The sequence below is a fragment of the Sorex fumeus genome, unplaced genomic scaffold (assembly GCF_029834395.1).
Source record: "Sorex fumeus unplaced genomic scaffold, SorFum_2.1 ptg000007l, whole genome shotgun sequence".
Taxonomy (NCBI): domain Eukaryota; kingdom Metazoa; phylum Chordata; class Mammalia; order Eulipotyphla; family Soricidae; genus Sorex; species Sorex fumeus.
The window spans coordinates 57,943,106-58,208,466 of NW_026606064.1; the positions used below are offsets into that span (position 1 = coordinate 57,943,106).

General features: G+C 40.3%; 1 protein-coding gene across 2 annotated transcripts; it reads left to right on the top strand.

Moving 5' to 3' along the window:
• The first annotated feature begins 63,300 nt into the window (after window positions 1–63,300).
• On the top strand, window positions 63,301–241,753 carry ZNF438 (zinc finger protein 438). Of its 2 annotated transcripts, XM_056133061.1 has the most exons (7): window positions 63,301–63,389; window positions 149,179–149,256; window positions 198,332–198,409; window positions 202,694–202,761; window positions 223,482–223,565; window positions 236,457–238,245; window positions 240,377–241,753. In XM_056133061.1, exons 4-7 carry the CDS (start codon window positions 202,725–202,727, stop codon window positions 240,987–240,989), a joined length of 2,523 nt encoding a protein of 840 aa, XP_055989036.1. In that variant the 5' UTR covers window positions 63,301–63,389; window positions 149,179–149,256; window positions 198,332–198,409; window positions 202,694–202,724; the 3' UTR covers window positions 240,990–241,753. The 2 variants fall into 2 exon arrangements, with proteins under 2 accessions (XP_055989036.1, XP_055989043.1); XM_056133068.1 differs by lacking the exon at window positions 223,482–223,565.
• Window positions 241,754–265,361: the final 23,608 nt, after the last annotated feature.

The following is a 265,361-nucleotide window of genomic DNA, read 5'->3' on the forward strand; positions in this document are numbered from 1 at the left end:
AACAAAAAATAAAGATTTGTTAATGTCTTCTCTTTTCCTTTTTGGGGAGGATGGAGATGGGCACACGCCAAAGTGCTTAGGGTTTACCCTGGTTTTGTGCTCAAGGATCACTTTTGGTGGGTTCAAAGAGACTATGCAGGGTGCCAAGGGTCAAAACTGCGTGGGCTGATGCAAGCATCCTGCCTCTTGTACTATCACTAAAGCCCCGAAGTGTGTTAATTTCCATATCTGAATTAATTTCCTAAGTTTTTGTCTTTCCTTATAGCAATAATTATAATAAAACTTTAGAATATTGACTAAATATATGGAGCACAGACCACTGAAAGAATAATTGGGAATTTATTTTATCTGCGAATAAAAAATAATACTATGGACAAAATATCCCTTAACTGTCATGTCCTCTATATTCTTCATCAATAACAGCAACCAAATAAGAATTAATGCAAAAATAAAAAGCAGAAGTGTCCAGATTAAAAGTGGGCGTGAATGCAGACCACTACAACTTTAAAATAGAATTCAGAGCCTCTGATATGTGTGGACCATTCAATACTCGTGTGAAATCAAGAGAATGAGCAGACATCTTATTTAGAATGATTGATGGCCCCTTCTGTGATGAGCAAGTGTGAAAAACATATGTTGCCTGGTTTGATGCGTTTTGGCTGCCAGATGGTGCCTAACCCTAACCCCAAACCCTCTCTTATTCCCACCCATGCCAGTTCCTGCCTTCACCCAAATCCTTTCTTCACTGTACTCCCTCCTCCTGGAATCAATCCACCACCAGAAGCTTGAGTGAGGCTCAGGTATGAGGTACAGATGTCTGTTTTGATATATTGAGTAAAATAAAAACGGTAAGATGGAATGGTTTATTTTCTAGGACATATGTCGACAACATCTAAATGTCATGTACCCGTTTCTCCTCCTTGGAGCTTGTCTTTCTATCTACCAAGCCAGTTCCTAGAACATAGGGATCATGGAATAAATGTTTGTTGTGTAAATGAGTGAATAAGTGAAATGCATGATCAACTCATAAAATAACCTCAGGGGGGAAAGGAAACAAAGTGACTTAGGCCTAATGTTTTCTGTAGACCCAGGTTTGCCCCATATTCTAAAATCATCCATAATCTAAGTTGTTGTAGAAATTGTTGGAAAATAACATCAACTTTCCCATTTTATTTATGAAGGGTGTGTTTTCTGAATTTTCTCATCCTGGGGAGCCATGCCATCTCTTACTTTTTACTCTAGCCTTCCTGTACTCTTCCTCCTTTACTCTTTGTGGGCTTGTGATCTTTTGTGCAATCCCTTTTTACTGGCCTGCTTATAATTTATCTGCTTTTACAGGTCAAACTGTCTTCACATTACCTACTCATTTACTGGGAATCAAATCCTCTCTATTGAAATATAAATGTATATTTTCACAATGAAAAATAATGTCACCACTCTATAAAATTCTGGTGTGAAAGAATAGAAAAGTCATTCATAGAACTAACTCTGTCTAATACAACCACTATTAGGATCTTGGTAAATTTACCTCCACTATTTTTCCTTATACATGTTTAACCTAGTTTCATATACACAACTGTATTTCCCAATTTTACCAGTCAGGTAAGTAGAAACAACAGTAAGAGGGAACTGAATGCAAGAAATTTGTTAAATGTGTGTTGGAGAAGCAAGAAGGCATAAAGGAGACTCTGAAAGAAAATAGGTTGAAGAAGTGCAGGAAACAACTGTGCTTCTGGCGTTAGAGGAATATGGGACAGAAGTTGGGGTAATCACAACCCAGTAGATTGGGAGTAGGGGTCCAGGAGGCACAACCAGGACACGACCAGGCCAAATGCTGATGCTCTGAGGGGAAAAATACTCTTGGGTAAGAGCCGGAGCTAGAACCAACTGCGGTGACCAGAGTAATGGCCTTGGTGACAAGATAGTGCCCAGGAAGTGATATCCCCCTTTTTGCCAACTCCTGCCTTACATCTCCCTCTAATGCCCCCTATTGGCAAGATGTAATAAGGAACCAAAGGAGTAAAAGAAAGTGTGCAAAATTCGATCTCTAGCATCTAAGTGTAATGGTGTAGTCCAAAACTTAGTAGCTAGCATATGTCTTGAGTATTTCTTGGAGAGTGAGTGCACAGCCTGCCTTTTGTTTTGTTTTGTTTTGTTTTGGGACCACATCTGAGTGCTCAGGGCTGATTTCCGCCTCTGTGCTCAGGGATTACTTTTAGTGGTGTTCAGAGTGCCAGGGATAGAACTGGAGTCAGTTGCATGCAAGGCCTTTCTCCTTGTGCTTTCTGACTCACAGTCTGTATTTTGAATAGAGGTAACATATTTCAGACAGTCATTGGCCTCAGTTGCTGAATCATTTCCAACTGTTCTAGTTTATAGTTAAGAGTTGATTTTGAAACTAAAGATTCCAACTATTAAGGGGTAGAGCTAAGTTTCAGAAGCAAGAATGAGAGGACTTTCTGAACAAAATCCTTAAGTTGCTCTCTGCAATAAAAATCGGGAAATGTAATTGGATGGGTGACAATCTGAAAACATGGTTTGGGACTAGGGAGGCAATTCAGTGGCTCTGTGCATGCTTCACATGTATGAGGCACTGAATTCACTCTCTCACACATAAAATATTGCGAAATAAAATCAAAATACGGAGGAATTGAAAACTGCATATTTGTTTTTCCATTCCTTTAGGGTAAGTTCTCAGAAAACTAGTCTGGATGTCAAGGACATGTGAAAAAATGGGATGATTTTTACTGCATATTGCAACATTGTTTCTGCTCGGGCTACCATCGGAAAACTCAGCTGGAACATAAGTAGATAGAATCTCCCACATCCATTTATAATGCTGCACCCTTGGACAAGTTAAGAAGTTGCTCTCATTCCCTAAAACTTTATGCCATATTATTTTTTTTTAAATTGTAGATGACAGACAATAGGCAGATCAGGCGATAGTTGCCAATGTCATGGATGTCTTCCTTCTTGTACAGTAGTACAGTCCTGCTGGTTTTCTATTGGGACGGAACCTTGCATTCAGACAGGTAGCTTGTGAAGAGCCGAGCCAGCGTATTGATGAGTACTGATGGCAGGTTCTTCAGGTGTTCAGGTCTGACCTTGTCTGGGCCGGGTGCTCTTTGTTTCTTTACAGACAAAATGGCGTGTCAGATTTCGGAAGGGAGAACATTGGGAACGATATATCCATCCTGTGGAATTTGGTATGTCGGCAAGTGGACATGGCTATCGAAGAAATTTGAGTAGAAGTCATGGATAATCTTCTCCATTGCCGTTCTGGAGGATGTGATAGATCCATCAGGACATCGGAGGGCAGTCATCTTGGTCTTGTAGTTGGCGAAGGACAGGCGGGGGTTACGAATACTTTTCTTGGCTTCTGCCACATCTACCAGCACTTCTGCTCTTCTCTCTTTGAGGTCTTCCTTGATCGCATCTCTGCACTGCTTTGAGAGCTCAGACATTCGCTTGTGGTTGTCTGAGGCATGTGCCAAACCACATTGGCAAATAAGCTCAAGAGTTTTCGAAGACAGGCTTTTTTTGTGGCTATCTCTCTCTTGGCGTTTCTCGCACAATCATGGAGGTGCTGAACCAGTTGATCCTATTCCTCATCAATGGTGTTGACAATGGTATCTTCCCATGTTGCTGCAATAGTGTCAAAGAGCTCCTAGTTGTTGGTTGTTCTGGGAGTTCTCTTCTTAAACTTTGTAGCCCTTTCTCCCCGCTCTGTGAAGTAGAATTTTGCACAAAGGAGATGGTGGTTTGATCCCATTTGGAATTTTGGGACAACAGAGACATCATTCAGGCAAAACCATCAATTGAATATGATGTGGTCTATTTCATTGTGGAACCATCCACTGGGAGACTCCCATGTCCAACGTTTAGATTTGGCCTTCTGGAACTGTGAGTTACCATGATGAATGATCTTGGTCAACATGATGAACTCAGTCTCTCACCCTGTTCGTTCCATTCTAGGCCATGGGTCCCAATGTGGAGTTCTTCGGCTGATCTTCTCAGTCCTATTTTGGCATTAAAATCACCCACAATGATCTTGTAGAAGGTGTGGTCTTCTTTATAGAACTTCTCCAGCTCCATGTAGAACTTCTCAATTTCTCCTTCATCATAATTAGATGTTGGTGTGCAGACAACAAAGATAGAAACTGCCGGCAGTGAGCCACATCTATTCAAATGTAAACATCCGATTCGGGTTGTTAGGCATTGGAATGAATCAATGTTCATGGCCAAGTTCGTGTTGACAAGGACACTGACGCCTCCGACACCTCTTTTATCACATGTTCCGAGGAAAAATTCTTCTCCAGCATTGAAAACGGCGTGATAAGATTAGTGCCTTCTTGTCTTGGTCAGACCAATGATGTTGTACTTGATCTTTCGTGCTTGTATCATCAGGTCCTCTATGGATGCATCTGATGCTAGCGTATGTGCATTGAAAGTACAGATGATCATTTTTGTCTTCCTTCGTTTTGGCAGCCTAGTTCGGCCTTGAGATTTTATTGGCCTCTCCTTCCTCATCCTTCTCAATACTGCCATATTGGTGACACCTTCAGGGTCAGGGAAATGAGACCCATTGTAATTACTGGTTTTGGCATATCAAATACACAACGGATAGCTTGCGAGGCTCTGCCATGAGGGCGGAATACTCTCTGGTAGCCTTCCCAGGCTCTCCGAGAGGGATAGAGGCTTTTGGGGCAGCCTCTAATCACCCTTGTAGGTGTTTCCATGGTTCAAACCATATTTGATAGGGTTCAAATCAAATATGGTATGGCAATTCTGGAAGATAGGTATTATGTGTCTTATAATGTGTCGTGCAGCCGCTTCGCAGCCCTGCGGTCTGGAAAGCATCCTGGAGCATGGTGGCGGCTGGGTAGTGGAGGTAGTGGAGGTAGTAGAGGTCTGCTGGTTAGGTATTTATCTGTTACTGTAGGGGTAGTGTGGGTCTTCTGTGCGCAATCCAATCCCTGGGTCTCTGGTGGTTGGTGGAAACAGACAGGGCAGGGTAGAATGGGGCTCTCATCTACAAGCTGTTCACTCAAGTCATCCTGAATAGGATTGGCAGAACACTAGATCAAAGACAACCATGCAAGCAAGCCGGGTTCTGCAAAGGATTCAGCACCATCGATCATATCCACACGATAACCAAGCTCATTGAGGTTTGTCAGGAGTTCAAGATGCCGCTCTGTCTAACGTTCATTGATTTAAAGAAGGCTTTAATTCTGTTGAGATGGAAGCGGTCATTGAACCCCTAGACAATCAGGTCATTCAAACTCAATACATCAGGATCCTCCATGAGCTGTATTATGGATTCACTACCAGGATCTCACCATTCTACAAAGAAGTCATCATTGATGTCAAGAGAGGGGTTCGGCAGGGTGATACCATTTCACGGAAACTCTTCAGTGCCACCCTCGAAAACATCATGCGACGACTGGAATGGGAAGGAATGAAAGTGAAGATAGGTGGTCGGCAACTACACCACCTCCACCTTGCTGATGACATTGTTCTAATAACACCAAACATTAGCCAAGCAGCACAAATGCTGGCCGACTTCGACCGTGAGTGTGGAAAGGTCAGACTACAGCGGAATTTCACGAAGACAATGTTTATAAGAAACAGACTCGTTCCTGACGCTCCATTCACTCTCAACGGAAGGACCATCTTCGAATGCAACAGTTATGTGTACCTAGGTCGAGAAGTCAACATGACAAATGACCTGGCACCTGAGTTGCACAGGAGGAAGAGAGCGACTTGGAATGCTTTCAAGAGCATCAAAGAAATAGTTCGAGGACAAAGAAACTTCAGCTCCAGGCACATCTCTTTGATTCCACTGTTCTTCCTGCATTAACATACACCTCAGAGACCTGGGCCCTTTGAAAACAGGATGAGAACGCTATTTGGGTCTCCCAAAGAGGAATTGAAAGAGCTATGCTTGGAGTATCACGTTTCACTCAAATGAGAGAAAGAATTCGGAGTTCGACCTCCATCAACGATCAAGAATCAGGGACGCTGTCTTGTTTGCCAAGGCGTCAAAAATCAGATGGGCTGGTCACGTAATGAGATTTAGAGACGACCACTGGACTAGAGCCATTACTGACTGGATTCCACAGGACGTCAAAAGACTGCGTGGCCGCCCACCTACCAGATGGTCAGACTTCTTCATCAAGATCATGAACAATCAGTTTGAGGTTCTTCGTGTTACTAGAGCAAACAGATGCCATTGGGCTACACTAGCATGCGACAGGGACAAATGGAGACGTTACTGGTGCCTGCTCAAGCAAATCGACGATTAATGGGAAGTCAAGTGATCAAGTGATCAAAAAAAATTGTGTGGCATACAGCAATTATCATTTGTTTTTATAGACCTGCTAGCATTTTGAACTAGAGTTCAGTGATTTGCAAAATGTTTTGGTCTGGTTCAAAATTCATATTTTTGGCTTAGACGTTTCAGTTGAAGAAGCTTCTTTTTCTCTTCCATCTTGCCCTTTCACTGCTCTTTGTGCTTCATTACCCCCAAAGACTTGGCTTAATATATGAGCAGAAACCATTCGGAGAGATTCCATAGAATTATTGAACCAACTGCACAACTCTCTGAAAGTCATAGGAGTAAGGAGTGTCCTTAAGATTCAGTCTGTTGGTGAGCTTGAAGACAAAAATTAAAGAGCTGAAAGTAAATGCAAATCTCACGAAAGAATATTTAAATGCAGGCTTACTTTTTCCAAAACATTTAAGGACACCATGAGGAATTTGGCCTTTGAGTTTATATTGCTATCTCTTTATTTTTATATTTAAAATGCAACCGTTGGGGTCCAGATAGAGTACAGTGGGTATGATGCTTGCCTTGTACACAGCAGACCCAAGTTTGAGCCCAGGTATCCCATATAATCTGCTGAGTTCAAAAAGAGTGACCCCTGAACACAAAACTAAGAGTAAGTCATGTGGACCCCTGCATGAGCCCCTCAAAAATACAATTGTGGAGGGTCATAGGGATACTATAGATACTATACTACTATAGTACTTCTTTCCGAAATTTGAAACGCCATTTCGTCTGTAAAGAAGCAAACAGCACCCAGCCCAGACAAGGTCAGACCCGAACTCCTGAAGAACCTGCCGTCAGTACTCATCAATACACTGGCTCAGCTCTTCACACACTACCTGTCTGAATGCAAGGTTCCATCCCAGTGGAAAACCAGCAGGACTGTACAACTGTACAAGAAGGGAGAAATCCATGACATTGGCAACTATCACCTGATCTGCCTGTTGTCTGTCATCTACAAGCTGTTCACTCGAGTCATCCTGAATAGGATTGGATGAAGGATACTAGATGAAAGACAACCATGCAAGCAAGCTGGGTTCCAAAAAGGATTCAGCACGATCGATCATATCCACACAATAACCAAGCTCACTGAGGTTTTTCAGGAGTTGAAAATGCCACTCTGTCAAATGTTCACTGATCTAAAGAAGGCCTTTGATTCTGTTGAGATATCAAAGCCCTAGTCAAAGAGGGTGTTCAAACTCAATACATGAGGATCCTCTGTGAGCTGTATTATGGATTCACTACCAGGATCTCACCATTCTACAAGGAAGTGATCATCCATGTCAAGAGAGGGGCAGGGTGATACCATTTCACTGAAACTCTTTAGTGCCACCCTCGAGAACGTCATGTGACGACTGGGATGGGAAGGAATGGAAGTGAAGATAGACAGTCGGCAACTACATCACCTCTGCTTTTCTGATGACTTCGTTCTAATAACACCAAAGATTAGCCAAGCGGCACAAATGCTGGCAACTTCGGCCATGAGTGTGGAAAAGTCAGGCTACAGCTGAATTTCATGAAGACAATGTTTATGAGAAATAGACTTGTTCCTGACGTTCCATTCTCTCTCAATGGAACAAACATCTTCGAATGCAACAGTTATGTGTACCTAGGTCGAGAAGTCAACATGATAAATGACCTGGCACCTGAGTTGTGCAGGAGGAAGAGAGCGGCTTGGAACGCTTTCAAGAGTATCAAAGAAATAGCTAAGAGGACGAAGAACCTCCAGCTCTGGGCACATCTCTTCGATTCCACTGTTCTTTCTGTATTAACATATGTCTCAGAGACCTGGGCCCCTACAAAAACAGGATGAGAATGCTATTCGGGTCTCCCAAAGAGGAATCAAAAGAGCTATGCTTGCAATATCATCCTTTACTCAAGTGAGAGAAAGAATCTGGAGTTCTGACCTCTGTCAACAATGGAGAATCAAGGACGCTGTCTCGTTTGTTAGATGGGCTGGACACGTAATGCGATTTGGAGGTGACTGTTGGACTAGAGCCGTTACCAGCTGGATTATACAGGATCTCAAAAGATGACATGGCTGCCCACCTACAAGATGGTCAGACTTCTTTGTCAAGACCCGGAATGATCTGTTTGATGCTCTTTATGTTCCTGGAGCGAGCAGATGCCATTGGGCTACACTAGCACATACCAGGGACGATTGGGGGCATTACTGGTGCCCGCTCAAGCAAATCGATGAGTAACAGGATGTCAAGTGATCAAGTGATCAAGTACTTGCCTTACATCTAAATGACCCAGATTTGATCCTAGCATTGCATATGGTCTTCTGATCACTGCCACGATCGATATCTGAGCATAGAATCAGAAATAAGCCATGAGCACTACTGAGTAGGACACCATAATAAAAAAAATAAAACAACAACAATAAAAATATAACATACAACCTTATAGTGCAGGTTGGACAGAGAAAGGACCACTATGACAAAGATACTTGGAAATAATCACTCTGAACAAAAACTGAGTGATGAAAGGAAGTAAAGTGATATGCATAATGCCCTTTCAGTAACACTATTATAAAGTGCAGTGCCTAAAGAAGAGAGAGAGAGAGAGAGAGAGAGAGAGAGAACAAAAGTGTTATACATGGAGGCAGGCTGTGGGGGCGGGATGAAGGGATGGCAGGAGGGAAACTGGGAGCATTGGTCATTGTTGGTGAGAAATGTGCACTGGTGAAGGGATAAGTGTTGGAACACAGTACGACTGAAACTCAATCATGAACAGTTTTGTAACTATATCTCACAGTGATTCGGTTAAAAAATAATTAAAAAATACAACCTTGGGTTCTGAGAGAGATAGGAGTTAAGACACCTACCTTGTATGAAAACGACCATTTCTAGTACTGCATGTGATACCCTGAGTACTGTCAGAAGTGATCCTTGAGCACAGAGTCAGGAATAAGTCTTGAACATCACTGGATGTGGCCCTCCAACAAACAAAAGGTACAACCTTGCTATATGTTACTTTTTAAGATGTCAGTGATCAGTAAAACCAGTCTATAAGGAACTTCTTAATATTTCTAGATAGTAAAATTTTAAGATAATGTCCCACACTGATGACCTTAAAGAAATGAAATATATAATTTGGAAAAATAAGCAAACCTCTTGTGCATGTATGTATATAGTGTGGGAAAGTTATATTGACAGAAGAAATGTATTATATTTTTGGTGAAAATTTATAAAATTATTTACAGTACTAATATACATTAACTGATACTAAAAAATGTTTTTTGATACTTTGTTTTTATAATTATCTTTGTATAAAAATCACAAATAGGAAAAATATCTCTTTAGACCTCATTTGAATCAGAAGATGAGGTATATAACCATAGACACGCTATGTAGCTACACACACAATACCCACATGTACGTGCAAATCAGTATATACATCTGCACATTTGTATTCATAAACCATTCCTTAGAGGTCTAGATTCTGTTAATAGATGACCATCTCCACTTCCTTTAATTAACTTTAATAAGACACATTTCATGTAGCAGTTTGTTCTATTAAATCCAAGTCATCTCTTCCTGGCTTTCTAATTTATGATCTCTAATTTCAGCACACCTCATATTTATCAAACCCATGATAGCATACATTTCATGGTGACTTATGATGCATTGTAAAGATATTTTCTTTGTTTTGTCCTTTGGCCCTGAGAGGTCTATGGAAATCTGTTAATTGTTTTCTTTTTAGATGCAGGGAATAGAAAGGAACACCCCCCCCCCCAAGGCTCTGAGCAGCTTGGATGAGAACCACTTCTCTCTCTCCGTGTGAGGGGAGGGTCACAGGAGGCAGAGTACAACTGTCACCATTTTATGTTTTAATGCTGGAACCCAATTTACAAGCTAGCCCACAGCAAAGCAAGAGATGGGGGTGGCGAGTGTTCGTGTTGAGCATCCGGTTTCAGAGCATGCTCCTTAAAGATAAATAAACAGAAGAAACATTTGGAGCTAATTTTGAGGGACAGTCACAACCCTGCAAATCTGTGGTTTAGAGGAAAGAGGGCGGTACAAAAGAAACCAAATTAAATTTACAGCAAGCACCTGGAAAGGACTGGTAAGTGCACACTTGCCACCAAGCAGGGAGGGCTTGGGAAAGCAGTGGGGGCAGAGGGATTAGCAGGGGGCATGGAAGAGTCTAGAAGGGTGCTCACAACTGTATCTCGTCATGGACAAAGAGTTTCCTTCTAGTGACATGCTTTGTGCAAAAAACATTGGTATCAGAAGTAAGAAACATTGTATAAGAAACTGAGAGTGCACCTTGGAATGAGAAGGAGAGGATTATTTAGGAATGAAATACTAAAATGCTCAAGAAAATAGAATCAAATAAACTGAGGTCTCTAGAGTGTCTGGGTAGTAAATATAACATCAGTATTGTGGCAGAATCTCCTGTCCCTGCTCCAGGCTGTTTTAATGGGGTCCCTCATAGGGGGGCAGGTTGATTGTCCCTCCCCACCCCAGGCAGAAACCCAGCAGCCAAAAACCTCCAGAACCCAGCCACAGCCATGCTCAAGGCCACTCTCCACACACTCGGATGAGCCACAAGCATGAAGGAACCGGCAGAAGAACCCAGGTAAGAGATCTCCAAGCCTGCTTGGATCAGGGCTGGGCCTCCTTCACCCAGACCCCCAGTTTTCTAGTAGCTTGGCAGTCACACCCACAAACTCCTCCCCACCCCCAGCACCATGTAATCTCATCAATGGCCAAGATCCAGAGACTATAAAACAAAGCTCCTGTACAACAAGCCAGTCGACCCAAAACTTACATTTGGTAGACTGGGAACACTTGTAAAATTCCATCCCTCTCTGAGAAATGGGTAAGCTACCGAGAGTATCCTGCCTACTAGGCAGAGTCTGGCAAGCTACCTGTGGCATATTCGATATACCAAAATCAGTAACAATAATAGATCTCATTCCCCTGACACTCAAAGAGCCTCCAATATGGCAGAGTTGGGAAGGATGAGAGGAGAGGCTATTAAAATCTCAGAGATGGGATGAATGGAGACATTACTGTTGCCTGCTCAAGCAAATTGATGAACAATGGGATGACAGTGCTACAGTATTGTGTATTATTATTGCCAGAATGGGTCAGAAGTGGGGTAAGGAGAGGATGGGGGAAAGTGCAAGGAGAACAGAGCCCAGGCAGCAGGGAGAGTAGCCATCAAGCATGTGTTAGTCTTCGACCTCAAGGAATGGGTAGTATCCAGACATGGGACAAGTTGATAGAAAACTTGGCCAAATACATGCAGGTCCTGAAAATAATTTTGGCAGGGGCCCAGGCAGCCCTGAGCTGGTCCTCCCGGATGTCTGCAAGACGTGGGACAGGGCCTGCAGACCATTCCGGATCACCCACTCAGATCAGACCACAAGAATCATCAGTCCCTGTGAAACAGCCTGGCCCTTGTATGCTCTGCCCTCTCTGTCACTCAGCCTTTTCTCTCCTGCTGTCTTCACTCCTGCTAATTTTAGGGCTCCAACTTTTACTCCATAACTGAAGGTGGAAACTTCGTTTTTTTTAATATTTTATTTTTTCACTACGGAACAACAAAGTCTCCAATGGAGACGTTACTGGGCCCGCTCGAGCAAATCGACGATCAACGGGAGGGCCTTTACCTTTTATTTTTTAATGAATCACCATGAGGTACAGTTACAGACTTACAAAGTTTTGTGCTTACATTTCAGTCATACAATGATCGAGTATCCATCCCTCCACCAGTGCCCATTCTCCACCACCAATGTTCCCAGTATCCCTCCCAGCACCCTCCGCATCCCCCCTTCCCACCTCTGTGGCAGGTGCATTGGAAACATCTTAAAACATGAATCCGAACTGCGATAACACGTTGCCTACAACTTTTCCCTCATCAGGTTTCATTCATTCATCAGTAACTTAATTCATTCTTATTCTAATATGAGTAGAAATAAGAAATGGGTCAAACTCTGGGCTTTTGTGTCATGTCGGAAAGAGTCATGTCGGCAATCATCCTAAAGGAATCCCCCATCTGCCTTCATGATCGAAGAAATCATGGATAAATAAGCCTCAAACTGCTGTTGAAGGGACACTGAGACACACAATCATGGAAATGCTTCACCTGGATGAGCAGAAGCAACTCAAAATTTCCTCAGGAGGTAGATAGAGGAGATGTGGAGGGTATGAAACCATCCTGAGTCTTCTAGGTAGAGGTGGATAAGTGAGCCTCAGGAAAGCCCAGGTCTACATGTTTCTGTCTTTAATCTTTATGAGTCTGAGTCTTTATAATCCATAAAATGGGGATAATAATGATACGGCCCTTAGGACTTCAGCAAAGATTAAATCATCTATGACAGGAAAAGGGATTAGCTCATACTGCAATGCAATACAAGGACATAGCTCCCGTTTCTACTCAAAAAGTGACTTCCTTTCCAACGAAAGGTAGCAGTGACCACAAAGAGGGGGGAGCGATACACGCAGGAATAAGTCATAAGTAAAGAGGCAAGGACAGCAACTGACTTGAGGTCACCTGAGTAACTTCAGTTTTGGATGACAGAGCCCTTGAGATATGCAACAAACTTGGGTCACTCGCCTCTAGGATGCCCATGAATATTGCTCATGCAGCTTAGGCTATTTGTTTTATTTAAAGGGTATTTGTTAATCCATTTATGAGTGAATTTCATGGGGACCACTGTGACAATGATAGTTGGAAATGATCACTCTAGATAAGAACTGAGTGCTGAAAGTAGGGAAAGGAATAAACATGATAACCTCTCAGCACCTGTATTGCAAATGATAATGCCCAAAAGGAAAGTTAGAGAGAAATAAAGAAAAAAATGCCTGCCATAGAAGCAGACTTGTGGGATTGGGGGCTGGCAAGAAAGAAACTGGGAACATTGGTGGTGGAGAGATGGGTGTTGAAACATTGTATGACTGAAACCCAACCATGAACAGCTTTGTAACTATGTATTAATTACTGTTTTGAAAAAATAAAGTCAATTTGTCCCCCAGAAGTATCCTCAGTAGAGAAGAAAGGTGTTGGTATATTGGTATTTGAGTCCCAGGCTGGCTAACTTCAAGCTTCAGAAGATCTGTGTAAAGTTAAAAAAAAAAAACAGGCATGTACTAACAGATTATTGAATCATATAAATACTGAACCACAGATGGCCTCAGGAAAGTAATTTGCAATTTTTGGACTAAAAGACCCTTCCTTCCCTGCAACATAGTGTCAGTGCTATGCAAAGGCACTCTGCTCCCAGGCTACATTGTGAAATATTGTCTCCATCCATCTTGCTGGCCCCATCCCCTCCCCACCTGTTCTTGATTGTCCCAGGTCAGGGCTCTAGACCTGTTTCCTGCCCCACTGACCTGTGGTCCGATATTGTTTCCATCAGGCTGACCTCTAGCTTCCTTCTTTCTTTGCTCCTCATATTGCTCTGAGCCTTTTGCTGGGACCAGAGCACGAGCTGACCACCAGCTTCATTCAGCATGAAGGAATGGATCCCAGTGACCTCTCATCCTGTAAGAAATGAATTAAGATTCACTTTAAAGAAGTAGATGAGATTCAGACTTTAGAATGCAGGCATCAAAGAGAATATAAGTAAAAGTCACAGCACCAGAAAGGTCATGTGCTTAAGAACTGACTTTCTCTAAGTATACCTATGGGGTGCACACCTTACCTTACGTCATTAAAAAGTAGGCCACAAAATAGAACTTGGCATGTATATTCAGAGAGAAAACCAAATATTCAGAGAGAAAACCATGGCCATTGATTTGTTAGAAAGTGCAACATAAAGATTATTTTAATGATTTTATAGCAAATGACCTAGTGTTCCAGCCATGCTGAAAATTGTAATGATTTCCCATATACTCTGTCCACATGCCCAAATATGCAGTATTTTCTGAACATTGTCTGACAGCTAAGGAGCATGAATTACTGAGTTTAATTCATAATTCTTAAATGTAGGTCTGAAACTTAAACCTAGGTAATTGAGTGTCAAATTTCTTACTTTCAACCTCTATATTCTGCCACCCCTCAAAAGAAAAGTTTTATCTGAACATCTTGAAATTCTAACATTTTTATTTTATTGTTGTATAGGATTCTTCAAGTTAGGGGTAAACTTGTTGGCCTGTTAGAGCTACCTTATTAAAGATGGTTCTTGACTGTTCTAAAGTGCGAAAAGATGAAATATTAAGGAAGCAGAACACAGAGCTGAGAAGTAACTTGAACACTTAGAGGTTTCAGTGTGTCCCCACCACCACACCCACACCCACCCCCGTTGTCAGTGTACCTCTCTCACTCACAAGTAAAGGAAACAGAATATAAAAATTCTGCTCTTCAAACCAATGAACTCAGTCTTAGTACCTGAAAGCCAAGAATCTATGTTATTCTCATAACTTACACTGTGCAATTGTCAAACATTTAATGTTACAAAGCTCTAAACTTACTTAGGTTTGAGCAGGTAGAGGTGGAAAAACCTTGAATTACATATGTCTGTCTTACTAGAACTTTAATTATTGAATTTTTCCCCCTTTGTTTTATTTTTACACAAAGAGACCACTTGAGAGAGTGAGTTATATTTTTGTATTTATTTGTTTTAAAGCAGCTTTTAGTGACTCTCTTTAATTTATGTAGTTTTGATTAGTCTTCCCCAAACAAAAGGTTTTAGAGTAAGGACAGTGAGATTCTCCCACATATTTGCTCCATTGAGCTGTGTGTATCAAGATGGGAAGTGAGCCACATATGCTTCATGGCTCCCAACTGCCCTCAGTCTGAAAAACAAAAACAAAACCATGAACCCAAGAGCATTGCAAACTGAGATTATGGTTTCTGGAACGTCTTATTGCTTACAGTTTTACTAGTGATCAAATTATATTTTATTAACACTATTAGTGCTATCGATAGCACAGCGGGTAGGGCATCTGCCTTGCACGCAGCCAACATGGCCGACCCAAGTTCGATTCCTCCTCCCCTCTCGGAGAGCCCGGCAAGCTACCGAGAGTATTCGATATGCCAGACACAGTAACAACAAAGTCTCCAATGGAGACGTTACTGGGCCCGCTCGAACAAATCGATGATCAACGGGAGGGTCTTTACTTACTTTACTTTTAACACTATTAGTGAGACAAAATATGTACATTCTATTAAGTATTATAGAGATACCGGTTGTTCTCAACATCACCTTGTGAAACTAATCAATAATTAACAAGAGAGACCATAGATAGAAACACTCAGCTAGATTATATGAGAAATAAGTTGGATTCTAACAGCATCTATAGAATATGTTGGGCACAAAACCTGGCTGGGGTAGGTGATATGACTGACTGGATCAAAACTATATAAGAAACAACTTTAAAATTATTTTTTCTTTCTATTTTATTGAATCACCATGAAATAGAGCATGACAAAGCTGTTCATGACTGGGATTCAGTCATACAATGTTCCAACACCCATCCATCCACCAGTGTAATTTCCCAGCACCAGTATCCCCAGTTTCCCCTTTTTCCCTCCCACCTCCCCAAATCACCCCCAACTCCCCCCAACCCCCCGCCCGACCTGCCTTTGTGGCAGTCACCTCTCTTATAAGAAACAACTTTACAGATAAGTACAATAATTATGGTTGTAGCATAACACAAACTTAACTATTATTAACTATTGCACTATCAAATAGTTCATAGAAATATTCTGATTCAGACCTGGCAATGCAGAGCCACACCCCTTCCCGTGACTGTGAAAGACACTATCAATCAATCACAGTACTCTGTATTCACTTTGAGTTCAGAACCAGCCTTGAGGAATAAGGGTGGCTACACTAAAATCTCTCTTACTCATTTTTATGTCCTTCTCAATGGGACAAAAGACGTGGAATTACAGCAGTTAGGCTGGAGCCACTAAGATTCATACACATAAGTGCTGAAAGTAGATAAAGGACCAAACGTGATAGCCTCTCAGTTATCTGTATTGCAAACCATAATGCCCAAAGGTAGAAAGAGAGTATGGGAGAAATTGTCTGCCATAGAGGCGTGGGGTGGGGGTGGGGGCGGTGTGGGTTGAGATGGTGGAGGAGAATTCTGGGGACATTGTTGGTGGAAAATGTGCACTGGTGGAGCGGTGGGTATTCAATCATTGTATGGCTGAAACTCAAAAATGAAAGCTTTGTAACTGCATCTCATGGGGATTCATAAAAAATAAAAAGAAAACCATTATCAAGAATATGAAAAAAAAGATTCATACTTATAAACTACTCTATGTGTCATCACAATATCACTTACTGAGAAGTTTTTAAAATTTTATTAGAGTAGACACACCCAACAGTGCAGTGTTTGGGGGCAAAGCTACTTCTGGTGATTTTGGGTCCAGTGTTGGAGGCTGAGTGTGTTGCTCTCAAACCCAAGGTGCTCAGAGACCACCAAGACTACATTCAGCAGTACTGGGGTCAGTGTGGATGCCTGTGGTCCCAGAATTCAAACCCAGAGTCTTTCTTACGTTAGTCGTGTGCTCCTTCTGCCTCTTGAGATATGTTCCTGGCCCTTACTGAGATTTTATTTTTATGTGAGGAAAAGGATCTATTTTTACATAGCCATGTTTTCACAATATTCATTTTTTAAAAGGCAGTTCATTTGTACACATTGGAAACTTAATTATTAGTAAGAAATTATTATGCCCCTCACAGCTCATCCCAACTACATCTGTTTGTTGCTTGAGAACAGCTGTTCTTAGGACTTAAACTTTAAAGGCTTTTCCAGGCTCTTACAAGCTTATTTAGTAAGCTTTTGAAAGAACAAGCTTACTAAATAAAATCTCCTTAACCCATTGAAAAGTGACTAACCCAATCCAAATCAAACTATTTCCTTCCCTCCACATTCCTGAGCAGTTGTGCGTATTCTTCCGACACTGAGATGCTTATAATTCTTGGTCACCAACTCAGTTATAAGTAAGAGCCAGTACTTGGGGTTTTTTCCTTTATGGACGCTCCCCTCTGAAATGTGAGTAAGGTAGGTGTGGCCCTGGCCGTCTCCTGTGTTCTCACGCTGTGCCAGCCCTGGCAGAGTCTCTGAGACCTCCTCTTTTTCTCCATACCAAGAGAAAATTTGCTTCATGGGGCCTAAGTGAAAAAAGAGCAACACTTCACTGAAGTCTCCTCAGGGCCTGTGTCTGCCTCTATTCCAGTAAGGAGCACAGAGTTCAGAGCCCAGACATAGCACACTACAGGATCTTAGATATTCGAAGAACTGAATCAGTTATTGAAAGAAAGCTCAAGGAAAGTTCCCATGACTCGTCAATTCTTCTTTCAGCGTTTCTCCTCAGGTGCAGGCCTCCTGGCTTGACTTTTTCTTTCCCTTTCACAATCCTCTGTCAGCTTTTCTGCCTGCAGGCTCCCTCCCAACCTCCCAACTCTGCTGTAGCCTTATCCTCCCCAGACCAGGCTGTCTCCTGGCCTCTCCCCAGGGCTCCCAGTTGGCTCTCCTCACACCTGTCACTTCACTCTGAAGGAACCTCCTTTGGATCACCCTACCGCCCAGCCAGCCAGGAAATTGTAAATAATAAGGAAATTTCCCTTCTCATAAATATGGTTTTTTTTTCTTGCTCCTGTATTTGTCATTTTCTTGCTCCTCAACGGGAATAATCTCCTTAAAAGCAAAGGATTTGCCTTTTACCTATAATTCACTGTGGTCCGTGAGAGTTTGTGTGTGTTGAGGGAGCAAGGATGATTAACGGAATAGTCAGCACAGAGAGCTCTCTTTAGATATTTTGCCACTCTCACAACAACAGCAACACTTAGAAATAATGCTATTGTGTAGAAGTATGAATATATGGACAATTAGAGGGAATTGACTTCTAATTTTATAGAAATAAGCATTAGACATTAGGCCTCTTAAAAGAAGTGGAATTTCATGGAATAAGAGTAAAGAAAACATGAGTTTTCTTAAGACTATAAGCTAATGAGTATAAGGACATTAATTTAGGCAGACTTTGTGAAAGCTCCCTAATTCTTTCCAGTAACACAGAAAAAAAAAAGAAAAGAAATGTCTATTGTGTTAGTTCTTTTCTCTTTCTCTCCTTCCTCTTCCAGACATTCCTCATTTCTGCTTCTACCTCCACACCACCCCCCACATATATGCACACACATGCACACAAGGAAAGAGCATTCAAGTGGTCAGAGAATTTAACTAAGTCAAAATTATATGATTTATGACTATAAAACTTATTTCTAGGTAACACTTGTTACATAAGAACATTTTAAAAGTTGGTTCCAAAAGCTCAGCTTAGTTCCCTTTCAAATGCACTTTGGTCAGTAATATTGTACATATCCATTTTGTTTCTTGGAACTTAATTTTTCTTTGATTTTATTGAGGCTCCTCAATCGGAATGTATATCACTTGAGCCCCCATGGAGATCCAAGCAGGTGTGAGTAAAGCAAAACATCTTTTGTTAATAGAAGTATACCCTGGGATTTCAAGGAGATGCTGTCATTTCAATTGCTTTTATGAAAATTCTGCAAATTCCCATGTTGTGAATTTCAAACAGAGCTTGGGAGACAAGTGGTCTTTAATACAATCCAAAGATATGGTTATTTCTCTGACTCAAATGAATGCTCTGCTTTCTTTCTTCCAGATATTTAATCGGAGTGTTTAACAGTAGAAAATCATGTGAACTTTGAATCTGACTACAAAAAAATGTTTCACCAGGCTTCAGAGAGACAACTTTGGGTTTCTTGAGTAACTTCTGAACCTCTTAGAGAGCTCATTTTACCTTCTGCACGGGGTACAGGATGACTTCACCTCAGCATCACTCATTGCTATCCCAAATCTTTGCACATATTTATATTTAGAAACCAAGGGAACAAGAACAAGTTCCACAAACCTCTCAGCTTAAGTGGGTGATTATTAACTCTCTGTCTGTGTCTAGGTCTCATGGATCTGGATCACCTGCCACAGTGAATCTAGAGGAGAGGCCAAACCCAACTTTTAGCCTGGTTTAGGGCCAGATGCACGCGGAGTTACACACTCCTCAATTGGAAGGAAAGACGTCAGCTTGGTATATTACAAAATTGCATGTGTCATTAGAAAAAGATGTCAGAAAGCTTTATTTAAAACTTTGTTTTCTCAGGTTGTGTTGCCCAAGTGTATCTTGGCATTCACAACTTGAGCTTCAAAAATTCCAAGATATACGAAGAGTTTTGCATAGCTAAAGCTATTATATTTGGTTATTTGCCACTGGCACCTTGCCCCTCCCAGCCTTCATTCTTGCAGAGGAGTAAAGGGATGGCTGACTTTCTACTAGAATCTATATTATCTTCTCTTTGTGACCATGGGGTCTGTTCTTGACAGGATCATTTATCTGCTCCAAAATGAAAAATGTAGGGTTCGTGGTGTGGAACCTTAGGGAATTTCTTGGATAAGGTCTTTCGAGTCAAAGCTTTCACCATTCCAGGACAACTTTCAGGAGAATTATCTAGCAGTCTGCCCTGGTAAACTTGCCAAATTGCTCATACTTGGCTAGAAACACGGGTGCTTGACAGTCTCTCGTTCCCCTGTAGAGCAGTAGAGTATCACTTGACAGGACCTAAGCACACTCAAGTGATGTCTCCGGGAGTTTTTCAGGCTCAGAATAAACCTTTGTAGAGAACCTGCTTCAACTGACAGCAAGGCATCTTCACCTCCACTTAGGCCTGTGAAACAAAGGTCATCCAGAAAAGGACAGATGTGCCTTTTTGCAACACATGCCTTCCTGAGCACATACTTCTCCAGGCTCCTTGGCAGTGAGGTGCAGAAATAACAAGGGCACTAATGGTTGCTTCCCCCCCCCCCCCAAACTTTTCCCTCAGACCTTTCTGAGACATGGCTGTTTTTAAATGTAAAGCTTCCACCAGACTTGAGAACACATTTGTACTATCCGTGAACTTTTCTGGAAACACAGTCCTCATGGGCAGGGACTGAGTCTAGTCTCCCAGGAAGTTGCCGGCCCTTGCCTTATTACCTCAGCACATAGAAATTAAATGGAGCTGGACCAAGTGCAGTCACGTCTGCCCCAAGAACCTCACTGTATGTCCAAATTGCATGACCTCAGCCTTTCGAAGTTACCAAAAGCAACATTGGGATTTAGTTTGATCCCCTCAGCCACAGTGGGTAAGGATATTGTATAGAAGATTTAAAACAAACATTTAAAAAAGAATTAACAAAATGATGCTCAGTGCCAGGCTACAAAGAGTAAGAGATAATGCCGTGTTACTGTTATCAGAGCTTAAAGCTTGGTCATCACACTGATTTCAAATGAACTGTGAGTTAACTATGTCAATAAAATGGTGTGAGCCCTAGGAAGAGTCAATTGGTGATTGAGGGGGAGTGGTAGAGAAATGGAAGTTACTCACAGGTCAAGGAATACATGGCCTATAATTCCTCATCTTCTCACCTTCTGTGTAAGTAGAATGAAACCAACCCAGGTATGAATGGAAAAGAAATAGAAGTGTATTAGGAGTTAGGAAGGCCAACTTCAAGACATGAGGCTTCTCTGAATGAGTTCTGTGTTCTGAGCTAAAGCACCCCTCCATCCCCAATAAGTACGTTTTCATTAGCCAAGTGCAAGGTCCAGATTGGTCAACACTTGGCTCCTCTGGACGAGATCGTGAAACTCCCAGCAACTCAGAACTACTGATCTGCTAAGGATACCTGACCCAGCTCCCTGCCCTACCCAGAGCAGGCTTCAAGGGAGGACCAGGAGTTCAGTGATGAGTGTGCTGGGCTGCAAGCAAGGGACCAAGGACCCAGGGCTTGCAGAAACCATCCACAGGAAAGCCAAGTGTTGGCTCCATCTTCTTCCTATGAAAGGAAGCGATTCATTCAGATATTTCATTTCTCTGATTTCTTAGCTGCAGAAAGCAGTGCACCTAAGCACCCAGATAGTGATCTAGTATGAGTTGGTACTCTCTTGACTCAGCTACCCAGCTCCTTTCTTTCTCCCTTTCTCTCTCTCTCTTTCTTTCTTTCTTTCTTTCTTTCTTTCTTTCTTTCTTTCTTTCTTTCTTTCTCTGTCTCTCTGTCTCTGTCTCTCTGTCTCTGTCTCTGTCTCTCTGTCTCTCTGTCTGTCTCTCTCTCTCCTTCATGCTAATGAGAGAAAGACTGGGTAAATGTTTGAGTACTACGTGGGTTGCAACAATTTAGGTAAACAAGATTCATTTTTATGCCTAATTACCAGGCAGCAAAACAGCGATTATATGTGTTGGGGACATTGTTATTGTAATGAGGTTTATTCAGTTATAACACAAGGCCTCTTCTTGAGGCTTGGGCTTCACAGTACTGGAAAATAATTGGATTCTTCTTCTCATTTATCATCCAGGCATCCAACTCTCTAGAGTTGAAAATCTAAACTCGGGGTTCTCAATATTAGTATGGAGGAGATTGCAAAGTTCTGAAATGTTTGTTAAAATGAACAGAACTCCAGAAGCTCTAGGTAATCAGATCTTACATCAGATAAGTCTAATGTTTGTGGTTGGATGGCTTCAAGGAGAACTAACCTAACTAACCCAGGGCTCTGTGTGTCCCATGATCTAAATGCATCTCCAGTTCTGGACACCTCGCATCCCCAAACTTAAAACACCAAGCATGAAATCACTAAAAACAGCATAACTGGTGGCTCAAGAATCAATGTCCCCAGTGGCTGGAGTGATAGCACAGCCGGTAGGGCGTTTGCCTTGCACGCAGATGACCTGGGTTCAATTCCCAGCATCCAATATGGTACCCTGAGCACCACCAGGAGTAATTCCTGAGTTCAGAGCCAGGAATAATCCCTGTATGTTGCCAGGTGTGACCCAAAAAGCAAAAAAAAAAAAATCAATGCCCTGGGCTGGAGCGATAGCACAGCAGGTAGGGCATTTGCCTTGCATGTGGTCTACCTGAGTTCGATTCCCAGCATCCCATATGATCCCCTGAGCACTACCAGTAGTAATTCCAGAGTGCATGAGACAGGAGTAACCCCTGTGCATCACCAGGTGTGACCATAAAGCATAAAAAAAGAAGAACCAATACCCTCTAAAAAGAAAGGGAGAGAGAAAGAGAGACAAAGAGAGAGAGAGAGAGAGAGAGAAAGAGAGAGAGATGGTGATTGGGGGTGAGCTGAGGACATGTTTAATATGTGGGACAAACTGGGCTTGGTGTCCTGAGTACCGGGCAACTTTCAAGCTGGGCATAGTCCCCAAGCACTTCTGGCTGCGGCTTTAAAACAAAACAAAAAGAATCACTAACCCGTAAACTTGAATTACGTTCTTTTCCTATTATAGCCTTTATCTTTCCCATTTGCCTCCTCATTTAATTATTTGGAGTTAAAACAGGTACCCCACATGTTTCTACCGTTCCATTCCTTGTGTTTCTATGTCCCGCTATTTCCTTTGGAAGATGCCTTCAAGTTCTAATGTGGGATTCCAGAGTCTCTTTTCCCTGAAGAGTCTTGGCATCCAGATGGCTGTTCTCTGAGTTGCTTCTTTGCCTTGGGCCAATTAGATCCTTTTGTTCTGAGAATTCTTGGGTTTGTCCCATAGCTTTGATTTCTATTGTATGCACCTGTTTCTTGAGGCTTTCCTCCCTTCTCTGACTCCCAAGCCCCAGGAACAGCCATTGGTGCCCTACTTTCTGACTCCACAAGCCTAGAATCCTTTTGAAGCTGGAAATAGCTGGTAATGGATTCACGGTAAACACTAAACTTACCACGAGAGGGGAAGTCTGAAGCCTCCAGGCCACTTTGGGCATCTGGGGGCGTGTGTGGAGCCAGGCCTGAATGCTAACCTGCACTCCTGGCGACCTTCCCAAACTCTGTCCCTGTCCCAGGCCTCTGTATCCAGGCTGTTACTGATGTCTCTCTTTGACCTTCTTTACTCCTCTTTAGGCTGCCCACACCTTGCCCCCACCCTCTCAAGAGAGAGAGAAATTTGAATAATGGATTTGGGGTGTTCCAACAATCCCTACAAAGATCCCTTTATACTTCAGAGACCCAGATTGTACTTGCAGTATCTACTTTTATTTTTTATTTTTGGAGACCACCCATGCATTACTCAGGGAACCCAGCAATACTCAGTCAACTGGCCAGGCCAGATGGGTCAGTGAGTGTTCAGTCTTGATGTTTCTGTTTCCAGGGGCCCTGAGGACCACCCAGGCAGAGCTGGGTGACACCTAGAGATGCTCAGGGACTATAGGTGCCAGGGATTGAATTTGGGTCCTTGTGCATATGAGACATGTTCCCCTGACCCCTGATCTAATCCCGAGGTGTCTCTAACTACTAAGCCGAAGTAAGGCTACACCCACTTCCTTTGGGAGCCAGGGCTGGAATGAAAGCATGCAAAAGCAAAATATTTAAAGCCAGAGAGTGTGGTTTCCTGAGCACCACCCAGAGAGATCCCTGAGCACGGAGCCAGGAGTAATCCCTGAGCATAGCTGAGTATGACCCCCAAACCAAAACATACCACCTCAAAAAAGCATAAAACTTCCCAGAGCAACAGATTTGAGAGTTGAGAGGTGGCAGGCAGATGGCATGTAGAATGCTAGATCAGGAAAGCAAAGGAACTGACCATGGCCCGTCTTCTTCCTGGCTCCAGCCTCTTCACTCGGTCCCTGCTGTTGCCTGGAGGGAATCTCTTTTGCCTGTTCAGGGTTCACTGCAAGCCAGCAGGAGTAAGCCGCGGCAAATGTAGTCATTGCAGCAAGAAAAGCAACCTTTGGAGAGGAAGTTCCATCCTGCAAACATCTGTGCAGCCTCTGGAACAGAAAGCCTGGGGTCAAACTTTCACATGGCCCTGTTGTACTGATTCAATCTTTCTGTGACTCAGTTTCTTCTCCTGTATAAAGTAAAGTCGTAAAAGTCGTAAGGAGGGCTCTAAAGAGTAAATGGGTTTATGCATGAAAAAACAGTTTGCTTAGTAAGTTGCTTCATAATCTTTATAAAATGTATAATGCCACTTCAATCACATTAAATAAATTACATTGCAAATGAACTCGGAGATCAAATGAGGATAGTAGGACCTGATGTTTGTTCCTGATTTTCTCCTAGGGACGCTATGGCAGCAACAATAAAATTATCAAAAGTTGAAAAAGGGAAAGAAAAACTCAAGCTGGATAACCTCGGAGAACAAACTGTGCTTTTAAGGAACTAGATATCACAGGGCTGTAGGGAGTGATGCCCAGAGAAGTGACACAGCACATGCGTGCATGCATGCGTGCGTGTGCACATGGGCTCATGGCCCAGCTCTCACACCTCTAGTAGGAAGCAGTACCTCATATGCTCACCTGCTCACCCAGCTCTGGCTTTCTTGTTTGCTGCATGTTTTTATGTGGGCTCAGAACTGGCTAATGGGAGTTCTGAGGTTACACTTCCAGGAACCAGGAACTGCTTTTTATTTTTATACTGCTCTGGTTATAGATTTACATAGTTTTCATGTCAGGCTCCAGTTCCTCTCAAACTCCATCACTTGAGTACCTGGATTTGCAGAGCAGCCAGCTTTATAAAGAAACCTGTCAAAGAAGAGCAGAAATACCTACATAATTGTCATCATACTGAAGATACATGTTAACACTTGATTTCAATGTGTATCCATTATCTTGATAAAATCATTTCAGGACCTGACTTAGCCTTGAAATGACTTGAAAGAAGACTGAGATGGTCATCTGTCTGGAAATGAGACCATGTTCTAATATCCTTTCATGATCAAGAACATAGATTCAGGTTGACTTATTTCAAAAATTAGCTGGTGATACTATCTAGACTTCAGTGTCTGAATTACATATTGATTTCTATTGAGCCACATATTACATTTCCTAATATTTTCATGAAGCCATTTTATATTATATGACATACTTTTCATATTAACACTTTCTCTTTTTCCTCGCCTTCCCCCCACACACACTTCTTCTCCCTCCTTCCCTTCTTTCCTTCCTGTTTTGCCATTCTTGGAGAGGAGGGATAATTTTATTAAAGTCTGTTTTGTAGTGACACTTCTGTTTACAGTGTTGTCAGTATGAATCAGCATGCTAAGGGAATATTTTATTTATTTTGGTTTTGTGGCTACCCCCAGCAGTATTCAGGGATTACTCGTGGCTTTGTGCTCAGAGATCACCCATGGCAGGGATCAGGCCTATATGGAGTGTCAGAGATCAAACTCAAAGTATGCAAGGCAAATGCCTACATACTGTACTATTTCTCTGGCCTCAGAATGAAATTTTTTATACTCCTTGAAAAATTAAGAAAGGAGGAACCATATTAATAATATGAATTCGCAGAAATCGATCAGTGCTTTATGTATAAGAATTGCTTTCTCATAAAGGTAAAAAAGGTAAAGGCCCTCCCGTTGATCGTCGATTTGCTCGAGCGGGCCCAGTAACGTCTCCATTGGAGACTTTGTTGTTACTGTGTCTGGCATATCGAATACTCTCGGTAGCTTGCCGGGCTCTCCGAGAGGGGCGGAGGAATCGAACTCGGGTCGGCCATGTTGGCCGCGTGTAAGGCGAACGCCCTACCCGCTGTGCTATCGCTCCAGCCCTTTTTTATGAGAAAGCAGTGTGCTCCTGGCTGGCTCGGCAAGCACACTGCTTTCTCATAAAAAGAAAAATAAAAAATAAAATAAAAAAAGAGTTTCCTTCTTGTGTGATGGCTGATTTATTTGCCCCTACATAATCCAAATGGAAATTTAGCTGCTAATTGTATAAAATATTCAGAAAGCCCTACTCAGAAATACATATAGATTAAATCCTTGTAATAGCATTTACTGAATACATACCATTTTCTATATATTTCTCTGTCATTGCTGGCTCTATTAAAACTCCTGTCTCTTGGAATTTCTAGTCTTTAGGTAAAAAACCCTTGGCACTTTCCATGTACTGCTTATGAATTCACAGTCATCATTTATTTCTAAAGTATATGTAGAAATAAGAACATCTGCTTTTAACAGGAAGTCTTTAGTAAAACGACATCAACTTAACACAGTTCTCCAAAAATAAGTCCTCAAATGTGCAACTACTTTTTTTTTTCCATTTAAAAACTCTTCTGAATTAACTTGGCAGCAGACTGGCTATTCCTGATAGCTTCAAGATTCCCCTTGATTTCTCTTCAAAATTCCCTGGAAGATCATCAAAGAGATAAGAGGTGGGAGCTAACTCTGAGAAGACCATATGCAGGAGAGCACCGGCTTCTGCTCTCACTGTGCGCTTCAGAATTGTGTAGAGGACATTTTCTGGGTTGGGCACTGGCTAAACCAGAACAAGAAAGGGCTCTTATTGAAGACCGGACAAGCTTCTGACTTACCCTGTTACTGTGATTTGACACTCAAAAGCAAAACACACATAGTCAGTGTGTAAAAGCCACACTTGGGTCTTCAAGCTACTGGTGTCTTTTTTGTGTTAGTCTCATCAGAAATACCATTATGGACCGAGAATGGCCATAATCCCTGCTTGAACGTCCACTGCCAGGTGGGATGGAGGGAAGGGGGGGTAGGGGACTGAAGAGGCGGCCCTTTCCTTGCTTTTCAACTAAAGGGGTCATTTTACATACAGAGGTGCACATTCCCAGAAGGAAAAGGAATAGAGTTTGACTGATAACAGAATCTTCCGAGGAAAACTTAAAAGCTGAGTTGGCTTCTACAGTCAGTCCTCTTCTGCAGCCTGAGTGGAATTGTGCAGAACCCCATCACTAGTCAGGGTGCCATCCCCAAGTGCCAGGAGCAGAACCATTGTCCAGGGACCATTGGGACTTCCTCTCAGAAAGCACAAGTAGGACAAGGCCCTCCTCCAGGCCCAGCTGGGCCAGATGCTCAGCAGAGGGCTCCATCCTTGTTAGGTGAGCTCAGGGTAAGCCTTCACTTCAGCTAAACTCATGAATTCATCTAGATTCTTCCTCAGCCCCCTCTCAGACTCCTCAATCCCTGACAGATGTTAGCTGCAAGCACACTTACTAAATCACTGCTTAACACACCACTCAGCCCATCTCTAGCTCTGTTACAATGGAAACCACCTCAGATAAAGTGCTGGCTTTAAGTACCTGGCCAAAGAACACTGAATATTTTACAAATAAGGTGATGCAAAAAGTCTTATAGATGTGTTTTTTTCCTTATTTATTTCAAATTCAATTTCCCAAAATACACAGCCAGAATATTTTGTGGTTCTTGAAATATATACCAGTGTGTGTGTGTGTGTGTGTGTGTGTCTGTGTGTGTGTGTGTGTAATGTCAGACTCATCCTTTATTATCATGGGGCTTGGTTTTTCTTCGCAAATAGATTGTTAACCCATAAAACTCTGAGACTTAGTTGAAATTATTTTTTAATATATGTTTCTATTATATCATTTCTTCTTTTTTTTTATCAAGACATGTAGATTTACAAAGCTTTTCATAATAAAGTTGTTTCAGGCATAAAATGCTCCAAAACCAATCCCACAACTGCATTGCTATTAAAAAAAAAATTAGGGTTTGTGGCAATTGTACCTCCAGCCATGTTTCAAAGTAACAACAACAAAGCAGCCAGCAGTAGAAACCAACATTATCCTAAACTCTTAAGGTTATCTTGTTGGTACATTTATTTGTATATCTTGGATTACCAATGAGGTTGTACGTTTCTCCCACATTTGTTTATTAATTGTAGCTCTTTCTTAGGTGCACTTCAAATCTTAGAAGTAAATTCCATACCAGATTTCCAAAAGTTTCGACACCAGTAGATTAATCTCATTGTATTTGAGGGCTTTTCAGTTCATGTAAGACAATTCCAAGTTTAAAAACTGGGCTAAGTCATCAGAACTGTTTTTCCTGTGTAGAAAGGTTAAAGTAAAGCAGATGTGAAACTAGCCTCGAATCTCTTTTCTCATTACTGTATTATTTGTCAGGGAATGTTAACTCTTGAACCTACATGCATAAGATACTGAAGAAACCATTTACTAGTCATTAAAATGACTTTTCATGTCATTTTATGAATAAAAACAAATGTACTAAATAAACCATGCAAAATTGCAATCACTGACCTCATTGACCTCATTCCCCATTCATCCTCACTCCCCACCCCGACTTCCATTGCAAACTCTCCTTGTTTTTCCTGAGTTGAACTTCAAGATCTTCTACACTTTCTCCTCTGAAAGTGACCTCAAGGTAACTATTTCCATCGTTGAGCCTTTATTAGTCTCCTTTTACCTACCCCCTTGGTAAATCATGTAGTGCGAACTAAACTATCAGAAATATTTTTTCCAGATCATTTTAATTTCACCCCCGAGGATGAAATTCTTCAGGATTTCTACCAGTTCATCAGTACTCTCACTGATCAAGGACCTCAGCAAAGAAGACACAGTTTGAAAGTTCTGATGACCAGGAAATGTCCTAGGACGAAAATGGATGTTTCTATGTAAACCCTTAACTACCACCTGGCACTGAGTTCTTGGCACCACCAAGAACAACTCAATACAAATTGTTCTTGGGGCTGGAGTGATAGCACAGCAGGTAGGGCATTTGCCTTGTATGAGGCCAGCCTGGGTTCAATTCCCAGCATCCAATATGGTCCCCTGAGCACTGCCAGGAGTGATTCCTGAGTAAAGAGCCAGGAGTAACCCCTGTGCATCGCCAGGTGTGACCCAAAAAGAAAAAAAAAGACAAGTTTTTCTATGTAGTATATATGTTTCTGGTTTAGGGGCATTAGACAAATTTAGTCTACAGAATCGATGGTAGGCTGTCTGCCATACGTGTGTGAGACCATGGGTTCAATACTCAATGTTGCCAAAAAAAAAAAATTCTTTACTTCCAGCCAAGAACATATGTCTCTAGTCCTTGCTAAGACTTTAAACTAATCCAGTAGCTAAAAACTGGATTTATATCCTAGCTATTCATTCTAGCTTCTCTTGCATAGGGTTGGTTGATCTGGGTTTGATCCCCATCACCCCATAAAGTCCCTTGAGTCTCACCAGTAGAGATCCCTGAGCACAGAGTAAACTCTGAGCACTGCTGGATATAGCCAAAAAAAAAAAAAAGAAGTAAAAATAAAAGTTAAAAGAAGCAAAAAGGAACCAGAGAAATAATTGAGGGGGTTAAGGTGCTAATCTTGCATGTAGCCTACTCAGATTCCATCCTTGGCTTGCATGATTTTCTGAGCACTGTCAGGAGTGTACCTGAGAGAGAAGTCAATAGTAGGTACCAGCACCACAGGTTATGACCTAATCTCCTGCACCCAGCATCCCTCCCTCCAGAAAAAGATATGATCAGGCCAAGGAGATCACTCAAAGGACTGGTGTGCGTGCTTTGAATGTCGGAGGTCTAATTCAATCCCCAGCACCATATGGTCGCTGAAAACCAAAATAAATAAAATTAAAAGCTATATTAAGTTCCAAATTCATGCAGGAGAAGAATCTGTATTTAAAGCCTAGTAATGGTTCCCACGGTTTATGATGGCCCTCACCTTCCCAAGTGCTTAAACTTCCTCACATGTCTTCACCTCTTGGTACTCTGCCTTCTTTTCCTTTCTCCGTTCCTTGTTTTAGTCTTATAGACTTTTCTCTCTCTGAGATTCGCCCCCACCCCCACCTAATGCTTCCTTAAATTCCCCCTTCCAAGTGGCATAGGCTGTTTAGGTGTAGAATCCTGTTTGGTGTCACTTCTGGATCGTTTTTTCTGGTATAACTCTTACTGACAGCTTGCTATCACCATATCTCCTTAATCACTCGCTCAGTTTTCTTTATTCTCTCTGACATGTATACTTGCAGATGTTTATCCATAAATACAGGGCAACTGATGCAGGTTTAAAGGGTAGCACTCGACATATATTTGGCATGGAGCATACATACCAAATCAAATATGACCCCATGCATATGAAGTACCCAATTTGTGAAAATGCTCAAATGAAAGATCAACAGAGTTATATGGAGAAGAGAGACCAATCCATCTGAACCCAAACAAGTGACTAAGTTGCTCTAATATCTGAAGACCGAGTGCAAATAGCTTAGCTACTACTGAAGAAAAGTATATTTGAGGGAGAAATGTGTAATTAGGGAAGGTATGGTAATATAAAAATATACGGTATCTACAGGGAATTACAATCAGATCTGTACTACTATATTACTAAAGCAATAAAAAATCAGGTAGAATCATTTTAAACAAGTTCCCTTTTCACAACTATGGTTTCCCTTGATTAAATGAGAGTTAATTACATATCACAACAAAAATAAATTGACACGATTATGTTTTAAAGGATTTGCTCTTGGGGCTGGAGTGATAGCACAGCGAGTAGGGCATTTGCCTTGCATGTGGCCAACCCGGATTTAATTCTCAGCATCCCATATGGTCCCCCGAGCACTGCCAGGAGTAATTCCTGAGTGCATGAACCAGGAGTGACCCCTGTGCATTACTGGGTGTGACACAAAAACCAAAAAAGAAAATTGCTCTTAATTCAAGAGTTATATTTTAACCTCTATTTGAGAATTTGTAAATATATTGAACCTGCTATTATACTTTCCTTGGAAACAAGAGTCAAACAAGACATTTTAATCAAGTCACCATGAATTACATAGTCATTCATAATTAGTTTTCAGGCATACAGTGTTCCAACACCAGTCCCTTCACCACTACCCACGTCCCTCCAACATTAGTATCAAGTCTACCATGCTACTTGGTTTGAATAGCCAAAAATAAAAATGAAATGAAAATGTCACAAAAATATAATTAACAAAAATTAACAAAGGGCATGTAATGCCTGATCACTTCTTTTGGACAAAATAAGAACAAATTTCATACAAAATTTTCCAAATTGCTAAATTGCAACTAAATGAAACCTGATTCTCCAAATCTTCTCTTGTTAATTGTTTGGCAAATACAAAATGTTATTGAATAAAATATTCTGACCAAATTTCCAAATGGAATTATCTGTCATGCCATTGAGAAATTATTACCTTAATGTCTCTTATAAGTAGAATTTCATATTTTATACCTTTCTCTGATATTGTATATATAATTTTATGATACGTTTTTCTCTGAAATCACTCGCAAGAATTCAGTCAGAAAGAGAAGAAATCAAATTTTTTAATAAAAATTTGTCCCCCCCACTCCATTCCTGGGTAGCTATAGTTTAGTTACCACTGTTTAAAGAATATTTAATGCACATTAATTTGGTTTCCATGTCTTAAAATTTTAGTCTCTTTATATACAAAGTTCCAAACATATCTGCTCAATATGCCAAGCTCCAATGAAAGTTATTAGTTTTGAAAGGTTAAAGTAATTGGTAGTTTCCTTGATGTTCTAAAAACAAGGATTCTTGCATTCTTCAGCCAAAGACTTTTCCTTTTAATAAAATTCAGAAGAAGATTTAATAACTTTGTCAAGCACATTTGATATTCACAAAATTAAGCATATAGTCTAGTGCTTTTCATAAGGTTTACTACTTGGTAAAGCTATGGCTAATTCTCATAAACTGCTGTGCAGAGTTCTAGGTGCAATGAATAATTCTGATTTTTCCATAGCACCATCCCTCTGTCTCCCTACCATTCCTCTCTATGAATCCCATGTTGGTATTCCAGTGTTGGAGTGCCACCAATGCAACATTCCTATCAATTTTATTTTTTAACTCCTTTAGTCAGAAGAATTTTGACAGGGCTTCAAAGATAATATTCAATTTAGTTATTTTCCCAAAGGCTTGAGAAACCACTTCCTGTCTTCCACTCATCTTTAACCACAAGTCGTGTATAAACATTTGATGTAGCACAAAGTTCTTGGAAGCCATCATAAAAGGTATGAACTAACACTAAGGAAAAGCAATGATTTAATCTTAATGAAAAGCTAAAAGGGCAGTTGCAGAATTCAAGAAAGAAAAATTCTGCAGGGGGTTGCAGTGATAGTTCAGTGAGTAGGCACTTGCCTTGCATGCTGCCAATATGAATTTGATCTCCTGTACCACCTATGGAGTAAGCCCTGAGCACAGTCGGGTGTGACCCAAAAAACCAAAACAATACAAAACAAAAATTTCTGTAATAGTTTCAAAACACCCTCTCAGATGAATGTTGGCAGTCTTCAGAATGCGTATAATCCCTGAGAATTTTGCCAGTGTTGCGAAGTTTAATACATCAGTGACTAAAGAGACTAAATAATACAAAATCTCCATGGCCATTGCAGTTTCCTTTTAAGATGACCCAAAAATATATGCTGCACACAAATGCAATCTAATAATTAAGTCCACTCACATAAAAATATGGTTTGTATGAGTAGGATTTAAATTTCATTAAAACTGAGATGGAGTTCTATGGTTTCTTGCATCTGTGTTTTTATGCATAAAATACAGTAGATTGAAATATTGTTGTAATAAACATGGGTTAATCTTAATAAAGAAGTCAGCACTATCCGATTTTTGTACTTTGACTGTAATCTTTAGTGACTGTACAGGGTGGGGGAAGCATGTAAGAGAAGTATTTTCAAGAGTACTCAACTAGTTGTGGAAAGTAAAGTGATAATGAGGACAATGTTCCCTCTATGGTAATAAGCGACAGCTGTTCATTCTACGTCTTTGTCAGTAGCCTAAAATACACCACCATTTAATAAATGCTTAAACAAAATTTTAATATTTTGGTGATACTATGACTTCTAATTAGTTGTTGAACTAAATCTGATTTTTTTTTAGTTTTAAAATTTTATTTACAGAAAGTTGTTCCCAATAATTGATTACATTCACTCACTTGTATCACTTGTCATCCCGTTGCTCATCTATTTGCTCAAGCAGGTGCCAGTAACATCTCCATTCATCCCTGTCGTGTGCTAGTGTAGCCCAATGGCATCTGCTCACTCCAGGAACACGAAGAGCCTCAAACTGTTTGTTCAGGGTCTTGAAAAAGAAATCTGACCATCTCCTAGGTGGGCAGCCACGCGCCCTTTTGATGTCCCGTGGAATTCAGTTGGTAATAGCTCTAGTCCAGAAGTCATCTCCAAATCACATTATGTGTCCGGACCATCTGATTTTCGACACCTTGGCAAATGAGACAGTGTCACTGATTCTCGATCATCGAAGGAGGTTGGAACTTCAGATTCCTTCTCTCACTTGGGTGAAACATGATATTCCAAGCATAGCTCTTTTGATTCCTCTTTGGAAGACCCAAATAGCGTTCTTATCCTGTTTTTGTAGGGCCCATGTCTCTGATGTGCATGATTGAAAAGGATTACATTCAATATATAAGTAAATATATAAATATTTATAAATTCAATATATATAAGTAAACCTGATTCTTAATACATAATATAAAGAATATTACCCTAGTCTTCTATAACTTCATCCAGCCAATTAAATCAAGGAATCTATTTACCCAATCCATTATGTTGCTACGAGCACATTTTCATATTTATATCAACATATAAACACATTAGTGTTTTTATTTTATAAGATAGTATTATTTTCAACAATTTCCTACAAATTACTTTATCACTTAGAGTTTCTTGCTGTTGATATGTCTGGTTCATATGCAAAGACACAGTTCACTAAAAACTAAGATTCTGATTCAATTTGCATTAAAATGGAAAAGGAATTTTTACATTTATCTAGTACCTGTAAATTTTCATTAAGATAGCTAATTTTATATCTCTGAAGGAAGAAATTTTCATATAGATATTGTAATTTATAGTCAAGTTTTTTTCTGTTTCAGTTGTTGGGGGTAGATTGCTTGTTTTTTGCTACTGTGGAAAAGAGAGTCTTATTGTCCATCATATTTAAATGGTTATAACTAGTATGATGGAAAGCATTATCTAGTTCCTCTATTGTAAGAGAATAATATGTTTACGCTTTTGTATATTTCACAGCAATTTCTTAGAGAGGAAACATCTCTGAATTTGGGCTGGCCATGTTATTTGCACTAGTCAATGAGTATGAGTGGACGTGACATAAATAGAAGTTTTCATTTCAATTGTGTGATTTCCCTTGGCCTATTGTGCTTCTGCTTTGTGGCCTGGAAATGCCCAAGTGGAGGATGCTCCTGCAGCCTAGATTGTGGAATAATAATGCTGTGAAATAGCAAACCCATAGATTGAAGCAGAACAGCTTTCTTTTAAGGTCAGATGTTAACTTGCCAGTTGTATAAATATTGACAGATGGCACTTAAATCCCAAACTGGAAACAAAAGGACAGCAGCCAGAATATAAGATATTTGTATTGATCCCCGAATCTCCATTTACATATTAGTGATGTGAAAGGGTTCTAAAAAAGAGAAAACTCTGGGCTTAAAAATCCTACCCCTTCTGACACTCCTTCACTGTTGGTGGGAATGCCGACTGGTTCAGCCCTTTTGGAAAACAGTATGGACGTTCCTCAAAAAATTAGAAATTGAGCTCCCATTTGACCCAGCAATACCACTCCTGGGAATATATCCCAGAGAGGCAAAAATGTGTAGTCGAAGTGACATCTGCACTTGTTTGTTCATTGCAGCACTCTTTACAGTAGCCAGAAACTGGAAGAAACCTGAGTGCCCAAGAACAGATGACTGGTTAAAGAAACTTTGGTACATCTACACAATGGAGTACTATGTAGCTCTTAGAAAAGATGAAGTCATGAAATTTACATACACGTGGTACAATAGTGGTACAAGTGGTACAAAAGTATCATGCTAAGCGAAATGAGTCAGAAAGAGAGGGATAGACATAGAAAGATTGCATTCATCTGGGGGATATAAAATAACAAAATATGAGATTAATACCCAAGAATAGCTGAGATCAACACCAGGAGGGTTACTCCATAGCTTAGAGGCCAGCCGGGTATTCTAGGGGAAAGGACAGTTCAGATAGAGAAGGGAGCACCAAATGGAGGGTGTTTGGAGGATCCTCCCAGGAGGGGAGATGCAGGTTGAAAGTAGACTGGACTGAACATGTTTGCCACTCAATGCCTCTTTTGCTGATCATGACACCCCAAAGGAGAGAGAGAACAAAAGGGAATGCCCTGCCACAGTGGCAGGGGGGGATGGGGGGGATGGGGGGGAAGGATATTATCCATGGTGGTGGAAAATGGGCACTGGTGGAGGGATGGGTATTTGATCATGGTATGTCCGAAATCCAAGCACAAAAATTTGTAAATCTACAACTGTACCTCATGGTGTTTCACTAATAAAAAATAAATTTAGAAAAATTTTTAAAATGTGCTTAAGTATAAAAAAAATCCTACCCCTTCTTTATAAACAGTGAATAAACCTGCATTTTGCCACCACAGGGGAAGATTTCCTCTTTTGTCAATGTTCTTTCCACTGCAGCAGAACCCTAAGAAATGACTGAGTTAAAAATGATCAAAGTCATAAAGGTTTAGTATTTTTATTTCTTTAAAATATATATGAACAGGGGCTGGAGAGACAGCACAACAGGTAGGGTGTTTGCCTTGCACGTGGCCAACCCGAGTTTGATACCCAGAATCCCATATGGTCCCCTGAGCACCACCAGGAGTGACTCCTGAGTGCAGAGCCAGGAGTAACCACTGTGCATCGCCAGGTGTGACCCAAAAAGCAAAAAAAAATAAAATAAAATAAAATAAAATGAAATATATATGAACAAAAGAAATTCTTCAAGAACTGGCTCTCCACAACAAACCTCAACTGTTACGTAGTGGCAGTGAAAAATAAATGTCTGCTATTATATGCTACTGCAATATTTGAGTTGTCTTGGTAGTTGTCAGTTAACTGATACCTAAGTTAGAAAAGCCATTGATAGAGCATTCAGTCGAAGAGAAGGACAACATGGAGGGCGGGATCCACAGATCCCGAAGGAAAAAAAAAAACAGGTTCCAAAAAGAGCCGAGATCATCGGGAAGTCCCAGATGGGGTAGGTACCGCATCCCGCCTCCCCCAGATGGAACCCCGGTGACCAGAAGCCTCTACAAGCACAGCTCGAGTATGCGGGAACTAGGACTTTTCCTCAAAACCGCGCGGCCTCTTACACGGCCGCGCGACGTCTCTCTATATACAAAGTGATCCATGGGAAGTAAACCACCCAACGTTTCTCTCTGAAAATCATAGTTAAGTTTGGAGCACGGCCACAGCCACACAAGGACTTAATGCATAACCCAGCAGCTTGGAGCAGAAAAGTGAACGGACTATGCGTTAATCCAGGCCATCATGTCTGCCCGGAGGGGAAAGGGTGTGGCCCCATTTGCCCTCTCCCCTCTGTAAAGAAAGATGGCGGCCGCATGGGAGCCTTGTGGACAGCAGGTATGAGCTGGGGGTGTGGGGGCGACTAAAACCTCATGGGAAGGGGGGCATTCCGGTCCGTCCTTCACGCCCTACCGAGGCCACCAGTTGCCCCCCAGGAGCGGCTCTCCAGCACGGCCACAGCCCCAGAAACACAAGGATTTAATGAAGAACCCAGCAGCTTGGAGCAGAAAAGTGAACGGACTATGCGTTAATCCAGGCCATCAAGTCTGCTGGAGGGGAAAGGGTGTTGCCCCATTCGCCCTCTCCTCTCTGAAAAGAAAGATGGCGGCCACATGGGAGCCTTGTGGACAGCAGGCATGAGCCGGGGGAGTGGGGGTGACTAAAACCTCATGGGAAGGGGGGTGTTCCGGTCTGTCCTTCACACCCTACTGAGGTCACCAGTTGCCCCCCACGAGCGGCTCTCCAGCACGGCCACAGCCCCAGAAGCAAAAGGACTTAATGCAGAACCCAGCAGCTTGGAGCAGAAAAGTGACAGGACTATACGTTAATCCAGGCCATCATGTCTGCCCGGAGGGGAAAGGGTGTTGGTCCCTTCCGCCCTCTCTTCTCTGGAAAGAAAGATGGCGGCCGCATGGGAGCCTTGTGGACAGCAGGTATGAGCTGGGGGTGTGGGGGCGACTAAAACCTCATGGGAAGGGGGGCGTTCCAGTCTGTCCTTCACGCCCTACCGAGGTCACCAGTTGTCCCCCGCGAGCAGCTCTCCAGCACGGCCACGGCCCCAGAAGTACAAGGACTTAATGCGAACCCGGCAGCTTGGAGCAGAAAAGTGAACGGACTATGCGTTAATCCAGGCCATCAGGTCTGTCCTGAGGGGAAAGGGTGTTGCCCCAGTCGCCTTCTCCTCTCTGGAAAGAAAGATGGCGGCCGCATGGGAGCCTTGTGGACAGCAGTATGAGCCGGGGGAGTGGGGGCAACTAAAACCTCATGGGAAGGGGGGCGTTTCGGTCCGCCCTTCACGCCCTACCGAGGCCACCAGTTGCCCCCCACTAGCGGCTCTCCAGCACGGCCACGACTCCAGAACACAGAAACCAATTTCTTAACTATCTGACTTTCAGTAGAAATACTTCCAGTGTCAATAAGTAAAATAGCAGAAATCCAAAACCAACATTTAATTCTTGAACCCAGCTGTAGAAAGCAAATCACTTCACACTGCTTTTTCAGCATGTCTGATTTGGGGGGGGGGGTAAACTCTAAATAATAGTGGTGAATCTTTTATTGAAACAATGAATCTAATCAAAGCAGATAGAGTGTTAACTAGAATTCATCTGCCCCACAGGGACTAGGAGGGGTGGGGGTGGGGTTTTATTGGGGTTCTTCATGGTAAAAAATAAGTATTGGTAAAGGGAAATGTGTTTGATATTTGCATGACTGAGACCTAAACCTGAAAGCTTTGTAACCTTTCCCACGGTGATTCAATAAATAAATAAATAAATAAAAATTTTTTAAAAAAAAGAAGAAAAAAGAAAAGCCATTGATAACTTACACTTACCTTCGATTTTTATTTTTGTTTTTGAGCCACACCTGGCAGTGGTCAGGACTTATTCTTGGCTCTGCACTTAGGAATCACTCTTGGAGGGCTCAGGGGACCATTTGGGGTGCTGGGGATTAAACCTGGGTGGCCACAAGCAATGCAAGCTCCCTATCCGCTGGACTCCAGCTCCTTATCTTTGGTTTTGTTGTTGTTGGGCCACAGTCAAAAAAGCTCAGAGTTTACTCATGGCTTTGCTTTACTCAGGAATCACTCCTGACAGTGTTTGGAGACCATATGTGATGCTGAGAATTGATCTGGATCAGCCACATGCAAAGCAAGCACTTTAACCCTTGTGCAGTCTCTCCAGCTCTGTATATTTATCTTATATCCTGCTACTTTACCCAAAGATCACTCTTTAAAAAATAATTCTATATACTTTCTTGGTTTTTCTACATGTAATACTCTCTGAATTTTCCTTTGGCTTCCAGTATTAATATTGATCTTATTGATTGTTTTAGACATTAATCTAAATCTCTACAACAAAATTTAAATACTGATGATAGTAAATATGCAATTATGAAGCTATTCTCTCTTAGTTCCAAACATGACCTTTAATGCTTTATTTGTGATATACATATTTATCATTATATATGTACACACATGCAAACACACATATATATACACACACACCACATTTCCTTTTTATTAACACTAGTTAATAACATGTATAGATTATTTCACGTACACAGTTCTCACCTAAGCATATATGTACATACACACATTGTATACATACATACATACATACATACATACACACACACATATCCTAATACACACATCACCAAATGTTCCCATTACCACCAACTAATGAATCTGTTTTCAATCCCAACTTCTCCTGTGGTAACTTCATTCAGTTGTTAGATTCCAAGGGTTTGTTTCTTTGCTTGCTTTGTTTCTTTGTATTTTATAAATGATGAAATTATTTGGCATTTGTCCCCCTCCTTTAACTTATTTTACTCAGCATGATTCCCTCATGGTCTACCTACATTATAACAAATGGCAAAAATCTCATATTTCTATGATAAAGTAGTTTCCATCATGCCTATGTACCTCATCTTTATCCAGTTTTCTACAATCTTATTGTTTAATTTTGTTGTTTCCATCATGCTACAGCGAACATAGGGCTATGTGTATCTTTTCAAATTGGTGTTTTTATATTATTTATATAAAGCAAGTTAATGAGACTTAATATATTTGCTTGGTTTAGGTATTAGTTTGCTTAATGTCCTTTTGGTCATGGCTTAAATTATTTTGTGAAATTTGAACTGCCAAATGTTTATTTAAATTTATGTTCATAACTGAAATTGAATAATACATAGAGTTTTATGTATTATATTACTTCTACTTATTCTTAATCACCTTACCATTTATATGAACTATTCTGTTAGGAACTTTAACGAAACCTTCCTGGAAAATTAATATTATTAAATATATAGTCAATACTATAGTAACTTACAAGAGCATATAATTTATAAATGCATTGAATGAATGCATTTAATACACCTTATAGTAAGTCTAAGTTTGGGAAGATCAGCATTTATTCTGTAATGCAAATTCTAATCTCATATATTTAAAATATTTGTAAGAATTCAAATGATAACAATTGATATACTTAGTATTAATTCTACTAGGATTTTTTAAGGCATATGTGGTCATTTTAGAATGTTGCCGATTTCTAAATTGTTGCTGATTCTATCTCCTTAAACAGAGTTTTAAATATTTAAATATTTAAATATCTCCAATATTTAGTTAATAGAAATAATTACTTTCATATACTTTTGAGTTATCCTGCTATGTTTTATGATATAGATTATATCAAATTATTTCCCTTTCCAGAAGATTAAAGACAAATTAGGAGAAGATATGCATTGAGGATTCTTAATATCTGAACCATTTTCAACTAAATGCTTTTCATTGATGTCAGAATTGGATTTCCATGGTTTGGGGCTTTAGGGCTTATAAGGTTTTGCTTCTGCAAATTCAAAACTTAAACTAGACATCAAAGGTTATCATATTGCCCCTTCAAGGCATTTGATAAAGTATTTGACAGCTATTTTCTATGATTTTGCCTTACTTAAACTCTTTTCTTAAAAGCAATTACTATGTCTTTGTAATTCATTTTAAGGACAAATTTTATTATTTGTGGTGTTGTAAACTAGAACCCTTGGCAAAGCAAAATACTGGCAGGCAAGTGAAATCATATTCTTTAACACCAAGTAACATGTAATGTAAGGAACGGCACATACGGAAGCCCAAATTTTATAAAGAATAATTTTATTTTATTTTATTTTATATTTTGCTGTTTTGGGTCACACCCAGCGATGCTCAGGGGTTACTCCTGGCTCTGTGCTCAGGAATTACTCCTGGCCGTGCTTGGGGAACCAGATGGGAGGCCAGGGATTGAATCCAGGTTGGCTGCCTGCAAGGCAAATGCCCTACCTGCTGTACTATCGCTCCAGCCCCCTAAAGAATAACTATTGACGACAGCATCTTTTAAAATTTTCAATAGCAAAAAGTGAAAAACCAAAATGATAGGAGCACAAAAACTATAGGAAAATAAAAAACGTTTTGTTTGTTTAGTTTTGGGAAGTGTGCCCTGTGGAGTTCAGGACGTACTCCTGGTTCAGCAGTCAAGAAATCACGCCGGTCATGCTTTGGGAACCAGTGTGATGCTGGGGATTGAACCTGGGTCAGCTATGTGCAAGTCAAATGCCCTACACACTCTGCTATCGCCCTGGCTTCTATTTGTTTGTATTTGTTGTAGGCCACACCTGGTAGTACTCTTAACTTACTCTAGCGTCCTGGCGGTACTCCGGGCACCAGATGAGGTTTTGGAAGCCAACCACCGCTGGCCATGTGTGGCTGGCCATGTGTGGTACAATTGCCTTTCTCCTTGTACTTCTCTCAGCTCCTTTCTGAAGGTGTGTACTTTATTTGTTTTCTTTGTTGTTGCTTTAATTCTAGGTTACATGTGATTTGGAAGGTAATGATTGGGCATTTATGATCATAAATGATCTTTTGGCTCACATTTTTTACATCAAATCTGGATACAGTAACGTAAATCACGATAAAAGGAATTATGACTGCCATGTCTTAAATCTTCTCTCTGCACTAAAGTTTACAACTTCAATTTCCATTATAAGGAATGTTGTTATATTTACTTATATAAATACATTATTCACAATTATTTATATTATTATATGAATGCAAGATATTTATTATATAGTCTGAAAGTTTTCATCAGTCGAACTTGGTTTACTCACCTCCTCCAGTGTGGTTTCTATGTTATGTGTGTCAGCAATACAAGCATACATCTTGATCATAGTAATCTAATTTTAGAATTAAATTATGAAGCAATTCCTTTGAGTTTGACTGTATTTCACAAGGTGCATCATATTATCCTATATCGTTATCTTATTTTTTTCACTTTACCTCTAAATATACTAACTTGTTATAGATTTTCTTGTACTATAGTTTAAAGACAAGGAAATAAGAAATACAAGAACTTTACAGGGTATTAAGTTACAGACATGAGAAGCTACTTCAGGAAATGGCAACTTGGGGATTTGGTATTCTTTTAAATTAGTCTTATTAAAACATACAAATATTCTCATAACAATTATATATTTTCAACTTGGTAGTCTTTTCAAGTCAGTTGTAAAATTTCAGACAATTAATTTAAAGGGGAAGTTTGTTCAAAGCATAGTTTTATCAAGCATAGTTCGAAACATAATACATACTCTCATTTAGAATATGGTGTTAACAAACCCTTTCACTCTGTGGTCTACGAATGGGTCGTTTTCTGTGAAGCTTTCATTCTTTTCCTTTATTGATGTTTGATCAGTTTTTTTTTATTTTTTATTTTTTTATGTAGGACTACTGCTATTTATTCAGCTACTGATTAGCTGATTGATTGAATTGGGCATGAACTTACTTTTTTTCACAATTTTATTTATTTATTGAATAATAAATAAATTATTTTATTTATTATATTTATATTTATTTATTGAATAAAATATTTATTTATTGAATCCTTATGTTTAAGGATTATATTTATTTATTGAATCACTGTGGAAAAAGTTACAAAGTTTTCAGGGTTAAGTCTCAGTCATACAATGATCAAACACCTTTCCCTTCACCAGTACTCATTTTTCACCGCCAAGAACTCCAATATACCCCCCTGTTTGATCAGTTTTAAATGTATTTTCTATTTACACAAATTTTTTAAAAAAACATACGAAAGGAAGACTATTATGTCAAGGAAATACTAATGGAAAATTACTCAGGACACTTGATTTTAAAATTGAAGTTGATGCTCTAGAGTTATGAAGTGTTTGGGGTTATGTTTATTTAAATCAAATTATTTAAGATTGTATGAGAACTATTGAAATTGGGAGAAATTGGAAGAAAAAGAGATGAAAGTAGAATAATGGAGCAATTTCAACAAATGCATTAGTTCCATAGCAACATCTTTTATCTTTTGAAAATAAGTCTTTGCAGGTGTGTTTCCGATTTTGCTTTCTTGCTCAAAGAAGAATGTTTATCATTTTCTGAATTTACCAGCAATTTGTGTGTGCTGAGGGCTCATTTATTTCTTACAAAATGTCGCTAACTCACTCCTGTCTTCTTAAATTTAAAACAGCTGCTACCCACTGGCAGGCTCTAAATCTTAACAGGGGCAGAATTCCAGACTGTCTGTAGGCCTGTATTACACCATTGTTAATAATAATCTCTGTCTGTCAAGGTGACAAGGGGACAATGTGTGTCTATATACATATTTTCTCTGTGTATAAAAAGCTAAAGTTTTTATTTTATTAATAAAAAAGCCATGATTTAATTTTTGAAAAACCTTCAAATTGTTGTTACCATTTGAAGCCCTATAATTTAGTTTTACTTGGAGCATCCTAACTTCTAATGTTGTCAATGTTAGTTTTTTCCTGTGGCATTTTATATATATATATGTTTATATATATATATAAAACATTATATATGTAATATGTTTTATTTATATATATAACATAGTTTTGGGACCCAGATATATGTGTGTGGTGTATGTGCGTGCATGTATGTGTATGTATATATGTATGTATATACATATACACACATATATTATATGCATATATTATGTAGCACTGTAGCACTGTCCTCCCATTGTTCATCAATTTGCTCGAGTGGGCACCAGTAACGTCTCCATTGTGAGACTTGCTGTTACTATTTTTGGCATATCGAATACATCACGGGGAACTTGCCAGGCTCTGCCATGTGGGCAGGATACTCTCTATAGCTTGCCAGGCTCTCTGAGAGGGACAGAGGAATCAAACCCAGGTCGGCCGCGTCAAGGCAAACGCCCTACCCGCTGTGCTATATATTTATATATATATAATAGATTTGGGGGTACACCTTGCAGTGCTTAGGTTTTATACCCAGCTCTGCACTCAGGGATCACATCTGGCAGTGCTTAGGGAATCATATGTGGTGCAAGGTTTTGAACTGGAGTTGGCTATGTGCAAAGCAAGCACCTTAACTATTTCTCTCTCCCTGTACTATTTATCTCGCCTACATACTCCTAATGTTATTTGTGAATCAAAGTAAGATATTTATTATGAGAAATTAGCAGTAGCTTGACAAACTAAAAGTAAAAGGCAAACCAAATTTGGTAAATGAAAAGATACCCTTTCATCTTAAATTAGATTGTCAATTAATTTTCAGATTATAGTTTTATAATTTATTACACTCAGTACTTATTTGTAAAGAAGCAAACAACTTGAGCTTTTTCAACCAGTGCCATATTATTTCAGAATATCTACTTATTCTTAAAATACTAGCTTTCAGTGAGTTTTTCTTCATTCTTACTTTGTCTTTTTCATTACCTTAGCAAAAAGAAATCATTTTGTTTTACTTCCTCTTAGATTTTCTTGCAGAACTCCTTAATTTCCATAAAGATATATTCATCTGTTTTGTAAAATGCTAAAGATTATTTTCATCTATAAGATAAATCACTGAGAGAAACAGTAAAAAATTCAAAAGGTACTCTATGTTCTACCAGAGCAAAATCCAAATCATTCTTCTCCACAATAAATTCAAGCTTTCCTGAAAGATAAGATCTCATCCTGTTAAGAACTTTATCTCTGAAGAAAAAAAAATTTAAGAAGAACATAATTCCCAAGGGAACCATAGTATAATTCATAAAACCAAATATATCAATAAAACATAGCTGTTACTTTAAAATAGTCATCTACATCTCTAGAACCTGAAGTGTTGATGTTAAATCATAATATTGTGTAATAACTTAAATATGTAAAAGAGACTACTTTTAATTATTTAAAAGTTTGAATCAAATTAAAGTGCCCAGTAATCCTTAATTAATACATTTAGAATCCCTTTCTTGGTGATGAGAATTAACTTTGCAATTTAATAAATTACCACTTTACAGTGTGAAAAAAGAAGATAAAACATAAGCCTCTTGGGAATAGCAGGAAAATTTCCAGTCTCTCACCAGCCAATCCAATTTAATCAGGTCTCTCTTTTTTCAATCCTGAAATTATTGATGCTTCCACTCCTATTTCTTTCCTAGTTTCCTTTTTATAAATAGAATAAGTTTTATAGATTTGAGGTTGTTGTTGGTCAACATGGGAGTACAAATTTTTTTCTAAAATTAATATTTTTATTTCTGGGAATTGCAGAATATTTTTTAAAACGTTTTTTTAAAAGTATAGACTGGTAAAAACAATATATGATACTCTAGTTAGAACATACCGGTATCAAGTTTAGCAAAAAAAAATTCAAATGTTTACTACCATATCCAGTACCCAGATTATTTTATTTATTATTCACTCACCTAAAATGTATTGAAAAATCTATAAGGTACTGAGACTACACAGATCCCGGGACACAGTTCCTATCAAGAGGAGGTTATCATTTAGTAGGAGGGTCAATGAGGTTAACAAATAACTCTTGTGTTAGATGGAAACTTCTTATATAAATAATTGTATGATGCAGGGGGTAGGGAATGAGAAGACTTTCCAGAGGAGATGACATTTGATCTAAGATAAAACCGAAGGGGCCAGAGAGCTAGCAGAGAGTCTAAGATATTCTCCTTGCATGAAGGCTATCCCTGGTTTGATTCCCAACACTGCATATAGTCTCTTGAGGTCCCTATAGGTGTGCCCACCATTCATTAATTAAAAAAAATATTAAGATAGAACAGAAGAATAAACAGGTGGGAAATTTCTCCTTGATAGAGAATTAATATGCAGAAAATGTGTCTGGAGAATTTGGGACCACTGATAAGTGGAGTAATCTGATGGGTCCAGGCAATAGTGAGAGGTTACTAGAGCCAGCCTGTGAAAATCATGATATGCTAAATTAAAGAATTACTATTAGTCTGCAGAAAAAGACTTAAAGGAGAGAAATGTCATAATCGGCTAAGATGATCACAGGTCAGACTCATTAGAGATAGAGAAATTTTGTATGGAATAATTCATATGAGAAATAATTTGGGGGAAATACTTGTAATGAAAAAAGGAAAAAAAGGAGTGGGGAGAGGGGAGATGCACTTTCATGCAGGTGTGTCTGAGAGAGTCAAGTTTCTCACTGCAGTCTAAATGGCTGTTCAGTTATTAGACCTTGAGGACTAAACACCTGAACAAATCTCTGGATGTAAACTATTCCCAGTGGGGGGGGGGGGCTGTCTTGATTCTTTGCAGGTAAGAGCAATTCACATGAAAGGACAGTGCTATGAGCCATCACTAACTAGCATGTCCAATGTCATGATGAGTATTTCCAGTCTAAAGAGGAATCTGAGCATTGCACAGCAGAATTTATGGAAGGGGTGCTTTATACTTTGGCTTTACAAAAAAAAAATGTGTTTATTTTATTACATCTTTTTTTTTATTAGTTGAAATCTCACTGTAGTGAAAACGGTTTGGAATGAGGCAAGGTTGGTTGAAAGAGCATCAAGTGAATTTTATAAAAATGAATAATGTTGAAGATCACTTCAAAGGTGGCATCAAGAGACCCGTTGAATCCAGGATGAAACCTGCTTTTTGATCCACAATGCTTTCAGAGAAAGATCTTGATGTAAAGAGGAAAGTGTGAAAGCATACGGAAGCCCTACTTAAATGGGGAAGGAGGCTCGGAAGACCATGGCCACACATGCACAATGAGCAAACTACCTCATATTCTCAAGTAATGTTGCTTATTCAAGGTTGGTTTTTTATACAGTATAGAGAGAAATCTAGGCAGATGACTAATAAAACAAGATTATTTGAGGCCCTGCTTTAATTTTACACAGTTTCATTTAAAGTAACAATTTCTAAGAACCAATTAATAACATGAAGTGATAATTACTGTACAGGACCTAATGTGATGTGCCTCTCTCATGGGAAGTGGTGTTGATTCCTTGCCCCAGCAGAATGAAGAGCGAGATTCTCTGAGCAGTAATGACCATTCTGAAGGTTATATAAGGGAGCTCTGACTGTGGTTCTAAGGAAGAAGACATGTTTCACTATGAGAATACATTTACAAATTGTCTCCTTACTTCCAAATTGGCCTGTTCTGTTGGTCATATAACTGAATTTTTTTAAGTTAACAATTTTGGGAACCCTCCACAGTGGAAATTTATCTTAGAACATCTATTCCCAACACAATGGGTAAACAATGATTGACAATTTATCGATCAGAGAAAGACATGCTGGATAATTACTAAGAGGAATGATCACATGGGCCAGACAGATAACACAGGTGGTAAAGCACTCGCTCTTCTTTTAAATTCCCAGTACCACATATGATCCCCAGCATTACCAAAGTGCCTCCTGTGCACAGAGCCAGGAATAGACCCTGAGCACCATAGGGTGTAACCCTAAAACTAAGTGGAATTATCACATGCCTTTAAGTTCAGTTATAACTTAACTGAGACAACACTCAGGGTAGCCGAGATTTTGTTTTCCCAGACCAAAAGGGACTTACTTGGGAGAGAATCAAGAGTTTTTCTGACAGTAGTGATAAATTTCACCACTAGACTGTATTCACTTGTCACCCTATTAAAGTAGATGACATTCTTTATATGAATTTAAGAAATCTGTTAAATGCCTTTTACAAATCAGGAATTGTGGTTGTTACTAAAGATACAAACTTGAGTAAATTAGTCCTTTGCTTCAAAAAATTCATAGCTCTGTACAGGAGAAAGACGTATAGACAATGATAATGTAATATGCTGTTTGCTATTAAATAAAAGGTGCTATCAGATATAACACACACCATTATGTTTAGTGCCTCTAAGAAAAAAGTGAACTATGATATCCTTCCAATTTTAAGATGCATTTTAGTTTAAGGGCTATTTAAATGTCATGTGCTATTAAAATTGTGTTAAGGAGCAGAAAGAAAAGATATGATCACTTGGGTAGTGTAGGATTGTGAAATAATTGAGGTATAAATTGTTAAATTATTTCAAGCTATGTGACCTCTAGCAAATGACCCAAATTCTCTTTCCTCCTCTGTAAAGGTGAAATTGTTACTCTATAGAACTTGGTACCTATTAAATTAAGCTTTTTATGAGTACTCTGCAGTGTTTTGCATCTAAATAAGTACTTAAAAAAAGATTGGTTATGTTTAGCAGAGGTCATTAATGCTAGTACTTGCTATTGACAAATGGATAGGGCTTTCAAATGGATTTCAGAAAGAAAAACAACAACAAAGACCTAAAAGTCTGTTTCTAAAACTTCCTGCCTATCTGCTGTGATCTAATAAGTGAGTTTTTTCTTGAGTTACTATATATTTTTTTGACCCCATCTGCTTACTTGTATCCCTTCTACCACTGTCTTCCAATCCAAATACAACCACGGAGGCAGTTTGGTTCTTTCAGCTTTATACTTAAAAGTATGCATGTAGGGAGCCAGACAGATAGCACAGCAGTTAAGATTCCTGCTGTTTCAATCCCCAGCACCCCAACATGGTCCCCAGAGCCTCACCCCCACCTGGAATGCAGAGGCAGGAATAAACCCTGAGTATTGCTGGGTGTGGTCCAAAGACAACAAAAAAAATGCACCTGGTCCTGTATTCCATCAGAATTGGCTCCTCCTGCTTTCCATTTCCTTCCTTAATCCCCCATACCCACCCACTTGTTCTTCGAGAAAACCTTTGTCCAACATCCTTTGTTTGAAAGAATTCCTTGCTATCCTCCACTGAGTGTCCATTCTTTCAGGGGACTGCATGCAAATAGGGCATCAGGAGGTCTACTGGGATTTCCCTGAGGGAAAACAGTCTATTGGTACATCCACTGTCCATAACATTTAGTGAGCCTAACTCTTAGCAGAAGTTATTAGACTTGCATAAAATAGTTGCAGTAGTTAATAACAGAATTTATCTTATTCGGTGTTTTTGCTTCGCTATGCTTCACTGTCATTAAAAAATGGCTTTCCTCCTAAAGAATTTTCTTTCAGTATTATTTTGATTGACACTGTCTCACTATTATTTCTATTGACCCAGTGCCCCTTTTAAGAAAGTAGCTAGAATATAGAGAAATTTTGATTCTGAGTTCAACCATATTTTCATTTCTCCACACACATTTATTGAGTACCTTCCTAGGGAAGGATACTCAGAAACAAGTAGAGATTTGTTGTTGAACAAGACCAACAATGTCGCAAAGAGTTTGCTTATTTAGCAGAGGAAAAAATTAGTTATTTTCAATGCCTAGAGCAAAGGCATTTTAGGGGAAGATTCTCAGAGGAAGTCCCTATAAGACAGAAATTAGCCAAGGTATGAAAAACAGAGGCATAAGAAAATGAGACACTATGCAACCACAAGAAAAAATTAAAACATACGGTTCACTGCAATGTGGGTAGAACTGGAGAACATCACATTAAAGTGAAATAAATCAGAGGGGAAAAGGCAAATGCTAGATAATCTCACTCATCTGTAATGTACAGAGAAATGAAACAAGGGAACAGAATACACCAAAAATAACAACCCCTTGACTCTGGGTTACAGAACTGAAAAATACCAAGCAAGGGTGCAGTGTTTATGTTGTGGATGGGGACAGGGATGATGGGAATAATGAGATAGAGTGGGAGTAACACAAGGACATTGGTGGGGTGTCTTGGGTACTTTGGTGGTGGTAAGGTAACTGTGTAGATTAAAACCATAAACATTAATATTTGATAAGCATATAGTCTAAACTGTAATCATTAAAATAAGAAACTTAAAATAGTTTGTAAATTGAGTGATATTAAACATGTGTAGGATTAAAAACACATCATCCCTCCTAAGATGATCTCTAATCTTTGTCCCAGGTCCTTTTTTCCATCAAGTTACTAATCTCTGGCCCTTTATCTCAACACTTTATTATTGGGTGCAATTCTTTTTTTATGAACTCTTTGTTGTTATTAAGTAATTAGTAAAATCTTGGGTTTGTGCTGGAGATAAGAGCCTTTTTGAATTTAGGAGTGATGTGATTATTGTGTGCATTACTTGGGGAAAAAAAAATCTCTCAGAGAAGATTCTGGAGCTGAGAGGAATGCAAAAGTGTTCCAAAATTGGATTTTGTTTCTCTTGATTATGAGTCTGAAGGATGAAATATGCAGAGAAGTCAGGCAAGGCAAGGCAATAATTGTATTACATTTTTTGAGAAGCATAATACACTAACATAATTAATACATTAACATTACATATCATCCCAGAATATACACGTTACTAGAATACACTAATCTCCCCCACATTTGTGTTTTGGGAAAATTTACCCGAATTAGAACGATAGCACAGCGGTAGGGCATTTGCCTTGCACACAGCCAACATGGCCGACCCGAGTTTGATTCCTCCGCCCCTCTTGGAGAGCCTGGCAAACTACCAAAAGTATCTCGCCCACACGGCAGAGCCTAGCAAGCTACCCGTGATGTATTCGATATGCCAAACACAGTAATAACAAAGTCTCCAATGGAGACATTACTGGGCCCGCTCGAGCAAATCGATGAACAATGGGAGGACAGTGATACAGTGATACAGTGATACTGGTATGATACAATGGTATTACCATGTTTTGGATTATAACTACTGTTTTTTCTGGGCTAATGATCCACTAGTATGGTAGAAAATGAATGCAGACTGGGAAACAGTGACTTAAAAATGTGGACAGTACCTTGAAGCTAGAATTCGACTTAACAAAAGTTTATTTCTTGCATTTCTTGTACTGCAGTTCGTGGTCCTAACATTGACACAGATACTCAGAGATTGTATGACATGAGCACTTAGTCTCCTGCCATCTTTCATGTCTTTTCTATGAAATAGAGCTAATAAGAGCACTTTGTCCAGTTGGAAGGATTATGTTTGCCACATATAAACAGTCCAGAAGTATTAACCATTATATTACTTCTTTTCTATTTTCCCTACCACTAAGACTCAGCTTTGCTCAATTTGCTAAATAGAGTTAAGGGAAGAGTTAATTAAGCAATGGGCTCTGAAAATCAGTTAACAAGGAGTGGTAGATGTCTAAATAAAGAAGCACATAGCACTGTAGCACTGTCCTTCCGTTGTTCATCGATTTGCTCAAGTAGACACCAGTAACGTCTCCATTGTGAGACTTGTTGTTACTGCTTTGGGCATCTCGAATACGTGACGGGGAGATTGCCAGAATCTGCCATGCGGGTGGGATGCTTTCGGTATCTTGCCGGGCTCTCTGAGAGGGACAAAGGAATCAAACCTGAGTCGGCAATGTGTAAAACAAATGCCCTTCCCGCTGTGCTATCACTCGGAAAATTGAAATTCCAAGGTCCTTAAAAGAATGCCTTCAATATTTCAATGCTAATCTTTGAAGGTCTACAGTTTCTCTATCTTTTTTATTTATTTATTTTAAACTTTTATTGGGCTAGAGCGATAGCACAGCAGGTAGGGCATTTGCCTTGCACGCAGCCAACATGGCCGACCCAAATTCGATTCCTCCGCCCTCTCGGAGAGCCCGGCAAGCTACCGAGAGTATCTCACCCACATGGCAAAGCCTAGCAAGCTACCTGTGACATATTCAATATGCCAAACACAGTAACAAGTTTCATGATGGAGACGTTACTGGGCCTGCTTGAGCAAATCGATGAACAACGGGAGGACAGTGACAGTGACAGTGACAGATTTTTAATTTTTATTAGTGAAACACCATGAGGTACAGCTGTAGACTTACAAATTTTTGTGCTTGGGTTTCAGTTATGCAATGATCGAGTACCCATCCATCCACCAGTGCCCTTTCTCCACCACTAATGGTCCCAGTATCCCACCCACAATCCCCCAATTCCACCCATCACACCCTGCCTCCATGGCAGGGCATATCCTTTTGTTCTCTCACTTCTATTGGGTGTTGTGGTTTGCAATAGAGGTATTGAGTGGCAATCATGTTCACTCTATAGTCTACTTTCAGCATGCATCTCCCACCCTGGGTGGATCCTCCCAACACCCTTTATTTGGTGTTCCCTTCTCTTTCTGAGCTGCCTTTTCCCCCAGCATAAGCGGATGGCCTCCAAGCCGTGGAGGGAACCTCCTGGTACTTATCTCAACTATTCTTGGGTGTTAGTCTCCTATTCTGTTACTCTATATTCCATAGATGAATGTAATCTTTCTATGTCTCTCCCTCTCTTTCCGATTCATTTCACTTAGCATGACACTTTCCATGTAGAACCATTTGTATGTAAATTTCATGACTTCATCTTTTCCAGGGCTGGAGCGATAGCACAGCGGTAGGGCGTTTGCCTTGCATGCAGCCAGCCCGCCCAAGCCAGGTTCGATTCCTCCGCCCCTCTCGGAGAGCCCGGCAAGCTACTGAGAGTATCTCGCCCGCACGGCAGAGCCTGGCAAGCTCCCTGTGACGTATTCGATATGCCAGACACAGTAACAACAAAGTCTCCAATGGAGATGTTTCTGGGCCCGCTCGAGCAAATCAATGAACAACGGCAGGGTCTTTACCATCTTTTCTAATAGCTGCATAGTATTCCATTGTGTAGAAGTACCAAAGTTTCTTTAATCAGTCATCTGTTCTCGGGCACTCGGGTTTTTTTCAAATTTTGGCTATTGTAAAGCGTGCTGAACAAACAAGTGCAGATGTCACTTCAACTACACTGTTTTTCATCTCTGGGATATATTTCCAGGAGTGGTATTGCTGGGTAAAATGGAGGCTCAATTTCTAATTTTTGAGAAGCGAACATACTGTTTTCCAGAAGAAGTGAACCAGTCTGCATTTCCACCAGCAGTGTAGAAGGGTCCCTTTCTCCCCACATCCACGCCAACACTGGCTGCTTATTTTCTTTTGGATGTGTGCCAGTCTCTGGGGTGTGAAGTGGTATCTCATAGTTGTTTTGATCTGCATCTCCCTGATGATTAGTGATGAAGAGCATTTTTTCATGTGCCTTTTTGCCATTCGGATTTCTTCCTTGAGAAAGTTTCTGTTCATTTCTTCACCCCATTTTCTGATGGGGTTGGATGTTTTCTTCTTGTAGAGTTCAACCAGTGCCTTATCTATCCTTGATATCAACCCCTTGTCCGATGGGTATTGGGTGAATATCATTTCCCATTCTGTAGATTATCTTTATATTTTGGTCACTGTATCTTTTGTGGGTGTAGACAGAGTGTGGTGTCGACAGATGCCCAGAGCCTCTGGCACGCAGCCTGGAGAGCTGTGTCATCGCCACTTCACAAGGGGGCAAACTGCAGCACAAGAACTAAAGAAGGTGGCCAAGGTGGGGACCCTGGGGGCATCCTGGCTCAGTCCAGCCCCACCGCCACACCCATCGCAGAGTGAGAGTGAGTCGATCTCTCTGTTCTTCTCTCACGCCTTTGTGGGCTTCGCTCAGCTGCTCTCTGCGGCCGCGTCTGTGGTGCCAGGAGGGAGTCCCAGATGAGCATGGGCAGGGAGGCCGAGGGGTTAAGGACCTCCGGGGGCGGGATGGCCTCCAGCAGGTGGGCCTGGTCGTAGGGCTGCTGGAAGGTCAGTTCTGGGCATCTTATTATGACATCTTATTGTCTCGTTCCTACTTTGGACAAACTGGCAGGCTACCGAATGTAACCTACTCACACGGCAGAGTCTGGCAAACCCCCCGTGGCGAACCCAATATGCCAAATACCAGTAACAATGATGGGTCTCATTCTCCTAAAGAGCCTTGAATATAGCACTTTCTTAAAAATCTCAGGGCTAGGATGAAGGAGACATTACAGGGGCCTGCTTGAGGCAATCGACGAATAACAGGATGGCCGTGATGAAATGATGATGATGATATTTTGCGGTGCAGAAGCTTCTTAGTTTAAGATAGTCCCATTTGTTTGTCTCTGTCTCCACTTGGTTGGTCAGTGAAGTGTCGTCTTTGAAGATACTGTTAGACTCAATATCGTTGAGGGTTTTGCTGACCTTGTCTTCAATGTACCTTATGGATCCTTGCCTGATGTTGAGATCTTCAATCCATTTTGATCTGACTTTTGTGCATGGTGTTAGGTCAAGGTCTAAGCCCATTTTTTGGGATGAGGTTGTCCAGTTATGCCAGCAGCATTTTTAAAGAGGCGTTCCTTGCTCCATTTCACATTTCTTGCTCCCTTATCAAAGATCAGATGTTCATACATTTGGGGTTGTGTGTAAGGATATTCAACCCTGTTCCACTGGTCTCTGGCTCTGCCTTTGTTCCAGTACCATGCTGTTTTAATTGTTACCACTTTGTAGTAGAGTTTGAGGCTGGGGAGGGTAATACCTCCCAATGTCTTTTTCACAAGAATTGCTTCAGCTATTCGTGAGCGTTTGTTGTTCCATATGAATTTCAGGAGTGCTTGATCTATTTCTTTGAAGAATTTCATGGGCAACCTTATAGGGATCACATTGAATCTGTATAATGCTTTGGGAGTATTGCCATTTTGACAATGTTAATTCTTCCTATCCATGAGCAGGGGATATGTTTCTATTTCCTCATGTCTCTTTTATTTCCTGAAGTAGTGTTTTGTAGTTTTTTGTGTACAGGTCTTCTACATCCTTAGTTAAGTTGATTCCTAGGTACTCGATTTTCTGGGGCACAATTGTGAATGGCATTGTTTTTTTCATGTCACTTTCCTCTGTCTCATTATTTGCGCATAGGAAGACCATGGATTTTGGGTATTAATTTTGTAGCCTGCGATGTTACTGTACAAGTCTATTGTTTCTAGGAGTTTCTTGGTAGAGGTTTTAGGATTCTCTAGATATAGTATCATATCATCTGCAAATAGTGAGAGCTTGATTTCTTCCTTTCCTCTCTGGATGCCCTTAATATCTTTTTTCTTGCCTAACTACTATTACAAGTACTTCCAGTACTATATTGAACAGAAGTGGTGAGAGTGGGCATCCTTGTCTTGTCCCTAATCTTAGAGGGAAGGCCCTTAGTTTTTTCCCATTGAGAATAATGCTTGCCGTAGGTTTGTTGTAAATGGCTTTGACTATCTTAGGAAGGTTCCTTCTAAACCTATTTTGGTGAGAGTTTTCATCATAAACGTGTGTTGGATCTTGTGAAATGCTTTCTCTGCATCTATTGATATGATCATATGGTTTTTATCTTTACTTTTGTTGATATGATGGATTATGTTGATTGATTTCTGAATGTTAAACCATCCTTGCATCCCTGCGATGAATCCCACTTGGTTGTGGTGTATGATCTTTTTGATGAGTTGTTGGGTTCTATTTGCTAATATTTTTTGAGGATCTTTGCATCCATCTTCATCAGGGATATTGGTATGTAGTTTACTTTCTTGGTGGTGTCTTTGTTCGCTTTTGGTATTAGGAGATATGTGCCACATAGAAACTGTTTGGGAGAGTTTCTGTTTTTTCAATTTCCTGGAAAAGCTTGAGGAGAACTGGCAACAGGTCCTCTTTAAATGTTTGGAAGAATTCGCTAGTGAATCCACCTGGGCCCGGGCTTTTGTTTTTGGGAAGACTTTTGATTACAGTTTCAATTTCCTTGATATGACTGGGTCTATTCAGGTATTCCAAGTCTTCTTGGTTCAATCTTGGGAGATTATAGGAATCCAGGAATTTATCCATTTCTTCTAGGTTCTCTTGTTTTTTTTTTTGCATACAGACTCTCAAAGTATTCTCTGATGATCTTTTGAATTTCATTGGTTTCGATTGTGATGCCCCCTTTTTCGTTTTTGATATGGTTTATTAGGGTTCTTTCTCTCTTTCTTTGTGAGTCTTGCTAGTGGTTAATCTATCTTGTTTATTTTCTCAAAGAACCAGCTCTTGGTTTCATTGACCTTTTGGATTGTTTTTTGGGTTTCCATGTCGTTAATTTCTGCTCTAAGTTTTATTATTTCTTTCCTTTGGCTGGATTTGGGTTCCTTTTGTTGGTCTTTTTCTAAGATTTTTTTATATTTATTTATTGAATCACTGTGGGAAAAGTTACAAAGCTTTCAGGTTTAAGTCTCAGTTATGCAATGATCAAACACATTTCCCTTCAACAGTACTTATTTTTCACCACCAAGAACCCAAATATACCCCCTCTCCCACCCCTGCCAATGTCTGTGAGGCAGATGAATTCTACCTAACACTCTATCTACTTTGATTACGTTCATTATTTCGACAAAAGATGAATCATTATTGTTTACAGTTTACACCCAACAATCAGAACTGCTGAAAAGGCATTGTGAAATAATTTGTTTTCTACAGTTAGTTATGAGAACCATATGATGTTGCGTGGCCGCTATCGTGGCCATGTGAATTTGGATTTCTGATATTTTGCTTATTAAGCCTGGAGGTGTTTTTGCCATGAGCCAGATAATTATGAGATTCTTTTCTGTGGCTCTGGAGCCATGGCCGTGCCAGAGAGCCACTCGTGGGGGGCAACTCGTGACATTGGTAGGGCGTGAAGGACAAGCCGGGCATGCCCTTCTTCCCATGAGGTTTCAGTTGCCCCGTCATGGCCAGCTCATACCTGGTTTTCCAAAGAGCTCGGAGAAGGCCGCCATCTTGCTGTCCAGGGGGAAAAAGGTGGAAGGGAGCAACACCCTTTCCCTCCCGGGCAGGCATGGTACCGTGGATTAATGCACAGTCCATTCACTTTTCTGCCTCAAGCTGCCGGGCTCTGCATTAAGTCCTTGTGCTTCTGAAGCCATGACCATGCTGGAGAGCCGCTCGTGGGGGGCAATTCTTGACCTTAGTAGGGTATTAAGGACGAGCCGGGAATGCCCCCCTTCCCATGAGGTTTCAGTTGCCCCGTCACTGCCGGCTCATACCTGGCTTTCCGAAGAGCTCCGAGGTGGCCACAGTCTTGCTGTCCAGGGGGAAAAAGGTGGAAGGGAGCCTTTTTCTAAGATTTTGAGCTGTGAAGTAAGGTTACCTATGTAGGCCCTTTCTTCTTTCCTTAGGAATTTTTGCAAAGCTATAAATTTTCATCTTAACATGACTTTAGCTGCATCCATTAGGTTCTGGTAGCACATGTCTTCATTCTTATATGTTTCCAGGTATCTTTTGATTTCATTCTTGACTTCCTTCCTTACCCACTCATTGTTCAACATTGAGTTGCTTAATTTCCAGGTGTTTGATTTGGTTCTCCAACTGTGGGTGATTAGCCTCTATCTTCAGTGCATCATGAGCTGAAAAAATTGTTGATAATATTTCAATCTTCCTGATTCTATTGAGGTATGTTTTGTGACCTACCACGTGGTCTATTTTGTTAAATGTTCCATGTGCACTGGAAAAGAATGTGTATTCTTTCTTTTGGGGGTGTAAAGCCCTGTATAGGTCTATTAGACCTCTCTCGTCTATTTCTTCCTTCAAAGCCAATGTTTCCTTGCTGAGTTTTGTTCTTGTTGATCTATCCAGAGGTGATAAGGCGGTGCTGAAGTCTCCAACTACTACTTTGTTGCTAGAAATGTCCTCCTTAAAATCTTTTAGCAGTTGTTTTAAGTACTTAGCTGGTTCCTCATTAAGTGCGTATACATTTTAGTGTATGATTTCTTTCTGTTGTACATATCCCTTGATAAATAGACAATGGCCTTCGCTCTCCCTTCTAATCTTTTTCAACCTGAAATCTATGTTGTCGGATACTAGTATGGCCACCCCAGCCTCTTTGAGGGAGCTGTTTGCTTACAGGTATGTTTTCCATCCTTTAACTTTGAGTTTGTGCTTGCTCTGACTGTTCAGATGTGTTTCTTGTAGGCAGCAGAATATTGGTTTCAGTTTCTGGATCTATTTTGCCACTCTTTGTCTCTTGATTGGTGCATTTAGATCATTGACATTGAGAGAGATTATTGTCATGAGGTTTTGTGCCATATTTCTGTAGGAGTTGGTTTTGCTTATAGGTATTTTTCTTCTTGTCTTACATGAGCCCCTTTAGTCCTTTCTTTAGGTTTGGTTTTGAGTCTATGAAGTTCCTGAGCTGTTGTTTATCTATAAAATGGTGTATTGTGCCATCCAGTTTGAGTGAGGCGTTCACTTCATTGAGTTTTTTTCACTATATCCCACCATTGTCTTTGGGCTTGGAGGGTTTCCTCTGGTAGGTCTGCTTTACATCTACGGGGTGCTCCTTTGTATGTAATTTCCTTCTTTGACCTTACTGCTTGCAGTATTGTGTCTCTATCCACAGCATCCATCATTCTGACTATGATATGCCTTGGAGTGTTTTTATTAGGGTCTCTTTTAGCTGGAACCCTTCTGGCTCCTTGGATCTGGATGTCTGCATTCTTTAACTCTGGGAACTTTTCAGAAATGATTTCTTTCACTGTGGCTTTTTCATTGGGGTTGCCTCCCTGTCCTTTTGGTACTTCTAATGTTGTTCCTCTTGGCGTTATCCTTAGGTCTCTGGTTTGCCTTAGAGCTAATTTGAGGTCTTCTCCCATTGTTTGTTGTTGCCTATATGATTTCTGCTGCTCATCTTCAATCTCACTGATCCGGTCTTCTGCTGTAGTCATTCTACTGTTGAGGGAACTCACTGAGTTTTTAACTTCATCTACCAAATCCTTTCTTTGTCATACTTCTTTTTGTAGCTTTTTGATTTCTGCTCTCATTTCTTCCTGTATTTTCTCGACTATCCGATCCACTATTTCTTTCATTTCTTTCTTTAATTTTCTGGATGTCTGCTCCGTAGATTCTTTGAGTTCCTTGAACATCTTCAATATTTTATCTTGGAATTCTTTATCAGAGAGATCATATTTGTGGGTAACCCCTGTTGAGGATTCGGGCCTCTTTTCTTTGTCCTCTTCTCGATTTGGAGATTTGCACTGTTTCTTCATGTTGTTGTGGTTGTATAGAGATAGAACCTTCAAGTTCACTAGCACTGATCCCTCTTATTGAGGGAAAGGGTTCTGAATGAGCTTAGTTGATGGTGGTCACCCTTCTCCCCTTCTATAATATGTCCTTCCTCTCAATCATTATTCTGTGACTTATGATAGGCATCTAGTGAAGCATTAGAGGATGTGTTCTTTTATATAGGGCTTGTATAGCTTTTTGCATACACCGTTTTTTTAAACGGAGTTGATGTAGGCCAGTGGATTGTTGTATTGTGTTTGAGGTGGCTGGGACGTTTTGCACAGAATTAGGTGATATAGGTTGGGATATGAGTTGACAGTTCTAGGAATGAGGAAAATAACTGTGGCTGCTGCCCACACAGAAGGCCACTGCCCAGTTTTGAGGAGGTCACGCCCCTTACAGTGGAGGCCACACCTCCAGCCTGTAGGGATGCCAGGAGACTGTGCCAAGCGCTTGTACAGGAGAAAGGTAGGGGCTAGGTGGGCAGTTGTGCAGTCGTAACTCCGGAGGGTCCCCTCAGGAATCTTTCCGGGTGTCAGGAGATCCTGATCGGCTGCAGGGTGGGGTGGGATGGGGAGTGTACTGATGGTCCCACCTGTGCAGAAGGCAGGGCATGGCAGATGGGCGGGCATGCGTGGTGGAACTCTGGCGGGTGCTGGGTGGCAGGGGATAGGGGCTACGGGGGGCGGGGAGATGGGGGGTGCACAAACGGTCCCACCTGTGCAGAAGAAAGGGGGGCTAGGTGGGCGGGCCTCTCTCTTTCTTAAAAAAGTATTTTAGGCTCACTCTTCAGGCCGATACTTTTGCTTGAACACTTATCTCACTTGCTCTTTCTGTCCTTCAAGAAGCTTTAACAACTTCATAGGTACAGAAAAGTTACTGGTGGGATATTTGAGGATAAAACAGATCTGGCCATCAGTGTGATAGTTACCTATGAACAGTAAGTAACAAAGTCATCACCACTTTGCTGGCACAGGAGACATTTAAATTAAATTTTGGAGGAGTCTTAATCATCTGCACACCTCACTAAAAATGTCATCCTAGAAAACAAGGGAAGCCTTTGAATGACAGAAAACCATCTCTTCGGATAATAATTTACTTTGAAGCTATGGACTCTTAATTTTGGCTTCTTTACTTCCTGTGCAGAACCCTTCTCACAATTAGAACACTCTTGACACCAAACCCTTGAACACACTTATGTAAGCCGACTCGACTTGTCCATAATTCTTTGGAAAATCCATATCCCATTTTGATGGCTGTTCCTTTGTAGAACAAAGCACATGTAAATCTGAGTATATGTAGTGGTGGAAAGTGGTCTGGGATGTCTGACCCAACTAACTAAACCTCAGAGCCTTGACTAGAACCCAGGAGCTAAGAATGGACAAATTGATCAACATTTGCACAAATTCCAAGTATGCTTTTCTGGTCTTGTGCACACATGATACTATTTGAAAGGAAGGGGGATTTTTGATCACCAAAAACCTCTTGTTAAGTACAGCTCTCAAATGCGCTACCAAATGCTGTACGTCTGCCTTCAAGGGTTGCAATTATATATTGCTGAGGTAATGAATGAGACAGCAGTGAACTGACATTGGGAAATAAAATGGCAGGTCCAGAAGCCAAAAGGTCATCCAAAAGACATATGTTGTTGGCAGTCTTGACGTTAACCCTTCAGTCATATTTTGGGGACATTTGCCTGTCCCATATGGAAGAGGAGTGATCTCGGGCACTGACAAGAGAATATGAAGAGAAAGAGGGATGACTCTGGAAGAGAACACTCTTCATCTGACCCAAGCTTTCCTGCGGAAGACCATCAAGAGCTTACAGACTTGTCATTTGCGTAGAGTCAAACTCCACATCCATAGGTGCTCATCTTTACTGGGAAAGGAATATCAGTGGTTTGGTATCAAATGTGTTAGAATTGTGAATCTGTGTGTACAACAACCCTCAGGGAGTTCAGTATCCCATTAATCACCAATATGCAAAGGCATGGCACATCCTGAAGAATTGGGCTTTACTCAGTTGCCCTATAAGGTGTGTTCAAATAATTGCTGGTCTTAGTCAATATCTTTACTTAGTGGATACCTTTACTTGATGAATATTTATTGGATACTGAAAGACTGAAAGAGTACAAGATGCACCTAAGGCACTTTTCCAGGAAATAACTTCTCAATTTAGGCAACTCTGTAGCTTACAGTGACAGTAATACCTCTTTCACTGCAGAAGTAGCCCTGTAGGTGGCCAAAGTCTGGAATTAAATATTATTTATATTCCACCTGGAGGTGTCAATCATTAGGAAAAGTGGAAAGAGTTAAGTCAGAAATTACAGACACAATTCAGAAACTAAAGAAACTTCTCAAAATTGGTGTCAAGTTCTTCCTCTGGCTTCACTCTGAATTCACAGTGCCCCTTCCATGGGCTTGTGTTTTAGCCCCTGTGGAATTCTATAACGGGAGAGCCTTCATCTGCACTGACCAATTTATTGTTTGACTCTGAGTATTCCTTGCTAAAAAGGCATATTCTTACAGTTCAGCTTTTTTTCAAGAGACTTGAAGAGTTTGGTCAGCAAGTATTCTCTAAGAACAGGCTCCTAAGGAACCTCTTTATCCCCAGGAATCTTGGTATTCGTTAAAGCTCTCCAAGGTAGACCAGAGTCACCAGTATCACAAACTCTTTGAAAGGACTCATTTCTGATTCTTCTATTCCCACAGCCATCAAGGTTCCTGAGATTTTGAGTCACAGTCATCACTCTCCAACTCAAAAGATGGATTGGTCCCTCCCATTCAGAGGCCAAAAAATCTGATTCAAGATGACTCTTCATCAATGGATACAGAGAACTCTGATTCCAACTCTGACCTAAGGATATCCCAATATCTAGAAGGCCTAAAGTACTTCTCTGACACATTCCATTAAGTATATGAGCAGTGACCTCACCTGATTTATAAGTACAACTTTCAACTTTGCTTCTTGCTTGTGCATGTGAATTAAGGGACCCTTTTTCGCACAGCGGGTAGGGCGTTCGCCTTACAAGCGGCCAACATGGCCGACCCGAGTTCGATTCCTTCGCCCCTCTCGGAGAGCCCGGCAAGCTACCGAGAGTATTCGATATGCCAGACACAGTAACAACAAAGTCTCCAATGGAGACGTTACTGGGCCCGCTCGAGCAAATCGACGATCAACGGGAGGGCCTTTACCTTTACCTTATTTTTTGATGTAGGAGTATGGCTGTTTATTCAATCATTTATTAAGCTGATTGAATTGAAGGAACCCTTTCTTTTGTTCTAGATTTTGAGCCACACTGGCTGTGTTCAGGGCTTACTCCTGGCTCTGTCCTTAGGAATTACCCCTGGCAGTCCTGGGGACCATAAGGGATTGAACCTGGGTCTGTCAGGTATAAGAAAAATGCCCTACTCACTCTACTATTTACTCTGGCTCCAAGGGACCCCTTCTCAGTGGTGATATCTTCTTTGCTGGTCTATTGCCATTTAAGGAATCTGTAAAATATAATAGTTTTGACAAAGCAAATTTGTCTTCTCAGAGCCCAAGAACTCCAAAAGGATCCTGGTCATTGAACCACTTTACCAACTGCTCTTTTAAAAATCTTCAAACATCTGCCATGGCCCACTAGACCCACCATCTGTAATCTGACTCTGATTCTTCTGCCATTGTCATTCCCAACAGAGAACAAGGATGGACACTGTAAAACTCCATCTCTCCAGGAGGTAGCAGTTTCAGAAGATGGCATTCACTGCCATATCCGTAGGGGCTTTATGATACCCACTCTTACCCGTGTGCTATGGAGGAAAAATGAGGATAGGTAGATAATCAAGAACTGTTGACCAGTCTATTTACATACGTGATCTGTCCCACAAGCCTTCATTTACATATGAAAGATGAGCCAATGATCTTCCCACAAACTCCAATTTACTTCCTACAATTTGATTGATTCTTTGCATAGCGCATACTGACCTGATAGGTATGGAACCAATCAGGTAAATTGAAACAGCTAAGGGACCCGGATACGTAACCTATATAAGCTCAGGAAACTATACGGGGATGTGTGGGTTTTGGACTTTGAACGGGGTTGTTGGTTTTGGACTATTACTGCTAGGGCAGCTGCACCAGTCATCTTGCAGAGATGAACCTAAAATGAGCTGTAAAGAACCGTAACACTAAAGACAGCTGGTGACCGGAATGCTGGTCTTCCACGTCCTCCACAAGAACCTGATGTAAGTCAGATCTGCTGCATCCGTAATAAGGTTAAGAATTCGACAAGCTAGAAAAATCTGTTGCTCTATTACCAGTCCTTGAGCTTTGTTTTTCCTTTCACTGAATAGTATAGCATAAAAAAATCATAAAAACATTTTAGAGCATAAAGGAGTCCTGGGGTTAGGCACCGGAAATTACGTATTTGTTTATACAGATCACCATTTGTTAACCTTAACAGAGGTGGACATTGGTCTGTAAATGGCCTCGGTGAGCCCCACACGGGAAATCCAGTAGGAAGGGGAGAGGCAAGGCCCAGGGAAACGCCCGCAGGGCGGGGTCGGTGGGCGTCCCCTGGAACCAGGAGTAGGAGCCGGAAGGGCGGGTTTGAGGGCGGGCTCAGCCAGGGCAGGTCTGGCCACCCGCGCGGGGGTTGGGGGTGGGGGAGCGGCGCAGGGACCAAGCGAGGGCCCCCGGGACGGCTGACGTCTGCAGGCTGCAGCCCCGCAGACACCTGATAGGGCGCGCACGGCTTTTTCCACACGTGGAGAACTTTTAGCGAACACGTGAGGGAAGCACACACTACCTGACAATCCTGGAGCCCTACTCAATCCCCTGGCCACGGCTGGTGTGGCGCGTCCGACTGAGCCCGCGCCTAGCGACTCCCTCCCCTGCCCTCCACCCGGCCCAGCGCTCTCCCACGCGGCGCGGCCACGCCACTGGCGTCGGCTTCCAAAGCCCACGACGGAGGCGGCCCGGCTCGGCTGCGCCTCTGCGCCTGCGCGCCGGACCCCGCGACGGGGCGTGGCCGCCGGGGAAAGGGGGCGTGGCCTCCCCGCCCCTCGCGCTGGGGGCGGAGCCGAGGGCCCGGGAGCCCGGGGCCCGGCGGCTTGACCTCCCCGAACGCCGGGTCCCGTGACGTCACCTCGCCGTGACGCGCACGCTGTAGGAAAACTGTAAGTTTCCGAGGATTCCTGCCGCTCCCAGGGCCTGCGGGGCTCAGCCTGCTGCTGGCCGCTCGCAGTCCCGGTGTCGGTGGTGCCGTGGGGGCGTTTGATTCTTGGGCGATGAGGGGAGCCGCCGAGGGTGGCTGCAGGGACAGGTGCCCGCCCGCTGCGGGGGTGCCCGCTGGAGCGGAAGGGACCTGAGGTGCCAGGAGGCCAGGCCGCGCCCGGTGGAGCGGGGGCTGGACCTTTATCCCTGGGATATCCCGAGGGATCCAGGAGCCGGAGTGAGAGGCGGTGGAAAGGGGAAGATCCAAGTGGGAGCGGCTCTCTCTCTCTCTCTCTCTCTCTCTCTCTCTCTCTCTCTCTCTCTCTCTCTCTCTCTTTCTCTCGTGATGACTCGGAGCCCCCCGCCCCCCCCCAGTCCTGGAATTTGACAGGTGGTGGTGGTGGTGTTGGGGGTGGAGGGGGAGGTGTCCTTTACAGACTCCATAGTCAGCCCTGCTTTGGGATCCCTCCAGTGATCAGATCTCTGAGGACAAGTGATGAAAGATGATCCCTTTTCTTCCTGTGTCAAATGGGAGTGGAAAACAGCCTTTGCCCCTTCTCCTGCATCTTCACCCCCCCCCCCCCCCCACTTCAGTTCCCCTGCAGGACCAGGAATATTGGGGGAGCACGTAAAGGACACTGACGAGGAAACCTGTTAGGAGAAAGCGTGGAGTGTATTCAGAGAACGTGGTGGCCACTGGCCACTGGACCAAGGTTGTTAGGATTTAGGCATCTTTTTCACAGTTTTGCTTTGTTGCCCCTTCTCCACCCGCTACCCCACACTCCCCCTCTGATGAAGGACACCATCTGAGCCTGTGGGGCGATCTGAACTGTTGACACCAAACTTAGTGAAACTGGGGTCCAGAAATGACTAAGTGCCATGATCACAAATCACCCAGTGTTCAGTCAGTTTCGGACCCCTCCCACCCACCCGTTTCAGTGTACTGGAGCTAGTGAATTAGACTGAACTGATGTGGTGAGTCTTAGGGACTGTTATGGGTCCATCATCCAATCTGCTTGGATTTTCTTTTTCTTTTTTTTTTCTTGGCTTGCTAAAGGTCATTGCATTATTGGATACATTTTATACTTCTCAAATTCAAGGACACGGTTTGGTTGGAAGTTCTGCAGGGAAGACTATTGTGCAAACTTCCTTATTCAGAAGATGGCAAGAGCTCACAGCTCGTTTCTATAAATCCCATGGAAGGTTGCTTCACTCGACCATTCTTAGAATCAGAAAGCTGCATTTCTAATTTTTGTTTTCACCCGTTGCTAGTTTTTTTTTTCCCTAAAGACAAGTTATCCAAACTTGGAACTTAACTTTTTCTCTCTAAATTAAGAGATGGTGGTGTAGCTGTTGTTGCTTTTTCAAGGCTCAAATGAGATCATAGGTGTGAAACTGAAATGCTGTTGAGTATGATATTGTTATTAAGAATTCACATAGTTCCTCTAGCCTGGCTAAGTGATGTGTACATACAGAAATCACATTCCAGATAGAACTAGAAACGGAGCAGCAAACTTGGTAATAGTTTCCTACCGAGTGGAGCTCATTTTTCAGTAAAGAAAATTGAGGACCCAGGGAGGGTTATTTTCGATAATGTGCCAGGGAAGGAGTATGTTGCAAAGGAGCATAATCAGATGGACAAATGGATTAAGGTGAGAGGAAAAGCCTCAGGTATATTTCAGGCAGGGATAGTAATAAACACTTCAGGAGAGTTTCCCATAGGTGAGGCAATCTTCTAACTTCTAAATTTTTATAACAACCTTATGAAATAAGTATTTATGTTTCCATTTCTGTAGATATGGGAAGGTTCAGAACTTACAATGGCTGCACTGTTAAAATGTGGATAGGAACAGCTGGGGATATGGGTCAGAGGTTCATCCAATCATGACCCAATGGATGATTTGAACTCTCATGTGTGAAGGCCTGGACTTAATATCCAGGAATATAAAGTATATAAAAAAAATAGTGATAGGGAGTAGTCTTACTTGGGCCGTCTTACTTCGAAGTTCATACTGCTCAGGACTGTACTTTGAGACTGAAACCAACTTGAGGTGGTTGGGGTCTAGCAAGGGAGGAAAGTGTTTAGAACACAGGAGCAATAAAAGTGGTGGCAGGATATTGGAGGGCCTGGAAGACTTCTAGGGACCCCTGTAGGTTGTACTGTAGTAAAGATGCGCTTTATGGTGGAAAACCATTAAAAAGTCGCATCAGTGGAATAGCATCCAGTTTCAGTTCTGTTGAACAGAGCATGAACTGTAGATTCATTGAGTGGGAGTATTGAAAATCGGGAGATGATGGCTTTCCCCTGACAGATAGCAGAGTCTCAGGCTAGGGGAGGTAGTTGTAGAGATGATGCAAGTGGTTAGCTTTGTGATGTGCTTATGAAGATCGAGTTGTTAGTCTGACCTTCTGATGTGAAGGATGAGGAAAGGAGAATGATAGATTTTGGTTCGAATGGAACAGTTGGGAGAATGCTCAAGCGGGCCCAGTAATGTCTCTATTGTGAGACTTCTTGTTACTGTGTTTGGCATATTGAATACTCTTGGTAGCTTGCCAGGCTCTCCGAGAGGGGCAGAGGAATCGAACCTGGCTCGGCCAGGCTGGCTGCGCGCAAGGCAAACACCCTACCGCTGAAAAAGGACTTTGGGAAGATAATCACATGGTCTGTTTTGGACAAGTTTCAGATGCTATTTACACATAGTACTAGTGATTGCACCATGTAAGCATAGATTGTATGTTTAGAAGAATTTAAGGGCTTTTACATGCATTCATTTAACTATAACAGTTGTATGTGGGGGGACCATTATAGTTCTCATTTTACAAGTAGAATTAGTGCAAGGTTAAAAGTGACTTGAGTAAAGTCACTCAACTGTGAGTAAATAGGAACTGAAATTCAAACCTAAGCAGTCCAAGCAATCAATCCTGGCTGCTACCTCTGAGTCAACATATTGAATAGGCCGTTGGATGTATAAATATGGAACTAAATAGAATAGTTAAGGATCAAGATGAACATTTATATTTTTGAAGAGAACACGGCTTTGTTTTGCATCTGAGTCTTGACTGGCACCTGGAAAAGAGAATATAGTGGATCTGATTACAATGCCTTTATCACTTAATTTGTTTCCTGTAGCCAGTAGCCCTGTTCTGTGAGATTTTATGAGGGCGAGTTCTGTATCTTAAAACTCTTTCACTTCTCAGTCTCTGGTTCCAAATTCGGGGCCTATCATGTAGTCATATAGGGATGACTTTATATGTGATGCTTTGGGGAAGTTCAGAGATGAATTAAACATAGCTTTCTCCCTGGAGGAGTGAACTATGAGGAAAAGCATGTGGGAATAAAATGAGAGTTGACAAAATGCATAAATGATCTGAGTAGTTCATTTCTGGACTTCTCTGGTAATCCTTTCTACCCTATATATTTAAGGCATGGGGCATGAAAGGATCAAAGGAGCAGAAGCATGCCAAAACAATTTCAGGATGAACTTGAGACTCCCCAATAGTTCTTTTTGACAAAAGAATTACTCAAAATCTTGCATACTTGACTATATTTTTGTTAGTTTTATTTGGCAGTGGTATATATATTTTTTACCAAATGAAATAATTTCTCCTGTTTGAATATCTGTGTGGAGTGATGAGTTTTTCCAGTCTTATTACCTCAGTGTTGACAGGGCTCAATGGTGAAATAAGAGAGTTGGCTTGAAATGTTGCAGCTTGCATAATAGAGGGTGATGGAGGGGCTGTGTGAAGTATTTAGGCAGGATTCCACTAGTTTTAAGTGTTTTATGCCAAAGTTCCACATATTGGAATAAATCTGAGTTTTGCTGCAGATTGTATCTTTAATATTGAGATAAATGTGTATCTTTTTTTCCAATAGAAAGGGGTCTGGTGATATATGTCAGAGATAAAATCATAGTTGGAACATTTTAGAACAGAGATGTGAGACAGTGAATGCAAAAATAGGTTTGTAGTGCTTTTTCAGAATGTCTTATAACATTTATCATAATTTATTACTACTTAGCACGAAGGTTTGAACCATTTGGAGGACCATTAAGAAATTATATAAAATTGTACAATGGTAGATTTTATGGTAACTTTCAATTTTATCTTACACCTTGTAAGAATATGTATGTATGTATATATGTGTATATGCATACACACATAAATACATATATGCATATATAACTGTCCTCCCGTTGTTCATCGATTTGCTCGAGTGAGCCCAGTAACGTTTCCATTTTTTGAGACTTGTTACTGTGGTTGGCATATTGAATGCATCATGGGTAGCTTGCCAGGCTTTGCTGCGCAGGAGAGATACTCCTGGTAGCTTGCTGGACTCTCCGAGAGGGGCGGAGGAATCAAACCCGGCTCGGCCAGGCTGACTGCGCGCAAGACAAACGCCCTACCGCTATATATATATTTAGTTATATATATATATTTGGTTTTTTATATATATATATATTTAGTTATTCAGTGACCTGAATGATCAAGTTCATAATGATTCTTAGTGGGAACCATACATAAATGATGGTCAGTGGGATAGGAATGGTGATAACTCATATTTGGAACCATCAAAAGCCACTCTTTCTAACACTATCATTATAGTTCACAATTTAGATAACTTATCAAATAAAAATTTAAAAAATTGTGTCTATATAATCAAATTTTAAAATGCTACTTTATTTTAAGCATATTGGTGTAAATCCATGGAAATTATTTATTGTAGAAAAACGATGTCTAATACACTGAGGGTATATGCTGGGCATTAAATGTATTTCTTAATATTCCACTTTTTAGAGTCTCATTTATTTTTTGCATGTAATGTGTACATAGGATCATATGTATTTGCAGTATTGTAACAATGCTAGTTTGTATACTTTTACTTAATGTTAATCTTTGAATATATTGAAATAATTTAAATATACATAGTACTTAATTTCTTATTTGGGTTCTTTGAAATTAAAGTCTTGAGGAATGACTTTTTTTACTTTCACATAAACCTATGAGTGAAAACCAAGTTGTTACTAAGCTTTAGTAAGATTAACCAAGTTGTCATCCTCAAAGAACATCCAAGAAGATAATTTTTAGAGAATATTAAGTAGAAAGCTGATGGAAGGGGTACTTGAACCATAAATCACTTCCATAGTTGCTATTCTATAGGAAACTTTCTTTTATTTTGTTGCATTCTAATCTACCAGTTCATAATACTAGAATATAATGCTATGATACTATGAATGTAGCTCAGTGACTCTGTGTGTGAGGGCATTGCATCTGGAAACTATTAGGTAGAATCCAGTGATGTTTCTAAATATCCAATAATGCATAAGTAACCTCAACAAAAAAAAGTATTGTCAGTGTTGGAAAAACTTGCAATATGTAACTTCCTTAAAAAAATGCTTTAGAGGGGAAGAGACATGGTACAGCAGGGAAGGTGTTTCCCTTACATGTGGACAACCCTGGTTTAATACCAGACATCCCGCATGGTGCACCAAGCACAACTAGGAGTAACTCCTGAGCACCGAGCCAGGAGTAGACCTGAGCACTGCAGGGTGTGGTCCCCGAAGGAAAAAAAAACTGAAAAAAATGCTTTGGAAATAGTGATGGTAGTCGCAAGTGACAAATATTTGAATAGAAGATTGTATTTAACTGTTTTGAAGTTCATGGAAGAACTGAAATAATTTGGATCTTTCCTTGCATGGAAAGTGTTTCTTCAGCAAATAGTTTAATTTTTTGGTTGCCAATGTGTCTAGTGTCAATTTGGTTTGTTTTTAACTCTGAATTTTTTTCTTAGTAAAATTAATTTGGACATTATGTAATCCTCTCTTTTGTACATAGTGAATGAACTCTCACAGGCACATGATTGTTTATATATTTTATAGCCCCCTCACATTATTTTTATATTTGACTATCACAAACACTTTATGAAATGTCTAGAGCATACATTATCTTCTCAGTTTGGAAAATGAGTAAATTTTTAAATCAAATGATTTGCCATATTTATTATAGTAAGTTAATGATAAAAGCAAGTTTTTGATGCAGCTTTTGATGCTTAGAACCTTTAAAGTTGCCAACCAAGTGTTGTTAATACCCTAGGAAGTCCTGTAAACTAGGGATTTTACTCCTATTTTATATGTAGATATTAAGTCACTTAGTCAAGGTCACCAATCATGATCAGATTTTGACTATTTCCGTAGAAGCATTGCAATTTTCACTGTTTGTACAATTCCAGGTAATTCTCTAATAAACAAAATCTAATAATTTCTAGGCAAATTTGCAAAATCTGTGTCTAACTTAAATAGGGTTCTTCACCCTGTAGGGGAGGAAAAGTTCTCCTCTGCCCTCTAGCTGAACCTAAACATTAAATTAACAATAAACATTAAATTAACAATTGAATCAGCAGAGGAAGAATGTGCAAAAAATGGAGTCTTGAAGTGACTAGAAGTGGAAGCTGTTACACCTTTTAGACAATGAAACAATAAATTTGTGAAAAAACAATAAAACAAGGGGATTTTGCTGGAAGTAAAATGTGAAGAAAATAAGGGTTAGTTTAACAATATTTGTACAAACTCTCAGAGCCCCAAATATGTTTAGTCTCTGATCATAGAATTTCTTCCTTCTGTCGCTGGGAAGGTGACTTTCATTTACAAGTTCCTCTCATGCTTTCAGGAGGTAAAAAGGGAGAGTCAGTGTCCTTGACGTTTCTTAAGATTATAAAATTCAAAATAATCTGTGTGTCTGAGTGACATATTTTGGCTTGACATGCAGGTTGCTTTCTTCAACACCTAGCCAAACGCTAGTTGTCCCTTGAATTAACCGATGATTCATTGTAATTCCACTCTGATTTGATTTGATTGGAATTTCACGGAATTTTAATAAATGGTAGGCTAGCATTACTTGCTATTTAGAATTTTTATTTTGGGAACATTATGGTCAAAAGCACTTCAAAGAGATGGCTCTCAGCTGTATTGGAGTGTACTGGGGTGAGGTAATCCACCTGGTACAATTCACTTCACTTATTCGATACAAGAATTCATATTTGCAATAGATCATCCATTCATTTTGTTTTCTTCTAACTGGAATCTCTCTCTCTCTCCCTTGCTAAATTTATATCCACTTTGGAACTATATATATTTTTCCTCTATATTTACATAAGCTTCAGATTCACTTCACTATAAGAACAAAATAATAGTGTTTTAATTTTCCTTTCTTTATAGAGTTTATTGTACATAAGTATGTCTTTTTTATTATTAGGTAGTAGGATATGGGGATAGTTATTTTCTAAATTTGAAAGTTTAAAGAAGAGATTGTCAAATTATGCAAGAGATCAATTCCAAAGGTAGGATTTAGAATTTAGGTTTTTAGATCTTACAAAATGAATCCACACTGTCATTTCCATTAGATAAAGGAATATCTTCTTAAATATTTAGTCAGTTGTCATTTTGTTTGAAGATTATTTGATAATACTCTTCTTGATGTACGTTCTAGTAGTTAGAAATTTCAATGTTTCATAGAATACATCAACTGACTATCTTTAGACCATTGACAGTATGAGTTGTAGGTTAGGGATTGAGCATAAAAGGAAAAAGATACTTTGGCAATGCAATTGTATACAGGGTAAGAAGGATTATAGTTCGAAGGAATGGTTTCCAACTTTCCATAAAGTAACTCTTGCAGCAAAAAAGGTTTTTCTATCTCCGTGAAAAAAATGCAGGTATCCAAATGATTATATACTTATTTTATTATTGAGAGCAGATATCACTACTCAAGCATGAACAATCTCATATTTGCTAAGCCAGGGACAAGCTTGCTTGCAGAACAGTCTTCCAACTATGCAGAAATGTGCTTAGAGTTTAGAGGAAGCTTGGGGTTTTAGTATTCGTTGATTTTTAAAAGAGAAACAATTTTAGGATTGGTTGACCTTAAGCCTGGAGCTTCAGTCCTTGGAGCCAGGGAACTGAAGCCGCTTGCATGATGACTGGCTGATTTTCTTAGCTGTGTACTTAAGGGAAAATGTTGAGTGAAGTTTAAAGACCAGTTGACTAGGGCATATTTGAATGTGGCTAAGCCGTATTTATTTAATAGCAGTAACCTTATTTTTTTATTTTGGGACAGAAGCCAAAGAATAATTTTTTGCTTAAAGTTGGAGAACACATACACGAATGTCAAACATTTATGTTAGCAATTGTGCTGATGTCATAATGCTTTGTAGTTTATCTTCTTATCTTCTGAAACAGAAAATAAATTGTGACCATGAATATCACTTGTTTCTACCTGCCAGTGTCAGGTTTATGTGATATTTGGGATTCACACTACTTCAAGGATACCATTTTATTTTGTTAAAAGGTAATATATTATTTGCGGGCATGCTTCAGTGTTTTAAACATTATGGTGAAAGCCGTATTACTTTTATGTCTATTTTTCTCTCTCCTAGAAGTGTGTTGTATTATATGCCTGCCAATTTAGTTTGATGAGTTCTGAATTATAGATCTTACATTTGTTGTTTTGCTGTTATTCAAGATACTACTAGGAGAGATTGCTTTTCTAAAGTTAACTAGTAATTAGTCTTATCAAGAATGTAGAAGATTTAATGGTAGCTCATGCCTTTTTATATATGGAAATGGAATCATCTCAGCGTCTGAATCATTTTACCACAAATATTATATCATAATACCATTTATATACATTATTTTTATTTTGTTTTGAATTTTTATTCCTCAGAATAAAATAGTGATTTATTATGACTCATAGAACTGTGACAGGTGTATTTTTATAAAATGATCTCACAGAGTTTTAGATTTAAAATTATTTTCCTATGGAGATGTTAAACTCAGGGACTTCTTTATCTTTGGTTAGGGAAGTTAGAGAAGGCAAAATGCCTTTGTGGTTTGCTTTCTTTTTTGTATTGCATTTTTATTTAAAATATTTATGTTCTATTTATATTTGAAATAAGTGCATTTTAAGGAAGGATAGATAAAGTTTTGCTTAAGTGCAGTCTCTATTTCAACATGCATCTTTTTTTCACCATAACCTTATGCTTCCAGATAGGTATTATCAAGGGGTGAATGCTGTGTTTGTGATTCAGATAAAGCATTTTTATGTTAAAGCATTTTTGAAAATGCGATTTTTTTTTAAAAAAAGGAAACCTTTTAAAAACTGATTCTTATTTCCAAATTCTGACCATCTAGAATAGTTAAATAACAAGTTAATTTAACCGATTTTAAAAATTTATTTCACCAAGAACTCTTATTTAACTACTAAATGATACTCAACTGTTTCTATCTTCTACATTTAAATTTTATCAATGTATACTAAATATTACTTAATTTTTCTGCCAAAAATGTTATCTCTGATTCTTAAGTATGGTTACTGTGACCATTATCTGCATATGACATAATAAATTAAAATTTTCTCCCCAGGGTTAGAGAGATAGGACAGCAGATAGGATGGTTACCTTGCACATGGCTGACCTGAGTTTAATTCCCAAGCCCTACCAGGGTAAAACAATGTTTTAATCAGTTCATGTGTTGTAAATAGGTGGGTTGTCATTGCTAATGGAATAATAGGTAAACCGACCCCTAGATTAAATGATCTTTTATAATAAAATAGGAGAAACAAGATTTATGTGCTCTTCAATGAAAGTTGTACTTTTAATTTTTTGTAATGGTATCTCATAGTTTTAATTTACATTTCTTGAATTACTAGTTAGGCTGAGCTTTTCTTCATTTTATTTGTTAGTCATTTGAATTTTTCCTACAGTTGTCAGATTTAGAAAATGAAATGTGAATTTTAGATAAATAACTTTAGAATAAGCTTCGATCATGTAATAGTACATCTTTGTTTGTGCTAATTATTTTCTTTGTGAATCTCTAGTGCAAGTTTAATGGGACATTCTACTTTCTTCAGTAAGAGGATAGTGTATTTTTGGAAGTATTCTTTGTTTTCATTTGTTTTTATTGAGGTAGTATTAGCTTATAAAAATGTAAATGTTTATATATTGGGGGTATGATGATATATCATATCTACCTCCAAAATGCCAATATTCTCCATCACTGTCCATAAGGAGCCTTCCAACCCATTTCCCCTACCCTCCTGCTAATCTCAGTTTTACTGTCAGAGTCTAAGGTTTCCTTTTATTCACTGTTATCTACTCCCTTACTTTGTTTCTTTATATGACACATATGAATGAGGTCTTCTGGTATTTGTCTTTCTTCTGGCTTATTTTGGTTAGCATTTCACCTTCCAGCTATAGCCAAAGATTTCATCTTTCCTGATAGCTGAGTAGTAGTCCATAGTATACATAAGCCATATATTTATTTATCCACCTGTTGTTGGGTGCTTGGTTTATTTTAGGTCTTGGCAAATGTAAATAACTCTGCAGTGAATTCAGGTGTGCACATATTTTTGAATTAGTGTTTTTGAGTTCTTTGGATAGATATCTAGGAGTAGAATTGCTGGGTCAGAGGGTAGTTCTATTTTTAAATTTATTTTTGAGAATTGGCTATATTGTTTTCTATAGCGGCTGAACCAAGGTACATTCCTGCCAATGGTGAGGGCTCCTTTTTGTCCATGTCTCCACCAACACTTTTCATTTCCTTTCTTTTTGATAATAGGCCATCCCATTGTGTGAGGTGCTTTGTCATTGTGGTTTTGATTTACACTTCTCTGTAAAACAGCTTTTTAAAAAATGTGCTTTTGGCTATATTTCTTATTTGGAGAAATGTCTGTTTACCTTTTCAACACTTTTTTAAAGTGGATTTTTTTTTCTTTCTGTTTTTTGGGTCATACCCAGCAATGCACAGGGGTTACTCTTGGCGCTGCACTCAGGGATTACTCCTGGTGGTGCTCAGGGGACCATATAGGATGCTGGGAATCAAACCCAGGTTGGCCGTATGCAAGGCAAATGCACTAACCGCTGTGTTATCGCTCCAGCCCCTTTGTTGTGTTTTGTGAGTTCCTTATACATGTTGGGTATTAGCCCTTTGTCAGATGTATAGTTTGTTGGAATTTTGTATTTTGTTTTGGGCCCTGTTTGTCTGTGCTTAGGTTTTACTCCTGATTCTCCTGGCTCCGTAGTGACCTCTGCAGTGTCAGGGTACCCATAAGCAGTGCTGGGGATCGGATGGGGGTGTGCGAGATAAACACCTTAATCTCTGTACTATCTCTCTGACTTTGTATTTTGTATTTTTGTCTGACAGTTTCACTTTGTAAAAATTTCTTGTTTGGGGGACTTACCTGGTGGTACTGAGGGCTTATTCCTGGCTCTATGCTCAGGGATAACGTTTGGAGGGTTCTAAGAGCAGGTGGGGTGCCAAGATTGAACGTAGCCTTGCCTGCTGTACTGTCTCCCCAGCCCCTGGCAGTTGCACTTTTCTCTTATATGTATTGTCTATTTCTTCTTTCTTCTTCTTTTTTAATCTTCCCCCTCTTTTTTTTTTTAAATTTTATTGAATCACCATGGGATAGTTACAAGCTTTCATGTTTGGGTTACAATCACACAATGATCAAACACCCATTCCTCCACCAGTGCACATTCCCCACCACCAATATCCCCAGTATACCCCCCACTTTTCCAACCCCCCCCCCCCCCGCCTCCATGGCAGACAGTATTCCACATACTTTCTCTCTACTTTTGGGCATTATGGTTTGCAATGCAGATACTGAGAGGTCATCATGTTTGGTCCTTTCTCTACTTTCTATACACATCTCCCATCCCAACCAGTTCCTCGAGCTATTATTTTCTTAGTGATCCCTTCTCTATTCCAGCTGCCTTCTCCCCTTTGCCCATGAGGCAGGCTTCCAGCTATGGAGCAATCTTCCTGTCCCATGTATCTACTATCCTTATGTGTCAGTCTCATGTTATGTTGTTTTATACTCCACAAATGAGTGCAGTCCTTCTATGTCCCTCTCTTTCTGACTCATTTCACTTAGCATGATACCCCCCATTTATAAGCAAATTTCATGGCATTGTCTATTTCTATCTCAAACTTTTCTCAATTTCTATTCCTATCTTTCTGTTATTATTTTTTAAGGTTCTTGGCTAATACTGAACTTTCTAGTTTTTGATGTTGCATTTTACTTTTTCTTAAGTCTTCTTTAATTTATGGTCCTATCTGTTGATGTTGGTTTTGTTTTCCTTAGTTGAATAATGAGCCTTAAATTTTGATAAGGTCAAAACTCTGTTGCTTATACTTTGAATTTTTATGACCCCGGTCACAAGTATATTAAGCTACCTTTTCTGAATTAGTTTCATAATTTTACCTTTCATACTTACATTTTTAATCCGTTTGTTATTTATGTTATGGAGGACAGTATTACAAGTTAAAATGAGAGAATGTGGGGAGAAGATTTCTTGGGGACTTGTGCAGAGGATGATTTTTTGTGCTTAGTGAAATAGGAAGCCAGGAGTTCTGGAATTGAAGGTGCCACAGTCTTAAGTATGGTGAGTGTTGGTAGTAGGTTGGTTGTGGTATTGTGAAGACAGCTGATTTTTTCCTCAATAGTATCTAGTTCTTCCACTGTAGTTTGGTACACAGATACCCATTTAGAGACTTCATTTTCCAACAACTTCTGCCGACAGGTGCGATTTAGTGATTAGTTTGATCAGTTAGAGGTGGTAAAAACAATACGGGCAACTTCTGTAGTTCTTCTGGAAGGTAACTTGTTGGAGCCAGGTGGCATCCTTTGATATTCCACCCTGCATCCTTGGTATCCCACCCTGCATATTCCAGGGGAACCAGAGGTGAAAGTTATGTAAATAGGGGGGCATGGTATGAAACTTGGAGTTCAACTGGTAAGATTGGGGGGGCATACAAGAAAGAAACAAGGTGAGAAGGGGGCTGCAGTTATTAAAAAGTTGAGAAACAGTGCTATCGAACAACACTGGTTGATTTCTTACTCATGGCATGTCTGTAGTATTGTCCCAACAAAGGCCTGTTCTTGCCAAGCTTTCTGGAGAGTTTGCTGTTCTTGTGATAGAGGGAAGAGAGATAGCCCAACCAACTGATCGAAAGTGGCATGTGTCCGTTGTGTTTATGTCCCATTCGATAAAACAGATCAAAAGACTGAGTCTGAAATCATTCTAGAAAGACCTCCTCAAATTAGCTGGCCTGCCCAGAGGAGAGTGGGCTATGTTGGCATGATCCCCTTGTTGCAAATCAGGTAATCTCAAGGTCACCAACCTTAAACCCAGGGAGAGAGGGATGGATCGGCCACAGAAGCCAGCAACTGAAAACGGAGAATCAACGAGCTTAGTATCTGTCACCAGATAAATTCTGGCTGTGGTTATTTTTTTTGTGGTACAAGAAGGCAAACAGACCTGCTGATTCTTTTAGAGGAGTGTGTTGCTGAAGCTATCACAAGTTTGACATCTTTGAAAGGCCTCTGGTGGTTTGGATTCTGTTTCACTCCTAAATCAACCCTTGACTCCCAAATATGCACCAGTAAGAAATAGTCAATTATCCCTGTGCTCCCTTGTCTACTTTATATATATGATCTGAAAGGACAATGGGGAAAGTGTATCAAGGGACTCTGATAACTCAAATGGCTAGAGTTCTCACTCTTACATGCTGGAGCCCTGGTTTTGATCCCCAGCACGTCATGATTCCTGAGCATGGCTGGAAGTGACTCTGGACCATTGCGCCAGGAGGAGTATCCCACCCTAGCACCATTGTAAATTGCCCAAAGCACAAAAAAAAAAAAAAAAAGGTCTTCCAGATGCAAACCAGTTTTCAGCAGACAAGAGGCAAGGAATTTCCTCTCAAAGAATTAAACCTGAGTTTAACAAGAGACTTCCTTCTCTCCTATGGCAGGAATTCTTTGTTATTCCTGTTTATTCCTATTCTTTGTTACTTCCAATTTCATCACTGGTAAGAATGTGCATTTGTTATTTTTTCAGGAAGAAAGGCTTAATTGTACGCATCTTTTTTGCATTCTGTTGCATTTTGGGGGTGATGGTGTTGGAGAGCCTCAGCATTTGTTAGTAAGCATCATTGCCTATTCATTTGTAGGACAATGGACTGGGCTGGACTGGGGTCACATCGTAACTATTGAACAGGTGTGTCACCCAGAGATCTTGGACTTGGAGCTGACTTCAGTAATGGCTGTCCCTTTAAGGTGACTATTTCAGAGTGGGAAGAAAGGTGCATTCTCAGTTGTGATGTTTATGACATGACCCCGATATAGAAATTGTATTCTTAGTCTCCTTGTATCAGATGAGACCATAGGTTTAAATTTCCATTAGCAGATGGGATGGGATGTATGCAATTTCAAAACCATATTTGATTTTAAAATCTGCTTGTCTGTTATATTTTATCCCCCAAATTCCCCCCAAGCCCCACATGAAAGAAATGGTGAACCAGCTTCCATCATACAGATGAGAGAAGTGCTCTAAAGACCTGAACTGGTGCGACCAAAGAGGAAGCCTCTCAGTCCCCAGTAACTTTCCACATTTCTAGTACCATTTCTCCACTCCCAAGCCCATTTCATGAGAGAAAAACAACTTCTTTGCATCAATATGTTCTTGATTTTGTAAATAGTTTAGCCTTTATCGTACCCAATATCAATGCCGGTGATATAAGCAGAAAATGTTAAGTTAGATTTGGGCTCGTTCTTGGTGATTTTTTTTAAACTGAAGGTTTTCTTCCATTCATATTTGTACAAAAATTTGTTTTTCACATTGTCAAAACTTTTCACAACGTGAGTTTCTAAAGACGAATTCAGAGAGAAACTTTTATTTAATCATAACTTCTATTATGTCATGACCCATTCCTTATTTTATATGTGTGCTTTTTATGAACATTTGTGTCCTCATATTTTTATATAATACAATTCTTTGTTGCTATAGAGTTTGTATATGCAAACACTGTTTTATAACCTCCCTCTTTTTAAAAAAAAAAACCATATTTCCCATTTCACTGAACAGAATTTTATCTTGACCCAGACTAAAATATTGAAGCTTTAGCCTTCCTGTAACTGCATTGGACATGAGGCATGTGTGTGTGTGCCCTGCAGCAGTGCTGAGGGTATCCACCTGGTTCTGTGTTCAAGGATCGCTCCTGTCAGTGCTCAGGGACCATGTATAGTACTGGGAATCCAACCAGGCTTGAGTGCCTTCTCTCTTTTATTAACAGTGTCCCGGGCCAGGATACTTTTATTTTACAATCTGCTTGTCTGTTATATTTTATCCCCCAAATTCCCACCAAACCCCACATGAAAGAAATGGTGAACCAGCTTCCATCATACAGATGAGAGTGATAAGGTTAAATGAAGTCATAAGAAGAAGTGATAAGGTTAAGAAGTGATAAGGTTAAATGGGGTCATAAGGATGGGTCCTTGGTCTGACAGAACAGGTGACCTTGTAAGAGCAAGAGACACTAGAGCTCCTTCTTTCACATGTGAGGACAGTGACATGGGAGCAGTGTGCGGCCCAGGAAAGAGGGCTCTCTTCAGAGGTCAGCCATGCCGACACCCTGCTCTCAGACCTTTTGCCTCCAGAACTATGAGAAAATTATTTGTGTTCTTGAAGTCAGACTCTGTAATTTGCTGTGGCTGCATGAGCTGACTGAGACAGAGCCAGCCCTTGCTTTTAACTGCTCTACCACACATAGAGACTTTGTTCAGATTCCACAGTCAACAGCAAGGCAAACTGCAAAGAGGATTCCAGAAATGTCAAAAAACCAAGACAGAATAATGCCACTGAGGTCAGGAGGTAAACATTTTTAGGTTAAGAATGTCCGTTTTAAGTTGATGGGTCTAGTAATTCTGGATGAGTGTGCCGTCCAGTCATTTGTATTTTGGAGAGAGCAGTTTTGTGTTTGCAGGTAAAAATCTAGACTGTAGAGGGTTGTCTGTGGATTGGGGGTGGGAGAGCCTTAAAAGCAGTGGATTTAGATGGTCTTTCAAGGTACTTGGAAGTGAAGAAGAAATAGGGCAAACAGGACAGCAACATTAGGGAGACAGTGTTGGGGAAATAGTTTAGTTGGTTTGATGCAAGAGAGTTAAGCACTTATGGGCTGGTAGAAAAATCAAAAGAGAGGAGGAAGTGAAGATGTGGAGGCAAAAGTGGATAAAGAATAACATTAGACTTCTAAAGATGGATCCCTGAGTTCTAGGGCACCGTGTAAAGATCAGCTTTGGTGGGAAGAAGGACAACCTTCCTCCACACTGCCAGCAGTGAGCTAAGAATTACCAGAGGTTGTTGATCAGTTGGGTTGGAGGAAGCCAACTGGATCTGAGCTAACAACCTCTATTTCTGTGGCAATCAATGATCTCAGTTTCTCAGTGGAGGGGAAAAGCAGGAAGAAGTGATGGAAATTTGAATTGATTCTGTGATACGTGAGAGAGTGAGCGAGCTGACTGGAAGCCCCCAAATTATTGAGGGCTATCTATGAGCAGGAGTCTACTGAGGTATACAGAGTCCCCAGTCTGCAAAGCTGTGTTTTGTTTTGTTTTTGTTTGTTTTTTAATATAGCAATTATTCCAAGTTTAAGGGAGTGACAAACCAGCATTCAAAGTTAAGAGTTTAGTGGACAAGAGAGCGAACAAAGTTGGACAATCAAATTCTAGGTTATAATCAAATCCTAGGACAGGAAATAAAACTTGAGTTGTGGTTGATGATTCTGGAAAAAAAAAGAGAGATGGGAAGAAAAACTGAGCACTTAAATATATTTACGATAAGTATGATTTATTCCTTGAATTGTTTAATAAATATTGAGTATCATTCAGACACTAATCTAAGAAGATCAGCAATAGTGGTCAATACCAAGTCCCTCCCCTGTTAGAGCTCCTCCCCTACTTGTCGCGGGGATAGACACCAATCCTCTCCCCCTCCCCCCAATATATACTTTCATTTGGTAAGAAAATGTTGGAAAGTGAAGAAGGCGAAGGTCGAGTGATATAGGTGTGTGATGGGGAACAGGCTCTTGCAAGAGGTGGCCTCTGAGCAGACTTGTATATAGTCAGAACAGCACAGGGCACTGCTCTGGGAAGCACATCCCAGGGTGAGGAAGCTACATGGCAGAACCTGGCCTGGGAGCTTATTTGAGGAGTACCCAGCACTGGGGGAGCATCTGTAAGCAGAAGAATAATTCATAGGGGCGAGATGCATAAGGTGCTAGTGAGAACTTAGGATTTCACTCAAGTTATGGGCAAACCATTGGAATGTGTGACTCAAAGGATGACTGTTTTACTTTTCTGAATATCTATGCTGGCAGTTATGTGGAGAAGGATGGGCAGTGGAAGGTAAGGAATTGAGAGGTAGGACCCACAAATGGCATATTAGAGTTTCAGGTTTGGGAGGTTTAGTGCTTCTGGGTGAAGGATCTCATGGCTTCTCCTTTAAGCAGACACACCCACTCCACAATAGGCATTCTTTTCCTGTGGATGGAGGCCTGACCCCGACCCTTGCCTTATACCGCACCCTTTCCTGTTTTTGACTGTGCTCCTCACCAGCTTCATTATTCATTCTCCCATTTTGTCCTTACCTTGTCTTTCAGATCTTGATGCACATTGTTATCTGCCTGGCCAAGACTTCCTCTTGATGTAGGTTGTTCAAAACTTTTTTTTTTTGGCATTCTGATTTACATGGAAGCCCAGGATATAAGCCAGGTGAAAGTGAAGGAAGTGAGAGCTGGGATTGTAGTGCTCTGCCCACGACTGGCTATTTCTCACCCTCTGAATCCATCCGGAAGTGCCTTCAGAAAGCCCCTACCCTCTAAGGACACAGCTTGGAAAGCCCAGCATTGCACTATGATGCTCTTGCCAGCAGGCTATTCCTGGAATTCCCTCTAGTTCTATTCTCCCAGTGTGTCCTGTGCCATCTTTATGGGCATCTAGCCAAGCAAAAGGCAGCAAACACATGCACCAGTTACAAAGTGATACCCATAACCATAAGATAGGCATGGAATAGCTACCTGGGTGTTTGTTTTACTTGCTGGCTATTAATTTACTAAATTTGCACAGTAAAAATTAATGGAGTACTAATCGCATGTCATGAGTTTTTATCTCCAGCTTTTTTCTTTAAATTGACTTAGAATATTGTATTTTCAAAATATAATAGAAAATAGGGGCTGGAGCGATAGTACAGCTGTAGGGCGTTTGCCTTGCATGCAGCTGACCAGGCCGACTCGGGTTCGATTCCTCCGCTCCTCTTGGAGAGCCGGGCAAGCTACCAAGAATATCTTGCCTGCACAGCAAAGACTGGCAAGCTTCCCGTGATGTATACCATATGCCAAACACAGTAACAACAAATCTCACAATGGAGACGTTACCGGGTCCGCTCGAGCAAATCGATGAACAACGGGAGAACAGTGCAGTGCAGTGCAATAGAAAATAGAAGTGTTATAGTTTAGAGTGTAAGATTTGTGTGAACTATTTAAGGAAAAACACACAAGACCAAGAAATTTAAGTTTGGAGGAGCCACTTAAGCTGTGCTTTCACTCCTTTGGGAATTATTTGCTTCCTCTGCTCTGCATATATTCATAGAGTTAGAATTACCATTATAATTTTGTTATTGGTAATTATTGGATTGGTACAGTTTCTATGTTTAATGAAGCTATGTGTTTTCCCTTCAGCGGTGCATAGAAACTGGCCACAATATAATATCAACTCTGAACTTTTAGGTTTTTCTGGTTAAGGATAAAAATATGGGTATTCTTTTCTTTTAGTTGAGTTTCATTTTGACAAATGTCACTGCAATGAGCATTACCACATTATAAAAAGGATTTATGGGAATCAAGTGGTGATTATTAAGGCCAACAGTCAAGACAAGGTCACGTAGGTCATAAAATAAGTTTGATACTTTGGAAACATAATCATGAACAGCCTTGTATCTGTATATCATAGTGATTCAATAAAATGAAACAAAAAACCCAAATAGGGTGTACTTCTAAATAATATTTAAAAATAGGATATTAACATCTGTACTATTATCTCTGAGTTGAGGGTGGATCTTTAATTGAAAAGATAATTTTTTTTTGTGAGGTGGGCACATCCAGAGTGCTCAGGGTATTTTCCTGGTTCTAAGCTCAGGAATCCTACCTGGTGGGTTTTGAGGGATGACCACAAGGGGAGTTGGAGATCAAAACTGGGTTGCCTGTGTGAAAGGCAAGTATTACACATACCTGCTGTATTATCTCAGTAGACTCTGAAATTTCTTTCTTTTTTTGGACTGTTTGCCATTAAGAAATCGATTTGGGTTTATGGATTTTGCATAACACTGCCAGTTGATAACATAATGACAAGGGCTTGGTGGTGTTCACTGATCCATTTTGAACATCTTGAATAGCAGAAGATCATAGAATATTTTTTGGGGTTTTTTTTTTCCTTTTTGGCTCACACCAGGCAATGCACAGGGGTTACTCCTGGCTCATGCATTCAGGAATTACTCCTGGCATTGCTCAGGGGACCATATGGGATGCTGGGAATCAAACCTGGGTTGGCTGCGTGCAAGGCAAACGCTCGACCCACTGTGCTATCGCTCCAGCCCCCATAGAATATCTTGAATCGCATAGTGTCTGCCTTGTAATACTTAATAGCTAATTTTCAAGTGAATGAACAAACTTGGATATAACTGTGGAAATAGTCATCTGGTTCTCGATGGTGAATAGCCATTAGGGTTGAAGGAGGAACTTTCCTGGGTATGCTGTTAATAGCGTTGTTATCAATATATGGTATTTTAAAAAATAATAAAAGCAGGCGCATAGTCCTAAGGTTTTCTTTGGCTTCTACCACTTGGCAAGTCTTTTTGATTATGTGAAACAACAATTATATTTGTAAAATGGACTTAGCAATACAGAACCCATTTAGTGCAAATAACTTCACTGAAATTAGATGAGAAGCATAGAATGAGAAACAAAATACCTGCAAATCAGACAGCAGACTATGTCTGGAATTTGTAAAGCGCTTTTATGACTCTACAATAACTAGGACAAACCCAGTTTAAAAATGGGCAAAGAATCAGAATAGACATTTCTCCAAATGAGACCCATTGTATTTACTGGTTCTCATTTGGAGAAATATCTATTCTGGAACACCTTCAAGAGTGCCGAAGAAATAGCTAAGAGGATGAAGAACCTCTGGCTCCGGGCACATCTCTTTGATTCCACTGTTCTTCCTGCATTAACATACACCTCAGAGACCTGGGCCCTACGAAAACAGGGTGAGAACGCTATTCGGGTCTCCCAAAGAGGAATTGAAAGAGCTATGCTTGGAGTATCATGCTTCACTCAAATGAGAGAAAGAATCTGGCGTTCCGACCTCTGTCGACGGTCAAGAATCAGGGATGCTGTCTCGTTTGCCAAGGTGTCAAAAATCAGATGGGCTGGACACGTAATGAGATTTGGAGACGACCACTGGACTAGAGCCGTTACCCACTGGATTCCACGGGATGTCAAAAGACTGCATGGCTTCCCACCTACGAGATGGTCAGACTTCTTCATCAAGACCCTGAATAAGGGGCTGGAACAATAGCACAGCTGGTAGGGCGTTTGCTTTGCAAGTGGCCAACCCAGGTGCAATTCCCAGTATCCCATATGGTCCCCTGAGCACTGCCAGGGGTGATTCCTGAGTGTAGAGCCAGGAGTAACCCCTGTGCATTGCTGGGTGAGACCCAAAAAGCAAAAAAAAAAAAAAAAAAATGGAAAAGAAAAAAAGACCCTGAATGATCGGTTTGAGGCTCTTCTTGTTCCTAGAATGAGCAGACGCCATTGGGCTACACTAGCACGCGACAGGGACGAATGGAGATGTTACTGGTGCCCACTCGAGCAAATCAATGAGTAATGGGATGTCAAGTGATCAAGTGATTTCTCCAAAGAAGACTTGCAAACAGCTTAAAGTATATGAGAAGATACTCAACATTTTTTTCCCCCAAGTCAGAGCATTTCACATCCACTAGTTCACTAGAATCAAAGACAGGCTATTGTAAGCATTAGTAAGGATATGGAGAAATTGGAACTTTCATACATTGCTGGTGGGCATATAAAAGTAGGCAGCCACTTTAGAAAGTGAGGTATTATGTGGGAATATACTTTGAGTTATTAAATAAAATACTATTATTGTATCTTGACTTTAAATCATCACAGAATGACATAGATACTTTTTCTTTGCTTGTGAGCTTATGATTTTTATATCATAATTCAACCTTGCATTGCTATAAATTAGCAAGATGAAATATTGAAAATGTTGACAGTAAATAAAAGACTTGTAAAAAAAATCTTACAGATTTTCTGAATCAATTAACAGTTAAAAATATGTCACTTAGGAATTAGGTTTTATAATCATAAAACTTGAGAGGTGGAAGAAAATTCAGAATTAATCTATTGTATGTCCCCTCATTTTGTTTCATGGATATGAGAATTGAGTCCTATAGAAGTTAACTGAAATATCTTAGGTAATAGAATTAAGTCTAGAACTCTGTGTCTTTTCATTTACTACTGTTGGTTTTGGTTCTGTTGATTGCATTAGCACTAATACTATCAATAGTCGCTTTTAAAACATACCCTATGTGCTAGGAATTACATTAGGCACTTTACATATGTTATCTTGACTATTTGTATAACATCTTAGGAAGATTTTTTTTAAACTTTATTGGTTTTCTAATGCTGCAGTAACAAGTCCCCCCAAATTTCATGGCTTAAAACTATACACATTAAGTATCTTACAGAGATGGAGGGCAGAAACCCAAAGTGAGTCTTCCTGAGAGCTGGCAAGACTGCACTCCTTCCTAGAGGCTAGAGGGGAGAAACATTTTCTCATCCCCCCCCACTCCCTACCCCCGCCCACTCCTGGTTCTAGTGTCTGTGCGCATTCCTTGGCTCCTGGCCTTCTTCCAGCTTCAGAGTCAGCAATGGTGTGTGCCAACTCTTCATGATGCCTTGTCTCCATGATTCAGCCTCTCTCTTCTCCATTAAGAGTTCTAGCAATTATTTTGTATCCACTTAGATAATTGAAGATACACTTCTTGTTTTAAAACCAGTTGATCAAAAAAGCTTAGCTGCAATCTCCATCCCTTATTCTCTCTTCTCATGAAACAGCAATTAGAGATTTATAGGTATAAGGACATGGAAATCCTGAGCAGGTAGAGGGCCATTAATTTGCCTACTACAATTCTGTTAATTTGATTAAAAGTATTAGGTTCTGAAAAGCTGGTGAAATTGTCTATGGTTATAACAAAAAGCTAATATTTTAATTAATGTCTGTGATTCAGCACAGTGCTTTCAGTCTGGTTATACCTGCACTCCAGCAGTGATCCACTCAACTGGTCCGTGCAATTGGAGCGGTTGAAAACCATCAAGTTCGTATCTGACATGCTGATGAGGCCTTTTCTACAAATGTAATTTAATCCTGTAAAAAAGAGAAAATTGTGCCATTTTCTGCAATGTGGATGGATTGGAGGGTATCAGATTAAACGAAATAAGTCAGAGGACAAGTAAGGATGCTTTTACTCATCTGTGGAATATTGAGAATCAAAATAAGAACATTGTACTGAACAATGACTAATCATTTTAGAATAATAGTTGAAAATAGAATAATATTCATCAGAATAACTCTATTAGGACAATATAAAACCAAGGAAAATATTAAGAATTTATAATAGTACAGATGTACTCACAGTGGCGGGGGGGAAAGAAAAAGAATAGGGAAAATGCTTATAAGAAGTGTGGCGTAAGGAAAGGGGGGGTTGGGGTGGGGGAAAAAAAAGAAGTGTGACTAAGAGTAAATATTTGCAATACCTAAAAAGTTCTCGCAAACTTAATGAGGTGAAAAATATCAAGGTTTAGTACATCAGTAGAAAGAATTTTAGTAGACATTGAGTGATGAAATTAGTAATGAAATGAAAATACATTTATTATTATGGACAGTGGAGATGCATTTTACATCAGCCTTGAATTACTCTTTCTCTTGAAGATACTACAAGTCAAAGTAAGTTCCAAAACTGTGTTGTTTTAAGAATTGTGTCCACTATCCCATATTTATTTCTTGTGTTATAGCTACTCACAGCTATTGCCTTTCCTTAATTGTGGTAAGTGATTTAAGTCTCTTGTGCTTTGTCCACATTGCATATTGCCTCGTTTCTTCCCTTTCTTCTCTTGACTTTTCATTCTTTAAGAACAGCAGCCAGATGTAGGAGTATTTCACTCAACCCAGCTGGTAAGCTGCTACTGCTTTGCCCTCAGTATTGCACTGCAATTCTAGGGTATGAGTCAGTCTCCACCACTTGAGTGAGTAGTTTGTGAGGATAGGGGTGGTTCAGTGCTGCCTCAGAGTTTGGTGCACATAATTGTTCCATAATGATGAACAAATGTATTAAAATTTGGTGAATCATTCGTCGAGATGATGGAATAACATGGCTATTGAAATTGCAAATATGAGGATCACTGTCACTGTCACTGTCCTCCTGATGTTCATCTATTTGCTCGAGTGGGCCCAGTAATGTCTCCATTGTGAGACTTCTTGTTACTGTGTTTGGCATATCGAATATGTCATGGGTAGCTTGCCAGGCTTTGCCGTGTGGGCAAGATACTCTCAGTAGCTTGCCGGGCTCTCCGAAAGGGGCAGAGGATTCGAACTCAAGTCGGCCATATTGGCCGCTTGAAAGGCAAACGCCCTACCTGCTATGCTATCGCTCCAGCCCAAATATGAGTATAATTTATGACAAAATTTTTTATGAATATAAAATATTCTAAATCTGTTTAGCATGAATTTAACTGACTTGGAGTAATTTGCAATGCATTAATTTTTTAGTTTATTTTTTTATTCTTAGTAATTAGGTTTCTTCTTTATTGTACAAGTCTAACTTTCAAATCTTTGTCAGAAAATGTCTAATTGAAAAAACTGACTGGCAGATTGACCTCCTCTTCCCATCAAAGACCAAACTCTGTCCTCTTCAATGATCTGGTTTAATTGTCAGGAAACACTCCACATGATGGCTTCCCTGCAGAGGCTCTCAGGTGTAGGCTCACAAGGATATGTGTACTCATGTGAGTATGAATTAGTCCCCCAGCATATTTTAACTTTTGCTATGCCTGAATGTCTCTCTTTATATATGTATACATGTGTATACATACACATTTTTTTTAAATCAGATTTGTATTTTGGAAAGAAACTCATGATAAGAAGTCACTGAAAGACTTTGGTGAGGGATAATTAGATTTGTATTTTGGAAAGAAAACTACGGAAAATTATGGAACAGTATGGAAAAGACTTATAATGTGATCTCAGAACAATAGTGTTTTCTATCTTCCTTTAAAAAATATGCTTCTCCACATCATTTCTGTGAAAAATCCCTAGATAGTACAGTGTTACATAGAGAAGGCAAGCTTTGTATTTTACACAGTACTAGCCAGCAAATCATATGGTCTCTCTCAAAATTTCTAGTGTACATCATTGTCCCTTCTGAAATCCTGGATGGGAACCAGTGAGTGAGACTGACTAGAAGCCATTACAGTTTTCAAGGCCAAAACTTAAATCAGAGTAAAGAAATAAGTGGTTGAGAAGGAATATATTTTAGACATTCTAAGTACACTTGTTGCTGACAGACTTGCTATGTTAGGGTACCGACAAAAACATGGAATCTTAGTTCAGTGTTTCTCAAGTGTTACTGTGTATATGAGTTACCTGGGAATTTCATTAAAAGATTCTGATTCAACTGATCTATGGTAGAGCCAAGACCAATTGTCTAACAATTGTCTTTGTAATGACAATACTGCTGGGGTAGCCAGGTTGAGATCATTTCAGTGTCAGGCTTCGTTGCCTACATAGAGAGTGACATCATTATAAGAAATTGGAAACAGGCAAATAGAATGGTTGAGAACAGATCTCTGGGATGGAGTAAAGTCTTTTGAGACATCCAGGTAGAACATTATAGATAGCTGGGAATTTGATCTTTAACTTCAAGCAAAATCAGCTTTCAAATACAAATTTGAGCACCAGCATTTAATTGGTTGAGAAGCTGAACTATTTTTCTGCAAGAAAGAGATACTTGATAATATTAGAAAATATACTTATTCCTATTTGCTTGATTTTGAAGTTCCATATAAATAACTTTATATATACCGTGGATGTTGGATAGATTAACATCCTTTCTTAAGAACAATCTCTTGGTGTCAATTTAGGAGTAGAAAAATCTTTAGAAAACCTCTTTATTTTTCAATGATGACCAGTTAAATATTACATGGATTGAGGTAGAAATACATCGTAGGATACTTTTTTATGAAAATGCAATATATAAATATATATTAAGCTTCTTCAAAATGCTAGCCAAAGTTTCAAGCTCTAGAATTAAACTCCTAGCAACTCAAATATAGTTCGTGACATGGTAAAGATTATGGGGGAGATAGGCAAAGTGATTGATTCCAATGCAGTATCATAAAGATATTGGTGGGAAAGTGTAGTAGAGAATGTGGAGAATTGATCATATCTTAAGAAAATAACTTGAAACTAGAGGCTGAGTGGAGGTGACCCAGAAGAAGGGAGGGGCAAAACAGTAGAGTTGTGGGGGAGTCAGCAGTGAGGTTGAGAAAGTGTGATGTGGTTGACTTAGAGAGTATGGGTAGGAGAGAGGAGTATGGGATGAGGTGGAAGGGGGAAATAGAAGTGGTGTATAGGACTGTTCTCCTGGGAGTTGATAGAGGGTGGAGGGAGAAAATGATGTATTTTCCAAAGGAAAAAGTATTATTCTTATTCTGCCTGGATGTAGTTCAAACAATAGTCTTAATGCATATGGTTTTATGGATTGGCCTAGTAATGCAATGACTCATAGCATTGTTTCTATAGGAAAAAATGTTTTATGCTTCAACATCTTCCTTACGATTTATTTAATATATTTTTACCATTTGTGGATGGCTTGGACAAGCACACCACTCTAGTGCTTTTTGCCATTTGTACTCTCTCTGGTGGTTATCAGTGTGGATATAATGTTGATTTTCTACACTCCGATATGAATCAAAGGTATCATTCCCCAGATGTGGTTGAAACACATGTGTTTGTTATATTTTCTTGAACAGATTTAGGAAATGTATGGAAATAACAATTTTTATTAATTTGATCTTCAGAGAGTTCTTTTCTTTAAAGATTTCCTCTGCAAAACTATCTCATGGTACTGTTTATATACTATGAAAATATGAAACTGACAAGAAAGTTGTTCTGAGCAAAAAAATAAAAGTGATTGATATGGTTTGCCAGTGAAGTAAAATGGTATGTGGAAAAGAAGCAATATTATGATAAAATGCCTAGATTTTTTTTTGTGTGTGTGTATGTATGTGTGTGTGTGGGGAGGTGGGGGGGATTGTGTTTTGATTTTTGGACAACACCAGGCCATGCTCAGTGCTTACTCCTGGATCTGCACTCAGGGATCATGCTTGAAGGAACTCAGGGGACCATAGGTGGTGCTGGGGATTGAACCTCAGCAGTCAGCCACATGCAAGGCAAGTACCCTACCCGCTCAACTATTTCTTCAGTTCCCGCATTTTAAATGTACATTAATCCATGAGTTTGTCATCATCATCACCATTATCATCTTCATTATTCATCACTGTTTTCATTTGATAGACTAGATTTTCATTTTTTAGAAAATTTTTATTTTCAAATTTTATTTTAATATTTTTTAATTGAATCACTGTGAGATACAAAGTTATAAGGCTGTTCATGACCAGTCACACAATGTTCCAACACCATCCCTCTACCAGTGTACATTTCTTACTACTACCAGTATCCCCGTTTCCCTCCTGTTTCCCACCCCCCCCCCCAGCCTGTTTGTATGGCAGGTACTTTCTCTCTATCTCTCTCTCTCTCTCTCTCTCTCTCTCTCTCTCTCTCTCTCTCCCCCTCTCTCTCACCTCCTTCCCTTCTCCTCTCTCTCTCTCTCTCTCTCTCTCTCTCTCTCTCTCTCTTCTCTCTCTCTCTCTCTCTCTCTTATTGTGGTTTGCAATACAGATACTGAGAAGTTATGTTTGTTCCTTTACCTACTTTCAGCACACAGTTATTCAGAGTGACCATTTCCAACTATCTTTGTCATAGTGTAGACCAGATTTCCTAAAGCTACTAAGTGAGGTCTGTCTCTTTATAAAATTAACCTTTATGAACTTTGTTTTGTTTAATTAATGAAATAACTGACAAAAACTATTCCAAATTTCTATGGCTCCAACAGACAAAGTTAACTTTATCTGCGCCCGTATTGATAAAAATATCTTTCTTTCCATATCCGTTAGATTGCTTTCAGCTGGCCAGTAAGAGTGAAACCAACAGAAAATGACTTAAATAATCAGTGCACTATATGACCTCATATAACTGTAAATCTGGAATAAAACTGGTTTTTTATTTGGCCCACGTAGCAGCTAACTGCCATTTCGCTCTCAGGGTCTTTTCTGTGTTTTCATCCTCCTGTCCTGAATGAGTTAACTGTTTTCCTCAGGCTTGTCCTTGTCTGGTCTCAAGATGGCTGGCAGCTTTACTTCCAAAAAGATAAAAATTCTCATAGCAAAATTCCCAAGACTGTTAGAAAAGAAGGCGTCTCTTGTTTAACTCATGCTTCTGTGTAAAATGCCAAATGATGGAATAATGAATAAAAATACTGTGTGGACTAAATGACTTTAGCAACAAATATTCTATTTTCCAGAATGCAAGAGTTTGGGAAATTCAAGATTAAGGTCTAAAGACATTCTTGCTGAGAGCCCCTTTGTAGCTCACAGACATTTTTGTTGTTTTCACCCATGGTACAGGAAGAGAGAGCTCTAGTCTCTTTCTCCTCTTAGAAGGTCACTAAACCCATTGGTGGAACTAATTGGGGTTAGATTATGTTATGAATCTAACCCTAAGTATTTCCAAACCGTGCTGCCTCAAACACTATCCCTAGGGTGTCAGGACTTCAGTGTATGATGGAATTGGGTGGCAGGGCATGACATTCAGTTCATAAAAATATCTGGTGTGTGTTTGGAGCTGATAAAACTTATCCTTGATTTTCCCTAGCAGACTTGACCTTATCAACCCCCAACAAATCTCCATTCATTGGTTGAATATTCTCCATGGAGCCAGTTGGTTTAAACCATGCCTGCCTGTGTTCTCCAAGTCTCTATTGAAGTAATCAAAGTTAACCTGAGTGGGACCTTCTAGAGCATTAAGCTTATGTAAACTCTTGAGAGGTCTGATACCGAGAGAAATCAGTCTTATTTCTCAAACTTGAATGTGTGCTCCCTGTATTTTTTTCTCTTTATTATAGCTGTTTCTTTTTTTTTCTTTCCTCATGTAAAAAATCTGAAACCCTTTCTTTCTTTCTTTCTTTCTTTCTTTCTTTCTTTCTTTCTTTCTTTCTTTCTTTCTTTCTTTCTTTCTTTCTTTGTCACACCCGGCGATGCACAAGAGTTAACTCCTGGCTCTGCACTCAGGAATTACTCCTGGCGGTGCTCAGGGGACCAAATGCGATGCTGGGAATCAAACCCGGGTCGGTTGCGTGCAAGGCAAATGCCCTACCCGCTGTGCTATCACTCCAGCCCCAAAATCCTTTATTTTTTTATTCTTTCTTATCCCAATTGATATTCCAATTCTTAAACATCTTTCAAGTTGATCATTTTCTCTCCATCTCTGTTTTCTCTCATTTAGTTTGAGCTCTTTTCCCTCTGTCCCCAGTTATAGTATTGTCATGCTCTCTAAAGTGGTTTGCTTTTCTCCAAGTCCAGACTATCACTTATTGCAAAATAATTTGTTTTTATTTTTTTTAATATGCAAAAGTCTGACGACAATATTTCAAAGCTCATAATTCTTTGGCCTTTTCTTCCGTCCAGATAAAACCCAAATAACCTTCCAGATAAAAAGCCACACTCCTTGCTGTGCAAACAAAGGACTTTAGGATTGGGTCGTTGCCCACCTGTGTAGTGTTTGCTTCTTCCCTTTCCCCTCCCTTCCTGTGCTTCAGATCTGAAATTACCTCAACAATAATTCTCTTGGTCTGCCTATGCACTTGCTTTCTTTCTGCCAGAACAATTTTATTTTCATCCTTTATTGCTTCGGTAGTACTTAGATGCCTTCTAAGACTTAGCTCAGAATTATTTTCTGTTCCTGTGAATTAAATGCTTTTTGTTCTGTACAACCATCGGGTTGTATATATATGTAGCACTTAAACACACAGATCAATTTTGGAGGTGTATTTGGTACTTTACGTCTAGACCATGGCTTCTTGAACTCTTTCCCACTTGCAAACCCTTTTGCCCAAGAAATGCAATACAGGTGAGTACTGCCAGAAGTATCTTGGGTTCATTATGTAGTTGATTTTGAATTAATTTTTGCTTGCTGTGCATTCAGAAAACTTTAACTGTTGCTAAACTTTTCGTGACTCCTATAATCAGTTATGTGACCCAATGTGGCTTCATGACCCACAGTTTAAGATGTGAGGCTTTAGACTATAATTCCTATGAGGATAAAAATTGTACTTTCCATCTATTTCTTAATATAGCACCTAACAAAATAATTGCTCAATAAATGTTGAGTGATTGAATGCTGAGGGCCTTTTAGTGATAGGAATTGGTCATAAAACCAAATCTGGCATACTTAGGAGTACAGGACAATTTAGAAAGTGACAAGAAGGGCCTTAGAATTTATATCTAGACAGATTTGTTCAAAATTTTGATGGGCTTTGTGGTTTTCAGAGTCTGTGACAGGGCAGGAAAAAGGCCCACTTGAGTGATATTTGAATTAGGTTACCATTTTCATTTCCTTAAGCGTTTGGATGAAAACTAAAAATATTGTTATTAAGGACCCTTTGTGGCATAGTAAGAACTCTGGTTAGTAAGATGAGAGTATCTGAGTCCAGATTTTTTTGCTACACCCTGTTCTGTGAGAAGCTTATGCAAATTAAACTAATGGCGATTATCACAAAGCTTTCATTTATAATATAAAAATTATATAAAAGGTTATCTTCTTCTTTTCTTCTCTGGAAAAAATATGTAATTTCAGATTGCTCATTGTTCTCAATTTTTTTTAAAACCAACATTTTTTAAAAAATTTTTTTGTTTTTTAAAATTTTTTTCTTCTTATATTTATGTATTGAATCACTGTGGGAAAAGTTACTAAGCTTTCAGGTTTAAGTCTCGGTCATACAATGATCAAACACCTTTCCCTTCACCAAATACTCATTTTTCATCACCAAGAACCCCAATATACCCCCTCCTTCCTACCCCTCCCAATGCCTGTGAGGCAGATGATTTCCACTTAACTCTTCTCTACATTGATTACATTCATTATTTCGACAAAAGATGCACCATTATTGTTTAGAATTCCCCCCTCCCCCCATCAATCAGAATTGCTGAAAAGGCATTGTGAAATACTGTTTTCTATAGCTGGTATGAGAATCATATAATGTCATATAATGATTTTGTATTTCTGCGAAGAGCCAGATCATTATGAGATTGGTTTCTGTGCATCTGGTGTTATGGCTGTGCCGGAGAGCCACTTGTGGGGGGAAACTCGTGACTTCGGTAGGGTTTGAAGGATGAGCCGGTACCGCCACCCTTCCCGTGAGACTTCAGTTGCCCTGTCACCACCGGCTCATACCTGACATTCCTATAAGCTCTGAGGCGGTGGCCACCTTGCTGGGGGGGCGGGGGAAGGGGGAAAGGAGCAACACCCTTTCCCTCCTGGGGAGGCATGGCACCGTAGTTTAATGCTTGGTCCATTCACTTTTCTGCCACAAGCTGTCGGGCTCTGGACTAAGTCCTCTTGCCTCTGGAACCATGGCTGTGCTGGAGAGCCGCTTGTGAGGGGCAATTTGTGACCTCGTGAAGGAGGAGCCGGTATTGTCCCCCTTCCCATGAGACTGCAGTTGCCCCGTCACCACCGGCTCATACCTGGCATTCCTATAAGCTCTGAGGTAGCGGCCACCTTGCTTCTGGTGGAGGGAAAAAAGCGAAAGGGAGCAACACACTTTCCCTCCCAGGGAGGCATGGCACCATAGTTTAACGCTTGATCCATTCACTTTTCTGCCGCAAGCTGTCAGGCTCTCGACTATGTTCTTTTGACTCTGGAGCCATGGCCGTGCCAAAGAGCTACTCGTGGGGGTCAACTTGTGACCTCGGTAGGGCGTGAAGGACAAGCTGGGAACACTGTCCTTCCCATGAAGTTTCAGTAGCCCCGTCACTGCTGGCTCATACCTGGCTTTCCAAAGAGCTCGGAGGAGGCCGCCATCTCGCTGTCCGGGGGAAAAAGGTGGAAGGGAGCAACACCCTTTCGCTCCCGGGTCAGGCATGGTACTGTGGATTAATGCAAAGTCCATTCACTTTTCTGCCGTAAGCTGCCAGGATCTGCAATAAGTCCTTGTGCTTCTGGAGCCATGGACGTCCCGGGGAGCTGCTTGTGAGGGGCAACTTGTGACCTCGGTAGGGTATGAAGGACAAGCTGGTACCGCCCCCCTTCCCATGAGATTGCAGTTGCCTCATCACCGCTGGCTCATACCTGGCTTTCCAACAAGCTCTGAGGTGGCGGCCACCTTGTATACGGTCCAGATGCATTTCTGCCAAAAGCCACTGGGTTTCGAGATTTATTTCTGAGTCTCTGGGATCATGGCTGTTAATCAGCTTGATCAGGAGCCAGAGAGACCATTTGTAGGATGTGACTCTGGGTCTCGTTGGGATGGGGAGGAAAGGGCCGGTTCCACCCCCATCTGGTGAGGCCCCGCATGTCTCGTCACTGCAGGCCCAAACCTGACTGTCCTGTGGCCTCTGGAGGATGGCGGTCACTGGGCCACCAAGGGGAACAGGCTAAGGCCTGAAACCTATTCCCACCTGGATTGGCCCAGTGCCAGTAACTTACTGCAGGAACAGGACGCATTTCTGCCAAAAGCCTTTGGGTTCCGAGATTCGTTTCTGAGTCTCTGGGATCATGGCCGTTAAGCAGTTTGATCAGGAATCAGAGAGGCCTTGCCTCCAATTATATAGCTGAGCCAGAGATGGTTTGTGGGTGTGTCTCCCACATACCTAACTTTTGGCCATTTACTTTCTTGGCAAACTATGCACCAAGTCTTTGGGTTCTGGCCAAAGGCACAGCAGCAATTTTGGGGTATCTGAAAGTCTGATGGTGCCATCAGACTGCTGATGCACTTGCCTCATAGGTACAGACTGACCTGCTGGCGGCACCATACCCCCGAACCAACATATTTTTAGACACAATAGTTTGGTTTTGGTAAAATACACACTTTCACGATCACGATCACGATCATCCTGTTGTTCCTCGATTGCCTCGAGCAGGCACCAGTAACGTCTCCTTCGCCCTAGCCCTGAGATTTTAAAAAGTGCCATATTCAAGGCTCTTTCGGGGTTCGGAGAATGAGCCCCATCATTGTTACTGGTATTTGGCATATTGGATACACCACGGGGAGTTTGCCAGACTCTGCTGTGTGCGCAGGTTACATTTGGTAGCCTGCCAGGTTGTATGAAGTAAGAATGAGATAATAAGATGTCGCACAGCCGCAAATGCAGCCGCGTGCTTCTGGGAGCTGGGTTTTATAGTCCCTGGGTCTTGGCCGTTGATGGGATTACACATCGCCAGGTGGCAGTTGGTGGGTGTGACCTCTGTCTACTGGAAGATGGAGGATATGGGTGGAGGATGCTTAGCCCCAATCCGAGCAGGCTTGGAGATCTCAGCCCTGGGACCTACATGCCTTTGTTCCTCTGCCGATACCTTCGTGTGTGTGGAAAGTGGTCTCAGCATGCTTGTGGCTGGTTCTGGAGGTCTTCGGCTTCCAGGGCTCTGCTCGGGGTGGGGAGGGAAACTCAACCCATCCCCCTCCAAGGGACAGGTGAGGACAGGTGAGGGGGCAGGAGATTCGGCGCTGTTTTCTTCTGGGAGCTGGGTTTTATTGTCTCTGGGTCTTGGCCATTGATGGGATTACACGGCTGGGGGTAGTTGGTGGGTGTGGCCCCTCTCTACTGGAAGCAAAAATTTTGCTCAGGAGTTACTCCTGACTCTGTACTCCGGAATTACTCCTGGTGGTACTCTGGGAACTATATGGGATGCCACATGCAAGGCAAATGCCCTACCCACTTTCTATCACTCTGGTCCCAAGATTAATATATTTAATAAAGTATAACACTCACATATACTTTGATTAGACTATATATTATGCAATATTATACTATATAATATCAGTTAAACTATAAGTGTACTTGTACTACTCAGTAGTTTTGCTGTATTTAGAGTTATACATAATAGCTATTACAATAACCTAGAGTTGAATAATTTTTGTCAGACTAAAAAGAAACTAGTATTCATAAACAGTAACTCATCATCCCCAATCTCCTAAACTCCCTGTTCTTAGAAGTCATTGACTTCCTTTTTGTCATTAAATTGCCTTTAGTTTCTACAGTTGAAATCTGATTTTCCATGAAAATCATATTGTACAGTCTTTCGTATCTGACCTAGAATAATGTTTTTGAGGTTTATTCTTGATGTAGAGGATATTAATACTTAGCATTTTTCATTCCCAAGTAATATCCCAATGTATGAATATGCCACATTTTATTTACCTATTTATCAGTTGTTTAATATTTAGTTTTCAAATGAATATTCCATTTATTAGCTATTACGAGTCGTGGGGCTATGAATATTTACTTTTTCTTGCACATATGTATTCATTTCTGTTGAGTAGTGGAGTTATTTAGCAGTGAAATTGCTGAGGCAAATGATACTTTATGTTTTACCCTTTTAAGAAACTGCCAGTCTTTTTTGTATGTGCCCGACCTGTACTATTTTGCATTTCTGTCAGCAGTGTACGTGGTTTCAGTTTCTCTACATTCTCACCAGTACTTATTGTGTTCTCTCTTTCTGATGATCACCATAGAAACTATTTAACATGATTGTTAAATAGTATTTTATTGAGTATCAAATGGCCCACAATGTGATTTTCTACAATACATTTGCATTTCCCCCCAAAGACTGATAAAGTTAAGTATATTCTCATGTGCTTATTAGCCATTTGTAAATACTCTTTAGAGAAATGTCTATGCAAATCCTTTGTAAATTGGTTAATTTTTTCATATTCTATTTAGCAAAAATTATGAAAATTATTACTGGGGCCAGGGTGATGCTTTTTCCTTGCATGTGGTGGAACTGGGTTTGGTACCTGGCACTCATATGCCTCCCCTGCCCCCCCCCCCCCCCATATGAGGAATCCCTGAATACAGAACTGTGGAATAAGCCTTAAATACAGCCTGGTATGGCCTGAAAAGCACGGGGGAAAAAGAATTCTTTATTTTTTATATTAGTCCATTTTCAGTTACATGATTTGCAGTTATTCTAAATCTGTTTTTTGTTTTTCTATTTTACTGATGTTATCATTTGCAGCGCAAAAATGCTTAATTTTGTAAGAATGTTAGAATCCAATTTTTCTGCTTTTTTTTCTCTTATGCCTTTGGTATCAAATTTGATCACTGCCTAATCCTAAGTTATTAAGATTTACTGCTATGTTTTCTTCTAAGAGTTTTGTAGTTTTATGACCCTTTTTTTTTTTTTGCTTTGTGGGTCACACCTGGCGATGCTCAGGGGTACTCCTGGCTTTGTGCTCAGGAATTACTCCTGGCACTGCTCAGGGGACCATATGGGATGCTGGGAATCGAACCCGGGTCAGCCGCGTGCAAGGCAAACGCCCTATCCACTGTGCTATTGCCCCAGCTCCTATGACCCATTTTTAGTAACTTTTTTCGTGTGTGGTATGATGAAGTCCAACTTCATTTTTTTTTTTTTTTGCTTGTGGATATGCCCTTGCACCATTTATGGGAAAAAGTTTAGTTTGTTAAATGGTTTTAGCAGGGACACTTGTAGAAATAACTGTAAACATAAAAGTTTATTTCAGAATTCCTCAATTCCATTCCATTGTTTTATATTTGTCTTTATGCCGCTATCATACTGTGTTGATTAGTGCAACTATATGACAAGTTTTGGAATGCGTTAGTCTTCCAACTTTTTCTTTTTTTTAAAAAAAAGTGTGAGCTATTCTGGGTCTTCTGCATATCCATATTAGCTTAAAGACTCGCTTTTCTATTTCTGCATAAAAGGCACAGATTTGGGGATTGTGCTGACTCTTTATACCAATAAGGGGATGATTGACATTAGAACAGTGTTATTTTAACAATTCATGAGCATAGCTGACCTCATAGAACAAGGTTTGGCTTGTTATGTTTTCAGTTTCAGGCATCTCCAGGTACTCTTTTTCTTTGTCTCACTGGTGAACAGTCTGTCATTTTATTTCCTGTATATTTGCTAATTCAAAATTTTCTTTTGTTGCTGATATAGAACTGCATTTTGTTGTAGCTCGAAATCATTTTTGCACGTTTTCAGTTCACTTTTTTGTCTTTAAAATAATTGCTCTGCAGACCATGTCTAGAGTTGCTTGCCACGTGGGCCGAACCTGACACCGCTGGGTCCAAGCAGGACCTCAGACAGGCAGGGCATGTGCTCAACCACTTGAGACACATTTCTAGACCATCATAGTTCATTTCTTTGTCTTTCCTTTGAAATTGTTGGTCAAGGAAGGAGAGATAGTACCGCAGGTAGGGAACTTGCTTTGAATGCAACTGACCCTGGTTTGATCTCCAGCCTCCCAAATGACTCCCCCAACAATTCCAAGAGTAATTCCTGAGTGCAGAGCCAGTAGTAACCCCTCAGCATCACTGGGTGTGGCCCCAAAACCTAAAATAAAAATAAGATTATTAGTTAATTTGATTAATTAGGTCATGAGAAATTTCCCTTGTGAATTTTTTAAGGAATCCCCATGCTATTTGCCTGCATTAGTTTACACCCAACAACAATATATAGGATTTTCTTTCCCTGCATCCTTCCCAACACTTTTTTTCTTGTCTTTACATAATATTTATTCTCATGAATATAATGTAATATTTCATTGTTTCAATTTGTACTTCCCTAATTAAAGAGATTATTAGCATCTCTTTTTGGAGGGTGTGTGTGTGGGGGGTGTGGTCCTATACCGGGTGATGCTTCTGCCACTGTTCTCAGGAGTCACTTCTGGTACCTCTCAAGGGACCATATGTGCCCCAGAACTGAACCTGGGTGGGCTGTGTGCAAGGAAAGGGTCTTAACATTAACCTAGACTTTCTCTCCGGCCCTCTTGATTCCTTGTTATAAATGAGTTGTTCATAAAAGTATGGGTTTATTTTTGGTTTCCTAATTATATTTCATTGATCTCTCTATAATTTTTATTAGAATACCATGGTGTTTTGATTACTATAATACGAAGTTGGGGAGCATTATATCTTCAATTTTACTTTTTCAGAATTATTTTGGCTATTTGTCATTGGCTAAATTTCTTTTTAGTCATTTAATCCCTTCCTCCATCTCTCCCTTCCTTCCTACCTCCTTCCTTCCTTTCCTTCCTCCCTCCCTCCTTCCTTTTTGGGCCACAGCTGACAATATTCATGGTTTACTCTGGCTCTATGCTCAGGGATTACTACTAGTGGGTTCAAGACACCATATGGAATCAAACCAATGTTAGCCACATGCATGGCAAGCACATGTATTTGCATGTGTATCTGCTTTACTATCGCTCCATCCCCGTCCTTCCTTTTTTTGCTTAAAAAAATATGTATATAGCCAGTGCTGCTAACAAAACTAGCATCATGGTTTCTTGATTCCCAAAACATGTTTTTTTATAGTAAGGAGTAAATGAAGGATTCTCCTTGACAATGATTTCTCAGTTATAGAACCCGTGTATACTGAGTTTGGTCTTCAAATTGGTAAGAAGTTCAAATCTCAAACCTCAGGTGTCTGGGTGAGGCTCTAGTGCTGGCCTCCAGCGACTGTCATCACAGATTTCTGGGGTACCTGAATAGTTCAAGTGAAATTAGAAACGTTGCAAATCTCACACCAGAAGCTAGCTGTGACTTGATAGTATGCTTTTAGCTTTCTTTTTTAAACAAAACATTTGGAAAACAACAACAAGAAGCAAGTTCGAGACATGTTAACACTTAGGCTGGCAACACGGCAGCTCAAACCTAAAAAAAGCATAAACTCTGTCTAAATGTAAAACACATAAAGAGCAAACCATAGTATGGGGAAAAAAATCCACGGGGAACAAAAGGTACATTATGTCTAAACATTTTGAAGTTGTCACAAACCAAAAGAGTAAAAGATGAAAATTATGCTGGTTTAGCCTGAAATGAGGTGTACCTTTCCCCGCCTACTTCCTATTGTTTGTTTCTTTGATTGAAATGTAGCTCTTTCAAAATTTTCATGCTCTGGACAGATTAGTTTTATTTTTTCTACCTGAAAAAGTTATTTTTTATAATTAATTACTGTTTTATTTAGACACCATGATTTTCTTTTTTTGTGCCATATTATAGTGAGGTTTTATTATTTTTAAAAAATTTTTTATTTGTCAATCACCGTGGGGTAAAGTTCCAGAGTTAAACTTTCATGCTTGCATTCCAGTCACACAATGATCGAGTACGCATCCCTTCACCAGTGTCCATTCTCCACCACCACTGATCCCATTATCCCTCCCACCACTCCCACCACATCCCCCCCCAATCCCACCCCACCTCTGTGGCAGGGCATTCCCTTTCATTCTCTCTCTCCTTTTGGGTATTGTGGTTTGCAATAGAGGTATTGAGTGGCGATTGTGTTCGGTCTATAGTAGACACCATGATTTTCAATATTGTTCATATTCCTGTTTCAGGAATACAGTGTTGCTTATAATACACCCACCACCAGATTTCTTATATACCTTCACTATTGTCTCTAGGTTCCCTCTTTTTTGTCTTTTGAATGGAGAAGGTGGGCCACACTTGACAGTGCTCAGGGCTTACTCCTGTTTCTGTGCTCAGGTATCACTCATGGTGGTGCTGGGGTATCGAACTGGGATGAGCTGATTGTAAGACAAATACCTTAACCCCTGTACTATCTTTCTGGCAACAGATGAAATTCTTTAATGAATTCAGACTTATTTGGTAGTTATATGCTTCATGAATCCATTTATGGTGTAACTGTCATTCTTAACCCCACAATGTTAATTGATCTCAGAGGTTTTTCATGTTCAAACCCTGTGGACTTGATTCCATTTCTTTTGCCCTCAGTCATGGCAATCACCATGATACGATAATTCAGTAGAACTGACTGGACACATTGACAGGCGTTTTGGCTTATTATTGGTCTCATCAATAAGGCTGAAGAGGTCTTTGATCACAACTTTTTAATAAGGGATGTGATAAATGACTGCTAGACTTCTGGGTCTCTGATACGAATATGTTTTTGCTACTGAGACAGAACTTCATGCTTGTAGCTGTATTTCTCTCCACATGGCTGCATAACAGATTGCTTTCACCAAGGTAATAACTCAATGATGAGTTCCTGGGACTAGGATTAAGTGGGGGAGATACCAGTGAAGCTGAGGACAAGTGACAGGAGGTCACAGAGACCACACCACCAGCACTAATCAACAAGACACCCCTGAACAAGGAGGGATAGTGTCCTGGGGCATCTTTCTTCAGCACCTGAGGCCTCGGGTCATGGTGGTCAGAAGAGATGGTACTGTGGATTCAGGAGTCTATGGGATTGGGGAATCAAAAAGGGACTGGGAGGTACAGGGAAGAGACTTGGGCACAATGAACTCACCTCTGGAATATTCTCACTCTTCATTAGTACTTATTTCCCTTTATACATTTGTAAATGGGAGTTTTCCTGAGTTTTCCTTCTGCTGATTTGTTATTTGTCTAATAAATAATTTTTAAACTTACTGTATTTTGTGTACTATATTGGCAGTTTTTATTGGTATCCTTGGGTTTTCTTTGTATATTATATGATTTGCTTTGGATATAAGCTTGGCTTTTTTAATTTGTAATTCTTTTCTTGTTTGTATTATCTGTTGATTTGCATTGTCTATTAGTACAGATAATTCTGTGTCACTATGAACTTCTCTTTTAGTGCCATGTTAGTATTGCTGAATGCCATGGGTTCTGGTCATTTGTTTCTTTATTTTTATTCATTTCTGAGTATTTTTTTAAATCTTTTTTATTTTCTCAGTGGTCTACTAGTCGTTCGGTAGCATTTTGTTGAGAAAATTTTCAGATATTTATGTTTTTTCCTTTTATCAGTTTAATTTCTGGTGATTTCCTTTTGATCCAAGAAGATACTTGATATAATTTCAGCCCTCATACATATTGTTTTGTGACTAACACATGGTCTTTCCTTGAAGATATCTTATGTCAGTTGAGAAGAATATATATTCTGTTGGACAGCTGGACATTTTAGATAACATTAAAGCAAGACATGATAAATCAGAGCCAAAATAAATTTCTTGGCTTTATTCTTTTAGCCTAAATCACCCCAACTTAGTCTGCATAAGCTTTTACAAAGGATCACCCCTTATTCTGCATAAATTTCATAAGTCTTATTAGTACCTAAGCCTGCCTAGCCAATTATAGTCCTCACCTTACCATTAGATGCTGATTCTGGTGGTGTGTGTGTGTGTGTGTGTGTGTGTGTGTGTGTGTGTAAGGGGGGGGGGGAGAGAGAGAGAGAGAGAGAGAGAGAGAGAGAGAGAGAGAGAGAATGAATGAATGAATCTGGGAGGATCCTCTCATAGTTGAAAGAATTTAGGGATTAAGGATAGTAGATACACAGGACAGAAGGATTGCTCCATAGCTGGAAGCCTGCCTCATGAGAAAAGGGGAGAAGGAAACTGGAGTAGAGAAGGGATCACTAAGAAAAAGATGGCTGGAGGAATCGGTCGGGATTGGAGATGTGTGCAGAAAGTAGATAAAGGACCAAACATGATAACCTCTCAGAGTCTCTGTTGCGAACCATAATGCCCAAAAGTATAGAGAGAGAGTATGGGGAATATTTTCTGCCATGGAGGCAGGAGGAGGGTGGGAAAATGGTGGTATACTGGGGATATTGGTAGTGGGGAATGTGCACTTGATTATTGTGTGATTGTAACCCAAACATGAAAGCTTATAACTATCTCACGGTGATTCAATAAAATTTAAAAAATATATTTTAAAAAAGAAAGAATTTAGGTATTTCCCACTGATATTCTTTATACAGTGAAGCAGGATAAAATCTTAATTTTTTTGTTTCCTTTTGATTTATGGATATTTAATATAACTATTTGATACCTTATTTCCTGTGAGTGACTCACCTTTAAAAACTATTATTACAGTATCTGGGGGGATAGCTCAAAGGGCTATAGTATGTATCTTGCATGCACCGGACCCAAAGTTTGATCCCTGGCATGGTTCTTGGAGCATCAGTGGACTAGATGTAGCCCTGGTGGGCCCAGAACTCTCTTGGGTGTGGTCCAGATGATCCATTTTCTAGGACCTGTGCAGAACCATATGGCAGAAGCCCAGCAACAAATTATCAGACACTCAATTCTGTTCTTACTAGCTCCAGTTGTTCCTCTTGTTTCCAGGCACCTCTGGAGAGCCCCTGGCCCCATCAGAATTACTTAAAAGTCTTACAATTAAACATGTTTGGTGGATTTTAATCCATCTAAACGTACTATTATTAATGAAGTTCACGTTATTCTATCCCTGGTCTGTGGGAACCTCTCAAAGTTAGCTCCTGAGCCCTGGAATTAGTTATTTCTCTAAGAAGTCCTTGTGTTTTTTTTGCTGGGTAAAGGCCCTCCCGTTGATCGTCGATTTGCTCGAACGGGCCCAGTAACGTCTCCACTGGAGACTTTGTTGTTACTGTGTTTGGCATATCGAATACGTCATGGGGAGCTTGCCAGGCTCTGCTGTGTGGGCGAGATACTCTCGGTAGCTTGCTGGGCTCTCCGAGAGGGGCGGAAGAATCGAACTCGGGTTGGCCATGTTGGTCGCTTGTAAGGCGAACGCCCTACCACTGTGCTATCACTCCAGCCCCTAAATATTTTATATTGATTATTATGAATACTTCTCTAAAATGATCAAAAAAGATTTCCTTAGAAGAAAGTGTGTGAAGATTGTTGTCTCTTACCCTGGAGCCATTAAGCTCTTCTATAAAAGATTACTAACATGTTGTTACAGGTTAATATTTTTTATGTTAGTATTTTTGTGTTAATATTTTCTTCATTGAGATTGTTTGCCTTCTACTTTATATGCCATCCAATGTGGTATGCTATTCCTGTAATATCAGTGGTGGAGAGTATGAGAGGCTGCACACTCCAGGAATTCTAAAATTTTGAGTGGGTTGATACAACTGGAGTTATTTTTAACTGGATGGTGACTTTGGGGTCTAGAAGCATCTCTGCAGCTTGTTGATCTCTTTTGAGATTCATGAATCTCAGGATCATGGCCAGTTAATGAGCTTATATGGCACCGTAGGCAGTTCATGAGTGTGACTGCCAGACTCCTGGAAGAACAGGGGGATGGGTGGAAGTTGCCTAAATGAGAGCCTGGAGATTTTGGTCACAAACCTGAATTTTTCAACAGATTAATTTCTGGATGAGGCTCATCACGAGCCAGTGGAGTCTGGCCTTGAGCATGGTAGGATTGAATTATAGGGCTTTTGGGCTGCTGGGACTTTCTTTGGGTGGGTTGTGGGCTCACCTGCTACCCCCTTCAGGGTGCCCCAGATATAAGACTCAGTCTGGCACAGGGTCTGGAGGCATCTGTCTGTACCCTCTTTGATATTTTGTTGTTGTTTGTTCTTTTTTGGAAGGGGAGCAGGAGAGGGGCACACCTGGCTATACTCAGGTCTTATTCCTGGCTCTGTGCTCAGGGATAATTCCTGGTGGGACTTAGGGTCTCTGTGGGCTGCCAGGGATCAAATCCAGGTCCTACCCGCTGTACTATTACTCCAATCCCTTACGTAGTTTTAAAAATAAAATTCTTGAGAGTTTCATTTGACGGTCACTAAGTTTGAAACTCTTTTCAACGATTACTGTTTATAGTAAATAGGATTTGAGAACAGTTATCTCTGTAGAAATTAATAGCACAGTGGTAGGGCGTTTTCCTTGCACACAGCCAACATGGCTGACCCGAGTTCGATTCCTTCGCCCCTCTTGGAGAGCCCGGCAAGCTACCGAGAGTATCTTGCCCGCACGACAGAGCCTGGCAAGCTCCCCGTGATGTATTCGATATGCCAAACACAGTAACAACAAAGTCTCCAATGGAGACATTACTGGGCCCGCTCAAGCAAATCGATGAACAACGGGAGGACAGTGACAGTGACATGAAAAGGTGTGAGCCTGATCTAAACACACAAAGTGCTGTCAACCGACATTACCACAACTTTCATAAAAGCTGACCCACATTAGAGTGAAAGCATGGCTATTTGATCTCAAGAAAAAGTTTATGCTTTATGGAGCAGTCTGTAAATCATCTTTCCGTTCTCTTTCTCTGAAGTGTGTATCTTTAAGCTACTCATAAACTAAAGCAGCAATATTGACTATTTACTAGAACTCTCCTGAGACTGAAGGAATGAACTTTCCCCACTTACTCTCACCAAATGCACTTTCTTTGTTTCTGCAGGTGACTTGTATGCTCTCTTGGAGAATGAGGTGTCAGTTATGGCCCATTCAGAGCTGGTTTCTGCTGTCTTTTAGATTTAAAATTCACATGTTCAGTTCACGACTGGGTTCACTGCACTTGCCTCTCACACTGCTCGATGAGATCATAGTACAGTCCGAGGTAGAAAGTCTTGGCTTACTACTACCATAAAAAAAAACAGTCACCAGAAAATGGAAAATCCAGGACAAGTAATAAATTGGGTGGGACCCTGGAAGAACAGGAATAAGTAGATATCTTCTCAGGCAAACTGATGTTTACATGGATACTTGACCAGATTTCATGTCTTTCAGAAAAATCTCCTAAGCCCAAACTCTTCATTACTCTTTTCCCATCAAAAAGGCTGTGCCCTCGATATGATTCACTTGTTTGTGACTTCCACAGTAATTTCCACAGAATTATGCACATGGAAAAGAATGTGAAGCATTCTCTATAGTCAGTTTTATTCATTATGACGTTTCTTTTTTTCCCAAGAGGATTTTTAAAATTAATATGAAAACTTTTATTAAATAATTTTTGCATGTTCTTATTTTCAAGCTAAAGGCATATAATAAATGTAAGGTATTTGCTTAAATTCATTTTTTTGTATTCTGAATAAAATATATAGTAATTAAAGGAACATAGATTAAACATATTAGATAACAGTAGATGATCTGAATATGATTCTAATGCTATTTTGTATTCTGTTTCAGGACAGATTAAAAATATTTACCATAAATCTAATAACACATTAGTTGAGTTTTGGGAGTAGGTGTAAATCATGTTTTGAAGGGCCATTTCTGAAATATTAAATAATTGTATAGACTTGTGACAGAATTGGTAGAGAATGTCCCATTTCAGCAATCGTACTCATTATTCTTATTAAAACATTAGTAGAAACACTCTGTTTATATGAATTTCATTGCAACATTCCCTAATATCCAGTAAGTCATTTTCTAGGAGGTTCTAGGTTTATTTTCTGTAATAATTAACAATGAGGGCATTTGTTAATTAACATTATTAGTTTGGCAAATTCTAAAATGTAAAACATAAAATAATCATTAGATGCAATATGATTGTGATATTATAATTGCATACAGATGCAGTGTGATACTTTAAATCTTACAACTTAAAAAAAAGAGATTTAGTGGGGCTGGAGCGATAGTACAGTGGATAGGGTATTTGCCTTGCATGTGGCCGACCCAGGTTCAGTTCCCAGCATTCCATATGGCTCCCTGAGCACCACCAGGAGTGATTCCTGAGTGGAAAAGCCAGAACTAACCCCTGAGCATTGGTGGGTATGACACACACACACACACACACACACACACACACACACACACACACACATAGATATTAGTGAATCAAGAGAGAGCTTAAGTGCTAGCGTACATGCCTGTCATGTGTGTAAGCCCCTGAATTTGATCTCCAGAGCCACAAATCCTCCACAGTTAATACTGTTGGTAGCTCTGGTGGCCTCCAGACCCATGTGGGTCTTCAGCACTGCTAGATATAAACACTATGCAACTTAATGACGGCCAAGTGTAAAGTTGACACCACTAGAGTGAACATTACCAGGAGTAGTCCCCAGTACCTACACAACACTTCTGAGAGTGTCTCCTATTTAAAGAAAAAAAAATGACCTGAGTGAAGTGGCAGAAAAAAATGTAAATAAAGTCTCTAGCTTGTCAGTATTAATATACCAAAGTTAGTTTCTTGGCTTTGACAAATGTGCCATGGCTCTGTAAGATGTTAGTTAACTTTAGGGGAAACTGGGTGGAAGGTTACAGGAACTCTGTCTTTGCAACTTTTCTCTAAATATAAAATTATTCAAAAAATAATGTCTAGTAAAAGGTTTTTAGATTTGAATATCAAAGTTTATAATTTTCTACATAATAAGTAGAAAAGTAAATTATTTATAAATACATATTACATGAAATGAGATGAAATAGAGATGTAGGGAGATATGTGACTCTGGGTCTTATTTTCAGTTTATTGGACGGTTGTGGCATTTCATATTTGGACATTGGTATGATGACCACAAACATCTCCTTGGTGACAGACTTGTAGTTTGATTCCCTTAAGATACTTGTACGTTCTTGGTAGTTTAATACAAAAAATTTTATTAGAACAAATAGGCCCTTTAAATTGTTCCCAGTACACTGTTCATTTCTCTTCCCCTCTCCTTCCTTTCCCTTCTCATTAGTGGCCAAAAAGGCAAATGACGTGACATAGTGGTATGTAGTTGAGACCCTTTTGGTGTAGTTTTCTTCAGTCTTCTCCATTTGAACTGCTAGGTCAAGTACTGGACATAGTTGCCCTATTGCTAAAAAGTATGAATAAGATGGTCATAATTCTTAAATAGTCATTTCTATAATTGAGCTAAGATAATTTATTGCTGTCATATAATAGAAATGCTCAGTTTCCAAAATGAACTCTAGCAGTAAAACTCTTTTAAATTTCTATAAATATTAAAAGACTTTGAGAATGGAACTCTGTAGTTTGCTGAAAAGATTATGTAACTTTCCATTAATAAAAGTAAAATACCCAGGCCGGTCTTACAAATGACTTCCTGCTTCTGTGGCCAATGTTAATGATTTTAGTTTAACTTAAAATTTAAAAAAGGAAATAGAAATAAATTGTACTTAAAAGGATATAGACATTTATAAAAAGACCTATGCCTGAAAATATTCTTTACAGAATAATTTTAAACCTAGAGAATTCTGGTTTGCTTGATGTTTAATCAGAATTAGTATTATCAGTATCAGTTTAATGGAATTTACATCTTGATTTCTTAGTTGTATAACATGACTTTACCAACCCTGTTAAGGAAGAGGGAGAAAAGAGGGAAAGTAATGTCAGGACAGATTTCAATTCTGTTGATCATTAGTAGTTAACACATAAAAACAGTCAACCCCAAAATTCTCATTATTCTGTGCTAGAAGTATTAAAACTATTGTTTTTAAGATATGTTGGGCATTAATCTAATCATTTATGTTGTCATCTGAAATATAAGTAAGATTGACTAATTTATATTATGCATTTTATGTACCAGGCAACTTTATTTACAGTAATTTAATCTAGCTCTCACAAGTACCAGTGATACTTTGAAATTCTCTTTACAGGTGAGACTGGGAGGGTAATACATGTCTCTGGGCTAAGAGTATGGAGCAGAAAAAGCATATGCTTGTTATATGCAAAATATACAGCTTTGTTCATAATGTTGTCAAAATCTAAGAAATCTTAAATCCGTAGACATAGAGGTAGATTACTTGGCTTTTCTGGCTAAAAGGTGTCTCATCATTCCAGGTGACGAAGAACAGACTTCTCAGGGGTGACTAGCCTGGAGTCCAGTCTCCCTGTGCTCTGTTTCAGCTTTAATCTGGTTCATTTTGTGGTTCCCTAATATGTCAGTTGTTCTCTGTCACCTGATTAATTGCTGAACACTCACTCACTGTGGGCTTCATTGATCATATGCCAAGAACTTTTGGCAGCTCTAGGGAACATGATCTCAACATGCCTCTTGGTCAGTGTTGAGCAACTAGAGTCTGTTAGTTGGGTTGAGAACTTGGATTCCGAGGCTAGAATCCATGCCAGAGGCTAGGGATGGGATAGCTGAGAAGTTGACAGGTGACATGTTACTATCTAGACTCAGTCAATAGGTCAGGAGTCAAAAATAGAATAGGCACATGACTTTGGCAGTTTCTAAAGAATCTTATGACTGGCTATAGGCTTCATAGTTTACAAGTACAAAATAGTTTTGACAGCTTTTGAGGAAGAATAGAAATCTGTTCCTGAATTATTTATTACAGTGTTCATTAAACTAAATAGAAATCTATCTGTAACTTCCCTTTGTCGGGTCTACCTATGTCTTTCTGTAGCTCTTAACCTCTAGTTCTTACTAGAAAGTATGGAAGACATAACATTCAGAAAATTTTCTTTTTTCATTCCTCTTCTTGGTTATTGGGTTGGAGTGATAGCACAGTGGGTAGGGCATTTGCCTTGCAAGCGGCAAACATGGCCGACCTGAGTTCGATTTCTTCGCCCCTCTTGGAGAGCCTGGCAAGCTACCGAGAGTATCTCACAGCAAAGCCTGGCAAGTTACCCGTGATGTATTCTATATGCCAAACACAGTAACAGTTGTCACAATGGAGACGTTACTGGGCCCACTCAAGCAAATCGATGAACAATAGGAGGATAGTGACAGTGACTTCTTGGTTATCAAAAATTAAACATTCTCTAAGCTTAGTTCTTGGACATCGTCTGTATTTATTCCCTACATGGTCTTATTTAATATCCCTTGCTTTAAATGCCATCTAACCTCCCAGATCATTTTTTTCTTGATCTTTCCCATGATCTCCTGTCTCATATCTGTCTGCCTATTCACCATCACTATCTGAAAGCCCAGTAAACATTTTGAACTTATGTCTGAAGTGGACTCTTGAGTTCTCATCTCCAAAACTGTTCCTTCCTCTTTCATCTTTGTTTCACCCATTCATTCAAGCCAAAAACTATAAATTTTCTTTGCTTCCCTTTTAAAAAAAGAAGAAAAAAACCCAAAATAACTCATCCACATTATCAGTAAAGTTTAAATCCCTTTTTTCAAAATGTATACGAACCTCCCTTATTCTCCTACCTGATATAAGTCACCTAGATGATGGTCTCATGGTCCTCGAATTGGCTTATTTTTCTTTTATCTCTTTGGTCAGATCTATATACCAAAAACAAAGTGTTGTTGCTTTTTTTCCCTTTTTTGTTAAACTCTGCTTGTTATCTCCCTATTTAAAACCTGTGAGTGGCTACCCAGCAAACTCTAGAAAAAGCCCTTTTACCAGGTGTTACATTTTGCAGTGGGAATAGTAGGGGTCACCTCCAGCTGTGCTTGACAGCTGCCCTGTACTCAGTGCTCAGGGGTTGCTCCCAGTGGTGCCTGGGGGTCCTGTGGGGCCAAGGATTGAACCAGTGTTGGCTGCATGCAAGAAAAGTGCCACATTGGGCAGGAGTGATAACACAGCGGGTAGGGCGTTTGCCTTGCACGCAGCCATCCCGGGTTCAATTTCCAGCATCCTGTATGGTCCCCTGAGCACTGCCAGAGTGATTCCTGAGTGCTTGAGCCAGGAGTGTATTGCTGTGTGTGACCCAAAAAGAAAAAAAAAAGAAAAGTGCCACAAATGTGCCACAAAAGCTTTGCTTTTCCTCGGATTTTCCTGTGCATTGCTGGGTGTGACCCAAAAAGAAAAATAAAAGGAAAGTGCCACAAATGTGCCATAAAAGCTTTGCTTTTCCTTGGATTTTCCAAGTCCATTTGGAATCTGCCAGCACCTCTTACTAACTCCCCCATCCTACATACTTATTCCATCCTTTTTGCTTGGGATCAGTGGACTTAGAAGAAAAGTACATATTTAAGATTGTTCAGCACAAGTACCAGGAAGAGTTGCACTAGAAATGTTGTAGATTTATTAATCCAATAAAGTAGTTTGAATTGGTTTCCAGATAACAGAAATTGGATCTTTAGGACTTCAGAAAAATACAGGTAGAACCAGTGGGGAGAAGTTACAGAGATGTTTCTGCTGAGTTGAATGAGTCTATAGCAAATAAATTGGTAACAATGACATCTGCTTGAAAAACAGATTGAGCTGCTGCATGAGTGATTTTTCACTGACAGGAAGCAGGGCTGAAGCTGATGAACATCATGGGATATTGTGGAGAAAGAAATATAGTGGATTAGAAATCAATTAGAAAAATTGATTTCTAACGTCTTTCTAACCTTCAGATTGTATCAGTTTCTAGATTCTTCAGTTTTTCACAGCGGTTGTTTTGAGTTCTCAGATTTTTCTTCCTGTATTTTACTAGGAAGCTTTCATCAGTAAAGTATAGGGAATTTGAGGAGAAAGTTTCCAATATTTGTGGTGAAAGAAAAGCTACCATCAGGCTGATTTATAGTCATGTCCTCCTCTAAGGGATTTGCTTTGAGACATTTTCCCATTTTTTAAAATTTAATATTAATTTTGGTAATCTTTCATTACCAAACAATACATAACAATACATATGTTTTCATAACAATACATATGTAACAAATTATCTACCAGGTTTTAGTAAGTAAACAAAACTTTAAAAGTATAATGTCTCGAGACAGTTTGCTAGAAATGAAAAATTCATTCTTCCTTCATATTAACAGGTAACTCTTTAAGCAGTGAGGGTTTTTTTTGCTTCATTAAAAGTGATATAGCCGCTCTTTATATTCTCAGAAAAAATGTGATTTATGTAGTAAGTTACTTCAAGTTTTAAGTGTTTTTGGTTAAACCTGAACAAGGTCATTCAACAAATTCTAATTTCTTATAATAGCTCAACTATGGAATTTGGAACTAGTGATACAGGAAAGATTTTCAGGATCTTTTTTATACTTTATATTTATCATGTGATAGCTAACCCCTTCATGATAGGATAGCACATCTAAAATTTGCATCCAGGCTGAAATAATACAGGGGTAAGGTATGTATTGCCTTGTATATGGCCAACCCTGGTTCAGTCCCTGGCAACACATATGGTCCCTCAGACAGCCCCCTGAGTAATCCCTGAGCACAGTTAGATTGTTTGTTGGCCCTACCCCCTCCAAAAATTGCCTACAGACTTGTACACTTTCATCTTCTGTAAGCCTGCCCCACCTCACTTGATATCAAGCAAATGTCATAGAATCAGTATTTCTATGAGGACACTTTTGATTGAAGAATGAAGGATTAGCTTTCTTCCTGTATTTTCACTATTCGTCTCATTTTTCTGTCTTCTCTAAGTTTCTAACTTAGCTGCTCTTCCATTGTAGTGGACTTTGTCCTTTAGATTTGACTTCCCTTCCTACTTTTTATTTGACTGCACTGTAGCACTGTAGCGGGCATCAGTAATGTCTCCATTGTGAGACTTGTTGTTACTGTTTTTGGCATATCAAATATGTCACAGGGAGCTTGCCAGGCTCTGCTGTGCGGGCGGGGTACTTTCAGTAGTTTGACAGGCTCTCCGAGAGGGGCGGAAGAATTGAACCCGGGTCGGCTGCAAGCAAGGCAAACGTCCTACCCGCTGTGCTAATGCTACAGGCCATTTTGACTGCACCGAGACAAAACTGCTTTGATCTGAAACATTCGATTTGGATGGTTACATCTATTGATGTTCCCATGTTGACGAGCCAGCGATCCTCTATGGAGGATAGAGGATATCTTGACTGCAAAGTTAACCAGCATTGCATGTGTGTCATGGTTTTTGATCTCCTGTCTCTATGCATTGGGGATTAGTTTTTTTTTTTTTTTCGCATTGTGCCTTAGGAGAAAATGAATATATTCTCACTCCCCATTAAATCAGCAATGAAATAAAAGATAATGAGAAGGAAAGGATAAGGCTCAAATGTAGTACAATCCTTTGCCATGCTGTTATTCAAAACTTAAAATGGTTTAAGTTCACTTAGAGACTCTTTATTTGCTTGTTTAGCCTCTTAATAATAGAAAATTCATAAATAGAACTTACTGTGTTCTCCATACTTTATTTTAGCTAAATTCAGTCAACAAACCTGTGAGATATAAGCTCAGTTTAATAGTCTTGGACATGTTATATAATTTCTCATAGTTACACAAGTTGTTTTGTCATTGTTCAGATTGAACCCAAGTATATTAACACTTGCCATATTGACCTATGAAATCTCTAACTCATATTTATTTATTTGTTTGGTTTTATTTGGCTGTCCTCAGGGCTTACTCCTGATTCTGTGCTCAGGGATCACTTCGGGCTGGGCTGAGGGACCATATAGGGTGCAGAGGAAGGAACCAGGCATAGCTACATGCAAGGCAAATGCTCTACCTGCTGTACTATCTCTGCAGCCTCTCAAGCTCATATTTCTAAGAAGTCTGGTTACTTGGTTTCTTAGACAACAGCAGGTTAGAAGTGACAAGTGTAAAAAAAAATAGTACCCTTGGATTTCTATTTTAATATCTCCTTTGAGAGCACAAAGATTATATGCAGAGGAGTTCTATATATATTTTTATTCAGCATTTTATAATAATTGAAAATCATGCAGTTCAACAATAGGAGAAAGTATTATACTAATGCACTGCTTTTGGAACTTTAATATGTATATAAATCACCTGGAAAGCTTGTCAAAAATGTAGATTCTGATTGATTTAGTCTGTCGTGGGGCTTAGGATTCTGCTTTTCTAGTATCAGGTAATGCTGATTCTGCTGATCCACGATCCCCCTTCCTGAATAACAAGACATTTATATTAATTTATAGATACTTATATTCATATTACATTGTGTAATAAGCACAACGGGTAGGGCGTTCGCCTTACAAGCGGCCAACATGGCCAACCCGAGTTCGATTCCTCCGCCCCTCTCGGAGAGCCCGGCAAGCTACCGAGAGTATTCGATATGCCAGACACAGTAACAACAAAGTCTCCAATGGAGACGTTACTGGGCCCGCTCGAGCAAATCGACGATCAACGGGAGGGCCTTTACTTACTTTACTTTACTATTAGTTTGTTAAGAACAACAGTTTTGGAGCCAAGAAGAGGTGAGTGGGATGTCTTTGGTACATTTACCTTCTGGTGGCCCAATTTTTGTTTTAAAATCATGTTTTTAATCACTCTTCAGTACTTAGTTACACTGCATATTCATAATTGGTTCACATCTGCCTAACCTTAAAGGAAATATTTGCTTCCTGCCATTTATGAACTTTTCATTTTCTTTTTCAGTAAATGTATAAGATGTATACTGATTTGGTGGGGAATTACATTTATGGTATCTATCTATAGAAATAATAAAGGAAAAATATTTTTAAGAATAAGAGAACTAATATGCTTTTAATGCATAAAATAAGATGTGCAAAATACTACTTTTCAGTATTTTAGTAATCTTTAGCTTGCTTCCTCCTCCCCAGTAGGGTATTCTCAGCAAGATTTCAGAGGGAAATTAGTTCTTGTTTCAAACTTTGAAGCCAAGGAACCTGAATCTAAAAGTGATGAACTTGACCCAGCTCATAGAATAGGGAAGGAAATAAATAACAAAATAACAGAAAAATCTGATTTATTAAAAGGATTGTTTTTTTAAATGTTTTGTGAATTTCATGAAAATCAAGTATTTAAAAAATTCAAATATGAATTTACGTATAACATTCAAAGTAAAATTAATTGTTTTGCATTGAGAACCATTTTGAAGTGCTTGCAAATAGAATACGATTGTCAGATGATCCCTTGTCAAGGAATTTATACTTCTGAGCATGAGAGAATAACGGGGTCTAAAATTACCGTAAATTATAACCAAAATATATTCTCTGATATTGGTTAAAAGAGCAAGAATGTGATCCTCAGAGGTCGCATTTAGCAAGGGAAGCCCAAATATCACCTAAAGATGGAGAAACTTTTCAGACTGTGATAGAAGGACAGGGAATACAACAGAACCTAGTAATCCCTCTGCATTGAGTGATGGAATATGAAGTTCAGGGAGGTCAAAGTGACTAGTATTTGAAGTACAGAGTCCTAGAGAGGAGGGCGTTGGGCAGAGAAATAACTCTTGTAATCCACATAAGGGTGCCCTTGAGGAACTGGCTAAATATCAGACAGTTGCATGCATAGGAAGAAACCTGAAGAAGCTGGCAAGGTCAGCTTGTGAGAAAAGAAAAATTGCCAGGTCACAGTAACTGAGATAAAATTAGCTGTAGAATAAAAATTCCTTTACACAAGTCCTAAAAGAACTTAAAAGTGAGGCTCAAAAGAACCGTATCAGTGTACAGATAACTAAGAGTTTGCCAGAAGTCCAGTGACGCTCTTTCAGAATCAATGCAAGTTAAAAATGGCATATTCAAAGTACTGAATTTAAAAAACCTTTCAACCTAGAGTCCACTACCCTGCAAATATTTCATTTAAATTTCAGGGATAAAAACCTTTTCTGATAACAAGAGCTGGCAACATTTGCAACAACTAAGCCAATCCTGCAAAAATTACTGAACGGCTTCCTATAAAATCAAATGGCCATTTGTAAAAATAACTAACCCTACACTTGGACTATATAAACTTCATTGAGGAAAATATGTCTATATTTAGAAAATATGTCTAGACCCCTCAGAGATTTGGACCTCAGAGATGTCTTCAATAATATGTCATTGGCAGAGGCAACAAAATTAAAATTAAATAAATGGGTTTATATCAAATTAAAGACTGTTTGCTTTTACCATCATAAATTTCTAGATTTCTCAGGTAACAATCTTTGATAGTAAATGAAATAATGTAATTTGACTTATTTTTCTTGTCTTATTATACTCAGGATGTTTTTGAGATTTGTTCACAATGTTGTCACATAAAGTACTTTAGTCCTTTTTTTTTTTTAAAGGCTATGTCCTTGGAATTAAGTCCATGATTTGAACTACCTTTAATTTTCATATGATAATGGTAAGGGGCTGGAGCGATAGCACAGTGGTAGGGCATTTGTCTTGCGCACAGCCAGCCCGGCTGAGCCGGGTTCGATTCCTCTGCTCCTCTGCCCCTCTCGGAGAACCCGGCAAGCTACCGAGAGTATCTTGCCTGCACAGCAAAGCCTGGCAAGCTACCCGTGACGTATTCAATATGCCAAACACAGTAACAACAAGTCTCAAAATGGAGACGTTACTGGGCCTGCTCGAGCAAATCGATGAACACAGGAGGACAGTGACAGTGACATATCACCTTTCAGATCTTTTGATCATACATTTATGTACAATTAATTGACATCACACCATAGCTCACTTCAAAGAAATTGCTCAGTTTTCTTTTCTTCTTCTGTGCCTGTTATGTAAGTTTTAGGCTCACAGTAACTATTTTTTTAATTTTATTTTTGAGTAGTAGTCCCAGTATTCCATTGCATAGATATAATGCAGTGTGTTTATCCATTCAGTAGCTGAAGGACATTCAAGTTTTTAGATTGAGACTATTATAAGTAAAACTTTTGTGACCACTTATGTTCAAGTTTCTTTCTCTTGGATAAATATTTAAGAGTAGGATTGTTAAATATTTTCGTACTACTAATAATAACTTTTTTACACATTGCTAAATTTTGTTTCTAAAATGATTTAAAATTTAGTTTCCTATTACAATATAAGAGCTTTCCAACTGATTACACCCCAACTAATACTAGCTATATTTTATTCTATTTATTATGAAGAGTATACAATGGTATTTCTTTATTGTATTGATTTTCATTTTTTTGATGTCTAAAGATATTGAAACTTGTGTTTTGTGCGGCATAGACCATATATTATCTTCCTGTGTCTGTTTTCAAACTTAAGTTGTCTTATGAGATGCGAGAGTTCTTTATATATTCTGGCGACAAGTCATTTATCAGGTATATATATTGTGAATATGATCTCCCAACTTAGAACTGCTTTTTCATTTTCTTAATGATGTCTTTTGAAGGATAGAAGTTTTAAATTTTGATGGGGACCCATTTGTCAATTTTTTCTTTTATGAAGTTCATGTTTTTTGTATCCTAAGAAATCTGTGTCTATCTCAGGTTCATAAATATTTTCTCCTGTGATTTTTAAAAAGTTTTACTATTTTACATTTAGAGCCATGATTCTTTTCATGTTATTATAAATATACATAGAGAGAAATAGGGGTTAAAATTAATATTTTTGTATTTAGATATCCAGATATTCCACACCCATTTGTTGAAAAGACTAGGCATTCTCTTAATTTACATTGACAGTACTGTCAAAAATCAACTCAGTTAGTATATATGAATCTTTCTGAATTCCCTATCCAACTTTATTTATATTTTAGGCCAAAACTGCCTTGATTACTATAGCTTTAAAAAGTCAGCTTTAAACTGTAGCGCAGATACTAAAAACTCTGATCAGTTTTTTTTTCCCTTCAACATTTCTAGGTTCTTTGTATTTCCTTTTAAGTTTTCAACTTCTAAATTTTTCATTGCTAATACACGTCTATTTTATTTTATGTTGCTTGCATTCTTCAATTCTGCTAAATTCAACTAAAAGTTTTTAAAGATTTTTTTGAGATTTCTCAGCATTTTTTCCACACAAATCACATTATCTATATTTACTTCGACTTTGCCCATCTCTCTCGGTCTTTTTGTTTGGATTGCCTGTTTCACAGTCCTAAGCTTCCATTTCAAAGACAGAAGGATAACAGAAAGCATAATGGCCACATTTGCCTTGTTTCCTACCTTAAGAAAAGAAATGTGTTTCAACATTAAATGAAAAATTTTTTTTCCCCTAGAGGTTAGGTATAAGTGGCTTTTATCAAGTTGAGAAAGTTTCCTCTTTTCCTGAGAAATTTTATCATGAATGGTTATGGAATTTAGTCTAAAGCTTTTTCTGCAAGGAATGACAGGATCATTACAGTTTTTTCTACAATTTTTCTATTAAAGCCATGATTTATGCTAGTGGATTTTAATTTTACTTAATCATTGGAGGGAGTTAGCGGTGGGTCACACCTGGCAGTGCTCAGTTTATTCCTGTGTTCAGAGATCACTGTCACACACACACTGTCCTCCCATTGTTCATCGATTTGCTCGAGCAGGCCCAGTAACATCTCCATTTTGAGACTTGTTGTTACTATGTTTGGCATATTGAATATGTCCCGGGTAGCTTGCCAGGCTTTGCTGTGGGGGCGAGATACTCTTGACACCTTGCCAGGCTCTCCGAGAGGGGCGGAGGAATCGAACTCGGCTCGGCTGGGCTGGCAGCTTGCAAGGCAAATGCCCTACCGCTGTGCTCTCGCTCACCAGAGGGACCATATGCGGTGTTCAGGGCACCAGAAAAGATGACAGGGATTCAAACTGGAGTCAGCTGCAGGCAAGGCAAGAGCCTTACCCCCTGTAATACCTCTCCCGCCTTGTCTGCCAGTATAGGTGATTTCCTTTGTTTCCCCGTTGTCCTTAGAGTTTTGTGGGTGCTTACAGTTGCGTCTTAGATTCCCAGTTATTTGAGTACTTATTTGATTCCTTATTTTCCTCTGAGGGGCTATTGTTTATGATCTGTTATTTCAGTTCCATGACACTGAGATGGCAGTTAGTGGACAAGCCGTTTAGGTCTAGTTATTCCCATTTAGATACCCAGGTTAGTATGGATGTATTCTGGGACAGAATTAAGAAACCTGAGAGTTAGTGGAGTTGCAGGAGTAGAGTTGCTGACACCCCAGAAGAGTTTGGGGTATCAGGGTGGCCACTGGGGCCACTTGAGAAAGCTTGGGCTTAGATTCCGGAGATGGGGGGAGGGCTATCGCAGCAAGGCTGAGCAGGGAGCAAAGCTTCAAAACACACCTGGTTGGGGTTAGATGTGGAGAAAGGGCTATCCCAGTGTTGGCTGAAATGGGGGGGCACGGAGAGAGCCTCGGGAGACCCCTGGTTGGGCTTACAGACAAGGTCAGCTTGAGCAGGTCCAAAGGGATAGTCTCATCAGGTCTCCCACATCCAGAGATGGGGGAAGGGCTCATTATTTTCTTCATCCTGTCTGATATTCTGTCTTAAAAGAGACATGCTCTCCTTTCCCCTTTTACCTTGCTTATTGGACTTGGAAAAAGTAGTAGGAAAATCATAAAATTTGAAATAAAAATAGAAGAATATTTTTCTACGTGTATGGAAGGTGGAGGCAGTTAGGATAGAGAAGGGACCACTGTGACAATAGTAGTTGGAAATGTTCACTCTGAACAGAACTGACCTCTGAAAGGAGGTAAAGGGGGGGGGTACATATGATAAGTTAGGGGGAAGAGAGAGACAGACAGACAGAGACACAGGAGACACAGAGAGACACAGAGACAGAGAGAGAGTACATAGAAGCAGGTGGTACTGAGGGGGAGTGTAAGGAAACTGGGGACATTGGTGATGGGCAATGTACACTGGTGAAGGGACGGGTGTTGGAACACTGTATAACTGAAACCTAATCATGAACAGCAATATAACTGAAAAAAACGAAATAAAACTTAAAAAAATATTGAAAAGGAAAATGATCAGAATATACATAGAATTTATTTATATGAAGGTTCAGCTGGATGTGTGACCATAATGAAATTATGATGTTTTTTAAACTAATTAAACAACTAATTGATTTTTTTAAAAAGGGGCAATAAAAATATTGGACTCAAAACGAGAATAGAAAATTTTGTACTTACCTAATATTTGCTACAGCAAAGGGTAAGATTTAGACTAAATTTCAGGTTATTGGATTAATGAATTTTCAATGTTGGAATTTGGAGAAATATCACCAGTTACATGATAAGTTTGTTTTCTATGATGTCCCTGTTGTTATATCAGATGACTCTGTTATATTACCATGAATATCTGCCTAATAGCTGTTCGAAGTTTCTGATATGTCATTATCCCTACCTTGAGTGCTCCCAGTCAGCTGACTTTCCCAACTAGACTCCAGTGTGTCGCTGGCAGTAACAGTGCTTGTGTATGGGGCTTTCCCAGTGTTTTTCAGAGTATGTTTGAGGACTATTTAGGGACGCAGGGTCTTAGAGGACATTGAGCCTTGTTTTGGAAACACTATGGAAGGAAGAAGCCTGTAGCCGTTGCTAGGAGGAATACCTTGAAGAAAACAATGATGTTGCTAAGTTATTTTTAGAGACGGAGGTCTTGTCTTTCTCATATTTTTTAAAACAGATAATTATGTAGCTGGACTACCAAGACGTAGGGGTGAAATGAAGCGAAGAACAACCTCTCTGGGATTGTGGGTCAGGGTGAAGTTCTGGCAAGAGACACATTTTTTGTGTGGTATTGGAAAGCAAATGGATGCAGGAAGCAGGAAGAACTTTATTCTAGCTTTAATTCTCTGTTTTTCTTTGTGACCATGGCAAACCACTCAACTTTTCTGTGCCTCAGGCTCCATCTGTTAAATGAGGATGACTCTCCAAGATCCTTTCTAACTTTAAAAATTCCTTGACCAGCCAGCAGTGAAGTTTCTATTTGACAGCATTTTTATTTTTTAATTTCATTAAAAGCAAAAGAAGTAGCTTAATTCCATCTTGTAAAGTCAAGAGGAATAAATCACTTACTGCCTTGAGTAAGGAGAATTAAAAGAAGGGATCAAATGTGACTCGCGTATTTATGTTCTGACCTAATATTAGGTAAGTGACACATGTTGCGGTGGAGTGTCCCAATTACTACACCTGGAAGTAATCTGGTAATAGAATGACTCAGAGGGATGTTAAATCACCGAATTTCCCTGAGGAAACTGAGAAATATTTATCTAGGCTTCCAGAAGATAGACCTTTTCCATTGGGATGTGCCTGTGATGAGATTGAGGATGTGAGCCCACTGTTGTGGCAATAATCAGACATCACAATCAAGGTCACTCCAAAGCACTGGAGATGAAAAGGCGCTTGCCCTGAATTCATATTTCACATGGTCAATACTAGCTGGCTTTTGGTCAGAAATGGAGCTGGGCATGATCATGGTCGGGGTGGGAAGAGAGTTTGCAAGTAATGATCCTGTCACAGTTCTGGAAACAGAGTCAGTGAAACAGAATAAAATTTAAACAGCAAAGAGTGAGTCTTTTTGAAGATGGGCTTTGTTCTAGCTAGACTCTGAAGAATGAACAACAAAAACTCCATCCAGTGAAGTTTTTAAAAAAATTTTTTTCCACTCCCGAGCTTCTAAGGTAAAAAAAAAAAAGAGAGAATTGCTCATTTTGGAAATACATTTTTAGTAAGTAAAACATGTTTTGAATAAATGCAAATAAAATAAAAAATAGATGAGAAACTTGGATTAAAAAAATATAGGTGTCAACTCTGTAATAGGCCTAAGAGGGAAAGAGAAATCAAGTCAGTTATTCCCTGCCTTCAGGGTATGATTTGAATGATGCTGGTAAATAAGTGGTTAATGTTTATTGTGTCTCATTCAGATTTTATAGAGCATCTACAGTTAACAAGGTGTTGTGCTAGAGACTGAGACTGCCAGGTAAAGTAGGGCTACATTCTCAAGGTATTTTTTGTCCAGAGGGAGACGAGTAAATATGTAATAAGAGCACTGTGTGCAGGGAAACATGTAGGCGGAAAAAGTAATAGGAATGTGTAGGAGGGAAGATGCTGAAGTCTTTTATTGAGTTCTGGCATTAGAACTAAGCTATCGCAAGGAACCTGCTCTAGTGTGGTTGTAATAAGCTGTGCTTTCGGTTCCATTCCCAAAACCATGTATTATTGACATTAAGGGTAATGATAATTCCTTATCCTTATAACATTCTTATCCAAGAATTCTATAATGCATTATTCTGTATCGAGCCTAGTTTTTGTAGTCTTCATGTAGCAAGTTATATAATCCTTGTAGTAATCCTTTGTTATCCCAGGAACTAGGGATCAATGCAATTGGTAGTTTATTAGTAAAACTTATATGCAGTAAGGCTTCAATTTGGCACCAAAAAAAATCATGCTCTTAACTCCTGCTTTATGTTAAGACTTGTAGAATTAAGCGTTAGGTCCTGGAGGAATTATTGTTGTACATTTTTGCACAGAAGCTTTATATTAATGATCCTAAAGTTCAGCTTTTAGAAGGAAAATTGTTAATGCTTACACTTTTCATTGTCTAGAAATAAAGCTCTGCATTACTGTAATAATTACTGGAATTACTGGTACTATTATCATGCAACTAGAATTTGAAAGATATATATAGGAACATACTTTAATCAACCTCTTTAGATCAGATTATGTTCTAGATTAATTTACAGAAAGGAGCTTTCTTCAGTTTTAACCATGTCTAAAAGAGATGGCACAGCCTCTGCCAGTAACCAAATCCCCACAGCCCTTTGAGGTCGGTTTTCTGTTCATCCCAATGGCCTCCTGGTCAAGAAAAGCCTCTTTCCCTGGCTCACTTTTATCTGTTGAAATGCCGGTTTTCTTCTTCTTCCCCCCACTTTAAAAATTTTTAACATGACAGGCCTTTAATTTATAAGCTGGATTTCTAAATTGAAGAGGCTCCGACTGGCTGGGCCTGCCAGGCCCGTGGCTGACTCCGAACCTGAGCCCCAGGAGGGAAGCCCTGCTATTCTCGGCTCTGAGGGGGTTCATAAGAGCATTGGGGGGGGGGCTGCTTTGCCCACAATTTATAGGCTCAAATCTAGATGTCTAAAGGGAAAAGAATGGGATTGAAATGCAAAGTTGGGGGTTGTGAACTAGAAAGAAAGTTGGAATTTTATAACCAGCATCAGGATGGAACAAGCAAGAATTAGCAGTTAGAAAAGGCGAGCCTTGAAGGAGAGGTTTTTAATTATGGTAACCCTGGAGACATTTTAAATTGTTATGTTGATTTTCACATGGGCAGCCCTTCAGCCTTGAAGTAAGCGCTCAGATTTCTATAAGTGTTGTATTAAATATAAACATATACCGAATTTAAGGGGGGGAAAGATGGTCTTTTAATTAAAACTCTTTTGATTTATAGCTTCCTGTACTTTGAAAGCCTTCTTATACCTTGACTTAAATACTGAGTGGTTTTGAAACATAAAGTGGTAAAGAGGTTTTAAATCTCTATTCTTTTTTGCATAAGCAGATACTTTTAATACAGTAATTAAGAATATCTTTAGGAAGATTATTGAAAGCAATGACTAGTAAGATTTGGTTGTTATTACTAAGTTAAATGAGTTTTAGATTTCATTTGGACATATTTCAAATAAAAGAAATTTTTTTCAGATAATTCTGAAATTGAGTGTGAAACTGAAGAAACTCCCTGTATTTTATTTTCCTTTGTAAGAAATTGTTGGCCTGGAGAGGCACTTGCCTTGCATGCCACCAACCCTGACTTAATCCCAGTGCCAAATTTGGTCCCCTGAGCACTAAGAGGAGAAATTCCCTGAGCACAGAGCCATACATTCTAAGTATTGCTGTGTATGGTCTAAATATTGAAAGAAAAAAATATTTTATTTATAGGAGGAATAAGTTTTTTTTCTTCCTAGCCTTCCCCCACAGCCTCCAAATCATTTGCCCAACCTGATGGGTACAGGAAAGTCCAATGCAATTTTTAAAAAATTACAGATCAAAGTTTCCTGTGATGATCCCCCACTCATATTCCCAGAGATTATTTTTTTCTTTTATTTTCTCAATCATTTCTGAATATGTATATACATATATTTGCGTGGAGCAGATAATTATTAGTCCACACAATGTATTGTTTCTGGTTAATTTATATATAACAAAATACATAAAATACTGTTTTTAATAGTTCATAATGCTCACTTTGTAACTTCAACTGATACTTATTAAGTAGTTACTACATCTAGCTGTGATGCTTAGGACTTATTTAATTTAGCCTCATAAACTTCTTGACAAGCTCTAGAAGGAATAAAATATAATTGGCTTTCTAGCTTTATTATACCTCAGATTAGATTCTACCTTTATAATACAAGAGGAACAATTTTTCTTAATTGGTAAAAATATAACTTTTAGTTTTGTTATTCTTTCATGGTTCTCTCCAGAGTTCCTGGATTAGGTGTCTGCTAAACCAGAAAGCGGGATATGAGGGTGATTTGTGCTCACCTTTTAGGAATGAAGAGGTAGTATGTGTCATAATTGACTCATTCTAAATGAAGAACAAACAACCCCAGACATTTCCTCAGTGGTTAACAGTTTTGAAAGCTTTTGCCTGTGATGATATTCTTATTTGGAGGGGCAGTTGAAGGTTATAAGACCTGCTTTGGTTTTGAAAGTTGCTTTTCACTGTGCCTTTAGTCATCCTGGTAGGGAAGAAAAATAAAAATCACTGTGATGGGAACTCTGGAGAACTTTTATGAGAATTAGAAAGGGAGTAATAGTGGATGGGTTGAAAGAAATGAAGCCTGCTTATTCTATCCACTCTGATTTTAGAGTCTGGATGAAGATGACTTCCAACTTTTGTGACAAAGTAAAAAGCTTCTAATGAATTGGACAGCCATCAGCAGGTGAAATCCCAGCTCTGCTGCCTTACCGGTGAGGTGACCTTGAAAAAGCCATTTTATGCCTTTTTAATCAGATGATAATAATACCTACTTCATAAAGTTTTGAGGTTGAAATCACATGAGGTATTGCAGAGTTCTGTGCTAATGCACAAATAATTGGTGCCTCTCTGCCTATTCTCATTTCTTAACCGTCTCAGGGTCTTCTGCCATTGGCCTCTTTCCTATCGTCTCTACTGAAGACAGCTTGTTACTATCTGGTCTTACTTGAAAAGGGACGCTCTTGGGAGTCTGTTATCTTTAGAACAGAGAAAAAAGCTTATGGCTGAGTTGTTTATAAATTATTAAAGGTGGGGCCAGAGAGATATAGCACATGGGACTGGGTTTAAGCTGCTTGCCTTACACATGGCTGACCTCTTTTCGACCCCCAGCATCACTGTGGCTTCCTAAGTGCCATCAGCAATGAACCCTGAACACAGAGCCAGGAGTAAGTACTGTTGTGAGCACCACCAAGGTTGGCCCCCCAATCAAATCAGTGTTTCTTCAGTCCTAAGGTTGAATGAACTGGAAAGATTGTGCTGGGGAGATCGCAATGGAGTTGAGGGCATGCACATGGCCAATTTTGATCCTCAGAGAACCACCAGACCAGCCTGGAGGTCCCCAAGCCCCTCTGGGGTTACCCCACTGGTTCATGGCACCACACGGCCAGAGCAGCTCCTTGTCCTTGGGGCCGTAGCATTGAACCATCTAGTGTGCTTGGCTTAGTATCACTAGGAGTCATCATGGGATGTCCTGAGTGATGCTTGGGAGGCTGTCCTAGAGAAATGAACTGGGAAAAAAAATCATCTGTAGTAACTTTGGAGAAAAGGAGATATGCTGAAAGTTTCAGTAAACCTCATTTTATTGTCATCAGTACAAGAGTGTGGTAGCATTTTTCAACCTTTTGTCTTCAAGATAAAAAAATAAACAAGTGTTTATACCTGTCTGTTTACAAAAGTGTTAGTTATTATATCCAGTTATAGAAAAATATTCTTTGGAAAAGCAATCAAGTTATCCTGCTTTTCTTTTTTCATGATAAAACTCAGTTTGAGATCTTAAAAAGCATTCAGTGAGGGTTTGAGGATTTTATACTTGCCATAATCAGTGATAGGTTAAAAGACAGCTACAAAGCAATTTTTCCATGAGTGGATAAAGAAATTGTGGTACATATACACACTGGAGCGATAGCACAACGGGTAGGGCGTTTGCCTTGCATGCGGCCAACCCGGCTGACCCAGGTTTAATACTTCCGCCCCACTCGGAGAGTCTGGCAAGCTACTGAGAGTTATCTCGCCCGCACAGCAAAACCTGGCAAGCTACCGTGACGTATTCCATATGCCAAACACAGTAACAAGTCTCACAATGGAGACGTTACTGGTCCCGCTCAAGCAAATCGATGAACAATGGGAGGACAGTGCTACAGTGCTACATACACACTGGAATATTATTCAGATATGAGAAAAGGTGAAATTCTGCAGCTTATTGCAACCTGGGGGGAGACAGAGAGTGTCATGCTGAGTGAAGTGAGCCAAGAAGTAAAAGTTAAATACCAGCAAAGTGAAGCTAAGGAAGGGGATTAGGCAACCCACAATGGAAACAAATCCTGAGACAGGATCAGTAGAACCTGGAACTGAGTTTGGGGTCGGAAAGGAGGAAGAGATCTGGGCTACTGGTGAGGGACCTGGAATCCCTGGTGAAGGGATTGGCCTCGCATCTATAAAACAACGACCCTTAATATCATGTACTTGGTGATACCTCAATGTCAAAAGATCAAACCACTTTTCTAGAGGAGAATTTAGCTCCATTGTTTTTATTTGGTACAATTCAAGGTCCACACTATAGTAGGAAAAGGGATTCTGTTCCAGACCATCAGAAATCTGATGTATTATTTGGAGTTTCTTGACTATTTAGCTCTCTCTTGTTCTACTAATGTGTTTCATAATATACTTTTTTTTTGTTTTGATATTTTGGGGCCACACCCAAGTGGACGGGGTGCAAGGTGACCTCTGTGGCCCACTAATATAAATATCCTATTGCTTCAGAATTCATGCAAAGAGCAATCAACTGTAGCTTGTTGCAGGCCATGGGATTGCCTAAGTTTTAGACATCAGTTGTTTAACTTCAAGGCAACTAGAAAATCTTTTCTTTAAATGTCATTTGACATTTGTGTCATGTGCCATTTATTGTATGAAAACAGCATAGGTTATTTATTGAGGAGATTATGTATGCATTAAAGGAAGTTCTCATCTAGAAAATGAAATCCTTTGATTTTATTGTTCCCTTTCTGGTTAGGTCTGAAAGACAAAAACTGTTTTGATTTTCATTGGTGATTTGCTTTGTCATCTCTGTGTTCACTTTAATTGATTTCTTGACTTAAACATTGTGATATATAGCTTCTTGGAGTTATACAGGTGAAAAAAAGGTATTTCTGATTTCAAAATAATCTGTAAAATTCCGTTCCATGTCTTAAACCTACTGATAATACCATCTCTATTCTCCCCCACCCCCAAATGTTTTACTCTCCACTATCTGAGGCTCTGGGGCTTAATTTTTTGTTGTTGTTCCTGTTGTTTTAAGCTCACCTCCTTCAGATTCATGTTTATAGAAACTGAGCATTTTTTTAAGTGAAGCAGATGTGGTAAAAATGCTTATTTTCTTGAGATCCCAACCAAGTGTCACTAAAGGAGCCTAATGCTTTTAGTCACATTTGTTTTCCCAAATTAGCAAGTAGAAATATCTTCTCCTTGACCCTAGCTAGTTACCCCTAGGAGTGTGGGGAAGTGTTCACAATTAGTTGAATTCCCTAAACTCTTGGCTCACAACATTGCAGTGACTTTTACCTAGAATAGATAAATGATGTAGTAAGAAGTTGTGGTTTGATCGCATATTATTTATTGTGGAAAGAATGTTTTCCCTACAGACTCACTAGGAACAAGATGTTTAAACATAAGCCAGGGTGGAGACTTATTTGTTTGGTCAGCTTCAGAGGAACCACTTTTTCCTCCTTGCAGTGAATCTGCCAACTCTTCTATCCCCTCACCCTGAGCTGATTCTTCTAGCTTTAGAGAATTTTTACTTAGAGCTCTCTTGGATAAGACAGTGCATACGTGGCAATTAGGCTAGAGACGGTTTTCTGAAATAACATGATTTAATCATGCCGTTATGAATTTATGCTCTGTGTGTTTGTATAAAAATGTCTTTTTTTTTCCTTCTCTTTCCCAGTCCCCCTCTGCTGTTGGTTTGTATTTTCACATGGCTGGAAGGCAGCAGAACTCCATTTATCACAGGCGGTGGGAGGGGGTATGGAGATATGAAAGGGTTACTGTTCACATTTCCTGTGTAATTCCCTCTGATCTTACTGAGCTGTAATTCCTTTCTTGATGTTAAACATTCCCAGGCTCCTATAACCTTCTAGCCCGCTTGCACTAGCCAAGCTTGTCCCAGGTGATCATGTGGGCGAACCTCCTGTTTTTAAAGACGAGAAATCATTCTTTGGTGAGATAGTCTAAGTGCTCATTCCTTTCCCAGTCTGGGAGGGGCGGGGGAATCCCTTTGATTCAAACAAGAATAAAGCAATACTACATCAAGTTAAAAAATTTTTTTGATTTAGCAGCTGTTTGTCAAATCGGTTGTGTAGATTTTCGAACCTACTTATTCCTGATTTAGTGAATTTCGAGTTGAATGGGAGCCCATTAAGCTATTAAAGATGACATCTTTCCTTCGAAACTCAGGATCGGTAAAATTTGACCTCTCCTCTGCCTCTTTCAGCTTGTTTAATTGGTATGTCATGTTAAGTTGTCTCCAGTGAAAACAAGCCTAACTGAAACTGCAATATTTCTATTTCATCTCCATTTAGAAGGTTGTAGTCGAGCAGAGGGGAGCCACTTGTTATTTGCTGCTTCTCCAGTTTTCAAAGTACATAGCAGCTCATTTTTATTTCACACATTTTAAAACATATGTTTTTGAGGTGGGCAAAAGGTTTTCTATTCTTACCTCTTACCTTTCATTTTCAAAGAAAATATTATGTATGGTTCTATGAAGCATAACTGTGTGCCAGCAGCTGTTGATGAATTGGTAGGGGGCAAGGAGTACCTGTGCCAGTGTGGTCCTCTTGTCTGTAATGAGCTTTTGTTTAGACACAGCCCTAAGTAAGTTTACTCATAATACTTACAGCACATCTCTAGTTTCTCATTCAACAACTTGGGAAATTTGGGGCTTGTGGAAGAAACAAAAATAATCTCTTTGAAAGAGCTCTAGGATTGTTTTAAGTTGACTGGTGTTTGGCCAAACTAAACTAAACCGTTTGGCCAAACACCAAAGCAATGAGATAAAAATGTTTTTTTTTTTTGTGCACTGCAAACATGTGTAATATGATTTTATATGAGGTCAGTAAATGAATTTTTGGATTGATTAGTTGAATCTGTTCGTTCAATTTCTCATTCACATTTTGTTCCCCAGTGCCTAAAGCAGGACCTGACACACAGTTGGCTCTCAACAATGGTTTGTTGAGAGAATGAATTAGAGTGCCAGATTACATTTGTAGATATTAATTGTTAGTTATGACATGATTATGGATATGTCTAATAATGTTCCTCTCACCCTTTCACTTAGTCTCTAGAGATAGGCCCTCTCAAAGTCTTTTGTTATTAAACAATTCATTCCTTTACAAAACTTTGTGTCTGAGTTCTGCAGTAATCTACACTTAACTGGCCAAATTATGAGACAGCTTACTTACAGACAGTCTGTATCAATGTTTATAAACCAGTAAACACATTTATAATTCTCATAATAAAAAAAAATTTATATTTCCCTTCAGCGATTAACTTCCCTGGACATCATAAAGCACTATATAGTAATGTTAATCAGTTGACAAATACTTGCAGAATACTAATGTAATCAGTATGGTACCTGACATTTTACCTTCTCCAAAGATTTGCATGACCTTGGTCCTGCCACTTAAAGACTTGTTAGTGAATAGGATATGCACACTAGTCAAGTTAAATAGAAACTGAAGGAATATTAAATATTATTATATGCTAAGTGCAGAGGCATGAACAAGAATCAAATAGCTTAGTGGAGGGAGAAATCATTTTGACTTGAATTAGAGAGTGATGAGATATTTCATACAGGAAGCTTGAGTTTGGTGACATTAAACAAATAGTTGGTGGCCGGATATAAAAGAGTGACTTGGCTATTTGACATTTATAAATATAGGAGGTAATTGACACCTATAAATATAGAAAATTACTTTTTCCAGTGGCAGTGAAAAGCTACAAACTTAATATATGATGAAGACTTATCCTCATTGGCAACTTAGTCCTTGTATTTTCATCTAAGTGAAATTTTAGAAAAGTTTCACTAAAGACAACTAGCAATTTTATTTATTTTATTAGAAATTTTAAAAATTTATTAATTGAGGTAGTATGATTTACAATGATGGTTTCATGTGTACATAATTCCACCATCACACACTCATCACTAATATACCCACATGCTTTCCCTAAGGTCCCTAAGCTCTCTCCTCTCAGTCCCCTCACCCCTCTCATGAACTCAATTGTATGGATCAAATCTCCCATCATCTTGCCTTTGGTTTTTTGTTGCTACCTTGCTTTGTAGCTTTAAGTCCTAAATATGAGAGAGTTTATTCTGTATGTATTCCCTTTCCTTCTTATTGACTTCACACTACATGATATCCTCTAATATCATTCATGTCATGGTAAATTGTGCAATTTTTTCCTTTTTAGAGCTGCATAATATTCCATTGTATATATTATGTCATATTTTATTTTTTCATTCATTGGTATTTGGGCACTTGGATTCTTTCCATGTCTTTGCTGTTGTAATAAGCTCTGCAATGAGTATGGATGTGCATGTGCATATATTCTTTTGAATTAAAGCTTTTATGTTTATGGGTGGAGGACAAGAAATATTCCTATGGGAGTTCTATTCCCCTCCCAATCCTTTTTTCCCCTGAGAGATCTCTATATTTCTTTCCATGAAGTTGAACTGGATGACATCCCCACCAACAGTGGATGAGGGTTCCCTTTTCACCACAATCCTTCCAACAATGACTTTTTTCTAGACTTTTTGTTATATGCCATTTTCACTGGCATGAGATAAGATCTGAGTGTTATTATGGTGTTCATTTCCCTAATCATGAGTGATGATGAGCATGTTTTCATATGCCTGTTTGCCACCTGCATGTCTTCTTTAGGCAAGTGTCTGTTCATCACCTCTCCCCATTTTTTGGATGGGACCATTGAAATTTTTGTTGCTGAGTTTTGTGAGTGCATTGTAGATCTTGTGTATTAGCTCTTTATCTGATGTATTGTGTGCAGATATTTTTCCTATCCAGTAGGAATAGGAATATTCCTATTCTTTATAAAACTTGAGGATTTTTTTTCTATGGAGAAGGTTTTTTAAAAAATTTTCATTTAGACCCATTTTTTTAAAAAATTATTTTTACCTCTGTAATAATTTCATTGAAGATACTTCTATGGTCAGTTTCCTGTAGACTTCTGTTGATGTTTTCCTTCAATGCATTTTATGTATTTCAGTCTAATTTGAAAGTCTTTAATTTACTCTGAGATTACTTTTAATATTTGGCTATTCAGTTTTCTCAGCACCATTTGTTGAAGAACAAAAACTTTCTTTGCTCCATTTCTTATGCTCCTTGTCATAAATTAGGTGGTGGGGAAGGGCAGGGATTAATTTAGGACTCAATTCTGTACCATTGGTCTGTGGGTCTGTCTTTAGTCTAGTCCATGCAGTTTTAAATATTTTAGCTTTATAGTATAGTTCAAAGTTGGGAAATACATTTCTCCAATCTTTCTATTTTTCTTCTTAGGATTGTCTTGGCTATTTGGGGAGTTTTATAGATTTTAGTAGAGTTTGTTCCAAGTCTTAGAAGAATATCATTGGAATTTAAGTGGATGCTTCTTGGTGCCTCTGGCCAAGGGTTTGTCAGTCTTGTTTATTCATTCAGAAAAACAACTCTTGCTTTCTTTGACCTTTTGTATTGTTTACTATATCATTGATTTCAGCTCTGATATTATTGTCTCCTGCCATCCATTAATTGATTTGCATATATTGAACCAACTCTGAAATGAGCCTCTCTTAATTATGATGTTGTCTGATTCTTTTTATATGTTGCTCTTTTTTCTAGTTTCTCTGGTTGTAAAGTTAACGTGTTAATTTGAGCCTTTCTTTTTTCCTAATGTGTGCTTGAACAGCTGTGAACTTTCTCCTTAGTATTATTTTCACCAAACAGCAGGTCTTTTAGTAACAGCCTTAGGATTGTGGAAGGTTTAAGTAGGAAGTCTTACCAGGTTTCTCACCCAACTGAAATTTCAGCAGAATAACAGGAATAAGATATACTGAAAAGTTATAATTTATGACTAAACTTGGCTAGTAAAAGCTTTTTTCGATCTCAGTGGTCCCCAAGCACTGCCAGGAGTAATTCCTGGGTACAGAATCAGGAAGTTCACCGAGACTCTGTACGGAGTTATATTCAGATTTAAGATTTAACATAAAGGGCGATATATCCAAATTTGCTATATTTTTATAGAGTCCATGGCATTAGTCACTATAGGTATACATAATTTTTTATTGATTTTTATTAACAAACCTTTGGGTTCTGTTATAGCAATTATTGCACTTGTAGTCTAATCTACTTTAGTTTCCTTGGTTTAGTGAATCAAATTAAAATTGATGGATTTCATAGTCATTTATATCTTCAGATTACTTTATTGAATATGTAGCTAATTTTTTAAAAATGCATCACAAAAATGAAACCAGTTTTATTTTAGTATAATAAAGATAGAATTTTAAGGCAGACTACTGACTTTTATTTATTTATTTATTTATTTGCTTTTTTTTTTTTTGGGTCACACCCGGAGATGCACAGGGGTTACTCCTGGTTCATGCACTCAGGAATTACTCCTGGCCGTGCTCGGGGGGCCAAATGGGATGCTGGGAATTGAACCTGGGTCAGGCCGCATGCAAGGCAAATGCCCTACCAGTTGTGCTGTCACTCCAGCCCCTTAATAGTCTTATGCCAATAGCAGCTGTATATGGGTTTATGAACATTTCTGAATAACTACATTGATTTGATTATTTGAATTGTTGCCAGTGTGATAATAAGGGATTATAACCAGTGCTTTTTTAATACACAATATTTTTCTGATGATATTGTTTCAAGATCTAACTGATGATCCATCATTAAAGAGTTTGGTAGTCAGATACTTTTAGAAAACTTGTACATATTGCATTATATAATGGTATTTTGTTGATTTTTTTAAATGTCTTTCCCAAATATATTTGACCTTGGGTACTCCCCCTTCCTCTTTATCTCCCTGCTTGATTTCCTTTCCTACAGTTTCTTCTATCCCTTTCTTTTTTAAGAGCAAATCTTCTACAGGACAGATTTTCAAATTCATCATTTCGAAGTTCACATATAAACATTATTCAGATCTGTTGCTTAGACTATTTATTTATGGATCCCCATAGTTTCCAGGGTATAGAGTAGGATTTATAAGGAAAAAAGAATAATTTAAAATCTTTCTAGCTATTCTCATGTCAAGTTTAGTGGGTAAAGGCTGTTTCCCTAATTAAAAAAGTTGAAATTTGAGGATTTCAGAAGTTGATATTTTCCACATCTTCGATAACTCTGAAAAGCTCAGGATTTGAGTAAGCACAGCTGATTTATTTACCTCTGGGGAGAAGAGAATAGTAGGTTGGAGGTAAAACGAGACTTTTAATTTTCTACTATAAATACTTCTATTTTATTAAGAGTTTTTCCATTAATATGAAGTTATTTTATAACCTTAAAAGTCAAAGACTTGGGGCCTGAGCAGTAGTACAGCAGGTAGGGTGTTTGCCTTGCATGTGGCCAACCCGAGTTCCATCTCCAGCATCCCATGTGGTCCCCAAGCACTGCCAGGAGTAATTCCTGGGTACAGAATCAGGAATAACCCCTAAGCACTGCTGGGTGTGACACCCCGCTAAAAAAAAAAAAAAGACAAAGAATTTAGGAATAGATTCCTTACTCATACTACTCTGACTTTCTAAAAACTCCCTTTGTCTTAAAAAAAATACCAAAATTAAAACAATTTTTTTCAAAAGAAAGCTTTTTACATTAAGTAAAGCTGTTTAGATAAAGTTAATATCCCTTGCATTTGTATTTGCTACCCATATGTCTTGCATATTTAAAAAAAGAACATTACAAAGCTGTTCATGATTGGGTTTCAGTCATACAATGTTCCAACACACATCCCTTCACCAGTGTAATTTCCCAGCACCAATGTCTCCAATTTCCTTCCCTCCCCCCAATAGCTCCCCCATCCCCACCTTCCTCTAAGGCAGGCACCTGTCTTGCACATTTTTTATTATTGCCGTGAATGCAGGGTATCACCATTCTCTTTTTATATGTTAAATAAAGAACTCTCTTTTTTTTGTCCTTTGAATCTCCAGTACTGAACTTTGCCTGATTGGTACCTGGTATCTAGTAGGGATTAAGTAAAAGTTTGTTGAAGTGGTTGTGGGGATGTGGTAGACTTAATTTTGCAATTATTTCTATAGGAATGCATTAATGGCTGCCTCTGTCTAATAATAAGATTTGATTAAACATGTCTTTTAAATTGATTTTTAAAAGAATCTTTTTTTTTAACTCTTTGACTCACACCCAGCGATCCTCAGGGGTTACGCTCTGCACTCAGGAATTACTCCTGGCAGTGCTGAAGGCACCATCTGGGGTGCTGGGGGTTGAACTTGGGTCAGCCGTGTGCAGGGCAAATGCCCTACCCACTGTACTATCACTCCTACCCCTAAAAATCTCTTAAGATTCTTTTAAGCATGTCTTTACAATTTTTTCCCCCTCCCATTGATCGTCGATTTGCTCGAGCGGGCCCAGTAACGTCTCCATTGGAGACTTTGTTGTTACTGTGTCTGGCATATCGAATACTCTCGATAGCTTGCCGGGCTCTCCGAGAGGGGCGGAGGAATCGAACTCGGGTCGGCCACGTTGGCCGCTTGTAAGGCGAACGCCCTACCCGCTGTGCTATCGCTCCAGCCCTTTACAATTATATTTTGTTTTCTTATTTGTGTGTGTTTTCTCAAAGATTATAGTACAAAATTAAATGGAAAATAAATACAATTGCTTCATAGGAAGACTTTGTTGCATCTCAGTCTCAGTACTTTCAATAAAGTGAGAGTAACCAAGGAAATCTGGCATGGACATCAGTGTGAGCACACAGATCAAAAGGGTGGAATTGGTGGCCAGAAAGAAACCTTTATACTTTTGACCTGTTGATTTTTTGATAGATACACTAAAGATATTTAATACAGAAGGATTTCTTTCTAACAAATGCTTTGAAAATAAAATGGTTTGAAACCTTTTGTTTTAAACAAATGGTTCTGTGAAAATGGACTATCCATGTGCTCAGAAAATGAACTTCCTCACAAAATTACACAAAAACTAGCACTGTAGCACTGTCCTCCCATTGTTCATCAATTTGTGACACTTGTTACTGTGTTTGGTATATCGAATACGTCACAGGGAGCTTGGCAGGCTTTGCCATGCAGGCAAGATACTCTCGGTAGTTTGCCGGGCTCTCTGAGAGGGGCAGAGAAATTGAACTCAGGTCAGCAGGGTCGGCCGTGTGCAAGGCAAATGCTGTGCTATTGCTCCTTCAAATTAATTTCACACATAACTGGTAAAGCTAAAACTAAAGCATCTAAAAGAAAAATATAAGAAACTTTATGACTTGAATGAAATGCAGAGTTAACACTGAAAACATGAGAAAAAGAAAAATGGATGAATTTGCTTTAATTAAAATTAAAAAGCTTTCATGCTTTAAATGACACTGTTAAGAAACTGAAACAATAAACCAGAGAAAGTATTTGCAAATTTAATAATTGGTAGTATTCAGAACATAGTAAAAACTCAAATAACTCAGTACTATGTTAAGCAGCCTAGTTTTTTTAATGATCAAAAGAACTGAAAAAACATTTCATTAAGAGAGGGGGGATGGGGAAGGGGACAACGGGAAGAGGGAGAGAAAGAGAGGTAGAGGGAGAGGAAGAGAGGGTGGGTGGGTGGGAGGGAGGGAGGGAGGGAGGAAAGGTGCCAGCCATAGAGGCAGACAGGGGAGAGAGGTGGGAGGGGGAAATTGGGGCCACAGGTGGTGGGAAAGGTATAATGGTAGGGACAGGTGTTGGAATGTTGTATGACTGACCCAATCATGAACAACTTTGTAATTATGGGAAAAACAAAAATAATAACAACCTGGGTTGTCTAAGTACAAAATAAAAGCCCTACCTGCTATACTATTGCTCCGGCCCACTATACTAATTTTCATCATAAAAACATGTATAAATGAAATTATTTACCATTCAGTTACTGGATTAACATTATGAATTCACAAATGTGATTAAAATATGCAAAGTATGGCGACTCACTGTATCACACTGTATCACTGTCGTCCTGTTGTTCATCGATTTCCTCGAGCAGGCACCCGTAATGTCTCCATTCGTCCTAGCCTTGAGATTTTAGCAAGTGCCACATTGGAGGCTCTTTCAGGGTCAGGAGAATGAGACCCATCATTGTTACTGGGTTTTAGCATATTGAATAAGCCAGACTCTGCCATGTAGGCAGGATACTCTCGGTAGCCTACCAGGTTCTCCGAGAGCAAGAACTATACAGTAAGAGGTGGCCACGCGCTTCCAGGAGCTTGGATTTATAGTCTCTGAATCTTAGCCATTGATGGTCAAGATCCAGAAACTGTGGTGACTCAAAAAAAAAAAAAAAAGACATGCACTTTACTAACAAGCACATAAGAATGTGCTCAACACAACACAATTAGTTAATAGGAGAATGCACCTTAAAAATCATAGTTACACTTGGCCATACCTACTTGATAAAGTCAAACTATATGTAACAGTGTAGGATATGGAGAAACAGGAGATGTTCATGGGACTGTAAATGGTATATCCACTTTGGAAAACAGTTTGACCATTTCTTAAAAAATTGAACCTACTTACCATATATATTAGTTAGGTTTTCTAGAAACAACCAAGGGGATGCTTGTATATAGATTTATCTTAAGGAATTGGCTTGTCTGGTGGGGAAGACTTAGTAAGCCCCAGTGTCTGATAAGGGAGAGTGTAGGCTGGGGGCTCTGGAAAGAGTTGTGGATTGAATCCAAAACCCTGTGCTAAAATATCAGGAAACATGGATATTGCTGATGAAATCTGAAGGTCCTTCATGCTCCAGGGTGTAATCCACCTTACTCAGCATTCACAAATTTAAATGTAAATCTTATAACTCCCCCTTCCAGCAGCATTTAAATAATTGGACGGTATGGCCCAACCATCAAATGTTATGGTTGCATCCCACCATATCACCCAGAAATACCCCTTCTCAAGTATACACGAGAAGTGAAAATGTATCTCCCCATAATCATTGTTCATACATGGGGAAACCATGTAGTATGCCATACATTGAAATACAATCTCTTTAGTAATGGGGAAGGGGGTTGTGCTGGGGGGTGGGGATAGTGGAAGGAAAATGCTGGCATATGCTTTAGCATAGATGAACCTCGAAAATATTATGCTAAGAGAAAGAAGCCAGGTTCAAAAGACCACATATTAAATTGTTTGTTTTGCACGTGTAGATAAAACAAATTAGAAGTTTAAGGGTGGAATTGAAGTTTGATTGCTTGCCAAAGGAAGGAATCTTTAGGTGAGGAGGGGTAATAGAAATGTTCTAAAGTTGGATTGGAGCAATGCTTTCATACCTCTGCAAATTGACTAAAACATATTGTATAATTGCAACAAATGTGTTTTATGACATATAAAATTCTACTGTAGTACTTCATAAAATGGTTAGTAAAAATAGTCCAAATAGACTAAGGATGGGTTACTTGATACATCTCTTGGAAACACCTTTGTTTGCGTGTTGTGATTCATAAGTTTTGCTCAAAACTCTCTAATTAAATAGTTTATAAAATGAGATATTTTCCAGAGTTCACAGAAGCAAAATTAATCAGCATTTTAGTAGAAACTTTAATAATTACAATTCAAAGAAAAATATAGTATCAGCATATTGGACTTTGTACTCAGTGGCATTGCTGTAAATAATAATTAAGACTTTATTTTTCTGCAGACCTGTTTCTGAGATCTTCCTTTAATACATCCTAGTGGAGCAACATCAAAGGCACTTTTCTTAAAAAAGTAAAAACCCAAAGCCAAGAATGATGCTCTTTGTTGATTTATTTTAATCCAGATATATAATGAATGACTGAACTAAATAGCCATGAGCCAGAACTGCAAATATATTTTTACCTGTACTCTTTTTAAAAAACAAAGAAAACAAAACTGAGTAACAGTAATGTCAGCATTTTACTCCCCAGAAAATATCTGGAGTGTAATTACTCTCAGATATAGATCAGGTCTGGACCATTTGCTTAAATATTCACCTAAATTTGGAGCAGGATAAGCTTCCTCTTTGGGAAACTTATGAGTTTGCTTAGGGGAAGTATTTGAATATACTACCTACCATCTATGAATACAGGCAGCCTGAAGAAATAGTGCTTATGGGTTATGATTCAGAAATAATTTTGACTGTTAATCCAGAGAGCTGGCTCATTCTTTTGATGAGAGGAGAACTTTGCCTTAGTCATTGACTAGAATTGACTTTTAATTATAAATTTTGAAAGAGACACATACTTGTTTTAAAACATTTCTACCAGTTCACTTCACATGTCTTATATCTGTAATATAGCGAAAACATTGAAGTTTTTTTCTTTTTTCTTCTACCTTCTTTGAATTTTTATATTAACATTTATTACTATATAGTTTATCTTAGCATTTTATATTTTTATATATTTGTTTCCAGGTTTTAGCCAATTTAGCTGTTATTAAATATTCTGCAGTATACATACTAGCATCAGGCATACCTCCATTTTAATAAACATGAGTGAGCACATGCATCCACTCACACTCTATAGGACGTGTTCAATCATGCAGTAACACCTACACCTATTGCCTTCTCTGTAGTTAGCAGTTTCTCATTATCTAACCAGTTTTCCTTTACATTTTATTTGAAAATAGCTGCTTTAGACTACCATAAATTGTCTTCATTTTATATTCATAATACTGGTCTTCAGTCCTGAAAAAGTCTGTTAAATGAAGTAAAAGACAATCTAAGCATTAATCATTTGGCTTAATTATACATGAACAATTTTTAGTGAGAAAAAAATGGTTTATTTTCAAAAGTTAATTGAATTATTTTTGTTTTGAAAATTCTGTATTTCAGATAAAATTTATTTTGAAAAGATAATTTCATTATATAATTAACTTCACAGATTATCAATAACATCTAGTTTAAGATTCTATATCCATTTGAATTGTAAAAATTGTAGAAATTGTAGAAACATTGTGGTTCCCTCAATAGCTTAAATTTTTTTAAATTATTAAAACAATTGTTTGAATGATGTTATGTAACAAGTTGCCCCAACACTTACTGGTTTACAAAACCAGCTTTCTAACCCTCAAGGGAACACTTAGTGACATAAAACAACATTTATAGGGGCCTAAGCAATAATGCCATAGATAGGGTGCTTGCCTTGCACGTGGGCAACCTGGGTTTAATCTCTGATACCCTATATGGTATCCCAAGCTTTCCAGGAATGATCCCTGAGCATAAGTCAGGGTTAAGCCCTGAGCACCATCATGTGTAACCCCCAAATAAAATAAAGTAACGTTTATATAGCTTATGATGCGGGCTGGGAATAAAAGCAGGTCTCCACATCATGTCACATTGACTGAGATTGTTTTATAATACAAAAGTGATGGGTGGATTTCTCAGGAGGATTTGGATACTTTAATGAAGATATTCAGGGCTTGGGCAGGAGTAGGAGATTGAATTCATTTAACCATTTTAGTTATTGTATTCTCAGGATAGTCAAACATCTAATATGGTGGCTTGTGGCTCTCAGAGAGAATTTTCTTAGAGTTAGAAGTTGGAGGTGCCTATATATTAAGGTCTCTCACTGGAAACTCCCCTGTGTCTCTCCTACTATATTCTATTGCTCAAAGCCCTACAGAACCATTCCAGTTTTTATGAGAGAGGATACAGATAAGTGTAAGAATTTGGGGCCAATCTTTTATTTGCCACAGACAACCCTCTGGCCAAAATAATTTATAGTTCTTTTATCTCTCCAAAATATACATTATCTTCCAAGAATCCCAAAATTCTCCTACAGTGACTTCAGTGTCAAGCTTAAGATTCAGGATCTTGTCACTTCGGAACAGGCCCAGCTGTGCAAGGAAAGTCCTCATGTTGTTCTAAGAAGTTCTACTTAACATATAACAAAGAGTTAGGTGGATAATCAACACTTTCATTCAAAAAATGGGCAGACAGGAAGCATGTAACTTTCATTGGCCCATGGTAATTTTGAAATACTGGCGTGAGTTCCTTTTTCAGGGTTTTCCTGCCCCTGAAACTGATTATTCCTGGCTCTTAGCTACATCCAGTCAGTTCTGATTCATCCTATTTCTAGTTTCTATTTACAACTGCATAGCCTTTTCCAGCTTTGCTTCCTGCTTATAGAAGCCTAAAGTTCAAAAAACCTTTTTAATTGTTTCATCTCCATTTTAGTATAATCTAACATAATCCCTTTAAAATCTCTGAGATTCTTTTGTATCAAATTATAATTCACTCCATTAGATAGAAACCCATATTTGTTCTGAGATGGCTTTTTTCCCTTTACTTATGTCTATCAGTTAAGTATTAATAAAACAACACTCTTTAAGATTCTTAGAACCCTTTGACTTTAAAAGAAGGTATATCTTTAGTATTTCCAATGACCTTAAGAAGCCACGGAGTAGTGTGTGTGTGTGTGTGTGTGTGTGTGTGTGTGTGTAAGAGAGAGAGAGACAGACAGACAGACAGAGACAGAGACAGACAGACAGAGTGTATGGACACAATTAAAATTATTTTTTGCAATATCAACAGCTTTTAACAGCTACTCTAGAGATTTTTGCTCTAAACTAAAGTCATGCTTTACTGGTAGAGCCCTATACTGTACATTTACTCTGAAGCTATTTCTTACCTTTTTATCTAGAAAGGATGGAGATGAGAAACTCATTCAGATATGAAACCAATCCTGGATCCTTTTATTTTTTTCTTCCAGATTCTTCTTGAAAGTGAAAAAATTATTTTGATAGATTGTCTTTCTATATGCATACCTTATCAAACAGGGCTACAAAACATAAGCCAAGTCTTTCAACCATAGATCAGACTTTTAAGTCCCCTTAGCAGACATAACTTTATTGGTTATATTTTTCTTTTCTCTGTTATGCAAGGAACAGTTTTGCACGCATTCTCCCACTATGTAAGACATATTGTCATTTGTCCATTCTTCATTAATCTTTGTATTAATATCTATCAGGCATTTTTAAGACTTTTCAGGGTCCTTCCAACTCTACTCACCACTTCACCCCAAAAGGAAGGACACATATTTCAAGATTTTTATTACAGAACCCTACTCCTGTGTACTGTAATCTATTATGATTATCTAGGACTGAAATAAATTACCTGAAAAGTTTAAATCTTGAAAATTTAAACGTTGAAATAAAATCATTTTATTTTGAAATAAATAATTTGAAATAATATAATAAAAATAAAATGAAAAATATTTTGGGCTGGACAACCACCTGAGAGCACTCTCCGGAGTTCTGCCACATGCGCCCACCAGGCCCCCACCCTTTCCTCTGCACAGGCCCAGGTCTATGGACTAGCATCAGGACTGGCTGGATGCATGGCCTCCTTGAAAGTGGGTGTGGCCTTCTCTGAGGGGAGAAGCTGCTCACACAGCCACAGTTTTATTTCCCACTCCCAATCCTCTCGACTCACATCCCAACCTTTATAATCTAATTCTGTGGGAAAAGTCCTGGTCGCCGCAAACACAATACGACAGTAATCCACTGGCTTACTCCAATTCCAACAAAAGACCAGTATGCAAGAAGCTGTACAAAGCCCAATATAAAAGAGCACCTCCTCCAGTGCTTTACTAGATGCCTATCATAAGCCACAGATTAATGTCTGAGAGAAAGGACAGATTCTAGAAGAGGAAGAAGGGTGACCACTATCAACCAACCTTACTCAGAATCCTTTCCCACAATAAGAGGGAACAGTGCTAGTGAACTTCAAGGTCTTACCTCTAGACAGCCACAACAGCGTGAAGATACAGTGCAAATCTCCACTACGAGGAGAGGACGAAGAAAAGAGTCCCGAACCCTAAAAGGGGTTGCCCACAAATACAATCTCTCTGATAAAGAATTCTGAGATGAAATGCTGAGGATGTTCAAGGAACTACTCAAAGAATCAATGACAAGACATCCAGAAAATTAAAGAAAGAAATGAAAGAAACAGTGGAATGCATAGTCGAGAAAATATAGGAAGAAATGAGAGCAGAAATAAGAAAGCTAAAAAAAGAAGTTTCCCAAATCAAGGATTTGGTAGATGAAATTAAAAACTCATTGGGTGCCATCAGCAGTAGAATGAATGACTACAGCTGAAGACAGAATTAGTGATCTTGAGATGAACAACAGAAATCGTACAGGCAACAACAAACAATGGGAAAAGACCTAAAAATAGCTCTCGGGTGAACTAGAGAACTGGAGGATGACCCCAAGAGGAACAACATTAGAATCATCGGAGTACCAGAAGGACAGAGAGACAACCTCATGAAAAAGCCACAGTGGAAGAAATCATTGCTGAAAAGTTCCCAGAGTTAAAGAATGTAGACATCCAGATCCAAGGAGCCAGAAGGGTGCCAGCTAAAAGAGACCCTAATAAAAACACTCCAAGGCATATCATAGTCAGAATGATGGATGCTGTGGACAGAGACACAATACTGCAAGCAGTAAGGTCAAAGAAGGAAATCACATACAAAAGAGCACCTCTTAGATTTACAGCAGACCTATCAGAGGAAACCCTCCAAGCCTGAAGACAATGGTGGGATATAGTGAACAAAATCAATGAAGTGAACACCTGACCAAGAATACTTTATCCAGCTAAACTCTCACTCAAACTCGATTGCACGATATACCATTTTATAGATAAACAACAGCTCAGGAACTTCATAGACTCAAAACCAAACCTAAAGGAAGGACTAAAAGGACTCCTGTAATTCAAGAAGGAAAACACCCATAAGCACAACAAACCAATACAGAAAGATGGCACAAAACCCCATGACAATAATCTCTCAATGTCAATGGTCTAAGTGCAGCAATCAAGAGGCACAGAGTGGCAAAATAGATCCAGAAACTGAAACCAACATTCTACTGCCTACAAGAAACTCATCTGAACAGTCAGAGCAAACGCAGACTCAAAGATGAAAAACAATCCTGCAAGCAAACAGCTCCCTCAAAGAGGCTGAGGTGGCCATACTAGTATCTGACAAGATAGCTTTCAGGTTGAAAAAGATTAGAGGGGAGAGCTAAGGCCATTTTATATTTATCAAGGGATACATATAACAGAAAGAAATCACTCTCTTAAATGTGTACACACCTAATGAGAACCCAGCTAAATACTTAAAACAACTGCTAAAAGATTTTAAGGAGGACATTGCTAGCAATATAATAGTAGTCAGAGACTTCAGCACCGCATTATCACCTCTGGATAGATCAACAAGAACAAAACTCAGCAAGGAAACACTGGCTTTGAAGAAAGAATTAGAAGAGAGAGGGCTAACAGACTTACACAGGGCTTTACACCCCCCCAAAAAAGAATACACATTCTTTTCCAGTGCACACAGAACATTTAACAAAATAGACCACGTGCTAGGTCACAAAACATACCTCAATAGAATCAGAAAGATAGAAATTGTATCAACCATCTTTTCAGAACACAATGCGCTGAAGGTAGAAGTGAATTACATACAGACACGGAGAACCAAATCAAACACCTGGAAATTAAGCAACTCAATGTTGAACAATGAGTGGGTGAGGAAGGAAGTCAGGGAAGAAATCAAAAGATACCTAGAAACAAATGAAAATGAAGACACAAACTACCAGAACCTCTGGGACTCAGCTAAAGCTGTGTTAAGAGCGAAATTTATAGTCTTTTAGGCATTCCTCAGGAAGAAATAAAGGGCCTACATAGAGAACTTGACTTCACAAGTCAAGATCTTATAAAAAAGAACAACAGAAGGAATCTAAACCCAGCCGAAGGAAAGAAATAATAAAACTTAGAGCAGAAATTAGGGCTGGCACGATAGCACAGCAGGTAGGGCGTTTGCCTTGCACACAGCCAACATGGCTGAACCGAGTTTGCTTCCTCTGCCCTTCTCAGAGATCCCGGCAAGCGACTGGAGTATCTCACCCTCATGGCAAAGCCTCTCAAGCTACCCATGACATATTCGATATGCCAAACACAGTGACAACAAAGTCTCACGATGGAGACATTACTAGGCCCACTTGAGAAAATCAATAACAATGGGAGGACAGTGACAGTGACAGAGCAGAAATTAATGTCATGAAAACCCAAAAACAATCCAAAAGGTCAGTGAAACCAAGAGCTGGTTTTTTGAGAAAATAAACAAGATTGATAAACTGCTAGCAAGACTCACAAAGAAAGAGAGAGAAAAAACCCTAATAACCAAATCAGAAATGAAAACGGGGACATCACAACAGAAACTAATGAAATTCAAAAGATCATCAGAGACTACTTTGAAAGTCTATATGCCACAAAACAATAGAACCTCGAAGAAATGGATAAATTCCTAGATTTCTACAATCTTCCCAAGACTGAGCTAAGAAGACTTGGAATACCTGAATAGACCCATTCATATCAAGGAAATTGAAACTGTAATCAAAAGTCTTCCCAAAAACAAAAGCCCGGGCCCAGGTGGAATCACTAGTGAATTCTTCCAAACATTTAAAGAGAACCTGTTGCCAGTTCTCCTTAAGCTTTTCCAGGAAATTGAAAAACAGGAACTTTCCCAAACAGTTTCGATGAGCCACATATCTCCCTAATACCAAAAGCAAACAAAGACACCACTACCAAAGAAAATTATAGGCCAATATATCTCATGAATACAGATGCGAAGATCTTCAATGAAATATTAGCAAATAGAATCCAACAGATCATCAAAAATATCATATACCACGACCACGTGGGATTCATCGCAGGGATGCAAGGATGGTTTAACATTTGGAAATCAATTAACGTAGTCCATCATATTAACAAAAGTAAAGATAAAAAACATGAATATATCAATAGTTGCAGAGAAAGAATTTGATAAGATCCAACACATGTTTATGATAAAAACTCTTACCAAAATGGGCTTAGAAGGAACTTTCCTCAAGATAGTCAAAGCCATCTATGACAAACCTTTGGCAAGCATTATCCTCAATAGGGAAAAACTAAGGACCTTCCCTCTAAGATCAGGGACAAGAAAAGGATGCCCACTTCTGTTCAATATAGTACTGGAAGTGCTTGCAATAGCAGTTAGGCAAGTAAAAGATGTTAAGGGCATCCAGATAGGAAAGGAAGAAATCAAGCTCTCACTATTTGCAAATGATATGATACTATATCTAGAGAATCATAAAGCCTCTACCAAGAAACTCCTAAAAACAATAGACTTGTACAGTAAAGTTGCAGGCTATAAAATCAACACTTGAAAAAGCATGGCCTTCCTATGAGACAGAGGAAAGTGACATGAAAAAAGCAATTCCGTTCACAATCGTGCCCCAGAAAATCAAGTACCTCGGAATCAGCCTAAGGAGTTAAAGGACCTCTACAAAGAAAACTACAAAACGCTACTTCATGAAATAAAAGAGGACATGAGGAAATGGAAACATATCTCCTGCTCATGGATAGGAGGAATTAACATTGTCAAAATGGCAATACTCCCCAAGTCACTATACACATTTAGTTTGATCCCTATAAGGATACCCATGAAATTCTTCCAAGAATTGGATCGAGCACTCCTGAAATTCATTTGAAACAACAAACACTCATGAATAGCTGAGGCAATTTTTGGGAAAAAGATGATGGGAGGCATCACCTTCCCCAACCTCAACCTCTGCTACAAAGCAGTAACAAAACAGCATGGTACTGGAACAAAGGCAGAGGCACAGATCAATGGAACAGAGTGGAATATCCCTACCCACAACCCCAAATGTATGAACATCCAGTTTTTGATAAGGGAGCAAGAAATGTGAAGTGGAACAAGGAAAGCCTCTTTAACAAATGGTACTGGCATAACTGGGCAACCACATGCAAAAGAATGGGCTTAGACCTCAACCTAACACCATTCACAAAAATCAGATCAAAATGGATTGAAGACCTCAACATCAGACCAGAATCCGTAAAGTACTTTGAAGACAAGGTCAACAAAACCCTCCTCAATATTGAGGCTAATGATATTTTCAAAGATGACACACCACTAACTAACCAAGTGGAAACAGAGATAAATATTAAACTAAGAAGCTTCTGTACCACAGAAGATACAGTGACCAAAATACAGAGACAATCTACTGAATGGGAAAGGATATTCACCCAATACCCATCTGATAAGGGGATGATACTAAGGATATACAAAGCACTGGTTGAACTTCACAGAAGAAAACATCCAACTGCATCAAAAAATGGGGTGATAAAATGAACAGGAACTTTCTCAAAGAAGAAATTTGAATGGCTAAAAGGCACATGAGAAAATTCTCTACATCACTAATCATCAGGAGATGCAGATCAAAACAGCAGTGAGATATCATCTCACATCACAGAGACTGGTCCACATCCAAAAGAACAAAAGCAACCGGTGTTGGCACGGATGTGGCGAGAAAGGGACCCTCCTTCACTGCTGGTGGGAATACCGACTGGTTCAGCCCTTTTGGAAAACAGTGTGGACAATTTCCCAAAACTTAGAAATATAGCTCCCATTAGACCCAGCAATACCACTCCTGGGAATATATCTCAGAGAGGCAAAAAGTTTAGTCGAAATGATATCTGCACTTGTATGTTCATTGCTACACTGCTCACATTAGCCAAAATCTGGAAAAAAAAAAAAAACCCCGAGCGCACGAGAACAGATGACTGGTTAAAAAAACTTTGGTACATCTACAGAATGGAATACTATGCAGCAGTTAGAAAGGATGAAGTCATTAAATTTGCAAACAAGTGTTTCTACATGAAAAATATCATGCTGAGTGAAATGAGTCAGAAATAGAGGGACAGACATAGAATATAAAGTAACAGAATGGGAGATGAACACCCAAGAATAGTTGAGATTAGTACCAGGAGGTCTGCTTCACGGCTTGGAAGCTGGCAGCACATGCTGGGGGAAAACGTAGCTCAGATAGAGAAGGGAACACCAAGTAAAGGGTGTTTGGAGGACTCGCTCGGGATGTGATACATGTGTTGGAAATAGACTATAGACCAAACTTGATGGCCACTCAATACCTCTATTGCAAACAACAACACCGTAAAAGAAAGAGAGAAGCAAAAGGGAATACCCTGTCATAGAGGTGGGGTGGGGTGGGGGTGATTGAGGTGGGTGGGAGGGCAACTGGGTTTATTGGTGGAGAATGGGCACTGGTGGTGGGATGGGTGCTTGATCATTGTGTAATTGAAACAAACACGAAAGTTTGTAAGTCTACAATTGCACTTCATAGTGTCTAACTAATAAAAATAAATATTTTGGGCTGGAGTGATAGCACAGTGGGTAGGGTATTTGCCTTGCATGCTGCCGACCTGGGTTCTATTCCTCCGTCCCTCTCAGAGAGCCTGGCAAGCTACCGAGAGCATCCTGCCTGCACGGCAAAGCCTGGCAAGCTCCCTGTGATGTAATCGATATACCAAAAACAGTAACAAGTCTCACAATGGAGATGTTGCTGGTGCCCACTTGAGCAAATTGATAAACAATAGGATGACAGTGCTACAATATTTTACTTTGGTGTGTCAGTGAGAAGGTCCAACTTGGCTAGTAGTTATTCTTCATTCAACTTCAGTTGAGGTCACTTCGTGGCATTCAGCTGTAGTATGGATTGATTTTCTCACATTTCTGGTACTATGAGAAGGATCTTTTGGAGATGATCTTAGCTGGGACTGTTAACAGGTGTGCTTACACCTGGCCAACACCTGACTTCTCCATCTTACCATAGGTAAGCCATGATGACAATAGTAAAAAGACAAGATTATTCTTATGGAAATAGGTTTATTCTATTATAAAACTCTTACAAGTGAAGTGGTATGATAAATTTGCATCATAAGTTAGAGTTGTCACTGTCACTGTCACTATCCTCCCGTTGTTCATCAATTTTGCTCAAGCTGGCCCAGTAACATTGTGAAATTGTTACTGCATTTGGCATATCGAATACGTCACGGGTAGCTTGCCAGGCTTTGCCGTGTAAGCGAGATACTCTTGGTAGCTATCCAGGCTCTCTGAGAGGGGCGGAGGAATCGAACTTGGGTCAGCTGTGTTGGCCATTGTATAATTGTATAATTGAAACAGTAGAACAACCTCGTAAATCTACAAAAGAAACAAGGTACATGTCTGATAAGTAATCCATGAGTTAGAAGTAAAGACCAAACACTATTTAGTTCCAGATAAGATGAGACAGAAAAGGAAAAGCCAACAAGTAGCAGATTTGGATAGACATAAAATACAATGATGACTAATTCAAATTCAACTATTTAAATAATAACATTGGGGCTAGAGCAGTAGCACAGCAGGTAGGGCGTTTGCCTTGCACACAACCAACCTGGGTTCGATTTCCAGCATCCCATATGGTCCCCTGAGCACTGCCAGGGGTAATTCCTGAGTGCAGAGCCAGGAGTAATCCCTGTGCATCGCCAGGTGTTACCCAAAAAGCCAAAACAAATAAAATAAAATAAAATAAGTAATAACATTAAGTGTAAATGAAGCAAATTCACTCTATAAAGGCAGAGATCTTCAGACTAGGTGAAAAGGCAAGTCCAGACAGTTAATTTATAGAGCATATGCTTACCTTGTGCAAAGTTCTGAGTTTGACTCATGGCATCTGATACCATCTTCTCACTGCATATCAATGTAGTGTCCTGGTGTTCCCCAGCACTTCCTGGTTGAGTACTGAATCATTAGGCTTGGAGGACTGCTGAGTCTGGACCTTACTCAATAAGGAAAGTACTAACTTTGTAGAACCTATATTAAATTCTCTTCAGGTATAAACACATAGATTTAAAATAAAGGTTTTTCTATGTAGTATAAATAATATAAATTTTATAGGGTTTTCTATACTATGGTTTTTGAGGTGTAATCATCTGTCTTCAAAAGCTACTTACCAATTTTTCTGTTTCATTGCTCCCATTATGTTGGTTTTCAGATAAAAATGAATGCCATGGACTGTCCAATATTGAAAATTTGAAGTTTAGAAGAAATTGCTGAAGTCAGTTTACTTCAGGTAAGTCGGCTATTACCCATCTTGGTTCCAGTAGAGATTGGTTTAAAATATAAAGAATTAAGTCCTTTAGCTTTGATAGTATCTGTGCTCTCGGGTTTCTTAGAATGTCTTAAATCATCACTATTATTGGAAAACAGTGGAAAGGTGATTTATTATTAAATTCATGTTCTTAATAAAAACAATGCTAAAAATCATGATATTTGAAAGCTGAAAGTAATTTGAAAACTGAAAGTAGTCTACAAAGTTATCCTTTCATTATATCAAGTATGGTCATCAAATTCTCACTATGTGCCAAAGAATGCTTTCAGAATTTTTCCATTGTAGCAAATACTTAATTTTTTTGTTTTGAATATTTTCATAACCATTCTAATGATTTATATGATCCTTATTGTTAAAGAGAGATATTCAGTAATTAACTAGCACTTGAACCATAATTATTTATTCAAAACTATTCTTAGTTTTAAATATCATCTTCACCAACCTCTTTATTCTCTTCTTCCATCTGATATTTTATGCCAGAAAAATCTACCAGTTGAATTACTCTAACAATTTTTAAACCCTCTAGTAATTCTTTTCACTGCTTTGTGAATCTGTACTTCTTTGCCTCACATACAAAGCCTTCTACTCAACCCCTAAAAATATCCCCTACTTTGGTCAGCTGAACTCTTTTATGTGCTTTAAGCCTTTATTGTTATTGTCCTTCATTGTTTTGTATCTTAACTTTTACTGCTTTTCTTGATGTTTTTCTCTGTTGCCTCCTGCTCGCTTTCTTTCTTTCTTTCTTTCTTTCTTTCTTTCTTTCTTTCTTTCTTTCTTTCTTTTTTGTCTGTTGAAATCCTATGGCAGTACCCCAGGTTTTAGCCCAAGTACTAGCTCTGCCAAGATTTCCTTATCCCTCTTGATAGTTCCCATAAGACTATTTCATTATTGCCATTATTATAACACATTTTACCATGCAAGTTTATTATTTGTGATTATGGCTATCTTATCTCTAATCCTATGCCATGAAGACAATCTATAGTAAAAAGATATTGTCTGACTTATTTTTGGCTTTCACAGATATTGGCATAGCCTTTAATAATGCTTAGTAAATACTTGTTCAATAAATTAATGATGTGCTTGGTTAGGGCCAGTGTAATAGTACAGTGGGTGAGTCATTTGCCTTGTATTAGCAAACCCAGGTTCTTTCCCTGGCATCATGTATGGTCTTCAGAGCCTATCAGGAGTCATCCCTGAGTACAAAGCCAGGAGTAAACCCTTGCACAGCCAGGTGTGACCCCAAAACTAAAAAGAAAATGAAACAAAAAGAATGTGTCTGGCTTTTTCTCCCATCATTCCTCCCTCCCTAACCCATTTTTTCATTGAGAGGTATATAAACTCTCAAGGGGTGGTGGGGTGACAGCTCTTCCCCTAGCTGCTTGGTGGGCCTGGGCCACTCCCCCAGCCAGAATGGCCTGGGTCATAGGGCAGAGGGTGGACAAAGAGGGCCAAGCTGGTTGGTTAATCGGTTGCCTTTTATTCCATTCTCCCCAGGAGCCTGCCCCAGTCTCTCTGAGCCTCCCATTTTAGTCTCACACTCCCCTCATTTGTGTCTCCTGTCTCTCCCGCTCATCTCTCCACACTCCATCTTGCAGCCTGGGCACTCTCTCTACGAGTCTGCTCCTGTATTCTTCTACATCCTTCTCTCTTGGTTCTCCTCCCTAGTCTCTCTGCACTCCATCATGCTGCCCTGTGCTCTCGCACTCTCTCCCCAGCTCTCTTGCCTCCCCAACTCCGCAGCACCCAGTCTGGTAGCCAGATCAACATAAGAAAGCCCTTCCTAAGGGCCCACCAAGTTCAAAGGGAACACCACCTAAGAGGTATTCCAAAGCTCTTCCTGATTGCCTCAGGCAAAATACCTCTTAAGGTGTTTTTCTCCTTTCCTCAGTCTAATAACTCTATCAACATCTTTTTTCCCTCCCAATTATCTATTTATCTGATTTTATTTGTTTCCTACAGTGGCTTTTTTTTAAAAAAATTTTTATTAGTGAAACACCATGAGGTACAGTTGTAGACTTACAAATTTTTGTGCTTGGGTTTCAGTTATACAATGATCCAACACCCATCCCTCCACCAGTGCCCATTCTCTACCACCACTGATCCCACTATCCCTCCCATTCCCCATCCCCCCATCCCACCCTGCCTCTGTGGCAGAGCATTCCCTTTTGTTCTCTTTCTCCTTTAGGGTGCTGTGGTTTGGAAAAGAGGCATTGAGTGGCAATCATGTTTTGTCTATAGTCTACTTTCAGCATGTATCTCTCATCCTGGGAGGATCCTCCCAACACCCTTTACTTGGTGCTCCCCTCTCTATCTGAGCTGCCTTTTCCCCTAACATGTGTGGCTAGCCTCCAAGCCATGAAGTAAACCTCCTGGTACTTATCTCGGCTATTCTTAGGTGTAAGTCTCCTATTTTGTTATGTTATGTTCCCCAGATGAATGCAAACTTTCTATGTCTGTCCCTCTATCAACATCTTAATATTAGTATGGACACAGTAAGACATACACAGAGGCTTGTAGGGCAGCTCTCCTTGGAACATCTTGCTACAGACTCAGACTACAGCTCTCAGGCCAGATGAATCATTCCTAACTCTATCAGGGTCTGAGTCTAGCTATTACTTTTTAGATCATGGCAGCATTTGTCCATGACCAAGCTCTTAACTTACAGTTAAGCATTATGGTACTTTGGCCAGGCTCATGTCAATGCCAGGGTAGCACATAGCTTACCGCTTGCCCTGGTTCCATCCAGTCCCTCATCAGGACCCTGCATCAGGACCCTGATTTTGGGGAGTGCTAAGAAGTAAGGGCAGCTCAGGCTTAGGTTGAGAGAACAGATGCCCAGGAGGAAAATATCACTGAGAGTCACATTACAAAAGCATAGCATATACTGTCATCTTGTATTTATACAAAAAGGACATTATTCTGAATAAAATATGCAAAGGACTTAGGGAGAAGAGAAAACTAATATTTACAAGTCAACAGAGCACAAAGAAAGAAGTTACAAATAAACACAGAGGAATGGGAGTACTGTGATGGGAGCAACCCAATAAACCTAAACTACCTGAGGCTATGCAGGAACAACAAAAACAGCGTTATCCTACAAGAGGCACACAGAAACTGTATGTATAACAATTCTTCATTCCTGTTTTGCGTTCCTAGCAGATTTCCAGATTTCCATCTTCTAAGAAAATATTGACCGTTGTGTAATTAACAAGATACAGTCAGTTCCTAATTTACTAAGTAAAATGTAAAGAAGAGTACAAAAGTTCAACTGTTTCATTCTGTTGTTTGGAATTCATTTCTTCTATAAAAACAGTATGATAAATAATAGTTTCTCAACAATCTCTCAAGACTAACTCATATGTACCAGAGTTACTTTACAGACAGTCAGCATATAAAAGTATTCTGTAAATAAATTCTAGCTTCGGATATAGGCACACATCTTCCAGACCCTAGAAAGAGAACAGTAAATTTCTTGGCAACTTTGAGCAGGAGTATATGAGCTGGAACACTCTGCCAGTGGATAAACATGGTGAAGACTCTCATATTCGTAGCTGTTTTGTGTTTAATATGTATATGAGACATTTACCTGTAGGTTACTGATAATATCATGTCTTCTAAATTGAGGGCAAGGGAACAGTTGCTCTTCTGATCCTCCCCAGAGTAGATCAGGATGGTAAATAGGGCTTCAGCTGTTCTCTCACATGCTGAATCACTTGTAGGTCATTGGTAACACAGGAGGAAAGTTTTACAACTTAACTCTTTGGTGTTCCACAAATTTATGGCACTTAGCACTTTAAACATAGAACATACTTAGGTCTGTAGGGGGAAAAAATAGATTTATCAACACCAGTCCTACATTTGACATCACATCAGTTTTTGTGGACAAGTAATTATCATTTTTACATAGGCTCAGTGATGTTTCCTGTGCAAAACACATCACTGTGCGCATAAACAGCCTTGGAGGTTGACAGGTTATGTTGTCAGGTTGTAAGAAAAACACTTCATAAATTCAGAGAATTTAATTTGTTCAGTCATCATAAGCTTTGAGCTCATGAGTAAATATCTACTTTATGCTTAATACTTTCATAAATACTAGGGGCCAGAAAGTGAGAAAGTTATGACAAGTTTTCTTTCCTTCTGAAAACCCATATTACAAGGTATGGTTAAAAAAAACAGTATAAATAATGTAATTAGCTGCCAAAAAATTAATAAATTAATCTTAGAATCGTTAGTAGGTCAGTATCTGATAGTGGCGCAGTTGCAGTTAGTCTTAGAGAAGTGATGGATATTTAAATAAAGAGCTGAGAGAAAGTGATGTTCCAGGTTCAGTTAACAGTATGAAAAGAGAACTAAAGATAAAAAAAATCATTATTAGTCCGTGTTTGTCAAAATAAATGGGAGTGGGTGGGAGGTAGTTGTTCTAGTGGTTCAACTCTGGCAGTAAATCAAGTCAGCCGTAGATATTTTAAAAGTATGAGGCCTGGATCTTTTTTGGGGGGCAGTGGTGTTCAGCGATTACTCCTGACTGCACCCAAATCATTCCTAAAAGGCTCAGGGGACCATATGAGATGTTGGGGATCGAACCTGGGTCAGCCCCTTGCAAGAACAGCCCTTGTACTATCACGTTGTACTATCACTCTAGCCACAAGAATTGTGCCTCAGAAATAATAAATACAATTTCGGGGCTGGAGTGATAGCACAGCAGGTAGGGTGTTTGCCTTGCACGCAACCGACCCGGGTTTGATTCCCAGCATCCCATATGGTCCCCTGAGCTACCGCCAGGAGTAATTCCTGAGTACATGAGCCAGGAGTAACCCCTGTGCATCACCAGGTGTGACCCAAAAAGCCAAAAAAATAATAAATAAATAAATACAATTTCTGGAACATGAGATATAAGGCTGTTTATCTTGTTATGTTTATTTAGTTTGGAGACCACACCCAACTGTGTTCAGTAACTCCTGGCTCTGAGTTTAGGGATCACTCCTGGTAGACTAGGGGGAACCATATAGGGTGCCAGGACTAAACCTAACTCAGCCACATGCCTTACCCACTGCTCCTATTGTTGGGTCCCCACCCTACTTATTTTATTTTAGTGTTCCTGTAGAGATTGCAAGCCACTGAGACAGATGGATAAGTCAAATTTAGAAGAGCTCTGAGTGCCTTGGTGAGGAGTTGGATCTTTGTCCCTGAAGCAGTGGGACCTTTCTTACATTTCTGAAGTGGGTGACATGATCAAATCTGGTGTTTGCCAAGATAAATGATTTGTCAATTGCATGTCCCTGGGAAAGAAATAAGAAACAGATTGAATTGGAATGGTGGGGGGTGGGCAATTAAATAAAAGGTAAAGGTAAAGGTAAAGGCCCTCCCGTTGATCGTCGATTTGCTCGAGCGGGCCCAGTAACGTCTCCATTGGAGACTTTGTTGTTACTGTGTCTGGCATATCGAATACTCTCGGTAGCTTGCCGGGCTCTCCGAGAGGGGCGGAGGAATCGAACTCGGGTCGGCCATGTTGGCCGCTTGTAAGGCGAACACCCTACCCGCTGTGCTATAATTGGGCTATAAAACATTTTTTTAAATTTATTTATTTATTTATTTATTGAATCACTGTGGGAAAGGTTACAAAGCTTTCAGGTTTAGGTCTCAGTCATGCAAATATCAAACACATTTCCCTTTCCCAATACTTATTTTTTACCATGAAGAACCCCAATAAAACCCCACCCCCAACCCTCCCAGTCCCTGTGAGGCAGAAGAATTCTAGTTAACACTCTATTAGATTCATTGTTTCAATAAAAGATTCACCACTATTATTTAGAGTTTACCCCCCCCCCCAAATCAGACATGCTGAAAAAGCATTGTGAAGTGATTTGCTTTCTATAGCTGGGTTCAAGAATTATATGTTGGTTTTGGATTTCTGCTATTTTACTTATTAACCCTGGAAGTATTTCTACTGAAAGTCAGATAATTAAGAAATTGGTTTCTGTGCTCTGGAGTCGTGGCCGTTCTGGAGAGCCGCTCGTGGGGGGCAACTGGTGGCCTCGGTAGGGCGTGAAGGGCGGACCGAAACGCCCCCCTTACCATGAGCTTTTAGTCGCCCCCACACCCCCGGCTCATACCTGCTGTCCACAAGACTCCCATGCGGCCGCCATCTTTCTTTCCAGAGAAGAGAGGGCGAATGGGGCAACACCCTTTCCCCTCCGGACAGACATGATGGCCTGGGTTAACGCATAGTCCATTCACGTTTCTGCTCCAAGCTGCCGGGTTCTGCATTAAGTCCTTGTGCTTCTGGGGCCGTGGCTGTGCTGGAGAGCCACTCGCGGGGGGGCAACTGGTGACTTCGGTAGGGCGTGAAGGACGGACCGGAACGCCCCCCCTTCCCATGAGGTTTTAGTCGCCCCCACACCCCTGACTCATACCTGCTGTCCACAAGGCTCCCATGCGGTCGCCATCTTTCTTTCCAGAGGGAGGAGGGCGGAAGGGAGCAACACCCTTTCCCCTCCGGACAGACATGATGGCCTGGATTAACGCATAGTCCTTTCACTTTTCTGCTCCAAGCTGCTGGGTTCTGCATTAAGTCCTTGTGCTTCTGGGGCTGTGGCCGTGCTGGAGAGCCGCTCGTGGGGGGCAACTGGTGACCTCGGTAGGGCGTGAAGGACGGACCAGAACGCCCCCCTTCCCATGAGGTTTTAGTCGCCCCCACACCCCCGGCTCATACCTGCTGTCCACAAGGCTCCCATGCGGCTGCCATCCTTCTTTCCAGAGAAGAGAGGGCGAATGGGACAACACCCTTTCCCCTTCGGCAGACTTGATGAGGAAAAGTCCTAGTTCCCACATACTCGAGCTGTGCTTGTAGAGGCTTCTGGTCACAGGGGTTCCATCTGGGGGAGGTGGGATGCGGTACCTACCCCATCTGGGACTTCCCGATGATCTCGGCTCTTTTTGGAACCTGTTTTTTTTTCCTCCGGGAGCTGTGGATCCCGCCCTCCATGTGGCCCTTCTCTTCAGCTGTATGCTGTAAAGATGGCACTGGGGGGCGGGCTGTGGGCGTGACTTCCGGAATCAGAGGTTACCTGGGAGCTGTAGTCCCGGCAGTTTTGAGGAAAAGTCCAAGTTCCCGCATACTCGAGCAGTGCTTGTAGAGGCTTCTGGTCACCGGGATTCCATCTGGGGGAGGCGGGATGTGGTACCTACCCCATCTGGGACTTCCCAGTGATCTCGGCTCTTTTTGGAACCTGTTTTTTTTTTTCTCCGGGAGCTGTGGATCCCGCCCTCCATGTGGCCCTTCTCTTCAGCCTAAATAAAACATTTTTAAGGGTACTTGAATGTGTGGGAGTAGGTTGGTGTCTGCCTTGACATCAGCATGATATGTTTTATAAACTGATTATACAACTTCACCCTCATTAATTTGATCACTTTTCTCTTACGACCCGGCAACTTAAACAGTAATTTAAGTGTTTGCATTTAATGGAAGAAGACCATTGTCTGCTCATGTACACATCTAGCTTATAATAGTAAATGAAGTTATGTGTGAGCAATATGACCTTTAATATAATCATCATAAAGTGTTTAATAACAACCCACATATGCAATAACACAAGCAGAACTGTGCCAAGGGCGGAAGTCACACATGGAAGAGTTATTTGCATGTGATTCTATGTGATCCTCCAGCATGCAGTTGAAATTTGAAGAAATATTCTAAATCATGCTATACATTTTAATAATTTTTCATGGAAAATTTGATGACTGTTGGCAATTTTTGGCAGCAAAGCGGTGCAAGCTTCCTGACAACAGTAGCAGTGTGTAGGCTGAACACATGCTTCTCTTCTGTCCATTTCTATGGTCACTGCAAAAACTGCTCCTGTTCAGGCCCCTGCAGGGTTGAAACCAAACCCGCCCTCACCCAGCTAAACGGTCAGGTGTAGTCTAAAAGGAGTTCAAGTGTAAGTTCTCGAGTGGCACTGACGAGCTGGTGACTCCCAGTATGTGTCACCCTTGTGGAAAAATGACAGCTGCTGGGATACACACACTCAGGAATTTCAAACCATACCATGAGTTGAAAAAATTTCATACCTCTTTCATGTGTTTCCCTTATATTATATTTGGAAACAATGAGCCATATTCATTAGGCAGCACTCAGTAAGATCAGGGTTCTTTTGTAATAGTGCGTTCAGTGACAACTATTTCTGCTTTCTTTGCCTGGGACAATTATTTTGTCAACAGTATATCCATATCCCTTGAATTACATCTTATAGAAACATTTTATTGATACTGTAAAATTGTGGGAGTACAACTTCATACCTCTTACTGTACCCACCTTCAAATGACCCTTCCCACCCATTTCTTTTTTTTAACATTTTTTAAAATTTTTATAATTTTTTATTAGTGAATCACTGTGAGGTACAGTTAAAGACTTACAAACTTTCATGCTTGTTTCAGTCATACAATGCTCGTGTACCCATCCCTCTACCAGTGCTTATTCTCCACAGCTGATGATCCCAGTATCCCTCCCACCCCACCACCCAATCTCCCCCACCACACCTCGCCTCTATGGCAGGGCATTCTTTTTTGATCTCTCTTTCCTTTTGGTGTTGTGGTTTGCAATAGAGGTATTGAGTGGCCATCGTGTTTGATCTATAGTCTACCTTATGCACACATCTCCCATCCCAAGCGGGCCCTCCAGCCACAATTTACTTGGTTTTCCTTTCTCTATCTGAGCTTCCTTTTCCTCCAGCATGTCAGGCCAGCTTCCAAGCCGTGGAGCAAATCTCCTGCTACTTATCTCTACTATTCTTGGTTCCCACCCATTTCTAATGCCCCCACTTCCCTCTGAGAACTATCATGTTTTTTCATTAGTCTTAAGAGGTATGTTTGTTGTATCTTATCAAACCTTATATTACTTTTCTATAACTATTTTGATTTTTCTCTAATAAATTCGAGTAGATACTGTGATTTATAATACTGTTAATGGTAGAGTTTTGTCTCCAGTTTTACCCAGGCAATGGGCCATTGGTTAGAACTGAGGGATCTTCTAGGAAAAAGAAGGGAACTCGATTTGAATGACAGCACTGTGCATGTTTCTTATATGGATTTATCATTATAATTCCAATATACAATTGGGGGAATTTGGAATTAGTGAAGTTTAAAAAATGTTTCTGAAGTCAAAAATTCAGTAAGCCACAGAACTTGGTTTTGTCTGTCGTCATAACCATTTTTATTGAGGTACCATGATTTACAATAGTGTTAATGGTACTCTTCATACATATATCACTCCAACACTATACCCATCACTGGAGCACCCACTTCTCGCCACCAAAGTCCCAAGGGCCTCTCCCAACCACCTCTCTTCCCAGGTGAGCTCAGTTCTGTAGACAGAATCTCCAGTTCCAGTACCTTTGAACATTGGTTGTTCCCTTACTGTGTTTCTTTATATTCCGTATATAAGAGACCTTTTCATTTTATTTTTTTAAACTGTGGAGATGGTGACAACAACATACATATAGATGAATAAAACTAAACTCTTGAATTCTACAAAATTCAAGAAAATCAAGAAAGAGCTATCTTTCTTTTCCCCCAATAGTCACCCCTCAAAGAGTTTGAGTTCAAGCTTTACCTCTGTCAAGAACAATCTAGAGCATATTACTTAGCATTCTCAGTTTCTGATTCTTCATCTGTCATGTGTATGAAACCAGCTTTAGTAAGCTTTTAGGTTTGTTGTGAGAATAATCATCTAGTGAATTTCAGTATCATTGTAGATGTACAAAATCCAATAGAATATTGAGATATTTTTAATTCAAACAACCTAAAAAAAACCCAAACAACCCAGTATTAACATATGATTTTAAATACACACATATGTATATATATATATACATATATATATATATATATGTTTTTTTGTTTGTTTGTTTGTTCAGTCTGGGGCCATAACTAGCCATGCTCAGGGCTTGCTCCTGCTTCCACACTTAGGAATCACTCCTGGCTGGACTCAGGGCATATGTAATACTGGGAATTGAACCCAGCTTACCTCATGCAAGGCAAGCACCCTACCCACTGTACTTACCATTCTGACTCAGTTTTTGTGATATATTAATTCATAACATTGCTCTACAAACTAAAAAATTATGCTGGTCAATTTTACTTTTACAAGTCCCAGATTTTGTCATATACCAAACTGCTTCAGTGAATTTCATATATCAGTGTAGTAGAGAAACCAACCTGGGTTTAATCCCTTGTATCCCATACAGGCTTCCGAGGATGCTCCAGACCTGCTCTACTAACACTCTGGCTCATAACTGATATTTTCAACAAAAAATTAAAAAATTAAGAACTGTTCTGATAATGTCCATTATGTTCTTTGCTTGCCTGCTGTGCTTAGGGTGAACCTCTGATTGTTTTACGAGGAGATTCTGAAGATTAGGCTGGAGGTTGAGCTTTTTATTTCCAGTGACCAGAGATGTAACTGTAGGCAGTATGAACTTTGATGAATAGAGTTTTTCCCTGGCACACACTTCAGGAGATGTGGTATTGGGCCCTTTAGTATGGCAGAGGTTGGCCAAGGAGACTACCAGGACCTAGCTAGAAAAGAGGGGCAGATGCCTCCATTCCAGAGAAAGTCCAGTGATGTCAGATGAGAGATCAGTGTCTCCTGGAAGGAGATCAGTCTCACCTGAAAGAGTGAGAGGTTCAGGAGTATGGTCGAAGTTAGGTGTGCAGTTCTTTATATTTTTTAAGGATTTTTGGTTTTTTGTTTTGTTTTGGTTTTTTGTTTGTTTTTGGAACAAATGAGTAATGTCACCTTTGGCAAAACTTCTTTCACAGAATTGCTTTTCAAAAATATTTCCAGGTTTCTGTGCAACTTGCATAGGTTACAGGATGGTGAATGACAGTGCTGTATACACAGAGGCAGTGAGCCTGAGGAGCACCGAGGTCGTGTTAAAGCTGTAAGTTTCTGTAAGGTGGTCCCACCCTGGCATTGATTATCTTTAAATAGAATTAAGAGGAAAGTTAACATTACCTATACTGTGTTAAAATTGGAAGTAACAGGTTGATAGGAATGGCATATTTCAGTATATGCGAGAGACAGTGTGTTAGCTTCCTGGGGCGCTTATAACAAACTTCGACAAATTGGGTAGCTTTAAACAAGAAAAATTTACACTTTCACTGTGAGGGAAGATAGAAGTCTAAATCAAGTTGCTGACAGGGCCATCCTCCTTCAGAAGCTTCTAGAAGAGGATCCTTGTCCTTCCTGCCATTTCTCTAGGTTTTCCTTGGTTTGAAGCAGCGTAATTCAGTATCTGCCCATCTTTTCATGTCTTCCCTCTGTGTCTAGTTTTGCTTTTTCATAAGAACATGTTGCTTTAGAGCCCACCTTAATCAGAGGTTAGGACTTAAGCATAACATGTGGAATGTTTATTTGTGGAGTTTGGAGTAAAGTTTAAGAATAGATATCCCTGGATTAGAGACCCAGAATGCCTAGATTAATATTGACAATTTATTTACTGTGTGATTTGACTAAGCTGCTTGCTCAGTGCTTCTCAGCATTAAGATCCCTCCCTCAGATTTGAAATTGGGGCAACCCCCAAATCTCCCTTCACTTTGTTTGTATTCCATATTCAATGCATCTGTGTCATTTTCATTATAAACTTTATATTTCACATATATTCTAAGAAAAACTTGAATAACAGAGGTTTCCCAGAAACACCTTTGCAATGACAAAGATGACAGTATTTCTTTGTTTGATCTAGCATTTTAACTGATAAACAGATGGTGTTTGTTGAATTATGGTAAATCTAAACTGACTTGAAGGGGTAGAAGCATGATATCATTGTTTTGGGACTTTATTATGAGATTGTTAGTATCCAGTTTTGTAGACAAGGAAATTAAAGTGAGATTTGGTAAGAAATTAAAGTGAGATTAGGTTACTAAATTTCAGTCTTCTTTTTTAAATTTTATTTTGTAGGAGGCATTCAGTATACCAGATAGAATTGGTTTAGATGCAAAAAATGTCTTCAACTTTTGTAGAATTTTTATGTTCCTCTCTTAAATCTGAGTGACAGCCTTGCAGGATAGAGGACTTTAAATTGAAGGTTTTTTTCATTCAGTACTTTGGTTCTCAATATTTTGATTGTAGTGTGTCTTGGTTTTGTTATGTTGTAGTTTATTCCATTTGATACTCTGAGCCTCCTGAACCTATTTTACCTTTATTTAAAGATAGGAATACGACTAATAAAATGGTTAGTAGTACTGGAAGACTCGTTTTCTGGCATTTAGGAATTCCATCAGAAAGAATACTTGTTCAGTCAGACATCCATTTCTGATTGGATGTAGATCCTCAGAGAAGATGTAGATTGACTCTGACCAAAGGCGTGGCCCAGAAATGGGAAAAACTGATAGGTCAGCCAAGAGCTAGTTGTCGCATTATTGTTCAGGGGCATGACCTGGGCTGTGACCCATGATTGAAAACCCCACTTGATCTCATGAAATGAGGAAGAGATTTTCTCCAAAGGACTTAGAAGAAAGAGGATGGCAATGTGTATTCAGCTCACCAAAAACAACAACAACAACAACAACAAAAACAGAAAGCAAAAAACAATAAAACAAACCCAAACCCAACCCAAACCCAAACTTAGAAAAAAGAGGGGGGAAAAACCCATAGTAAATTCAAACCACTACAAATGCTATGGGAAATAATTGAGATCATGACATCTATTTTATGATTGAAATCTGTCTTCTTCTAATTATAATATCCATCCAAAAGAAAGGAAAACAGAAACAAATTCTCTAACTCATTCTTCGATTTAAAAATTGGTCACATCAGTAACTCTAATCCATAAATATGAACACAGAAAGTTTTATACTGGAAATTCAGTGGTCTCAGAGAAACACCATATAGTAGTTTCCCCCACTCCCAACACACCCAAGAACGCCACCTAGCTGCCCAGTTGCTCTTTAGAAAGATCAACCCCACAGACTGAGATTGCCACCTGATTTCCTAATAATTTTAAACAAATAGGAATATTTGTTATAATCGCCAGATAATTGGTAGTGAGTCTAACTGAAAACAGGCGGTAGCTGAACAACCTTGGTAAAACAAAAACTATACAGATAAGGGCTGGAGCAATAGTCTAGTGCTTGTCTTGCATGCAACCAACCCAGGTTCTATCCCAGGAAGGTCTTTCAAGCCTACCTGGAGTTGATGCCTGAGTACAGTCAGGAGTCAACCTTGAGCGTTGCTGGGTGTCACCCAAAAACAAAAGCCAAAAAAAAAACCTCGAACCTAAAAACAAAAAACACAACTGTGGAGACAGTAGTAAGAAAGTTAAAATAACAACAACAGAAAAAGCAAACTCTAGTTGCTGTCTCGAAAATGTGCACAGATTCTGTGTAAAAATACTATTTTGCCCCTCATTTATGGATCCTTATTTTTGGTTCACTAATTCACTCAACAATGGAGTACTCTTTTCTCCAAGTCCTGTGTGGTTAATGAAGTTTTTTATGGTACTCCAACATCTGATCCCGTGGCAATCAAATGTGACTGACTTAGAAACTCACAGATGATTTTGGGTATGTGATAGCAGGAATTGTAAAATGTTTCCATTTTCCCCCTCTGTCTTAACACATAGTGACTGAAAGTGGCAAGAGTTGCATCCTTCCCTCTTAAAATATTTTGCTATTCTTTTTATAGATGTACAAAGCTAAGTCATTGTGAATAACAAAGCATCCACATGGAATATTGTTTTTTTGTCTTAACTTTTATCATGGAGGAAGATGGAATTCTGAATGCTATTTTAACCAAAAAAAAATAGAGGCACTAAAAGTTGAAATTCAGTGCACACGCTTTTCAGATTTATTTAAATATTTTTAGGTTTCAACAAATACTGACTATATAACTAATAAAATATGTTATTGTGTTTGTAGACTACAAATCTCCAGGGGTATGGGGAGATAGCGCAAGTGGTAGAGCCCGTGCTTAGCATATGCTAGGCCCTGAGTTCATTCCCTAGCATCATCTGGCTCCCAATACTGGTACCTGTGACCCTGGTGGCCTTCAGCAGTGACTCCTAATGGCTTCTGTTAAAAAAAAAAACAAAAAACAAACACTGTGAACAGTCATCTCCAAATTGTATTGGGGTTTTTATTTTTTTATTTATTTTTATTTATTTATTTATTTTGCTTTTTTGGATCATACCCAGTGATGCCCAGGGGCTACTCCTGGCTCTGCACTCAGGAATTACTCCTGGCGGTGCTTGGGGGACCATATGGGATACCAGGGATTGAACTCGGGTCAGCCGCATGCCAGGCAAATACCCTATCCCCTGTACTATCGCTCCGACCCATATTTGGGTTTTTAAAGCATTCCCAATATTATTCTAAAAATATTACGGAAGAATTAAATATTGTAAATTCACTGAATTTCCTCCTCTTTGGATTAATTTCAATAGCCTAATGAAATGAAAGGTGTTTTTCCCCCCTCACTGTTATATATTATTCCTTAATGTGCTCTATGAGAACAAAGTAATATGGAAAAAAATCAAGAAATGAACACTTGCCAGCATTTTTCTTGGAAGCGTGGTTTCTTAGACTTGTGGTGAGTTGTCTTTGCTGTAAGCAGCAGCTTTTTTTGGGTTCTCCGGGCAGTGGCATTTTGTAATGGGTTTTTGCCACTCTTGAAGCATAGCAAGAATAATAAATCTGAATTATTGCACTAGGAGTCATCCTTGTACTTACCTTACAAATGAAGGAACCCAAGTCCTGGAAATCATGATTTATTTGTCCAGTTAATAATTAAGCAAAGGTGCAATGAGAACCATAGTCTCCTGGAAGTAGTTCAGGAATCTTAGAGAAAGACTTGGGTTTTTTTTTTCCTTACAACTACCACACTGCATGCAGTGTCCAGGCATTAGGCCTTATTAATTTGCATTTAATTTTCTCAATATGTGAAAAATGAATCAAGAACAATGAGTGACAAAAGAAATAATAAATAAAATAGAATAGATGTCAAGAGGCATTTTGAATAATCCCCACCTAAGAATTCCTGTCCCTTGATTAGACTATTCTTGTCCTCTGACAGGAGCTTCTTTGCACTTTGTACAACAGCCTTTTGGGATTTTCTGTTTTCCTTGTCTATGTTCCTCTAAGACCACACATTTACGTGGCCATGAGGGTATATGCCTTCCGTGGAGACTTTTTACTCTTTATACTTGCCATGTTGACAAATCGCACACTTTTAAGCATCAAACAGTTGAAGGCATATATGTAAGGCTTGTGGATTTCTTGGCAATGTTATTTCCTCAGATCTGTCTCCGGATAATTAATCTCATGTGCAAGTAATAGAGTGACTGTATGTCCCAGCCCAGTCGGGATGGTCTCGGTGTATACCACCTGTGCTTATTAACTGATACTGCAGTCTCAGCACAATCCCAGTTTGGTCAGTGAATTATATAGTTGCCCTAGCCAAAAAGCGCTTCAGAATCAGGCCCAGTTCATTAGTCTGCCCTCTCCTGCCTAGTGTGCTCATCTCTCCGCTTCCTGGGTGCTGCTGTACTGCATCTGAAACAACTTTCGTGCTAAGGGAATCTTTCTCACGGGATCTGAATTGTCACTGACTACCGTGTTTCCCTAAGAAACAGCCCATTTTTTACTCAAAGATTTCAATCTGTTACTGGGAAAAATCCAAAGGGAGCCAGCTTTTGTGACTGCAAACCCCTCAATTCCTGGATTCCTTCTTTCATTTCTGCTCTTCATCATTATGAGGGTGTGTCTGTTGACATTTCTTTCTCTGAGAATGCTGGATTGCTCCTTCAAGCCTGTACTCTCCCCTGATGATGTATTCCCCCCCCTCACCCGCTTTCTCCACTTTGGAGAAACCCATGTTTTCTCTTGAACACATTTCTTCTGTTTCCTCTGGTTTTTCTAAGTAACATTTAGTCAAAACTTCCTTGCTTTACTGAAAGGAGAAGAAAACCTTTTTACAAATAAAGTAATATTATATTATTCTAATACTTTGTTTTCCTCTTCTTTTCCCTATAGCAATAGGCTTGATAGCCTTTGAAACTACCCAAGGTAGTTTAAAAAAATGGAATATAGGGGCTAGGGAGATAGGCCAGTGGGTAGGGTGTTTGTCTTGCGTATGGTCAACCCAGGTTCAACCCCCAGCACACCACATGCCCCTGAGCCCTTGCCAGAGTGATTCCTGAGTGCATAACGGGGAGCAAGCCCTGAACACCACTTGGGGATGGTCCAAAACCCAAGAACTATTTTCAAAAACTCAACATAAACTATTGTATGCCATTTGTATGCAATACAACTCTTAAACATCCAGTTCAGTGACTTGTCACAACTGTTTGTACCTGTGGAAACCACAACCCCAAATAAGATACACATTTTTATTCCCTACTATGGATGCCCCTTTGTAGCAATTTCTCTAGTTTGGTCCCTTGGAGACAACTCTTTTTGACTTCTAGTACCATAAATTCCTTTTAGCACAAGCAATATTTTTATTAAGTGTTTGGTGACTGCATAGTATCACTATCATTCCACCCTTTATTCAGTTTCTTCATTTCCTTCTCTGTCACTGCCAAGCTCTTGCTGTATATTTAAGAACATTTTTTTGTTTGTTTGGTCAGCATCTCACTTCAAAATACCATTTTTAGGTTAATTAGGGAGAAAGTGAACTGCTGTAATAATAAAGGGACCTCAAAATACATACTAGCTTACATCCAATTAAAACACATTCATTCCTAGTGAAGATGTGCACTGAAGATGTTCCTGATAAATCTTTACCTCCTAAAACCTGGACCTTCCAGCTGGGAAAGAGCATGAACAGATTCCATGCACTGCTCAGAAGCCTGTGTCTGTGAACTGGCATTCAGTCAACTTCCACTGATAAGCTGCTGGAGAAAACAATTCACAAATCACAGCAGTCAGAAAGGTGGGCGAAGGGTTTGGATATGTGGGCTGACTCAGCAGCCACTAAACCAGGCAGAGGTCCACACTGAGAGGAGGGCAGAGAAGGGTAAGGAAGTTCCACATCCCAGGTTAGAAAGGTGAATAAAGGAGCATTATTTTTCTTTAATAATATAACATTATTAAATGTTTTTAATGGTTTGCTCCTTTGTCGTGTTCTGTTTCTTTGTGTTTTTTTATATTCTGTTTTCTTTGAATAAACATTTAAGATGATTTTTCTTCAAGGTAAATTCTCAGTAGTTTAAAGCAAAGCAACCTGTTTTTCCTGAAATCATTCCACTTAAAATGACTTCTCGGCATCTGCAGATGGAATTTTTTTTTTAATTTTATTTTAATTGCCATGATTTACAGTACTGTTAATGATAGGGTTTCTTGCCTAACCTACAATGTTCCAACCTCACCCCCACCCCCGCCAGAGTGTTCCTCCCTCCACCCACCTCCCTTAACCCCCATCCATCATCTCCCACCTTAGTAAGACCAGTTCTATAGAGCAAGATCTCAGCTTCGGCTGCCTTTGGCCATTTGGTATTCCCTTGCTCTGCTTCTTTATTCTCATTGTCACACATGTGAGAAGATCATTCTGTATCTTTTCCCTCTCTTGAGTACACTCAGCATAATACTCTCCAGATTCATGCACATAGTGATGAATTGCATTTTACCTTTTTGTATAGTTGAGTAGTATTCTGTTGTGTCTAATCACTTGCTCTTAGACACTTGGGTTGCTTCCAGATCTTGGTTATTGTGACTAGTGCTACATTCAACGTAGAAGAGAAATGACTTTTCTGAATAGTTTTGGGGTCCTTGAACTAGATCCCAAGAAGTGGAATCACTGGTTCATATGGAGTCTCAATTCTTAGGAGTTTTGTTTGTTTGGTTTTTTTTGGGGGGGAGTGCCACACCTAATGGTGCTCAGGGCATACTTCTGGCTCTGGGCTCGGGGACCACTCCTGAATGGGCCTGGGGAACTATATTGGGTGCCAGGGATAGAACCCAGTTAGGGCTTGTGCAAGGCAACCCTGTACACTAGTTTTTGAAGACATGTCTATATTATTTCCGCAAAAGTTTGAACCAGTTAGCATTCTCACCATTCTCATTCGCACTGGTAAAGGTTCCTTTTTCTGACGTACCACCAGCAGTACATAAGGGTTTCTTTTCCCCCACATCATCTCAATGCTGGTTGTTTTTGTTCTTCTTGATGTAGGCCAGTCTGACTGGTATGCAGTGGTACCTCATTGCTGTTTTGATTTGCATTCCTCTGATAGTAAATGATGAAGAGTATCTTTTCATATATCTGTTGACCGTCTGTATGTCTTTTTTGAGGAAGTTTGTGTTTAGCTATCTTCTGCATGTTTTGATGGGGCTGATCGACTTGGGTGGGAGAGGTGGGGCACCACTTCCAGCCTTGCCGAGGTTTTCCTCCTGACTCTGCACTCAGAACTGACTCCTGGCAGTGTTCTGGGAGAGCATGTGGATGTTAGGGATCGAACCCGGGAGAACTGCATACAAGATAAATTTCTCACTCATTGTTATTATCTCTGGCTTCTGATTTTTTTACCTTGCAAGTTTTACAAGCGCCTTGTATATTTTGATATGAACCCTTTGTCAGATGAATGGTGCGCAAATATTTTCTCCCAGTCTGTGGGGAATTTTTTAATTCCAGTCATCTTTTTTTTTGAGGTGCAATAGCTTCTTAATTTGACATTGTTCCCTTTGTTTATCTTTGCTTCCATTTGCTTGGTCAATGGCATTAAATTATTGAAGATACCTCTGGATTCAGTGTCATGAAGAGTTCTGTCCTTGTTCTTCTTGATATAATTTATGGACTTGGGTTTGATATTGAGGTCTTCAATCTATTTCAAACTGACTTTTGTGTCCAGTAAGATGGGTGTTTGAGTTTATTTTTCTACATGTGTATAGTGAGTTTTCCCAATACTATTTGTTGAAGAGGCTTTTCTTGCTCTACTCTTTGTTCCTGTGTCAAAGATGAGCTGTCCATATACCTGAGTATCTGACTCTGTGCTCTCAATTCTATCCCTTTTGCTTAGGATTTTGTCATTATTCCAGTACCGTACTATTCTGATTATTATATATAATTTAAAGTTGGGGAAAGGGAAACCTCCCACTTTTCCCCCTAGGATTGTTTTGGCTATTGGGAGAGTTTTATTGTTCCATATAATTTCAACAACATTAGGGATGCTTTTTAAAATATCATGGGTGTTTTTATAGGGCCTCTGTTGAATCTGTGTAGTGCTTTGCGTAGAATTGCCATTCTGACAGTATTAATCCCACCAACCCATGAATGGGAGTTGCACTTTCATCTTAAGAGTTTTCTAAGAATGGTATCATGTCATCTGAAAGCATAATTTATAGCAACAGGTTATAAATAATATTTGAATATATCTAATAATAATGTTAATGACTGTTAGCAAGAAAATCATCAACTTTCTATAAAAGATAGTTCATAGGATCTAGTTAAATTGAAGAGTTTAATTAATGTATTAAAAGAAAATGTTGCGCTTTCCATGCTGCCCAGCAAGGGACCCATAAAGCATTTTTCACGATTCCCGTCGTAACTTACAGGGAAATTTCACAATGTCCGGAGCCCTCGATGTAAAAAAAAGAAAGAAAGAAAATGTTGCAAAGATGTTAATTCTTCGAGTTCATTAGGAGTACAAATTCATAACATTTGTGAGGGGTGAGCTTAATATTAAATAATATGATGAATACCATCCTCATTAATTCAGTGATACCTAGCTTTGTAATTAGAACTTATATGGAAGTGACCCCAAAATTCTGAAGATACTTATGAAAATTATTATCTTAATTCAGCAGGCCCAGTAACATCTCCATTGTGAGATTTGTTGTTACTGTGTTTGGCATATCGAATACACCATGGGGAATTTGCCAGGCTCTGCTGTTCAGGCAGATACTTTCAGAAGTGCTGTTCAGGCAGATACTTTCAGAAGTGACCCCAAAATTCTGAAGATACTTATGAAAATTATTATCTTAATTCAGCAGGCCCAGTAACATCTCCATTGTGAGATTTGTTGTTACTGTGTTTGGCATATCGAATACACCATGGGGAATTTGCCAGGCTCTGCTGTTCAGGCAGATACTTTCAGTAGCTTGCCGGGCTCTCCGAGAGGGACAGAGGAATTGAACCCGGATCTGCCGCATGCAAGGCAAACGCCCTACCCACTGTGCTATGGCTCCAGCGCAAAGAAAAGCAAGTCAAATAAAATATATATTTAAAAGAAAACTATGGGGGTGGGGCTGAGCGATATTACAGTAGATAAGATGTTTGCCTTGCACACAACCCAGGTTCAATCCCTGGCGACACATAATGTCCCCTGAGCACTGCCAGGAGTGATTCATGGCCAGAGTAAGCCCTGAGCACCAATAAATGAAAGGAAAGGGAGGGGAAAGGAAAGTAACTGCTTGATCCTCAGCACTACTTGGTCACCTGAGCACCATCTATGGGAGTGGATCCCTGAACACAGAAGTGGGAGTAACCCCAACTCACTGCTGGGTGTGCCCCCAAAACGATGATCAAAGAAAAAGAAACTTTAACACTTTGACTTTAAAATATTAGTGTCTTCATTTTGCCAAAGCTGTATCAATTAATAACTTTTCTCATGTTTAATTTTATGCCATAAATCATAAGATAAATTATAAATTAAATAAGGTAAATATATAAATTAAATTGTTTTATCTACTTATAACTCCATCACCTGTGGAAAGCAATGAATTGGAAAGCTCAATGTTATCACTCAACTTAGGGAGTTTATAAAAATAGTTTGAGAGATTTATCAAATAACGTACTTATTACTCTTTTATTTAGAGGTAACTTGTTTAACTCAATGTACTTTGGATTGTTAAAAACAAAATTAATTTCAGCACAAATTTACTAACATATAATGAGTTTTCAGAGAATGTGTTTAGGCTTAATATGTGTCTGAAATTTACTTTTATCAAAACCTTCTAGCTATAAATATAGACCACTCCTCTTAGGGGAAATGGTTGCTATTTTATTTAATTGACAAAGGAAGGTAATCTTCAGTTTCAAACCAGTCTTCTAAATCAGTCTTTCTTCTGTCAGTAAAAGTCCAATTTGATTTTTCTGTTCAATAAATATGTTAATATGTGTCTCCATGACAACCATCACATAGTTGAATTCTAATTCTAATAAAGATAAATAGGTAAGGCACAGAGCTTTACTATTTGTTGCCTAGATACAAAAAGTTGCTTCTGCATTCAGTATGTCTTTGTGCTCTCTAAAATCTCACAGAGTTGAGGTGATCCTTTAACGGTAATAAAGGTGTGGAAGAGGTAAGGTTCTTATGTAAAAATATCCTCCCCCCTGCTACATTCTACTGTACATCTTAATTTATACTGCTCTCTCATGGGCTTACAGTCTCCATTTCTTCCCTTTAAAATAAATACATAAGGATGATGGAGAAAAAAAACAAATCCTGGTTATAGTGCGTTGATTCAAAAAGGCTTCACAGGTTTGGTATCTGGAAGTTTTCTCCATCGTAGGGAAGTACACTAGTCAGGATAATTGAGTGATATATGTTGTTTTCAAAAACCAGTAAACAAGTGATTATGAAAGAGGGAAAACAATAATAGAGGATGCATGATACCTTTGCTGCAGAAACGTTCACTTGTTGATGAGGAGTAGGAGAGGATGGAAGTTGGGTATGAACCATAAATTTATCCATGCCCACAGATTTTGGTCTCCATCTAGCCCTATATTGTACATCAATTTGTAATTTACTTTTATAGGCAGAACAGATTCATCAAATGTATCATTATAGGCACACAATACTTCAACTAATGATGTGAAATAATTGTATACAAATTAAGCTTTTGTAAAAACAAAAGAACACTTGAATATGAGTATCACAAGGGCATGCTGTATGTCTGGGTCTAGTAAAGTTGCTGAGCCTTGAAGGGAAAGGAGGATTTTTGTTGAGAGCCAAAGAAATATGTCGTTATTTATGAGGGCCTCAGATTTCATTTCATGCAAGAAAATAGAGTATACCTTAAGGTTTTACAAGAAAAGAATTGGTAGGTTAAATGTTTTTGTATTTCTTCAAACAGTCCTTCAAGTCAACAGGCAAATAATTTCGAACTTACAAAAAGAATCAAGAAAGAAAATTTGGAGCCTTTTTAAAGGCAGTACCAGATGATGGACTTTCTTCTTTTCTCCAAAATAAATATGTGCTTGAAGCACTTAGAGTAGAATTTGGCAAGATTTTAATTGTCTTTGTCCCAATTCTGGGACCCTTTTTTTAGCATGCATTGAACTTGACACATGTAGTGACTTGACTACCTTTGAGAAAGGTTGAGGGTTCCACCACGTAGAAGAAAAGACTTTTGACTCTTTAACAATCTTATCATTGATGGTCAGGATCTGAGACAAATGTTGAAGGAGATAAACCACATCATACATCTGTTTGCATGCAGGTTGCATTTCTTCAGCAGAATAATGAACCAGTAATTTTTATGATATCACTCTCCATAAGATTAGTTCATTATAAAAGTAGAATCTGGCTGATAGTATGAATATTGTTATTAAAAAATAAAACAACCGAATAAAAACCTAAACCAAATGAATAAACCTAAACCAAATAAAAACCTAAAGTGTATACTCTGCTTTTTTTTCTAGATTTAACAAGTCATATTTCTAAGAGACAACATATGTTTGAGTTTCAAAAATTCTGTATATGTTTAAGTTGGTGAGAAAAGTGAAATATATCACCCCTGTCACTTTGGAACAAAACTACATAGTTTGTGTGAATTGTAGTAAAAACTGAGAATTTATATGCCTTTTTGAAAAACCAGTCGATAAAGAGTTTTTCTCTCTATATTTTATATCTTTCCCAGTTATAAAGAAACTTAGTATCTAAAATAGGTTTCCTACTGCCTAAATGCTGCTATTTCTGTTTGGTTCTTTGGTTAATAGCAATGGATTTAAAAAGAAAGGATATCTGTGGTAAATTTTCTACCAGATTGTTTATGGTGATCTCTGCTACGAATATTGTAGTCACGGTGGTGGCTATTCAGCCCATGAATTGAGTTCTTAAGTTTACTCAGACTCTCAACTTATATTCACAGGAAAGATATACCTGATGAATAGATGCTTAAACTTTATTGTTTACCTCTGAAGATAAAAGATAGTAACTGAGAAGAAAATGTCCATCCAGACAACATATCAACTTCTGAAAGTAAAAAAAAAAAAAAATCCAAGATAAAACTGGAGTCATTTTAGTTCACAATCAGTAATTAAAAGAAAGAGGTCAATGGTGTTCTTTTTTTTCTCTACATGCATTAGTGTTTTAGATGAAGAATAGAGTTTTATCCAAATACACGCTGTCTCTTGGTCTGTGATACCATAAACCAGTGATATATATGGAATAAGTCGAATAACATAGAGCCTATTTCAGTGACAAAAATGTCCATTTTTTTTTTGTAAACTGGAAGGAGATCAAAAGCAGAAGGATAACAATACAAGCTTCCTACTGTTATTAATAAAGAAGAGGGGGAATGGAGAAGGAAGGTAGTTAAAGACAGAAATGGAAAAGGACAATAAAAACAAGAGGGCCTCAAATCCATTCTATCTTAATACTGAGGAGGCACAGAAAAAAAAATAAAGGAAATCACAGAAATGGGTGAAAAGATAGGAAAACATTATAGTGAATAAGAAAATCATGTTTACTGATTGAAGGAAGTTGATTTACCAGTGGCCTACAACATAGAAAAACATTTTGAAGGGTACAAAAAAAAGATCCTTAATAAGAGCAAAAGAAAGTCTTCAGGAAAAGGACCAACTTGACCAAAGAAGAAAATTAAGACAAAACATATGGAGAAAAGACTTCAAAAAGAAAGCCAAAAGTGAAAGCCAAAAAGAGACAAGTAAAAGCCAACCATGAAGGGAAGAATGTCTGCAAGGATTAGAGTGATGTGGAGGAATTTGATCCATTCACTCTCAGATCCTGATAAATACAGAAGTCTTAGGAATCCGAGAGGAAAGATATGGGAAATTCAATTAGCGATGCCCTGAAGAAATACAGAATGAGGAAAAGGATCCACAGTAAAATGGAAGAAGTGAAACAAACAAGTTGCAAAAGAAAGGCCAAGTAGGAAACCTAAGAGCCTTTGGATGCAGGCCTGTCTTGTGCAGATGACAAAGAGCTTGTGTTATTTATACTCAAAAGTCAAAGCCAAATACTTGCTCTAATATTCTTGAAATCCTTGGTTATAATTATGTGGGCCAGAAGTCAAAGAGAAGTTGGCTTTGGAACAGTTAGGTAACAAAGTCCCATGCTTAAAGAATCAACGAAACTCAAGACAGAGTGATTGTACATCTAATCCCCTTTTTGATCCACCAAGAGTATACTTAAAATTAGAATAGATTAAAGAAATTTCCTGATCCCATTTCCAGTATATAAGCTGTTGGGTTTTATCCTCTTATTTTATTTTGCTGCCAAACTTTAGAATCCTTGTCCCAGTTTTAGAAATCCTTGTCTTGCTAACTATAAATAAATATACTGCATTATGTATACAAATGCTCAGGATTTTGATGTATTTAATGTTTTTAGTGAGAACTCACATGATGGCATAGCCTTAATAAATAAGAAGTACTTTTGATTTAAGATTATGAATGATAAGCCTACATTCCATTTTAAATAAAAGTATAATATTTAATGAATTTAGAATAAACTTAACATGGATATAAAATTTCTACATTGAAAACAAAATATTACTGAGGAAAAATGAAAGAGTTGGATAAATTAAGAGCAATAATATTTCAGGTACTTGGGATCAGAGAGATAGTATAGCAGGTAAGGTTCTTGCCTTGCATGCAACTGTTCTGGGTTTAATACACGGCATCCCATATAGTCCCCTGAGCAGACCAGAAGTGATTCCTGAGCACGGAGCCAGTAATAACCCCTGTGCATTTCCAGGTGTGGGCCCAAAACAAAACCATTTCATGTATTTGAAGACAATAACCTAGATTCTCTAGATTGATCCATAGTGTCACCATAATCCCATCGTAATGCCATATAATTTTTTTATAAAATTGATCAAATGGAAAATGTATATGAAAATCTGAGAAGCTGAAAATGTCCAAAATGATTTTAAAAGGAGATCCGAAGGAATTGGCTTCACATTATAGCTGTAAGTTTCGTGTTGGCAGTAATCACTATGGGTTGAAATTGCCTTAAGGATCTACATATAAACCAATGTAGCTAAATAGAGAAATCAGAATAGATCCGTGGGAACTATTTGATTTCCATCAAAGATCCAGAGCAACCCAGTGGTTTAAGTTTTAAATCTATAGAGCTGGAACAAGTAAATATTCATATGGAAGAAAGTCAGTTTAAGTTCCTATCTTGCATCAAGATAAAATTAAAGATGGATTGTTTTATGAAATGTAAAAACTGGAATCATAAAGATATTCTTTTTCAAAAATCAATATCTCCATGGCTTGGGTTAGATAAGGATTTAAGATAGATAACAATAGCTATTGGGAAAAAAATAAGTTGAACTTTATTTTTTAAGATTTTTTTAAGTATTTTTTTAAAAAGTAGTACAATAGTCAAGATGCTTGCCTGTGTGATCAGTTCAGGTTCAGTTCCCAGAGCCACATACGGCCAACCAGGTTCAGTCCTCAGAGCCACAGTATGATTCCCTATGCCCCACTAGGAGTGATTTCTGCACATAGAGTCAGGAGTAAGTCCTGGGTACTGCCCAGTTCAATTCCTGCCCTAATTTAAAAAATAAATAAATAAAATAAAAACTTATGTCATCAAGAAAAAAAAAAACCACACATGTAGGAATATACAACATGACAAAATTTATGTTATCATAAAATGCCATTAAGAAAACAAAAATGTAAGTGATGGATTGGGTAAAAATATTCACAAAATTTATTTTTCAAAGGAATATTTAAAAATGTATACTCCATAGCAAAAGAACTATGAAAAATATTGGGGGTGGGGAGTAAAGATGGCTCAGGCATGCAGCCAACCTCGGTTTGATTTCTGGTACTACAGTTGGTGTCAGAGCACTGCCAGAAGTGATCACTGTGCACAGCCAGGTATGGTCCTCAAATTAAATAAAATTAGAAGCGTGGGACTAGAGAGATAGTTTATGAGATAGACTGATGAGTATATCTTTGCATGCAGAAGGCCCTGGCAGCACATGGTCCCCTGAGCACTGTCAGTATTGATTCCTCCTTTCCCCTCATCTCCAGCACAGAGCCAGGACTAGTCCCTATGCACCGCAGGGTGCAGCCTCAAAACTAACAAAAAGGGGGAGATTACAAATTATTTGGAGACATTTATAACTTGCTCAACATAATTAGTATGGGAATTCAACTTAAATGATAATGAAATATTTCATTCAACTTAATTCTTCCCCAAATCCTGCAAAACTAAACAGAATATTGATCAGAGATTCCTATAAATCTATCAAGAAAAGCAAAGGAAGAAATAGATTTGTTGGTGAAAAGACTTAGCAAGAAGAATTGGAATTCTTGGCCATTAAGGAGGGCTTCAATGTTACTAATAACTCAATTAGTAACCTCAAATGACTAGTGGGAAGATAAGTGTTCATTTTGTTATTTTCCTTTGTAACAAAGTTTTTAGAAACTAATTTATATTAGTATTTGCTACTAATTTTTTGAGAAATAAAATGTACATTTTAAAGTTCATTATTATGTAATCTTTCATTATCAGCATTCTGATATAAAATGTATAAGAAGTAGGCTTTCTGATATCAATTCAGCCTCTTAGTTATATGTTTATGAAATACCCTTACATATCCTAAGAGGACATGATGCTGTTTAATTTTATTTAAAGATTACCATTTTGTGACTATCTAAAAAAGAGTTATAAAAACTACTGAAGTTGAAAATAAGCACAATCTTACGTTGACCCTGATTTTCTCTCACCTGTACCTAATGCTAGCAGCTGACTGCTGAAGGCTGAATCTTAAATATTCCCAAACATTTATAGATTTTTCATTTCAACACTTCCTGCTAAGTCTGTGAATATTTTCCTTAAATCAACTTGCCAGAAAATAAAGGTTGAACTCTGGAGCTGTAATGTGGGTCCTAAACTTGTAGTTTGAAATTAAAAGGACTTACCACAACCTTTTACTCTCTATAAGTATTCAAACATTTCTTTGGGTGTCAAATAATAAATCTGTAGTGCTAAATATCCAGTAAGATGACAGTCTGGCTGCCTATATGAAGTACTTAAATATACCCTGTTGCAATTCCATAGCCTTATTGCTTCATTTATCACAGGAAGTGCCAGAGTTCTGAAATATTTTGTAAGAAAAGCTACCCGACTTGCATGAATTCTCATAGGAATGACCAAAAATATTATGCCAATTCAATCTTAAGTATTGAAGTTAGGGTTCTAAATGACATTTAATAGTATGATTTATTTTCTATCTTAAACATTTTAAGGCACAAAACAAGATCCTATCCTTTCATATTGCTTTTTATTTTTAAAGCCTCTGAGTGATGATAAAATTCTAAGCTTAAGAACTGTCAGATGATTTATGATATTTCATTTATTTTTCAAAGGATCGGGGTGTCACCAGTAAGCCTATTAGAATTGTAGGTTTAACATTCTTCAACTTTAAAAAGACCAGCTGCATAAACAAATGTGTTAGCTTTGTAATTTAATTCTATGTGATTTTTTTTTAATACTTCAAAGTACCAAGGGAGGACATTTTTCCTAGGTCATAAATACTTGTTTATGTCATTATGATCTCAAACTTTCAAGTATATTTCAAGATCTACTTTTAAGATATTAATATATTTTATGTTCTTTATAAATGCAGGACATTCTTGCATTACTGGATCTGCCTAAGTCAACCTTTCTTCATTGACTTACACCAACAAAGGTGAGATGTGGATAAACTAAGTAAAGGAAGACTACTTTTTTTTTTGACAATTAGATTGATTGTCATATTATTTTTAATTTTCTTTGTACATAACAAAAACTACTTTAAAACTTAAAATTTTATAATCAGGGATAGATAATGTAGTAACTGTTTCTGAGAATGTGCTATAAGCACATTAAAACTTTTTTAACTAAATTTTTAAAAATTTTGGAATAATTATAAATTTCACATACAATTATAAAAAAACATACCAAACTGTTATGCTTTATATAGTTTCCATAAAATGGTAACATTCAGGATATTAACAAGGACACAAACTCTCTTATTCAGATTATCCTAAATTTGCAGAAACTCATTTGTCTATGTATTTAGTTTCTGTGCAGTTTTTATCTCATGTATAGCTTGTAAGTACTGTGGATGCAGAACAGTTCCATCGGAAGGATTCTTTCCGTTGCCTTTTAAGACAATATTCCTCTTCTCTATTCACAATTTTTATAATTTTGTCATTTCAATTATATGAGTAAAAGATGTTATCTTGTACTATATAGCACTTTTCATTTAGCATGATTCCTTTGAGATTTAGAAACAGGTGCAGGTTAAGACTGAACTGTAAAACCAGTGGTGAGGTGTTTCAGCTTCTAAGGGTTTTCATTCTGAATGATGTTTTCCAGTTTATGTCTCTAAAGCATCACTGGCCAAGCTGGTTAGAGAAGGAGTGGGCAAAGTAGATATAAAAGAACAAAAGTTTTTGCGTAGAGTTCCCAGGATAACAGAGCAACTAGCACTGGGTTGTTGGCAGTGGAGATGAGAAATATACATGCCAAACGATGTTTTTGGAGATAAAATCGGACACTTTATGAAGATTTTGGCATAGGAAGTAAGAAAACTGTAGTAAAAGATGTGACAAAGATGCTGGCCTTTCAAAATGAATGGGTTATATCAAGATACTTTCCTATAAGACACATTTTGGGGCTAGAGCAATAGCACAGCAGGTAGGGTATTTGCCTTGCACGCAGCCGACCCAGATTCAGTTCCCAGCATCCAGTAGTAATTCCTGAGTGCAGAGCATAGCCGAGCCTGTGCATTGTTAGGTGTGACCCAAAAAAGAAAAAAAATAGACACACTTTAAGTTTTGTTTGTCTGTTTGGGAGCCACATCTGCCAATCTCAGGGATTACTCCTGGTGTTGCTCATGGGACACTATGAGATGTTGGTAATCGAACATGGCTCAGTTGCATGCAAGCCAAGCACTCAACCCACTGTACTATCTCCAGCCCCAGGACACACTTCATTATAAGCAACTATTTTTTCCTGTCAAAAAAAAGAGATAATTTCTTATAAGAAACTGATGCATAGTATAAAATGATGTAATTGATGACAAATTATTGGGTGAAGTAAAATTTTTTTCAGAAATATAGATACTTTAAAGAGTTATCGGATGAATTTTGTTCTGGCGGTCTCTTGTCATCATCTATATTTTCAATGTCTTATTCTAATGTACTTGCTTTTGCTGATGCCGCAGAGATCATCTGTCATTTAAGTTTCTTCATTTGGGTGCAAGTAATGAAAATAGACTCTGAAATAATTTTCTGGCAAGTAACCATCTTCCAATAAGTAATAACTGGAATGAATTCAGTTTTGGCAGTTCTTATTTCCTTGACTAGCCAAAGTCTGAAAATGTCAAGTTCTTTAAAGATGTTTTTATTCTACAATTGTGCAGAAACAATTTTTTTATTAGAGTTTCTAAAAGTCACTTTGGCAACGTAAGAACCATGCTGAGGTAAATTCTAATCTATATCCTAAGCTTTTTTTTTTTTTCTCAAATGGCCTTTGAAGAGTCAGTCACTGAGCATCCAGTGGGATTTGGAATGTCAGTACCCAGAACCAAGTGACAGAGGTAGACTGTGTGAAGAAAATCTTTTTTGCAAATGGATTGTGATTTAGATTATTAGACTAACTTTTTTTTAAAAAATTAAACAGATTTTACTGGAGCACTGTGAGATAGAGTTATAAACTTGCATGATTGTGTTTTATTCAAACAATGCTTAAGCACCCAACCCTCTACCAGTGCACATTTTCTATCACCATTGTTCCCGGTGTCCCACCCGCCACCCCCACCTTACCCCATTCTCTGCCTCTGTGTCAGGTACAGTCTTTCTTATTCTCTCTCTAATTTTGGGCATTGTGATTTGCGATACAGATTCTAAGAGATCATGATGTTTGGTCCTTGGTCTATTTTCAGCACACATCTCCCAACCTGGACGATCCCTCTACTCATCATTTACTTAGTGGTCCCCTCTCTGTCCTTTTCCCCCGGCCTCCAAACCATGGTGTGATCTTCCTGGCCCTTATCTCTGCTGTCCTTAGGTGGACTAACTTATAAGAATGAGGTTTCCCTGGTTTTTGGTTCTTTATTCATAAAGTATTGATACTATTATAATTTACCAAATTTAATATTGAATCACATTTAAAATTCAGTGTTTGTAGTATCACAGTCCTCCCGTTGTTCATCGATTTGCTCGAGCGGGCCCAGTAACGTCTCCATCATGAGACTTTTTGCTACTGTGTTTGGCATATCGAATACGTCATGGGTAGCTTGCCAGGCTCTGCCGTGCAGGCGAAATACTCTCAGTAGCTTGCCGGGCTCTCCGAGAGGGGCGGAGGAATCGAACTCGGGTCGGCCATGTTGGCCGCTTGTAAGGCAAACGCCCTACCGCTGTGCTATCACTCCAGCCCGTTTGTAGTATAAAATATTATAAGCCTTAAATGGAATTAGCATTCATCAAAACTGAGACAAGTTTAAATGACAAGAATCAAGTGATTTTAGGGAAGATCTTTGTGGCCTCCCTTTGGCAACCCTCACCTGAGTGTTTTTCACTTTGTTTTCTGAAGAGCCAGCACACCCAGCAGAGAGTCAGAGAGTATGGTCCTAAATTTTCCATGAGAGCACTGAAGTCACATCTCTTTGAATCATTTTTCTCTTCTTATCAGTGTATGCTCCATCTGAGTGTCAGCTTTTAACTGGTGAGCACTCACTATGTTACACTTCTCTCCACATAGGTGCTCATTCTTTAGTGCATTTCAACTCCTTAGAATTTTTTTACAACCAAAATAGGGGCTGGAGAGATGATAATACAGCAGATAGGGTGCTTGCCTTTCACACGGCCGACCCGGGTTTGATCCCCAGCATCCTATATGGTCCCCCAAGCATCACCAGGATTGATTGTGAGAGAACCCTAAGCATCACCACCTAGTGTGACCCAAAAATTAAAAAAAAAAAGAATTGGGAGTGTTTAAGGGGGAAAATGGGCAGTTTGAGAACCTAGGCAATAGCTCAAAGGGGTAGAGCGCATTGCCCGTGAAAGATCCCGAGTTTGTTCCCTGCCCCCCTTCATATACTACTGAATAAAACTCTGGTGGGCCCTGGGCCACAGTGAGGTGTGATCTGACAAGCACAGCTACCAGAATGTTCAAGGAGGAGCACAACTAAAAAGTGTGACGCTACTTTTCCCCCATAATATGTGCAAGTAGGACAGCCAAGTGTTCAAGAGCTCCAGGAAAATGCTTGTGGCCTTAGATGATAACAAAATGAAATGGTTAGAACTCTGGGACATAGTAAACTCAAAATAAATGTTGGTTGCAGAACTGCTTAACCAAAAGAATGGCTAATGACCAGAAAATTTAGAAAGTGAATTCACGTGTTTTTATTTGTTTGGGGCTCTGGTTATGGAATAATCTCATGACTACCTGTCTCCTAAGTGGTATAAACCAGGCTTGGTAAAAACTTGGTTTAAGTCAAGGGTTAACACACTGTGATTTGAAGGCCAAAAATGGACCTGTTTTTTCATGGCCTGCAGGCAGAAATTGGCTTTTAATTTCCTAAATGAAATTTAGGGGGGGAAATTGAAGGTACTACTTTGTGAGATGGGAAAGTTACATAAAATTCAAGCTTCAGTACTCATAAATTTTAAAAGTTTTATTGGAACACAGCCACATTTACTCATTTGTATTGTTTATGGCTGCTTTTCATACTACAACAGTGAAAAGGAGCAGTTGCAACAGACTGGAGGCCTCACAGAACTGAAAATATTTATTATCTGAGCATTTACAGAAAAGATTTTCTAATGCCTGGCTTGTGAGGTTATTAGTTACATTAGAAGAATGAACTCATGCTTTTTATACTGTCCTGCTTTGACAAAAGATGTAAACTTGGATAAGAAAGCATATGACTTTAATTAGTCATTCTTGTAGCCAGGACGTTTTTGTTTTGTTTTGCTTTATAAAAAGTATAACTTTCCAGCTTGGTTCAAATTCGATTGAAACTGGCATATGAGTTCATGAGTAGACTTAACTCTAGTGGATCGCATAAGTAAAATTGCATTCCAAAAGCCATACATATTCAGTAAAGAGTATTAAGATTTGGAATTCTCTCAAGAATGGTCAAAACAAAGATTCAAGGGTGGGGTGTGTGTTTGTGTGTGTGTGTAAATATATTTTTCAACCCTTAATTCAGGCTGGGGAGATGGCTCAGAGGGCTGGAGTATAATCCCCAGAACTATAGGGCCCACCCCATCCTCAATCCCCCTACCCCCCAATAAAGATTATCAAAGTACGCTGAATTCGGAAACAGTCTGCTCTAATAAGATAAATTTTTCAGTGATAACATTCTTTAATAATATGATATTATAATCCCATTTTAGAAGTTGTTTGAGGTTTTTTCCCCCCAAGACTTTGGCTGTCATTCAAAGACCAATATTATATGAAAAGCCAAAACTCTGAAGACCCCTGGCAATCGTTCTTAGAGAGCATATGCTTTGATTTTGTCACACCGATCACTTAGGCAAATAACCTTTTCTTCTCTCCTTATGCTATTTTTAACTGTAATATTGATCTTTTTTGTTTGGTTGGCTACATAACCTTTGTTCAGTTCTTGCAACTCCTTTAGGTTTCTTTCCATGCTTCATCAAATATTTTTGAAGAACCTGTCGTGCAAGACTGTGGGATAAATGGGAACAAGATAGATTTGGACCCTCGAGTTTTGAGTCTGTTAGAAAAGATAGACATTTAATTACTGCAAGGCTAATCAGTGTTGCAGAAAGAGACTTAAATTGTACAATGTGAACATAGATTAAGATGATCTAAACATGGGATGACTAGATAATACAGAGGGTAAGTTGCACACAACTGACCCAGGTTCACTCTTCAGCACCACATTTGGTACCTGGCACCCCTTAATCCCCAAGAGTAATCCCTGAATACAAAGCCAGGAATAACCCCTTAAACACCCTTTAATAATACTGGGTATGTGATGCCCCCACAGAGAAAGATGATTTAAGCAAATCATGGGAAGTCAGAGAATATTGTTTCTTTGAAATTTCTGTATTAGTTTTGTGCTGATTTTGAAAGACCATCTTTAACTAGATGACTGCTACAAAGTTGAACATTATTTTGGGTTTAGAAAAATATTGAATTATGAATTTTTCAATACTTCATTTAATCCTCTTATTGTTGGGATAATCTATGAATTGCCGTTTATTATTAGATACTAGACAGTAAATCTTGTGCATATAATTTTAGTTATTTTTTGAGTAAATTGGTCATCATGAATCAGCTATTAGGAAAAAAGGAAAAAAATAATTCATTAATACTTAAAAATTTATGTTCTCTTTGAATAAAAGTGGTTTTAGAGTAGATTCCAAGCAGATTTTTTAGAGCAGTTTTTTTTTTCTTTTTGGGTCACACCTGGTGATTCACAGGGGTTACTCCTGGCTTTGCATTCAGGAATTCCTCCTGGCAGTGCTCAGGGGACCATATGGGATGTTGGGAATTGAACCTGAGTTGCCTCATGCAAGGCAAATACCTTACCCACTGTGCTATCGCTCCAGCCCCTAGAGTAATAAAAAGGTCTCTGCTTAATTGTATACACACACACACACACACAACATACACGGACTGTACAGAGAGAAGGGGGAATGAGCCCCAAGTATAACCAGTATTGATAAATTCATGTTTTTTCTGCAGGAATACACTTTTTTTTTCAAAGACAAATGGATTATAATATACCCACTGTTTTGCAATTTGCTTCTCATAGAATTGTTTCACAGATCTTTCTTTGGTAGTATTTATTGATACACACTTATCTTTCTAGCTCTAGATTCATTCTTGTTCTTATTGTAGGTTTTGGGGGGAGGACCATATCTGGCAATGCCCAGAGACTGTTTACTGATTGGTATTTGGGGGTCACTCCTGGCTATACTTGGGGGAATGCAGTAGTTCCTGGGTTTGAACCCAGGCTCTGCATGCAATGCATTTACTCCAGCCCTCTGAACTCTCTCCCTCTCTCTCTCTCTGTTAACCATTTGTTAAGTATATTCACAAGGTGTGTCCAAAAGGTATATAGTGGGAGTTGATTACAAACGTGCCTCCTAAATCTCCTCTTTCTAGGTGCAGCCTCCCAGATCAATTTCTGATTCTTTGAATTCATCCTTTAGCCCCCTGCTTTGTCATTCGTAGTGATAACTGCTTAGTGAATTTACAGCAGCAACCAATTGATTTTGTAAAATCAGCATTTAATATTGTGCACTAAAATGGGAAAAGATTTTCCATTAGTTGCATTTCAGTTTTGGATTTCATGCTATGTGAGTCCTAGTGGATAACAGAAATCCTTGCCAGTGTTAGATCCTTAAAATGCAATTGAATTTTCCCAGGAAAAGGTCCAAAAGGCCCTGCATGACTTCAAGCACTGCCTCCCACGGACTTCCTCTGTGGCTGCTCTCACTGTTGTATTTGCTAATGTGGGCCCAAGAGTCAGTGGCCTTTGGTACTTCGTCTCAAAACTCAAATCCAATCTCATTCTCAATCTCAAAAAATCCTGTGAGGTTCTTGAAAACTGTCTTAAGTCTAGAACCACTTGAATTTACTTGATTCCCTCAACTGCGATAGTCTAGACCCTAGAGAGTGGGAGGTGGCTTGGTGAATTGGGTGGCAGGGATTCCAGTGCGGTGGAGACTATCCTTTGCCCGTGCCAGCCTGGAGCAGAGATGCTATTTATTGAAGCACCTTCCTTATAACACCGAATCTTACCTTAGCTGCTAATGTGAGGGTGGCCTCACAGACAAAGATGCCTACAACCCCTCCCTCTCCGATAAACACAGAAAACTTGGGGGTGATACCTCTTTGAGAAAACCAGAAATAAGCCAGATACAGTTTGCAGGCCACTGTATTACCCTAAGCTGGTACTTCCTGCTTATGAACAGTATTTACTTTTTTTTTTATTGAATACTATGGAATACTATGCAGCCGTTAGGAGAGATGAAGTCATGAAATTTGCTTTTAAGTGGATAGACGTGGAGAGTATCATGTAAGTGAAATGAGTCAGAAAGAAAGGGACATAGAAGGACTGCATTCATTGTGGAGTATAAAATAACAACATGAGACTGACGCCCAAGGACAATAGATACAAGGGCCAGGAAGATTCTCCATAGTTGGAAGCCTGCTTCATGAGCAGAGGGGAGAAGGCAGCTGGAATAGTGAAGGGATCACTAAAAAAATGATGGTTGGATAAATCATTCGGGATGGGAGATGTGTGCTGAAAGTATTTACTTTTATACAAAATAAGTTCAATAATCAGCTAGTTAACTAAACAAGATAGTTTCTTAATATTATATCATTAATTTTGACATCAATATATACTTAGTATAAATATTGTAAGGTTTTCTAAATTGTATTTTTCTTTTCACAATATAGCATAGAAATGTAGACTAAGTCTAATGTGCTTCCAATAAATATTATAGACTTGCCCACATAGAATATTCTGATTGCCATAGTTGCATAGAGGTTTTTTTTATTTTGAACCAGGTTTTGGTTGGTTATGCTTTTCGTATCATAATAATCACACTTGCTTTTATTCTGATAGCTCCACTATATTTCTAAAAAAAAAAAAGAATGACATAATTAAATATTCAAATCTTACATCCCTTTTACATAATTAAAAAATCACTGTGATCGCTGTCTCTGTGATCACTCTGGGCTGCTAGGTAACACCAGCTTGCACTAGCTTGAAAAATTACTTCAGCTGCTAATGTGAAAATAAACATTTGCAATACAAAAGGCAATTGAGATTTGGATCTATAAAATATAAAGAAACATCACAGGAACATGGTCAAATTACTAGAAAACAAGGGACTTGGAAAGCACTCCTCAGAATACCGCATTAATAGTAATTCCTGTGAGCCCACGATTAACCATGGAGGAAACCCCAGTGAGAGTAGTCTTCTATTGCCTTCTGAATTCTGGTTATGCCCGTCATCTTTCCTATGTGGTACTGCTACATAGTCAATTAATACTTTGAAGCAAGAAGAGACAATTAGATGTAGTCTTTTGTTTTAGAGAAATAAAAGGTAACCTCATTTAACTGTCCTTATCTCAACTCAAATTTTAATAGACTATAGTAATAGGTCAGCACCATTTTAACAGTCAATAACTATTGACTTTGGGGCCCAATCAATAGTTAATAACTTCAAAGATTATCCACCATGCACCAAAAAATCTTTTCTAGCTACAACAGAGTACATGAAGAGCTAGATCCAAAATGATTTTCTGTATCTTCTGAGATATTTAAAGAAACAAATTTAAGTGATTTTTTTCTTCATATGTAATTTCTTCTTTTAAAGTAATATTGCCATTGTTCCTCTCCCCCTCCCACTTCCTTTTCTGTCCTCTGTGATTGCTACTTATTCATCTTTCTCCTGCTCATTAGTACCTACACAGATGCTGAGAGTCCTTGTACTTACCTAATTTTCCTTCCCACTCATCCAAGCTTCTCTTTCACTGTCCTTAGTCCTCACCTCTTCTCCAACATTTGTAAGGAATAAAACAAACCAAGCTGTGTGGCTGTGCTTCTGATTTCAGAGCTCTAGGATACACACAGAGTAATAACCAGAACAGGAGGCTTCATATCCCACCTGGTACCCACACAAGGAGTTGGAAAGGGAGGCTGAACTACCAGAAAACCATCTAAGCATGTTACCTCTGAACCATCTTGGCCCTGAAAGCAGCTTGAGTCTTAGAAAATTAAGCAGAAACAACATAAAGCTACTTAATCTGGGGCAGGAGAGATAGTACAGCAGGTTGGGCACTTGCCTTGCATGCGGGCCACCCAGATTCTATCTGCTACATCCTACATGGTCCTCTGAGCACCTCCAGGAGTAATTCCAGAAAGGACAGCCAGGAGTAACTCATGAGCATCACCGGATTTAGCTCCAAAACCAAAAGACAAAGCCAAACCCAAAAGAGCTATGTATCTATTTTTCCCTTTGTCTTTAAGATTTAAATTAGTAGTCAGAATTACGAGAATTTCTCAGTTGACAAACCAGACGTATTAGAAATCATAGGACAAGTGATAACTCTCCATACAAGGTTGATGACTGTGACAGTGACACAGTAGTCCATCCTTTGAAAAGTTTTAATTTTTGGAACTCTGTAATAGATGCAGCATTTTCTGTGAAAGGTTTCCCTTTGTTACACATTCTTGTTTTCTGGGAAAGAGGCCTCTCCAGCGGGGCTCGGCAGGCCCAGCCAGCAACTCGAGATATGCAGCCAAATGCGCCAGTGGTGTAGTGGTAAGGCCTGAAGAGGCAAGGTTGTTCGGGCCCCCAGGTGCTGGGGTTAACTGGGCCACACCTGACAGTGCTCAGTAGCCTCCAGGGCTGTCCCTGAGAGCAGGGATCCCATGTGACACCGGCCTGTTGGTGGCCACAGACAAGGCATGGTCTTTACCCCCTTACTATTTCTCCCGACTGTTTTTACACATCCTAGTCAAGCTTTAGGTGAGTGGACATTCAGGTTTTGGAGAAGCTACTTTGTTCTATCAGGATAGATAATTATTTGAGAATTTTATTTCATTAACAAAAGGTACCCAAATAAATTTAAGTAGGGTCACAGTGTTTAATATAATAGTATTATAATAACTACCATAATTAGTTTCAGATTTTCCTTCCATCCCAAAGGACATGGGTTTTGGTGGGGTTTTATTTTTCTTTAGGGTTTGATGCCTATTTAAAGCATGAGAGTGACAGGAAAATTAATGTCATGACCTTTATAGCCTGTTTATGGTTTTTCCATGTTGTACCCTACAGGATTTAGGGAGGTAATATACATCTAAAATAAGCCACTGAGGATAGACAAGTAAAACTTGGGTTAATTGGGTTCACCTGCTCCCCAACTGTACCTTAGTCAAGACACTATTATATGTAAGACTAAAGAGCACCATTTTCGCACTAAAAAAAAGTCTCTCAGACTACACCTATATGTTCTCTAATGTTTTGAAAGGGAAGTAAATATTTTTACATGTAGCCTTTTAAAAATATGTCGAATGTTTTCTTCCTATTTTATTTGATAGGTCTTCTTCTGTTTGAAGATTACTTTGTTTTTTACTTTCAAAATAAAAATGTATTGACTACTGAGAGTAGGTCATGCTTTGAAGCCCAAATGACCCTTCCTGAGGGGACATTGGGCAGAGACCCCCATCTCCTCCAACTTACACCTTTTTCCTTGACACATTTTTCAGAAACTGCCCATCACCTGTAACCCTTCTAAAATTCATCAATGTGTGGAACTTGGGTTTTAGCTTTCTTTTCATTTTATTGTCATATTTTTGCAGAGACTTGCTGGTTATTGGTGACGCTTGAATCTTTGAAGCTTTTAGATAGTTGATTGAAGACTTCTGCCTCCTGTGACCCCGACCCTGTATGGCCCAGGGGCTCGTGGACAGTGGGTCCCCCCTGCTGAGGGTTGACAGGCCTAGGGAGAAGCCCCCCCCAGGGGAGGGGGCCAGTGCACACCCACCCCCATCTTCCAGGCTGGGGAGGGCATCTAGGCCAGGTGAGTCCTGCCAGCCTCCAGGGCCAGGCCGGGAGGGCCCTTGGCTGCCCCCTCCAGTAAAGGGGCAGAGCTCCCCACCTCCCCTCTGCGACTGTCCTGGCACGTTTAAATGCCAGTCTCTTGGTGCCCAGCCGTGGAAGCTGAGAAGGCACGGGAAGGCGGGGAGGTTGTAGCAAAGTTGGCTATAGTAGTTTAGATATACTGATGGTCACATTGTTGGATAAATCCATGCCACTTACTTGGGTGATCATCTGGAAAGATCCATGTAAGAATCATAAAGTGACTCAAAGAAACTTTCTGACACTTCATCCTCTAGACACACTTGTACTTCTTGGCAAAGATGCATGTAGAAGATGCACACACTGTAGCTTTGCTCATTAGAGTAAAGACCCAGAACAATCTCCCTGTCAGTCACACTGTACCACCTTCAAAAAAGAATGTAAAGAATCTATGAAGACTGATACGAAGTGAGGTCTTGAAAAGATATTAGGTGAAAAAGAAATAAGTAATGTGTAGTCTGCTCTAATTTGTGGACAGGAGAGAGCGGGATGTAGTTTTATTTCTCCACCAATTTTTTGTATCCACCCACTCTCTCTGGAAAGATGCCCACAAAGACCCCAAGACATCCTGCCTCTGCTGTGGGAAGTTGAAGGTATAGGATAAGAGATTTTTGTTGTTATTGTCGTTTGTTTGGTTTTTTTCCATGCTGGATATAGTATATTAGGAAAATCTACTGGGCAGAAGCCAACAGTGGCAGGGAGGAAAATAAGAACTGAAAAGAAAAATCTGTGACTTGAGGGCTCCAAAGAAAAGGATAAAGATTCAATTATTTTAAAAGAGGAAAGAAAATTTCCAGAATCATTTGTTGAACAGCGAGTCACACACCCACAAGAATATTTTTAAAATGTGAGGTATGGGTGAAATAAGCAGGAAAAAGAGCAGAATGTTGGGGGTTTTTTTGGCTGCATTGCTTTTTTTTTAATTGGGTTATAAGGAAACTATTGGACAGAAGTTGGATTTCATACAGAAGGGGAAAGTTAGAGATGAACAGAAAATGCAAGAGGTGTAAGAGGTAGCAAGGGTCTGTCGAGCCCACTGGTCTGTGGTGTGTGGCAGGTGGTACTCCACATGAGTAACACAAAATGATCTTCAAATTATATCTGCTTTATCTAAAATTGTTTTTAAGACCATTTTGTCATGAAATGTAGACAAAAGAAGAGCAAGAATAGTGGAAATGTGTTCATTTCAAAGTAAAGAATTTTTACTTTGGGGTAGAAGAGATGGTACAGTGGGCAGGGCATTTACCTTGCACATGGCCAACCCAAGTTCATTCCCTGGTATCCCAAACGGTTCCCCAAGCTCACCAGGAGTAATTCCTGAGTGCAGGACTAGGAGTAACCCCTAAGCATCACTGTGTTTGGCCATGAAAACAAAACAAAACAACATCCTCCCCACCCATCCCCACCCCCATCCCCACTTCACAGCTATGGGAGCACCAACCTCTATGAGCATCTCAGCAGAAGTGCAAGTTCCACAGCCTGATGTGCCATCTCTGGAGAGTGTCACAGCCAGGCATGTGTGTGCATAGTCTCTAGACAACTGCAGCAACAAAAAAAGGGGTTGGAGGTGGGGGTCAGGTGGGGCTGCGGGCGGGGGCAGTGGAAACAAACTATGTGCTGAAGTTTCTTTTCAGTAAAGTAACGTGATCTTCACGCTGTTTATTTCTTTATTTGGGGGCCACCCCCAGAAGTGCTCATGGCTTACTCCTGGCTCTGCACTCTGGTGGGGATCAGGGAGCCCCGCACAAGGCCAAGTGCCCTTCCCGCTTTAGTATGGCTCCAGCTCCTGAAAACTGTATATAGATTGACTGCATAGAATGTGGGAGATGATTGTTCACTAAGATTTGTTACCTATACATGAATTTTTAAAAATATTTAAAATGCTCCCTACATACTAGAGAAACTAAAGCAATCAAACCACCTTTCTACATTTATAAAAGATAAAAAGTCAAATCATATTAGAGCTGGTTCGAACAACTACCCATTGTCTGCTGAAATCGAAGGAAAGTGATTTATGAAAATTTTAAGTCATTATCCAGTGATTTGTGAACAAATACAGTAATAACAAGGAAATAAAATACTGCTTCAGTTTTTTTAAAACACTATTCATGAAAAATATGCAACTTTAGAAATTTATAGAAAATTAAAGGATTTAAGTGGTATGACAAGTACAATGGAACTATACAAATATTATCAAACATTTTCTACCTCTCTTTTTTAGCATTGTTGACATTCAATAAACACTTATTAAATCTTGGTATATACTAATCTCTTGGTTTTGGAAATATAGAGATAAATATGGGTTGTCTCAGGACTCAGGAAAAGCACAAATTTAAGGGAGAAATAAACAAATTTAAAGAGATTAAAAGAGAAAACCAAAGTTTGCTGGAAGTTAGTTGACAGTATTCTAATAAAAATGTCTTGAATTAGCCTGGTGAACATTACAAAAGAATTGAGTAGGAACTGTTAAAAGAGAGGGGGAAAGAAGGCCATATATTCAAGAATTGTGCATGACTCTGAGATCTGGTCTGTTTGACCTACTACTTAGATGTAACTCTTAATAATGATCTCTTAGTAATGATACTCACATCAGCCCAAGTATGAAGATTTCCTGTGCCATGCAAAAGAGGTTTGGCTTTACTTAGTAGACAAACCAGAAACTACAGAATGATGTGAAGTATGAAAAAACATGATAATATTTGCATCTTCAAAGACCTTCATGAACTGCTGAGTAAAGATAATAAACTCATTGAGATACTTTCAAGTGGGAAAGCAGAGAAAAATAAATGAGTAAATATCTCAAAAAATAATCAAAGAAAATATCTTGTAGTCTGAAATATGAGTTTTGATATAGAAAAGGTCCACCAGGCACTTTGCAAATGAAGCTCTCATGCTTCATTGTGGAATTTTTAAACATTGTTTCTATAGACAAAAAGAAAAATAAAAACATTATATGCAAAGAACTACAAATTGGTTTGGGGTTTCTTAATATCAACATTAGAAACCAAATAACAGTAAGCCAGCACATTTTAAGTTTCAACCTGAAAGTATTTGAAAAAAAAAATTAAGCACTATTTTTGTGGATTAAGAAATAGAAAAATAGATAAAATTTATTTGCTACTGGGAAGTCATAGATATTGCTAAAACACAGTAATCAAGAAAATTATAAACATGTGATTGACTTATACTAAGGAAGAAATCAGCTTTACGAATAGAAAGTACTTGTTTCTAGAGAAATTAAGATGCTAAAGTTGTAGGATCCAGCATAGTTAAATAACAGTTTTGTTCTTAAAATTTGCTAAGAGGGCCCATTTTAAGTGTTCTTAACACACACACATGTGTGTACACATACACACAAACATACATACATAAAACTGAGTGATGTGGTGCTAATTAATTTGACTGATAATTATTAAGTTAGAGATACGTATATTAAATTAATGCAGTGTACATTTTATATACATACAATTTTAAGTATATTATTCCTCAATAAATCTAAAACTGCATTTTTTATTATAAGAGGAAAGGTTTATTCTAGCTGCATCATAGAGGCTAGATTGGAAAGATGAAGACCAGAGGCAAGAATGCAATTTAGATGGCTGTCATAATACCAGCATCATCTGAACTCAGGCAGTAATGATTCATGGAACTGAGGTGGTGACTTTGAAAACTATTTCAGAGGAGGCAGAAAAATCTACTTCAGAGGAGGCTGGAGCTGTATTTAGTTGGGAGGAAGTCAAGTCGAGAAAATTAGAAGCAAAATACATTTTCACCTGGAACCTAGGAACTAGAAATATAAATTTGGTTGTAGGTAGAACCACAAGAGTTAGCAGAAATTACATAGAAACCCTGTAAAGGGAAAAGAAATGATAGTGTAAAGCTGTAACATACTTTTCTCAATAGAGTTTTACTGAAGTACAAAAATGCCCTCACCATGTAACCTGCTTTAGGAACTTAAGTATCAGTATATGAATGCCTTTATTTTTTTTTTCAAGTAAAGCACTGTGATTTGCAAAGTTATTCACAATTGGGTTTTAGACATACAATGTCCCTGTACCAGTGTCAACTTCCCCCCACCATAGTTCCCAGGTTCCCTGCCAGACTCCTCCTCTCCAAAGCCTGCCATTTTAAGTTCTGTAAAGTTCGGGTCTTGTGATTGATGAGTGTTGTTGATTCAGCAACACTGTACATGGTATTTTACGATTTATAAAATCTTACAGCTAATAATAATGTTATTATCCCACTCTAATGTGAGGAAATAGAAAAAAGGATTAAATAATGACTCCTCCAAGGTCAAATAGTAGGAAATTTACATCTCCATACTTTGTTGACTAACTTCTCTGCAATGTTTTAATTCATAGTAAACTTGAAATTGGACTGCATTACAGTTCTGAAAATCAAGGGACTAGTTTATTGTGGTTTTGGTTTGAGAAATAACCAGCATCTGGTAAAACCACTGTATAAGCATGACTAAAAAATGAGGGGAAATGGCACTACTTCTAACATTTTCCCAACTCTACATAGAAAAGAAGTTGCCTTGAAGTGTTCCCCAGGATGCCTCTGTAAAACTTTTACTCTGCTGTTGACTGACATTCAGAAAAATGTGAATTTAAGGGCTAAAGGGATAGTTCAATTTCCTGGAGACTAAAGCTCATTCTTTGCATGTAGGAGGCCCAGATTCAGCCCTCAGCCCTGCATGGTCCCCTGAATACCAAGCTGGGAATAAAGAGCACTGCCAGGTGTGACCCTCCCAAAACCAAAAGAGATATCTAAATTTAAAGAGGTGATTTGTTTTTGCATTGAGGTGTGGGGAAAACTCAGTGAGCAGTGATCTTTTCATTGAATTTGTTGAGGATGGAGCCATTTAAAAAAGAAAGTTATCAGATATTAATAAATTGTATTAATGCAAGTGTTAATATAAGGATTAAGAATTTCTAAGTGGATAAAATTTATTCTATAGAATATCTTTCAATATCTTATCTACATATATAGATATTGAATATGTTAGTCTATTGAATATATTCTATAATCTATAGAAGAGTATATCCTATAGAAATATAATCAATATATTCTTTAGTACCAATTTGAAATTTTTATTTTAAAATAGGAAATATTGAAATGAGTAGTTAATTAATGAACTATTAAGTAGTTAATTGAGTAAATGATGAATACTGCTACTAATCAGAATTTATGTACTGTAAAGTTATGTTATAGCAATTGTGGTATCATAGCACAATTGCACCTTAAGGCACTTGGATCCTCATATAAGCAAAGATCTTGAGAAAGGAATTTCATCATTGTTTACCATACTCCACACAAAACAGTGGCAAAAAATGCCATTATTTCAGTTATTTTATTTAATGCGAGTGGCCTGAATCCACCAATGAAAAGACATAGTGTGACTGGTTAGATCAGAAAATTGAACCTAACCTTCTGCTACCTAAAAGAGACACATTTGAACCATCAAGATAAACAAGGCCCCAAGTAAGAGGCTGAAAAGCAACCCTACATGTAAACAGTAGACCTAAAAGGACAAGTAAACTTTATACTAAAAACAATACTAAAAGACAGAGATGGTCATTGTATAATAATCAAAAGATATATCCACCAAGAAGACTTAGCACTCATCAGCATATACACACAAAACTAGGACCATCAAGATGTGTAATACAAGGACCAACAGACCAGAAGGAAATTATCGACAGTAACATTAATAGTACTAGGAAATTTTAATACCACCCTCTCACTATTGAATAAATCAACCAGACAGAAAATCAATAAAGAAGTAGAGGCAGTAAATGAGGACATGGAAGAATTGGACTTAATAGACAGCTACAGAACTCTCCATTTCAAAATGCTAGTGCATCTGGGTCATTCTCTTCTAAGGAAAGCCACATCTGTGCTTCTAAAACAAACATAAAATTAAGAAAATAGAAATCATATAAAGAATCTGCTTTGATTACAGTGCTTTGATTGTGGAAATTAACCATAAACATAAAACTGAGAAAAATTCAAGCACTCGGAGGATCATCAGCACACTACTTAACCACAACTGGGCTAAAGAGGACTCAAAGAAGAAATAAAAAGAACCCTGGGCACAAATGAAGATGACGACATGAGTACCAGAACTTACAGCACACAGGAAAAGGTGTACGAAGAGCGCTGTTCATAGCAGTACATTTATAAGGAAACAAGAACAGGTACAAATAGGGCCTGGAAAGATAGTACAGCAGGTAGGGTACTTGCCTTGTCAACCTAGGTTCGATCCCCTGCATTCCATATGATTCCCTGAGCACCACCAGGAATAATTCCTGAGTACAGAGCCATGAGTAACCCTTGAGCATCGCCTGTTGGGTGTGGCCCAAAAAACAAAACAAAAGAAAACCAGATACAAATAAATAATACAAAAGATTAGTGAAATGAAGACCTTATTTTTTTGTCTAGGAATTAACAAGACTGACAAATACTTGGCCAAATTTACAAAGGAAATAAAAAAAGATGACTCTGTTAAGTAAGATCAGAAATGAAAGGGGAAAAATTAGAACAAATACTTCAAAAACACAAAAGATCACGCGAGATTACTATGAACAACCTGTCATTAATTTGGGGACTCTGGAAGAAATGGATAAATTTCCAGAGTCTTGCAGCCTTCAAGACTGCATCACAAGGAAGTAGAAATACTTGAATAAGATCTATTGTTATTGAGGCAGTCAAGATAGTAATTTGGGGGGGGAGGGGTCACACCCAGCTATACACAGGGCTCACTCCTGGCTCCGCACTGAGGAATTACCCCTGGTGGTGCTCAGGAGACCATATGGGATACTGGGAATCGAACTTGGATCGGCCGCATGCAAGGCAAGCCCTACCTGCTGTGCCATCACTCCAGCCCCTCAAGATAGAAATAATTTTAAAAACAATAATCTCCCTAAGAACAAAAATTTAGGGCTAGGTAGGTTCACCAGCGAATTCTTACAAATCTTCAAAAAAAGAGCTACCACCAATCCTTTGTTTTGGTTTGGGGACCAGGCCCAAAGGTGCTCATGGCTCACTCCTGGCTCTTCTTCAGGGGATCACTGCTGGCCAGGCAGAAGGTTCCCCCCACCTTGGGGGTGAAGCTGGGAGGGGAGGATAAAACTCAGGTTGGCCACATGTAGGCAAGCACCCTTCTCTCTCTACTATCTTTCAAGGTGGTATCACTGTCACTGTCCTCCCATTGTTCGATTTGCTCGATCGGGCCCAGTAACATTGTGAGATTTATTACTGTGTTTGTCATGGGTAACTTGCCAGGCTCTGCCAGGTAGGTGAGATACTCTCAGTAGCTTGCCAGGCTCTCCAAGAGGGGCAGAAGAATCAAACTCCGGTCGGCCATATTGGCCACGTGCAAGGCAAACGCCCCACCCCCTGTGCTATCGTTCCAGCCCCTAAGGTGGTATCATATTTTAAAATTACTCTTAGTCTTCTGTGAATTTTTAAGGTTATTCCCTTTTTTCTTGCACATTTAAAGAATGATGCTATTTCCAGCAAATCAGAAGATGCAGTATTGTGGCTATTGAGATACTTTTCTTAATAAGCGTTAGTTTTATTTATTATGTAATCTACTTTTTATGATTATAATAGAATTAAATACAGCAGTGTTTTGTGTAGTAGAAAAACAGTAGGCTCTGCTCAACTGAATTTTCTGTCTTAAATATTAACCATGGATATTGTGGATACAATTGAAATTATTGTCATGACACTTCTTATTGAATATTGCAACTTTTCAAAATAATTGAAATCAAATATCATACTTTTTTCTTACTGCAAAGACTGTATTTGTTCAATGGAAAAACTTAGTACTAATCCATAAACATTAAAAAGGTTAAAAGACTAAAGAGATAGTACAAATCTGTCAGGTATTTGCCTTGTATGTGGCCCATTTGGGTTTGATCCCTCACATCCTGATAGGGTTGAGGGAGGGAGGGAGGGAGGCAGGAAGGAAGGAAGGAAGGAAGGAGGGAGGGAGGGAGGGAGGGAAGGAGGGTATAAAGGAATCAACCAGAGATAGCCTTTTTAGGCATTTTTAAGATTTGGTAGTTTCTCATGCATGAATAAGGGAGAGAAGCCACACTTCTCTTTAACAAACCCCTTTTATACAAAACTAAAACATCATTTTTCAACTCTACGCTGATTTATTTTTAAATACAAAGCATTATATTGGACACTCAACACACATGTTCTCCTATGCATTGCTGGAATTGACTGTTGTCACAAGTGACCCTCTTGTAAGGTGCTGAGCACTACTGGATGTTCATCCCCCACCAAAAAAAAAAAAAAAAAAAAAAAAACCAAAGGAAGAAATCAGAGAAAGAAAACATTGTATTGACATCATTGTACAAACACTTATAATTTACTTAGAAATTTGTTTTCATTTTATTATTTGTTTGTTTGGAGGGGTCACAGTAACAGTGCTGGAAGCTATTGGAAGCTATAGGGCACCCTTTTATGGTAATTGTGACATTTTAGTTTAAAACTTTTTAAACTTTTAAACTTTTAAAACAAGTGTTTAAAACTTCCAGTTTATTTTTTTTTCTTTTTAAAATTTTAGCCATGTTAGTAGGTTGTGTGATACCTTTTTATGGTGTTAATTTACATTTATTCAGTAACTAATAATGTTGAGCATCCTTTCATGCCCTTAGTTTGCAAGTCATATATCTGTTTTGGTCAAATATTTCAAATTGTTTGCCATTTCTTTAAAAATTACATTGTTTACTTATTAATGGGTTTAGAGAGTTCTCTATTCTGGAAAAAAAATTTTATTCTTTTCAATTTTCTCTTACCACATCACTTGTCTTAACTGTCTTTTGAATAATAGAAATTTGACTTTTTGTTTCATTTTTTTCTTTAATTTGTTAGATATTGTGTGGATTATATATACTTCAGATTATATATGCTTCAGATGCCCATTGAGGTCTCTTTGCCTACTGACATAATGTTTTCTCTCTGAAGTTTTACATTTTTAAATTTAGCATTTTGAATTTCTGTGAGGTGTGGTGATTGTCTCATAGTTTGTTGTTGTTAGCATATTTAATATATGCCATTTATTGATATGACTCTCTTTTGTTCACTGCACCTTCGCTTTTTATCTGCACCTTTATAAAGCGTCAATTTTGTGTGTGTGTGTGTGTGTGTAAGGATATTTTATTATCTTTTCAATAACGGTATTATCTATAATGGTGTCAGTTGGCTCACTCCTGGTTTTGGTCATTTATTTTTTCTTTTTTCTGTCCCACTAGACTAAAAGTTTATTAATTGCTATTACTCAGAATTATATTTATAATGAATCTTCTTTTTTCTTTTTATCTACTTTTATTATATCTATTTTACTGTTTATTTTTAATTCTCATACCTGCTTTGAATTTAACTTGCTTTTTCTAGCTTTAAGATGAAAACAGGTTTTTTACATGAGCCTTACCTTCTCTTCTAATGTAGATGTTTAGTGCTCTAAAATTTCCTTCATTTTTTGCTGTAATCGGTTCACACAAATTTTGGTACATTCCATTCAACTAAAAATATGTCCTAATTTTCTCTTTTATTTATTCTTTCACCCTTAATATATACCTGTGATGCAGTTAACATTTGAAGATTTTCCAAATACTGTTTGCTATTATAGTTTCTGGGCCGGAGTGATAGCACAGCGGGTAGGGCGTTTGCCTTGCATGCAGCCGACCTGGGTTCGATTCCTCCGCCCCTCTTGGAGAGCCTGGCAAGCTACCGAGAGTATTCCGCCTGCATGACAAAGCCTGGCAAGCTACCCTTGATGTATTAGATATGCCAAAAACAGTAACAAGAAGTCTCACAATGGATACATTACTGTTGCTCACTGGAGAAAATTGATGAACAAGAGGAGGACAATGCTACAGTGCTATTATAATTTCTACTTCTACTCCATTGTGGTCAGAACATGCATTATGTGACTTGACCCTCTAAAAGTGTATTGAACTTTATCTTAATGATCCATAACATGGTCTCTCTTGATAAATACTTTATATGAACTTGAAGACTGTGTATTCCATTGTGTTGGGTAGAGTGTTTTACTAGTGTCAATTAGATATAGTTGGTATCTAGTATTAGTATAGTTGATATCTAGTGTTCAAATCTCTAATATTTTGAGTTATTGTATCTGCTTTTTTTTACAAATTATTTACTGATATTGTCTCTTTCTTTTTACAGTTTCATATGTTCTAGCTTCATGGGTTTGGAAGCTTAGATATTATGAAAATAAGCATTTAGGATTATTATATCCTCTTGGTGAGTAGATAATTTTATAATTATATCTCTGGTAGCATTCTTTGCTTTTAAATTTTTCTGTTACTAATATAAACATTTCGCCTGATAATAGCATAAGCATTCTTTTTTTTTTTTCTGTTGTAGATTTACAATTTTTTGTGCTTGGGTTTGATTATACAATGATCAGATACCCATCCCTCCACCAGTGCCCATTTTCCACCACCATGGATAATATCTCCCCACCCCCATCCCCCCACCCCCATCCCCCCACCCCCCACCCCCCGCCTCTGTGGCAGGGCAATCCCCTGTGTTCTCTCTCTCCTTTTGGGTGTTGTGGTCTGCAAAAGAGGCATTGTGTGGCAAACACGTTCAGTCCATAGTCCACTTTCGACATGCATCTCCCCTCCTGGGAGGGTCCTCCAAACACCCTTTATTTGGTGTTCCCTTCTCTGTCTGAGCTGCCCTTTCCTCTAGGATACCCGGCTGGCCTCTAAGTTATGGAGTAATCCTCCTGGTGCTGATCTCAGCTATTCTTGGGTATTAATCTCATACTTTGTTACTTTATATCCCCCAGATGAATGCAATCTTTCTATGTCTATCCCTCTCTTTCTGACTCATTTCGCTTAGCATGATACTTTCCATGTTGTACCACTTGTATGTAAATTTCATGACTTCATCTTTTCTAACAGCTACATAGTACTCCATTGTGTAGATGTACCAAAGTTTCTTTAACCAGTCATCTGTTCTTGGGCATTCAGGTTTCTTCCAGTTTCTGGCTATTGTAAAGAGTGCTGCAATGAACAAACAAGTGCAGATGTCACTTCAACTATACATTTTTGCCTCTCTGGGATATATTCCCAGGAGTGGTATCATAAGCATTCTTTTTAAGTAGAATGTTTATTTTAGTATTCTGATACTATGAATATTCTTTTGACAGTAGTTTTTATTGACATGTATTTTTTTTCCCTAGTTTTTGTAATCTATTAGTCTTTTTATATTTGAACTTATAAGAAAATTTTAGTTAGGTCTTTCTATTTTTAATCCATATATATCTTATAACTCAGATATTAGTTTATTTTCATTGAATATGACTAATGATTAGGTAATGGTTAATGTATAATCTCATTGAGTATGATTAGTATGTCATCTTATTGGACATATTTGCCATCCATTCTTTGTCCTTTATTGTTTTTTGAAAATCTGAATAGTTTTGTATTTCATTTGGTTGTGTTTGTCTTATTAGCTAAGCCTACTTGTTTCATGATTTTACCTATTTAACTGATTATAATATGCTTTCCGCTGGTAATATGCCACATCTCAGGTAGTAAAGTACATGATTTCTTTTTTCAACTTTTTTCCTCTCAAAAGCATAACTGTCAATTAACAATAATGGGGCCAGGATTTGGAGGGAAGGAAGTTGTACCAGAGTGGACACAGGGACGGGATGAAGGGGAAGTCAGGGGCACGTCAGTGGAGGAGTGGGGTGCAGTAACTTTGTACATCAATACCAGAAACTTGAATGCTACTGTAACCCTATAACCTAAACTGTAATAAAAAAGATACTTCCCATGTTGTTTCCATTCCTAGTATTTTTCCTTCCTGACTGTTAATCCACATCCTAATCTGACATCTTGTTTCTTCTCCCTGAAGGACATAATTTAACATTTCTTATAGTATTGCGTGTATTGGTGATAAATTGGTCCAGCCTTTTAGTGAGCAAAATGTCTTTATTTCTCTGTATTTTTGAACAATATTTTCTCCGAACACATTTGGTTTCCAAATGCAGCTTTTTGAATCTGTCTATGGCTTTACTCAAATCTGGAAAAAACTTATGCCTTTATTTCTTAAAATAATTTTTCTGTTCTTTTGTCTCTGTCCAATTCTTAAAATATTAAACTACTTAAAATTGTTTTACCACTCAATGATGATGAGGTTTGTTTTTTTTTACTCTCTTTTTCCTGAGTCACATTTTAATGATCTCTAGCACAATGAGTTCAAATTTGTTAATACTCTCTTCCAACATTTTTCATATGCCATTAATCCATTCTAGCATATTTTATCTTATATATTCTTATTCTAGTCTCTGGAAATTTTACTGGGGTTTGAAAAAATATTTTCTGTTTCCACACGGGTATGGTGTTGGAATTATATGCATAAGAAACCATCGTAAACCACAGAATTTCAATTAAGAAATTTTAAAGAATATAAAAACAACTTGAGAAGAAAAATATCTTTTGTGTCTGTGCTTTATTTTTTAAGCATATAAAATACAGTCATTCATTTGTCTTTACAAAATCTAAGGTCTGGGTCAGTTCAGGATTGGTTTTTATTATTGTTTACATTTCAGCCCAGATTTTCCTACTACTTTGTGTGTTTATTTTTTAATTTATATAATGCGTTAAGAATTATGCTTTGCAGGGTAATGTAAATTTTTGTGATTGTCTATAGCTGTTCTTAAGCTATGTTCTGATACAAATTTAGACAGGTCAGAAATAGTATAATCAAGCCTTTTAGGTCTGCTTCTACAATTTGTTATATGAAACCAAAATTCTGTTATTTTAGGTCTAGGTTATTTCCTCTAAGTCCAGACCTGCCTTTGTACTCCTCCCAGTGTTTTTTAACGTGGGAATTTTTTCATTCTGGCTGGTAGGAACAGTCTCTAATAACTGATTACCATGGAGAGCACTGATCACAGAACAGTATGATACAATAATCATACAATAATCAGTAACATACAATAATCATGGAAAAGTTGAAAGTATTAGGAGAATAACCAAAACTTGATGTGGCAATACCAAGGGAGCACATGTTACTGAGAAAATGATGCTGATGATAGATTGCACTACAACCTTCCACTGTGGGGGAAACACAGTGTCCAGGAAATGCAGGAAAGAAACGCATGACAAAATGAGATGTGTGTATGTGTGTGTGTGTGTGTGTTTGTATACATGTATGTATAAGTACCCACAAAAAATACAGTCATTCATTTGATTTTTTTTTAAAAAGGGGGGAAATAGTTTTTTTTTTTTAAAGAGGGAAATAGTTCCGCATGTGCATGTAGGAAAAAAAAGTGTTTTTTGAGGGGGAGGGTTCCACCTAGTTGTTACTCAGAAATCATTCCTGACTGCCTTGGGGGACCATATGGGATATTGGGGATCAAACCCAGACCAGCTGTATGCAGGGCCAACTCCCTACCCACTGTACTATCACTCTAGGCCCCCGAAAGTGAGTTTTATATATAGGAATCAAACACTACTTATCCATTTTAAAAAGGAATAAAATACTGCCATGTGTGTGGAGGAATCTTGAGAGGGCCTCGTATAAGTGAAATAAGCCAGAGAAAGCGAAATAGTACATGATCCACATAAATCAAGTTCCCAGACACAGAGAACAGACTGCTGATGCCAAAGGCACAAACAAGAGGGTAACTGGTCTTGTAAAGTGGGTAGAGCGGATATTATCTTCCACTTACAAAATTAGTCCTGGGGATGTGTGTGCAAAGCATGACTATAGTTAATAAATATAGTTTCGAATATGAGGTATTTGAAAGTTGCTAAGAATAGATTGTTAAAGTTTTCATCACAAGAAAATAACGGCAACATATGTGGTGATAATTACTAACTAGATATGTGTTCATTTCATAATGTGTCCATATATCCAGTCACTGTGCCGTGTCTCTGTGCTTTCACATTTTTCCTGCTATGCACTTTTCTATGTGTTTCTATTTTATAGGACTGCAATTCTACTAGGGGATTGTAATCCTATAGTATGTGTTTCTTAGTATGTTCTGTATCAACATATTCCTTGTTGCTACATCATCTTCATAATTACATTTTAATGACAAGATTAAATTTTATCAAATGATTAAATTGTAATTACTTTTATATACATTGTTAAGCATTTTCATTATGTATTTATATGAAACAATTATCAGACAGGGTTGTTTTTAAAGAAGCTTATCTTTGCCTTCATGCTTATTTCCCTGGCACTATGAGACCACTTCAGATCCCTTTCCATGTATTATTACTTCCCTTTCCAGTACCACAAAGGCACATTAGGTAAAATTAAAAATCCTGAATATACATATATAGAGAGAAATTTTTTTAAAGACATCAGTATCTTGATAGTGTGGTCTATTTCTTCAGTGTTTAAAATTGTACCCTAAAACATATATAGTCGTTTTAACCAAGCGCATCTCAGTAAATAGCAAAATAATAAATAATATAAGTATAACTGGATTTTTTTAGTATTCAATTATGGTAATACCTCAGTTTCTAAGAATTATTCATGCTTAATTATTTTTAGGGAGGTGACTCCTCAAGTCAAATACTTCACAATGCAGAATTCTTTGTCAGTACCAGCAAGAGATCAAGGTAAGGAAAATAGTATTATATAAATGGCTTCACTTGATACATTTAATGTCACCATCCTTTGACCATAAGGTAATTTATATCATGAAACTTAGAAAATTAAAGCTAGTTATGTATGTCTCCTTTGAGGTCTTTTTTGGAGATAGGAGGGAGGTAGGAGAAGTTTGGGTCACACCCAAGCAGTCCTTAGGGGCTACTCCTCGCTCAGCTGGCGGCATGGAAGGCAAGCAACCTTCACCCCCCAGCTGTCTCTCCACCCCCATTCTTCTTTTTGAAATCGAGGTTAGCTCATTTGACCAAAGCTCATACAGCCTAGGCCGTTAGCTGGCACTTGCTGGCATTAATATCTGTCAAATGGAATTATAGGGTGTGTTGACTTCAGGAAAGCAAAAATGCATGTTTTTAGTGATACATATATAGTGTATAGTGAATATATGTACATATATAGTTATTATATGTAGTATGTATGGTCACACATTTATAGTCATGCATGTATGTTTTTAAAATGCACATGGAGAGGAAAGATATTTGCTTATGATCTCTTTGAACTGTTTCCTTTAATACTTATTTTATTTATTTATTTATTTTTGGCTTTTTTGGGTCACACCTGGTGGTGCACAAGGGGTTACTCCTGCCTCTGCACTCAGGAATTACTCCTGGCAGTACTCAGGGGACCATATGGGATGCTAGGAATCGAACTCAGGTCGTCCGTGTGCAAGGCAAACCCTTCTACCCACTGTACTATCACTCCAGCCCCAATACTTACTTTAAAAGAAATAAAAGGAAAACTGTTTCTCTTTCATGTACTTTATTTAAAAGGCAGTTAGATCTGGGGGCATCTCCAAGCAGTACTAAGGGCCACTCCTGTTGGGACTCCATCCAGCTGCACAAGCCAGATTATTCAGTGCTGTGCCCCAGAGATGGGGGCGGCGCTGCTCAAGCCCACCAACAGTGGCAGCCACCAGGGCTACAGCCCAGCACAGACACGACAGGGCTGGTGGTGCCCAGGATTGAACTTGGTCCTGTGCATAACCCAGGCTTGTGCTCTAGATCTCTGAGCCATATCGCTAGCCCAGAAAATCGTGACTTAAAAAAAAAAAAATCTCCTAGAGTTTTCCAAAAAAAGGTTTACAGATAAACTTTTTCTCCCTGTAAAAGGTTGAACTCTACCTTCTACCTATTAGAAAAGAAGTCAAGTCTTTCACCTGCTCTTACATGTTGTTTATCACATGGAAGGGACGTTTGGGGTGTATGTGTGTCTGTGTGTGTCTGTGTGTATGTATATGAATGTTTTTAATTATACTGGTTTAGTGAAGGGTGTAGGGAATTTACTGTCAAGAACCTTCAACTGGAGCAAATATTCTTTGGTCTCCTTATCAAAAAACAACTCCATTAAGAATGGAATTTAGGTTTGAAACTCAATTCCACCTTTGAATTAATATTGACCTCACCTTTCTCATTTCTAATACATGTCAGTTACCCAGCATATTTCTTTTTGCAAAATAGACACATATGAGAATATGGGATGATAGTGTCTATTTTTCTTAGTAGGAGTTATTTTTGAGTTTTTCTCTGTCCTTGGGGGCTGGTGCAATATGACAAAACATTGGCCTCCAGCTTGGGCTGTGCATTGGCCATAGTGGACCAAGCATGTCCCAAGGAAAACCTATAGAAAGTAAACACAGCCTCAATCCCTTGGCTTGGTTCCCATTCAGGCACTGAAAGAAAGGAAGAGTTAGAATCCTTGAGACCCCTTCATGATATGGTCTTGAACTCTTAGGCAAGAGAGGAGATCAAAATGGGAGAAAGGAGAACACAACCCTACTGAAGAGAACAAATTGCATTCCTGTGAGTGTTCCTGGTGTCCATATGCAGATTTGTGCAGTGGCAGCTGATGAAGGGCTTGGAAATCTGGTGTTCTTTCTTCTCACACCTTCATCTGAGCAAGCTAGGAGAGATGTGACTGTTTCGAAGAAAGAGTATTATATTAAATGTCAGGAGGGAAAAAAACTGGCTTCTCATTCACAACTTCTGACCAGCTGTGGAAATTTTGCCTTGGCTTCAGTTTCCTTAATGGTTAAGCCAGGAATAGTAAACTCATTCTTTTCTAACTCTGAGTGTCTAACTAAGCCATACACTTATATACCTCTTGCCTTCTTTGCTTCTCATCAAGGTTTACTTTGCTTTTATGTTTTATTATGGTGAAGGGGCAGGAGGTGCCAGAATTGAACCCAGAGCCTTGCACGTGCAAAGTATCTGTTCGACCGTTTTGAGCCATATTCCCAGCCCATTTCTGTTGAACATTCTAGGCTTTTGTATAAGTTTAGTTTCCTCCATAGATTTGACCACAAAATAAAATCTGTTCAAACCTCATAGATTCAACAGCTTCAGTAAATTCCTCATGTTTTTTTTTTTTTCCTAAAACCGAAGATACTTAAGCCCTGTTTGGACTGTTAAAACAACTAAAATAGCTAATTAATCACGTGGCTCTGGCATGCAGTTCATTCTACCTATAGCTTTATGTCCTTTCATTGATTTAATTCTCATAGTCAAATATTATCTGTTGGGGTGTGGGGGAAGGAAGGAGGGACACATCTGGTATGCTCAGGGCATACTCCTGGCTCTGAGTTCAGGGATCACTTCAGGCAGAGTGCAGGGTACCACATGTGGTGCCATAGATTGAACCCAGATGGGTGATATGCAAGGCAAGAGCCTTACCCACTGTAATCTCTACCCACACTAAATCACAACATTTGTCTTAAATATTCTGGGAGATGAGGCATTTCTATGAGATCACAACCAGGGGCTGGAGGGATAGTATTGGTATTGAGATACTGGACTTGCAGTCGATCCGCCCCCGCACGACAGGGCCTGAGCAGTACCATGTTCTCAGACCCTCAGCATTGAACTGCTGAGCCCACTGCCAGGAGTCACCAGGTGGGTCCCACATGCCACTTGAGCAGCCACCACTACCATCTCTCCACCAAAGAGATCCCCAGCCAGCTAAGTAACCGAGCTAAGATGGAAACCCAGGTGGCTCAAAATCCAAAGCTCACCTTTGTCCTTATGTCACTGTAAATGTACTAGTATTTTAAATCCCTCTTTGGGTCATCCCCTTTTTTGTCCACTAATCAAAGATATTAGACTTATTTATGTGTGAATATTTAGAACTATTTTAAACTAGGAGGCTGGAGCTATAGAATAGTGGGTGGGGTGTTTGCCTTGCATGCGGCCTACCCAGGTTCGATTCCTCCATCCGTCTTGGAGAGCCTGGCAAGCTATCTAGAGTATCCCACCCACACAGCAAAGCCTGGCAAGTTACCTGTGACATATTCGATATGCCAAAAACAGTAACAGCAAGTCTCACAATGGAGACGTTACTGGTGCCTGCTTGAGAAAATCAATGAACAATGGGAGGACAGTGCTACAGTGCTATTTTAAACTAGATATAAAATAGCTTGTAGTGTAAAAAGTCGTAGCAATCAGGAAAAATAATATTATATAGTAAAGCCTAAGAATTGCCTCATTTTTTTTTTATTAGTGAAGCACCATGAGGTACAGTTGTAGATTTACAAATCTTTGTGCTTGGGTTTCGGTCACACAATGATCAAATACCCATCCCTCCACCAGTGCCCATTTTCCACCACCATGGATAATATCCCCCCACCCCCCCCTCCCACCCTGCCTCTGTGGCAGGGCATTCCCCTTTGTTCTCTCTCTCCTTTTGAGTGTTGTGGTCTGCAAAAGAGGCATTGAGTGGCAATCATGTTCAGTCCATAGTCTACTTTCAACATGCATTTCCCCTCCTGGGAGGATCCTCCAAACACCCTTTATTTGGTGCTCCCTTCTCTATCTGAACGGCCCTTTCCCCTAGAATACCCGGCTGGCCTCTAAGCTATGGAGTAATCCTCCTGGTGTTGATCTCAGCTATTCGTAGGTATTGATCTCATATTTTGTTGCTTTATATACCCCAGATGAATGCAATCTTTCTATGTCTATCCCTCTCTTTCTGACTCATTTCGCTTAGCATGATACTTTCCATATTGTACCACTTGTATGTAAATTTCATGACTTCATCTTTTCTAACATCTACATAGTACTCCATTGTGTAGATGTACCAAAGTTTCTTTAACCAGTCATCTGTTCTTGGGCACTCAAGTTTCTTCCAGTTTCTGGCTATTGTAAAGAGTGCTGCAATGAACAAACAAGTGCAGATGTCACTTCGACTACACATTTTTGCCTCTCTGGGGTATATTCCCAGGAGTGGTATCGCTGGTCAAATGGGAGCTCAATTTCTAATTTTTTGAGAAACGTCCATACTGTTTTCCAAAAGGGCTGAACTAGTCGGCATTCCCACCAACAGTGAAGGAGTGTCCCTTTCTCGCCACATCCGCGCCAGCATCAGTTGCTTTTGTTCTTTTGAATGTGGGCCAGTCTCTGTTCTAATTTTTTGAGAAACGTCCATACTGTTTTCCAAAAGGGCTGAACTAGTCGGCATTCCCACCAACAGTGAAGGAGTGTCCCTTTCTCGCCACATCCGCGCCAGCATCAGTTGCTTTTGTTCTTTTGAATGTGGGCCAGTCTCTGAGGTGTGAGATGTATCTCATTGTGGTTTTGATCTGCATCTCCCTGATGATTAATGATGTAGAGCATTTTCTCATGTGCTTTTTTGCCATTCGGATTTCTTCTTTGAGAAAGTTTCTGTTCATTTCATTGCCCCATTTTTTGATGGGGTTGGATGTTTTCTTCCTGTGGAGTTCAACCAGTACTTTGTATATCCTTGTTATCAACCCCTTGTCAGATGTGTATTCGGTGAATATCCTTTCCCATTCTGTAGACTGTCTTTGTATTTTGGTCACTGTTTCTTTGGAGGTGCAGAAGCTTCTTAGTTTAAGATAGTCCCATTTATCTATCTCTGTTTTTACTTGCTCGGCCAGTGGCGTGGCATCTTTGAAAGTACCATTAGTCTCAATGTCATGGAGGGTTTTGCCAACTTTGTCTTCAATGTACCTTATGGTGTCTGGTCTGATGTTGAGGTCTTTAATCCATTTTGATCTTACTTTTGTACATGGTGTTAGGCAGAGTTCTGAGCCCATTTTTTTGCATGTAGCCGTCCAGTGATGCCAGCACAATTTGTTAAAGAGGCTTTCCTTACTCCACTTCACATTTCTTGCACCTTTATCAAAGATTAGATGATCATATGATGGAATTTCCTCATTTTTAAATTATTTCCTTCATCTGTTCAGATGCTATATGTGTACATGTGTGTGTCCTGGAATATTACTACTTCTTTTTTTTCTTTTTTTTTTCTTTTTTGGTCACACCTAGTGATGCTCAGAGGTTACTCCTGGCTCTGCACTGAGGAATTACTCCTGGAGGTGCTAGGGGACCATATGAGATGCCGGGGATCGAACCTGGGTTGGCCAAATTCAAGGCAAATACTTCACCGCTGTACTATCACTCCGTCTCCTACTACTTCTTAAGAAAGAAAACGATCAGATTTGTTACTTATGATTCTGTTTATATCATCAAGCATAATCATTTATTAAAAGGGCTGGACATGTGCCAATTATAAATTAAATACTCTCTTATTTAATAAGCTATTTATGTCTCTATGTATAAGCACACATGTTCTGCATATTTATGCATGAACTTTAGGGAAGAACAGCATCAGCAGAGTTACGGGGTTCAAGGAAAACATGCCTAACATACTGTATCCTAACAAAATGTCCAAAGGTAGAAACAGATAGAAAAATCTCCACGTTTAATATAAGGAACTATGTCAAATACTATGAGAAATTCAAAGCTAAATCTAATAGGAACTGTGCTTTTATGAAACACACAAAATTCGAACAACAGACACTTATATAATTAACTAAAATGCAGCATGTCAGATTTGATGCTCAATGTTTTTTGGAACCTTGATGAAGCCAAACAATTTTCAGAATGGTAAGAAAATACAACAGAGGGAATTGACATGTGCAGAATCAACCAAGTGGGTCTTAGGGGGCAGGGGATTTGGGTTTGATGATAAAAACTAGAGCTAAGTAAACATTCTACTGGCTTCTATTTAAATGTTTTCTAATTTTTTTATAAAGAGAAGTAATATTGTAATAATACTCTAGTGATAATTTGTTTCGAATTAAAATCTTCCCATTATAATTTAATATCATTATCCCTTTGTAGAATCTCCAGTTCATTAGGCTTACTTTATTACAATTTTACCTCTCCTGCATATAGGATTTGGGCGCATTATTTCTTCCTAAACCTTCAGAGATGGGTTTTCTAATTATGTTCTTTTTTTCTTTGATATTTTCAAATAATAAACTCAAAGAAGTGCAATGTAATGTCTCAGATGGACCAAATCATGGCAAGTGATAAATGATGTTTTTAAAAAATGCTAGCAAACAGCATAATAAGGCAAACTACATTTTGGTCACTTCCACTTTAAATTTGCTGAAGGAAAGACAAAACCACCACAGTGACTGAAAATGCAAATGAATTTATTTACTTGCCAGATAAGGAAGCACACAAGTGAGCAACTGTCAAATGGTTCTCTAACAGGGACAATTTATGTTTTTTATGTGCTAGAAGGAAGTTCACTGTGGTTATGCCAATTAAGGACTGAAGTTTGCACCTTGGAGAAGAAAGGATGAATTTTAAGTCCCCCCACACAGTTGGTTAAAACAAGTGCCACTGTTCACGGGTCAGGGGAGCCTTGATTTAAATCCAGAAGGGTCTATTTTCACTGGAGTTTCTCAGAAATCTTAAATCTCTTCCCTGCTTCACCATTCAGTGTTGCCATTTCCTAGGCACGTCTGCTGCAACCGACAGGAATCTTTGACCACTTTTCCCAACTCTGTCATAACATTTGTATTGTGTAAAGGTGGTTTTTAGATTGTGAGTTGTGTTTTTCATTCAGAGAAAGTGGTAAGGCATGGGGGTTGGAAGCAAGCAGACAGATGCTCTGAGTCTGAAACACTGTGGATCTTAATGACTTCCCTGGCATCCTTGCAGGTAAGTAAATATGCACTGCACAACTTCTGATTGTCAAGGCTAGCCCATTCTTTGACTGAGAAAGCCAGGGCTAATGCTGTCTCTCATGTGACTTCAGATGAATCAAACAAACAAAACCTATGTTTTATTATTTGAGAAAATACACTGAAAACTTTTTTTAAAAAATTTTTTTTGTAAAGCATCTGCTACAGAGACCATGGAGATGGCTTTCAAGGACTGAATCTTGTGCTTGATGTGCCCAGGACCCAGAGTCTGTCCCTTGCCCATTGGCCTCCAGAGCACCATGAGGGAGGCCCAAAGCATAATAACCCTGGGTGGCCCCCAGCAATCCTTGGAAGTTTCCCGCACAAAACACAAATAATTATGACACAATTGAAAAATATACTATTGGGTCTTATAGACATATGAATGCCATCTTTAGTAGACCAACATTTTGGTATTAGTATAATATTTTAAAATTCAAGTAAAGAACAGCTGGAGTGATGGTATACCGGGTAGGGCGTTTTCCTTGCATGGGACTGACATGGGTTTGATTCCCAGTATCCAGTATGGTCCCCCCAAGCACTACCAGGAGTAATTCCTGAGTGCAGTGCAGGATTAACCCCTGTGCATCACTGGGTGTGACCCAAAAAGCCAAAAAAAAAAGTAAGGAACATGTGGGGCCTGAGCAATAGTACAGTGGGTAGGGCATTTGCCTTGCACATGGCCAACCTGAATTCCATCCCCAGCATCCCACACAGTCCCTTGAGCACTGCCAGGAGTAATTCTTGAGTTCAGCGCTAGGAGTAACCCCTGAGTATCTCTGGGTACAGCCCAAAAGACAAACAAAAAGGAACATTTGGGATAATCACTTAACTTTTTTTTAACTTAGAAAATCATCTTATGTTAGACTTCTGAATTTTCTATCTTTGGCAGACTTCTATATACAACCTTGCATTTACTGGTTTCCAAAATTCATATTAAATTCTCTTGAAAATGCTTAAAACTTTCAAATTTTTTTAAGCATATGACTTCGATGCTGTGAAAATATTTTAATCTTTGTTTTTTAATGAAACACCAAGCTGGAATTCGAAGGTCCATGTGTTCATTTAGCAAGTATTTATTGCCTTTGGAGAGGCAAGGAGCAAGGAGGAAAAAGGAAAAATGAAACCCAAACTAAGCACTACTCTCGGTTAGCTCAGTTTCAAGTCATAAAAGTGAACTGCCTGACCAAGCAGGAGTTTACTTTTTATGAGGATTGACCTAAAAATGGTTTATTATCTAATCCTCAGTCTTATTTGTGAACATATTAAAGCTGTTTCTTAAATTCATTTCTATTTGTCTTTCTCCTGTCGCTCCTTCCCTCCTTTGCCACCCTCCTTTAGTGAATGACCATTAAGCCAAGAGCTAGGAAGTTGAAATATGGTTATTTTGCCCTTCTTTTTAGGTTCAGTTCTCTTAAATATAAGTCCAGGGGCCTGGGTCCAAACATATTTTAAATGAGGATAATAATTGGTCCCCTAATGTAGTCCATGAAACTGGTACAGTTGATTCTTGTAATTCACAGGACTTAGTGTTTGACAAATTCATGACAAGTATTAAATTAGCAAATATGAAACCATGACATCTAGAAGAAATATGAGATTAGGTGAGCCTGTTGGGCCTCTTGTTACATTTTCATAGTAACCAAAACAGGACCTAGTTATATCCCCGTGTAACATATGTAATATCACATATTATATATGTACATATATATATACATATACACACATATATTTGGTTCCTTAACATGGAGCTCCTAGGCAATAATACTGTAATTCATGCTTGAATAAAACTTACCTAACTCATTATATCCATTAGCTTAATCACAGTCTTCTTATACTTGAAAACACTAGACACTGAGTTAGAGTAGGCTGATTTTGTCCTTTAAAAACGCAAAGGACAAAATACAAAAACATAGACCAGGAGTTAAAGCAAGAAGATAAAGCACCAATAGCTGCAGAGACCACACACATTAGGCAGTTTGAGATTATTTGCCTGCTTCGTTCCATAGGTAACCACCAAAGCGTCAACCTATCTTGCAAGTCCATCCCAAATGTTAGCAGGCAAATTCAAAAATATAAAATCTGTGAATACTTAAGGTTAACTGTACATGAATGAACCTTGCAAAGTTTTATTTTGTTTCATTGTTTTTGTTTTGTTTCTTGGTTTGGGGACCACATATTACTCCTGCCTCTGTACCCCTGGATCACTCCCTGAGTGGGGGAACTTGGGGAAACATATGGGGTACTGTGAGGATTGAACCTGGGTCAGCCAGGTGCTAGGCATGTGCCCTACCCACTGTACTATCTCTCTAGTCCTGAATCTCATAAAATTTTAAAGAGCAATATGAGTTTCAGGATAACTTGCAGAATAAAATTTGGGTAATATTTCATAGATACAATGACAGTGTACAAAGTTGACATTATAACTTTCAAGTTAATGAAGTTACATATTATCTGGAAGTGACCACAAGCTCTTAGCTCAGTAAATATGTAGCTCAGTAAAAGCTATAAATACAACTATTAGTGTAAATTATTTGGCTCCCCAAGCCTTTATATGTAATGCACAGTAGCAAGGAGAACCACTGTAATTTGATGCTTTGCATTTTGCGGTTAACATGGCTTTGTGACCTCATTATTGGGGGGAACACATTCCCTATGTATTACCAAAATATTATGTTTCCAAATATGTGACATTCATATGGAAACATTTTGATCTTAACTAGTGGTGTAAATGCTGTTCTTGGACTTTTGGTACCATTTTATGTTGCAGACCAAGTACAAATTGACATTTTCAAGCTGGTTTTGGTTAACTTCTTAAATGTTGGAAATTGGAACTTTCCAGTGTAATAACCTCTACAAAATACCACGATTGGTTATTAGTATGTTAGGCTGTTGACAGAAGTACAAATGGAAAACACACACACCTATAGAAATATCCTTGTAGAACAAAATGGAACTAACCTGGGTGGTCTGAAATCTCTCAGCAGATAGACTTATACTAGAAGTAATTTTCCTATTTGGGGATAAAATCCTAGCATTTGAGGTCTTCTTATTAGCAAATTTAAATTCTGATATATTTCCTTGTTGCTGTTTGAAATAGTCATATTTCTACTGCTTAGAAAGGCTACTCATTGGGTCACCTTTTGGGGCATGCATCAATGTCAGGATGGCCATTTGGCAGCAGACTGTCTGAGAAACTCCAATTAACCATGTAAATATATTTCATAGCATCACATCTCACTTTGTCAGAACCCCCGCTGCCTTTATATCATTAACATAAATGCAGGTGCAAATAGCGTTTATGTACTTTGATAGAAAGCAGTTGGAGACATTTCACTGTGGGACACAACACTTTCAGATTGTGTACATCTGTTCAAATAATGTATCCAGTCCCAGTGACATGAACACACGGATAGAAACATCTGCCCCTGAGACCATTTGCCATAGAGCAGATGCTTACATCTTTATTTATGCAGATGGTTGGTGTGATGAGTTGAGTGGGGATAAAAGCAAAAAAGTTTGACAGGTATTTAGGATGTTATACAAGCTGAAAATATAGGCGAAGCACTTTTGTTTGTAAAAGCGTACTACTTGGAGGAATTGAAATATTACAGTTTAGTAATGCTTTTAATAAAGAAAACACATTGCTCTTGATTTTAATTGGCACCAAAATCATAAAGACATAAACAGAAATCCCAACCTCCAATTAATACTAGAAACAGCAATGTGATTATATTATTTGATAAAATACTTTTAAATGATTTTGCATACAATAAGGTTCTGAAGAAGTACTTTCTTTTAAAAAAAAAAGATTATATACTACAAGATAATTTTGTAGCAATATTTTGTAAAGTTGGGGAATACAGAGTCTTTAAATATAATTTATAATATGCCATGAATACAAATTCAAATTAAGTAAAATAAATTTCTAAAACATTGCATATTTATAAGATTTTGTCACGCATTTTATTTTTCTGTATCCTAATGCTTCCAAGTAGTGACATTTTAATTATAATTGATATTTTATTAGGGCAAATTATGTCTGAGTGCTTTATTTTCAAATCTCCTTATTTTCAATCTATTCTTGAACTTCTCATTTGTGGGTCTGTCTCTTTTTATTCTTGCAAAGAAATATTGATGAAGGAACAAAAACCTGTCAGCAGAAAGCAAGGCCCCACCAGATTTTATTTTCTACTGTTACATCTGTCACTGTCTACAATAGAAAATCAGAGAATCTTAAAATCATTTGCACATTAAACTTCACCTTGATGAGTAATTCTCAAACTTTTTAGTTAACATCTGTTTATGTAAGTTACATCTCTTGGTATTTACATATGCAAGCTTATAAATGGAAAAATATTTATTTGTGAATTCATCTCCAGAGAACAAGCCCAGTATTTCTTTTTTCTTTTTTAAAAATTTTTTAAGAAACTTTATTGAATCACCGTGAGTTACAGTTACAAGCTTTCATGTTTGAGTTACAATCATACAATGTTCAAACACCCATCCATTCACCAGTACACTTTTTCCACTACCAGCCTCCCCAGTATATCCCCCCTTTCCCACCCTCCCGCTGCCTCCCTGGCAGACAGTTTGCCCTATCCTCTCTCTGTACATTTGGGCATTATAGTTTGCAATACAGATACAAGTATTTCTTATTATAAGTAACATTTTTATGGAATTGGCTGTATTTTTCAAAACTAAAAATGAAAGAGAAAAGTGATTTTTTTAACAAATACTTTTAAAAACTAGATTCCCTGAGATAACATTTCTAATCAGGTTTTATTTAGTGTGTTGTGACATGTTGCTTATTTTGTATGGACATACTTGATGCGAATCTCTATCTTTATTATAGCTCAAAAGGGGGAGGGGTATTTTCAAAATCTTTTCAGATACTAGTTGATGTTTTTATTAGATACCACTTAAAAGCATGTCAGGTAACTGACTTAAAACATGTCTGGTAGCTTCTTGGAGTTTAGTTGTACTATGAAATATGAGATAATATCAATAGTATCTTGTTTTCTGTTCATTGACTGTCCGTGTAGTATTGTGCATTGGTCATTTGGAAAATAGTTGAGTAGTTATATAGATCTTTTATTATATATATATGCATAATTTGTGATCTTTAATGATGTTAATTTTCCCTCCACTTACATCTGAAAAATCATTAAGTTTCAGGAAGCTTTAAATGCCCATTGATGGAGTCAACTTGTTCAAAATTCTAATTGCCATTTGAAAGAAAGATTTTTTTTTGTATTGGTAACAGATAATGTCAGGTGTTTCTCCTTGTAGTGACAAGCTCCATTTGTTCACTTTTGAGAAAAGATTTGCCAAATACCCGAGTCTGAATCTGTTCTTTCAACATATGTCTGTCAGATGTTCTTTCAAGTAAAAATGTATCCCGTGAAAAAAGCAGCTGGTTGGGTTTCGCTGATCAGTTGCACCCAGAGTTTTTCCTCAAGGAAACCTCCCGACTTCAGCAGACGCCACACGTGCTCTTTGAGGATGAACCGCTTTTCATCACACAGAATATTGAAAAGGCATGTTAAGATCAAGGCACAAGCATGCTAAAATTTCGTCCTGCTTTTCCTGTTGCCCTACAGAGTGGGCAGCACTAACGAAAATCTGGCTGCTTGGACAATTCATTGCCACTGCTGTTATTCAGGAAAACGGGCAGAGCACTTCACTCATCTGTCTTTTCCCATGAGTGCAGAGTTGGCACAGCAGAAATGGCATCTATATGTCTGTAAAGAGAGGTTTGGGACCTCTCCCCTCAGGCCTGACAGCCCTGATTTTGAGAAACGGACCTGGAGTCTAATCTTGGTCAAGAGGGGACCGAGGCCAACAGGATCACAGCTTTGCTCAGACTTATTCCAGTGAGAAACGGAAGAACCAAAGCCAAGCATTTGCTCTCTTGCCATTTGTCTTGTTTTCCCAGAGAAATACCCCACCCCCACCCCCTACAAGCCCCTAGAGAAAGGGAAAAATTCCCCAGATCCAATTCACACCACAGCTCTAACAGTTTATCAGTTTTACTGAAGGGAAAGGACTTGCCACCAGAGGAAATCAAAACTTATTCAGCATTTTGACTTTTCGGTCATAATGTTCCTCAGTTTGGGAAGCAGGTAAATGGGATTTGAAACTGTCTAGGAAATGTACATTACTTCTAGAATTATAAAAGTTCCTGATAATGATTTTCATCTTTCTCATCATAAAAAATCTCTTAGGGGGCTGATAGCCAATGCAATGGGTGCTTATTCCACATGCACCCAACCTGGTTTGCTTCCTGGGGCCACATGGCCCCCGAAGCGTTTCCAGGTGTGGCCATTGGTGGCCCCAGCACACACTGGCATGTCTAGCACCACTGAGGGACTGAGCAGTGTCTCATCATCATGCCCCTGTGTTGACACTGCAGCCCAATGGACCAAGCCTGGCCTCTGGCATGCCTCTTGAGAGCTTTCTCCTCCCCCTAACACCCCCCCCCCAAAAAAAAGCATTTTAAATTAGTAGTTAAAAGTGACATTATATTTATGTCATTTGGGGTCAGAACAGAAGTGCAGCAAATAGGACACTTGTTTTACATGTTGCCAACTTGCTGTTAGATTCCCACAGTTCCTCCTATTCCGTGAGCCCCACAGGAGTGAGCACCACCAGGGGTGGCCCCAAAACCAAAACATTCAGTTACATTTTGGCCTAAGCCTGATTTGTTCACCCAAAGGTAAAAAGAAGGTCACTGATGGAGAGCCTTACTTTTAAGAACCAGGAACCAGGACACTGGGAAGGGAATCTCCCTGTGGAAATTTCATTGCCTTCCTTTTTTTTTTTTTTGGTCACACCCGGCATTGCACAGGGGTTACTCCTGGCTCATGCACTCAGAAATTACTCCTGGTGGTGCTTAGGGGACCATATGGGATGCTGGGAATCAAACCTGGGTCAGCCACGTGCAAGGCAAACACCCTATCCACTATGCTATTGCTCTAGCCCCTGCCTTTCTATCTAGTAACGATACTAGAGGTTCCTGTTCAAAAAAAAAAAAAGGAAGCTCTCTTACTCTCTTAATGGAAAGGGATAGTCATTTAAAAAAAAAAAAAAGATCATTTTCCCAACATAGAAATGAATGATGTGCCACTAAACAGCCTTCAAAGTTGACTAGTAATGAATTGCAATGCACCTTAATAAATGCAGGGTGTTGAAATGGGAAAAAAAGTCCAATGCCTTACAGACTTGCATTCAAATGCTGCTATCACTTATTAACTTTGTACTTATTGAAAGATATTTAGCTTCTCCATCTGTGGACTAGAGATGTCACTATCAAGAATTTTTGAGGTGATTAAGTGATACTAATAGATTAGGGAACTTTTGATGACTGAGGCTTGCCATGCATGTTTTGGGAGGTAGCAGGAGGCCACACTTGGCTGAACTAAGGGCTTACTCGTGACTCTGAACTCAAAGGATCACTGTTGGTGGGTTTGGGAGATTTTATGGGGTGCCAGGGATCAAACTCAGGTTAATGGCATGTAAGACAAGCACCTGACCCCTGTACTATCTCTCCAGCCCCATGCACTTGTTGTGCTTAAGTTGTGCACTTGTTGTGCAAGATAATAAGTCTAACTTATCATTCAAGTTTAGTCAATATTTTACATATACATTTGGAGTAGTATCATTTGCATTTAAAAAAATCTAGTGCTTTTATATAACATTCCATGCACCAAAATATTAAATCTGTTCTCCATGTAAAATTTTTTTTCAAATAAGTCTACCCAAGGAGTTAAAGATTCAATCTGAAGCCTGACAGAGGCACATTTTCGGTTAGTTGAATGGAAAGATTTAGGGGGGTTAGAAAAGAAGGAATTGGATATGTAGAGACAGGGAATAAACTACCTAAATTTTTTCATAAAATATAAAAAAATAAGACAACAGGCTAACAGGAAGATAGAGCCAAAGGACTTTTTGCTTTTGTCTTGACTTTTCTAATTTCTGTCAAACAATTACAAAGGAGAGACCAAGACAAAAGCACTTCAGTGAAAGAGAAATGACCATGGGGTAAGGAAGGGACGGGCCAGAGGGAACGGCCTTAGAAATGCTATGGGGGAAATCTGGAGTTGGCCTAGGAGAGAACTGACCACATTAGAGATAAGTGGATTATGGAATAAATAAAGTGTACGGTTCAATATTAGAAACCTTGAATTTTTCTGCTTGTTCAGTGTGCACAGAGCATAGATTACTCCAGCAGGCAGTGGGGTGAAACCCAGTATGCTCAGTGTGTCCATGGATGTACTTGAAGTATCTACCACCATGTACCCATACAAATATGTATAGCCTTGAGATGTGTAGTGGGTTACATAATCATTCTCTCCAGGAAGATGTCCAGTCAGGGTATAAATAATCTCTGCAGGTGAGAGTAAATCATTCCTCAACCAACTTTCGAGATATGTCCCCCAGTGGACAATAAAGGCACTGATGGAGGAGAGGCCACACAGAATTCAGAGAAAAAGAAACCCAAAATAGACTTACAGCTTTTAGACTTGGATGCTTTCATTTAGTAGCTCAGACTAGAATCCAGTTCCATTGGCTGAATTCAGAGTCTGTAACTGCCCATTAACCAACCTAAGTCAGTCTGCTCTGCTCCACAAAGGAAAAGATCACAGTCACTGTCACGCATGAGTGAAGCCCCACAGAACCAGGTAAAGCGGAACTTTGTGACCTTGGACTCCAGGCTCAATGGGACCTGGAAACAGAGATCCTCTGCCTGCTTCCACCAATATCCAGCAACTCAGAGATTACACCCAGAAGACTCACCCTGCCAGAGCGAAATAAATACCTCATCGGCCGACCTCCACTACCTTCACTACCCAGCCGCTGCCACACTCCAGGCTGCTTTCCAGACTGCACAGCTGGAAACATCATAAGACACTTATACCCACTTTTTATTATTACCTCACCATATTTGATGGGGTTCAAATATGGTTTGAACCATGGGAACACCTGCAAGGGTGAATAGAGGCCACCCTAAAAGCCTCTATCCATCTCGGAGAGCCCGGCAAGCTACCGAGAGTATCCTGCCCACACGGCAGAGCCTGGCAAGCTAACCATGGCATATTCAATATGCCAAAAACAGTAAATACAATAGGTATCATTCCTCTGACCCTGAAAGAGCCCCCAGTATGGCAGCGTTAAGATGGATGAGCAAGGAGAGGCTGATAAAATATCAGGGCCAAACTAGACTGCCAAAATGAAGAAGGACTAAAATGACTGTCTGTACTTTCAACGCATGTACACTGGCATCAGAAGCATCCATCGAGGACCTGATGGTGCAAGTGCAGAAGATCAAGTACAACATCACTGGTCTGACCAAGACAAGAAGGCTTCAGTCACATCATGATATTTTTAACACTGGAGAATAAATGTTCTTCAGAACATGTGAGAAAAGAGGCATCGGTGGTGTTGGTGTCCTTCTCAACACAAACTTGGCCATGAGCATTGATTCATTTAAATGCCTAACAACCTGAAACGGACAATTACACTTGAATAGATGTGGCTCACTGCCGGCAGTTTCTATCTTCATTGTCTATGCAACAGCATCCAATTATGATGAAGAAGAAATTGAGAAGTTCTACATGGAGCTGGAGAAGTTCTATAAAGAAGACTACACCTTCTACAAGATCATTGTCAGTGATTGTAATTCCAAGATAGGACCAAGAAAATCGGTCGAAGAACTCCACATCAGGACCCATGGCCTAGAATGGAATGAATAGGGTGAGAGACTGAATTCATTATGTCAACCAAGACCATCCATGGTAACTCACAGTTCCAGAAGGCCGAATCCAAATGTTGGACATGGAGTCTCCTGGTGAACAGTTCCACAACGACATTGACCACATCATACTCAATTGACAACAATTCGCTATTGTCCCAAAATTCCAAACAGGATCGGACCACTATTTCCTTTGTGCAAAATTCTACATCACAGAGTTGGGAGAAAGGGTGGCAAGTTTAAGAAGAGAATTCCCAGAACGACCACCTACTGGGAGTTCTTTGACACTATTGCGGCTGTCGTTGACAGCATTGAAGAGGAATACGATTGACTGATTCAGCACCTCCATGATTGTGCAAGGAACATGGAGAGAGAGATAGCCAAAAAAAGATGCCTGTCTTCAGAAACTCTCGAGCTCATTCACCAATGTGGCTTGGCGTTAGCCTCAGGCAACCACAAGCTAATGTCCAAGCAGAGAAGTGATAAAGGAAGACCTCAAAGAGAGAAGAGCAGCAGTGATGGCCGATGTGGCAGAAGCAGGGGAAAAGCATTCGCAACGCCCCTCTGTCCTTCGCCAATTACAAGACCAAGATGACTGCCCTCTGATGTCCTGATGACTCTATCACATCTTTTATACAGGCAATAGAGAAGATTATCCATGACTTCTACTCGGATCTCATCGATAGCCATGTCCACCTGCCCACATACCAAATTCCACAGGATGGATATCTCATTCCCAACGTTCTCCCTTCCGAAATCTGACATGCCATTTCATCAGTAAAGAAGCGAACAGCACCCAGCCCAGTCAAGGTCAGACCCAAACACCTGAAGAATCTGCCATCAGTACTCATCAATATACTGGCTCAACTCTTCACAGCTACCTGTCTAAATGCAAGGTGGAATCCCAATGGAAAACCAGCAGGACCATTCTGTGTACAAGGAGGGAGACATCCACGACATTGGCAACTATCACTTGATCTACCTTTTCTCTGTTGTCTACAAGCTGTTCACTTGAGTCATCCTGAATAGGATTGGCAGAATACTCAATGAAAGACAACTATGCGAGCAAGCTGGGTTCCAAAAAGGATTCAGCACAATAGACCATATCTACATAGTAACCAAGCTCATTGAGGTTTCTCGGGAGTTCAAGATGCCACTCTGTCTAATGTTCACTGATCTAAAGAAGGCTTTTGATTCTGTTGAGATAGAAGCAGTCATCGAAGCCCTAGCCAAACAGGGCATTCAAACTCAATACATCAGGATCCTCCGTGAGCTGTATTACAGATTCACTACCAGGATCTCACCATTCTACAAGGAAGTGATCATCAACACCAAGAGAGGGGTTCGGCGGGGTGATACCATTTCACTGAAACTCTTCAGTGCCACCCTCGAGAACATCATGCGATGATTGGAATGGGAAGAAATGGAGTGGATGATCAGCAACTATGCCACCTCTTCTTCGCTGATGACATCGTTCTAGTAACATCAAACATTAGCCAAGCGGCACAAATGCTGACCGACTTTGACTGTGAGTGTGGAAAGGTCGGACTGCAGCTGAATCTCAGGAAGACAATGTTTATGAGAAACGGACTTGTTCCTGACGTTCCATTCACTCTCAATGGAACGAACATCTCCAAATGCAAAAGTTATGTGTACCTAGGTTGAGAAGTCAACATGAAGAATGACCTGGCAACTGAGTTGCGCAGGAGGAAGAAAGCGGCTTGGAACGCCTTCAAGAGCATCGAAGAAATAGCTAAGAGGACGAAGAACCCCCGGCTCAGGGCACATCTCTTCAACTCCACTGTTCTTCCTGCATTAACGTATGCCTCAGAGACCTGGGCCCTATGAAAACAGGATGAGAATGCTATTCGGGTCTCCCAAAGTTGAATTGAAAGAGAAATGCTTGGAGTATCACTCTTCACTCAAGTGAGAGAAAGAATCCGGAGTTCTGACCACTGTCAACAATAGAGAATCAGAGATTCCATCTGGTTTGCCAAGGCATCGAAAATCAGATGGTCTGGACACGGTGCAATTTGGAGACGACCACTGGACTAGAGCCTTTACCGACTGGATTCCATGGGATGTCAAAAGATCGTGTGTCAAAACATGTCAAAACACCTACGAGATGTTCAGACTTCTTCGTCAAGACCTGAACAAAATGGTCAAGGCTCTTTGTGTTCCTGGAGTGAGCAGATTCCATTGGGCTACACTAGGACATGACAGGAACAAATGGAGAGGTTACTGGTGCTCACTCGAGCAAATCGATGAGTAACGAGATGTCAAATGATCAAGAGGCTGTCTCAGTACCAATAAATGCCTTGTGCTTCATTTTTTTATTTTCTTCAAAGTATCAGGACTGTAGTAGGTCTTTCTATGTTAAGGGAAGGTGTGCTTAGATTAAAGGAGCAAGTAATAGTCAATACTTGGCCAAACCAGCCCCTGAAGGAGCAATTACCCACATAGCATGGGGGAACATAGCCATCTCATTAGTATTACAGATCATGAACTATTTGACATAAAAGCAGAGTTCTACTAATAAATTACAGAAAACAATGTGTTGTAAATCACTGAGAGCTCAAGATAAATCAGAAGGTAAAACATCAGTGATACTTTATTCAGCAGTGAAACAATTGCTTTAAAATATATATGCATATATATATGTATACGTGTGTGTACCTTTTGTACACTTGTTAAAGATACCTCTTCTCTCTCTATGAAGAAAACATGCATTTAGAATTCTAGTATGAAAATAAGAATATATATTTTAATTCCATTCTGTGATTTAACTATGCTGATGTTGAAACCTTGTGATCTTTTCCACTTTAATTTCCTCATCCTGGAGTGTTGGCCAAAGGCAAAACCTTTCCAGCTTCTGCATCTGTCTGTCCTTCTTTAATCGTTCCAACTAACTGCACATTTTGATGTTGAAATTTTATCTTTCTGTTGATCCCACTAAGGAAAAGGTCTCTTCAACAACTATACCTTGTTTGTTCTCCCAGGTACTTATCTGTTCCAACTAATAATGAAGTTAAGATTTTAAAAAGAAAGGGAACAAGTTTTTTTTTAATTTTTTTTATTTTTTTTTTATTTTTAGTGAAACACCATGAGGTACAGTTATAGATTTACAATTTTTTGTGCTTGGGTTTTGATTATACAATGATCAAATACCCATCCCTCCACCAGTGCCCATTTTCCACCACCATGGATAATATCCCCCCCACCCCCATCCCTCCCATCTCACCCTGCCTCTGTGGCAGGGCAATCCCTTGTGTTCTCTCTCTCCTTTTGAGTGTTGTGGTCTGCAAAACAGGCTTTGAGTGGCAAATATGTTCAGTCCATAGTCTACTTTCAACATGCATGTCCCCTCCTGGGAGGATCCTCCAGACACCCTTTATTTGGTGCTCCCTTCTCTATCTGAGCTGCCCTTTCCCCTAGAATGCCTGGCTGGCCTCTAAGGTATGGAGTAATCCTCCTTGTGTTGATCTCAGCTATTCTTGGGTATTAATCTCATATTTTGTTTCTTCATATTCCCCAGATGAATGCAATCTTTCTATGTCTATCCCTCTCTTTCTGACTCATTTCGCTTAGCATGATACTTTCCATATTGTACCACTTGTATATAAATTTCATGACTTCATCTTTTCTAACAGCTACATAGTACTCCATTGTGTAGATGTACCAAAGTTTCTTTAACCAGTCATCTGTTCTTGGGCATTCAGGTTTCTTCCAGGTTCTGGCTATTGTAAAGAGTGCTGCAATGAACAAACAAGTGCAGATATCACTTCGACTATACATTTTTGCCTCTCTGGGATATATTCCCAGGAGTGGTATTGCTGGGTCAAATGGGAGCTCAAGGGAACAAGTTTTTAAGTTGTTGATAGATCTCTTGCCATAATGCCTTTGTGTAACTTACTGAACCTTTCTTGCAGGAGATGTTCCCAAGCTCAGAAGTCCTATTGAGAAACAGCCGACTCAGAAAATGTCAGAATCTCCCCAAAAGACCATTTGCACAGGTATTGGTTATGGGTGATATGACAGCATAAGAAGTGATCTTTGACATTTGCCTTGATGACGTTCCATTATATGAAGCTCTTCGAAACTTCTGTTGTGTGACTACACTGAATAATGTCAGCTCTAGCAATATTAACAAAAAGGACAAATAGATAATCGGCTTATCTGTTCAAGCATTGCACAAGTTTCCATGTGGGGAGTTTCTGCTAGGTTTGGAATCAACATCACCACTCTCTAAACAAAATCTGGGAAGGGTCCCCATAAGACAACTTAGAATGCATATGATACTTCTTTTCACTGAATCATTCATTTGACCAGTGCTTTGCCAATAAGTTTGCCAAAATAGCAATATAGGCCAGGAAAAAAAGAGTTGTTGGGGCTTTTGTTTGTTTTTTGTTTGATTTTTGCTTTTTGCTATGCTGTGCACAGCTGTGCTATGCTGTGCACAGCGGGTAGGGTGTTTGCCTTGCACACAGCCAACATGGCCGACCCGAGTTTGATTCCTCCGCCCCTCTCGGAGAGCCCGGCAAGCTACCGAGAGTATTCGATATGCCAGACACAGTAACAACAAAGTCTCCAATGGAGACGTTACTGGGCCCGCTCGAGCAAATCGATGATCAACGGGAGGGCCTTACTTTACTTACTTTTGCTTTTTGGGTCACACCCCATGATGCTCAGGGGCTATTCCTGGAATTAAGGAATTAATTCTGGCAATGCTTGAGGAACCATATGGAAGGCCAGGGATCAATCCTGGGTCAGCAATCTGCAAGGCAAACACCCAACCCTCCGTACTATCACTCCAGCCTCAAATCAGAGTTTTAATAGGTTAGTTGGGGAAGGCTGAACTTGACTACGTGGCCGTCAAGAGAGGCAAGAGAAGAAAAAGATAGTTTTACTGGGAACATTACCCACAAGTAATAACCATTTCTTTCTCTTTTATTTTTTTCATATACCTCTCAAATTTAAAATCAGTTTAATGATTCGAGACTGTTTTCATGCATTAGTATTCATGATGATGTTCTTGACTCCCACCAAAATAAGTAAATAAATGTAACAAACTTCATACATACTGAGAAGAGAAAGTAGAAAACTAACATCCACTGAGCATTTAAACAGGCATTACCCTGGCTCCTTCATTGGTATTTTTTGGCTTTTCTATTTTTGATAATGACCTTATAGTCAGGTACTGTTTCACAAAGGAGAGAATTTAGGCTCAGAGTGACTTGCCCAAGTAATGAGACAGAACCAAGGTTTGAAGCCACTGCTGCCAAAACTCCCAATTCTGTGATCTTTTCATTTGACTGTGATGATGACAATAAGCACGTGTAATTGTCGCTGAGAAGGTGCAGTTCCACTGCTGCTCATGCTACAGTCACTCAAGAGACACAGTGATGGGTAGAGCAAGGCCTTTATTGGCAATAAGCCTGCCCCAAGTTGGAAGATGGAAAATTCATAGCCAACCCTTCCCCCCCACCAAAAAAAATAAAACCATTTTGCATACAGAGTCAAGGCTTTATTGGCTGTTATTCTCTTACTATGCTTCTTTATAGCCCACATATGAGAACTAGCATTCTATATCTCTCTCCTTCTAACTTCTCTCAGCATGATACTCTCCAGATGCATGCATGTAGCAGCAAATTGCATGATTTCATTTTTTCCTTACAGCCAAATAGTATCCCATTGTGTGTGTATATATCACAGTTTCATTATCCCCTCATCCGTTCTTAGACACTTGGGCTGTTTCCAGGTTTTGGCTATTGTGACTAGTGTAACAATGAGCATAGGAGTGCAGATGTCTTTTCTGAATAGAGTTTTTGGGCCCTTAAGGTTGATGCCAGGAAGTGGAATTGCTGGATTATATGGGAGCTCATGTCACTGCAAATAAAGGTTTCTGATTAAGCTTTCAGCCCTCTTATCCTTCGGTACAAAGAAGTGGGGACAATCTCAGTGTTTTCAAATAGACAACTTTTTTGATTTCTTATTTTTTTTTTTCAGGAAAAGCCAGATAGAAGTACTATTTTGGGGGAAGGGGGCACATTGGGGACTGGTGCTATACCCAGCTCATTGCTTATTTATTGCCAGTGATTTCTGGTAATACTCAGGATCATTCACAGTATTGGGGATTAAACCCCAACCTCCAGCATGCAAAGCATGCATCCAACCAGATGGCCTATCTCTCAGGCCCCTCTGTTTTCTAATATTAAATTCAGTTTTTAACTTGTTTGGGCTAGCTTAATAATCACAGACAGCTTGCAACAATGACAGTCAGATGTGGGGTCAGATGTGCCAGGACTGAGTCCCACCCCTGTTACTTACCAGCTCAAAATCTTGTCAAAATCTTGATCTTTAAAATGGACATAACTGGGCCCAGAGTGATAGTACAGCAGGTAGGGCATTTGCCTGGCACACAGTCGACCCAGATTCAGTCCCTAATACACTATATGGTCCCACGAACCCCACCAGGAATGATCTCCGAACACAAAGCTAGGAGTAAGCCCTGCACACCATTGGGTGTGACTCAAAATCAAAATACAATGGGCATAACAGTAATTCTAATTCAGATTCTTGTGGGAATTAAGTGATAGTATACATGTAAAGTATCTCACACAACTCTAGGCACAAAGCCTTCCTTACTAATGGAATAAAATGTAAGAAAGTGTTGGCAATGGCAAGGAATTATGGGATTGATAAACTACTCTTGCCCTCAGAGTAAAACTTCCCTATCTGCTATGATGGGCAATGAATTCACTGGCAAGACAGCACAGAAAAGAACCAGTGACGTAGCTCAGTGACACAGTGCTTGCCTTGTGTGTATGTGGCCCTGAGTTTGACCCCCAGAACCATAATTTTTTTTACCATAACTATTTTTTTGTTTGTGACCACAGCCAGCAATGTTCAATGCTTACTCCTGGCATAGTGCTCAGAGATCACTCTTATTAAAGTTCAGAGACCCTCTGTGTTGCCTTAGATCTAACCCATGTTGGCTGCATGCTAGGCAAGTACCTTATTTGCTTTACTGTCTCTCTGGCCCCTAGCCTATTTTTTTTTTAAGTTAAAAGCAGCTATGCCCAGCCTCTGCAATGGCAAGGTGCCTGAATATCAGTGATACCCTGACAGAAAGGAGGGAACTGCTTATGAAGCAAAGGTCAGCAGAGCTGAGTGCCAAAGAGGACTGGCAGAGCCGACTCAGAATACGAACCAATCAGCCAGGAACGTATCTGCTTCTTTTGTGTATTGTCATGTTGGCGGAAATTTGGCCCCTCAATAGAACTCTGGGAGTTCTTGGTGTTGTAGATACAGTGGGCTAGGAAATAACCCTGGATGTTCTGAGTCCTTACCGACAGAGACAGGGGTCCCTGCTGCCAGGCATTTTCAGTACACTCTCTTCAGTGTGGCTGAAAACCCGTTCACTCCTATATTTGCTAGCCTAGAGAGTGCCTTGGGACGAGGATTGACAGTAATTACATGTATTTATCGGGGTTTTTGTTTTAACAAAATAGAAGCTACATTCCCTTGTGTTAGGAGCCTTTTCTTTGACTCTGACTTCCAGGTTTTTACCAGTTTGGTTCCACCAGAGACCATCTTGGGAAGCAGTTTAAAATGCAACTGGAATTTGCAAGCCTTAACAGGGATGCCAACAAATAAAACTGAAAATGAGGGGATGGGGTTGAGCAAAGTTGCAAGCTGAAAAATACCTCAGAGTTTTGACTCTGTTGTGGCCAAGACCTGGTGTCCCTTGTGTCCTGATCCTGGATCCCGAGAGCCCTCCTCAGGAGTCTCTGCAGGCTCTTTCTGTTGTCTCCCTGCCGCCTGCTCCAAGCTCTGCGTCTGGCCTAAGGGCCTCCACACATGGGATAATGGAGCTGAGCCCAGGCAAACCTGGGGAACAGCTTTGTTCCCAGGCAGCAGAGCCAACCAGGTTCTGCCAGGGTAGGTCAGGAAGTGGGTTGTTTGCAACTGTGTAGAGAATTGTTTGCTCTGCGAGATTGTCTCCTGAAGTCTCCCTGGCAGCACTCTGAAGCACTTTGCTCCAGCAGGGTCCTGTGCTGGCACTTCTCACTACAGAGCCTTCATCCTTTGCTCTCTGCCTGGCTCTAACTTGTGACTGAGATCCAGCAGATGAAAAATGTTGATGGTGATGGAGAAGAAGGGGGGAACAGCCCACAGTTCTTTTTCCAAGCAAATGCCTCGCTGGCTGTGTCAGAAGTCCAGGGCTAGTAAGTGATCGATTCAACTTTAAACATCTGCTTTAACCTTCATATGCCTAGTAATTTTCTGCGAGTTGTCTTTAGTAATAGGTGGTAACTGAAGTTTGGGGCTATCATGAGACATTTTTAGGGTATTTTTTCCTTTAAAATTCAGAGGTCGGGGGCTGGAGCAGTAGCATAGCAGGTAGGGCATTTGCTTTGCACACGGCCAACCCGGGTTCGATTCCCAGCATCCTATATGATCCCCCAAGCACCGCCAGGGGTAATTCCTGAGTCCAGAGCCAGGAGTGACCCCTGTGCATCGACAGGTGTGACCCAAAAGCAAAAAAATTAAAATTCAAAGGTATCCTGGAGTTAGAGTTTTATATACAATTTCACCCCATTGGGTGAAAAGGGGTGAAAAAACCCTTTCTTTGGGACAAGAAAAGAGAGGAAAGTCAATGCTTTATTCTGAAATGTGACAGATAAATTTGAGCTTAATCCAGGTGCTGAATCTCCACTCAGGTCTCCTTTTAATCTGTAAAAGGGAAGCAAACAGTTGGCATGTGTTCAGTAAAAATACCTCCGGATTCTGTATCGTAATTAGGACTCAATATATCCTAGGTTCCCTTTAATCCCTGTGAGATCAATTTCTTGCCAGTTGTTAATGTCACTTTTCAAAATAGTTATCTTTAATATGCGTAATTGTTAAAAAGAGTCTGCATTTAGATCTTAATATTAAGTATTCACATTGTGTAATTGTATGAGATTAAGTTTACTGAGTAAACCTTTTATGTTTTCTGTTCATAAAAGTTCATGGTTAGAACCTAAGAGTCCTGTGAGTCTCTTTAACTGTGGTGTGGGAAATTTTGCAGGATTTCCAAAAATTATGTATGTCAGTGGAAATTTCTACCTCTCATTATTTAGTGCACAATTCTATGAAATGTGTAATTTACGAGGTGAAGTGATAGGTAAAAGCTTTTGACATGCCACCATGTGTACCAGGCCTTATAAATGTGTAAATAAAGTAAACTACTGTGGTTCTGACATTGAATGCGAAAACTTCTAATGAACAGACTATCATTGGTATTTTTTGAATTTTTTTAACTGTATGACATTTTCAGTTTTTCTCAGGACTCCTGTTCAAACTCTTTTTTTTTTTTTAGGAAATTATAACTAACTATTACTTCCAGTTGCCTTTTTTTTTTCCATTTTTGGGTCACACATGGCGATGCACAGGGGTCACTCCTGGCTCTGCACTCAGGAATTATCCCTGGCAGTGCTCAGGGGACCATATGGGATGCTGGGAATCGAACCTGGGTTGGCTGCATGCAAGGCAAACACCCTACCCACTGTGCTATCACTCCAGCCTTGCCTTTAAAAAAAAAAAAAAACATAATGAGCCAAATCTTTGGAGTAACAATTCTCAGGATTCCAGTTGTTCTTGGGAGTTCATGAGCTCTAATAACTTCTCAGAGCTTGACTGTCGGCATAGTTAGACACAATAGGCATAGATTGGGCCCATCATATAGTTTTTAGATCACTTCTCTTATCTTGGCACTACAAGGTCAGGAGAATAACAAGCCTGAGATGTTCTGTGTGAAATATAGACATATACCCACCATGAGCATCCCCAAAGAACCCCTTTTGTAAAGTCAAATGGGAGAAACTTTCCTTTCATTCATTCAGTAAATATTTCTTAACACTTCCTGTATGCCAGCAATAGAGGATATTCATTGGAAAATAAGCATCAATCTCCCCTCTGACCTCTCAGTTCCCAGAAGCCACCGCTAATACTAGGTTGTTTCATTTTCTTCCAGAGATCATCTGAACATGTATAGGAATATATATTCTTGTGCATCTCTTTTTCAAATTACTAACGTGCTTTAAATCTCACTTTTTTTTTGGCTTTTTGGGTCACACCTGGCGATGCACAGGGGTTACTCCTGGCTCTGCACTCAGGAATTACCCCTGGCCGTACTCAGGACCATATGGGATGCTGGGAATCAACCTGGATTGGCTGCGTGCAAGGCAAATGACCTACCCACTGTGCTTTTGCTCCAGCCCCTAAATCTCACATCTTAATACACAGTGTAATTCACTCTTTCCTACTATTGTCCAATATTATATCACACGTTTAAATGATTATTTTCTAAGTACCCTGTTTTACCAGACATTTAAGTAGTTCCTAAAGGGAGGTGAAAGGTTTTTCCATTTTTGTGGCCTCTCCCATTCTCCTGCTTTGCATTTTCTCTACCACAGTGGCTGCATTTCCCGGTACTTCACCCCTAAAGATCCTGGGACCTGAGGTCCATCTCCGTGTTCCTGGAAGTCCTCTCTCCTGGATGTGCCTCCAGATAGATCCAGACAAGTGTGGAGAAGGGAGATTCAGAGTCAGCAGGGTCTGAGAGATAGTTCCACGAGTAGGGCATTTGCCTGGGACACCTGATCCACATCCAACCCTCAGCTCCATGTATGGTTCCCTGATTCCCCCCAGTGATCCCTGAGCACAGAGCCAGGAATAAGCCCTAACCACATCCAGGTGTGGCACCAAAATCCAAAAAAGAAATCAATGAAATAAAAATAAATTCAACTTCGTCTTCTCATCCCACAGATTTCCCAGGGCATGCTTGCAAGTAATGACCTGCAGCCAGCTGATACACTTATCTAGCACAGGGCCTACTTTTTTTTTCATTTCAGGGAATTTGAGGAGAATGGTCCCATTTGGCAGGCACTATCCCTGTCATCTCAGAGCCTGTGGTTTGGGGAAGCCTGGCGGCTTGCTCCTCACTGTTCTTCCTTGCTAGGACAGCTGTTTACCCTAAAGAGTTCCCTCGTCTCCTGGACCCCAATCAACCTCCTTTTCCTTTGAGTGCCATTGCTCTTCCTGTGTGCTTTCATTTCCATCTTAGCGTGCAAACTTTTGAAGATCAATCCAAACACCTTAACTTGAAAAGCCTTGTAATTAGCTCACTTCCTTTTGGAAGGGTTCTCTGTCTCTCTCTGGTTTCGTTTCTGGAGACCTCAGCTGTCGGGAGGTCATTCTCTTACTCTCGGTCAGGAAGATTAGGGAGTGCCTCCCCAACTTCAGTCCTGGGGGACCCTGAGGTGACTTTGACCACTGCTTGTTGCTTCAGCTGCATCTTCTGTTCTTTGTTATTTCTGCTCTTCTTCATGTTGACATGACCATTCTCGGCCTCTGAGGTTCAATTTTTCCATTTTGAGTTGTTCCTCCTCTCCTCTGATTTTTCTTTCCTGTCTGTATTTATCAGTTTCTCTTAAAGCATTTTTTTCATCATGGCATGCTTGTTTACCTTACTTTTTTAGTTTATACCCCAGCTGCATACTTTACTGTTCTCTACTATTATGTCCTCAGATGACTGGTCTGGCTCACCATCCTTACCCCTTTATTTCAATGAGCTTGATCATGATGTTAATCTATTTTCTCATTCTGTCAGTGAATGAAATTAAGATATATAATTTTCCCCAAGATAAATATTTGATTTCTTGTTTAATTCCCCCAAATTAAAAAATGTCCACTTTGAAATTCCCTTTCTTTTTAAGTTTTTCTAGAACTATTTCTAGGCTTCTTTGCTTTCATTTCTTACCAGTTACAAATTCTGTACATTATTATTAAATTCCTACCACATGCTACACACTGTTTAAGTCCCTGAAGACACAAGTTCCCTGCCTTCAGGAAAGTACCTCCAGAGAAAGAAGGTGGCAGGAGGCAGGGGTTGGGGCAGCGGAGGGGAGCTTTTACATCATCTGTACGCTAAAGCAAGCAGGGGAGAGCGGGGACGAGCTATGGTTGCGTTCAGTTATATATGTGCATGGTTCCAGGTGTACACTTTGCACTCACGAATTGTGGGTGTGCTTCCCCCACTGCCTAGTCTTCCAAACTCCACCAGAAACAGCTCTGACAACTACTGTGATATACCCTCACCCCTGAGAAGACTTTTAGAATCAAGTCCACACGGGGCTGCGGTTTTCAACGAGGTAGCCAAAGATGCGCTCACACAAAAGACACTGTGGAAGCAAAACTTGAGGGAAATCTGGCAGCAATAGTTGGAGATCTGCCTCGGGGAAGAGTGTGGGGAGATGTGTGATACATACAAAAAAACATGAGAAAGTGGAAAAGGGCCCCGGGCTGGAGTGGATGAGCCAGGCCAGGAGGGATTACAGGAGTTTCTTGGGAGCCAGAGGACAGAGGCTTTTGAGGCCACTGCAATGACTTTGGCTTTGCCTCTGGGACAGTCAGCCAACATTGGCCAGTTGGAGCAGACCAGTGAAGTAAGATGCCTCGTGCTGCATTTGTTATCCTCACACGTTCCTTCAGGGGACTAATGATTGCTGAAGGATCACATCACTTGTCTTCCAGCCCCTCTTGCTGTACATACTTTCTGCTCAATCAATTCGGAGTATGTGTACTAGATATAACGAGCCCGTGTCTTATTCTCCCTACTTTACCTCCCCAGCCCCCCCATATCTGTTGTGTAGCTCTAAAGACTATTGTTCTTATTAATGTAACTATCAAATAAACCATAATTCTGATCCACCAAAAGCTATCAGTAGTTTTAAGCTCTCTGTAAACTCAACCTTGTTTCAGAAAATTTATTGACAGTTTCATTACTCCTTCCAAGAAAGGTGAGAAAAAGAGTTTAAAGAATGGCCAAGATTAGTACCAGGAATTTTTCTCCGTGGTTTGGAGGCCAGCCACACATGCTAGGGGAAAAGGGAGCTCAGATAGAGAAGGGAGCACCAAATAAAGGTGTTGGGAGGATCCTCCCAGGATGGGAGAAGCATGCTGAACATAGACTATAGGCCAAACATGATTGCCACTCATTGCCTCTTTTGCAAACCACAGCACCCAAAAGGAGAGAGAAAACAAAAGGGAATGCCCTGCCACAGAGGCGGGGGGGGTGGGGGGGATGGGAGGTGGGAGGGATACTGGGATCCGTGGTGGTGGAAAATGGGCACTGGTGGAGGGATGGGTATTTGATCATTGTATAATTGAAACCCAAGCACAAAAATTTGTAAGTCTACAGCTGTACCTCATGGTGTCTCACTAATAAAAATTTTTTTTAAAAAGCCATAAATATTTAAAGGCTGTCACTGTCACTGTCACTGTCCTTCCATTGTTCATCAATTTGCTCCAGCGGGACCATTGTGAGACTTGTTGCTACTGTGTTTGGCATATCGAAAACGCCACAGGTAGCTAGCCAGGCTTTGCTGTGTGGGCAAGATACTCTTGGTAGCTTGCCAGGATCTCCAAGAAGGGTGGAGGAATCGAATTCGGGTCAACCATGTTGACCATGTCAGCCGTGTCCAAGGCAAATGCCCTACCCACTGTGCTATCACTCCAGCCCAATTAAAGGCTATAAAATAGAATTTAAAATGAATAAAATGAGGTAGGAAGAAGTAGATAAGAGGACTGGCTTTGTGGTTTTTGTAAGGTGAGTGACTTATCCATTTGTCCATGAACATTATGGTAATAAAACCAGAGGCAAAGAACATATTATATCATTATTCTTATAAGATTTCTCTAAAAATTTGTCTTTTTTTATTATTACTCTAATGCAAACTACTGTGTGAACTATGTTTTTTTTTCTTCTTATACTTGTTTATTGAATCACTGTGGGGAAAGTTAGAAAGCTTTCAGGTGTAAGTCTCGGTCATACAATTATCAAACACCTTCCTCTTTACCAGTTCCACCCCCCCTTACCATGAGACTGCAGTTGCCCCATCATCGCCAGCTCATACATGGCTTTCCTATAAGCTCTGAGCCAGCGGCCACCTTGCTGCTGGGTGGGGGGTTGGGGGGAGGTAGAAGGGAACAACACCCTTTCCCTCCTGGGGAAGCATGGCACCATATTTTAACACATGGACCATTCACTTTTCTGCCGCAAGCTGCCGGGCTCTGGACTAAGTTCTTTTGCCTCTGGAGCCTTGGCCGTGCCAGAGAGCCACTTGTGGGGGGCAACTTGTGACCTCGGTAGGGCGTGAAGGACAAGCCGGTACTGTCCCCCTTCCCATGAGACTGCAGTTTCCCCGTCACCACCGGCTCATACTTGGGTTTTCAATAAGCTCTGAGGCGGCAGCCACCTTGTACGCGGTCCAGATGCATTTCTGCCAAAAGCTGCAGGGTTTCGAGATTTGTTTCTGAGTCTTTGGGATCATGGCTATTAATCAGCTTGATCAGGAACCAGAAAGGCTGTTTGTAGGCGGGGACTCGGGGTCTTGTTGGGATAGGGAGGAAATGGCCTGTTCCATCCCCATCTGTTGAGGCCCTGCGTGTCTCGTCACTGCAGGCCCAAACCTGACTGTCCAGTAGCCTCTGGAGAATGGCGGTCACCGGGCCACCAGGGAGAACAGGCCAAGGCACGAAACCTATTCCCACCTGGAGTGGCCCAGCGCCAGTAACCTACTGCAGGAACAGGACGTATTTCTGCCAAAAGCCTTTGGGTTCCGGGATTCATTTCTGAGTCTCTGAGATCATGGCTGTTAAGCAGTTCAATCAGGAACCAGAGAGGCCATGCCTCCAGCTGAGCTGGAGGTGATTTGTGGGTGTGTCTCCCACATACCTAACTTTTGACCATTTACTTTCTTGGTAAACTTTGCCCCAAGTTTTTGGGACCTGGCCAAAGGCACAGCAGCAATTTTGGGGTATCTGAAAGTCTGACGGTGCTATCAGGCTGCTGATGCACTCACCTCACAGGTACAGATTGACCTCCTGGCATCACCATACCCCCTGTGAACTATGTTTTAACTTATTTTCTATCACCAGTGTTTACTTCCTAAAATAAATTGGTCAGTGCCCACTTCTACCTTATTCCTGCTCTCCAACTTATTTTTATGAAATGCTATTTTTGCTGAACAAATCAACTTTTTGCTAAACTTATTAGATCCCTAACTGTAGACCTGTAAAACCAGAGTTAATATTTATAATTTATAATTATTCCTGGGCTGGAGCAATAACACAGAGGGTAGGGTGTTTGCCTTGCACGCAGCCAACATGGCCGACCCAAGTTCGATTCCTCCACCCCTCTCGGAGAGCCCGGCAAGCTACCAAGAGTATCTCACCTGCACGGCAAGCTACCTGTGATGTATTCGATATGCCAAACACAGTAACAACAAAGTCTCCAATGGAGACATTACTGGGCCCGCTGAAGCAAATCGATGAACAACGGGAGGACAGTGACAGTGTATTATTCCCTAAAGCATAAATTATGTCTATTCTCCTTTCTATCCTTGATAATCCCGAAGTGACTTGCTCTGTCATTTCTTACTCACAACTTCAAACTCAAAAGGTTTTAAAGAAAAAATTTTACTTAAAAATGATATCAAGGGCTGGAGCGATAGCACAGCGGGTAATTTTGAATAATATGAGTATAATAATATTATTGAATAATATTATTGAATAATAAAATTTGAATAATAGAAATGAGAAATTTCTACCTCCAGAAATTTAAGATGTTTCGGCCATGGGGAATAAAAGAAATGATCTAGTCCTCAGAAGCTGCACCTTGAATGTTCCCTTATTTCTCTTCAAGTAATAGTCATTGGTCTTGTATTAGATCCCTGAAGTATGAATTATCATTCCATGAGTTCCGGGTTCAATTCCTCCACCCCTCTCGGAGAGCCCTCAAGCTACCGAGAGTATCTCGCCACACGGCAAAGCCTGGCAAGCTACCCGTGTATTCAATATGCCACACACAGTAACAACAAGTCTCACAATGGAGACGTTACTGGGCCCGCTCGAGCAAATCAATGAACAACGGGAGGACAGTGCTACAGTGAGTTAAACTTATTCCTGTTAAAGCCCTAAAAGGTGCTTTTTTGGTGTGATTTGTGGGGTTTTGTTTTGGGGGGTGGGAAATGGGGGGGGGTTGTCTCTGTGTCTTTACTTATCACTTTGTATCTTTTTGTTTTTCTTCAACATTTCTTAAGGTGTCAAGTCAGCTTTTTTTAATACTGGTGATTTAATTGCAAAAGCACGCAAAAAGAGTTTGAAAGGTGTGAGAAAAAAATTCACAAGTCACATGGGAAAATGGCAACAAAGCTAGCATTCAGTCTGGAATTCATCCACTGTGCAAAACAAATTGCATTGCCAGTGGGTCAAATGGTGCCTCCTGAAATGGAGTGAAAAATGAGTTTGATACAAGAAACATTTGTTTCATGCTAAAGATACAGTGGGCAATATCCATATTAATTAAATAGAGACTCTGTTCTCACAAAGCTTGAGCTTAACTGGGAAAAGAAGATGAACAACAAAATAAACAACAAAATATGCCGGAAGAAGGTGACCCAAGTAGAGATGCTGCAGTTTAGATCAGTCAAGGAGGCCTAGGAAAAGGAATCAAAACTAGGGGAATGGGGGGTGCACCCTCAAAATCCAGGGGTGAGGGCCATCCCCCACAGAAGCTCTGTGTTCTGTGCTAGTGATATAAAAAGTTAAGGTATTGTGGGAAGTGGTAAACGTTCTAATATGGACTGTGGAACTATGGAGGAGAATAATTAGTCCTCGGGGGAGGTGGGCAGGAGCTGACCATCAGGCTATTCTGGAAGAACGGAGGAATTGGCCCAAGTGGGGCGGACTGGTCCCTGGAGTATGTTCCAGGTAGAGCCAGTGGTAAGATACTTATTTGCACATTCAACGAGACAGTTACATGATATCTTTTTTTTTCTGTTGTTTTGTCATTGCAGGTGAACCAAACATCCCTTCTGGAGCAATTCAGAGTGGGAAAGGTTTGCAGAATAAGAGTCAGTTTAGGAACATTGCACCAAAAATCGTACCCAAGGTCCTACCTCCCCGGATGCTGCCATGCCACTCACCATCACTCTCCGATCGGGGAAACCCAGGCCCCTCCGTCACCTCCAAGTCCCTAGGGATGCCTGCCCAGAATTATGCTCTGATGCAGGTAGCTGGCCACGAGGGGACCTTTTCTCTCGTCGCATTGTCCCAGATTCCCTCAGCTCAGCCCATCCAGAAACCCAGGATGCCCCCACCTGAAAACCTCAAATTGCCAATTCCTCGGTACCAACCCCCCCGAAATAACAGAGGCCCAAGTAAAAAGCCTGTTCTGAGTTCTTCAGAGAGCAGCAAACAGCGTCCCCAAATCCAAGCCTCCCCTTCCCCAGTTGACCAGCTGGAACCCCCACACAAACCTGGTCCCACAGAGCAAGTGCCAGTTGTCTTCCAAGCCCCAGTTGGCATTAGCGCCACCAGGAGAGGTAGCTTGGGAGACCCTCAATCACCAGTGAGCAGTGAGCGAGGAGCACCAAACTCTTCTGTCACTCCAATGTCATCCATCCCCCGGGAACTCACCGCCAAGCAGGGCCTCAGGAAGACGCCAAGGAAGGCAACTTCTGTGAGCAAAATGGCACCCAGTAAACCTGACGTTGCAGCCAGCGAGAAGCTTAAAGGACAGATCGATCTGGCCAAAGCCATGACTGTGTTGTCACCAGCCATTCTGGGTAACACTGTTCAGTTGATCCCGTCCATCCCCAAAGGAAAACTGCCCATCTTACCTTACTCCAGAGTAAAAACTGCCGACACTCACAGGAGTGAACTGGATGGCCACCGTACAGATTTGTCTTTGGCTGGGCTCAGAGCAGACTGTGGAAAGACCTCCTCCCTCCCGGCAGCCACAAACGCAGCCGACAAGATGACCACCCCACCCATATCCAGGCAGAATCTCTGTGGAACCGCCTTCGGGCCGGCCACCAAGCCGGATCTCCATCACAAAACCAAGCTGAATGGGGGCCCAACCAAAAGACGGGGAAGAAAACGCAAGGTCCCCGAGGACATTTTGGCCTTCCAGGGCAAAAGGAGAAAATGTCTCATCAGTAAATGTCGGGAGAGTAAAGAGAAAGTGAAAAGTGGTCCCCAAGAATCCAGAGACCACAAATCTGAGGCGATGAAGAAATACCGCAGCATCATGCCCAAACCCGTGCTGGTCATGCCTGCACTGGCCCCACTGGCGTCGCCCGCTGCTCTGCTGCCACCCCCCATCCCGGGCAGCCCCGGGCAGGATGCTCAGGTGAGGCATCCGCTCCCGCCTAAACACCTCCCGGGGAAGCAGGACGGCAGCCCTGCCCCCAAGCGCAGCGCCAGCTTCCGGAACGGCTTCTCCTGGCACCGGTGCCACGTCTGCAACCACCACTTCCAGTTCAAGCAGCACCTCCGGGACCACATGAGCACCCACACCAACCGGCGCCTCTACCGCTGCCGCATCTGCCTCAAGGCCTACGTCCGCTCAGGCAACTTGAGCACGCACATGAAGCTCCACCACAGCGAGAACCGCCTCAAGAAGCTGGTGTGCTGTGAGTTTTGCGCCAAGGTCTTTGGGCACGTCAGAGTCTACTTCGGCCACCTCAAAGAGGTGCACAGGGTGGTCATCAGCACGGAACCCTCCCCCTCGGAGCCGCAGCCGGGGGACCCACCCAGGAACAGAGATGCGACTGTGCGCTGGCCAGAGGGATCTGGGGAGAGGTGAGTGGGATTGGGGGTGGGGAGGATGGGGAGGGGGATTGGGGAGAAGGTCTCTTTGGATCCCTTTGGGCGGGGGGGGGGGGGGGGGGTGGGGGAACGTATTTAAACATATTTAAAGGATGAGTTCAGAAAAACATCTCTGATGAAGGTCTCATAAGGTAGCTCACTCTTCAACCCCCTCCCCTCCAACCCCCAAACCCCCCGCCCCCGTGCTGTGAAGAATGATAATTATCTCATTTCTCTTTGGTTTTTTGGTCAGTCACAAATCTTAGTGACAGTCACCCCCATGACCCAGGACACCAGTGCCAGTGGGGTGAGAGATGAATTTTGCTTCTGAAACACATCATAGTAAATGTTGTATCGGTGCTGGTATTCTTCATAAGTAATGGCCCTCAAAATTGTGTCCATGATGTTTATTTCTAAACAGTATTATTTACCCCAGAATACACCATGTGATCTGTGGTGGGGAGGGCCCAACAAAGACCACATCCTAAAGTGCTCCCACATTGGCTCTGTATTTTCTGTCAGGACAGATGACCTTAGCCCAGGCCGTTCCCTTGTGCTTCATAGTCACATTACAGACAAGTAATATTGAGTACTTCCTATGACTACTAGCTAGGATTCATATGTGTGGTTCCAGTAATACTGTAACTGCTTCTGACAAACCAGCGGAGTCGCCTGAGACCTTTGCAGGCAGTGTAAAGGGCTGTCAAGTCATCGTCAGTTCTCCACTTCACTTATTGCCCAGAAGCTTCCCTGAAATCAATGTTCCTTATCTCCCCAAAATCTCACCATTTTCCACCATTTCTCTGCCACCTCATTCTTGATCGTCCTAACTACACCAACTGCTTTCCCGTCAGTTCTTCCTTGCTCTGCCACGTTCACAAAAAACAACCTGAGCCTGTCCTATTTCTTCTTGACTTTTCTACTCTCTCCCTTTTCTTTTTTTTTTTTCTTTTTGGGTCACACCTGGTGAAGTACAGGGCTTACTCCTGGCTTTTCACTCAGGAATTACCCCTGGCAGTGCTCAGGGGACCATGTGGGATGCTGGGAAACAAACCCAGGTCGGCCACGTTCAAGGCAAACACCCTACCCACTGTGCTATTGCTCCGGCCCCTCTCTCCCTTTTCTTGAGATATTTCTGTCCCCTCTCAGATGGCTGCTTCTAGAAAGGTACCTGACTCCCTGCATGAAGGTACCTTCTTTCCTGCGATACATTAGTGTGTTTTGATTCTTAAGGTAATATGTCCAAAGAGCAGTTGCTGTTCTGGACTGGGAGGACAGTTGTGGATGCAGTGAATGGGTAGTGACCTTCCACCATAATGTTCAACCAAGGGATGTTCCTGCAGCACTTTCCCTGCTCCTGAGATAACTGATTATATTTTGCACCCATGGAGGAAATACAGAGAGGGAAACAATAGACTCTTGGGCTTGATAAGTGTTCCACCTGAGCTAGAGCAGTGGCTGGTGCTACTGTGGTCTGCACGAAAGGTTTCCTGTTTACTCCAGGGCACTTCACTTCACTGGGTGTGTCTTAGAAGACCCCTATGGGGGTATGGTGCCGCCAGCAGATCAATCTGTACCTGTGAGGTGAGTGCATCAGCAGCCTGATGGAGCCTTCAGACTTCCAGATGTCCCCAAATTGCTGCTGTGCCTATGGCCAGACCCCAAAAACTTAGGGCAAACTTTACCAAGAAAGTAAATAATAATTGTGGGTCTGGTGTCAAAATATTGAATGTGATCAAAGTAGAGAGAGAGTAATGTGGAAATCATCTGCCCCACAGGTAGGGGGAGAGTGTGGGATAGGGGTATACTGGGGTTTTGGGAGGTGGAGAATGGGCACTGGTGAAGGTACGGGTGTTTCATTGTATGACCGAGACTTAGACCCGAAAACTTTGTAACTGCTCTCACGGTGATTCAGTAAATAAAATTATAAAAAATGGAAAAAAAGGTAAGGTGGAGTTTATGCCCAATTCAATCAGCTAATCAGTGGCTGAATAAATAGCAGTACTTCTACATTAAAAAACAAATAATAATAAAAGAAGACCCCTAAAGGTGAGAGCTGACGGGGAATGTTCCCGTTGGCTTTTTATGCATAATCTTCCATCTCTTCCCCTCACTCCCCTTTCAGGGAAAACAAGTCAAGCTTGGAAGACCTCCTCCTCAACCAGGCAGATGAAGTAAAATTACAAATCCGATGTGGCCGCTGTCAGATCACTGCCCAGTCTTTCGCTGACATCAAGTTCCACTTACTCTACGCTCACGGAGAAGAAATCCAGGGCAGGCTGCAGGAGGCCATCTTGCCCGGAAGCAGAGGTGCTCCTGCTCCAGAGGAACTGGTCAAGTCCGCGGCCCCACACTGGAAACATCCTGAAAGAAGAAAGCAGGGGAAGCCGACACCTTCTGAGGAGGAACCACACACATTTCCCAAGCTGAACAGGCAGCCCTCCCTTCAGCCTCAGAATGACAGCAAGGACATGCCCGGGGAAGAGGCCAGAGCCCAGTCAGGATCCAGGGAGCCCCAAGGAGACCACCAAGACTTGGATTTCCCCAGCCCCAGGGCCCAGGAACCTCGTTCCAGCTTTAACTGCATCCTCTGTCCACAGACTTGGGGACAGAAAGAAGAACTGCTCCTGCACTGGGGACAGCAGCACAACTGCGAGAATCCTCTCAAACTATGGACGATTTTAAGTGCACTCTCTACACAGGGAGTGATGGAACTCGCCAAGGAAATCGAAAAATGAAATACTGGGCCAAGAGGCCCTTCAGAAGAGTTTGTGCTCTTCTATTGCTCCTTGAGGTTTATGTTTTTATGGTGGTGCTTAATTATTTTTTTAAGTCACACAGGGTAGAATCAGCATTAATAATCAGAAGTGATTTTTTTGTACATAGTTTTATTTTCTTAGGAAATATATATATGTGTGTGTATATATGTGTGTGTATATACATATACACACACACAAATATGTCCTTGGTGCATATTTTTCTAACCTCAATGCAGTTTTTATGTTTAAATTCTGTGTACTAACTTAAAGTCTTAGATGTTACCACAGAATAAATTTTAAAAGATCGAAATTTAGGGATTTAAAATGAGAGGATATAGGTCATTCTTCTAGTATAGTTTTCAGTAAAAACGTGTGTTTGAGCCTGTCCTGTCTGACAATATATGTGTGCATCCTTTTATTTAAAGATTTTCTGTATCCTTTTATTTAAAGATTTCTGTTACATTAGATTGACAAATGTGATAAAAATCCAGGTGGGAAAACCATTTTAGTCTCAACCATAGGATATTGTTGATAGCAAGCTGATTCTCTTTTTTTAAAATATGCTATGAAATGTATATTGAAAAAGTTATCATCTACCCTAACTTAAAAATCCATCTCTTAAGGGCTCACACTTTTTAAATTTGACTATATTTTCTTAAATATCTATTGTCCTGAAGATTAATTAGATGCTGGAAATCTTAGACCTATATTGTTCTATGTGAAAGTAAAAAAAAAACTTTTAGTACTTCGGATAATAAAATAAAAAACAAAAAGATCTTCTTTTGGTAAAAGTTATTTTCAAATAGACTTTCAGGCCAGAAAATTTACAACCTGGAAAGTGAACTAGATAGTTCAGTCCAGATGTCTAGGTGTAGAAACTGCTTTTCTCCCCTCTCAAATTCAGAGTGTTGTCTCTAGCTGATCAATATTAGATTCAACTGTGCCTTTCAAGCCTAGGTTCCCTTTGAAAGTCAAGGGTAAATGATTGCCTCTTAAATTCCTAGGAAATTATTACCTTGAATCAGAAAAGTTGCCAATTTGAAATTCCTGGTCTTCTCAGCTGCAAAATCATTTTCTTTGGGGCCATTTGAGCACTCATTGCTACTAAAATTTCAGTCTTTGGATCAGAATACTGTGTGTGGGGCTCATTCTGTTTGCCCAAAGCTTGGCCCAGACATCATCAGAACATTTTTCTCCACTTAGAGTAAGTTACCTCAAGAGGGGAAGAACTAAATTCTAATAAGAGTATCTTAAATTATCTTGTTTGAATGTCTAGTTTTCAAAGCAAATATTCATGGTCACAGTTTGACTCATCATACAAAAAGGGATGTCTCAATCCTTCACTTCTTGCAAACAGGTTTATAAATTTACAACTAAGAGGACAGGGATGGAACTCACTGACAGATGTCCCCATGGTTTGTCCACCAATCATGACCTACCCAATATCACAAACTTTTAGACTCCGCTACTGAATTTTTTTAGAATTAGTAATAAAATTAGTAATGAAAAAGCTTACAGCACTTTGGTGTAGTGCCAGTTTGTTTCTGAAAGGTTATTCTTGAAGATATTAAAAAATGAGATACACGAAGAATATAGCATAAAGTCATACCATGAAACTTGAAGTCAAACTATGTAACAGTCCATAAGCTGTTTCCAGAATTACCTTTGCTAAACTTTTCTTTTTTGCCTCCCTAGTAGGATCCCTTCTTCCCAACATTCTCAAGGATGAAGAGTAACCATGAAGAGCCAGAAATACCCTTCATAGTAACTCATTTTCGATCTTACTATGAATAGTTACTATGAAGGGCCAGAAAACGCCAACTCATAGTCTGCTTAGTCCTCAGAGGTAAAGCAGAATTTCTGAAATCCTAGACAGGGGCAGAGAAGGGAGCCCAGAGCATGCAGGTCAGTAAAGGGGCCGTAGCAGAAATTCCCCTTCCCTCCCTTGAGGGAAAGTCTTAGCTGCCCAAGGCTGTGGAGACATGTACTGGGGCCAATGTTCAATCACTCTTAGAATCACAAGAGAAAGAATTAAAGGGTTAGAAAGGGGACAGAGAACAGAGGTGGATGATCGTGATTCATTGCTCTGGCAGAATTCTTTCCCCAAAGGACTCTAAATCTATTGGGTAGGGAGGAAGTAGGGGGAAAGGGAAGGAGAGATCCACACACCTGTAAAGGCGCTTGTTGAAGAGTGAAGGAAACTCTTAATGCAGTGTGACCTCGTTTGATGCCTGTATCTGGGTTCATTCAGGAGAGAAAGCCTGTCACAACTCTCAGCGTCTAGAAAACCCCAAGAGAGCAACCTCTGTTTAACATGAGGGAATGTGTTTTTCTGGGCCTTCATAACTCTTCTTCCATTAGAGTGTTGGGAAGAAGGAATCCTATTGGGGAGGAAAAAAGAAAGGCTAGCAAAGGTACCTCTGAAAACAGCTCAAATCAAAAGGCCAATGGGGTTCAGTTAAGGAACCTGCCTTAGGTGTAGCTCTGTCACTGGCACCAGTGGAGACTCTAAGCCCAGAGGCAGTGAGGTGAAGAAGGTGCTTCCTCCCCATGGCCTTGGCCCTCACCTCTCTAGAACTCCATCCCTCATCTGTCAAATCAGGGCGATGGTCATGCCTCATTGGCATATTTCTAAAGACCTGAAGAGACACAAATTAAATGTTTGACATACTGGAACCACATGGTAAATGATGAGTGAGACTTAAGTCTTTAGCTAGACTTAGAAGAAGAGGCAGAATGTTACACCACAGAAAGATGGTAACAGCTCTGATTAGCCTCAGATCCCAGAATTGAGAATAAAAATTATTCAAAACCATAGACATTTGTATTTTTGCATTAAAATGTATTCCTTTTAATCAGGTCGGGGTCTACCTTGCATGGAGATTTGGAAAGTGTCTGTTCAGTCAATAAAGAAAACAACACTAAATCATTTCTGCTCCAAACTCCACTTTCAACCTTGTCTTCCTCTCCTTTGTCCTTCCTGGCCTAAATCTAGCTGCTATCCCAGCTCTCACCTGTGTCCTCAGCTAGACAGTGGACTTGTCTACCTTCTTACCCTAGATTAAGCCTTTTGGGGGTAGGGAGTTTGCCTTCATTCAGCACACAGCACTTGACAAGGAATCTGCATAATACATGTCTGTTGAAACATGCAAATTGGCTTGGTCCAAACACATCGCCACTTTCCCTTTTTTAAGAATAAACCCAGCCTTTAAAGCAATGGACTCCAGGCTAGGAAGGCTTCAAGGCAAGGTGGTTCTCCAGTGCAGCATATTCATTTCACTGAATGTCTCTGACTTCTCGGAAAGTTGTCTCAAAGCCAGCAAAAAAAAAAAAAAAAATCGCTTTTTTCCCCCTTTCCTTTTGGTCCTAAATTATTTTTGAAAGATACAGTGTTTTCGATTTGTTTTGTTTTATTAGCTGTCATTTTTATTCAGATCCCCCTTTGTTTCTCTCCCTTTTTTCTGGACCTCGTCCTGGTTTAGCTTGACTGTTCTTCTGCTAAGCTGTTCCTCATATGGAAAGTTGTCTCTTCATCAGCACGCCATAAATAACCCAGCCTGGGTGCGTTCTATCGCCTTCCCGGGCTCCACACTCCCGCCTCCCAGCTGCACGGCTCTGGTTTTCTGTGGCCCCAGTGACATGGCTGTTGGCAATAAATGCTCAACTTCATTTATTTATTAGGATTCTCAGATCTGGGCTAGTTTGCTCCATTCAAGCTGCTGACATGCTTTGTTAGGGCCATATTTTATAGTCTCCACTTTTTACAGAGCTCCTGAGAAAAAGTGCCCTGGTGAGGATGAACTGGGATTTAGCAAGGGAGGTTTTTAGCTTCAACTTTATACTGATGTCCTTGATGTGAGACGGTCAACGGCTTACCTAGACTTGTGGCACAATCCAATATATATATTTAATACATCCACCTCTTTGAGAATGTTTCTTTTAGAGGAAAAATGTTGATTGTGTCTCCGACTTGGAGATAAATCTTGGTTATCCCCAGAATAAAACAATAGCCACAGTTTTACACGCAGATTGTAAAGTTGGGTTTAGTGTGCAGATGTTTGCTTTGCAGTCCATCACATTTTCCATACTCTGAAATGTGAAAATATTTCAGTGCATTGCCTAACCCTAGGAAAAATCACTATCTACTGCAGGAAATCAAATGTGACCACTAAAAGAGAAATAAAGATTACTTGTGCTGATTTTGATGTGGAGCTAAACAGGTTATTTTTTAAATGAAATTTTCTCTCCATTATCAGTTTTTTTAAAACCCACCCATAATAACAAAACAATACTAGCCTCTTTTAGTACATTCTATAAACAAAAGTGTGAGGATGTAGCATTATTATAGATGCTTTTGAATAGTCACTGGGTACTACTAAGAGAACAATAATAAAAGATTTTACCTCCTATCATTAAATATACATTTAATCTCCACCTAGGAGTTGCAGCGACTGGCCTGTACCCTACAGGCATTTGCAGAAATAGAGTAATGAATTTGATCAGATTACTTCCTGGGTTGTAATGCAGATCTTGCTACACACACAAAAAAAAAAAAATGTGGTCATGGAAGAGATCCAGGTGGCTCAAACATATGAACAGTATAACTATCCCAGAGCTCAGTTTTATCTGGAAGTAATATTTAAAAGTATGTTCTTAGGAAGCTAAGCTCTACCTTTTCCTAGTCTAATCCAAATTAAAATACAGTTCAGTAAAGATTCATTGAACCCAACCCTTTCAACAATAGTTATTCCCAAGGAAAGTTAAGATATAGGACAAGATTAAATGGGCTTGGGGAGGAGATGGGTGAGTTTGGTTTTTATTTATTTGTGCCTCCCAAACAATGCTCAGATGGCCCAAGGGCCACTTCCTCTGTTTTCTCCTAACTAGGCCAGGTAGTTCAAAGTCCTGGCCCTGTAATATGGTGCTTCTCAGGTGGGTTCAGCAGAGTATCCCAGGGGGAGTGCTTATGGGGTGTCCAGGAGTACATGCAGCAGTGCTTGGGGTATGTGGTGCTGAGGACTGAACTTGGGGCCTCATGCATACAATACACATTCTCTGACCCTTTGAGCTGCCTCCCAGCCTGAGTAGTGTGCAATCTTTCTCGAAGGGCGGAATTGGAGAACAGGAAGACAAGACGTAGCAGTAGGAGCTTTATGATGAGGGGCCAGCGGGGCAGCGTAAGGGTAGAGGGGTCTGGCTTCAGTCTCCAGACAGCAAAATTCCATTAATATTTCCAGACAGCATCAGTGGAGAAAACAGCATTTGTCTATTAAAATCGAAAATGCATGTTCTCTCTTGGACATATATTCTCTATGCTTTTTCCCCTCTAGAGAAACCCATGTAATATCTCTCTCTCTCTCTCTCTCTCTCTCTCTCTCTCTCTCTCTCTCTCTCTCCTCTCTCTCTCTCTCACACACACACACACACACACACACACACCTCTAAATGTCTTTTAATAAAACTTATTTTGATCCACTAAAAAGTCTATCAAAAAATTTTATGCACTTAAAAAAATTCTAAAATGGACACATTTGGGGAGGAGTGTTGGGGGTCACACCCAGCGGTGCTCAGCAGCTCTTCCTGGCCCTGCACTCAGGTGTGAACCCTGGAAGTGCTCAGGAGAATGTATGTGGTGTTGGGGAACCAAGTCAGCCACATGGCGAGCAAAATTCCTTAACCCCCTCTACTATTGCCAGCCCCACAGAGAATTTTTAACCCAAGATTTGCCACTAGAAATCTGCCCTGTAGATGTTGTACATGCAAACCGAGGGGTATATAAGGTGATGCAGCATTATTTACAATAAGTAAATGATGAGATGCCACTTCCATGTCCAGCAGTGCTGGTGAAAGAATTGTGTGAAGTCATATTCTGATGTTGCACTCTAAGGACTGGGTCTGCTCGGTGTGATGGAAGCAAAGTGCAAACAAGATATCTAGCTAGAGTGGCTCTTATTTGCCTTAGGAAAAAGGAAAGGAGAAATATATATATATATGTATATATATATATATATATATATATATATATATGTTTGCAAGTGCATAGAACATTTCCGGAAAGTTCCTTCAGAAAAAGGATACTAAAAATAAGAAGGAAAGGTACTGGGGCAAGAGCAATAGTATAGCGGGTAGTGCGTTTACCTTGCACACAGCCACTCAGGTTCAATCCAGAGCATCCCATATGGACCTCCAATCACTGCTAGGAATAAATGCTTAGTTCAGAGCCAGAAGTGACCCCTGAGCATCCCACCCAACCTGGAAAAAAGAAAATAAAGAAAGGTACTTTTCCATTCTTTTTTTTCTTCTTTTTTTATTAGTGAAACACCATGAGGTACAGTTATAGGCTTACAAATTTTGTGCTTGGGTTTCAGTTATACAATGATCAAGTGCCCATCCCTCCACCAGTGCCCGTCATTCATCACCACGGGTCCCAGCATTCCCTCCCACCCCTCATCCCCCCCCCCCCCCCCCCGTCCCATCCTGCCTCTGTGTCAGGGTATTCCCCCTTGTTCTCTCTCTCTTCTTTTGGGTACTGTGTTTTGCAAGAGAGGCTTTGAGTGGCAATCATGTTTGGTCTATCGACTACTTTTAGCATGCTTCTCCCACCCTGGGAGGGTCCTCACAACACCCTTCATTTGGTACTTTCTTCTCTATCTGAGCTTCCTTTTCACCTAGAGCGTGTGGCTGGCCTTCCATTCATGGAGCAAAATTCCTGGTACTAATCTCAGCTATTCCTGGGTGTTAATCTCCCTTTTTGTTGCTTTATGTTCCCCAGATGAATGCAATCTTTCTGTGTCTATCCCGCTCTTTCTGACTCATTTCGCTTAACATGATACTTTCCATGTAGTACCACTTGTATGTAAATTTCATAACTTCATCTTTTCTAACAGCTACAAAGACAGCCTACAGAATGGGAAAGGATATTCACCAAGTACACATCTGACAAGGGGTTGATATCAAGGATATACAAGGTACTGGTTAAACTCCACAAGAAGAAATCACCCAACCCCATCAAAAAATGGGGTGAGGAAATGAACAGAAACTTTCGCAAAGAAGAAATTTGAATGGCAAAAAGGCACATGAGAAAATGCTCTACATCACTAATCATCAGAGAGATGCAGATCAAAACCACAATGAGATCATTTCACACCACAGAGACTGGCCCACATCCACAAGAACAAAAGCAACCGGTGCTGGCGCGGATGTGGCAAGAAAGGGACCCTCCTTCACTGCTGGTGGGAATGCCGGCTGGTCCAACCCTTTTGGAAAACAGTATGGACAACTCTCAAAAAATTAGAATTTGATCTGCCATTTGACCCAGCTATAGCACTCCTGGGAATATATCCCAGAGAGGCAAAAAGGTATAGTCGAAGTGACATCAGCAATTGTTTGTTCATTGCAGCACTCTTTACAATAGCCAGAAACTGGAAGAAACCTGAGTGCCCAAGAACAGATGACTGGTTAAAGAAACTTTGGTACATTTACTTTTCCATTCTTGTAGTGTTTTTTTAGTTGAACTAATGACTATCAGTGTTGGAGCGACAGCACAGCGAGTAGGGCATTTGCCTTGCACGTGGCCAACCTGGTTGACCCAGGTTTGATTCCTCCACTCCTCTCGGAGAGCCTGGCAAGCTACTGAAAGTATCTCACCCGCACAGCAAAGCCTGGCAAGCTCCCTGTGACGTATTCAATATGCCAAACACAGTAACAAGTATCACAATGGAGATGTTACTGGGCCCGGGCAAATCGATGAACAATGGAAGGATAGTGACAGTGACAGTGAATGACTATCAGATTGAAGTACACGCTGTTTCTTTTTTTCTTTTTTTTTTTCTTTTTGGGTCACACCTGGCAATGCTCAAAGGTTACTCCTGGCTCTGCACTCAGAAATTACTCATGGCGGTGCTCGGGGAACCATATGGGATGCTGGGAATCGAACCCATGTTGGCCTTGTGCAAGGCAAATGCCCTACTCACTGGACTTACCCCTGTGCATTGCCGGATGAGATCCAAAAAAAAATATATATATATATATATATGGTACACTCAGTCATGCGTACTGTACTGGGATTTTGAACCTGCCCTAACTCACCTTGTCCCCTCCTCTCAGTTGTTGCAATGACAAGGTCTCACACACACACACACACACACACCACACACTTGCCTGCATGCGCTCACAGTTGGCAGAATGTTCCAGGGACCACTCACTGCTGTGGGACAGGGATCGCAAGCAGCGCCCTGCCAGGATGGCACCTGGCAGCCGAGGTGGTGCTGGGGATCCGACTCAAAACTATGTGGCTGCCAGGCAGGTGCTCAACCTCAGAGCCTCATCCCTGAACCCCTCACTCATTTTTCCAGACTGGCTACCTCACACTAAATTGCTCTTGTGACAAACTCATGAGCAAAGACAACGTGAAATCCATGGCTAGGCACGTGTGACTGATCTTTTTCCTTGCTCGTCACGGTCTCTCTCAACTACCATTGATCCCTTCTACTTCCTGCTGTTTGTAGGGGTGGGGGGTTTTCTGGGGTGATTCTTTTCTTCCCCCACAAATTTGCCTTTCACAGGCCTTTTGAAGGGTGATCTTGAGCCAAAGGGATGACTGATGCTGGGAGTTGGTGTCCTGTGGCCTTTGGTCCCTCCCCAGTGACAGCCCAAGCAGATCTGGAGAGCTGATTTGGAAAAGGGCAAGGCCCTCACTCAGGAACCTCAAGATTCTGACTCACTTAGGCTCAAACCTGCCAGCAGCTAGCATTTGAAATGCCTCTTCCATTTCACTTGACCAAACTACCCTATTCTTGGGTTTGGGTTGTGCGTCTCCCATCTCTCAACCTGATTCAAACAAGATGACTTTAGCATAAAGGATTCTTCTGGGAAGACACGAATCACCACAGGGATGAACTGACAACCTCCTTGTACCCTCCACCCAGGCCACTTCTTTCCTGGGCTGAAGGGTCACTTCGGATCAGTGCTCTCCCCTGCCTCAGCCCAGCTTCCCATTTGATATGATGCCGTTTGCCCTGAAAGCAGGACAGCTGTAGAAATGGCCAAGTAAGGTCCTCGTGGGTTTCAAAGTGATCTGGATCCTTCCATCCTCTTTCCAAGACATGGTTTCTGAAATTAGGCCCAACCTCTATTCCATGCAAACAAAGGCTCCTGCTGACCCTTGGCAGATACCTGGTATCCAGTGTTGGGAGCTTGGCCCCAAGCATCCAAAGTAACCCCTCATGAATTCACATTGTTTGGTGGTGCAAGGGGGCAGTCCTTAGAACTCCCACATTTTTCAATTTTACTGTTGTTGATTTGAAGAAAATTAGGCTGACTCCCCTCCCCCATTTTTTTTACAGCAGCTGAAATCTCTCCCAGATTGTCCTAAGTGTTTATAGAACTATTCCCAGTCCCCTGGGGTAGGGGGAAGCATAGGCCCAAATCATGGCTCTAGACTGTTCATGTGCATGTGGAGAGTGACCAGGAAGCCCACTTGGGGTTTTTTTTTTGGTGGGGGCGGGGTGGTCAGCAGGAGTGGAATAAGCAGGGGGTGGGAGTTATGGGCCTAAAGGATTGGGGGAAGGTCTTCAGCCTTCGGTCTAACCAGAGGCTGCTCATGGTGTGTGTTTATCTGTGTGTGGATGAGGCGAACTGACAGGGCCTTTGCAGTGCTAAAGAAAGGCCCCAGGACAGGAGGAACAGACTGACAGGTGCTTCCTCTATGCTGATGCTCCTCAGCACCTTGAAATCCTCCACAGACGTGTCCATCTTCTGTGGAAAATGATCATTACCGTCATAATCATCAGGCGCTGAGGCTCTTTCCTGTCGCAGAGAACAATCTGATGCCTGTGGCATGAAGGACTCTCATGCTTCTCTGGGTCCTGGGGGAGTCACTGGGGAGCTCAGTGATGAGGGGGAACATTTTCCATCTCACCGAATCCACTGTTCTAACAGACACTAATTGGCTCTCCTGTTGACAGGCCCAGAAGAGGGAGCTCCATAACGGAGTGCTCGGCTGAAAAGTTGAGCCGAGGTAAGAAGTGGTGGTGTCCTGACTTCAGGCTGGTCCTCTTCCGGGGATGAGCGAGTGCTCAGGGCTGTGGGTGCACCACTACCCCCAATCTCCCCACACACTCACTATGACTCATCCAGAAAGAACAAGAAGGCTTTGAGTAAACCAAGGACTAAAGAAGGTTGAGAGGGGCTGGAGTGATAGCACAGCGGGTAGGGCGTTTGCCTTGCACACAGCCAACATGGCCGACCCAGGTTCGATTCCCAGCATCTCATATGGTCCCTCAAGCACCGCCAGGAGTAATTCCTGAGTGCATGAGCCAGGAGTAACCCCTGAGCATCGCCGGGTGTGACTCAAAAAGCAAAAAAAAAAAAAAAAAAAAAAAAAAAAAAAAAAAGGTTGAGAAAGACCTTAAGCACATATTAAGCCCTTCTGTAATAGTTGGGGGGAATATTTAACCATCCTCAGCAAACCAGGCCTGGGGTTCAGTGCAAAGCCCGAGGATGCACCCAGGGGACCAATGCGGTGCCAGGAATTAGCCAGGCTTGCAACTTACCCCCTGTACCATTTCCCCAGTCCCTTTAAAAATCCCTTGAATATAGGGTGGGAACCCCTGAATTAATCGCAGCTGGTAGCAAGATCCAGAAGGAAAAGAGAGCCAATTTTGTGGGGAGCCCTCTGACCCACCTGCAAAAAGGCTAAAGGTCCCTTTTCTTTGTGTCAGGTCTGGGAAGCGAGACTTGAAGGGTCTTGTCCAGGTCATGGGTGAGGCTAGCAGACTCTGCACTCTCTGAGGGCTGGTTCAACTGTTCCCATCTGGCAGCACTGCTGAGGGACATGCCTGCCAGGCCACACCTACCAACTCCTTAAGTGCTAGCTGCCCTGGGGCAGAGATAGCTAGAAGGTTCTTACAATCAGCTCCATGATCTGTGGCAGAGTCTTCGGAGGGTAATTCTTCTAGAAGACCATGAAATTAAGACACAGGAAAGATGGTCAGCCCCCAGAAAAGGCTGTTGAATCAGAAACATGCAATTGTTTGCTCCCCTCGCTATTCTCCAGGGGTTCTTACCTCATGTCACACTCCCCCCCCCCCCACCCTCCCACCCCCTACTACAGAGCAACCGCGTTTCACAGGCCTGAACATGCACTATCCAGGAGCTGTGAGTGGGGAAAAAATTCATCCCTGGCTCTGAGAGCTCACACTAGTATGAAACCGCCCCTCATCCCAGACTCACCCCAATTTATCCTTCGGTGATGGGGGAAGTCCCACCCAGAGGTTCAGCCATTCCTGCTTCTTCACACATGGACCCTTTCCCCTGGGGTACTCAGGTTTTGAGGCCTGCCTGACTGGACCACCCAGAACAATAGTGACAGTTTTAATGGGGCTGCAAATGGAGAGACTGCCATCAGTGTTTTACAATGACCTTTTATTCCTCGGTGGCCTTTTATTCTGCCCAAGTTTGAGTCCAGCCCAGTGGAAAGGAGTGTGGGGACTAAGTTCCATGTCAGCCTGGCCCCGCAGCCTTCAAGCTGAGTACCTTGTGCCTGAGTACCTTAAGCCTACAAGCATGGCAGGGGCAGGGAAGGGGGGGTGGGATGCAGGGGGTGGTGTTGCTGTCTGCATCTGGAGCTGCCCTGGAGTGTCAGTTTTCCTGTAGGGAGTCTCAGTCCTGAGCAGCGCCGTCTCCCCACCCCGCCCCCGCTTCTCCCACCAGACACCCTTGCTGGTTGCCCTCCCAGCCAGGAGCCCTGAGGCATTCAATAGGAATGCCCCCCACGCCCCCACACAGTCACCTCCATTCTGCTCCTCAGTATTCCCACAAATGAACAGGGAGCCCCGTCTTCCAGAGGACTGAACTCCAACCTGCACAAGGAAGACACTGTCAAACTTTACTCCTGGCTTTGTGGATGTGTCACTTTCAAGTGACAGAGCAGAAAGCCAGAGTGGCCGCTTAGATGACTCAGCAGCCACCCAAAAGCATGAGTTTTCAGTGATTTTTCCTTAAGAGGACAGGGCCTGCTAAAGGAATGTGGCAAAGGCATCATTCTGCATTCCCAGCATGGGAGGGAGGGAGGGAGGGAGGGACACCCCTGTAGATGGGCCTCACTCTCACTCCCTCCTGCACAGGCTGTGCTGGTTAATTGTTCTGATTTGGGGATATACCCAAGGGTGCTAGGGGATCCTTTGGTTCCAGGAATCGAACCTAAAGCTCCTGCAAGTAAATCACGCATCCGAGTTCTGTGAGTCTTCTCCCTGTGAGTCCCTGTGAGTCTTCTGTGAGTCTTCTCCCAAGCCTGCACTATTTATTTTCTTTTCGGTTTATTTCGTTTTGTTTTGTTCTGTGACCACACCCAGGAATGTTGAGGGCTTATTCCTGGCTCTGTGCTCAGGGATCACCCCTGGCTTGGGGGACCATAGAGGGTGCTGGGAATTGAAACTGCGTTGACCAAATGCAAGGCAGATACTCTAACTTGCTGTACTATTATTGCTCTCGCCAGCCAAGCCTGCACTATTGAAACACTCCTGGAGGCTCGCCCAGTCTCCCACTCTCGGAGCACAGAATGATCCTCTTAAAACCAACATGGTACACGCCAAGAATCTTGCCTGCAATATCCCGCTAACTAGGTCAAAGAAACTCCTAAGCAAGTTTCCTAAGTAAATGATGCTCTTCAGCCATGAGGGTCCACTGAGGTTTCTTCCACGGTTTCTTGTTAGTTGACTAACAAGCTGCTAAACTAGGTGCAGCACAGGTGACCCCAGGGTCAACTCAAGTAGCCTGAGCAGGTCATCATGGGAGCTGTGGCAGGTACAGGTCCTGACCAGGGCTTGGAAAGCCATGGTCATGTTCGGCAGTGAAAAATACTTCCCTTGAGCACTATGATCAAATGTCCTGCTCTTCTAAATTTAAACAACAACAACAACAACCCCTGAATATTCCCTTTCTCCAAACATCACCAACTCAAGTTAGCCAGGACCTCAAAAGCAAAAAAAGAAAAAAAAATAACCAAGAGGAAGTTAGGGGTGGCTGGAGAGGTAGTCCAGCAAGTAGAGCACCTTCTTGCACATGGCTGACCTGGGTTCTATCTCTGGCACCCCATACGGTCTCCTAAACACTGACAGGAGTGATCACCGAGCACAGAGACAGGAGTAAGCCCTGAGCACCTCTAACTATGGCCCTAAAATCAAAAAGTTATCCAAGATGTTCTCTCTCTCTTTTATTTTTCTTTTTGGGTCACACCCGGCAATGCTCAGGGGTTACTCCTGGCTCTGCACTCAGGAATTACCCCTGGCAGTGCTCAGGGGACCATATGGGATGCTGGGAATCGAACCCGGGTCGGCCGCGTGCAAGACAAATGCCCTACCCACTGTGCTATTGCTCCAGCCCAAGCCAAGACAGTTCTCAAAGAAGCTTGCTCACTCAAAAAGGGCTGGGGAGTGGTCAGCAGGGCAAAGGGCACACCAACAATTACAGATTATGATTTATTAGGGCAGCAAAATTTGGGCTTGAACTTTACCATTAGGATTGACTTGTATTTGAAAGCATTGTGGCAAATAGTCCATCTCACAGCACAGAATCTATTTTCTCCACTTTTCTATCTTTCTGATGAATTAAAGGCTTATTGTCATTGGTGAGGGATTGAAAAAACTTTGCCCGAAATCTCCTAGTGGAGGAGCTTACTGAGATCTGGCTAGATGGAAAAACACAGGGACTAGTTTTACACTGGTCCTCCACAGCTCCTATCAGCTTGAGCTGCGATAGGCTTCCAGGTCTCCCGCAAGGAGGGCAAGAGTTTCCTACCCTCCAGTTGGCCAAGCCGTTTCGAACCAGGTCCACTAATTGAATTCAGTTGTTTGCAATTTTAAACGTTCCATGTTTTCCACAGAGCCAGAATATATGAAACTCATTTCATCTGTCAGCCAAGAAGAACCGGAGCCTGAGTTTTTATTACCGATTGACTTGTGTTCGCCTTTATCCTAGATTTTTGGGGGGAGGGAAATGCTTACATTGTAATTAAAAACAATCAAGTTAAATTATCTATGTGAATTGGTCCCTTGTGGGGGAAGATTAAGGAGGAGAAATGGTACCTACAATTACCTCATTTTTGCCGAGCCTTTCTGCTTTCTCACACGCAAATACATCATGTATCTGGTCACCGAGCGCATTTTGTAATGTCACTGGTGATTTAGCAATCACAAAATATTGTAATTAAATGTTTGAATGCTTGCTTAGGTTTTCCCATTACAAATGGTGATGGAACTTGATGAATTTCAGTCCTTTAGAAAGGGCCTGGCTTTGGTAATACTGTTTTCGGCAACACACCCCTCCCGGGAAAACTATGATCTGAATCCTGAAGTCAGAACGAATTAAACTCCTTCGTTTCCCCCACTGCAGCCATAAGACGAGTCACATTTTTTCAGGCATGGCTCAAGCAGGTTTGTCAGATCTCTGGGGCTCAGCCTTGGGCCCTGCGTGCTGGCCACCAGCTGCGGAAAAAGTGTTTCTGAGAAACAAGGAACGTTGGCATAATAGGGAAGGAAAATGATAAATCCACAAAGGCGGCCAGTGTGCTGCCACAGCTGGTCAGGGTGCTGGGCTCAGGCAGCGTGGAACTGGTAAAGAAATCTCTACCCTCCCAGCCCACCCCATCCCATTGGCACAAAATTTGAGATTTTATCACCAAAAAAGTGGTTGACTAAGTGTGGTCCTGAAAATGAGAGCTCTGTATTCAATGAGAGAGAGAGAGAGAGAGAGAGAGAGAGAGAGAGAGAGAGAGAGAGAGAGAGAGAGAATGGCTTCGAGAAGAACCTGTCTTTGGACTGATTAAATGCAGCCACAAACCCTTAGACCCACTGTCAAATGAGAAATCAGCAAGTGGGGGCCATTGATCATGTCTCCTTGAGTTTTAAGTAAGTTCTAATGATCCCTCCAGCAGAGTTCTAGAAACAAACATTAATGTCCTAAGAGTCTCCTCCAGAGAGGAGACTGTTGGGTAATTTTTGCTCCATCTGACTTTTTGCCTGGATTTAGGGAAAGAAACAAACAAGAGCAGTGAAAACCGCCAGTATAATTAAGATCTAGTCATTGAGCCTTCAGAAGAAAACCAGCTCCCCGGAGGTCTGTTTTTAGGCTGTTTGCTTTGGGGAGGGAGGCTTAACCACCTCTGCTTTGCAGAGCCATAAACACAAACCCCAAGTTTGCTACTCCCCGTGTATTTTTTTTTTTACAGAGGAGATTTGTGTTTTTGCATTCTCCTCCCTGACCTAAAATGGGTCATTGGCTTGTCGTTTAGACGCTGGCCTCTTTCATCCTTTGATTTCCATGGTACTGGGACTTTAGGTTTCCAGATCTGTGTGAGCCCTGCACATGAAGTTTGTGTGGGTGTCTGCAGCCCCTCGTCCTCACATTCAGAGCCCTTGTCTGCCTGGGGCTTTCCTTACCTCAGCCAACTCTGCAGAATCTGGACTTTTCTCCTTTTGCTCCCACATGAACATATGTGTCACGATGAGACCAAATCCCCCTAGATGTTTCCTTCAAGTTCAGTGAAGGGTGACCATTCTGTAGAATTTGATGTCTTCAACAATCTGGTGGTTCTCTCTCCTCTGTGCGGCCTCATTGTCTGCCAAGCAGAGCAATGACACATCCTGGGACTCAGACTGGCTGCTCCATCCCATGCCTCCTTGAGGCACTAAACTTCCAGATGGGCTCCTGCGCCAGCCTTGGGGCCAGAAGGGAGGCCAGTCCTGGGCTCTTCTGCTGAGTAAAGACCAGGCCAGGCACGCCTCATCATCCACCTCCTCCCATGTCTGAGCTGCAGTGTCAGAACCTTCCATTGTGTCCACCACACCCCAGTCTGACTCCTTCATGGCCAAGGGTCTGAAGCGAGACTGTGCCATGCCATCAAATACTTGTAGTAGGAAGAAAACAATTATCATCCAACCAAGAAGGCAATAAATTGGGGAAGGAAGTCAGTCAAGGTTTAGATTGCTGACTCGCCAAGCTGTCCTAGGCATTCCCATGGGAAGTGTTGGGTCATTCTCATTTTCGGTTCTTCCCCCAGGACTCTGGTCCCAAGCAGCTCCAGCTTACCAGTGAAAGGTACCACCAAGGCAAAGGGCCCCAAACCAAGACTCCAATGGGAATTCTCCAAGCAAAGACCAGTGGGGGTGTGGGATGGAAAGATCAAGGGATATGTAAGAAAAGAAACAGGGTGGAGAGGATGAAGGTGTCTCATCATCAGGGAAATGTAAATTGAAAGAACAAGGAGAGGCAGGTGTCATAGTACATTTGTGTACATAGTACATAGGGCATTTGCCTCTGACTCGGTCAGCCTGGGTTCGATCCTCGGCAACCCATATGGCCCCCAAGCACCACTAGGAGTGATCCCGGAGGCAGAGCCCAGAGTAAGCCTTGAGCACAGCCAGGTGTGGCCCCAAATTCACCCTGCCCCCCAAAATACACACACAACCCAATAAGGAGAGTAGATCACTTCACAGAAGTGAGATTGGCACACATCAGAAAGAGCAAATATAGGGGCTGGAGAGATAGTACAGCAGGTAGGGTGCTTGCCTTACATGCAGCCAACCTGGATTCTATCCCTGGTCCCTCCATATGGTTCCCCACGCCCTGACAGGTAAGATCCATGAGTACAGAGCCAAGAATAAACCCTGAGCACTGCCATATATAGCCCCAAAACAAACTAAAGTTGCAAAACCAATCAGTGCTGACGTGGATATTGCAGAAAAGAGACTCTCATCCACTGCTGATAGGAATGTCAACACTCCTTCCTTTTGGAAGAAATATGGGCACTTCACACAAAATTAAGAATTGAGCTTCCATATGACCCAGAACTCCACGTCTTGACATTCATTGCAAAGGGCCACAAATTCTATTCAAGAAAGACATTTTTTTCTCTGCTGCTCATTACAGCACTATTCACAATAGCTAAAATCTGGAAACAACCCAAGTGGTTTGAATGATATAAGGTGAATGATTAATAAACTAAATAGGGGGCCCGAGTAACAGTACAGTGGGTAGGGTGTTTGCCTTGCACACAGCTGATCTGGGTTCAATCCCTGGCATCTCATAAGGTCCTCTGAGCACCACCAGGAATGATCTCTGAGTGCAGACCCAGGAGTAACCCCTGAGCATCGCTAGGTACAACCCCCCCTCAAAAAAAAGAAAAACTAAATATACACTGGGGTGGGTAGCTGGAGCGATAGCACAGCAGGTAGGGCGTTTGCCTTGCATGTGACCAACCTAGGTTCAATCCCCAGCATCCCATATGGTCCCCCGAGCACTGCCAGGAGTAATTCCTGACTGGAGAGCCAGGAGTAACCCCTGAGCACTGCCGAGTGTGACCCAAAAAGAAAAAAAAATCAAAATATACACTGTGGGATCTGTTTGACTCTAAGAGTTTGGGGGTTGTTTAGAATAAGAGGGGTATGGGGAGGAGTGGGGCTGAAAATGGAGGATAGTGTGCAAGAAAGAAAGCAGCCAGGAGAATGCACTCACAGACTAAGTGGGGGCTGCCCCAGATGTGGCCCCTGGCCTGAGTCGCCCACCAGCCCGCACGGCCTGGCCTCCGCTTCACACTCCCCCCTACCCCCCACCAACCCTGCACCTCAGCCCATTCTAGGACGAGGGCCACTTAGGCACTTGACCTGCATCTGCAGCACAGTGCTTCGGGTGAAAAATCCCTTTATAACTTGATGCCCAATCGGATTTATGTCTGGGGAGGCCTGGGGATGGGGCCATTTGTTATGCCAGTCCCGTGAAAGTCCCCAGCCATGGCCCAAGTTCAGCAGATTTGTGCTTGAAAACCCCTGAGCTAGGCGGAGCGCATTTCCCCCAGCCCAGGGAGATAAAGCAGGATTTAAAGGTGATGCATTTTCTACCCTGCAACCTTATCGGGATTGATTGCTTTGGGTTTTCAGCTGAGTGTGAATGTGAAAGATAATTACCGTCCTGTGTTACCTGAGATTACAGGGTTGTGTTCCAACTAATGACACCGCGAGAACCAAGCAGTTGTTAATATTTAATCAGTCTCCTGGCTTAACAATTGGATAAATGAGGTGTGTAATTACACAATTATAAAAGACATTTCAGATAGGAATGGGACTGGTATTAATACCAAAGGTGAAAAAATGGTGGATATAGACCACCAGATCACTGCAGAAATATTTCCAAAGACCACCCTTGGCAGGGCAAGGTGCGGTGGGGGGATGGAAGTATCTCTTCCCTGAGATCTGAAAGCTCTCAGAGGTTCTTTCAGAATGGGCTTTCTATGCTCTTCAGGGCTCTCAGTATTCCAGTATTCGACATCAAACCAACTGGCTTGCTGACATCCTAGAGAAGAGTCAGGAGAATTTAAATAAACCTCGAGTGGAGTTCCACTTTGAGACTTGTTGTTACTGTGTTTGGCATATCGAATTCGTCATGGGGAGCTTGCCAGGCTTTGCCACGCGGGCAAGACACTCTAGGTAGCTTGCCGGGCTCTCCAAGAGGGATGGAGGAATCGAACCCGGCTCGGCCGGGCTGGCTATGCGCAAGGCAAACGCCCTACCGCTGTGCTATCTGGCTGCATCCTGGCTCATGCACTCAGGAATTACTCCTGGCAATGCTTGGGGGACCATACGGGATGCTGGGAATCGAACTCAGGTTGGCCGCGTGCAAGGCAAACGCCCTACCCACTGTACTATTGCTCCAGCCCCCTACATTTACAATTTTTTTTAATTATTTTTTTCTTTTTTCTTTTTTGAGTCTGGAGCGATAGCACAGTGATAGGGCATTTGCCTTGTGCAAGGCCGACCCAGCCGAGCTGGGTTCAATTCCTCCACCCCTCTCAGAGAGCCCAGCAAGCTATCAAGAGTATCTCGCCCGCACGGCAAAGCCTGGCAAGCTACCTGTGACATATTCGATATGCCAAACACAGTAACAACAAGTCTCACTATGGAGGTGTTACTGGGCCCGCACGAGCAAATCGATGAACAATGGGAGGGCAGTGACAGTGACAGGAGTTCCACAGGGTTTTTTTTTTCTTTTTTTCCCCTTCTTTCTAAAGTTGGGCCACATGGCTCTATGTGGACTTGCTAGCAGCTACTGAAAGATTTGAGACTTGATTATTTTTTGTTGGTTTGACACTTTATGGAGACGAGACAAAGTCCAAGACCAAACATTCCTGCCACCTTTGTGGGTTCCTATTATATTCCCCCAATCTCTGGACTGCTCCAATGTTGGTGACACTTGTCTAGGTAGGCAGCTGTGGGCATCTCTGCCATCCCACCTCGAGACCCATTCCCTGTCTCACATGCTCACAGCTCCTCGGCTGCTAAGGCGACTTTCTCAGGGAGGGGCCCAGGCAACTGATTACCTCCGTGTTCTTCCAAGCCAACTCCCGGAAAACACTTAAGCAGCACCTGGACTGCGATACTGCCACAGATGAGAACGTCGTCAGCTGGGAAATTTATTACAGTCAGACCCACCTCCCTCAGGGGCCATGCGTCAGAGCTTCTCCCTTTGTTTCTGACTTCATCGCTTTAAGAATCACCTAAGTATGGGCTGGGGAATCCAGATTCGAGAAGCACTGTCTCTGCGGTGATTCAAGGATCAGCCTCTTTCTGAGGCCTTCATTCGCTGCCTTCCCCAGAGTGGGCTGACTCTTGGTGCTGGGGCCCTGCTGACTTTGAGGCAGAATGGTCCGGGGGCAACTACAGACACAGAGCCAAGGATATGGAGTGAGTTGTGACTGTGACCCCCTCTCAGCACTGCCAGCCAAGCACTTGCCCCCTGGCAGCTCCTCCTGAGCTGTGGAATGCGAATGCAGCTGACACCCCTGCCCCCCCCCCCCATCCCTAGAGAGCTGTCAGAAGGAGGGGAGAGAGGCCCCTTGGTAGATACCTGTGGCAGGTGTTTTTTTGCCAGGAACACTGAGTGCCTTAAAATCAAGGAACATTGGCTAGCTTATTCTCCTTCCAGTTCAATGACATCCACACCCACAGCAATGGCCAAGAATTCTCAGCTGTTTCATTTTTTTAATTTGGTGGGGGGAAGCTGGGGGGACCACAACCACCAGGGCTGGGGGAAGGGACCACGCAGCACCAGGGATCAAACTTGGAGTTTGATCCACTAGGCCAGTATGGGCTCTACCATGTCAGCCACAAACCCAGCTACAAGATCTTTATGGCAGCTCTTTCCTCACTTTTGAAATGCAAAACTTCCTACCATCTCTCTCGAGATTGAAGATCCTCTGACGCCAACCTGATGAACAATTTTTTTATTTCTTTTTGGGTCACACCCAGCAATGTACAAGGGTTACTCCTGGCTCTGCACTGAGGAATTACTCCTGGTGGTGCTTGGGGGACCATATGGGATGCTGGGAATCGAACCCTGGTTGACCATGTGCAAGGCAAACACCCTACCCGCTGTGCTATCACTCTAGCCTCCTGATGAACAAATTAACCAAGGACAGATGCCTGATGCAGTGGGGCCACGGTCTCCCAGTCCTGTGTCCCCAGCCAGACCTGTGCTCAGCAGAGCCCCCAACCACCTCCTTCCCAGGTGGGGGCACCCCTCAGCAGGCCAGGCCAGGGGCTCTGCCTGCACACACAGACGGAGAAGCATACTCTACAGAAATGCAGGCATCTGCCACGGGGACCTTGGCGGACACATTTACGCTTCAGCCCCTGGGGACGAGGGAAGCACTAGAGTCATAATCATCACTGCTAAGCAGTTGGAGAAAGTAAGCCGGGGAAGGCAGCCGCCCACAGCGACTGTGACTGCTACGGCGGCTGTGAGGCTGATTATGCAGCCTTTTCTTCAGCCAGTCAAGCCGTCAATGTCTCCCGTGCCTCAGTGAGGTCTGGCCAAGGAGGAAGCCCCACCGAGATGGGTGCCAAGGCCTTTGTATTGCCCCCTGCTCCTCCCGCCTCCCCCGGCTCCCACTTCCTGCTCTTTATCCCCCTGCTTGCAGTTGAAAGGCAGCTCTCAGCTGAAGTAAATAATGTTGGGAAGAAGCCAGCACACTTGGACACGAATTCATCCCTTCTCCTTCAAGATCCCCAAATAACACTCTGGGCTTTATTTTAAAAAAAAAAAAAAACAATTTGGTGCTGGGGCTTAACTTTTTTTTTTTCCATAAACACGAAGGGTATCGTACTTTGTCTGTGTCCAAATTTGCAGCACCCCTTCCCCTCATGGTGTGTGCTGAGAAAGGGCGGCAATATCATGTCCCTCGTGTTCCAAGGTAGTTCTTACTCTGCCAGGCAATGGGGATCAGTAGCTCACACTTGAAAGCATCACCTGTGAGCACTGGGCTCATCTCTTCACATCTGCAGGCCAGTAAGATCTCCCCACACACCGGGCTATCAGAGGAAAGGATTTGAATTCCACCCACTTCTCAGAGGGTGGCACTGAGTCACCGAGTGGCTCAGTCACTGGTGTCAAGAGATAGTAACTGAAATCAAACCCAAAAGCCTATTGGACAATTATGGTGGCAACACTAGGGCCTCCTCAGCCAGCACACCCTCTCCATATGCAATGGCTCTAGAGTCTTGGCAGAGTGGGTATCTGGGCAGGCAGAGGACTAGAGAGGGGGTCATGGGTCCCACGGATCTAAGAGGGTCTGAGAGATGGGATCACTCTGCTCCCCTCTGCTCTGTGTCTTCACGCTGCTGCCATCTAGCCTGAGCTAAGAGGAGGCAAGTTTCCTAAGCAAGCATCAAGCTGTTACCTCACCCACAACCAACGTTGCTAGAAATGGCTCCTTGTTTGTATCATGGAGCTCGGCAATGCTGAGAAAGCAGAGTCCCAGAGCTTTCCTGCGCAGGGCCGGCTCTCCCAAGCAATTGTTGCATTTAGCACCATGACCCTGGGGAGCAGCTTCGCGGCTGCACTTGTTTGCACATTGAATTGTGCTCTGCAGGGTCACTGCTTACAGCTGCTATTTCTCTGTGTGTCTCCACATGTGTCTTCTGCATCTCTGTTGCCCAGAACTCAGCACACACTGGTTCAGAAAGTGTCTGCTGATAATCAGATTTATGGGTGGTCTTAGACTAAAATGACAGGCATGTCCAAGAGACACGTTCTTCCCTTTGACAGTTCCAAACCCCAGTTGTCAACTACAGATGCGCTGGTGACACACTGTTTAAGTTAGGCAGAACTAGTATCTCTCTCCATGTCCCCCATCTGGTCTACTTCTTCATCCCCCCTCAATTTTGCATGATTATTCCTGTCTAGGTTAGGCTTTTAGGTATGGATCCTAGGTAAACCTGTCTCTCTGCTTGGTGATGGATGACACAATGACACAGTGTGGATGGCCTCTCTTTTTGTCACCCACTTTAGCATCTTCTGAAAGGTGGCCCTGGCTCAACACAAGAATCAACCTGTGTGTCAGGTTTCAGAAAACTCTGCAGATTAGGTAAGACAGGTTGCCCATGACAGGAACTCCACTTGAGGGACCTCAAGCCAAAATAAAGATGCGGAGGGCCCAGGTGTTGGCCACAAGCTCCCGATACCAATGATCAAATTCTGGCTCCATTCCAGTTCTGCTCTCGGCTGTGCTGGCTTCTCCAGACTCTGCTGGTACAGATGAGATGCCACCAGCTGCCTGGGGACCCTTGTCTTATATGCCTGAAACTGTTCCTGCCAGGGGCCTACAAGATTCTGAGAGTCAAACTGGGAATCCTAGAAATGGGTTTGGATGCCCCGCTTAGGACACGTGCTCTCTGCATGGGGGGGGGGGGGGGGGAGAGGGGAGTGGTGTGAGCAGAGGGTGGCCTCCAGAGCAAAGGGGGAGCAACAGCTGTTGGAGAAGGCACCTCAGGGAAGGTCACTGGACAGTCTCCAGTGCTCCTCAACAGATTGGTCACTGAATCATCATCTCCTAAGTACCCTGAGTGTGCTAAACCCAGAACACATTTCCACAAGGGCATTTCACATCCCAGCCACAGAGGAAGACTGGGCTCCCACAGTGGGGGCACAAGTGAGGTCCTGTTTTAGGGGTTCGGGAGAGGAGACACTAACTTTGAGTCTTCAGATGAGTGACGACTGCTGCGGCCTTTCTGCCTTTGTTGATAATCAGCCATCCGATATGAACGACACAGCTTCCTAAGATGGAACCATGAACGGGGTCTCCCATGGGATCACCTCCCCTGTCCAGAGCAATGAGGATTCTTTTTCTTTTTAAATTTTTAAATAATTGTGAGGTGCGCCCAGGCTTGCTAGCTGCTGTGTTAGTGGATACAACTGGCCTCTAGAAATGAAATCTTCAATTCCAGAGGGAACAAGAGCCCCCATCTGCTCCTCCATTCTCTCCCTCACTCTGTTCTGCTCTCCCACACTTCTCAAACCTTCCATGGGCCAGATTAGAAACTACCAGAGGGAAGTGAAGGGAACCCACAAGCCTAGTCTTCTCCGAATATACCAAGAGGCTCTGCAGGAGGGCAGAGGAGAGAGGAACTTAGCCTGAAGGCTGTGGGGAGGGTCCCCCTGAAGGTGACTATGATTGGGGCCCCAGCAGCACCAAGGTAGCAGCGAGAGGGGGTAGGGAGGCACAAAAGGGGATCAGCACTGACACGTGAGCACCCCAATGCCCATGTACAGGGCATCCCAGCACCAGTGGGGAGCTGGGCAGGGAGAGGCCTGGCCACAAGGAGCAGCAGTGGGCCAGGGTGAAATGTGTCAAATCCTCCATCCACGGTGGCCATGTCCAGGGAACAGACACTGGCCAGGAGCTCGGCCAGGTGCCACCTGAGCAGTCCCAGAGGGGAGCTGCATGCCTCAGGGGAGCCCTGTGATGGAAGCACTGGGTCTCTGGTTGTGTTGAGGTTGCAATTGAGACGCCCCTGTTGGGCAGCACAGGTGGGAGGAGGACAGCAGTGGACTGGGCAGTGCTTGGTGACAGGATGGCTTCAGAGAAACCAGAGAGGAACCAAAGGAGGCGAGCAGATCAGCAGTCTGAGGGGCATGAAGCAGGCAGTAAAGTGACAGGAGCTGCTGAGGGCCACCCCGGTGCTGGGGAGTGTCCTTTGCTTTCTCTTTCCTGCTATACCCATCCCTCAGCCCTCCATCTGTCGCCCCAGGAAGTGGGGGTGAGCGACCAGTGTGAGGAGGTGACTCAATGGCCAAAGGTGGGGGTGGGGGACAAGGACCCTGGCAGGGTCTTGTTGGTCCCATCCCAGCCCTTCCATTTCGATCTTTCATCCATTTCCAGCAGGCTCTGGTGGACCCCGCGGCAGCTTGGGGGGCTGCTGCAGTGGGGAGTGGGCGCTGCTGGGAACCTGATCCCTGCAGAAGCCCCCAGCAGCTAACCGGGCAGCTCAAACACGGCCTGGAACTGGGGATAAATTCGCATTT

Coding starts and splice junctions, on each gene's coding strand:
- ZNF438 (XM_056133061.1), top strand. CDS start 202,725: ATGCAGAATTCTTTGTCAGTACCAGCAAGAGATCAAG. Junction 202,762..223,481: donor AGTACCAGCAAGAGATCAAG/GTAAGGAAAATA, acceptor CCTTTCTTGCAG/GAGATGTTCCCAAGCTCAGA. Junction 223,566..236,456: donor CCAAAAGACCATTTGCACAG/GTATTGGTTATG, acceptor TTGTCATTGCAG/GTGAACCAAACATCCCTTCT.